Source organism: Lynx rufus, unplaced genomic scaffold (assembly GCF_022079265.1).
Source record: "Lynx rufus isolate CCGP_SWC_20201006 ecotype Redwood Valley unplaced genomic scaffold, mLynRuf1.p SCAF_4, whole genome shotgun sequence".
Classification (NCBI taxonomy): Eukaryota; Metazoa; Chordata; class Mammalia; order Carnivora; family Felidae; genus Lynx; species Lynx rufus.
In genome coordinates, this window is record NW_025814856.1 from 2,022,826 (window position 1) to 2,290,870 (window position 268,045).

The following is a 268,045-nucleotide window of genomic DNA, read 5'->3' on the forward strand; positions in this document are numbered from 1 at the left end:
TTTTGGGACGATGACACTGTTTTGAAACTGGACGGAGCTGATGGCCGCAAGACATTGTGAATGCGTTGAGTGCAACTGAAGTGTTCACTTTGAAACGGTTCATTGTATGTTATGTGGACCTCATCCCTTCCAACGACACTACATTTTGCCATTGGGTCGGCCTTTTATTTTGTTGTCCTCCATTTCCGTTAATACATCTCTTTGGTGGAAATACTGTGTGATGGTGAGCTATGTACTGTGTCTCTCTTTTCTTTTCTTTTTTTTTTAGTTAAAATTTTTTATTTTTTATTTATTTTTTAATTTTTTTTTTCAACGTTTATTTATTTTTGGGACAGAGAGAGACAGAGCATGAACGGGGGAGGGGCAGAGAGAGAGGGAGACACAGAATCGGAAACAGGCTCCAGGCTCCGAGCCATCAGCCCAGAGCCTGACGCGGGGCTCGAACTCACAGACTGCGAGATCGTGACCTGGCTGAAGTCGGACGCTTAACCGACTGCGCCACCCAGGCGCCCCTAGTTAAAATTTTTTAAACATGTATTCAATTTGGAGAGATAGCGTGAGCGGGGGAGGGGCAGAGAGAGAGGGAGACACAGAATCCGAAGCAGGTTCCAGGCTCTGAGCTGTCAGCACAGAGCCCGACGCGGGGCTCGAACTCACAGACTACGAGATCGTGACCTGAGCTAAAGTCTGACTTTAAATTAGGACAGCATGTATGCAGTGTAAAATCAACCACTTCCAAGTGCACAGTTCGATGGTTTTTAGTATAAAATTCACTGTGCTGTGCAGGCATCACCACGATCTAATTCTGGAACATTCCCACCATTCCAAAAAGAAACCCCATCCCCAGCAGCAATCAGTCCCCGTTCCTCACCGCAGCCCCCAGCCCCCACACATCTGCTTTCTGTCTTTTGCCACCAACTTGTGACTGTATTAATAATAAAATACGTCCTGAGGGATGAATTCAAAATGGGGTTTTGATATGCTATCCTAATCACTCTGATCAAAGTCCTAAATTCAAGGTTTCTGGAAAGAGCAATGACTTTTTTTTTTTTTTTTTTTTACAGGGGCAATTAAAAAAAAATCTCAGGGCTTGGCAAGATCAGATGGGTGTGTGCAGATTTTCCCCTCAAGGTTGCCATCCTAGACGACCTTCGATTTGTGGAGGCACTTACTGGTCAATCTGATTTCTGTGTTTCTTATAAAGCATTTGAAGTACTGTTGGGATCATCTCGCAAACGAGGAATCCCTTCAAGGCTCGAGGTCTTGAAAAACTCCTTTCAACCCTCTGGGCCTCAGTTTCCCCCTTCCTCCCTTGGCACTAAAGCAGGGCTGTGCAAACTTTTTCTGTAAAGGACCCGATAATAAATATTTTCAGCTACTCAACACTGGCTCGTAGCCAGAAAGCAGCCACAGCCCGTATTCAGACAAGTGAGCGTGGCCGCGTGCCAATAAATTGTATTTATGGACACTGAAATTTGAATTTCGTATCATTTCTGACGTCAGAAAGTATTATTTTCTTTCTTTTGTGATTCCTTCCTCCCTGTCTCTCTCTCTTCTCCTTCCTTCCTTCCTTCCTTCCTTCCTTCCTTCCTTCCTTCCTTCCTTCCTAAGTAAGCTTTATACAACACAGAGCCCAACACGGGGCTTGAACTCACAACCCTGAGATCAAGACCCAAGCTGAGATCGAGAGTCAGACGCTTCACTGACTGAGCCACCCAGGTGCCCCGTCACAAAATAGTCTTAAATTTTCTTCGGGCATTAACAAAACGTGAAAACCACTCTTAACTTGCAGGCCGTGCAAACACTGGTGACAAGCTGGGTTTGGCCCGTGGGAAGCCTACAAGGAGGGAAGAGGGCAAGGTGGCAGTGTAATTATTTTATTTTATTTTTTTAAGGTTGAGGTTTGAAATAGGATGCCAGAGACAGTGGCATTGGGTCAAAGGCATAAAAGGTGGGAGGATGTCCCACGGGGATGTGGGGGAAGGGTTTTGCGGCAGAGGAAACAGTCCGCGCAAAGCCGGTTGGATCCACGAGCCATTTTCCAACCACGGGCAGAAAACGAGGTCAGCCTTCCAGGACGGCCACCCATCCCCGCCTCGTGCGCACCACACGGGGAATATTGTTTCTAATTTGTTTTTGTTTATTATTATATTTTTTAGAGAGAGAGAGCGCGTGAGCGAGCAGGGGAGGGGCAGAGGGAGAGAGAGAGAGAATATTAAACAGGCTCCAAGGTCAATGCGGAATCGGAGCGGACCCCGGAGGCTTGGGTCCGGCGGGCAGGCTGGTTAATGTGCAGCGAGGGGTTCTGGGAGGAGGGAAACCCCCAGTGGGCGGCAGGTGTCAGTTCCTGTGGGGCAAACCCCCCCACGGTGGCCGAGCTCCGGCCACCCAGGTGACGTCGTTGAGCGCGGAGTTAGACCGAGGTGCCACCGCGCCCGAGCCTTCCCTGCCTGGGACCCCAAGCTTCCCGGGGAGCCCGAGCCCGCATAGCATCATCCGTCCTAGTCCGTTACTGGGACGCAGAAGCCGGCCCTTGCAGATGTCAGATGACATGACGCGGGCCGAAATACTCTGGGGGCACAAAGCACGGCGTGCGCGCGTGTCCGGATACAAAGTGTCTGCAGGTGCACGTCGGAAGGGCCTCTGGAAAAAAAGTAACAAGGCCGTTCACGTGTGTTCGCATCCGTAACCCTAGCTGAGGGCGATGTCGTGCACGGTGGCAGAGGAGGGACACGGACCCCGGGAGGGGAAAGCGCTGGAGACCTCGTCCCGGGGCAGGGGGCAGAATCAGGGCGAGGAAGGGGCCAAAGAACGGGGACCTCGCACTCCCCCGCGGAGATGCTGGGGAGGAGGCGGGGAAGCACTTGCTTCTAGAATCCACTAGAGGGCGCCCGGGACTGGGAAGCCGACCTCCGTGTCCCCAGCCTCAGGCCTGGCCCGGTGGGAAGAGAGAGAGGGGGTCCACCGAGGATGCTGGGTGGCCAGAACAGGAGGGGGGGGTGTCTGTGTCTTTGAACCTGGAGAGCCTTTCCTATGCTTCCAGAGTTGGGGGGTTGGAGGACAGGGGCTGACCAATTAGGGCCAGAGTCTGCAAACTTGTTTTTCTTCCTTCCTTCCTTTTTCTTTCTTTCAAGTTTGTTTATTTTGAGAGAGAGAGAGAGAGAGAGAGAGAGAGAGAGAGAGAACGAGTGCGGGAGAGGCAGAGAGAGAGAATCCCAAGCAGGTTCCATGCTGTCAGCACAGAGCCCGACGTGGGGCTCGAACTCACGAACCCCCGGAGATCATGACCTGAGCCCAACACCAAGAGTCAGACGCGTAAAGGACTGAGCCAGCCAGGCGCCCCGGCAAGTTTTTTCTTCAAGGGCCACATAGCTGAAAGTTTACCCGCACTTGTCTGTCTGCCAGGGGCTCCGCTGTACCCTTCCAGCTCCCACACTAGGCACACAGCACCTCCCCAGAGGCACGGGGCCCTGTGCCAGTGACGTTGTGGGTTTGGGAGGCTGAAATTTGAATTTCATATCGTTTTCCTGTGACACGAAATAACTTTCTCTGCCATATTTTTCTCAAAAGCATTTAAAAATGCGAAAACCGGGGGCGCCTGGCTGGCTCAGCCCGGAGAACACGTGACTGCTGGGCTCGCCGCCGTGGGTTCGAGCCTCACGTCGAAAAGCAACGGATGATAGTAATGAATGGCCGGGAAAGAAATACAGAGTGAAAATGTTTCTTTTTTATTGGACATCCCATGTATAGCCATTCCAACACCACAGTCCAACAAAGTACAGAGAGTAATGGACGAGTATCTTTCCCTTCCGGTAACGAGTTTCTTTTAAAGTGAAACATACCTCGGGGCGCCTGGGTGGCTGAGCGTCCGACTTCGGCTCAGGTCACGACCTCGCGGTTCGTGGGTTCGAGCCCCGCGTCGGGCTCTGTGCCGACAGCTCGGAGCCTGGAATCTGCTTCCGATTCTGTGTCTCTCTCTCTCTCTCTCTCTCTCTGCCTTTCCCCTGCTCACGCTCTGTCTCTCCCTGTCTCTCAAAAATGAGTAAATGTGAAAAAAAAAATTTTTTTTTTTTTAATGAACATGGGTAGCTGAATCTCTGTGTGTGTTCTAGCCAAATGCATGGCACAGAGTTCTCCAAATTCTCTTCCAAGTAGGATGCGATGTTTACCAAAGGATAAACAATGAAAATGCGCTAATCCAAAGTGTCCCACTATCGAATATCACTACGACTGGCAGCAGTTAGACGAAGAGTTGATAAACCACAGCTTGCTGGCCAACTCCAGCCCAATGTCTATTTTTGTAGGAGCTAAGGATAGTTTTTTTAACCGGTTGGAGGGGGGAATCAAAAAAAAAAGAAAAGAAAATAATATTTCATGACATGTGCAAAGTATCTAGGATTCAAATTTCGGCGTTACGAATAAAGTTTTATTGGCACACAGCCCTGCTCATTGCTTCACACGCTGACGATGACGCTTTCCGCATCGCAGCCGCAGGCTGAGTGGTCACCATCTGGGGCACTGGGGTGACAACATTTGCTGTTGGGTGTGAAGAAATGCCCCACTCACTGAGATTTCTGAAGGATGGAGTTTGCTTGTGTAAAACTTTTTTTTTTTTTTTTAATTTTTAAGTCATCTCCACACCCAACGCGGGGCTCGAACTCACGAACTCATGAACCTCGAGATCGTGCCGACTGAGCCGCCCAGGAGCCCCTGTCATGTTTCCTTTGAAGATAAATGTATCAGGCGCACCTGAGCGGCTCAGTCCGTTAAGTGTCCGACTGTTGGTTTTGGCTCAGGTCACGGTCTCACGCTTCGTGGGATCGCGCCTCACGCGGACGGCCCGGAGTCTGCTTGGGATTCTCGCGCGCGCTCTCTCTCTCTCGAAATAAGTGTATAAAACTTTCCAAAAAATGCATCGAAGGAAAAAGGCTTGGCACACTCTTCAACAGCGTCGCCAACTTTGTTTTTTCCTTCTTCTTCATTAAATTGATTTTAGAATGACAATCAGGGACACGATGATAAATTGAGACAGATGTCGGACGCCCCAAAGAGCAGGTGATCGCAGGAACGAATGCAACATAAAGGTAAGTGTTGTTCAATCCTGCCAAATGTGGGGGTGCGTAGGCTGGGCGACCTTTCCAGTGTTGTCCAACCTGGCGAGCGGCGGCGGGAGGTGTGGGGGACCGGCCTGCTGCTGGAAGGGAGTTCAGGGCGCAAGTTCATAGCGCGTCCCAGTGCAAGAGGCGGGACACGGGACTTTCCGACACCCTTCTCACGCGTGGGTGGGCTTGGCCTCTAATTGGTGGGCTTCTCCCTGTGCCCGAACTCCTGGGCCCGTCCCTCCAATCGAACGCCAATCCTGATCAGATTCTCCCTGGGATTAAAGATTAACCCCCATGTTTGGCCTTTGCAGGAGGCTTATATAACCTTCTAGGTCAATCGTCACACTTTTCCGGACGGGGTCTCAGAGGGGAGACGCGATGTGGTGTCCCGGCTAAGCATGCTGTGCCGAGCTGGGGGGGGGGGGGCGCTGAGGTCCCGGGGCACGCAGGCCAGAACGCCGCCACCGGGCACGAAAGGGGAGAGTAAGTTAAGGACTGATGAGACCCGAGGCTGGTGTCCCAAGCTGGCCAAGAGCGGCCACACTTACCTTGGGATCCGCGGCACGTGCTGGATTGCGGGGCTCATTCCGCAGATGCGATGCGTCTGGGGCCCCCTTGATGGTGGGGGGCCATCGGTGGCCGACGCAGACAGGGGCCCGTTCCCCGGTATGAACAGAGGGAATGGACAGGTGATCAGAGCCCCCCCCACCCCCGCCCCCCACCAGGTGCTCTGCTAGAGTGGCTGGGATGCTCAGTGTGGTCCCTGAGGGAGGTGACCCTTGGACAGAGGCCACCAGGCATGGGTTTGGGAACAGCTTTGAGAAGGCCTTGCGGGTTGAAGGACGTGCCCTCCCCAACCCCCCCCCCCTCAAAAGTTGGAACTGTAGGGGCGCCTGGGTGGCGCAGTCGGTTAAGCGTCCGACTTCAGCTCAGGTCACGATCTCGCGGTCCGGGAGTTCGAGCCCCGCGTCGGGCTCTGGGCTGATGGCTCGGAGCCTGGAGCCTGTTTCCGATTCTGTGTCTCCCTCTCTCTCTGCCCCTCCCCCGTTCATGCTCTGTCTCTCTCTGTCCCAAAAATAAATAAAAAACGTTGAAAAAAAATTAAAAAAAAAAAAAGTTGGAACTGTAACCTCCAGGACCTCAGAATGTAACTCTATTTGGAGAGGGGGTCTTTTAGCGAGGTGATCAAATTCAGGTCATGAGGGCGGGGCCCTGAGCCATACGACAGGGTGTCTTTTACACAGAGACACAGGGAGAAGGCGGGGTCTACACCGCAAGGGGAGGCCTCGGAAGGAGCCAGCCCCGCCCACACCTTGATCTGGGATTTGCAGCCTCCAGGGCGGGGAGACACTAAATTCTGCCCTTAGGCGCCCTGTCTACGGGACCTCCTTCGGCGGGCTGGTGAAGGTGAAGGGTCAGGACAAATTCAGGGTCTGGAGACGTAGAAATGCCTCTGCACCCCCGCACCGTGGGCTCCTTTCCAGAACGCCCTGGGGTGGACCCAGAGGAGACACGCCCAGCCCCCCCCCCCCCCACCCCGAGGCGACGGGAAGGAAGCTGGGATGACTGCATCCACAGCCAATGGAGGCCTCCTTTCCTGTGAGAGCGTCGCTGTGACCCTTGGAACCGCCAGCCATAAAGCAATCACCTAGACTTGATGGGGGCTAGACACGGAGGAGGGGTGGGGACGGACAGAGGGCTCCCCCCCCCCCCCGTTGCTCCTCTACCCTCAAGGCCCTCACGGGGCACCGCCCCAGGGGCCGCCCATCCTCCTGGAGCTGGGGGACCACCTGCCTGCGCCCCAGTTAGGAGCGAGCCCCAGACGCCAGGCTTGGACAGCAGGGCCCCTGACACACCGGGCCTCCCAGCCCTGTCCATGCACACGTCCCACCCAGACCCCCACAGAACCTTCCAGAGCCTGGCCATCGCACCTGACCATGAGCCATCTCACCCTGGAACAGGCCCCCAGCACCCCTGCCCTCGCCTCCCCCCTGCGCGCAACGCATTTCGGCCCCACGGCCCCCTCCCTCCCGTCCCTCCTATCTCCACACCTGTCCTGCTCTAGTTTTCTTTCCATGGTGTCTTTATCTGACTTATTCACTTGCTTATGTGCAAGTGGTTTTATTTAGCCTCTGTCTGCCCCCGCGGGAACATCAGCGTGTGGACAGGGGGGAGGGTTTGTCTGGTCTGCAGCCTGCGGCGTCCCTGACGCCCCGCGCGTAGCAGGTGCTCAATAAACAGTGACCACAAGAATAGACGAGTTCTCGGGCACGGCGCCCTTCATCCTTTAGGGAAGCCGGAGGGCGCCCACCCCGGGCCAAGCTCTCCTCCCTTGTGGCGCTCAGAGACCACATCACCTGTGGTCACCCACCGCAAGGGCCTGGAACTTCCTGGACACGCTGTGGCACGTGATGTAGGAGGCACCCTGAGGATTAGGTGGTAATAATCAGTGGGCATTGCCCAAGAGGTGGGTCAGAGTCCCCCTGCCCCCCAGCCCCTGGCCTGCCCCTGCCACACCCGTATCACAAGGGTTTTACTCACTGCCCAGCCTGGCGGCACACCAAGGGAGGGTCCTGGAGGAGGAGGAGGAGGAAAGGGAGGAGGAGGGAGAGGAGGAGGCAGCAGAGAGTTAGTCAAGGGCTTGCTGCTCCCAGAACCCCCCTGCCTCTTCCTCCCAAACTGACCTTAAAGGCCAGTGTAGAGAGAACCCCCCCCCCCCAGGGAGAAGTCAAAGGAACGGGGAGGTGACATGGTGGCCGGGGACAAGCCTCCGCCTGGAGCAGGGAGCCCGGGCGTTGTCCCCGCTGTGGCTGACTCATGGAGTGGCACAGTGAGTCACGACCCCTGATTAGCCCTTCGGTCCTCGTGTGCAGAACGGGACCCGCTGTCCTGAGCAGATCTGTGTTGAGGCCAAAGGGCCAAGGCGGCCGGAAAGTGCCAGGCAGGCTTCTGCCCGCGTGTCCCGGGTTTGGACCACGACGGGTTCCTTACGGGTGCACGTACTACTCGTGATGGAAATTGACACACAGAGCACAGGTTTGGGGACCTGGGTCCGTGGAGGTTCCTTCTTAGCCCCTCACATGCTTTAATTTATGGGCTCCTGCCAACACCTCGGTGTGAGGAGGGCCTTTACCGCCTTTCACAGACAAGGAAACTGAGGCAGGGAGAGGCAGAGTCATTGGCCCGCAGTCACACAGCTGCACGGCAAGGATGTGAAGCCGAGCTCTGCCCTGGCCCAGCACCGCCTCGCGGAACAGTCACGTACATGTGTCAGGGGCGCCCGGGGGGGCTCAGTTGGTCAAGCCTCCGGCTCTTGGTTTCAGCTCAGGTCGTGATCTCACGGTTTGTGAGGTTGATCCCTGCATCAGGCTCTGCACTGACAGCACAGAGCCTGCTTGGGATTCTCTGTGTCTTCCTCTCTCTCTGCCCCTCCCTCGGCCCCTCTCTCTCTCTCTCAAAATAAACAAACCTAAAAAAATGTTCACGAGTCCTGTGAAAATTTCTAGCAGCTACGTATAAACAGCACAAAGTAAAACTAAGTTTTGATTTAATAATATAGCCTGCTGGGGCGCCTGGGGGGCTCAGGCGGTTAAGCCTCCGACTTCAGCTCAGGTCACGATCTCACAGCTCACGACTTCGAGCCCCGCATCGGGCTCTGTGCTGATGGCTCAGAGCCCGGAGCCCGCTTGGGATTCTGTGTCTCCCTCTCTCTCTGCCCCTCCCCTGCTCATGCTCTGTCTCTCTCTCTCTCTTTCTGTCAAAAATAAATAAACATTAAAAAAAATTTTTTTAAATAAAAAAATAAAAATGAAAAAAAAATGTCGGTTCGTGCACCGAAGCCGTTCCATAGGTACTAACAGCGGGCCGCGAACGGAACTGAGTATAGGTTTTCACATGTAAATTAATCACGGTGGAATAAAATTTCAACGTCACTTTGTCAGTCACACTGTATACTTCGGGTGCTCCGATGACCGTGTGACGTGATCCCCGCGTGTGGGGCCACGCCGGTCTCGTTCACGAAACCTGTGAATTACAGGGCCACATAGCAAATATTTTCTGCTGCAATGACTCAACTCTGACATTGTAGCATGAAAGCCGCCATAAACAACAAGCAAACCAAAGGGCATGGCTGTGTGCCAATAAAGCTTTATTTACAAAAAAACACACGAGGGCCGGAACGGGCCCACGGGCTCTAGTCTGTCAACCGGGCACTAAGCTCTGTGATTCTGTTTATACATCTTTGGTTGTTTCTTCTACGAGCACCGATCAGGTGGCTCCTGTGTGCCAGGCGCTGGGGACACTGAATGCGGACACAGGTCTCGTCACAGTTTAGCAGACAGTCCTAGCTGGAGACTTTCTAGCTCTCCACTCCTCTTTCTTTAGGACCCGGACCGATGTTGATGCAGAAGAGGATCCAAAGGCATTTTTGTTGGGACACCTGGGGGGAAGGGGGCTCGGTCGGTTCAGCGTCTGACTCTTGATTTCGGCTCAGGTCATGATCTCACGGTTGTGAGATCGAGCCCCACATCGGGCCCTGCATCGGGGTCCACAGTAATAGCACAGAGCCTGTTTGGGATACTCTGTCGGCCCCTCCCCTGCTCCGACTCTCTCTCTCTCTCTCTCTCAAAAATAAATAAACTAAAAAAAAAAAAGGTGTTTTTTAAATGACATTCTTTGTTACTAAAACAATGAATATATATATTTTAATGTTTTAATGTTTATTTTTGAGAGAGAGATTGAGAGAGCACAAGCAGGGGAGGGGCAGAGAGACAAGGAGACACAGAATCCGAAGCAGGCTCCAGGGTCCCAGCTGTCAGCACAGAGCCCAACACGGGGATCGAACCCACAGACTGTGAGATCACGACCTGAGCCGAAGTTGGATGCCTAACCGACAGATCCACCCAAGCGCCCCAAACAATGAATATTTGTGTCCCCCGGGATGTGTCTCTGTGCCTGGCACAGATACTCAATAAACGGTTGTTGAATGAATGCGTGCCCTGATAAATAAATAAAATCTGTGGTGTGTCGGATGATCGTAAGTTGCTGCGAAGAAACATAAAGCAGGGTGGGGGATGGAGACTGAGGGGGAGGGGAATTGCAATTTTAAAGAAGGTGGTCAAGGGGGCTTCACGGAGGAGGTGAATTGGAGCGGAAATCCGAAGGTGAAAGGAGCCAGCCACAGGGAGATCTGGGAAAAGGAATTCCAGGAAGCGAGGACAGCAAGTGCAAAGGCCCTGAGGCAGGACGAGGCCGCGTCAGTGTAAGGACTGTCGCGTCATAGGACGAGGACCCAGGAACGTGGCAGGCAAGGAATGAATGTGTTTTGAAGGCAAAGCTGCCAAGGCTCATGGGTGGATTTTAATGAACATGAGCAAAGCCCACAGAGATAAAAATAAGTACGAGCGAGTGGGATGTTAATGGAAGGGGGTAAGGGGCCGACATTCGGGAAATGTCTAAACTTATGTTATGTTTTGTTTTATTTTATTTTATTTTATTTTATTTTATTTTATTTTATTTTATTTTACTTTATTTTATTTTATTTTATATGATTTAAGCAATTGCACAGGCTCGGCTACAAACGAACGTTAATCTCATGCCATGAGCTTAGACCGGCAGTAATTCAGTTATGGGACCTTGACGGTCAAGAAACAGGGAGGAAAAAATAACCCAAAGGGGGTGTGAGTAGGAAAGAACCTTTTCGGCAGATTCGGAACTTGCCAGAGCTTCTTGGGTGCCCATCACGCCCTGAGTCGTGTCAGGGGAGATGAGAAGACCGCCTTCAGCGGGCTCGGTCTAGCTGTGAAAGGACGAGGCAGACGGGTGAGAGCAGGGAGCAGACACCTAAGGAGAGGGTGCTCACGCGGGTCGCCGTGATCCACACTCCAGCGTGCGGTTCGAGTCGGGGAGAGCTCTGTGGGCAGAATTAAGTAGCGAAAGCGAATAGCGTCCTGTCATACTCCCCTCCCTGCCGTGCAAGGGTCTGAAAGTCAACTCGAAACTTTAGGCCAAAAGAGAATCCACCGGCTCACATGGCTGCGCTGCGTCTGGAGCCAAGGGTGGGACTTCAGGTATGGCTGGATCCGGGACATCGGACCGTGTTGTCGGGGCTCGATTACCCTCTAGCTGCTCTGCTGTGTTCTGGGCGGGCCTCATTCTCCCAGCCTCCCAGCGTGGGGCAACGACGGCCAGCGGCCCCAAACCTACACTCCTTACAGCTTGGCATCCCCGGCGTGCCCATTCTACAGATGTGGAAAGGGGAGGTTCGGAGTGAAGTGACTTCCCCCGGGGCTCCCACAACCCTTGTGAGGAGGGAAGGTAGAGTTCACGCACTCGCTGGCCCATCGGATTCCAAACCCTGGGTTCTTCCCCGCTGAATCGTACTTCCTCCTGTGCACCTGTCCTCAGGCTGCAGACGAAATGGGTAACATTTTCTCAACTTCAAGAGTTCCCTGGGGGGGCGCCTGGGTGGCTCGGTCGGTTAAGCCTCCGACGTCGGCTCAGGTCACGATCTCGCGGTCCGTGAGTTCGAGCCCCGCGTCGGGCTCTGGGCTGACGGCTCGGAGCCTGGAGCCCGTTTCCGATTCTGTGTCTCCCTCTCTCTCTGCCCCTCCCCCGTTCATGCTCTGTCTCTCTCTGTCCCAAAAATAAATAAACGTTGAAAAAAAATTAAAAAAAAAAAAAAAAGAGTTCCCTGGGGCACCTGGGTGGCTCGGTTGGTTGGGTGTCCTGACTCTTGATTTCGGCTCAGGTCATGGTCCCAGGGTCGTGGGTTCGAGCCCCGCAGCCAGCTCTGCACCGAGCATGGAGTTGGCTTGCGATTCTCTCTCTCTCTCTCTGTCTCCCTCTGCTCCTCTCCCCCACTCACATTCTCTCTCTCTAAAAAAAAGAAAAGGAAAAGAAAAAAAACGAAAGAAACGCACAGAGGGAAGGATTTGCCTTGGACAAAACATTAAGGGCTGATATAGATCTGAGCTGCGATGGAGAATGTAAATGTTCCCAGGAGAAACAATGTACCCACCTAACATCTGTCACCATATTTGAACTGGATCTAGTTATACTTAAGTTAACACCTTAGAGGGGTGACTTTTGCCCTGGGAGGAAAGCTAAGAGCTAATCTTGGAGTTACATTGCCTCCAAGTTCCATGAGAAAACATAAATGCTCCCACGAAAAGGGAGATATGAGCTCGAGATCAGTTATTCACCTTTTACTAGAACTATTTATACCTAACAAACACGGGGGTGGGGGGGGGCGGGATGAATTCTGCCCCGGGGCGAGAACCTAAGAGCTAATCCGGACTTGAGCCACAATTCCTCCAAACCCCACTAGAAAATGTATCTGTTCCCAAGAAAAAGGAATGTGCGAACCGGGTGTCAGTCATTCACACTTTAGTTAGAATTCGCACAAAGAGCTTCGCGCGCATGTTCCCTCTGCGCCGTTGGAAACCACCCGAGGAAACCTCGGGGATGGAAAGGCAGAGGCATCCCTGAGAAAGACACGGATCTGGGGGAACTACCTCCTGGCGGGGCTCGGCGGGCAATCATTGACCCTTTAGCGTTCACACCAGGAGAAAGCAATTGTGGTGAAAGACAGGCATTTCCTTCTTTGCAGAACGTTACAGGGGCGTCTGTATTCACGTCTCCTTTTTTCACTCACGCAGGGCGTCCTATGTCCCGCACCGTCCTTTTTCACTAACCTGGTGCATTTTCGATGGGGAGGGTATTGTCTTCACTGGGGGGGGGGGGGGCTGAAAACCGGTTGTGTTATCCTGGTTCAGGGGCCATGCTAATCTTCTCTGTATCGTTCTGATTTTAGTACACGAGGCGAGCACGGATTTTTACTTTTATTAAAATAATAATAATAGTAATAATTTAAAAAATTAAAAAAAATTAAAAAATTAAAAAATATTAAAAAATAAAAAATAAATTTTTAACGTTTAACGCTGTTCAACTGCTTTCTGTTCCCGGTGATGCTTTGGCCTCCGTTCTGGGTGTCGTATGGGTACAATCGCGCAGCGTGCGTTCTTTGGTGACCGGTGTCTCTCGACTCGACGTCCCCGGGATTCACCCCTGGTGCGCCTACCCGTGCCGCGTCCCCTCCTAAGGCTGAGTAGCCCCGCGTCGCTTGGCTCGGCCGGCTTGCTTATTCCCCTACCCCCGGGCATTTGACTTGCCTCCCACCCAGGACGACTCTGCGTCAAGTTGCTACGGACATTCACACGTTCACGTTCAAGTCTTGGCGGGAACGTCCCTTTCTTGCCGCGGACACAGGTTCGCGTCGCTCTCAGACAAACCCCCAGGAGCGAAATTGCTGAGTCATCAGGGACAGGCGCGTCCAACCACCCAATTTCCCAAACCGGGTAGACATGACCCCCATCAGCCATGCGGACTCCACTGTGGGAAGGTCACGTCAGAGTCCGGCCCAGCCTTATCTTACTTGTTCAGATAGCTCTTCATTGGGGCATATAAACGCCTTCTAAAGTCCATAATTATAAAAACAAAAATTTTTTTTAATACAAATCTCCTGGGGAGGGGCCCTACAGGGTCTAAATCTACAGGGAGGGGGGAGTGAGTGCTGCCAGACCCCTCCGTCGGGCGGGTTTGGGTACGAGGAGGAGGGAGAGCTCTGTCTTCAGGGCACGGAGGTCCTGAGGGTCGCACCGGAGAGGGAGGCAGAGTCAGGAGAAGCTACAAGTCGAACCTCGCCCTCTTCATGCACCTGCTGTGTAGGGAAAGCGCCGGATACAGCAGAGGCCGAATAAATATTATGACTGGGGGTCACTAAAGCCAAGCGAAGCCAAACACGGCCCTTAAAAAAGCCAACACGGTGGTTACAGAGGCAGAGAGCAAGTGAGAAAGATTGGGAGGCTTAGGGAGATAGGGGCACCGGCGACCAGAGGGGACGGTGATTCAGAGACATCCCCCTCCCCCCCAGTGCCTGGGGCCGGGGGAGGGACGGAACAGCTTCCCCGGCTCCAGCCCCCCTCCTTGCCGGGAGCTCCCCCTGTCCTTCCAGCCACAGGCATCCCCCGACGTGGTCCCCTGTGCCCTGGGGGACCAGCTGCTGTACCACATCAGGCATGGCACGTAGTAGGCCCTCATTAAATGTTTGTTCCGTGAATAAATGACGATTGGTCCGTTCAGAGAAAAACACACTGGGAGGGGGATTTCTTGGAAGCAAGGAGGGTGTTTTAGTTACCCCGTGACCCTAGTGCCTAACGTCGCGCCTGGCATACAGAGGCTCACTTTAGTCCTCCATTCACTGAGCTCCCAACACCTTCCTGCTGTATTGAGTATAAACAAAATCCTTCACCGTAGCTACCCCCCAAGGCTCCCTGATCCCCGCATCCCCTCCCTGCCCTCCCCTCCTCCCTCTCTCCCCCTGCTCCAGTCACATGGGCTTCCTCCCTGTTCCCCCCAACAGGCCAGCCCGGGTACTACCCCAGGACCTTTGCATGTGCTGTTTCTTCAGCCGGAAACACCTTTCCCCCAGATCTTCCCATGGCTGGCTCTTTCTCGTCCTTCAGGGTTGTACTTAAATGTCACCATCTTAAGGGGTTGCCCGGCTGGCTCCGTCGGTAGAGCACGTAGCTCCTGATCTTGGGGTCCTGAGGGCAAAAGCCCCCACACTGGGTTCAGAGCTCACCTTTAAAAGTGGTGGGCACGCAGGAGGCGCTCCGTGAGCGAGAGCTGATTGAGCACCACTGTGTACCGGGCACTTTCCTAGATGCTGGGGGCCCAGCAGAGAACAAAAGAAACTCCATTCTAGCCCACAAGGCCCTGGGGGGGGGGGTGGGGAGGGAAGAAATGAGGGAAGACAAAAAGCCAGGGAAACAGACGAGAAAATTTCGAACGGTGAGGGGGGTCCGTGACAACCGTGATGTCACGAAGAGCCATGGGGCAGGGCTCCTCTGTTGGGGGCAGGGGTCACCCACCGCCTCTCAGCCATCTGGGCTGGTTCACAAAAAATCGAACATTTATGAACCTGTGAAGACAGTCCAGAGTCAGAGGGGGAGGGGAGGGGAGGGGAGGGGAGTTAGTCCTGGGCGGCGGGAACAGTCAGTGCAAAGGCCCTGGGGTGGGAACCAGTTTGGCTCAATCCACATTCGGCGAGTAAATGACCCATAGAAGATTCTAGAAGGAACGGGGGCGGGGGGGGGGGCGCTGCTCAAGTTTGTCTGTGGAGGGCTTGGAGGGTGGGTAGGAGGTTGCCAGCCCCCGAGGGAAGGCAGCTTCTGGCAAAGGCCTGGGCCGTGCCTCTTGGCTTTGTTCTGTCCGGAGGGTGGACAGGACCCAGTCAGGGGCCCTGGGCTCTCCTGGAGCCCAGCGTCCCGGGACTCAGAGGAGAAACAGTCCCTGGAAGTAGGGGAGAGGTCATGGCAAAGCTGAGGCACCCCAGACTTTGGCCTTTGCCCACTGCAGGCCAGGAAAGCACAAAACATCAAGATAACGGTCTTCCCTCCCTTCCCCCAGCCTGCCCTGGTGCCACTGGCCCTGAACCCTGTCCGTCGTGCCTGTCCCCCAATCGGCACCCGGGGACGGGCCGGGACCTCCCCACGCTATTTCAGCATCTTTTGGGGGCGGTTACGGAGCCGCAGAGAGGAGCGCGGGGAGCCTGGGAGCCCGGTTGTGGGGTGAGCTCCGGATCTGGGCAGACTCAGGAGACGGCTGGGGGCAGAGCTGGCCGGCCTCATGAATGGGGATTTAGCAGCTGGAAAGGTGAGCCGTGCCCGGGGGCCACGGGAGAGGGAGGTCTCAGCCAGGAAACCCTCCCCAGACTCCCAGAGGTGGAAGGAGCCTCACGCCCCCATTGCACGGATGGGAAGACCGGGGCTCGGAGAGAGCGTGTCACAGCGGAAGTCCTGCCTCCATCCAGGGGCTGCCCTTGTCTTTCCTCCGGGAGGGGAGGGGAGGGATGGGCAGTGGGGAGAGGGAACTAGTTTCATCGGCCCCCCAGGGGTCGACCAGGCTGCTCCCCTCCCCCCTGCCCCCGTGCCTGCACCTTCTAGAACTTTTAAAGAAATCAGCTCCCATGCCCTGAGGAAGCCCGTGTCAGCTCCTGGCCCTCCTGGAGAAGGAAACTCCAAGGGCAGCGGTGGGCTGAGCCCGGGGGCTGAGCGGGGGGTGGGGGCGGGGACTTGAGGCCCACGGACGTCGGGGTGGTGTGCAGATGGGAGGTGGGAGGAGAGGGGGCTGTGTGACCCTCACGCCTGTCCCCTCCTTGCCCCAGATGGCTTCCTCCACCGGTCCCATGGGCCCCATTGGCAGCCTGGAGCTCCTGGACCTGCTGTTTGACCATCAGGACGGCATCCTGAGACACGTAGAGCTGGGCGAGGACTGGGGCCACCTCGAGGACCAGGTGAGGGCACGCCAGGCCTCAGACCGGAGCCTCGCTCAGCTTCGTGCGGCGTTTAGGGCTCACGGCGCCCACTCTTAGCAAAGCACATCCTTGTGCTGAACCTCTCAGCCACCCTAAGGGGTGGCTGACATTAGCTTCTAGCAGGTGGAGAAGCCAAGGCCCAGAGAGGGGCAGTAACTCGTCCAGGGTCACACAGCAGTTTGGGGGTGGGTTTGAACTCCAACCCGGGGCTTGTGCCTCGGGTGGTACCCATGCTACGAGATTGTGTTGAGGCTCCAACAACCCCAGAGGAAGGAGCGTTAGCTCGTCTGTCTGGCAGAAAGGGTAAGTGCGGCCCAGAGAGGATCAGTGGCTTGCTCCGTCACACAGCGATCGGGAACAAAGCATAGAGGGCTTAAAAAAAATTTTTTTTAATGTTTATTTTTGAGAGAGAGAGAGAGAGAGAGAGAGAGAGAGAGAGAGAGAGAGAGAGAGTGCTACGAGGGGAGGAGCAGAGAGAGAGGGAGACACAGAATCCGAGCCATCAGCACAGAGCCCGACGCGGGGCTCGAACTCACAGACCGCGAGATCGTGACCTGAGCCGAAGTCGGACGCTCAACCGACTGGGCCCCCCGGGCGCCCCCAGTATAGAGGTTGTAATGCCCGCCCTTCTCTCTCTGCCCCAGCAGGTCCTGCCAGGCCCAGACTCGGATGATTTCCTCAACTCCATCCTGGCCTCTGGAGACTCGGTGCCCAGCTCCCCGATCTGGTCTCCTGCAGCCAGTGACAGTGGCATCTCTGAAGACCTGCCCTCCGACTCCCAGGACACCCCTCCACGCAGTGGGGCAGCCACCACCCCCGCGGGCTGCCCCTCCTACCACCCGGGAGCCCCCTGCCTCGCCGGGCCCCCCGGACCCGTGGCCCAAGTGCTGGACGCGTCTGTGGCCATAGACTTGGGTGGGTCCTCCTTCTCTGTTCACTGCCCTTGTCCGTGCCAGGCGCTGGGCGCCCACACTCGCCCTCCGAAATCGACGCCGTCATGGGCCCATTTCCCGGACGGTGAAATGGAGTCCCCGTGAGGTGAGGCCGTGAGTCACAGCTACTGACTCCCGCTCCAGGCGCCACGCTTCCAACCTCATCTCTGTACGTCGACGCCAGGACCGTAGTAGACGTTCAGTGACAGACAGGGCGTGAGGTCCGGGGACCCCAGGCCTCAGACGCTCCCCCCCTGGATCTGGGGAAACCTGGCCTGATGCGGAAGACACCCCTCCCCGCTGGAGGACCGTCCTCTGTCCCTTTAGCTCTTATTAGACTCGCTGGAGAGTTAACAAAACGGAAGCTCAGAGAGGTTTGGTCACTTCACCAAGGCCACACAGCTCTGCACAGTCGGGATAAGAACCGAGAGCTGAGCCCCCCCCCCCCCGAAGTCTGTGCTCTGGGGAGCACCTTGCCTCCAGCGTGCCGGGTGCCAGGGGGAGGGAGCCGCAGGTGAATCAGACCTGGGCAAGGACCAGGGGGAGATAAGGCCAAGCCGGCTGGAGACCTAGCCTGTAACCCTGGCCAGTAACAGCCGGTCCCTCCTGGCTTGGCAACGGGTCCCTCAACAACGTCCTGATGAGTCGGCTTCCCGTTTTCCATCGGCGGGAAGACCGAGGCACCGGTCGGGGATGCTCCCCTCAACCCGGGGCCTTGGGGCCCTAGCGCGCTGCGGTCAATCCTGGCGGCCTTGCTGGAGGAGGCGGGTAGAAGCGGGGAGCTCAGGGGCCCGCGCGTGACCCCTCCGCGTCTTTGTCTCCATCTGCCCTGCTCAGAAATGTGGAGCCAGGGCCTCCGTCGTGAGGAGCGGGCTGAGTTGGCCGACCTGCCTTCGAGCTGCAGCCTCACGGTGAAAGACCTCCTCCTCTCGGGCGGCGGCGGCGACCTGGTGAGCAGCCCGGACCCCACGCCCCGGAACTTGAGCCCTTGCGGGGCTGCCGGGGGTTCGTAGGGCCCCGATGCCTCCCATTTCGGAGACGGGAAGACTGAGTCACACACGGGGTGGGGCGCTTGCCGCCACGGTCGTCGTCATAACGTTTTTTGAAACAGCTGAAACTTACCACCAAGTACCTACCACGGGCCAGACACTCTTTTAAATGCCTTAAATGCGTCATCTTTTCCCGTTATTATTATTATTATCGGAGAGAGAGAGAGAGGGCAGGGGAGAGGGGCGGAGGGAGAGAGAGACTCGCAAGCGGGCTCTGGGCTGCCAGCCTGGGAACCGGACGCGGGGCTCGAACCCGCGAACCGCGAGATCGTGACGCTGTTTCGCCCACTGGGTTCCCGGATGCGGAAGTGCCGGCTCTGGGGGCTGGTGCTCGCTCTCTGCGGCCCCGGGGCCAGCGGGGGCCCCACGGCAGACGCGCCCGTAGGGTCCCAGGTCCGGTGTCTCGTTCGCTTCCGGGAGGCGGTTTCCCTGCCCCCACAGCCGTGTCCCCCTCCCCCCCTCCCCCACGGCAGCAGCATCACCCGGGGGCCCCTCACCTGCCCCGGCCTGCGACCCAGCACTGCCAGGAGCTGGTGCTGACGGAGGACGAGAAGAAGCTTCTGGCCAAAGAAGGCCTCACCCTGCCCACCCAGCTGCCCCTCACCAAGGTGAGCCCTGGCCCCGGGCCTCGCCCCCTTTCCTGCGGCCACCCGCCCTCGAGTGTTAGGACGCGTCCGTCCCTGGAGCCCGCAAGTTCGCCCTTGAGCCCAGCTCAGCGGGCAGAGCCCCACACCCGGGGGGCCAAGGGTGGCCTTTCGGGCGGCAGCGGTTGGGGCCCCGGGGGGCCTCCTTGTGCCTCTCGCGCTGCCTCGTAGCCCCTTGCAGGCCGGAGCTCCCCAAAGGGGTGACCTGTGCCCCCTCTCCCAACCCACGACCTGCACGCGGACTTCGACTGGGCCGCGCTGCATTTTTGTGAAGGCTTGAACCGGTCGCTAAAATGTCTCTGGCCAGCAGTGTTCACACACGGTTTCCATGGCCGTGCCCCCCCCCCTACGCCCACCCTTCCGCCCGCAGCCCCCGCCCAGCCCGTTTCGCTCAATGTCAAGACCTGGGTTCGCCATCGCCACCGGAACATCCGCGGGCCCCCAGAAAGGCGCAGTGCCCAGGCATGGCCAGAAGGTGGCATACTCGCACCAGCGCTCAGAGTGTGGCCGCCGGTTCCTACCTGGGACTGGGATCTGGGAAAATTCTCAGGACCCGGGACCCCCCCCCCACCCCCGCCCACCCCGGAGACTTTGCAGGAGTTCAGGGGGACGAAAGCGGTCTTCGAGTCATGGGGAGTCTGCCCCCCGCCCCCTGGGTCTGGGAGGGCTCCCCCCGGAGGAGCAGGGGTGAGGTCATGAGGGCCAGACAACAGGGTGGACCCTCCCCCCACCCCACCATGTCACTGTGCAGTATGAAGAGCGAGCGCTGAAAAAAATCCGCCGGAAAATCCGGAACAAGCAGTCGGCCCAAGAGAGCCGGAAGAAGAAGAAGGAATATATTGATGGCCTGGAAACTCGGTAAGGCTGGGGCCCCCGGGGTGCCCTTCTGGGGTGCGGGAAGGGGACAGAGACCCAGGGAGAGCCGTGCAATGGGGCTAAGGTCACAGTGTGGGGGGGGGGGGCTGACAAAATGAGAGGTTTCCTTTCTCTCTCTGGGAGAGGTCATTTGTCATGTGAATTACCAGCGTGGGAAGATGCCCGGAGATGGCAGAGGTCAGGCTCGGGGTCCCTTTATCCCCTGGAAAGTGAGGCACCAAGAAAGGAGGATGTATTACCCATCTTGCCCTGGGGCTCTGCCTGGAGCTGGGGTGCTTACCCCGCCTGCGTGAGCCCCACAGGTCCTCAGAGCTGCCGTCGTTTCCTTGATGGTGCGTGTCGTGTGTGGCAAGGACAGAGGAGAGATCGTTCTCGGCAGAACATCCGCCTCCGAAAAACCGCGCACCCCGCGTTCACCAACTGCCGCTCTCTTAACTCTTTTAAGGGGACGGGCTCCTTTGTCTTCTTTAACAGAAGCGCAACGCGCGAGCAGACCCACTCTCTAAGCCGGGAGTGGCCTGACGGAAGGTTACGGGTCTACCTGGGTCTTCTCTTTCTTCCCAAGTCAGTTTTGGGATGTCGTACTTGTCTGCCGTACTTGCAGTCGTACACACTGCAAATGTGTCGACATCCAATGGTTCCCAGTTCTCTCGTTTTAGTTTGCTAGGCTCTGTGCTGTCGGCAGGGGAGGGACAGGGGGACACAGGGAGACCCAGAATCCGAAGCAGGCTCCAGGCTCCGAGCTGTCCGCACAGAGCCCGACGCCCCGGGTCTCGAACCCACAAACCGTGAGATCTTGACCTGAGCCGAAGGGGGATGCTCAACCGACGGAGCCACCCAGGCGCCCCTGCCTTCTTGATTAATCTTGCCAGAGACTTATTTATTGAATTATTCTTTTCAAAGCGTGGCTTTCTGGCTTTTACCTCCTACCCACCTGTACTTTTGTATTCTTCCACTTCTGCTCTTAGATTTGGTATGCCCCCCCCCACCTTGATGTTTGATTTTGGAGGGGGGGTTGCTATGTTGCTCTCTTGCGAACTTTCAACACGTGCGCGTCCAGCTTGTTGAGCCGCGTAAAGGTTGGTGAAGGTCTGTCCCTCTCCGCACTGTGTTAGCCGCACCTCTCGCATCGTGATTTACACAATTGGCATTACCATCTGGCCCTTGAATCTTCTCTAATTTATGTCCTGGATTCTTATTTTTATCCCATGAGTCATCCAGAAGGAGGGCCTTTCTGTGGGGGGGGGGTGTACTCTCTTGGCTGGGACATATCGTCATATGGGGATTTGAGTACTTCAGTCCCACATCTGGGTGGTCTGGGGCCAGGCCGCGCCCACATATGGATACAGGTGGGAAACATGGGTCCCCCAGCCTGGATCCGGGAGCCCCCGGATGGACTCGTCACCATTGTCTTAGTCCTCAGATGCAATCTGCGAAGCCCCTGATCAGCTTTATGTCGTGTTGGTCTCCCAAACGCTCTGTGAACTAGGTAATCGTAGCCCCTTTTTACAGGTGAGGGGACTGAGGTCAGAGAGCAGAGCGGCTTGAGGTCACAAGGGAGGGTGAGGACTGTAACCTGGTTCCCCGTGGACTCCCCATCACCCTCCCACTCAGTCTTCTGGAAGCATCGCTGCCCGAGTTTGGCATTCCACGGCCCGTCCTCGGGGCACAGACCGGAGCGATGCCCCCACATCAGTGCAGACGTGGGGCCTGGGAGCCAGGCGGAGCTGGGTTCAGATCTGGGCCCTGTCCACAGACTTGCTGGGTGGCTTTGGATGAGTGACTTCCCCTCTCTGGCCTTGGGTCCCCTGCCTGTAAAATGGGGCCCCCCAGGGAGATGTCAGCCGAGCTAGTTGGTGACGCACGGGTTCTGGAGGTCACTGTGGCATTGTCCCTGCAGGATGTCAGCCTGCACTGCCCAGAACCAGGAGCTTCAGAGGAAGGTCTTGCATCTGGAGAAGCAGAACCTGTAAGTCTCGGTCCAGCTACGGGAGAGGACAGGGGAGCCGGCCCCCAGAGTCCCTTGCAGGAGGGGTGGACAACGTGGGGGACAGCCTCTGTGATGGCAAAGCAGAGCAGGGGGTAGGGGCCCCACCTAGCAAGGGTGCGGGCTGCATGGAGGAGGGCACTTGGAGTCGGGGAAAGGCGTTTGCGGTGGAGGAAAAACGGCAGACGACTGGCCAGAGGCCAGAAGCACGCTGTGCTGGAGAACCGAGTGCGGCTCTAAGAGGCGCGGCCGTCTATTCAATATTTGTTTAGCATCTCGTCTGTGCCAGGCGTAGTTCTGGGCCCTGGAACCACAGCACTGCACGGACAGGCTCCCTACTTAAAGAACTCATGGTCTGGTGGGAGACAGACTCAAGACAAAGGGAAATACGTAAAAGCTAATTCACATAGCGATAGCCACTGAGGAGAAGAGTGAAGCAAGGTTAAGGCCCCGGAGAGCGAGTGGGGGTGGGGGGGGGTGGCGCTACTCTGGGCAGGGAGGTCAGATGTGATGGCTTTTGAGATGAGACCTGATGGATGAGAAAGAACCAGCTACAAAAAGATCTGGGGGACTAATGTCCTTGGTGCAGAGGGAACCAGCCTGTGCAAAGGTCCTGGGGCAGAATTGGGTCTGACGTGTTGGAGGAACAGCCAGGAGGCCCGAGTGGCTGCAGCAGAGTAAGCGAGGGGGAGAGAGAAGGAGGAGGAGGAGAGGGCAGGTAGGGAGTGGGGCAGGTCATGCGGGGGGCTTTGGGGGCCACGAGGAGGACTTGGGCTTTGACCCCAGGGGCGTGGGAGCCCTGGCAGGGTCGAGAGAAGCCTGCTCACGTCTGAAAAGTGCCGTCTGGCTGCTGCTTGGAGCGTGAACCCTAGGGGAGCAAGAGAGGCCTTGGGGGTCCAGAGTAGAGGCTGGGGTTGGCATTTTGGTGAGAGATAATGGCAGCCCGGGTCACGGGGGTGGGGTGGCAGAGAAGTGGGTGGGTTCAAGTGGGTGGGATGTTCAGGGAGATTTGTTGAAGCGACGAGGGAGAGTCTGGGACTTTAAAGACCAGCGGGCCCACGAGGGATGGATGGGATTCAGACGTCAGCCGGGCTGGGGGGACCCCAGAAACGGGTGGGGACCAGATCACGGCCCCGGGGGGCTCAGCCAAGGCCTGCCCATTCCTGCCAAGGTCCCTCTTGGAGCAGCTGAAGAAGCTCCAGGCCATTGTGGTCCAGTCCACCAGCAAGTCGGCCCAGACGGGCACCTGCATAGCGGTAAGTCCTGGTCCCCAGGATGACGGGCGTCCTCGGCCTTGGCAAAGCGGTCTGGGTGGCGAGATGAGCGCAGCGTGAGCCCCAGGTGTCTTCTGGGCCTCGGCGTCTCTGCTCACGGGGTGGGGGAGGGGTGGGGTGACCTCCCCCATCTCCGCCAGGTCCTGCTGCTCTCCTTTGCCCTCATCGTCCTGCCCTCCATTAGCCCTTTCGTCGCCAACAAAGCCGAGAGCGCCGGAGACTACGCGCCCGTTCGAGGTAGGTGGGCTGGGGATGCTGTGCCCTCAGAACCCCTCTGGGCTGCACCATGGACACAGTCCCCTTGGTTCCCTAAGCCCCTGTACTGGGCCTCTGGGGCTTGGCAGGGGGAGGGGGGCTCCTTGCTGCTACTCCCTGAGACTGGGGTCAGAGAGCGGAGGGACTCCAGTCCCCAAGCCCGTCCCTCGTGACCCTCCCCACCCTTGCTCAGTTTTCTCCAGAACTTTGCACAACGACGCTGCGTCCCGTGTGGCCCCCGACGCCACACCAGGCTCCGAGGTCCCAGGACCACGGCCCAAAGCAGGCGCGTCCCAGGAAGGGTCTCCAGGCAGCCCCAGGGCAGACTGGGAATCTCAGGGCAAGTCGGCTCTGGACAACTTGACGGAGGAGTTGGACAACTCGACCCTGATCGCAGACAACTCGACGGAGAAGCTGAACCGGGCCACCCTGCTGGACTGGACTGCCCCTGAGCCAGCGCTCAGCCCTGGGCGCGGGGGATTGGAGGCAGCAGGGGAGGAGCTGTGAGCACCCTCCGGACGTGCCCCCGGGCCTCTCTGCTTAGGGGCCCTTCTGTGGACAGCAACGGGCATGGGGGTGAGAGGTGAGACCCTGGCGGAAGTGCCAGGATGGAGATGTCACAAAGTCACAGCCACACACCCGCGGACCCAGGCACACACAGGACACGCTCAGACACAGGACAAGCGCAGGGCCACGGAGCTCGAGAAATACACATCCAGGCAAAGAAAGGAACGGGCACATACAGAGTGATCCACAGACTCAGACAGACACACGCACACACCACGCCTCGACAGTTCCCCTGCCCCGGGACTCCTTCCTGTCCCCTGCACACTTGGCTGAGTCTGCGGGGACCCTGGCCCCAGAACCGCAGCCCACAAGCCGCGCCTCTTTTCTAAGATTGCAGTGATCCTTAATAAAGTATTTTGACAGAACACGTTGGCACAAAGCGTTGTCTAGGGCTCCTCGGCTCTTGGAAGGAGCGTCTGGGCCAGCCTCGGAAGGGGGAGTGGGGTGCGGCCCCCCACCCCCACGCCCCCCCCCACCCCCGCGACCCCCAGGGTGGAAAGGCTGCCGGCCAGGCGCCGGGAGTGTCTTCAGCACCTTGGAGAGCGGCCTCGAGCGGTGAGCGCGGCGCGCCTGGAACCCGAGGTCTCTGGGGGCCTCAGGAGGCCCTTCATCGCGTCCTCGGACGATCTAGGTCAGCTGCCTTCCTGGGAGGGGGGCCGCGCTGCCCACCTCGCTCGATCTACGGATGAGGAGACCGAGGCATCGGAAGTGAAGGGATCTCACCGGAACCCGGCTGTGCCCGCGCTCTCCTAATGCGCCCCGCCCCACCCGCTTTGCGCAGGTGCGGGGAGGTGGGGGGCGGGCTGCGAACGAGGCCCAAGGCCACTGGCAGCTCTCATCAAGGGGCTCACAGCCTAGCAGTGGGGGGAAAATATCTAGAAACCACGCACAGGAGTATATAATCACAGAGGGCGCCAGGAGCTCCCGCTGCGGTATTGCCCTCCTCCTCCACGGCCCCCCCAGGCCTGGATTGCAGGGAGGCCCAGGCAGACTCCACAGGGGGCAAGGGGACCGTGCATTCTGCACCCCCTGCCCCGCTCTCCCCGGGGCTAGGACCCGGCACAAAGCCGTGGATGTTAAACACAGACTCAGATGCAAGAATTTCTGCTTTTATTGCATTGAAGACTTTTCTGGAAGTCTGGAGGAACCAGGTGGACACGCCTCTTTCTCCCTCTAGCCCCAAAGGCAGTGCAAGCCTCTATTGTCTGTGCCCCCAAGAAGTCTGGCTCCGAAAAGGTGGCTCTGCCCCCCCTTACCTCCCGGAGGGACCATGAAGGCGATCTGGGGGAGGCAGGGGATGGGGAGTGTGAGGGCCCCAGGGCAGAGGGAGTTAACTCTTGCTTAGGCTGGGAACTAGGGAGGGCCTGGCCACACCTCCCCAGAGCGTCCTGAGTCAGGGGCTGGGGCACAGGGAGGAGCAGGTGCCCTGGGGGTCAGCTCCAAGGTCAGCGTCCAGGGTGAAAATGCTCCTCCCCAGGCCCACACCACAGGCCCCTCAAGATAAAGAGACAGGCAGTGGGGGGTGGGCCTGCCCTGGGGCCTGGAGCCCAGCTCTCAGCACCCTGAGGTTGCCCCCCACCCGCAAGGGCAGGTGAAAGTAACAAAGTGAGAACAGTAAGAAAAGATGACTCCGTGGTCTCTACAAAAAGCCCCACCCTCCCCGGGCCCCCTGGTCAGCTGGGAACCGCTTCGGCCTTCACCCTCTTGGGGGGCCTGTGGGGTGCAGGACTGTCCAGCGGCTCCCTCTTGGGGCTGGTAGGCCCAGAGCCGTTGTGCTGGGTACAGGGCTCGGCGGAGGGGTCCGGCTTGGGGCTGGCGGGTGCTGGGCCATTGAGCTGGGTGGGGGCCTCCTCCTTGGGCTCCAGCTTGGGGGCAGGCGGGCGAGGCAGGGGGGGCAGCGCCCTCTCCAGCACTCGAGGGCCGTCCCAGGTGGGGATCTCCAGGCCCAGGTGCTCCATGAGCCTGGTCATGACCTCATCCACGTAGCCATGGATACGCAGGTCGGCATGGCGGTCCTGTGGGGGGCGGGGAGCAGGGTGCAAAGACAGGCCGGGCTTAGGCAGGGGTCTGGAGGGGAGGAGGCTGGAGCAGGGGGTACATCAGGGTGGGCTCAGCACGTACGTGCTTGGTGGGCTGAAGGTTGACAATGACCAGTCGACCTCCTCGGCGCTTGGTGGCGAGTGGGAGGTTCCCGCTGGGCCGGATTTGCAGGGAGGTGCCCAGAGTGATGGACAGGTCTGCGTTCCTGGGACAAGAAGGGTGAGGCTGAGCCCCTCCACCCCCCCCCCCAAAGGTCTCGGCAGCCCTACTCCTGCCCCACAAGGCGTGAGAGGCCGCCAGCCCCTCCTGGCTCGAGCCCCAGTGCTCCACCAGCCGCCTGGCGCTCCGGAACACGCCCAGACCAGCCTGGGCAGCTCGCTCCACACCCTTCTCTGCTCTCAAGGGCGCCCACAACCTGTGCCAACTTCCCGTCCGCCCGGAGCAGCCTCCCCACCCGGCCAGAAGCAGGGCTGCTGATGCGGACGTGACCTCCGATGCTTGGGACTCAGGGCCAGAGGCGTCCACTTGCTGAAGCCTGTTTCCCTGCCCGTCGCATGAGACTGGCGTACAGGGTGTGAGAAGGCTCTGTCACCAATGGGGCCAGCGAGGCCCAGCGAGGGTGCGGCCACCCCTTTCGGGGAAGCCTTTCCTGATGGCTCCCTCCCGTGCGGGAACCTCGTGGTCTGGGTTCATGTGGGGTCAGACCTGCTGGCCTCATCGGCGAGGGTGAGGTCTCGGTCAGGCAGGGCGTCTTCCCAGTCCAGGACGGTGTCCTTCAGCTCGCCCCTGCGGGGGGGGGGGGGATGGGGGTCAGACGGGGACGCGCACCCTCCCCTGGAGCCCGGGCGCAGCAAAGGGTCACTCACCTGCAAGCACGCAGCCCCCTGGCCTTGGCCACGGTGCAGAGCCGGCCCGTGGCCTTGAGGCCCATACTGCCCACGACGGTGTCCCGGACATACTGCCTGTGTCGGGGGAGGAAGGGGGACCCGCAGGGGTCGGGTCAGCCCACCACCTGCTCCCGGGGCACCCGCTCAGGGGTCCCACTGGCGCGTCTCTTGTTCCTTTGGGGGGAGCTGTTGTCCCAGGGGAGTAGGGGGGCCGCACGGCCGACTCTAAGCGCGAGAAGACATCCCGCAAACCCAGAGCAGGGGACGGGGGCCTTCCACAAAACAGCTGGCCGGGCCGCTGAAGAGACGCGATGACGACATGCAAAGCGTGACCCTGGGCGGGATCCCGGACGAGGAAACAAAAAAACCAGAAGCCACTGGGAACCCGGGCCAGGCCCTGAGTGATCGCACTACCCTGACTTCCTTTACAGCTCGCTGCGGCCGCGCCAACGGGAGAGCGCAGCTCCTGGGAGGGAGGTAGAGTCTCGGGGGTCTGGGGTCGTGGGCGAGGCGGTCTGCCACTTACCCCTCAACAGCACAGCAAGTAACCAACAGAGTGTGGCAAAACGTTAACGGTTGTCGGATCTAGTCGGGATCGGCCAACTATGGCCCTGTGGGTGGAATCTGGCCCTCAGCCTCCTGCCTCCACGAATAAAGCTTTATCGGCACACGGCCACGCCCATTCCTTCGTGTGTGGTCCGTGGCGGCTCTCGTGCCCCATCAGCAGAGCCCACAGTCGTGAGAGACACTGTCTGGGCCACGAAGCTGAACACATTTTACCATCTGGCCCTTTACGGGAAAAGCTCGCTGAGCCCTGGTCTAGGCGAGGTAGGGGTTCGTCGTACTATTCTTGTGAGTCTCCTATGGATTTGAAAGTTTTCAAAATAAAGTGGGGAACGAGGGTTTTCTTTGCAGTGGGGGGACCCCCACCTGTGCGGCCGCTCGGCCAGCGGGAGGAGACGCGCCCAGATGGCCCTGGCTCCAGGAAGGGCTCTGGCTCAGCCTTCCCAGAGCGGGTGGTCCTACCTCTGTCACACTCTGGTATGGGTTGAATTGTGTCCCCGCAAAAAGATATGTTGGGAGTCCTGACCCCCCAACACTTTAGAGTGTAGCCTTATTTGGAAACAGGATCATTGCAGATGTAGAGTCAGGATGAGGCCACACTGGGGTCGAGTGGTCTCAATCTGATAGGACTGATGCCCCTGTGAGAGACCCAGACACACAGCGAGGAGGCCACGTGACAACGGAGGGAGGCGGGTGGTGAGCCAAGGACTGTGAGAAACATCCAGAAAACGCGAGGAGGCAGGAAGGAGCCTCCCCCACAGCCTCTCTTCTGGACTTCTAGCTTCCAGGCTGGGAGCTGTGGGGCGCCTGGGGGGCTCAGTCGGTTGAGCACCAGAGATCGGCTCAGGTCACGATCTCGCGGTTCGTGGGTTCGAGCTCCGTGTCGGGCTCTGGGCTGACGGCTCGGAGCCTGGACGGAGCCTGCTTGGGATTCTGTGTCTCCCTCTCTCTCTGCCCCTCCCCGCTCGCGCTCTCTCTCTCTCAAAAACAAAACATTAAAAAAAAAATTATCAGGCTGGGAACCGACAAATTTCTGTTTTACGCCTTTCAGCCTCTGGCTGTCTGTTACGGGTGCAGGGGACGAACGTCCCTCTCCAGGAGGAACTCGTGCCCCCAGCCTCACAGGCTTGAGGCTCAGGCCCCAGCCCTGCCCCTCCCTGGGTCCCTGGCAACGTCAGAAGCGACTCACAAGGCCCTTCCTTGTGATGGGAAGCGAAGCAGTAAGTGGCCTGGGCTGTCCACGCCTCGCCCCCCCACCCCGCCCCCGCCCTCCGGTGGCACTCACGTCTTACACTTGGCGCATTCCTCCACGAACATGTTTCCGTGAAGCTCCGCCAGCTTGTCCCTACGGAAGGAGAGAGACACTTGGCCATGGCATGGGATTCTGGTTCCTGAGGCTTCGGGCAGAGCACCGAGCCCTCCTCCTCCAGGAAGCCTTCCCTAAGCTTCAACCTTAGGATCAGCAGATTCCCTCCTTCCAGTGCCTCTGGACTGCTGCTGACCCCACCATCCACAGCCTTACAGATGGCCCAACCTCTCTGAGCCGGAGGGACTGTTGGCCCTCATGGCTGACCCTACCTCTGCACATGGGCAGACCATTCCCTTCACAAAAGCCATCCACAATTGTGTTGGAACCACCAAGTGTCACCGGGGCTGCAGGACAGGAATTTTAATCCCCAGTTTGCAAATCAAAAGCCTGAGGCAATGGGTGGCCCAGGGGCCTGGACTTCAGAGGCAGAGGAATGTGGAGGGCAACTCCTGGTTCCCTTGGCTTCCCAGCTGTGTGACCTTGGGCAGGTCGCTTAGCCTCTCTGGGCCTCAGTCCCCATCTGTGAAATGGGACCACAGTGGCCAGCTTCTGGGTTATTTGGAAGAACAATGATCAGACCTGGAAGGCTCTTCCCCTGGCTCCCTCTGTCACCTCTCAAATGTCACAGCCTCCCTGACCTACCTGGTCGAGGCTTCAACTCCCGCCCAACTTTCCCCTTTGGTTCCATGGCAAGGATCACCGCCTGACACAGAATTTACTTGGCTGATTTGTCTCGTCTTCTGCCTGTTTCCTCCCTCCTAGATGATTCCCGGGAGGGTAGAGCTTCTGTCTGTCCTGTGTACTCTGTGTCCTATGTCTGGAATAGCATGTGGCACACGGTCGGCGCTGGGCAAAATAGTTGTTGGCTGTGACCCATTTTGCTCCTGTCTGCACACAGTGGGTGCTGGGGGATTAGTGCTTCCTCCTCCTCCAACACACACACACACACAGACCGGTGACGCAGTGAAGGCGTGGGCGGTGGGTGCCAGGGATGGCCGGGCACACGTGGGTGTGCAATCCACGGTGCAGGAGGTCGGAGACACCGCGGTCCCCAAGTGGACTCCTGCCGGCCCACCCCAAGGCGCTGCCCTCCACCTCTGGGAAGGAGCGTGCCAGCGGGTGGCCGTGCCCCACTCCCGATCTGCCGACGCGCCCCCACCCTACCGTGTTGTCCGGCTGTTTGGGGACACAGATGTCGCCGGCTTTCCCCACGTGCCCGTAAAAGCCCTATCCTCCCGTGCCGCTGAACGTACTCACTACACAGTGAAAAAAACGTTTGTTTCTGTTTCTAGAAATGTCTACACAGGTCCCGAGGGGCAGGCCTGTAGCCACGTGCCTAGTAAATCGGTCTGACCCGAAGGATAAGACGCCAGTGGTTCCGGCCCAGACCGGAGCCCGACGGTAACCCTGAGCCAGAGGGGGCTGGAGGCTTAGTTAGTTACATGTCGAAAGGGTGAAGTCCCCAAACGTGGCAACATCTCTAGGTTGTGAGAACTGCCAGACTTCTAGAGAAATTTTATCTTTGGGGGCGGGGGGGGGGGGGCGCCTGGGTGGCTCAGTCAATTAAGCGTCTGACTTGATTTCAGCTCAGGTCGTGATCTCACGGTTTGTGAGTTCGAGCCCCTCGCCGGGCTCTGCACTGAGTGTGAAGCCTGCTTGGGATTCTCTCTCTCCTCCTCGCTCTCTTCCCCTCCCCCACTCACTCTCTCTCAACATAAATGAATACACTTAAAAAAAAAAAAAAACACCTAAAAAACAGTCAGTCCTTTGCCCTACTAGGGTTCACGTTCACTATGGAGGCAGTAACGAGGGATATGAAAACCCAACTACGAACATTCTAAATTCTCAGCACCCTCCTCCCCACGCCCAATTTCCCCCGGCCTCGCCCCGAGGGGGATGTCATAGCGGCCCGTGGCCAGGCTGTGGGGCTGGCAGCTGAGGACCCGAGGGCAGTCTGGGCCATAGTCCGGGCCGCCGGAGGCCCCGAGTGGTCAGGGCTGGAATCACCCCCCGGGACCGGGAAAGGGCACCCCAATTCTCGATCTGTGCCCGGGCAGCTCTGATGACACAGGACAGCTCTGGTTTCTGGGCTCCCACCCAGTGCCCAGCGCTGCTCCCGGCTGCCCCCCTGCATCGGCCCATCAAAACCCCCCCTTTTACAGACGGGGAAACCGAGGCCCGGAGAGCGCGGGGCCGGACCCAGGCGTCACCTGGGGAAGCCGGAGCGCACGTGCAGCCCGTCCACGTTCTGGCTGACCAGGAAGCACAGGAGGCCCACGCGCTCCAGCTGCACCAGTGCCATGTGGGTCTTCGTGGGCCGTGCGCTCTCGAAGGTGGTGTCGAATTTGGGGGCCAGGCCCCGCTCCTCCATCGTCCAGACGCCGTGGGGGCCCCTGAAGGTGGCAGGCGGGGAGAGACATGGAGAGTTCAGGGATCAGGGAGACAGAATAAAAGAGAAAAATATTTGCATTAGGAGCTGATTACCCCTAATACCAATTCTCCCATCTTCTAAGGTAAGAGGATCCCAATAGGCAGGCAGGTCCAGCGAGCCCAGGCAAAAGACTACATTCCCCAGGATCCCTTGCAGCTAGGTGGGGTCAGGTGACCACATTCTGGCCAATGGGGTGTGAGTGGAATATGGCGCCGCTTAAAGGGACACATCTGTAAGGGCAGGGTCTTTCCCGCGGCCTGACATCCCCCAGCCGGGATGGCAGCAGGTGTTGCCTCAACCTCCCCTCTGTGCCCACAGACCTGAAGTCGGGGATGCCCGAGGCGGTGCTGATGCCGGCCCCCGTGTGGAACACCACATTGGAGGACTGCCAGACCAGCTGGGCCAGCTCCCGCACCTTCCGCTCCAACTCCTCCGGGGGGTCGAAGATCTGTCCGGGGACAGAGCAGAAGGGAGGGGTCAAAACATGTCCCACTGTGGCAAGGTGGCTAGCCACAGATGGGGATGCCCCTGCCTTGCCCAGGGCGGAGAAGTGATTGGAAAAGGTGGCTTGTTCTCATGTCCCTCCTCTGCCCACAGGCCTCCAGGGCTCCTGCATCCCTCAGGGTAGAAACCTAAGTCCTCCCAGTGGCCTGAGGCCTTACACGACCTGCCCAGCTCCTCCCCCTCTCTGCTGCAGCCACTCGGGGCCTCCTCACTTTTCCTCCCAACACACCGGGCCTGGTGCTGCCTCAGGACCTTTGCACAGGCTGTGCCCTCTGCCTGGAATTCTCCCACATGGCTCTTCCCTCATCCCCTTTAGGTCTTGGCTGAGAAGTCCTCTCACTTGCACACCCACGTTCATGGCAGCATCATTTACAACCGCGACAACATGGAATCAACCCCAGTGTCCACCGACGGATGAAGGATAAACACAGTGCGGTCCATCCACACACTGAAATATGATCCAGCCTCCAAAAGGAAGGACCTCCTGACACCTGTCACCTCGTGCATGCATCTGGAGGACACCGTGCACAGTGACAGAAGCCAGACACGGAAGGACGCTGCGCGACCCCACTCACAGGGGGTCCCTAGAGGAGTCCCGTCCACAGAGACAGAGAGCAGATGGTGGGAGCCAGGGGTGGGGCAGGGGGCGGGGAGTCAGTGCTTCATGGGGACAGAGTCTCAGTTTTGGGCGATGGAAAGTTCTGGAGATGGATGGTGGGGGTGGTTGCACAACAGCGTGAACGTATCCAGTACCACTGAGCTGTGTACTTAAAAAATGGCTAAGACGGTACCTCTCACGTTGTGTGTTTCGACACAATAATAAAAAAAAAAAAAAAATGGAGAAAACAGAAGTCATCTGAGTGGTGCCTCCTGGGCCCTGGTTTCAACGGAGCCCCGGCTCTCCTCGCGACTCCCAGCCTTACTGGTCTCCCTGAAGCTTCCTATCATCTGACTTCTTGCATTGACTTGCCCTTTGTCTGTCTCCCCTCTAGAATGAGGAGTTTTTGTCTGTCTCGGTCCCTACTGGGGCCCCAGGGCCTAGGAAGTGCCTGGTGCACAGTAGGCGCCCCATAAATGTTTGTGGAATCCAGCTAATGGACTGGCAGGACGAGGAGAGGGACTTCCGGAGGGATTCTGAGGGCTATTAAATACCTCACAGACCAGCCTTTGGGGGATGGGGGCAATCTTCCCCCCACCAGCTTCCAGAAGGGGAGAGGGGACCCAGAGGGAAGGACTCGCCCCAAGTCCTGCAGTGGGCGAAGGGGTCTTTTCTGACACGTACCTACGATCATCCCGCCTAGAACCCTTGTCCACCACCCCCAGGATAAAGTGTCAGCTCCCCAGCCCGGCACGTGAGGCCCCTCCGGCCCTGGCTCTGGAAACCTCTGTGGCCTAGTTTGGTCCCCAAGCGTGTTTATTTCCATCTCCTCGCCTTCGCCCCTGCGGTGCCTTCCGCCAGCAACTCCGTCCCTGGCTTCCCCCATCAGAGAACTTGAGGACTTTCCACCGACGCGGGTCCCTCCCTCTATCCCGCCGGGCCGACCCGGGGCTGGGGGTGGAGGGGTGTTCCAGTCCCCGGGAGAGCAGGGGGCGTCACTTCCCGCCCCCTCCCCACTGGGAAGTCCCTCCCATTGTCTAGCCTCAGTGCCTCCCGATATTCCCACAATGCCCCGCTGCTGCCCGGCCCCGCCCAGCCCGTGGCGCTGGGGGCGGCCTTCGGGACGCCGGGCCGCGCTCACCTCGGGGAGGCCACACTTGCCCTTGTCCGCGTACGGCGACAGTCCCGCCGCGTAATTCACCGACATCCTCGCCGCCCCAACGGGAACAATAAAGTTTCTCTTGTTGAGGCCGCTTCCGCCGGAAACGGGGCAGGGCGGGGAGGAAGGAGGAGCCGCGTTCCGCCCTGCGCGGCCAGCCGCTCCCTCCAAGGCGCATGCGCCTCGCGTTGACGCCGCAGGCGCCATCTCAACTGCTGGCAAAGAGGAGCCCGCTTCCTTAGGTAGCGGGGAAACGGGGCCAGCCGTCCACGTGAGAGTTCTGCAGTCACCTCTAAAGTGAGGGGCACAAGCGGCGGGTGCTGCCCTTTCTTCTTTTTGCAAATGCGTAAATTGAGGTCCCCACGCCTCTCGGGACGACAGGGAGCTCGTGCTTCTAGTCAAGGCTCTGTCTGCTGCACATTTCAGAAGTTTACAAAGTCACGAATACCCTGCGTTTGTGTGCGGGGGGGGGGGCATGTGGGAGGGTCTTGGACACCGCCCTGAATTACCCGAACGTTATCCAGGTGGGTGACAGTCTCCACCCAGCCGGACTGGTGCACCGCTAGAGAAACTGCTCAAGGCCACTGGGGCTGGTGGTGGCCTTGAGGATGCATTTAAGAAACACGTGTTGAGCACCTACTGAGTGCCCGGGAAACACCGGGGAGCAAAGGCGGCACCTTGTGGCGAAGATGGACACAAATGACCGGGCAGTGGTGACTTAGTCCGATTAAGGTGCCATGAGGGCCCCGAGCCATAAGGGAGCTCAGCCTGGGTGCCTCCGGGAAGGCTTCCTGGAGGAGGCGGTGTTGCAGCAAAGATCCAGAGAGTGAGTAGGAGCGAGCAGAAATGAGATGGGGCGAGTGAGCCGGTTGGGAGTGACATGGGGCGCAGAAAGGGCGCTGCTGGCGAAGACACAACGAGGACAAAGGCTAGGAGGAGAGGTGGAGGGTGGTGAGAGAACAGTAGGTGTCTTCCCGCCTGAGCTCGTTGGCCAGCAGGCAGCCCCGCAGCCGGCTTGTCTCCTCCCTCTGTTCACCCCCGGCCCCCTGGGGCGGCTGCCCTCAGAGCCGATCGGGTGTCAGAGCTGAGCGCTTGGAGCTGCCGGTGTGACTGGTGGCCCGGCTGGGAGCAGGTAACTGGAGCCCGCCGTGGGCGCGGAGGCCGAGTGCTGGAGTCACTGGCTTTGCTGGAGGTAAGAGAGGAGGAAGTGAGGGAAGCTTGGGATGGAGACCCCCCCCCCTTAGGGTCTCAGCCTCTTGCCTTGGAGCCCTGGTGTGTGGGAGAAAGGAGAGGTGTGTGTGTATGTCCTAGCTGTGCTGCTGAGCTACCCAGACACCCTGACACACACACACACACACACACACACACACACACACACACACACACTTCCCACTTCCCAGCCTTTGCACTCTCTAGGGCACTTACCTTCTTTTAACGGCTGCCGCCCTGCTCAGCCTCCTGCCTGGCCACTAGGTCCTGCTTTATATATCATCCCCTCTTCCAGAAAGCCACTCTCGTCCCCCAAGCCCATGGCTTCCCTCCTGCCCTGGCAACCTGTGGACTCCCCTTGGCTATCTTATTACCTCCTGCTCTAGGTTTGATTGAGACAGAGGCAGAAGAGAAAGGGTGGGGTGAGTACAGTGTGGGTAGGGTGATGGGTGGAGGGGTGGGGGAATAAACGGGTGGGTAGGTGGAAAAGTGGATGGATGAATGCACGGGGGGGGGTGGGGGACATGCCTTCAAAAAATCCCACTCGGGGCGGCTGGGTGGTTCGGTTGGTTAAGCCTCCGACGCGTGACTTTGGCTCAGGTCACGACCCCGCAGTACACGGGATCAAGCCCCGCGTCGGGCTGCACGCTGGCCGTGCGGCGCCTGCCTGGGGTTCTCTCTCTCCCTCCCTCTCTCTCTCGAAATAAATAAACTTAAAAAAAGGAATCCCACTCAAAAGAGGAAGGAATCCCAAACAAGCCTTTGTGGTAAGAGGCCTCAGCTCTGGGCCTGGCCCCCAGGGGCCCCTCATTGTTCAGGAAGGCGGTACCAGCCCAGACCACTTCCAGCCTACGAAGCCAGGGCTGGGGCAGAGGAAGGGACCCAACTAGGGGTAGGGAAAGCCAGTTGGGGGAGTTAGAGTTCAGCCTGTGGACGACAGGCAAAGCTCATCAGAACACGGGATTTTGGAAATGGGCTGTGAAGGGTGAATAGGAGCTTACCAGAGAGAATGGAGAAAAACGGGCACCCCGTGCAGGAATAACCACACAGATGAGAGCTTGGAGACCGGAAAAGGCTTGAGCTGCTTCAGCAGGTGCGTTTTCCTGCACACCTACTATATGCTAAGGACGCCACTGAAAACTGACCACGAGTTGGTCAAGAGGGGATTGTGTCCATCTTTTTAAGGGTGAGGAAAGTGAAACTCAGAGAGGGCCAGAGACCTGCCAAAGGGCACACAGCAGTCAGGGGATGGGGCATCCTGTGTCCCTGTCCTGCTCTAGGGTCTGAGATGGCCCAGGGAAGAGGAAGCTGTCCTTCTGAGAAGGGGGAGGCAGGTGGCCCTCCTGCTCACGGGGTCCCTCATTCCCACCCCACTCTGGTGCTTTCCCAGGTGGCCTGGGCTGAGGAGAAACGCCAGACGCTGGCCATGAAGACCCTGCGGGCACGATTTAAGAAGACAGAGGTGAGTCTGAGGCCGCTGAGATGCTCGGTGCCCCCCATCTTCAGGCCCCTGTGCCCCGGGGCCTGGCCGAGGAGCCCCTGGGCCTTTGGAGCATTGTCCTCTGCCCCTCATCCCATCCTTTTGGCGGCTTCAGTAGGGACCAGGCCACCCCCCTCCCTGCTCGGACCCTCCTCACCACCCACAGGTTCAAATCCCCCCCTTTGGCTTCTGTCCCCTCTCCTCCCTTTCCTGTCTACTCCTCCACGGCCCCCACCCTGTTTGGCTTCAGTAACACTCTTCTTTGTCCCGAAGAATCTCCATTCTCCCAAGCTCCAGTGACCGCTTGCTTTTCTGAGGACTCACTTTCCTGGGGGACCCCCATCTCTTGCTTTTGAGGGGTTCGTTCAGCAAATGCTTGCAGGAGGCACTGTGGCGGGCGTTGAGGAAATCCCTGCCCCCAGTGGAGCGGACAGCTGAGTGGGGGGTGATGGGTACTAAACAGGATAAACAACTGAAAAGGCATGTTTGGGGCCACAGAGACCAAGAAAAGGAAAGGGGACTGGAGCATCTAGGGCAGGGGAGACGGCTGCAGTTTTAAAGCAAGTTGTCAAGAAAGGCCTCAGCAAGGAGCTGATACTTGAGCAAAGGTTAGAAGGGAAAGAGGGAGGGAACTGCGTGCGCGTATTCCAAGAATTGCATCCCGGGCAGAGGAAGCAGGCAGTGCAAAGGCCCTGAGGTGGGCCGGAGCTGGCTCCCCATGCAGCCATTCCTCGGACTGTGAACTCCCCAGGAGAGATGCTTTGTCTTCAGTCGTACTCACTCCTCCTTGACTCCCTCCCCCCCACGTCCAGGGCACAGACTGAGAGAATCTAGGGTTAGAACACCCTTTCGTGCCTGGCCTTGGTCACGCTTGGCTTCACACTCGCCACAGGAAGAAACCAAAGTCTGGAGAGGTTAACTGGCCTCTCCCAGTCACAGGACAGAGGCCCCGGGTCAGCTGGCTCTGCTTGACTAGCTGGGTGACTGCGGGCCTGTCACCAGTCCCCCCGTGGCCCCCTCAGTTTTCCCAACTGACCTTATTTATTTGTTAGTTATTAAGCTTAACGTCCCTTTTCCTTTCATTTATTTGCATTTAATTTTTAAAAGTTCAAATGTAACGTCAGTGAATTTGTTTTTATTTATTTCACCTAGCTTGGATTTTATTCATCTCTCTCTTTTTTTTTTTTAACGTTTATTTATCTTTGAGAGAGAGAGAAGGACAGAGCGCGAGCAGGGGAGAGGGCAGAGAGAGAGGGAGACCCAGAGACAGAGACACAGAGACAGGAATAAATGGCTCATTAGCCCCTATCAACTGTGGCCCGGAGTCAGCCTGATTCATTGTGGAAGGATCCTAGAATTCTTCATCCTGTTTGGAGTCAGTTCCTAAGTTGGACTGTTCACGCTTACCCCCCAAGAACTCCTGAGATGTTGTAGCCGGTGGTAAACCAAAGCGTATAATCGTTTAATTTCGAAAGGCAAATTCTATCAAAATCAAATCCTTCAAAAACTTTGTGCAGTTTAAAAAAAAAAGACAAAAAGCAAACCCAGACTCCTAATTTGGGAAGTGGGTGTGTTAGGGGTCTCACACAGGTATGGGGGTGAGTGGTGGAGGGCAGACAGGTGTTAGAAACCTCAGACCGGGTGGGGGGGGTGGGGTGGGGTCTGGGAGGCAGGGAGGAGCCTGGGAGAGAGGCAGGAGGCCGGTGGCCAGAGGGCAGCAGGGGGGCCGAAGGGGGAGAAGCTTGTGCTCCATCCCCCCCACCGGGCATCTCGCTGTCCCTCCCTCCACCGGAGGCTCCAGTTTCTGGGCAGACAGCTGGAGTCAAGTTCAGCTTTTGTTCTGCCCGCTCCCCTGAGGGAAGAAAGCAAACACCCGTGACTTCGTGACTGCAGACGCACAGACAACCCCCCCCCCCCCGTTGTCTCTGGGGGCTTTTCATTCCCAATTCTCAGGACACGGTCCAGCCACCACCCTCTTGCTCAGTCCTTCCCCACTCCTTTCTGCTGCTGCTGCTGCTTTTTTTTTTAATGCCTATTTTTGAGAGAGAGCGTGAGCGGAGGAGGGGCAGGGAGAGAGGGGGGACCTGTGTGAGATCCTGACCTGAGCTGAAGTGGGACGCCCAATCCACTGAGCCACCCAGGCGCCCCCCACCCCTTCCGCTTCTTTAATAGCAGCCTTTTCTCCCAGACCCCAACACATCCTGATACCCGCTCTGAGCCTTCTTGGAACCCTTCCGGGCCTCAGTTTTTCTATCTGTAAGATGGGATTTAACTGGGAGCCGTGAGCCTAGTCCTGGCCTTCCCCCCCTGCCTCTCCCTTATTTCAAGTTTTAGAAAAATCCCACAAGCAAGAAGATTGGAGTTTTTAGAAACCCATAGATCCCCAGTTCCTCAAGGCTTCCTGGAAAGTCTGTCTCGCATGTTCATTCCCCAGAGTCACTATTTCTTTAATTCCTTCAACAGACATTGATGGGGCACCTACTATGCGCCAGGCCCTGTTGTAGACACTGGAGATGAGGGCCAGCTTCGCAGACCCTCACTCAGAAGGGCCCCGGTTTGGTTTACTGCTCTCTTCTCGCCATCTTGAAACTCTTAATAATTTTTGAACAGGAGGCCCCCGCATTTTCATCTTGCACCAGGCCTTGCAAAATCCGTACCTGGTATCAGCTGCGGATACAGTAGTGACTGAGGTGGACAAAGATCCCTGCCGGTGCCGAACTGACATCCTAGGGGGCGGGGTTTGACCAAAGGGAAACAATGTATTCGGAAGGTTCGCAGTGTGGCATCAGCTAGTAAGAACAGGGAGGAAAAAAAAAAACAAAAAAAAACTGCTAATAAACCCTCTTCGGGTGCTGCCCAGTGCGGACGGTAGGAGAGGAACAGGCCTTGTAGACCGTGGGGGAGGGAAGGTGCTCCAGGCAGAGGGCACTGCGAGCGCTGAGGCCAGAACCAGAAAGGAGGCCACTGTGATGGGTCTGACCAGAGGAAATGGAGGGGAGATGGGCCCAGGAAGTTGCCAGGGGGTACTGTGTAGAGCAGGGGTGGGCAGACTCTCCCTGTGAAGGGCCAGGCCGTGATATTTTTGTCTTCAAGGGCCCTCAGACCTCAATTCTGCCAAGGCTGCTCTGAATGGATGGGCCTGGCTCCGCCCCAAGAAAACTTTTATTTATGGACGCGCAATGTGAATTTCATGTCATTGTCAAGCATCACGTCACAAGATATGACTCTCCTTTTGATCTTTTTTTTCCCCCCAGCCACTTAGAAGTGTAAAAACTATTCTTAGCTCTTGGGCCACAGGAAACTGGGGGAGGGGGGCTGGGATTTGGTCCCGGGGAGCAGTTTCTGTAGAACCTCTTGGGCCCTGAGAGCAGTCTGGATTTTACGCCGAGTGAGGTTGTGCAGGCTTTTGAGCAGGAGGAAGATGGGAGCTGACTGGGGCTTTAGGAAGCTGGGAGACAAGGGCAGGGGCTAGGAGACCAGGGAGGAGGTATCCCCAGATGGAGCCTCCAGCGACAGGGCTGGCCCACAGGCAAGATTGGGTACGTTGATCGAGTTTGCAGGGTTGGCTGGTGGGTTGGGTGCGAGAGACAGGAGCCCTCCACACCCACCCCTCCCCAACTGCTTATTACCCAACCCTCCATCTTCCTGCCCCACCTCTCCTCCCTCCTGCGCAAAGGTGTCTAAGAAGAATGCCAGACAGATCTTGCCTCCCGAGCCATGTCTGGGGACATCTGTGGTGGTCGCATTGGGGGGTGCCCCTGGCTTCGAGTGCGCGGCACCCGTGCGAGCCCCCCGGCAGAGAACGATCTGGCCCTGAGATGTCCGCAGTGCCTGAGTGGAGGAACCCGGCTTTATGCCGTCTGTTGTCCCATCTGGCGGTTGGGGAATTGAGACCCAGAGAAGGAGCGTGCCTAGGCCAAAGTCACACAGTGTGCAGAACATGACCAAGCTGGACTCAAGCCCCCTCCTCCTGTCTGCAGTCACTGCTGCTAAACTCAGGTCCCAGAAGGCCATCGCTATACTCACCCCTACTCTCCCCTCTCATCCCTGTGTCCTCCCCCCCTCCCCACCTCTGCTGGCCCCTTTGTGAATTTGCAGCCACATCAACATGGTGGGCCATTTTGGAACCTTTAGTGGCTCCCCTGATGTCCCACATTCCTGGTTTCCCCCTCCTCCCAGGGACACCCCTCTTCCTCTGCCCTACCCTTCAGTTATGACCCTCATCCATCTGGTCCTGGATCAGGGCACAGGTAGCTGGGCTGGTTGAGGCGAGCGATAACTTCACGATTCCTCCTGAATGTGATCTTGTCCTTGCCACCCCCTAACTCAGGGGGATCCTGGCCATCCTCTAAGTTTCAGCTCAGATGCCCTCTCTTCTAGGAAGCCCTCCCGGACTCCCCAGGGTCAGGAGTCCTCTCTGAGCTCCCAGCTGGCCTGGACTGCCCCCATCGCAGCCCCAATCACCCTGGTTCATCAATGCATGGGTGTACCTGTCTCCCCAGGGACCCCAGTGATAACAGCGGCATCTGTCTTGTCACCACTGGGCGCCAGGCCCAGTGCAGCACCAGGCATCCCGGTAGGACAAGCAGAGTCAGTAAATGAAATTCACATGGCCCAGACGGCCTTGTGAGTCATTCATTCACTCAGCAAACGTTTATCAACTGTCCCACCCCACCCCGGGGTGCCAGGTCTGTGCCAGGAAGGCCTCAGCCTGGCCCTGCGGTCAGGGGGCTCCCAGTCTGAGAAAACAACCAGCGAACACAGACCCTACCAGCCCCTTGGGAGGAGCTGTGTCCACTCTGCTTTCCAGTGATTTAACTGACCACCTACTATGGCCTGTGTCCCAGGAGTCAGCATTAGACATGCACATGGGCGCAAGCACACCTTTGACGAACGAATCCGTGTTTATCGCGCGTACCGGGCACCAGTGAGGGCTTTGCACAGAGTACCTCATTAGTCCTCTCGCTAACACCGCGTGTAGTAGCTACTGTTTGTTTTGAACCCCATTTTCCAGATGAGGAAGGCGATGTCCAAAGCAGGTAAGTACCTTGACTGGGTCGCACAGGCGTTAAATGTGAGGGGCCGGGGTGCAGGGCCCTGGATGCAAATTCAAGTTCGTCAGACTGCTGGGTCCCACGGGTGCAAGAGTGAATGAATGATGGCCAGGCAGCAGTGGGAAGCTGCGTCCGCCGAGAGGGCTCAGGCCGGAGTCACCCGCGACCCGCAGCCAGCTCAGACGAGGCGGAGACGACGCAGGCGGATCCCTGGAGATCCAGTGGGAGCCCGCGGGGGCGAGGGAGGCGGGCCTCGTTCGCCGCATCCCCCTCGCGGCAGGAAAGTCAGGTAGTGCCCGGGCGGCACTGCGCCCCCAGAGCCTAGCGCCCCCCCCCCCCCGCCCCCGGCACGACCCCTACCGTGGGGGCGGGGCCTCCGGGAGGGGGCGGGGCGCGCGGGCACTCCGGACCCCGACTCCTCCAGCCCCTCCCTCCGGGTCCTTCCAGCCCCGCCCCCGGCCTCCTCCAGCCCCTCCCTCCCGGTTCCTCCAGCCCCGCCCCGGCACGACCCCTACCGTTGGGGGCAGGGGTCTCCGGGAGGGGGCGCGGCGCGCGGGCACTCCGGACCCTCACCCCCTCCAGCCCCGCCCTCCGTGCCCTTCCAGCCCCACCCCCGGGCCCCTCCAGCCCCTCCCTCCGTGTCCTTCCAGCCCCGCCCCCGGCCTCCTCCAGCCCCTCCCTCCCGGTTCCTCCAGCCCCGCCCCGGCACGACCCCTACCGTGGAGGCGGGGTCTCCGGGAGGGGGCGGGGCGCACGGGCAGGGCAGTGGAGCTCGGGCACTCCGGACCCTCACCCCCTCCAGCCCCGCCCCCAGGCCCCCTCCAGCCCCGCCCTCCGTGCCCTTCCAGCCCCACCCCCCGGGCCCCTTCAGCCCCTCCCTCCGGAGGCCTCTACCCCTCCCTCCGGGTCCTTCCAGCCCTTCCCTCCCGGTTCCTCCAGCCTCTCCCCAGCACGACCCCTACCGTTGGGGGCGGGGGTCTCCGGGAGGGGGCGCGGCGCGCGGGCACTCCGGACCCTCACCCCCCCAAGCCCCGCCCAGACCCCCTCCATCCCTTCCCTCCGGCCCCTCCCCTCCGACCCCCCTCCAGCCCCTCCCCCAGTCACCTCTGGCCCCTCCCTCCGCCCGACCCCCACGACGCCCCCTACCCCGCCCCGGCCCCCTCCAGCCCTTCCCTCCGACCTCCTGTCCCTCTCTCCGGCCCCCTCCAGCCCCTCCCGCGGGCGTTCCTGCCCCTCCCTCCGGGCCCCCCTCCCAACCCCCCGCTCCGGCCCGGTGGCCTCCCGGAGCACCGAGCCGGGCACCTGGCGCCCTGGCCGCCATGAAGCAGCTGTGCGTGTGCGCCACCGCCTCCTGCGCGGTAGGGCCAGGGGAGGGGGCGCGGGAGCGGGCGGGGCTCGGGCCCTAACTCTCCCCTCCCTGCCCGCCCCTGCCCGCCCCTCCCCACCCCTGGCTGGGCCAGCACCGGACCCCCGCCCCCAGACCCGGGAAGGACCGGCAGTGAGGGGGGTGCGGGAGGAGGGGGGCAGAGGTCGAGGGATGGATATTTGGGGAGACATGGGGATGTTTGGGGAGGCAGCTTTGAGAACAGAAGGGGACACGGGAAAATGGAGAGGGCATTTGGAGGGACGGTTTCGGGGACCCGTTTTGGGTGAGTTCATTTGAGGGGATAATTTGGACTATGTTTTAAGGAACCATTTTCGGGAAAATATAGTGACATTTGGAATATAATTTCAGAGAACATTCAAGGGATATTTTTGGAAGGACATTTTTAGGCCAGATGTTGGGGTCATTTGGGGGGATGATTTTGGAGACACTTCGGAAATTTGGGGAAGACGTTTTGGAATGTATTTCACGCTACGGTTGTTTAGAGCACGGATCTTGGGACATTTAGGGGACGATTGTGGCATTTCAGGGACAGTTTAAGAAGGATAGATGACAGATGGTTCTGGAAGACATTTAAAGGGACCCTTTTAGGGGTTCCCATGGGAAGATTTTGGAGGTGGGGGTGATGTTTGGAAAGGTGGCTTTCACTAAAGGGCTGGCTGGGGACAATTTCTGGAAAGATGCGGGGGGGGGAATTTAATGGGACAATGATGGTAATGGCTGTCGTATGGACCTGGGAGCCGCCGCTGGGGGATGTAGGCTTGGGGGACGCTGTCTCAGACCCCCGCCCAGGACTACCTCCCCCTGCAGCTGCGGCTCAGCCCCGCTGACCTTGGCTCCTGCCCGCCCTGTGGCCCCTGCCCCATCCCGAAGCCGGCCGCCAGAGGCAGGCGCCAGGCAAGTGCCCGAGGGCAGGCAGTGAAGCCTGGAGCCCCGGCCAGGGGGGAGCAGGGAGGCGGCCGCGATCGCCTGGCCCCACTCTCCTCTGGGTGTGCCCTGTAGAGCCAGGAGTGGGGCAAAAGTGACGAGCGGCTGCTACAGGCGGTGGAGAACGACGACGCTGCTCGGGTGGCCGCTCTCATCACCCGCAAGGGGCTGGTGCCCACGAAGCTGGACCCCGAGGGCAAGTCCGCGTGAGTGCCCACACCCCGGGGGTGGAGGGGTGGGGGGCGGCCACCCTGCAGCTGATCCCTGGCCCCCCACCTCCAGATTCCACCTGGCTGCCATGCGGGGAGCAGCCGGCTGCCTAGAGGTGATGCTGGCGCAGGGCTCCAACGTCATGAGCACCGATGGGGCAGGTACTGCCTGCTGGGCCCCGGGGGAGGGATGCGGCGCTCAGACCGGGGGCTCAGCCCGCAGGTCCACTCAGGCCCCGCTCCCTGGCTTCAGCGGCCTGCTGAAAAAGCGGGGGTTCCGTTCAGCGCCCCCCACCCCGGGAGGCACAGGGACTTGTCAGGCTGCAGAGTGAACAAGAAAAAAGACTATGTAGCTGGCACCAGTCAAGGTGAGTCGACAGCTCGTGGGCGGGAAGTGGCCAGGACTCAGATGGTGGTTAAGGCAGAGGAATTAGCCGGAACAGAGGATTCCCTGAGCTTGACAAGTACCTGGGCACGGGAGAATAACAAGTAGAATTTGGGGGGAAGGGGGAGGTAGTATCTGACGTACGGGGGAGTAGCTGGGGTTTAGGGGTAGCTGGGAGGAGCTAGAGCCAAAGGAGAGTCTGGGTGTATGACTTAACGAGGGCTCTGAGGGAATGTCTGATACAGAAGGCGTGGCCAAAGGGAGTGGCTGCGGCTCTGGAAGTAACTAGGGGGGGGAGCATAGCCCTGGCTGAAACTTCGGGACATCGTAGGAGGCACAGGCCGCCCGTGGGATAGCAAGGGTTTGTGGATTAGCGGGAGCATACGCAACAGCGGGGATTCCGAGGGACAGGGCTGGAGCTGCATGTTGTCGAGCACGGAGGGTGGCTGGGGACATGGGGAGGAGTGGCTGGGGACATGGACCGTGGCTGGGGCCATAGGGCCTGAGAAGTGGGAGGGTGTGGAGTATAGTCGAGATGAGAATGTCTGGGACGCAGACTGGCTGGCCCCTGGAGAGTCTCCAGCTACGGGGAGTAGCACGGTTTGGAGAAGTACCTGGGGTTTGGGGCGTTCACGGGACACAGAAACTCCTCGCAGATAGTTGACACAGATTTGGGGAGCATTCAGAAGCTCCTTGAGTATGTGGAACCCTAGCGAACCCTCCCTGCCTTTCAGGTTACAATGCCCTCCACCTGGCGGCCAAGTATGGGCACCCACAGTGCTTGGAGCAGCTGCTACAGGTCATTTACCCCCTCGTGTCAGATACTCCCCTAACGGAGATACTCCCTTCCCCTGGCTACCCCTGACTTCTAGCAATTCCCTGAACCGCGCCCCCCCCCCACCAGCTACTCCCTGAATCCTGGGTGTGTCTTAGCCTCCTTTGCTCCTGAGCCCCAGCTACTCCCTGGACAACCAGATACTCCCTGAGTGTCCAGATACTTCACACACCCGAGATATGCTCCCAACACCAGGTATCTCCTGAGCCCCAGCTTCTCCTCAAACCCTAGGTGGTGGCTACAGCCACTCTCAGAGCTCTCATCAAGCCCCCAGCTGCTCCTGAACTCCCAATGAGTCCCTCTGTCACCAAATTTCATGAAAAAGCAAAGAGAGTCACTTGGGAGTCCATAAGGAGGTGGGGTCCGCGGAGCGGGCACGGGGGAGGGAAGAGATAGGTAGGGAGCCTGAAATACAGCAGAGCCCAAGAAGGGGCAGGTCCCAGTTCCTGGAGAGCCTCCAACGACCCACACCCCTCCCTCCCCAGGCGTCCTGCGTGGTGGATATCGTGGACAGCAGTGGATGGACAGCCCTGCATCATGCAGGTGGGTGCAGCCCAGCTTTGCCCTGCCCACCATGACCCAGAGGGTGCTGGGCTTGGGATTATTCTACTCCGGGTCCTGGGAGACTGGCCGTGAGCGTTCTGCCTCCTTCCTCCTTTTTCCTCACCGAGTCCCTGCTGTGCGCGAGTCCCCGGGCTCAGCATTAATCCTCAGGAACACTTTGAGCCCCAGTCACCCCATCGGACAGGCAAGGTGGTCGAGGCTCAGCCACGAGAAAGCGGGGAAGACTCGGGCTGTCTGACCCCCAAGCTCCAGGCCTGGGCGAGAACGATGGTGGTGGTAAGGACAGTGACCAGAATGTACTTTCCTAGGGAGTCTCAGGAAGGGCAAAGATCCAAGCATCCTTCATAATCATTGAATCCAAACTCCTTCCTGAAGGGAGGCCAAGGGACCCGCCCGCTTGAACCAGAACCCAACCCGGCATCTGTCCACCATGCCCATGAGATCAGGGAATGACTTCCGCTCATGACTCAAGAAATGCCTGACCTTTTGGAGACACAGAATAAACTGGGATTTGCTTTGGGGGTTTTGATCGTGGGTTGAAACTTACCGGCAGTTGGCGTGTGCTGCCACCTAGTGGTCACACTGTGGAAGCTCAGCCGGTTATTTCATTCAATAAATATTTAAGTTCCTGCGATGTGTCAGGCTCTGTTCTAAGCACTGGGATTGCAGCAGAAAACCAAATGCCGTACCCCCTCGAGCACACAGCAGATAATCAGATAGGTCTTCTTGACATTTCTTTCTTTCTTTCTTTCTTTTTTGAGAGAGAGAAGGTGGGGGAAGGACAGAGAGAGAGAGAGGGAGAGAGAGAATCCCAAGCAGGCTCTCAGCTGTCAGCACAGAGCCCCACGCGGGGCTCGAACTCATGAACTGTGAGATCATGACCCGAGCCTTGACCGACTGAGCCCCCCAGGCGCCCCTCTTGTTGACATTTCTAGTGATGGCATGAAACCCTTCCTCCTTTGCGGCTCTGGACGCACAGTCTCCCCCTTCCTTGACCTTACAAGGCTGTTTCTCGCTTCACGGCCCCTAAGAAACCTCTACCCTCTTCCTTTTCACCTTCGAGACTCAGAACTCAGGTCAAACCCCATGAAGCCTGCCCAGGCCCAGCTGACGTCTGATCCCTCCAGTGAACATTACCAGTCTCTGTATGAGGCTTGGCCCATGGTAGGCACATACTGCTGGCTAAAGCGAAGAGAGGAAATGCGTAAAAATTAGCCCCAACTTCCACCTTGAAAGAGAGCCATGGTGGGATGTGGCAGGAACTTGGGACAGGGAATTAGCAGACCTGATCCTAGCTCTGTCTCTTACCCTACTGGCTGACCGTGCACCTGGGTGGGCCTCAGTTTCCTCATCTGTAAAATAGGGAGGCGTACCTTTGCTATTGCCCTCCCAGGGAAGGTAGGAACTTCTGTCACAAAATAAGGGATAAGAATCACACCAGGCAGAAGGCCCGCCCACCCCCCCCAAAAAATGTCTAAACCTTGCCCTACCTACCCTCCCTCTTTTCCCAGCGGCTGGCGGTTGCATTTCCTGCTCAGAAATCCTTTGCTCTTTCAACGCACATCTGAGTCCCCGAGATCGGGTGAGCCTCCGGGAACTTTTTGGGAACTGTACTTGAGGTACGCTGTCACCAAGTGGCAGCATCCCAGGCGCCCGTTACAAAGCGTCAAAGGGTCTGGAGTGAAGTTCAGGGGCAGTCGTATGGGCTTCCCTACCTCCCAAGGTCGGCCTCTCACATTTTGTCTCGTCCTTCCCCTGATTCCCACCAGTCAGGTACGACGCCCCTTATCATAGCCGCTCAGATGTGTCACGCAGATCTGTGCCGCCTCCTCCTGCAGCAGGGGGCTGCCGCAAATGACCAGGATCTGCAGGGCAGGTGAGTATCTCCCATCCCGGTTGGTCCCTTGTGTATGCCGTGTGACCTTGGGCAAGTCTCTTAGCCTCTGTGGGTGGGGGATCTGGGTGCCTCTTCCCCTCCCCCACGCAGCCTGGGTATGGAGGAGGGCCTGGGGGTTTGAGAATGCCCTCGCTTCCTCAGCAGCCCCCTCTCCTGGTAGGACAGCCCTGATGCTGGCCTGTGAGGGGGCCAGCCCCGAAACAGTGGAGGTGCTGCTTCAGGGCGGGGCCCAGCCGGGCATCACCGACGCCCTGGGCCAGGACGCTGCCCACTACGGCGCCCTGGCGGGAGACAAACTCATCCTGCACCTCCTGCAGGAGACAGCTCAGCGCCCCCCACCACCCAGTGGTATGCACCCCCGCCCGCCCCCCCCCCCAGGCCCCGGCCAAAGCGAATCTCCTTCCCCTTGCCCGCTGGAGACAGTTTCAAGGTATCCCTCTTTACTGCATCATAGAAGCGTGCCTCCGCCGATGCTGCTCAGAACAGTTTCGAGGGTCCCCGGAGCTTTTAGAATAATCTGGGGGGTCCACTCTGCTTTCCTGGGTCATCCTCATGCTCGGATATTTGCCTTTCCTAAGAATTGGCACCCCGTACCTGCCCCATCCTGGAGGTGCCCCTGTCCTCCCCTTTTGAGAGCTTCAAGGTCCCTCCTATCAGCAGCTGCAGACGTAGTCGAGTCCTACCTGAAAAGTCCTGACCCTTGGGGAATTGGGAGCCCACCCCTGCCGTAAGTCCCTTGGGCTCACTAGTGCCCTTCCTAGGGCTGGGAATAGAGTCCCTAAAACAGAGTGCCTGACCCTGCTTCCCTCTCTTCCCTGCCCTCCTAGAGGACGACTCGGGCGAGGCATCGTCTCAGGTACGGATCCCTGAGCAGTGAATGAGTCGTCCCCCTGCCCACGCTACCTTCCCCCTTGTTGTCCCAAGCTTTCTGGGGAGAGAAGAGGTGGACTTCTGTCCCAGGGTTGTGACCTAGGAAGACCTGTTTGGGATGAATGCTTCCTTCAGGGTATGCTGTTACCAAGTGATAGCAGCATCTACAGCATAACTCTCAGAAGTGGGTGAGAACACTGGGGGGGGGGGACGGGGCCAAATCATGGGGCTGGGGCGGCGTGGTAGAGGGAACCGAGTTTGGTGAAGTCGGGGAAGGAGGCAAGTCCGGCCTCTTTCTCTCTCCCAGCCGTATATCATCTCAGCTCCGCGGGGAAAGGGAACTTGCAGACAATGTGGTCTGGTACCAAGTACCGAGGCACAAAGAGACGCTGAGAGTAAAGCATAAGATCTGGAACTCTCTGGAGATGTGGCCCCTTGTATGCTGGGATAAGTGAGGACCGGGGAGAGGCAGGGTCTAGCTCCGGCTCACACGGGAAGCGAGGGCAAGGGCTGAGGTCGATGGCGGATAGCGGGGCCCTGCTGGCCTGGTGTCTTCGGGTCAGAGGCTGGCAGGTTCCCCACGGGCTTCCTCCACCCCTCCCCCCAGAACTCTGTGTGCAGCCACGAAAAGCGAGGGGCCCCCAAGAAGCGGAAAGCGCCTCAGCCCCCTGCCAGCATCCCCATGCCGGTGAGAGATGCCCTGGCTATGGGGGCGGAACAGGGGCGGGGGGGACAAGGTCTGGCTCAGATATGGGAGGGGACAGCCCTTGGGCCTCATGTGAAGGTGGCGGGTCCCCGGGTTGGGGGGAACAGGATGATCGCGATGCCTACGAGGAGATCGTGCGGCTGCGCCAGGAGAGGGGCCGCCTGCTGCAGAAGATCCGGGGCCTGGAACAGCACCAGGAACGGAGGAAACAGGAGGTGAGGGGCCCCAGAGACACAGGCCTGGGGCTCAGCCTGGGGTGGAGTGCAGTTTTGTGGGGAAGACTCCCCCTCTCTCTCCTAGCTCCCTCCCCCCTCACTCACTCTGCTCCAGCCACACGGGCCTCCTTGTGGCTCCTCCAACACGCCAGGCCTGCTCTTGCCCCAGGACCTTTGCACGTGCTGAGCCCTCTGCTTGGAACACGCTTCCTCCAGATGTTCCTGTGGCTTCCTTCCTCTTTTCCTTTGGGTCTTTGCTCAGAAACCCCTTGCCAAAGACGCCTTCCCTGTCCACCTCATATAAAATTGTGACGCCCCGGACTCACTTCCCAGTTCCCTTCGTTTTTTCTTTCTTTCTTTTTTAATGTTTATTTATTTATTTTGAAAAAGAGAGTGAGAGCGGGCGTGTGTGAGTGAGGGAGGAGGGGAGAGAGAGAGAGAGGGAGAGAGAATCCCAAGCAGGCTCCTCACTGTCAGTACAGAGCCCGATGTGGGGCTCGATCCCACAAACCACGAGATCATGACCTGAGCCGAAACCAAGAGTTGGACGCTCAAATGACTGAGCCCCCCCAGGCGCCCTGAGTTTCCTTTATTTCTATTCAAAGTGCTTACTGCTATTGGACATGACGTACATTTTATTCATGGTCACCCATTTGACTATAAGCCTGTGAGCAGAGCCATGGTTGACCGGGATGGGCTCACAGAAGATGTTTGATGAATATTTATTGGATGAGCGAATATTTGAGTGAGGCAGTGAATGAGTGAGCGGCCCCAAACGGGGTCTGACACTGAATAAATACTTCGTGATGAGTCAGGGGGCAGAGCGGTGCCGGGTGCGCAGGAGGTGACCCAACGGACGTCCGCGGTCGGGATGGAGGGCTACTAAGCAGAGGCGGGGAGGGGAGGTCCTTCTACCCGGATTCGAGCCCCGTCCCCTCTTCTTCCCGTCAGCTGCCGGAGACAGAGGCCAGCTCCCTACACAGCCTGGAGAGACAGGTAGGTGGGAGCCGTGGGGAGAGCCAGCCCCGCCAGCCGCCCCCCGGCGTCTCCTCCTGGAGGCTGGCCGAGCCCCCCACTGCCCTCCTTCCAGGTACAAGAGCTGCAGCAGCTGCTGGCGGAGAAGCAGGAAGAGAAGGAGAGCCTGGGACGCGAGGTGGAGAGTTTGCAGAGCAGGCTGTCCCTGCTGGAGGTGGGCGGGGCCTCGCCCCTGCCGGAGGTGGGCGGGGCCTCTCCAGCTGCGGCTACAGGACAACCACACCAATACATATACACGCGCACAGCCACACTCCCAACAATCAAACGCGGCGCAAACGTGCCATCACAGGCAACACGCCCACAGACACACGTCCGGACACAAAACGGACACGTCCCAAAACGCGTAGCCTGTAGGCACAGAGGTGAACGACCACGGTCATCCGCACGTGGCCCTGCCCGTAAAGCTGGCCACCACAGCAAAACGTCTGTGAATGCATAATCACACACGCACCCTGTATACCCTCAACGTGTGCCCAACAGGCGCTTCTCATCCAATGACACGCGGACGACAGGGCCACAGATCCGTGTACACACACGTGTATTCTCCAAAATACGTCCATTCGCAAACATAGGTACGTACACAAGCATGCCCGCGCACACGGACACGCACACGTTGAAACATTCACGGACACACCAGACTAAAACACAAGCACAAAATCACACGTATCCCAGGAGCTCACACGGGAGAAGCGGGGGGGGGGGGGGGCACGCCACTCGCACGTGCTCACCACAGACCCACAAACCCTGAGCCACCTGATCCGGGACTCGCGCGCAGACACGTGACCCCAGCGTGGACTCGCAGACCCTGTGAGGACACAGCCCACACACCCAGGCCGCACATACGACTCCAGTCAGTGGGCTGTGGTCGCGTGTTTGGGCAGCGGCGGGGCTGATTGCCGCTCCTCCCCGGGGGCCCAGCGTAGCCCCACGACACACAGTAGGCACTGAGTAAACTCCGTGGGCCAAACAGATCCCGTCTGATGCCCCAGGGGAGTGTGGGAGATGTGGACACCCCTGTCCGCTCTGAATTTGGGGAGGGGAGGGGGACAGGACCCGAGCTGGACCCCGTCCCTCCCCCCAGAATGAGCGGGAGAACACGAGCTATGACGTGGCCACCCTGCAGGATGAGGAAGGTGAACTGTCTGACTTTCCAGGTGAGCCCCACCCCGTCCTCCCTCCCTGCCCACCTTGTCCCTGGGGTCCCCGGGAAACGGGGCCTTGACCCACAGGCATGGAGAGAGTTTGAAGCTGGGAGGGAGGTCGGCCCTCCTCCACCGCTCCAGACCCCCAGCTCCCGTCCCTGTGGCCCAGGACCCTTGGGGCTGACTCTGTGCGCCCACCAGGGGCCGAGGCTCTGCTCTCCAAACGGCTAAGCCCCTCGGCCCAGGAGCTCTTGGCCTCACTGCGGGAGCAAGTGGCTGCACTCACCAGACAAAACCAGGAGCTGATGGAGAAGGTCCAGGTGGGGAAACTGCGGCACCGGAGGGTGGGGTGGGGACAGATCTGAGGACCCCAGGGATTGTCCCCAGGGGGAGGCGGGGGTCAGCGTGGGCATGTGGCTGAGTCTGTGGGCAGGGAAGGTGGCGGCAAGGCCACTTGTGCCCCCGTGGCCCCAGGCTCCCACCGGCCCCCTGCTACCACCTCCCAGATCCTGGAGAGCTTTGAGAAGGATGAGATGGAGGTAAACGGGTCAGCCGAGGTCATCCCCCTGGCCCTCTATGACTCTCTCCGGGCTGAGTTTGACCAGCTCCGCAGGCGGCACGCCGACGCCCTGCGGGCACTGGAGCGACAGGAAGCACAGCGCGGCCCTGGAGAAGAGGAGGCGGCCCCTGGGGAGGGCAAGGGCACGGGAGTCAAGACCACCAGGGACGGGCCGATGGAAATGGAGCTTAATGGCACCACGGCTCCGGGAACCAAAGTTGACGGAGCCGAGGCCACAGACGACGGGGCCGCAGGAGATGAAACCGTGGAAGCGGCATCCATGGGGGCCGAGGCCACGGAAACAAAACCCACAGGCGCCGAGGCCACGGAACCAAAACCCACAGACGCCGAGGCCACGGAAACGAAACCCACAGGCGCCGAGGCCACGGAAACAAGATCCACGGGGGGCGAGGCCACGGAAACAAGATCCACGGGGGGCGAGGCTGCAGAAACAGAGGCTCCAGAAGAGGGAGGAAACCCCGAAGCCGAGGCCACAAAGCCAAAAGCCGAGGAAGCAGAGATGAAGGCCAACGGAGTGGGTGAGGTGGCGGCGGAGCTTCCGGGCACAGAGACCACCCACGTGGAGGCCACAGCCCCAAGGGGCCCCCTGGGCGCCGTCCTGCACCCTGGTGCTGCCGAGGCCTCAGAACAGCTGCAAGCGGAGCTGGAGACCAGGATCCGTGGCTTGGAGGAGGCACTCCGGCAACGGGAGCGGGAGGCGGCCGCCGAGCTGGAGGCGGCCCACGGCAAGCGCCAGGCGGCCGAGGCCGAGGCTGGCCGGCTCCGGGAGCGGATGCGCGAGGCTGAGGGTGGCGGAGCCTCGGGGGGCGGCGGCGGCGGCGGGGACGCGGTGCAGCTGCGAGCCGCCCTGGAGCAGGCCCGCGAGGACCTCCGAGTCCGGGACTCCCGGCTCCGGGAGCTGGAGGCGACCTCGGCCCGGCTGGACGAGGCCCGCGCTGGCCGCCTGCTGGCCGAGGAGGAGGCCCGGGGCCTGCGGGCAGAGCTGGCCCGGCGGGAGGAGGCGCGGCTGGAGCAGAGCCGGGAGCTGCAGGTGCTCCGCGAGCAGCTGGCCACCGCCACGGCCGCCGGGGAACAGCAGCGGGCGGTGGCTGCCGAGCTGGGCCGCGCGCGGGATGCGGCCGAGGCCCGGGCGGCCGAGCTGGCGGCGGCCTGCGAGGAGGCCCGGCGGGGCCTGGCGGAGCTGCGGGAGGCCTCCGAGGCCCTGCGTCAGTCGGCCGTGCCGGCCTCCGAGCACCACCGGCTGCAGGAGGAGGCCCTGGAGCTGCGGGGCCGGGCGGCCGGCCTGGAGCAGGAGGTGGTGGCCACCGGCAAGGAGGCCGCCCGGCTGCGCGCCGAGCTGGAGCGGGAGCGCGCGGGGAGCGTGGCCCGCCTGGAGCACGAGCGCGTGGTGGGCGCCTTGCAGGCCGACGTGGCCCGGCTGGAGGGGCAGCTGGAGGAGCTGGCACGACGGCACGAGAAAACCAGCGCTGAGGTGTTCCAGGTGAGCGCGGCCGCCGCACCCCCACCCCCCTGGCCTTGGCAGTCTGACCTGCAGCCGCGGGGCGTGGCCACCCCATTGGTTTCAATCCTATAGACCCTTGACCCCCTCGGCGGCGTTTCCAGGTGGACGGCCGGCCCTGCAGCCGTTCAGATCTCTTGGGTGGTTCCGTTTGTGTGTCTTTTTAAAAACCTTTGGGCCATTTTGACCCCATCATTTTTCTTTTCTTTTTTTTTGATTTCCTTTTCTTTTTAAAATTAAAAAAAAAATGTTTACTTACGTTTGAGAGAGAGACAGAGTGCAAGCAGGGGAGGGGCAGAGAGAGAGGGGGACAGAGGATCTGAAGCAGGCTCTGTGCCGACAGCAAACAGCTCAATGCAGGACTCGATCCCACAAACTAAGAGATCATGACCTGAGCCAAAGTCGGGAGCTTCACCGGCTGAGCCGCCAGCCCCATCATTTTTCGAAAGGTTAGGGCTCGCTGTGGTTTGTGTATGAAACCTCCGTGCACCCAAAGTCACAGTGTCTCTCAGAAACGTTATTGCTTTAATTCCAGTCACATTTACCCTTCATCTTTGAATGGTGTGTATGGTGTGAGGCAGGGATTGGGGCCCACTCGTTGTTTTGTAACCACTGACGGTTTTACCTGACATCCATCTTTCCCGCTGGTTCAGAACATCCTGTGGTTCCCGGCGGGCTGTTTAGAGCTTGTCGTTTTATGATCGTTCTCAATGCTTAAGCCCGAAAGTAGGAGGATGTTACACCCAGAGGCTTTTTTTCCACTTCATTTATTTATTTTGCGAGAGGCAAAGAGAGAGTGACTGGGAGAGGGGCAGAGAGAGGGAAAGCAGGAATCCCAAGCTGTCAGCACAAAGCCCAAGGTGGGGTTCAAACTCACAAACCACGAGATCATGACGAGCCAAGATCAAGAATCAGAAGCTTAACTGATTGAGCCACCCAGGCGCCCCTGCCCAGAGATCTTTTTCATCTAATATTTTGAGCCCAGTAGATTTTGGTGCTGAGTTATTGTTGCTTTTCTTAAGGCCAGGGAATATTTTTTGTCCCTGGTGGTGGACATTTGATTCCATCTCTTCTTTTAAAAAAGCAAAAACAGGGGTGCCTGGGTGGCGCAGTCGGTTAAGCGTCCCGCTTCAGCCAGGTCACGATCTCGCGGTCCGGGAGTTCGAGCCCCGCGTCAGGCTCTGGGCTGATGGCTCGGAGCCTGGAGCCTGTTTCCGATTCTGTGTCTCCCTCTCTCTCTGCCCCTCCCCCGTTCATGCTCTGTCTCTCTCTGTCCCAAAAATAAATAAATGTTGAAAAAAAATTTAAAAAAAAAAAGCAAAAACAAAAAAACTGGTAGGTGTTATAACAAAACATGTGAATAAGCCCACATTCGCTGGTTGTTGTCAGGAGAGCATTTTCCTCTCCATGCCCCTGCTCACTTATCCCTACAACAGAGATCATAATACTTTTGAGTCCTCACGTGAAAACGAAATAGTTTAATCTATATATGATGGTATAAGAGATCCATAGTGGCAGCCATAAGTATTATTTTTCCAAGAAAAAGATTTAAAAAATGTTTTAATGTTTATTTTTGAGAGAGAGAGAGAGAGAATGTGAGGAGGGGAGAGGCAGAGAGAGAGGGAGACACAGAATCTGAAGCAGGTCCCAGGCCCTGAGCTGTCAGCACAGAGCCCGACGCGGGGCTCGAACTCACGAACCGTGGGATCATGACCTGAACCGAAGTCGGTCACTTAACCGACTGAGCCACCCAGACACCTCTGATTTTTCTTTTTTAATTGTTAAAGTGTAGCCAGTCTGTACTGAGTAGAACCTCTACCTATTATCCTTGTCCCCCTGGAGCCAATATTTCTATAAAGGCCAAAGTTCTCCCAGCCTCCAGCCCACGACCAGTTTTTGTGAAGCTGACATTGCTCCGATCTTGGTATTTTTGCGAAAATGCAGTCATCGTTTGGATGTTGGTTTGCTTTTCGTCCAAAGTCTTCTGGTTTTCTTTCCTGTTGTAAGAAATCTATAAACCTTCACGACACGGAACAAGAAAGGAGCATCAGTAATGACGACAGCACAACAACTCAAATATAGCACTTCCTGTGTGCCAGGTGCTATTCCAAGCAGATCTGTATTTGTTCATTTTATCCCCATTATCACTCTGTGAAGTGGGGGCTGTTATTACCCGTATTTTACATATGAGGAAACTGAGACACAAAGAAGTTAAGTCAGTTGTCTAAGGCCACACAGCTAGCAGGTCAGAAGTCTCTGGCAGAGCCAGAAAGTTCACGGTGCCCAGGAAGAACCCCAAACTCCCCTGAGTCAAAGTCCTCAAGGTCAAAACGGGCTTGACTGTCCTCAGGCCAGAATAGAAGCATCAGAAGACTCTGGGTTCCAGGCGTCTGGGATCCACATGTCCTTGTGGTCACACATGGGCTTGGGCTGCAGGTCCAGAGGGAGGCGTTATTCATGAAGAGTGAACGTCACGCGGCCGAGGCCCAGCTGGCCACGGCAGAGCAGCAGCTGCGGGGGCTTCGCACCGAGGCCGAGCGGGCACGCCAGGCCCAGAGCCGTGCCCAGGAGGCCCTGGATATGGCCAAGGAAAAGGACAAGAAGGTGTGTCCCCTTCTCCTGTGCTCACTTGAGGGGTTCCCACTCAACAGAGGTTGGGGGAAATCCAAGAATGTCCCAGATGAAAGAGTCTTGGGAGATCATCCCATCTTCCAGATGGGAGACTGAGGCACAGAGAAGGGAGGGCACAACTCCAAGACACACGGGCTACTGTTGTAACTATGAATTATAACTACAGTAACATTTATTGAGCACTTACTGCATGCTGGGCCCCCTGCCATGCCTTTGACATGGACTACGCATTTAATCCTCATATCAACTTCCCATAAGATTGGTGCTTTTATTGTCCCCATTTGCGGAAACGAGGCACAGAGAGGTGAGGCCACTTGCCCGAGGCCACACAGCCATGCAGTGGTTCGGGCAGCGTTTGAACCCAGGTTCCCAAGTTCTGGTCTTGGGACCAGATGTTCTGGTCCCGGGACCAGAACAATGATGGCTAACAGCAGCCTATGGCTATTGGGTGGAGCGGTTTTCACACACTATCACTCTTCCTTCCCTTCTAATCCCAAAAGCCAGAAGGCATCCTTATTCCTGTTTTCTAGATGAGCAAGCCGAAGCTCTGAGAGGCAAAGTGAGCGGCTCAAAGTCTCACATCGTGTCACTGGACAGCGGATGTGACTCCCAGAGCCCCAGGTGCATTGGCACCGGGTCACCCAGCCCTAGCTCGCTGTGTGACCTTGAACAAGTCAGTCGACCTCTCTGAGCCCAATGCCGCCTCTTGCAAAATGAAAATAAAATTGTGGTAGAGATTATGGTGGATTTGTTGCAGGGTCTGTCCCTCTCCGCACTGGTGACACTCAGGACGGGTCACCGGGGAGCCGTCCTGGGTGCCGTGGGGGCTAAGCAGCGTCCCTGGCTTCCACCCCCTCCATGCCGGAAGCACCCCTGGTGTGACAACCACAGATGTCCCCAGACATCTCCTGGAGTCCCCTGGGGGCAGAATGGCCCCCTGGTTGAGAACCTCTGATCCATAGTAGAACAGTACAGCCCTGCATTTATTGAGCACCTGTTGTTTGCCAGGCAGAGTTTAGACTTAACCTCTGTTCAGAATCACAGTGACCCTCCAAGGTGAGAATTGTGACTCCCCTTACTTTACAGAGCAGGAAACTGAGGCTCGGAGGGGTTGAGTCATCTTCCCGAGATCTCCTGCAAGAAGGGAATAGGGAGGGGACCCAAACCCGGGGCTGCCTGGCCCAGCGCCCCCCCCCCCCCCCCCCCCCCGCCGCCCAGGCCAGGCTGCTTTTGGCCGCCCTGGAGAGGTCCAAAGCCCCCACCCCCCAAGCCCGCCCAGGCTCAGGGTGCCTTGATGCTCCCCCATGCCCCCCCCCCCAGATTACAGAGCTGTCCAAGGAAGTCTTCAATCTCAAGGAGGCCCTGAAGGACCAGCCGGCCGCCCCAGGCCTCTCGGAGGTGGAGGCCCTCCGTGGCCAGGTTAAGACTCTACAGGAGCAGCTGGAGGTGAGGGCACAGGGCATGGGAGGAACATTATTCAGCATTTTAGCAGCTGTCACCCTGGTGCGGGGGCTCTGGGTCTCCAGGGCGCGGTGGGGCACGTTCTTGGGGAGGGTGGGTCCCGCTTTCTGAGCCCCCCTCCCCCATACCCACAGCAGGCTGCCAGGGACCACAGCGCAGTGGTGGCCTTGTACAGGAGCCACCTCCTGTATGCCATTCAGGTGAGTCCCGCCTCCAGGGGGAGGCTGGTGGGGGGAGAGCTTCCGGGCCTCCGGGGGTGGGGAGGGAGGGAATGGGAAGACGGGGAGTGCCCAGGCTCTCTCTCCGCCCCCTCCCACCCCGCCCCCCACCCCCAGGGTCAGATGGACGAAGATGTGCAACAGATTCTGAGCCAGATCGTACAGATGCAGAGGCTTCAGGCTCAGGGCCACTGAGCATCAGAACGCTGGCCTTCCGCCCGCCAGGCCCCGCGCAGGGGTGTCCGGGCTCCCACACTGGCCCCCCTAACTCGCAGACCAGCCTGGGCCCTCCCGACCGCCCCTGGCTGTGTCCACTGCCCCACTGGCCCCCCTGCACACGCTGGCCAGTGTCAAGGCCAGCCCTGACCGTCCCCCGCCCCCACTGGAGAATCTGTGGTCCCCTCTCCTGCGTCCTATCTGTCCTGTCCCGTAGCCAGGCAGCACCCCGGACCCCAGAAATAAAAGCTCTTGGAGCCAAGGATGAAAGCGTGTGGCCTGATCGCTGCCCCCCTCAGGGAGGGGAGGGTGGCCACGAGCAGGGATGAGGAGGTGAGGTGCTCAATCCCCCGCGCCAACCACATGGTCCCCGGAAGGAATGCTGTGTTCGTGGTGTCGAAGCTCACGGTGAACAAACCACCCAGATGTCAAGTGAAGACAGGATCCGCGTCTGCCCGTCCTGTGTCACTTTCCTCACCCTGAATCTGGCCTTGCTGGGGGCATCCCACCCCCAGCCTCCCTGCCCCTGGCAAGTCCCCAGAAATCCCCTGGGGTTTCTTGGATCTTTCTAGCTAAGGCAGGGGAGGCAGGAGTGTGGCTTGTCCCGGGGGTTTCCTTGGGTGTCCACAGGGAAGGCACCATGTCTGTAGGGGCTCAGCCTGTCCCTTGGGGTCCCTGTGGCTCTGATAAGGTCCGCAGGTGGGGCTGCCTCCCCGGGGCCTGCGTTTCTGTCTCTCTGTGGCCTGGCGTGTGGATCCCTGGTCAGGGTGGGTCCCCACCACTGCGCTCGGGCCTCTCTTCACCCTGTCTCCTTCCCTAGGTCTCTGTCTGTCTCTGTCTCTGTGTCTCTCCTCTGTTTCCGCCCCTGTCTCACGGTCTCCCATCTCTGTGTCTTGCTCTCTCCTCTCTGTGTGTGTCCCCGTGTCCCTCCCCACAGTGTTCCTTTCTCATCCTTCTCCATGACATTGTCCCCCTCCGGGGGTTTCCCCGTCCCCGTCCTCGCTGTAGGCGGAAGGAAGGACTGGCAGCCGGGCTGTTGTGGGAAAGGCCACGGGGTCTCCACTTCTCTCTTTCGTGGCCTCCTCTCCTGCCTGCACCCTCAGGGCCTCCAGAGCCCCGCTGGTGGCCGCGATAGTGAAGGGACCTCCTCCGCCACCACCGCCGCCCCAGCCCCTGCTCAGCTCTCCACTGGCCCCGCCAACTGGGTGGGGGAGTCATACCTGGGGAAGGAGAAGCTCGGGCTTTGACCGGGGGCTGTGCTTCCCCCCTCGGGTGGGACTCCAGTCCCCTGCCTCCCCAAGGTGCTCCTGCCCCAGCTCACGACAGCAGAGCCCGCGGAGTCATGGCCTCAAGACTCCTTCTGGTGCTCGCCCTCTGTGTGGGCTGCTCACCCTGCATCGGGAGAGAAGGTATGTGGGACCCCCGGGGGCCTGAGAGGCCAGGGCAGAGGGACGTTCCCTGGGGCCTGGAGGTTGCCTGCCATGGAACATTCTGAGCTGGGGTGGGAGCTCACACACCTACTGGATACCCAGTGCAGGGGGAAGGGCATTATCATCCCATTGCATGGATGGGGAAACTGAGACACAGGATGAGTCCCACCGCAAAGTGGCACCAGGAAGCAGCAGCCACAGCTTGGATGGAGGGAGAGAGACGCAGGGAGGGAGGGAACAAGAGACGTTTTAATTATAGCATCCGTTTCACTTGCTTCGAAACAAAGTTGTTACGAGAGGGGCCACCCAGGCCCCCTTTGAGGCTCCCTGAACCTCAGTCTGGGGCGCCTGGGCGGCTCAGTCGGTTGAGCGTCCGACTTCGGCTCAGGGCATGATCTCACAGTTCGTGGGTTCGAGCCCCGCGTCAGGCTCTGTGCTGACAGGTCGGAGCCTGGAGCCTGCTTGGGATTCTGTGTCTCCCTCCTTCTCTCTGCCCCTCCCCCACTTGCGCCCTGTCTCTCAAAAATAAATAAAACATTAAAAAATTAAAAAAAAAATAAACCTCAGTCTCCCCATCTGGAAAATGGGCTAATACTTCCTTCCCAGGTGCTAGAGAAGGTGGGAGATGAGGCAGGTGCCTTTCACTCACGCACTCATTCATTCATTTCACAAACCTTTATTAGGCACCTACTGCGTGCCTGGCGGGGAGGCTGGCGCCAGGCACACAGTAGGGCTCGGACCATCCCCAGGGTGACTTTGAAAGCTCACCCTGCTCCCTCTCCCTCCGGGGCCCCAGCAGCCCCCACCCAGCCCAGGGTGCGGTGCTGGGCCTCTAGGTACCCAATCGCCGTGGATTGCATCTGGACCCTGCCGGCCTCTCCGCTCCCCACCAGGCCCATTTCCTTCATTGCCACGTACAGGTCAGAGTGCTAGGGGGGCCTCCAGGGGGTGGTTTCCTGCTGGCCCTGAGACCAGGACAGCTGGAGGCTTCGGGAGACCTGAAACCCTCGGGACTCTGGAGCAGCACCAGCTAGGGGAAATACACTTCCTAAAATACAGATTGTGAGTCATGTGCCTTGTTTAAAATCTTCGAGAAGCCACGTTTAAAAAGGAAAGGGAAATTGTGAAGTTGACTTTGGTATTTTACTTCGGTAACATCTAAATATCCCGAGGACTTCTCATTTAATACGATGGAATGTAATTTAACATGCTTATGTACGATCCATGTATTTACATTTATGATAGAAGTTAATATTACTTAAGAGGATTCAAGAATAATTATTTGAACGTGTAGTCAATATTTTAAAAATTAATGAGATATTTCACATCCTTTTTATGCTTAGTCTTTGAAATTCCACATGCATTTTACACTTACAGCACTTTTCAACTCACGTGCTAAACATTCACTGGAAATTCTCGGTCTCTGGTTATGTTTTATAAAATTTGTGGCTGGGAAAATCGATTCACCCAACTGGGAACTTGACGTTGAGGGTAGATGAAATAAATTAGAAAGACACCCTCAGCTGCACCAGCCATATTTCAGATGGTGGAGAGCCACTCATGGCCGGTGACCGCTGCGTCCAACAGCGTGGTCGGAGCCCGTGGAATATTCTGGAAGGCTCTGGAATGTTCTGGAATGTCTCTAGAGTCTGAAGTCTCAGGGCCTCAGAACTCAACAGAATCAGAATCTTCTTATTTCCAAACCTGTGATTCCATAGACCTTGGGATATTGGAATTCTAAGGCTGGAACTTTGACATTCCAGAAGCCTGTAGCATCTGTACCCTAGCATCTCCCTGTGGGGCGTGACCCCTGGCCCTGGGTCACAGGCTCTGAGATGTTGGGGCAAACGGCTCCCTCAGGGTCACCCAGCCAACAGCAGGATCCCAGCCCGTGGTCCTCAGGTGCTGTCCACACGGGGTCCAGGGCACAGGCGGGCCGGCAGGAAGGGCCGAGGCCCTCATACTGTCCCTGCGTGTCCAGGCTGGGCGTGGCTGCCCACGGGGAGAGCCGGCCCTGCCTCCAGCCGACACCAGAGGCCACCAGCTGCACCATCCCAGACGTCCAGATGTTTTCCATGGTGCCATACATACTCAACGTCACGGCTGTGCAGCCCCGGGGCACCAGCAGCAGCTTCGTGCCCTTTGTTCCGGAACACATCAGTGAGTGTGGGCAGCGAGGGGGGGCGTGGAGGCCATCAGCTCGCTCCTGCCCCTCCCCCCTCTCACCACCCACCTCCTGTCACCCACCCTGGGTCCCGTCAGCCCCACCTTGGTAATTCTTCCAGAAGAGACCCACTTTTCCCCATCCTGAGCCCCTGTCTGGCCCTGCACCCGGGTCCCAGACTCCAGCCCTCACCCCCACAGTCCGTCCTCCCCACAGTGGCCACCAGAGGGTGCACACGAGCCTCCGAGTCGGGTCCAGCCCTCCTCTGCCCACAGCCCTCCAGGACTCCCAAGCCCTCCTCCCCTGGATCCCCAGGGCCCTGTGCACCTGCCCCATCCCCTCCCTGCCCTCCTCCCTCTCTCCTCCTCACTCCTTCTACTGCAGCCACACACACCTCCTCTGTCCCTCCAACACACCAGGCAGGTCCTGCCCCAGGACCTTTGCACTGTCTGTGCCCTCTGCCCGGAATCCTCTTCCCCCAGATCTCTCTGGGGGAGTTCACTCCCTCACCTCCTTCAGGCCTCTACTCATCTCCTCAGTGAGCTCCTCCCACCCCCGCCAACTGTCCGAGCACATTGTTGGATTGCAAACCCTCATATGTTGCTGGTGGTTACAAAAAAAAAAAAAAAAAAAAAAAGACACGAGAGGCCACATGGGGTGGGATTCCCTTTATGGGAAATGTCCAGAACAGGCTCACCGTCGATGAGTATCTGATTGCGGGAAGGAGGGAGTCGGCCATCCCTTCCTGACCCCGCATCCTGCTCGCCCATCAGTCAAACCGGACCCTCCAGAAGGCGTCCGCCTGAGCCCCATCCCTGGGCAGCGGCTGTGGGTGCAGTGGGAACCCCCCCGGTCCTGGCCCTTCCCGGAGACCTTCTCACTCAAGTACTGGATCCGATACAAGCATCACAGATCTGCCCGCTTCCGCCAGGTGAGGAGGACGAGGGGAGGAGGGGAGGGTGGTTCCCGGGTAGAGGGCACCGCGGGAGCAGGCGTGCGCTGGGGCCTCAAACGCAGCCAGGGCGCCACTTGGGGGCAGCCCCGGGATTGGACTCCTGGCTGTCTACCCAAAGGGACGGCCGATGGGAACTCGAACAAATCTTCGCACGTACACGTTCACGGCAGCGCCGTTCACAACAGCCGAAGCGTGCAAACTGCCCGAATGTCGACGGATGAATTAGAGAAACACAGGCGTCCACCGCGCACGCGCACGCCCACAGAGGCACGTGTCCACCGTGCACGCGCACCTCCCTGGGTCGCGAGCGGGAGCGAGGCGCCCGCACCCGCCGCGCAGGGAGGGAACCGGACACGAGAGGCCACGTGGTGCGGGCCCACGTGTGTGAAACGTCCAGAACAGGCTCATCCACGGACGGGAAGGGGGCTCGTGCCTGCCCGGGGCTGGGGGGCGGGGTGGGGGAGGTTGCTGATGAGCACATGGCTTCCTTTTGGGGTGATGGGATGTTCTGGAGCGAGAGTTGACGGTTGCACAACAGTGGTAAGGGACTCAGTGCCACTGGATGGTATCTTTGGATGGGTGAATTTCATGTCATGTGACTCTCACCTTGCTTGAAAACAAATCGGTTGTTTTGCATGTTTACAAAGTGAACAAACAAGGGCAGGGTACTGAGAAGGTCAGCTGTGTAGCAGACAGCCCGGGAAGCCGGGACCAGGAGCTCAGGGCTTCTTCAGTCCAGTCCCATAGGCCTTTCTGGGAAGATGGAAATGTTCTCCGTCTGCACCCACAATTGTACCACGAACCACACGTGTCTGCAAGGGGGGGGGGTAGCCAAGGATCTGGCCTTTTTTTTTTTTTTTTAAGTTTATTTATTTATTTTGAGAGGGAGAGGAAGGCTATGCACGCGCGAGTTGGGAAGGGGCAGAGAGAGCGAGGAGAGAGAATCCCAAGCAGGCTCCGCACGGTCAGTCAGGAGCCCGACGGGGGACGGGGCTCGAGCTCCCAAACCGGTGAGATCGTGACCTGAGCTGACATCAGAGTCAGATGCTTAACCGACTGAGCCACCCAGGCTTCCCGCTAAGGAACTGGCTTTTAAGTTTTATTTAGTGTTCATTAATTTTATCTTAAATATTTTCGCAATCCTTAAAACTGAGACAGAATTTGCATGCCGTAAAACTCGCCGTTTTAAAGCGCACAACGCTATACGCAGCCAGTGGCTTTGAGTGTCTTCGCAAAGTTGCGCAACCTTTAATGAATCTAAATGCAAGATGTCAGTCACCACATCCGGCGACCATCAGGACAGGTCAGGGCAGAGCCCAGAGGGAGCCAGTCAGGTCTGGGGCTAGGAGGTTGCCTCTGGGGGCTGGGATGGGTCGTCCTTGAGGATGAGGGGGACCCGGCAGGAGGAAAGGGCCAGGAGGAAAGGGCCGGCTCTGGGAGGGAGGGTGGGAATATCAGGCCAGAGAATTGCTGAGTGCGTGCCTCCCTCGTGCCCACGGGTTGTCGTCTACGGAGGTGGCCGAGTGAGGATGTGGAGAGGTCAGTGCCTCGGCAAGAAAATTTAGTAGATTTCCCGACAGAGGGGGGCCCTGGGGCAACATCAGGACCGTCAGGAGGCAGAAACAGGAGCCCGGCTGTGCCTCTGTTGGGATTTCCACGGAAAGGCAAGGCAGGACGAGGCAGACAGCTCGGGGTTGGCGAGTCTGAACGGCTCCGGGCTGCACCCGCCCCAGAGGCTTTGAGGCAGGGGGAGTGTCGGCTTGAAAGAGAGAGGAAGAGGGGTGTGAGTCCAATCGGCGGCTTTATACGTGAGAGGCAGGCTCCTGGCCTGCTTGCGATCTCTGAGACTCGGCTGACCCTGGTCAGCAAGACGTTGAAGATCTCGAATCGGAAGATACCGAAAACTTACAAACAAGGTTAACCCAGTGGGCCAGGAGGGAGCCCGGAGGAGGAGTGGGGTGCTGGGGTCTGTCTGCTGAGACAGCCTGGGGGCCCGTGCAGGCCCCCAAGGAATCCTGAACCGGGCGGCTCTGGGGCCAGGGATGGGGAAGGCCCAACGCGGTGGAGGGGGCTGCAGAGGACGTGTTTTTTGGATTGGGTGAGGGTCTGGGTCTTGCAGTTCTGTGCACAGCGGCCCCTCCCAGCCTTGTCCTTCCCACTGACCTGGCCCTCTTTTCTGCTCTCAGGTGGGGCCCATTGAAGCCACATCCTTCACCCTCAGGGCTTTGAGGCCCCAGGCCAAGTACTGCATCCAGGTGGCCGCTCAGGACCTCACCGACTATGGGGAAGTGAGTGATTGGAGTCTCCCTGCCACTGCCTCCATGATCTGGGGCAAGTAGCGGGGCTTTCTAGAACCCCCAGAGGAGGGGCTGGGTCCTTGACGTCCAACCCTCCCCCTCCCCCACTGCCGTGGATGGGACCCAACTGGCCTGGATTCGCTGCTGCTGAGTGGCTGGGCCACTGTGGACAAATCACTTTGCCCCCCCCCTCTGAGCCTCAGTTTGTCAATCTGTGAAATGGGGATGTACTTCTTTCTTAGACCCCAGTACAGGGCTTTATGAACTGTGAACGTGTGATGTTTTTTATTGTTTAACTAGAAAAAGCCTGTTGTTGCTGGAATGAGGATTCCTCCTCCCTTCCTTCAGTAGACCCAGATGAGACCCAGAGAGGAGAGAATGGAGTGGGACACACACACAGCGACTCCCAGCTCCTATGAATGGGGTCAGGGCTGGAACGGAGGCAGAGCCTGGGGATGGCGGAGCCCCGGGGCTGGGGGCAGGGGTTCTGCCTGGGATAGAGGGTGGAATCCGTTCAGTTCAGGCGTTCAGACCACCTACCTCCTGAAAAGCTGCCTGGAGGTGAGCCTCATTGTGGATGGACACAAAAATGACATGAATCTGGGACACAAAAATGACATACCTCTAGGAGGGGGCAAAGCCTTGCCGACCGAAGACCAGAGAAAATCCACGGACTTGTTTGTGAATTTCACTCAGAGGTCACCTTCTCCAAGAAGTCTTTCCTGACCACATCGTCTATGGCCAGTAAAGTCATGGCCCCCCAAAGATACCCAACCCCTAATGCCCAGAATCTGTGAATACAGTACCTACCATGGCAAAAGGGATTTTGCAGGTGTGATTAAGAATCATGAGAATCCTTAATTTGATGATTAAGGATCTTTTATTAAGTTAATGAACATCAAGGCGGGTTATCCTGGATGATCCAGGGGGCCCCAGGATAATGACAAGGGCCAGAGGGAGAGAGAAAAGGTGATGTGACAACAGAAGCAGAGGCCAGAGTGATGCCAGGCCATGAGCTGGGGAATGTGGGTGGCCCCTGGAAACTGGAAAAGTCAACACATTCTGCCCTGGAGCCCTCCTCCCATCCACTTTAGACTTCTGACCTCCAAACTGCAGGCTAGTAAACGTGTGTGGTTTTAGGACAGGGAGCTTGTGATAATAACCTCGCAGCAGCGACAGGAAGCTCATACACCATCTCAGGGAGCCCTTCTTTCCACTGTCCCAACACTGCCCTGTTGCACTATCCCCAGATCCCTTACCAGGTGTTTGGGTGTGGGAGCTGGTGTATGGGTGTGCAGGGGATGTGTGTACGGGAGCTGGTGTGCGTGCATGTGTGTCTGTGTCTCTGGTGTGTGCAGGGCAGGTGGCTTTGGAGCTGCTGTGCGTGCATGTGCAGGGGAGATGGGTGTGGGAGCTGGTGTGTGTGTGTGTGTGTGTGTGTGTGTGCGCGCGCGCGCGCGCGCAGGGGAGGAGGGTGTGGAGCCTGGTCTCTGAGTGTCTGCCGGGGACTCCAGGTAAACTTGGGCGGGGTGGCATCCAGGGTGCTCCTCTGTGGACACGTGCAGCCTGGGGGCGCTGACCCCAGTCCCCAGGTGAGCGGCACGGGAACACGTGTGGGTCCCCGCAGCCCAACACACAGCCTAAGCGCTCAACGCCGACCTCGGTACTCGCTCCAAGAAAGAGCAAACAGTAGGGAATGTCTCGAGCAGCGGCCACGGCGCGTCACGACCGAATATTTAGGAGCTCCTGGTCACCTCTAGGGGGCGGAGCGTCTGCCTTGAACTTCCAATCAGCCGGCTCCCGGAGCTTTTGTTGCCAACTACCGAGGTTGCAACTCGGAAGAAGAGATAGCCGGAGTCGGGTCTTGACAGGCGGGGATCTGAGCCAATGAATAGGGAACCTGCGTATGCTCCAACCAATAATAGAATGAAGGAAGTGACGTCAGCGGAAATACGAGGGACGGTTAAGGAAGTTCGGCGAACACCGAGCCTAAGCGGTCCTCTGGCCCTTGTGGGAGGAGTAGGAGGCAAAGATGTCGGAGCGAAAAGTTTTAAACGTAAGTATTTGGTGACTGGGACTTTCTACCCGAGAGGGGACATCTCGGAGCTCCGGCCTAGGTGGGCTTCCTGTACTTTCCTATTGGAACCTTTTTCTTTTCTCCAACGATCTTCCGCAGGGCGTGGCTTTCAGACACCTCCCAATCACCTTTCGTGAGGGGTGGGCCTTCGCGGTGTTTGGGGGCGGAGCTTAGGCTATTTACCAGGTCACGTCCTCTGATTGGATGTTCCGAAGGGAATTAGCCAATCATTTCCCCTGGGAGGGGGGGTTCGCCTTGAAGAGTATCGGTGTTTTCCCCACGCCGCGCCCCAGGGCCGTGGCTCCCGGAAGCCCCGCCCACATACGGGTCTGGCTTTGCTCAGCCCTCCCGTTCTGCTGGCGGGGGAGCCTCCTAACTGTATTGCGAAACGGGGACTTTTGTGAGGTGGAGGGGGGCTCAGAAGTCAGGATGCGGCTTCTGGAAAAGAGAGCTCTTGAATTCCGAGTTCTTGTCCCCACCCCCCACCCCTCAGGAATGTCAGGGGGTGAGCTCCGCAGCCTGGGGGTGGGGGGGTAAGTCCAGGATGTCAGGCCAAGAGCCCAGATCTGCAGGGTCGGTTTGATGCTTCTTCCTGCGGCTCAGCGTTCTAATCTTTTAAACATTCATGTTAGGAATGCACCCCCAGCCCCGTCGCAGTCCAGTTCAGGTGCTGGACTTCGTGTCCCTGAAAGTCCTTCCATCCTGAGGATGCAACTGGGAACCGTTTCTCTAATTTACTGGTGGATAGTTCTGTGCGCCGGCCGTTGCGCTAGTGGCACGCACATCGCATCAAGGAGGTGGCGGGTTATGTCCATTCAGATGAGAATGAGGCCCAGAGAGAGGGGTGATAGCCACGGGGTGGAGGAGTCCAACCCAGGTCCCTGGATCCGTAACCTATGCACCACTGTACCACTGTTTCCCCCAGAGTCCTGTCCCCGCAGGGACTCAGTTTCCTCCTCTGTGAAATGGGTACGTCCCACCCCGTCTCCTAGAGTCTTTGCAAGGATTCTGTGGGACATGGCAGGTAAAGTGCTCCACGTGGCATCTGGCGCCTAGTAGGTGCCCAAAACACAAGCTGCTGTGTTTTCTGATTGTCCGTTGAAGTTGTTTTTATAACCCCAAACTGCCTTCCCCGTATGCCCCACCTCAGCCTCCCGTGCCGGAGTTAAGACAGCAGAACTGAGGCTGCTATCCTCAAAAAGTCTGGCTGGCGAGGGTGGACCTTGGCTGGCATCCGGGAACTTGAATCTCAGGCGGGTTCCCACCGTTCCCTGATGAGAATGGTTCCCTGGGCTCACACTCTGTACGAACAACGTGGTTTACGCTGCGCGTGGGCCCTCCTCCTGGAGTCTAGAACGTCAGAACCTGCGAGGCCGTGGGGCCTGCATGACCTTCCCTCCGCGAAAACCCTGGGCACTGGGTCCCCGTGAGCTTCCGTGGGAGACACCGTCTCACGTGTGTTGTCATATTTCATTACTGGGGTAATCAAGCACGTCCTGTGTGAGCCCGTTGGGAGAAGACCCTGGAACAGTGTGTCTAGTCTCCCCGGACCCCCCCCCCAACACACACACACCCTGTTTCCCTTGCTGATTTCTCTCTGTGTCCTTTTGCCGTAACGAGTGATTGCCGTAAGTACGAGCGTACGCGGAGTCCTAGGAGCCGTCACTCGAAGTCATCAAACCCCAGGGCGGTCCTGGGGACCTGGGTCTGGCGGTGCCCAGAGCCCTTCCCTGTGGCTCAAACAGCTCCCTGGTGCTTTCACTTCCCACAGAAATACTACCCGCCTGACTTTGACCCGTCAAAGATCCCCAAGCTCAAGCTCCCCAAAGATCGGCAGTACGTGGTGAGGTTGATGGCTCCCTTCAACATGAGGTGAGTGCCCCACCCCCCGTGCGCCTCTTCATGTGCCCCCCCCCACGTGACATCCCAGTGAGCACGTGACTCGACCAGCCGTCACCTTCCTCACAGTTCAGGATTAACCCCCCTGGATCTTGGTCATTGGTAGTTAAGTGTGTTAAGCGGAGATGGGGCCCTGGGTACTAATTCACCTCCTCACAACAGCCACGCTCCTTCATACCCCAGGACCTTTGCACGGCGGTTCCTTCTGCCTGGAACCCTCTTCCTTCTTCTCTCACGTGGCTGGTGCTTCTTCACTCTTCAGGTCTTGGCTTATCTTACCCCCTCAGGGACGCGTGGCTGGCTCAGTCTGTAGAGCATGCGACTGTTGATCTCAGGGTTGTGAGTTTGAGCCCCACATTGGGTGTAGAGAATAACAAAAAAATAATAAGTAGCTTAAAAATATGAATATTAAAAAAACAAGAAATCTTTGGGGCACACGGGTGGCTCAGTCGGTTAAGCATCTGACTTCGGCTCAGGGTATGATTTCAGGGTTCGTGACTTCACGCCCTGTGTCGGGTGAGCTCGAACCCCACTTGGGGTGAGCCCTGCTTCTCTCTCTCTTTCTCTCGCTGTCTCTCTCTTTCTGTCTCTGCTCCTCGTGGGATTCTCTCTCTCTTTCTCTCTCTCTGCTCCTAGCTCACTTATGCCCTCCCTCTCTCAAAAAGTTAATTATTTACTTATTTTAATTAAATCTTAAAAAAAAAACTCACCTCCTCAGAGAGGCCCTCCTGTCCCCCATCTGACCCCTTCCGTGATCCCCTCTCCCTCACGGTCCCCAGATCTTGTCCTCTGCCCTGCTTCCCAGCGACCGCCTCCCCAATGCTGAGTCCTACAGATTTTCACGTTTCCGCAGGTAGAAGTTAGGTATACCGACCATCACAGACCCCTGGTTGAGTGAAATTCAGCGTTTATGTATTGTCAGTCTGTTTCTCGCCCTCCTTCGTTCATTCGTTTTGTTTTTAATTCAACAGTCACTCTGGGTGCCTGCTGTGTGCCAGGGCCCAGGCTGGGCCCCAGGGTTGCTGCGGGGAAGGAGACCGGCAGAGCCCCTGGCCCGCGGAGCCCACAGTCAGAAGGGGTGGAGATAATAACCCAGTGTTCGGGCACATTCACGCCCGGTGTACATGGGACGACGTGTGAATCAGGCATGAGGGAGGGTGACTGAGTAGGTGGCAGGAAGGGAGGCTGCTTAGCTGATGTGGTCAGGGACACGTCAGAAGACACGCCAGCAGGGCTGGGGTCTGAAAGGTGAAGGGCGTCCTGGGCTCTGAAGTGCAGGGCAGAGGCCCGGAGGCGGCCCGAGCTGGGGGTATTTGTAGGAACCGTCAGGAGGCCGGGGTGCTGCGCCTGGGGAGCACGGGGCCTGAGTGAGGGCAGGCTTCCGGGAGCGGGTGACCGGCGAGTCTCAGAGGGTCTGGATCGCCCGGGTGCTTCCCCAGAAGGGGACCCTGGGACCAAGACCCAGGCAGGTAGGAGGAAGAACGGGCAAGATGGGGGGAATCTGAGGCAGGCTGCAGTGGGAGGGAGGGAGCTCCCCGTCCCTGGAGGTATGCAAGCAGCCATCCGCCAGAATGCCCGAGCATCCGACCGCAGGAACCTGGGTACCGAGATGGCACAAGGCCCTCTGTCCCGCCCCACAGGTGTAAGACGTGCGGAGAATACATCTACAAGGGCAAGAAATTCAATGCGCGCAAGGAGACGGTGCAGAACGAGGCCTACCTGGGCCTGCCCATCTTCCGCTTCTACATCAAGTGCACGCGGTGCCTGGCAGAGATCACCTTCAAGGTAGACGCCAGCCGGGCTGGCCCTGCCCCCTCGGGGGCTCCCGGCCGTCCTCTCCCCGCAGGGAGTCCCCCTTTCACTTTATCCCCAGGAAACAGAGGCATTCTGGGGAGTTGTTCACAGCAGCATCGTTCGTAGGGGTAGAAACGCAGAAGCAACCCACATGTACAGTAACGAGGGACTCGGGGAGCTAGTGTAACCATCAGACTGTGCGAGGATTTGGGGAGAGGACGAGGAGAGCCTCCCGCTCTCTCTTCACGTCCTTACGTGCTATCTCCTCCCCATACGTTCTTCCCTTTGGGTTAATGAACAAGATTTGGGTAAAATGAAGAGAAAGGACATTGAAAGAATTACATATTTTGATGACTTTGTATTAAAAAATATTTTTTTAACCTTTATTTTTGAGAGAGGGAGAAAGAGAGAGACAGAATATGAGCAGGGGAGGGGCAGACAGGGAGGGAGACACAGAATCCAAAGCAGGCTCCAGGCTCTGAGCTGTCAGCACAGAGCCCGACGCAGGGCTCGAACCCACGAACGGTGAGATCACGACCTGAGCCGAAGTCGGACATCCAGCCGCCCCTAAATTTTTAAAAAAATTTTTTAAAGTGTATTTTATTTACCTTTGAGAGAGACAGCGCTAGTGGGGGAGGGGCAGAGAAAGGGAATCCCAAGCAGGGCCCCCCGCCCCTGCGCTGACATCGCGGAGCCGGATGCGGGGCTCCCACCCACGCACGCGCTGTGAGATCACGACCCTCACCGACATCAAGAGTCGGACGCTCGACTGGCCGAGCCACCCAGGCGCCCCAGTATGAGTTTGTTTCAAGACCAGAGGCACTGTGGCAAAATGTTAGAAACCGGGCTTCCTGGTGGAGAATTTCAGGCGATTACGTAGTGAGGGGGACATGGAGGGCGGGGCGCGTCCCCGTGTGAGGTAGACACAGCTCAGACGGGAGTACAGGCCCCGCACCCGCAGATCTGGCCCGCTCCTCTGCCCGGCCGGGCCCCGTGCGTGGAAACGGTCGCTCGGAGGTTTCTTGTACGGCGTCCAGGAGAAGTGCTGCCCGCGCACGCGCGGAGCGATCACCCTCTACCCGGCCCTTTTTGGTTTAGCGCTGTGGCGCTTATTTGGGATACTGGGAGACACACAGGGGCGGCCTGGCCAGCCCAGCGCGTCCCGTCTGCCCGCACCAGCTTCCCCGTCAGCGCCCCCCCCCCGCTTCCCCAGGCCTCTGTCGCAGTCGGAAGCCAACAGATTCGGGACGCCATGTAGATTTCCGCGTTTTGCCCAATGCCACCTTTCCAGCGCGGGGGTCTCGTCCAGGAGCCCAGCTTACATCTCCTCCCTCTCTCCGTTTTATAAATGCGGACAGGGGCACGCTGTGCACGGACGCGATATGTGATTTAGAATTGTGAAAGGCGCGCGCACACACAGCAGATACATACGTGTGCGCGCACGTGCACACAGCAGACAGGAAGACAGGATGCGCGCAAAGACCCAGAGACTCGTATTTGCAATCGTGTGCAGGGCGGCAGGGGGACAGAGGGCGGGTAGAGAGAGGTGTGAAAGTCCAGGCTACAGAATTTGGCACTTTTGGCAAAGGGGACAGGAACTCTAGAAAGCACCAAACGAGCCGAGTGTTAAGAAAAGGAGGGGCGCCCGAGTGGCTCAGCCGGTTAAGCGTCCGACGTCGGCTCAGGTCATGATCTCAGAGTTCGTGAGTTCAAACCCCGCGTCGGTCTCTGTGTTGACAGCTCGGAGCCTGGAGCCTGCTTGGGATTCTCTCTCTCTCCCTCTTTCTCCTCCTCTAGTTTTCTCTCTCTCTCCCAAAATAAACTAACTAGCTCAATAAGTAAATAAACTTTAAAAAAAAAAAAAGGAAAGAAAAGAAAAGAACAGGCTCGAGAAGGAGTGAAGCATGAGAGAAGGTGTCCCGGGCTGTGGGCTGGCAGGATCTCTTGACGCCCAAGGACACAGGACTGACGTCTGTCCTCCCCCCCCCCCCCCACACTCCCCCCGCCTTACAGACAGACCCAGAGAACACGGACTACAGCATGGAGCACGGGGCCACCCGGAACTTCCAGGCGGAGAAGCTCCTGGAGGAGGAGGAGAAGCGGGTGCAGAAGGAGCGGGAAGACGAGGAGCTGAACAACCCCATGAAGGTAGAGCCCCCGGGCCGCGGCCCTCCAGGTCGCCCCCGCCACCCCCTCCCTGCCGCTCACGCACCCTGCGCGGTCCCGGGGCTGCGTGTACGGGACCCGACTCCTGGGATCCGGTTGTGAGATTGGCTCCCAGTCACCCTCAGGGAAGAGAGCTCATCCAGGGCCTGCCCTGCCGCCCGAGCCCCCTGATCTGGGTCCGGAGCACTTGGGCCACGTGTGGGAGCAAGCCCGGGGCGGGGGCCACCTGGCAGGCAGCAGTGGGCGGCCCCCAGGAGCTGGGAGCAGTCCCCCGTCCAACAGCCAGCAAGACAGCGGGGCCCTCAGTCCCTCGGCCGCAAGGAACCGATTCCGCCAGCGGCCTGAGCGAGCTCAGAAGAGCAGCCTGGGCCCCCGAAGAGACCACTGGGCCTTGCCGTCAGCCTGGTGAAACCCCGCCGGAGAGCCCAGCCGTGCCGCGCCGGGCCCGCCTCCTGGCCCACGCTAGCGGGCAGACGGGGAGATTCGTGCTGTTTTAAGCCACTGAGCTGGTGGCAGATGGTCATGCAGCTAGAAGAAGGTGATACAGGGAGGCAGGAGGTCGGACTGGAGAACGCAAGGCGCCGTGTTCGCGCAGGAGGCTCCTATGACCGCGGGCCGTGGAGCCCAGAAGCGTGGGAGGCACCGTTCTCTTGAATGTTCGCTGGCTGTGTGGCCTTGGGCGAGGCACTTGGCCTCCCTGTGCCTTGTGTTGTGTTTCTCAGAAAAAAGAGAGCATCTGTGCCCCTTGCGATCTCCCCGACCCGCATGATGCCGGGTATTCCTGCGCCCCTCTGCCAGGTTTCTGAGCTGCCGCGGGGGACCTGAGGCGACGGGTTCAGCAGGGTGGCGGGGGCGGGGAGGCGGGCTCTGCAGGGGCTGCCGTGTGCCCGGAGCTGCCTGCGTGGTCGCGTCCATCCTTGTCCGCCCACACTGGCCCCGGGGGTCACAGCCTAGCGAGTCGCCCCAAAACTGCAACTTTACCTAAGAAACATCTCTGATCCTACAGTTTCTGAGGGTCAGGAGCCCCAGGGAGCTGAGCCGGGGTGGGGGGCTCTGGCCCGGGGTCTCTCACGAAGTCCCGGTCAAGCCACATCTTCTGAAGGCTCGACCGAGAACAGAGGGGCTGTTTCCATGCTGGTCCCCTCAGGGAGCTGGCAGGGGCCTCTGTCTCTGCCACGTGGGCCCCTCCACTGCACTGCCCGAGCCCCTCCCCACCCCGACACTGAGCACCCGCACAACGCAGCACCACCCTCCCCAAAGCGAGGGATCCAGAAAAGTGGGAAAGGAGCCGCCCTCAGAGCGACAGGCCATCATTCCGTCATGCTCTGCTCCGTAGGAGCGGGTCACGGAGTCTGGCCCACACTCGTGGGAAGGGAATTCAGGCTAGGAGCGGGTCACGGAGTCCGGCCCACACTCGCGGGAAGGGAATTCAGGCTCTGCTCTTTCAAGGGAGGAACCTCGAAGAATCGGGGGATATACTTTGAAACCCCCAGGACCGCCACTTCCCAAAGGCTCAGCACAGGGTCACGCGGCCAGGAAGCGGCCAAGGGCAGGCCCCACACCCGCTGTGCCTGGCTCCAAACGCCCCTGTCTCGGAGACGTGGGCTGGCCTTGCCCCTCCGAGCCTCGACATAAACGAAGCTATCGCAAGGATTAAGTGACCTTCCGTTTGGAAACATCTCAGCCTGGCACACAACAGTGGCTCAGGGTGTCTGTTTTTAACCTTTTTTGTAACTATTTTTTTTTTTCCAACATTTATTTATTTTGGGACAGAGAGAGACAGAGCATGAATGTGGGAGGGGCAGAGAGAGAGGGAGACACAGAATCGGAAACAGGCTCCAGGCTCCGAGCCATCAGCCCAGAGCCCGACGCGGGGCTCGAACTCATGGACCGCGAGATCGTGACCTGGCTGAAGTTGGACGCTCAACCGACTGTGCCACCCAGGCGCCCCTGTAACTATTTTTTTTAAGTGGGCTCCATGCCCAGCACAGGAGTTCGGGTCCCGACCCTGACATCCAACCGCCCGCCCCACTGACTGGGCCGGCCGGGCGCCCCTCCTCTTTGCTATATGTCATTTCATGCTGGAGCCAGGCTGGCAGCCGAGGCCGACTGGCCTGACCGCTGACCAGCCACGCGGCCTCAGATGACCACTCCCCATGCCCGGCCTCAGTGTTCGGAGCTGTGAAATGGGTGCAGCTCGGGCAGGAGGCCCCCGAGCGGCGCTGTGGGTGGAGGCGGGGTGGGGATCCCTCCCTGGCGGGTGCCGAGCCCCAGGGCCCCAGCAGGTGCACACAGTCCGTGTCCTGCCCGCCAGGTGCTGGAGAACCGAACCAAGGACTCCAAGCTGGAAATGGAGGTGCTGGAGAACCTGCAGGAGCTCAAGGACCTGAACCAGCGGCAGGCGCACGTGGACTTTGAGGCCATGCTGCGGCAGCACCGCCTGTCCGAGGAGGAGACGCAGAAGCGGGAGCAGGAGGAGGACGAAAGGGAGACCGCGTGAGTCGGCCGGGCGGGGCCGGGCGGGGGCCAGGGTGCTCTGACCCACCTCCGGCTCTCCCTCTGCCTGGAACACCCCCCTTCCAGGTCTTCCCGGGCTCCCTCAAGGGCCGCCTTCTCCGGGAGGCCTCCCCCGTCCCCCCCGCGTCTCACTTTCTCAGGGCGTCTGTGTCGGGGTCCCCAGGGCCCCGCCCAGGTTTGGTGATCTGCCAGGAGGAGCCTCAGGCCCGGCCTGCTGTGTTCACACTTTGTGCACGGCACCTACCAGCGTGGAACCTTCTCGCTGACTCACCGTCTCCCGGTTTATGGCCTCCCTCCCTCCCGCCTCCAGCATCTGAGGTGGCTGGGTGTCTGCATTCGCAGGGCCTGGGACAGGGGCACGGAGTAGGTCCCCGTGGCGTGGGCAGGTCGGCGATACGGTGATCCGCAGTGAGAAGGGTGTACGTTTATCCGACACTTGCTGAGTGCCGGGCACCGGTTTGAGGTCGTCCTGATCGTTCTGGCAGTCGAAGGACTGCGGCGTGGGGCGCTCCAGGCGCGGTCCCGACCGAGTCACCCGGCCAGGGTTCGGGTTCAGGTGGCTGGTGCCGTCGGCCAAGCACTTAACCACTCGCTGCCCTCAGTGGACAGAGATTTTTTTTTTTTTTAACGTGTATTTATTTTGAGAGAAAGAGGGAGCACAAGCAGGGGAGGGGCAGAGAGAGGGAGAGAGCGAATCCCACGCAGGCTCCATACTCCGTGCGGAGCCCGACGCGGGGCTCGATCTCACCGAGGTCACGACCCGAGCCGAGAACAAGAGCCGGATGCTCAACACACTGAGCCGTGCGGCACCCCCAGAGAAGGTTGTTTTTAAGGCATTTGCGTGCCCCCACCCCGCCTCCGGCACTCACCGATGTCAGGAGGGGCAGCGCGCCCCGGCGGGACATCCCAGGCACACGTGCCGTCCCACAGGGCCCTGGTGGAGGAAGCCCGGAAACGAAGGCTGTTGGAGGACTCGGATTCAGAAGAGGACGCTCCTGCTCCTGCCCCGCCGCGCCTGGCCCCGCGGCCCAACCCCACCGCCATCCTGGAGGAGGTGAGTGCACGCCCGGACCTCCGCGTGTTCTCGGGTTAGTCTGAGAGGGTGAGCCAGGGGTCGGCCTAACCTGGTCTCCAAAGGCCAGACCGCGTGGGTCGTAAGGGCTCAAGTCCGCCGTCGCGGCCCCAAACAGCCCTGGATCTTGCGGGAATGAGTGGCCGTGGTCACGTGCCGGTAAAACTTCACGGTCAAGACGGGCTCTGCTTTACCGGCCGCTGCTTCAGCCGCTGAAACCAGCGAGACCCTCAAAGGTGGAGACCTAAGAACACGGATGTTTGCCTGTCAGCCCCTCGAAGTTCATTGGCTGGACCAATCTCCTGGCCTCATGGAACTGCGGCCTGTAGGCGGCCCGTGCTGGCGGAAAGGAGGGGAGACAAGGATGTGGCAGGTGGACTTTGCACCACAGCTGTCTTATCCGCCAAGGTCAAGGCCACTCTTTTTTTTTTTTTTTTTTTAACGTGTATTCATTTTTGAGAGATAAGAGACAGCCACGAGCAGGGGAGGGGCAGAGAGAGAGGGAGACACAGAATCCCAAGCAGGCTCCGGGCTCCAAGCTGTCAGCACAGAGCCCGACGCAGGGCTCGAACTCACGAACCCGTGAGATCGTGACCTGAGCCAAAGTCGGACGTTTAACCGACTGAGCCGCCCAGGCGCCCCTAGGCCACTCTGGTTTGTTAACTGAAGAAGGGGGTTAATGAGGGAAATCGTTTGTTTTCTTTTTTTTTTTAATTTTTTTTTTTTTCAACGTTTATTTATTTTGGGGACAGAGAGAGACAGAGCATGAACGGGGGAGGGGCAGAGAGAGAGGGAGACACAGAACCGGAAACAGGCTCCAGGCTCTGAGCCATCAGCCCAGAGCCCGACGCGGGGCTCGAACTCACGGACCGTGAGATCGTGACCTGGCTGAAGTCAGACGCTTAACCGACTGCGCCACCCAGGCGCCCCTCGTTTGTTTTCATTTAAACGTATCCATGGTCCGGGTTACTAGATTGCAAGCCCCGCCAGTGGATAGGACCCCAGGTAACAAGGGTTTCAACTGCCCAGGGGTTACTTTTCTCTCCAGTGACAGTTGTGCACAGCCATCCGGACAGGGAAGGTGGCCCCACAGCACGGGGCCCAGGCACCTGCCTTCTTCCTGGTTGTGCTGTCGGCGGGGGTGGGGGGGAGGGGGAGGGGGTGCCCTCATTGCATGGTGTCTCAGTGCCACCTTCACATCCTGGCTGGAGAGGAGAGGGGCGGGCAGGGGAGGGGGACGTTCAGGGCCGCTGCACCCTGGGTTCTGCACATCCTGCTGCTCACATCCCATTGGTCAGAGCCGGGCCACCTGACCACATCCTGCTGCAAAGGAGGATGGGAAAGGTAGTCTTTCCGTGGGGTAGCCATGCTCCCGCTGAGTTGCCCCTGACTGTCAGCAGAGAGAATGGCTCTGGAGGTCGTGCCCTGTCATCCGTTAATCTTTGAAGGCTTCATTGATGTCCCGTCCCCCCCAGCCCCGTCACACGTGTCTCGTTCACGCCTAGTGTGACAACCGACTTTCCTTTTGCACAATATGCCTCCGTCAAGACTTCCCAAACCTTCACCGAGACCCTTACGGAAGCTCATCTGTCCGTCCCTGTGTTCTTGGTTCAGTTTAGGGGCAGTGAGCGCAGCTGGCAGGGACGGGTTTCGAACGAGTGCTCACAAGCGCCGGCCTGCTGTGGGGGCCGCGTGAGACCGTTCAGTGATGCCGGGTCAGAAAGCTGCTCTGTCCCCCGCTGGGCCGCGTCTGTCCTGGTCGCCGCTCTCGGGGCCCCGGCCAGCACGCAGACAGGGCTGCCCGAAGCCCCCTTCGCATCTCTGCCCGTAGCTCCTCGTCCTCGCTCTGTCGTCAGCCCGGGTCCCCTCTCTGAGGAGACCTGTCCCCACCGCCCTGTCAACAGTGGCTGCCGTTCCCTCCACTGTCGCACCACGCTGCTGTCCTTCTGTCAAGACGGGTGTTGTCCTGGCGACCTACTCTTGTCCCTCCTCCGTCCTCCCTCAGATGGTGGGCCCCGCGAGGGCAGCTCCAGCGCCAGGCTCAGACAGGACCTCCTGATCCAGGGGATTCGTTTCTCTGTTTCAACATAACTGACAAAAGGGGTCCCTCCCGGTACGATTGAAGAGCTGGATGTGAGGCTGAGCCCCTTTCTGCCTTCCCCTAACTAGTCCCGAAAGTGGGTGCCTCCGTTTCCCCTCTTTCCGTCAAACACATTGATAGAGCATCTTCCTGCCAAGAATTACGTGTGGCACTGTGGACCCAGTTGTGAACAGGACAGGAACCCACAGCATGGACGGATGGGGGGGATACGTAATGAGGCAGTAAAGGGTGAAAGGGTGCTGGGGGCGTGGAAATACAGCACTCACTTGAGCTTGAACTGTGGAGAAAGGTTTCCCAGAGGAGCCAGTACTTGGGTGGGTATTGAAGGGTGAGTAGGAGTTCGCCAAATGCATTAGAGGAAAAGGGGCATGGCAGGTGGAGGGAACGGAGTGAGTAAAGGCATGGAGGTGAGAAGGTGTGTGACTTAGGATGTGCCGGAGAAGGGGGGATCTGGGACAGCTCACCCACTCGTGTCCCCTCCGCTTACCCCCAGGCTCCAAAAGCCAAGAGGAAGGCGGAGAGCTGGGAACGGAGCGTCGGCACCCTTGGCAACAGGCCCCCGCTGTCAGGCCTAGTCGTGGTGAAGAAAACAGACCCGGGTCGCAGCACCAGGCAGGGCCAGGCGTCACCCACCCCCGGTAGGTGCTCCGGGGTCCCGGGATGGGAGCGCGGCGCCTCAGAGGGCCGCCAGGTGGCAGCAGCGCCCCCAGTGCTGCTGCCGCGCGCTGGGAACCCGCGGAGGGGGGCGAGGGAGGGGCGCCCCCTACCAGGCGCTCTCGCCTCTCTCACAGGCCCCAGGAAGAGCGGGAAGGCGGCTGACCCTGCACCCTGGACGCCCGGCACCTCCTCCCTGAGCCAGCTGGGGGCATATTCGGACAGCGAGGACAGCAGCGGCAGCAGCTGAGACCCCTGCCCAGGCCCTTCTCCGGGTCAAGGTCACGTGTCCATAGTCAGCTGCTGGTCGGCAGGAGGCCTTGGCACCAACCAGGGCCAGGAGCAGACAAACACAAATGTCCTCAGAGGCTGGTCGGGCCAGCGAGGGCTTCCACCCCCGGACTCGGTTTCTCCCCTGTCCCCCCACCTACCAGCCTTCGGGGACCTTGGGGTCCCTGGCTCACGCCGCCACCCTCCTGGCCCTCCTCCCGGGGCTGTGGCATCCCTGGAACAGCCCTCGCTTCCAGCAGACTTTTGCGGTACTCCCCGGCCTCCCTTGGATGGCAGGGAGGGGTGGGCGGTGTTTGGGCCCCGCCCCGTTGGCCCCGCCCACGCGCTAGGTCCGCCCCCTCCTGCCACGAAACCTGCAAACCAGTGAAAGGAAGCTGCCGCCTGGCCTGGGCACTTCCGCCGGCTTCTGAGGCGGGGCCGCGGGAGCACACGTGGCCAGCGTGGGCGCCTGGCTCTCAGAAGCTATGAGTCGATCGGGGTTTGTTGATCGGCCTGAGTTTGGGGATGATTTGTTATGTAGCACTAGATAGCTGACATGGTCACGTGACTAGTAAACTTGGTTCCAAAGCTCACGTTCTTTCAAGGCTGCCGACTGTCAACTCTGGTGTAATTCTCTTCCGCTTCAGCCTCGTACAGTCGAAGGTCCTGTGTTCCCACCAGGTTCCTTCACAACCTGACACCCCCCCCCCCCCCATCTCTCCTGCCGCTCCTCCCGGGGTCGCTGACGTCAGCCCTCCTCTCACTCATTCACTCGGCATCTGATAATGAGGCTTTGTGCTTCTCGCTGTTTGCGAGATGAAAAGCCCCCACTTTTTCTTTTAATTAAAAAAATTCTTCTAATGTTTATTTTTGAGAGAGAGCGAGAGAACACGAGCGGTGGAGGGGCAGAGAGAGAGACACACACACAGAACCCCAAGCAGGCTCTGAGCTGTCCGCCCAGAGCCAGACACGGGGCTCGAACCCACGAACCGTGAGATCGCCACCGCGGGAGCCACCCAGGTGCCCGGAAAAGCCCCCGCTTTGGGGGTCTGCTTTCTGCTTTCCTACAATGGTTTCTGTGCTTTAGTGTGACTTGAGGTGAACTGGGATCCAGCCAGGGCCTCCGATCAGGACCCGGGGGGCCTCCGCTGTGAAGACAGGGCCGGTGGTGGGCGGGAGCCTGCTCAGCCACGCCTGGCGAGAAGGCGCGCCGCTCCCAGTTCCACCCGCCGCCGCCACATCGCGTCTGTGGCTTGAACTCGGCCGTGGTCGGAGCATTTACACCCCGGAAGTCCACGCGTGCTGGGAAGCTGCACACCCCCGCCAGAGGCCGGCTGCGAGGCGCTTACTAGCACACCACTGCCTGCTTTTCCCACACTCCACGACGCCCCTGACGCCCGCGACGTGCCTGTTCAGACCAGCGGTGAGAGTAAAGCGTCCAGCCGGAAGAGGGCAGGAGGCTGGGCCTCTCTGGTTCGCTCCGATTCCTCCTTGCAGACGTCCCCGTTCTGGGGCCACCCTACTTGTAGCCACGTACACGTGCCATCGGCTACCAGGGTTAAGAGTATCGACTCTATCCTACCGCCTACGTTAGCGAGCTACGGTCGGTGGGCCAAACGTGGCCCACAGCCTAGTTTTGTAAATATAGTGTTATTGACACGTAACATGGCTGCTTCGCTCTGCAGTGGCCGAGTTGCGTAGGGAGGACAGGGACTCTGACCCGCAAAGCCACCAGGTCAGCCCACCCCTGCCTGGGTCACCCAGCTCTGCACTTCCTGCTCTGCTCCCCCAGCCTCCACGGGAGGGTGGCCGGGACCCCTCCACACCCCGATCTCCAGGCTCACGCTGTGCCCGTGGCCCTGCTGCCCGAAGTCCCCCTGAGGACGGCCGCCAGCCTCCCTCTTCTCCGTGGTGCACCGGACAGAGTACACGAGATCCAGTTGGGTGAGTAATGGTAGCGAACGTTTGTGAAGGACTCACCGTTTGCTAAACCCGTGCTAAGCTGTTGGGCAGATTTACTCGTTTAAGTTTCTGAGCTCATGTAGCTTTTTTTATTTTATTTTATTTATTTTTTTTTGAGCACCTACTTTGTGCCCAGATCTGTTTCAGGCACTGGGACAATGGCAGTGAAGAAAAAACAGTCCCCACTCATAATGGTGACATTATTTTTGGAAGATGGGGGATAAGATAGTAAACCCACCTAAATATAACAATAAGATATGAAGGAAATACGTGTGTGCCGGAGGCAGTGATAAGTCTGGGCGAACACACAGCAGGGCGAGATGGTGGCCTGAGGGGTTGCCGGCCCGAGATGTGTTTATTACCCACCACCCCCCGTATATGCTAATGCCGCCTAACAAGATCTCTCAAAAGGTAGCAGCTGAAAACAACAGAAATGTGGGTGTGGTTCTGCCGGGTTCTCTGCTTCAGGGTCTCGTGGCCGCAACTGAGATGTTGGTCGGGGCTGCGGTCTCATCTGAAGGCCCGTCTGGGGCAGGATCCCCTTCCAAGCCCGCTCACGTGGCTGTTGGCAGGATCTGGCTCCTCACGGGCTCTTGGGCGGAGGCCACCCTCAGGGTGCTTGCCTACAGGGACCTCCGACAGCTGACTTCAGAAAGCCACCACAACAGGAATCTTTGAGAAGTGGTATCCCATCACCTTTGCCCTGTCACGCTGGCCTCAAGCAAGCCGCAGGTTCCGGCCACGTTCACGGGGAGGGGATTACACACGGCTGTGACCACCAGCAGCTTGGGGTCACTGGAGGTCCCCCGAGGGTCTACCTGCCAGGCGCCCTGTCAACAATGAGCTTTGCAAGGGTAGCTGTGTGGACGGGCGTATCCCCAGCACCTAAGACCATCCAGGCACTAAGTAGGTGCTCAATAGATGTTTGTGGCCTAAGTGAGTGTCTCCCCATTCACAGAGGAGGGAGCAGAGGCCCGCAGTTCTGCCCGCTCTGTAACCCCTCCCCACCCCCCACTTCGCTGGAACTTTCTTCTATTTCCCTGCAGGCCTTCACGCCTCGTTCTCCCACCCTTTGGCCTGGGAGCAGGTCTGCTTTTGGCCCCGGTTCCCGTGGGGGTGCCCAGGGTCCAGCGGCAGAAGGATAGCATGCATCTGTGTCTGGTGTATGTGTGTGCTCGGATCCTGCAGAGCCTCGACCCGCCCCCTCTCCCCCACACCCCCTGCACCCCCCCTCCTGCTCTCCAGAGCCTGCCCTTCCCCCTTTCCCCACGCGCTCGCTTGCTCGCTCACTAGCTCCGTGTCTGTCATCCTGGGGAGCTGTCAGGCCTCATCCGGAATCTCCTCCATCAATCCCCTGGGGGCTGCGGTACATCAGAGGACTTGGTGGGGGTGCCCCCCCCCCAAACAGCCTGCTCTGCCTGAGCCTGGACTGCACAAAGGGCCCATTTCCCAAGCTCTAACTGGCTCATTCCCGTGATGGGAGGCTCCTTGGCCAAGGGCTCAGAATGAGCGAGGGACAGGGCCTGGGTTTGCAGCTGCAAGGCTCCAAGGCTACACCTTTAATGACCACGCTCCGTGGCGACTCCTGCAGACAGAGCCTCCAGGGGCTGGGCCGTGCCCCTCCCATCAGATTGGCCACTCGTGATGACACAGCTGTGTCTCTTCCATCAGACTAGGGGCCTTTGAAGTTGGGACCATGCCTCCCCCATCAGATTGGGACTCCGAAAGACAGGCTCCCGTCTCCTCCATTAGACTACGGGCACCTAAAAGCAGGGCCACGTCTCTCACATCAGAGTAGAAGCCCCTGAGGTCGGAGCCATACCTCCTCCATCAGATTGAATGTTTCAGAGCGTCAGATCATGCCTCCCCTATCAGACTGGGAGCCTATTAGGCAGGCACCTATCCTCCATCAGACTGAGTCTTCTGAGGTAGGAGTGTTTAGGCCTCCCCATGAGCCATCCCCAAGGGTCCTTTCTTATCCTGGTGCCTTGGCTCCCTTCCCGCCTCCAGGCTGACTGCTCCGGGAGACAAGAGTGACGGGACAGCTCCCAGCCAGGGCCCCCATCTGGCTGCTTCTTAAGATCCCATCCACCTAAAGCATATACTGAGCACCTACTGTGTGCCATGCAATAGAGTATTATTTGGCCATAAGACGAGCGAGGCGCTCACACCTGCTACAACGTGGATGGGCCTTGAAAACGTGACGCAGTGGGAGAACCAGACACAAAAAGCCACATAGTGTGTGATTCCTTGTGCGTGAAATGTCCAGGGCAGTTCACCCCCAGGAACAGAAAGTGCATTAGAGGTGCCGGGGCCGGAGGAGTGGTGAGAATAGTCAGAGGCTGCTGATGGGGATGGGGTTCCTTTTGGGGGTGATGGGAATGTTCTGGAATTCGTGCTGGCGGTTGCACGATCTTGAGAACATGCCCAAACTGAAACGCACACGCCAAGTGGGTAAACCGTAGGTATGCGAACTGTATCTCAAAAGGAAAAAAAAAAAAAAAAAAGAACAAAAACAAAAAAACAAGGTGCCACCAACGGCGTCCCGAAAGCGCTCAACAGAGGTAGGCGGTCATTGTCCCATCTCAGAGATGGGAAAACAGTTGAGGTCACCACCCAAGGTCAGGAGGGCTGGGATTCCAGACACTGAGCCACGCCCAGGAGACGCCCCTGATACACGGCCTCGGGGGCCACGGGTGCTGGGGGAAGGGAGGCACCCCCAGACCACCCCACCTGCTCCCCACTGTCCACACAGCGGGCCCCCTCCTCTCCCAGTCAAAAAGCGGAAACCCGAGAGTTTATGTGGCTCTTCAAGGGCACGCCGCAAGGTCGCCAGACCCCCAGCCTGCCTGTCGGCAACCACCGTCTCCCGCTCCTCCCTCCTCCCGGAACCCCTTCCCCGCTCCTCTCCTTAGGACGAGGCGGGGCCGGCCCCAGGAGCAGCCAACTCAGAAGCGCTGGAAAGTCAAACGCCGTTTGATTCTGCCTCCGGGGCCTCTAATTGCTATTTCTGACACACGCTGTAATTAGAAGGCCCCTTTCAAATATTTATACCTCAGACGGCTCGTATTTATCCGACCGGGAGAGGGCTCGGATTTGATGAGATCTGTCAACGGCTCGTCCCCGAGCTGGGAATTGCCTCGCGGCTGACAGAAAACAGGACAATTACCCGCCGTGCTCCCCGGCGGTCCCTGGGGGGGGGGGACGCTGCCTTGTCGCTGATCGGAGAGGGCGGGGCGGGGTGGGGTGGGGGCATCCGGATGGGCTGCAGGAGGAGGACCGAGTTCAACAGGTTCATGTGGGCGACACGGCCAAAGCAGAAAAGAGGAAGGCCCATGCATGGGGGCCTCTGCTGCGCTGAGAGGCTTTGCCTCGTCAGCTCTGGACCTCAGTGTCTCGGCCTGCAGAATGGGGCTAACAGTGTGCGTGGGGGTGGGAGATGGGGAACCACTAATTTCACAAAGACACTCTGCTGGGTCTCGAGTGCCACCCCGGCCAAACCAAATCAGGCAATGGGCTTGCGGGCTGGCTCTGAGCAAGTCCTCCCCCTCTCTGTGCCTCGGTTTCCCCATGGGGGAAAAAATAACTCCTTTCCCCGCAAGCCTTCCTTGAGCTCCCTGGGGGGTTTCCTGTTAGAAGCCCCACTTTTCAAACCAGGAAAGCAAGTCGCAGACAGCATTAGACCTTGCCCGACCCACTGTCGTTCCCCAGGGGCATTTTCACTGTCAGCTCCGGACCTCTCTCTGATCCTCCCCACCCCCCTCCCAGCCACAGGCACCTGCCCGCCCTGGGGGAGGGGGGCACTGGGAGAAGGGAACCCGGAGTCCCGTTCTTCCCGATCACCCCTCCCTTCAGCATGAGCGGGAGCTGAGCAAGCCCCCTTGTGAGGAAAGAAAAGGCCTGTTTGCTCTGGAATTGGCCAGCACACCTCTCCGCTCCCCTTGCCCCAGACCTCTTAGCGTCCTCACCAACCCCCCCCCCGCCCCGCACCCCCCTCCCGGCCCCCGACAGCCGCAGCTGCCAACAGGCGGCCAGCCCAGGCGAGACCCCTCTCGTCTGCGTCCCCCTCCCTGCCTCCACCCCCAGAAGCCACAAAGGGACAGATGCTGAGGACACGCGCCAGGCACAGATAGCATCTCCCTTCCCACGGCCAGCTGCCCCAGCCCCCTTCCCCCGTGCTGCAATTGGTCCCCTGGGGTGGGGGGTGCAGAGAAGCGTCCTCTTGGGAAGGGGACGCCAGGCCCCCGTCCCTTCCCGTCGCCCCTCGCCTGCTTCCGCAGCATCAATATCAATTTTAGCCAGTGACCTCTGGAACAGTCTGCTGGTCAGTTGCGCCGCCAGAGGCTGGCTCAATTTCAACCCTCAACAGTGGTGGCTCTCACCCCCTCTGCCGGTCAGTTTCACCCCTTCTCGCGGCCAAATCCAGACCCCCATCTCCCGGCCAATTTCCACCTCGCCTCCTCTCCGCGCCCCCCCCCTCCCCGCCCCGTCCCCCGCCTCTGCACCTCTCGCTCTCGTGAGCAAGGTCAGTCCCGTCTGTTCCCACCTCCCGCGCTCCACGCTCGCTCCTGCCAGCCGCGGTCCTCCGGGTCAGTGTCCAGCTGCCGCGGCCTCGGCCCCGCGACTCCCGCCCCGCACCCCCCCTCCCAGCGCGGGCAGCGGCTCCCCTCCCCTCCCAGAACAGCTGAAGGTCTCAGTCACCTCCGAGGGGGGCGCAGGGGGAGCGGAGGGGGCGGGGGAAGCCGCGGAGGGGGAGGCGGGGAAGCCTTGACGTCGCTGCCCGGGACGCGGCTGGGGGCCGGCAGGGGCTGGGGCGTCCGCCCGCGCGCCCCCTCCCCAAAGTCCCACCTCCCGGCCGCGGCGGGTAAAGTCTCTCCGAAAGCGTGAAGGGGGATTGGAGGAGGTTTTATTTCCCTTTGTGCCGGCGGCTGGGGTGGGATCGAGGCGGCCGGGCCGGGGGCCGCGGGACCCGGGCTCCCCCCGGAGCGGAGACGAGCGCAACAAAGGATGCGCCGCGCGGAGGTCACCGTCCCCGTGGCCCAACTTTGCGCGCGGCGCCCGCGCCCCGGGGGAGCCCGCCCGCTGCGCTGAGCACCCAGGCGTCCGGGCTGAGCCGGGGCTGGGGGCGCCCGCGGGCGGCGCTTGCCCCGACCCCAGACCCCAGAAGGGAATCCCGGAGCTTCCCGGAGGCGGCGGGCGGCCGAGCGGCGCACGGGAACCCCGCTTCCCGCGGAAACTCCGCGCGCTTCCGCGGATGCCCCTCGCCCTGGCCCGGCCACCCGGCGCTCGGCGTTCAGGGCCCTGCGGGGCGCCCCCTTTCCGCGCCGTCCTTGCGGAGCCGGGCTAAGGCGGACTTTTGCTCTCCTTCCTCCTCTTCCTCCTCCTCCCCCCCCCCGTCTCCTCCCCCATCTTCCCCGGGAACTCTTCGGAGAAAGGGGGCATGTGGGTCCCCCTCTGACGGCGGCCAGGTTTGGCGTGACACACGCACAAATGGCCAAGTGGCTACGCGACTACCTGAGCTTTGGCGGTCGGAGGCCCCCTCCGCAGCCGCCCACCCCCGACTACACGGAGAGCGACATCCTGAGGGCCTACCGGGAACAGAAGAATCTGGACTTCGAGGACCCCTATGAGGACTCGGAGAGCCGCCTGGAGTCCGACCCCGCCGGCGCCGGGGACTCGAAGGGCCTCGGAGACGCCAAGTACGACTCTCCCAAGCACCGGCTCATCAAGGTAGAAGCTGCAGACATGGCCAGAGCCAAGGTCTTGCTGGGCAGCCCTGGGGAAGAGGTGAGTGGCTGGGTCCCAGAGGTGGGGTGGCCCCAGGAGACCCGGCGGCCGGGAGGGCCAGGCTGGGCTGCCTGGATTTGGGGAGGCCAGGGCCCCCGCCAGGCCCTCCTCAGTCCTCCACCTGCTGAGTGGAGTTTGATATCTGTCCCTTTCCGGTGCACGGCGCTGGTGGTCCCACTGCCTCTCTGGCCCCGCTTTGTCCCCCTGTCCTCCCGTCCCCTGCTCACGCCTCTCGTCCTCTCCCCCCCCAGCTCCCCAAACAGATCCGAGGGGATCACCGCCGTACCGCCCTGCCGAGCCCTGGGACATCCTCACCACTATAAGTGCCCCTCCTCCGCTATTATTCCCATTTCACAGAAGTGGACACTGAGGCTCACAGAAGCATCTGGCCCAAGGTTGCAGGGCCCTAGCTCAGTAGAACTTGACCCAGACCTGCCTCCAATGCCCATGCTTTTTTCAGTGTTTTCCCTAGAGGAGGAGGGAGCCGGCCCAAACCCTCCGTGGAGACAGAGGATTTGAGGAGGGTTGCCAGAGACTGTGTGCAGAGCCCAGTGGTTTAAGAGCACAGAGAGAGGAAGGAGGAGGCGGGGATTCCGGGAAGCAGACAGCCTGGGCTGCGACCCTGCTTCCTACTCGCCTGCTGTGTGACCCTTAGCAAGTCACTTACCCTCTCTGTGCCTTGCTTTCCTCATCTGACAAGCATTAACAATTATTGAAGGAGGGAGGCAGGGCTGTGTGTCAGAGTCAGAACTGCACGGAGGCAGAGAGGGGGAGAGGCTGGCGTCTGTGCACAAATCCTGGTGGATGGAGAGGACTCCCAACCCCGGCAAAAATGAGCCGCGTGGAGCGGAAGGGTTAGGTGATTCAGAGAGGGGCGCCATCCCTCCAGAGGGGGTGTCCGCCGCTGGGCTCAGTCTCCCCACTCCCCTCGGGCCACTTCCTTACTTCTCTCTCCAGTCGGAACTCGACACCGAGTACTCAGACCCCTTCGATGCCCAGCCTCATCCGCCACCTTCAGAGGACGGCTACATGGAGCCCTACGATGCCCAGAGGGCCGTGAGCGGTGAGTGGGGGGGGGGTGAGAGTTTGGGGGCAGGTGGCAGGGTCCCTGGTGGGTGTGGACACTGACCGGTGTTCTCGGCCTCCCAGAACTGCCGTGCAAGGGGGTGCAGCTGTATGACACCCCCTATGAGGAGCAGGACCGAGAGCCAGGAGATGGGCCCCCTTCTGGAAGGAGACCTCGCCAGAGCCGGCTGCCTCAGGAGGATGAGCGGCCAGCAGATGAGTATGACCAGCCCTGGGAGTGGAAGAAAGACCACATCTCCAAGGCGTTTGCAGGTGCCCCTCCGACCCCGGCCTTGACCTTCCACGGGCCCTGAATGTCCTCACCCTTCCATTTCTTGATCTGGTCTTTCCCCCCTGTTTCAACGTACAAAATAGACCCCAGTCGCCTGCCACTGTGATAGTTTACTCATTCTCACTGAAGTGTGAAGGACTGATAACCATACATTTCTCTTCCTAGGAGAACTTGTATCTTCCTTGGGAGCAGAAACACCGTTAGAGGGCGATGGAACCGACTCTTTGTCCTCAGTGTTGTGCAGGGATAGGCTAGGCCTGGGTTTATGTCACTCACTTGAGACTTTATCTTTCAGTCTCAGTTGCCTTACCCCTCAAACGGGGGTCATTCTAGCACCTACAGAACAGGGTGCGTGCGAAGCGAGTGGTAGAAAGTGCTGTTGGGGGAGAGGGTAGCATTTCTTAGTCGCTGTCATTAGGTGGGCTTGGGGTCAGATCCTGAGTGGGGGAAGCATGGCCAAGTCTCTGACCTCAGTTTCCTCTTCTGTAAAGAGGGTAACCGTACGGTCAGCTTTAAGAAATAAAATAACGTGGGCCACAGAGAGTTGTGCAAACCCAGCTTGGCCCCAGAAGTTGTGTGACCTGGAGGGACGCTGGGGCTCAGTGCCTCACTCTACCTGTCCATGTCTGGGTGGGGGCGGGGCTCTAGGCTCCAGGACTTGGCCAGAATCTACAGAATGACCACCCCTCCCCTCTAGCCCCGCCCCTTGCTCTCGGATTGGTCCCTCGTGGAGCTGCCCCGCCCCTGCAAGCCAGCACACCTGAGCGACCACACCCCTTTCCTCTGAAGGCCGATTGGTTGCTCCTGTGCCAATCCTGCCCCAGCCCTTAAGCCCGGCCCCACCCACTGGGGACTCTGATAGGTTGCCCAAGCTGGCACCGCCTCCCTACTGAGAGTGCATTGGCTTGCCCCGGTCCCGCCCCTCCCGGGTGGGGTTGGACTTAACCGTTTCCTCTCTAACCCTCCCCCTCCCCCCCTCCAGTGCAGTTTGACGGCCCGGAGTGGGAAAGGACCCCAGGCTCAGCCAAAGAGCTCCGGAAACCCGCATCCAGAAGCCCCCAGCCCGCAGAGCGCGTGGACCCGGCCCTGCCCCTGGAGAAACAGCCGTGAGTGGGAAAGCTCCAGCTGGAGGACCCTCCCCATCTCGTACCAGCTGCAGATTCCTAGGACTCATTCGTTCACTTCAGTCCTTTCCTCTGCCCATCTTCGCTGGGGACCGGAGCCTGCCCTTGTGACAGACACCTAGCTAGGTCATTCCCCCTGGCATCAGATTCTGGGTTCACATCTCTGCCCTGCGTCTCTTGGCTGTGCAGCTTTGGGCAAGTCGCTTAACCTCTAGGCGCGCAAGCTGGGGGAGTCCGGGTCCTTTCTGTGCCTCTCCAGCCTAGCGGTTCCTCCGGGAAGTCCCTAACAGCCCGCCGAGTCCAGCCCTGAGGGCACCACCAGCCTGTGTGTTTATCACGGTTGTTCCCAAACCGTGACACAGAACTGACTGGTGAAGAAGGGGGCACCGGGGGAGGAGGGTCTTTCCATGCAAACAACCGCCGAGTCTGTTGGGCGCTCGTCTGCCTTTGAGCCCCCCCGCTCGCAACCGCTAACCTCTCCCTGAGCCCATTACAGGGAAATATTCGGGAAAGGATGCTACAGGTGGGTGGGGATACGGGATGTGGCAAGTCTCGTGAAAGCCCCACGCAAGTGGTTCAGTTTGAGGGATGAGGGACGGGGACACAGGACACCGGGGACCTCGCCTGGGGAGGCTGTAGGGATCAAGGTCAGGTGTATCTGTTGAACTGGGGGGAGCGGCTCCACGTGGACCTGGGCTCAGCTGCCTGGAAACCAGGCTCCCCCTGAGAAACCCCGGGGGGGATTTTTGTCACTTGTTTGCCTGGAGGTCACAAGTCCCTGAATCGGCTGTGCCTGCACCAGGCCCCAGGGTGCGTTCGAAGGGGGATGACCCTTGAGGAGACATCTGTCCCCACCCCCTAGGTGGTTCCACGGCCCACTGAGCCGGGCCGATGCTGAGAGCCTCCTGTCGCTCTGCAAGGAAGGCAGCTACCTCGTGCGGCTCAGCGAGACCAGTCCCCAAGACTGCTCCCTGTCCCTCAGGTGAGACCCCAGCCCCCCTGGAGGGACCGAGCGTCGCAGAACTGCCCGCCTCTGGCTTTCGGGTTAATTCGGTGGCAGCCAAGCCTGGCGCCAGCAGCCAGTGGGCGGGGCTTTCGGGGCTGTGGAGGGTGGGGGAGGGCGGGATTCAGGAAAGTGGAGGGGATGTATAGGACCAGTGGGGCGGGCCTTGTAGGGCCAGAGGGCGTGGTCTCCAGTAGATCTAGGGTGTGGGTGAGATGTTTCCTTTATTTTTTTTAAGTTTATTTATTTTGAGAGAGAGAAAGAGAGAGAGAGAGAGAGCAAGCGGGGGAGGGGCGGAGAGAGAAAAATGAGAGAATCCCAAGCAGGCTCCAACGAGGGGCTCGAGCTCCCGAGCTGTGAGATCACGACCTGAGCCGAAATCGACTTGCAGCTCAACCGCCTGGGCCCCCCGGGCGCCCCCAGACCTTTCCTTCCAACTCCTCCAGTCCAAAAGTTGAATTGTATCCGTTTGTGTCCGTCGGGGCCAGACTCTCCCAGTGGCCCTTATGGGCATTTCAGTTGGAGATCCCGACTCTACGCGCGTCTCTAAGATTCTCAGTGTGTCGGCTCATAACAAGCCCCCAAACTCTGCTGGGCATCCGAGCGTGAGATCCCTAAAAGAACAAGGTTGAAGAGAGCTTGGAGAATAGGTTTCAGTCCTGCCCCTGCCACGAGCGCCCCCTTCATGCTAAGGATACAATGGTTCTGAGGTTCAAGGTCATTCCATTGGGCAGACAGTTTAGAAAGGAGAGGGACCCCGGACTGAAGGTTAACCGGTGGGGAGCCCCGGAAGGGTAGGGCACGGGCTCAGAAGGTTTGGAGAAAAAACGCAGCCTGTGTTCCAGCCTGCCTTTAGGCTCGCAGAGCCTGAGCAGGTCTGGGGTGATCAAGGCGCTCTGCGATGCCTGTCCCCCAGGGGCAGCCAGGGCTTCCTGCACCTGAAGTTCGCACGGACCCGAGAGAACCAGTTCGTGCTGGGTCAGCACAGCGGCCCCTTCGCCAGCGTCCCGGAGCTGGTCCTGCATTACAGCTCCCGGCCGCTGCCCGTGCAGGGCGCTGAGCACCTGGCCCTGCTGTACCCGGTGGTCGTGCAGACGCCCTGAGCCCGGGAGCTTCAGCCCCTGCCCTGCACCGCGAGGGCCCAGAGTCGCTGCTGGAGGGAAGCCGGAGGGAGACGCTCGCTGCCCCTCCAAGCCCTGGGCCTTCGTCGGGGCTGCTTCTTGGCCCTCTCCCGGGTTCTAGGGTACAGAACTGCGTCTCCCAGCCCTCCTCTGGCCTGGAAAATAAATAAGTTATTGTGCGTTTCAAGTGTCCTTTCTGGGAGGCGGGGATCCCGGCCCCAGGGAAAGAAGGGGGACGGGTGTCCCCCACCCCGGCTGGGGGTGAAGCCTGCATTGCTCACAAGGATGGCCCACAACTAAGAGGGCTTGAGGGAAACAGGGAGAGTGAGTATGAAGTCAGATGAAAACCCGGAGAGAGCCGATGCCGCGCAGATACAAAGATGGAGAAACCGAGGGAGGGGGGGAGGCGCTCAGGCCAGCCCTGCCCCCACCCGGCCCCTCCTTTCCGCCGGGGCGGGCAGCCGTGGCCCGGATGCTGCTGCCAATGGACATCTGTCCCCATGGAAACAGCAGAAATGGGGGAGGGGAGCCGGTCCCAGCCGGTGTCACTTCAAGGTGACGGTGGAGCCAGAGCCCCCGGGGGCTGATAAATTCCAGGGACCCCCATGTCCCGCCTCGCCATCCATCTCCAGGCCTACCCAGGGAGGGCGGTGCCTCCAGCTCAAGGCGCCCGGTAGAGGTTGGGGGCATCACTTCTCTGCTAATTGGACGTGACCCTCCAAGGATAAGAGGAGGGAGCTGGCCTGTCATCACAGAGCCCCCTCACCACAGCGGACCCCTCCAGGCGTCCTGGGGCTCAGGGGCCCCCAGACGACCCCTCCGATATCTTTAACGCTCCCCAAGTCACCACAAAATCTGCCTTTCCTTTCTTTATGAGCCTTTGAGTGCCCAGAGGGCGAGGGAGGAATCCAGCCTCATGGTGAGGACACGGGTCTTGGGCTGTGCGGCTGGGCTCCCTGACCCCTTCTGGAAATCAGTCACATTTTCACGTGGCCACTGGCGGGGGGGGGGGCGTCTTTTCTGGGTTCCGATCCCTCTTCCCGCTTCAAGGAGCCCTCTTGGCTTCTGCTGCCCAGAGGGGCGTGGGTCAGGGGAGACACCGACTGTAGAGATGGGGGGACCTGGGCTGGGGCTGGGGCTGGGGCAAGGCTTCTGGGCCAAACGTGGCTGGGGGTCTGGGGGTCTGCGGGAAAGAGATAGAATTGACCCGTCTGGACCTCCGTGGGGACGTCCAGCACCTTCCCCTCCACTGGCCACGCCTCAGTCTTCTCTGGGCGTCCCCGGGGCTGGTAGAGGACGTTACCCTAGAGAGGATCCCCTGCACGGGTGTGGGGGGCGGGGGAGGGATGCCACAGACTAAGAGGGGAAAATCACAGGACACCGCCTGGCTTTCTCCAGCCTTCCTCCGCTTCCGCAGAACACGAGTGTTGGGGCCAGACTTCTCCCTTTATTCTCCTTCTCTCCCCCCAACCCCGCAGCCCCAGCCGCGCTCCTTCCAGAAGGGGCAGGTGGGGCGCCCGCCGCGGCCTCGCCAAGTAGCTGCAGTTCCCGCCTCCGCCACGCGGGGGCAGGGTCGCCGGCGGAAACCGCCCGCCGTCCTCCCGGCTACCTGCGCGGTTACCTGAGTCCCCGCGCCCGCGGCCACGGCCGCTCCAGACACGGGCCCTCGGCGCGACGGCGGCCACGGCCACGGCCCCTGCCACCGGCGGCGCGACCAGGAGTCCTGAAGAGGGGGAGGGCGGGGCGGGGCGCAGGGGGCGGGGCTGGAGGCGGGACTCGCGGCGGGGGCTCACCTGGGTGGCTGGAGGTGTGGTTCGCGTTGGGCAGCAGACGGTCTGCAGAGGGTGTCGCGGGGGTGTGGGGTGGGGGTGGGGGTGCTCACCTTCGGGTCCAGCCTCCACCCTTCAGGGTCACAGCCTCCCTACCCCACGTGGGACCTCACGATTCCTCCCCTGCCGCGCTGCGGGAGTCGGGGCAGGTGCTCGCTCAGAACCGGTTTCCTCTTCTGAAAAACGGGGCTACCCACCTCCGTCTTGCTCGGTTATTGCAAAACAGTCGCCAAATGGATTTTTTTTTTCTCGCCATGAGCCCCATCCCCCTGGTCGTGAGCTCCACCGTCCCCACCGTGAGTTCCACAATGCCGGCGATGGGATCCGACACCCTCACGACTCCTGGGTCTTGAGCTCAATCCTGGTGTCTACCCCATTTTACATACAAGGGAACTGGGTCTCAGCCCCGCTTTGAGCAAAAGTGTTGCTCACCTCAGCTCCCCTTTCTCTCTCTGTTTCGGGGGGGGCGGGGAGAAAAAGAAAGGAAAGAAACGAAAGAAAAAGCTTACACTGGCCTGAACTTGTGAGTCTGGCCGAATATAATCAACATAACAGATCGAAATAATCGCTGACGTTTCCTGAGGACTTCTCATGTTCCAGACCCGGTAATAAACTCTGTAGATACGATTACTTCAAACTCACCTAACCCATCGCTGAGGACTCAGGCACAGAGGGGTCAAGTTCCCTGCCCAAGGTCACACAGCAAGTGACCGGCCCAGTGGGGCCATGTTTCCAGGGCTGTGTAATTGATATGAACTCCAGCCAAAGTTGCTGCGACGAACGTGAGGCCCGGTGCCCCTGACCTCTTCATCTTGCGTGTTCTCACACTGGAGTTGGTCCCTCCGGGCGGCTGAGAAGCTGTTCCGGGGTGGGGAAGCCGGCTGTAGGGAGCTGGACGCAGGCGTCACGTTACTAGAAGGTGGGGACAGGCAGGACAGCCTTAACGTACCGCCCTCCTGCCAACGGGAGCGGAATGGGCATTGGGCCAGGAACTGAGCAGGCCGGGACAGCAGGAGCCCTGGGTCAGCTTGAGTGTCCCGGCCCCGTGCAGGGCTTGGCCCAGAGCGAGGAGACCTGCAGAGTGGGGAGAGGCTATGCGCTGGGCTTTCCAGAAAGCTGCTGCACGTGCCTGGACACGTGTCAGCCTTCTCTGGGCCTCAGTTTTCTCATCTGTGACCGGAGGCAGCTGGCTTGACTGATCTGCGAGGTCCCTTCCAGCCTTGAGAGCCCATGGTTTTCCACCTGGATTCTAGAATTCCCTGCTCTTACACAGTCTGAGACTGGAAAATCCTAAAAGCCTATGCAAAGTATCTAAGCTACTGCCGTGCTAAGATTCCAGAATCGTCTATTCCTTTATGTCAGTGTTTCGCAACCCGTTTTCATTATCAGCTTCCTGAAGAGCTTTTATTTTTGATTTTTAAGGTTTATTTATCTTGATAAATTTTTTTAACATTTATTTATTTTTGAGAGACAGAGCATGAGTGGGGGAGGGGCAGAGAGCGAGAAGGAGACACAGAATCCGAAGCAGGCTCCAGGCTCTGGACTGTCAGCACAGAGCCCCATGTGGGGCTCGAACCCACGAACTGTGAGACCATGACCTGAGCCGAAGTCGGATGCTCAACCGACTGAGCCACCCAGGCGCCCCTCTTGTATTTTTATTCATTTTTTTTATTAAGTAATCTCTATGCCCAATGTGGGGCTTGAACTCACAACTCCAGGAACAAGAGTTGCATGCTCCGTGGGGCGCTCGTGCTGTCTCTCTCTCTCTCAAAAATAAATAAATACACTTTAAAAATTAAAAAAAAAAAAAGTCGCATGCACCACAGACTGAGCCAGCCAGGCGCCCCATCTGTATGTTGGATATACTTTAATAACACATTTGTAGAAAGATTCTGGGATTGTTTTTAATCTGAATTCCAGAACTATAAATATTCAAGAGTCTTTATGATTGTGATATTCTGGAAGAGGGCTCAGCAAACTGCAGACTGTGGACCAAATTAGGCCCCCTGCCTGTTTTTGTTTTTGTTTTTAAATAAAGTTTTATTGGAACCTAGGCCCGCACATTCACGCATGTCCAGTCTAGGGCTGCTTTCCGGCTACCACAGCAGCCGGGAGTGGTGGCAACGGAGAACTCCACAAGGCAGAAAATAATTACTCTGTGGCCCTTGACAGAAAGTGTTCTGAGTCCTGGTCTAGAATGATCTATTCCGGCATATCTTTGGTTCTGTGATTCTAGAATTTGATGTTCTTGAGTTTGCAAGATCTCTGTAAGAATCCGATCTGAAGGATTTCGAATTTAGATTTCTAGGAGTTTGAGATTCTAGGGTCTTAAGATTCTGTAAGTCCCAAGGGCCCACATCTTCCCTCCACTTGCTCTCCTACCTTTGTCGGCCACACGCTTCGTGCCATTGCCCTGAGCCATCTCCAACTCAGGAATCTCCACGGTCACCCAGCCCATGTGGTCCCTGCTGTCGTTGAGGGTCCCGAGGTCCCCGCAGGTTGAGGTTGCCACGCGACTCCCAGGAAAGCTGCCACCGGGGCCCGCAGACCCCCCGGCTGAACCTGCCTTTGGTGACATGTGAGTCACACAAGAAGACACCGTCCTTCTTCCACCCGACACGGAGCTGCTGCCCCCAGGCTTGGGCCTGCACCAGCTGGCGGGCCAAGGTCACCTGGCTGTCCTCCCTCACCTGCAGCAGTTTGGGCCCCTGCTGCACACTGAGGCCTGCAGTTCCTTGCAGGACTAGGGGACACAAGACGTGAGTAAGGCCTTTCTCTGTGTGTGTGTGTGTGTGTGTGTGTGTTTATGGGACTTACTCTCTCAGCCCACACAGGTGACGCTAAGTGATCTTTGCGAGGTCACTTCTCACTGAGGCACACCAATCCTGCCCCATGTGTGCCGGGTCCTGTTCTGGAGACCACAGACACAGGCACAGAGGTGACAGAGACAGACAACCATTCCTGCCATGGTGGAGCTGACAGTCTCGGGGGTGCAGAGAGAGAGAGACCCAGGAAGTCGTGCAGTGAGAATCACGGCGGAGGATAAGGATGAGGTGAGGGAGAATCTGGTTGTGGAGGGTGGTCTCGGAAGAGGTGATGTTTGGAATGGTAAGAAGTAGCCAGTCGTGTGGGAAGAAAGGAAAATAGGGAGGAAGAGCGCTCCAGGCAGAGGGCGCAGTCCATGCAAAGGTTCTGGGGCACGATCACTCCTGGGAGGTTAAAGGAAGAGCGAAGAGGCCCTTGTGGCCGGAACAGAGTGAGCGCAGGGGAGACAGGGCAGAAGTGGAATCAGAGAGGGGATGGCCTATACAAGGCTTTGGAGGCCGCAAGGTGGGGTTTGGCTGAGGTGGGCAGGTGGGCATGCGGAAATCAGAGAAATTTGCTTTTTAATCTTTTTTTTTTTTTTACAGTTTATTTTGAGAGAGAGAGAGAGAGCACAAGTAGGGGAGGAGCAGAGAGAAGGAGAGACAGAATCCCCAGCAGATCTGCGCCATCAGGACGGAGCCCAATGCGGGACTCGAACCCACATGAGACCATGACCTGAGCCAAGATCAAAGGTCGGACACTTAACAGACTGTGCCACCCGGGCACCCCAGTTTGCTTTTTAATCTGAGTGTGATGGGAAAGCAGGGGAGCGGGGAGGAAACGGGGTTCAATTTAAGTGTTAAAAAGGTGGTCCTGACTGCCCTGGTTAAGGACAGAGTGTGGGCTGGGAGGACCAGGGCTGGCTGTGGACGAGGGCCCAGGAGAGTGGCATCAGGATCTGGACCCTGGGGAAAAGCAGACAGAATCTGAATAGATTTTGAAGGTTGCCCCCGGAAGGGTCGAAGAAGGACTGAATCAAGAGAGGGCGAGGTGACCGATGGCCAAGGCTTTAACCTCAGGGACCGTGTGAATCAGGTGGCTTTTGGCCAATATGGAGGACACTGGCGGAGAAGCAGGGCTGGAGGAGAAGAGAAGAGTTTGCTTGGGGCCAGGATAAGTCTGAGGTGCCCGTCAGACCCCCCCCGGAATGTGTGTGTTTGCACCAAGTGCCTGGCCTTTGAGATGCCATGACAGCCGACGCTGGAGAGATGAAATCCGGGGAAAGGTGTTTCAGGTCGAAGGAATAGAAGGTGCAAAGGCCCAGAGGTGGGATCAACCTGGGCATGTTGGGAAGGGAAAGAAAGGAAGAAAGGAAAAAAGGAAGAAAGAAGGAAAGGAAGGAGAAGGAAGGAAGGAAAGAAGAAAGAAAGAAAGAAAGAAAGAGAAAGAAGAGAAGGAAGAAAAGAAAGAAAGAAAAAAGAAAAGGAAGGAAGAAAGAAGGAAGGAAGGAAGAAAGAAAGAAAGAAAAGGAGGGAAGTGAGGAAGGAAGGAACAAAGAAAGAAAGGAAGAGAAAGAAAGAAAAGAAGAAAAGAAAGAAAAAAGAAAAGGAAGGAAGAAAGGAAGGAAACAAGGAAGGAAGAAGGAAGGAAAGAACAAAGAAAGAAAGAAAAGAAGAAGAGAAAGAAAGAAAGAAAGAAAGAGAAAGAAAGAAAGAAAGAGAAGGAAGGAAGGAAGAAAGAAAGGAAGAGGAAGAAAGAAGGAGAAGGAAGGAAGGAAGGAAGGAAGGAAGGAAGAAAAGAAAGAGAAGGGAGGAAGGAAGAAAAGAAAGAAAGAAAAAGAAAGGGAAAGAAAAAGAAAGAAGGAAGGAAGAAAGAAAGAAAAAAGAGAAAGAAAGAGAAAAGAAGAAAGAAAAGAAAGAGAAGGGAGGAAAGAAGGGAGGAAGGAAGAAAAGAAAGAGAAAGAAAGAAAAAAAGAAAGAAAGAGAAGGAAGGACAGAAGGAAGAAAGAAAAAGAAAGAAAGAAAAAGAGAAGGAAGGAGGGAGGGAAGGAAGGAAAGAAGGAAGGGAGGAACAAAGGAACAAAGAAAGAGAAAGAAAGAAAAAAGAAAGAAAGAGAAGGAAGGAAGGGAGGAAGGAAATAAAGAAAGAGAAGGAAGAAAGAAAGAAAGGGAAGGAAGGAAAGAAGGGGGAAGGAAAGAAGGAAGAAAAGAATGAAAAAGAAAGAAGGAAAGAAAGAAAGAAAGAAAGAGAAAGAAGAAAGAAAGAGAAAGGAAGGAGGGGAGGAAGAAAGCAAAAAGAAAAAGAAAGAAAGAGAAAAGGAAGGAAGGGGGGAAGGAAGGAAAGAAGGAAGGGAGAAACAAAGGAACAAAGAAAGAAAGAAAGAGAAAAAAAGAAAGAAAGAGAACGAAGGGAGGAAGGAAGGAAGAAAAGAAGAAAGAAAAAGAAAGAAGGAAAGAGAAAGGAAAGAAAGAGGAAGGGAGGGAGGAAGAAAGAAAAAAAGAAAGAAAGAGAAAAGGAAGGAAGGAGGGAAGGAAGAAAGAAGGAAGGGAGAAACAAAGGAACAAAGAAAGAAAGAGAAAAAAAGAAAGAAAAGAAAGAGAACGAAGGAAGGGGGGAAGGAAGAAGAGAAAGAAAGAAAGAAAGAAAGAAAGAAAGAAAGAAAGAAAGAAAGAAAGAAAAGCCAGTAGGCCAGCCAAGGGCAAGAAAGAGAACGCGCAGGAGCGTGTTGCTGAGAGACTGGTGTGCAGGGCGTGGTGTGAATGTTCTCCTAGGGCCCCACTCTGAGGATCCCTGCTGGAACCTTCAACCCTTGTTTTGTGATGTTTTTTTGTTCGTTTTTTTTGTTAAAATTTATACATGTATTTTGAGAGGGGGAGAAGGGGCAGAGAGAGACAATCCCAGGCAGGCTCCGCATTGTCAGCGCATGAGTGGGGCTCGATCCCACGAACAGTGAGATCATGACCTGAGCCTAAATCGAGAGCCGGGTGCTTAATCAACAGCCCCCAGTCGCCCCGAACCTGCAACCCTTGGAAGGTTCTGCGTATCAGAGAGAAACAGGCCGTGTCTAGCAGAGCAGAGGGAGAGGTTTCCAGGGGTTCTGGGCTAGAGGGCAGGCCGCGGGGGTGATGGACAACAGGAAGGAGGGAGGGGGGAGGGAGACCCCCGTCCCCACCCCAGAAATGCACCAGGAAGACCAGCGCTGTGCCCAGGGGCTCCATTCCTGGCCCATCAGGCACCCCCCCTTCTCCTCGCTGGTGCGCACCCCCCATTCAATTCGACAGACCTCTGGCCACGATCTCCGCCCCTGCCACAGGGGCGGATGTGACGCCCAGGCCAGACCAGACGGTAGATGTCAGTCAGGTGACCAGTGCTTCTTAGGGCTAGGGCTCCACTTCCTCCCGTCTATTGCCTCAGTTTCCCCAAAGATTCGTTTGGTTATTTATTTATTTATAATCTGAAAGGCAGCACGTGTACGTGAATGGGGTAATGCGTCCCAGTGAATGGAAATCTTTCTGGGAGATTCTATATAAGCACACCTGAGCCGGGGCAGGGGACACGTTGGAAGGTTAGGTGAGGCAGGTGGGGGGGGGGGGGCGGGGAGCAGGCAGGAGAGGCCTGAGCCTGGATTGAAGATCAGAATCCCAGCTTCAATTATTTTTCCCCCAAAATGTCGTCCTTTGAGGTTCAGAGGAATGGATTTGTGCTGAGGGTACCAGGTCCCCCAACAGGTACAGGGCGGGGGTGGGGGGGGTTCCCCTGTCCCCATAGCTTGCGGAGAAGTTTGGGGGCCCAATTGAGGGGGTTCATAAGCCCTGAAATTTCTCCCAGCCCTACATCTGTCACTCGCCAGGGTGGGAGGAGGGGACAGGCCCTAGGCCTCAGTGTCTGGCTCCCGACCACAGTGTGACCTCTTTTTTAAACCCGGAAAGAAGAGGGCCTGCGTGCGCCCCAGAATCGTTCCTGTCAACCACAGGATGGCCCCCGGCGGCGGCCGCACTCTGACCACACTGTCGTAGCAGATACACACAGTGTCCCAGCCTCCCTGGGACTTTCTCAAACTCTACCCTTCCCCCCACCCTCTGCTGAGAGGCAATGCTGGAGATCCTGGGGAGATCTGGCCCCGGGCTGGCCGGGAAGACCAAGGTGGACACAGACATTCTTGGCCCTGTGGATTCCGGTCAGGCAGAGGGGCTGCTGGAGGCGGAGATGTGCGATGCCGGGGCTTTGCGGGATGTATAGGAGTTCGGCTATTTTTCTCGGAGAGAGAAAGAAGGCATTGGAAGGAGACCATCCTCTTGGACCTTGGCTTTCCAGAGGACGCAAGGAGCGTGAGCAGCGAGGGGCCAGATCTCGCGGGAGGGGTGGGTGTGGCCTTCCTGTTTGAGGAGCAGCCACGAAATCGCGTGGGGGCCCGAGTGCGGAGACCGAGGCACCACAGGGACGAAGGATGGGCTCGAGGTCACCACCCGGGTGGTCGAGCCCAGGCAGCCTCCTTCCCAGTCCCGGGCTCTCGCCAGCTCCGTCATCGCGACCGGCGTCGGCCCCAGGCTCTGGGGGGGTCCCGGCTCTCAGCGACCCCAGCGCAGGACTACGTTTCCCAGGCTGCCGCGGGGGGCGCGCCTGCGCGCTGCGGCCAGTGATGGAGCGCTGACGGGGGGCGCGGCGGCGGCGGCGGCGGCGGCGGGGAGGGCTCGGCGGGCCATTGGCTCGTGGTCGCGGCAAAGGCGGCTTGAGGACCAGAAGAGCGAGCGGGGCCCGCGGGCCGGGCCGGGGACGACCTGGGCCGCGGCCATGGAGGACCAGAGGGTAGGAGCGGGGCGGGGCGGGGCGGGGCGGGGCGGGGGTGGACCAGGGGAGGGGACCAGGTGCTGCCGCAGCGCCCCCCACCCCCACCCCCGCAGCTGCTCTGCGGCCGAGGCCCCACCCCCGCCGCCACCCCGCCGGGATCCAGCCCCCCAATGCGGGACCCAGCACCCCCCCCCCCCGCCGTCGCCCCGACCTCTCATCATCTTGGCCCGGGTCCAGGCGCATCCCCTCCAAGCCCCCCACCGGCGCCCAGCATCCCAGCCCCAGCCTGACCCATCCCCCACGCCTTCCATGCGGACTGCGGACCAGGTGTCCGGTCTCTGCCCCGCCCCGCCCCTGAGGACGCTGCTCGGGCTCCGCACAGGTGATCCCACCGATCCCGCACCCCCAGAAGGGGGACCAGGAGGGGGTCCCTCCCGTGGGAGGCCTGGGTCAGGGCTCCAGGCCCCAGCGGGATCCTCCCACGCGGCTTCTCTTCTCTCCGTCCCCTCCCCCAGACCTCCCTGCCCCGCTCCCCAGTTGCCTGGGCCCTCTGGCCCCGCGTTCCCAGGTTCCTCCTTTCTTCTTCCCGATCCCTGTTCCCAAGGTGGCCCCTCACCCCAGATCACGCCCCGCCGCCCTCAGGTTGAAGGCTTTGTGCTGAGGCCGACCTGGCTCGGCCCAGGGTCGGCGCCTTCCCCAGAGGCTCTTTTTGAGCCTCAGTTTCCTCCCCTGTCAAATGGGCACGTGCCAGGCGAGGGGAGGTGGGGCCAGAGCTTCGCCCAGGGCCTGCCTCACGGCGGTGCCCAAGCTCACTGGCCCGGTGGCTCCCACATCTCCTGGATCCCAGGAAGGCGGAGCGGGGAGCCCCAAGTTTGCCGGGGGGGGGGTGCCGGGCCTGGCCGAGGGGCTTACCGGCTTTGGCGTGTGCCTGCTTCGGGTGGGGGCAGGAGGCTCTGCGGAAGATCATCACCACGCTGGCTGTGAAGAATGAAGAGATTCAGAGCTTCATCTACTCCCTCAAGCAAATGCTGCTGAACGTGGAGGTGAGGAGGTCCCCTCTGCAGGAGGGACGGAAGGAGGCGGGGAGTTCGTGGGCCAGAAGGGCTGGGGGTAGCCAGCCTGTTGCTGCCGATGCCCGTCGGACTGTGCCCGGCTGCCGCGTCCAGGCCTCCGTGTCCCCGTCTGAGCCTGGGCTTTGGCCGATCCTGGCCGTCCTGACCCCACCACCTCTCCCCAAGGCCAACTCCACCAAGGTACAGGAAGACCTGGAGGCGGAGTTCCAGTCCCTCTTCTCCCTCCTGGAGGAGCTGAAGGAGGGCATGTTGATGAAGATCAAGCAGGACCGTGCCAGCCGCACCTACGAGCTGCAGGTGGGGTGGGCTGGGGGGCGCTGCGGACCGTCACCCAGACCCTACCCCCCCCCCCCCCACTGCACCCCTCAGACTCAGCAGAGCCCGGCTGGCCTCAGGGTCTCCCTCCACACCTGCTCCTCCTCCCACACCGCCTCTTGGAGGTGCCCCCGAGTGTCTCCCGGATCCAGAACAGACACCCAGTGGCCTTGGCCTCACCTCCTCTGTTTCCTGGCCTCTTCTCTGCCCCTTCCCTGGCCGTGATCCGTGTACCCACCTGCTGTCCCTCTCGGTCCCTGCTCCCACCCCCGCCCCCTTCTCCTTCACCACATCCACGTCTGGCTGTTCCTCCCCTCCTGTCCTCCCCCAACGCCTCCGATTTCTCAGCCCTTCCCACCGGTCCCCAGATCCGACAGCGTCGCCTCTTGCCAGCCCCCCCACCCCTGCCCCATACAGCCCCTAGGGGGTCTAGGACTCTAACTGAGGCACCGGGGCTGCATCAGAACCTCCCGGACAACTTCCTAACATCCCAGATTTCCCAGCGTGGAAGAAGTTGGGGCCCCAAGGCTCAGGTGGGGTCTGGGCGTGTGAGTTTTCAAGAAAGGGATTCCCCAGGGGATTCTGCTGTGCTGCGGGAGTGAGCCCCGATTTCCCTGCAGCCTCCCCACCCCCGCAGCCTGGAGTTGGAGAAAGGTGTGGTGTCCCCAATCCCACAAAGTGGGGGAGACCGCGAGGGTTTGACGCAGTGGGGTGAGGTGTCTCTTCCCTCGATGCCATGCCACTCGTAGAACCAGCTGGCTGCCTGCACGCGGGCCCTGGAGAGCTCAGAGGAGCTTCTGGAGACGGCCAACCAGACCCTGCAGGCCACGGACAGCGAGGACTTCCCTCAGGTGGGCGCCTCAGAAGCCATACTGGTAGGACTACAAGCTAAAATATAGGACACGCGGTTAAATTTGCATTTCAGATCAACCATGAGTGACTTTTTAGTATAAGTGTGGCCCGGGCAGCATTCAGAAGTATGTCCCAAAGAGCACATGGGACATACTTATACTAAAAAATTCTTCGTGGTTGAAGGCGCCTGGGGGGCTCAGTGGGTTGAGCATCCAACTCTTAATTTCGGCTCAGGTCATGATCTCGCGGTTTGTGGGTTCAAGCCCCACATCGGGCTCTGTGCTGAGAGGGCAGAGCCTACTTTGGATTCTCTCTCTCCCTTTCTCTCTGCCCCTCCCCTGCTTGTGCTCTGTCTCTCCCTCCTCCCTCAAAATAAATAAACTGGAAAAAAAAATTTTTTTAACTTATTTGTGGTTTATCTGAAATTTAAATTTAATAATGAATAATTTTGGAATATAATATATCCCATGAAGTATTTAGTATATGTCCCAAATATTGAATGGGGCCCATTTATACTAAAAAATCATTTTGTTTATCTGAAACGCAGAGGTAACCGGGCACCCTGCATTTTTATCTGCCAAATTGGCCAGCTGTATATACTGGGCACTGGGGGTGGGGGTAGGAGCCTGTCTTTGCCCCCTATCCCTTTGGGGCACAGCCAAGTGTTTCTGCCCCAGTGGTGGGGACTTTGCCAAGTGGCCCACTCTGGGCCTCAGTCTTCCTGTCTGTGTAGTGACTTTCTGATTCAATGAAGACAACACTTTGAATTTTATTCCGTCCCTTTTTCCAGGCTGCCAAGCAAATCAAAGATGGGTAAGATGCCGGGATCTGGTTCCCACCCCAGTGCCCTGTCCCTGGTGTGAAGGTGGGGTCCCTTGGCCCAGCGCACTGAACCAGAACAAAGGGGACTGGGTCTCCCGCGCACGCTTCAGAGGCCTGGGCCCTTTTGAGATGCCTGCCGGCAGGCTGCCTCTATCTTCCTCCCTGCAGTGTGACGATGGCGCCTGCCTTCCGGCTGTCATTGAAAGCCAAGGTCAGCGACAACATGAGTCACCTCATGGTGGACTTTGCACAGGAGCGCAGGATGCTACAGGCACTCAAGTTCCTACCTGGTGAGAGGGGAACTTTCTCCCGACCTGGATTTCAGGGAAATGGCCCAGGAGTCTAGGGTAGCCTGAGAAAGGCTGGGGTAAACCTGGCGTTGAAATCCCGAAGGCACCGCTCCTGGAGGTAGAGCCCTGAGGATACCCTGCCTGTGTGGGTGGGGCCACGAGGAGGCCTGCCCCTGGGGGTGGGGCCTTGAGGATACTCTGCCTCTGTGGGTAGGGCCACGAGGAGGCCTGCCCCTGGGGGTGGGGCCTTGAGGATACCCTGCCTGTGTGGGTGGAGCCACGAGGAGGCCCGCCCCTGGGGGTGGGGCCTTGAGGATACCCTGCCTGTGTGGGTGGGGCCACGAGGAGGCCCGCCCCTGGGGGTGGGGCCTTGAGGATACCCTGCCTGTGTAGGTGGAGCCACGAGGAGGCCCGCCCCTGGGGGTGGGGCCTTGAGGATACCCTGCCTGTGTGGGTGGGGCCACGAGGAGGCCCGCCCCTGGGGGTGGGGCCTTGAGGATACCCTGCCTGTGTGGGTGGGGCCACAAGGAGGCCCGCCCCTGGGGGTGGGGCCTTGGCCCGCCCCTGGGGGTGGGGCCTTGAGGATACCCTGCCTGTGTGGGTGGGGCCACGAGGAGGCCCGCCCCTGGGGGTGGGGCCTTGAGGATACCCTGCCTGTGTGGGTGGAGCCACGAGGAGGCCCGCCCCTGGGGGTGGGGCCTTGAGGATATCCTGCCTGTGTGGGTGGGGCCACGAGGAGGCCCACCCCAGGAGGTGGGGCCATGAGGATATCCGGCCTGTGTGGGTGGGGCCACGAGGAGGCCTGCCCCTGGGAGTGGGGCCACGAGGATACCCTGCCTGTGTGGGTGGGGCCACGAGGAGGCCCGCCCCTGTGGATGGGTCTTTGAGGATATCCTGCCTGCGTGGGTGGGGCCACGAGGAAGCCCGCTCCTGGTGGCCCAGTCCTGGAAAGCCCTACCCACCTCCCATGAAGGCCATGCCCCTATGAGAGAATTCTAGAAATTATCCTGAAATGGTGGTATTCTGAGAAGGCCCAGGCCTTTGTTGGTTGAACCCTGAGGAAGCTCTTCCCCACCACCCCACTCTGGTGAAACCCTGTGGAAGCTCCACCCCCAGGCCCCAGTGCCCGGAGGGGCCCCGCTCCCAAGGTTGGGCTCCAGAGGAGGCCCCCAAGAAGGCCTCAATTGCGGGTGAGGTTTCTGTAAGATCGCCCTTGCAGGCAAAGGACCTGACCCCCCCCCCCCCCCCCGTCCTGGACAGTGCCCAGCGCCCCTGTGATTGACCTGGCCGAGTCCCTGGTGGCAGACAACTGCGTGACCTTGGTGTGGCGCATGCCGGACGAGGACAGCAAGATCGACCACTACGTGCTGGAGTACAGGCGGACCAACTTCGAGGGCCCGCCCCGCCTCAAGGAGGAGCAGCCGTGGATGGTCATCGAGGGCATCCGGCAGACGGAGTACACCCTGACCGGTAAGCAGCTCAGCCCTGCTGCTGACACCCACCCCGCCCCCTACCCCCAGCCCCGTTGGGCTCAGCCCCCTCCGGGCTCCTTTTCCCCATCAACTGGGGGCCCCGCTGGGCTGATCAGGAGTAACGAAGTGATAATAATAAAAGCGATATTGATGACAGGCACCGCGCCGTTTCTGGAGGGCTTACTACGTGCTAAATGTTTGCCCCACACGTAACGAACAACGGACACGCGTCTCACCGCCAGTTTACAGAGGAGAGGACTGAGGCCCGGGGAGGCAAGGCGTTCCCCATCGGCGTCTCACGTCTCCTATGCAGCGTTCATTCATTCATTTCCGGGTATTGAGCGCCTGCCGGTGCTGCCCTTGCCCTAGTGAGCAAGACTGGCGACAGTCCCGCCCTGGAGCTGGCATCCCCCCAGTGTTGGGGGATCTCCTTGGCAGTCGTCAGAAAGCAGAAAGCGTGGGGATTCCCCCCAGCCGGAAGGGGAGTGTCTCCAGAAGGGTAAAATCGGGGGTCCCTGATGAGTTTCAGCAGCCGTCTGCGCCGGCGGAAATCCTCAGTGGCGGGGAGAGCCGTGCCCACAAGATAACTGTCGCTACAGCTCTGGGGCTGTAATCAGCCTGTTCTGTATCTGTAATTAGCATGCATGGTTACTAATGAGCATGCTAATTGCAGGAAAGAAAAGCCAGCAGCCAGAAAAGGGCCTGAGAAGCTACTGGTTTATTATCCTTTGCATGGGAATCAAAACAAACATATCCCACTCCACCCCCCCCCCCCCCAGGCTTTGTTTTTATTTTATTTATTTTATTTTTTTAAACACTTACTCATTCTGGAGAGACACAGAGAGGCAGCGCGTAAGTGGGGGAGGGGCAGGAGACGCAGAACCCGAAGCAGGATCCGTCAGTAGCCGCTTCCGTAACTGTAGTTCCATATCTAAACCCAGGAACGGACAGGAGCCTCGTGGGTCCGCGTTTCGCTGGCGTTACGTGCCTTCGTCCGTGTGCGCGCGCGCGTGTGTACGCCCGTATGCGGTTTCGTCCCGTGTGCAAGTTCAGGGACCGGCCACCACGGTCAGCGTGGAGGTCTGTCGCATCCCAGGCTTCCTGATGCGTCACCCCCCTCGCCACCCCCCCTCTTGTTGCCTTTTGCAACATTCCTAGTGAGTGCGTTCCGCAGGGCAGGACGTTGAATCCACTGAAAGGCGTGTGATGTCGATAGGGACGGATGCTCTCGTCTAGGCGACGAACCCGTGTCGTCATTGGTCGTCTCCGTTGCTTGGGCAAGTCGGGAGGGGTTTGGTTTAGCGTTTGGTACGTACATGCCTCGACTCATCGCGTCCTCATGTGAACCCTGCTTGGGGATTTGGCATTGCGATTGCCAGTTTGCAGAATAGGAAACTGAGGCACACAGTGAGTCCAGACCGCCCATAGGCACATGGGTTCCAGGTTTCAGAAGCTGAGCCTTCTGGTTGGTAATTAATCTCTGCTCTGGGGCGGTAGGTGGTGTTGCTGAGTAATGTACTGGGCTCTCAGGGAACGGGATTCGGACAAGGGGGAGACAGTCTGGGTGGGCATCTGGAAGAGGTGGCAGCCAGGCTGAGGCCCGACAGAGGAGGGGAGGGTGGAGAAGAGTCTTCTAGGCAGAACAGCCTGGTCTAGGGCTCAGAGGCCAGAGCGCTGAGCCTTTTATGTCCGAATTTGCATGCCACCCTTCTTCAGGGGCCATGCTAGCGTTCTCTATATCGTTCCAATTTTATTTTATTTTTCTAAAGCTTATTTATTTTGAGACAGAGAGCTCAAGCAAGTGGGGGAGGGGCAGAGAGAGAGAGAGAGAGAGGGAGACACAGAACCCCAAGCAGGCTCCACGCTGCCGGTGCAGAGCCCGACGCGGGGCTCGATCTCATGCACGGTGAGATCATGACCTGAGCCGAGGTCAGGAGTCAGCTGTTGCACCAACTGAGCCACCCAGGCGCCCCTGGGTGATTCCAATTTTAGTCTACATGCTGCTGAAGCGAGCACTGCGAACCTTTGTGTCCGAAACTAAGTTAGGTTTGTGGACAGAACAACATCTGTGGGGAGAAGTGAGATGAAGAATGGGCCAAAGGGGAGCTATGGGAGGTTTTAGAGCAGGGGGCTCTGAGTACTGTTTTGGATGATCAGAGGACGGGCATCCCAGGGGGAACACTCAGGAGGCAACTGGGCATGCGGTCTGAGCCAGGGGTTGGGCAGTGGGTGCTCTGGTGGACGGATGGTGTCTGAAGTGCAAGAAGGGGACAGGGGCACGGTGACACGAATAAGAGCCCCAGACAGAGTCACCCTGACATGTAAGGGTGTTGAGGATGGAAGTGCCTGCAAAGAAGACCTAGGGAGAACAAACAGAGTGGGGGAGCCAAGAGGCGACAGTGCCGTGGCTGCCAAGGAGAGAATGTTCCAGGAGGGAAGGAGTGGTCAGCCAGGAGGTCCTGAGAGGTGGGGGACCGACAAAGGCCAGAGGAGGGAGAGTGAGCGAGGCAGCAGAGAAGGGGTGAGGGTGTAGACAGCTCTCCAAAGAGGTTTAGCTTGAGGGGAAGGACAACTGGGTAGCTGCTTTTTATTTTTGAAGACTGGAAGAAACGAACCCAAAAAGAAAGAAAGAAAGCAGGGGACATATCCTAGAAGTAGGGAATATCTTTAAGTAACCAGGCATGGGGAGATCGAGGGGTTCCAGCAAATCAAATGGCTCGTTCGCCTTTGTTCCCTGCCTTTGTTGCGTGTGGATGCGACATTCTGAAGGAGGCTTGCCAAATGCACTGACAGATTTTCCTAGAGGAGTTTCCTCCCCGCTGGCCAGCCTCAGACAGTAACTCTCTTCCCTATAATACCAGCCCAAAGTCCCAGGGAAGTTTCTCATTGGCCAGTTTGGGTCATGTGCCCATTCCTGAACCAATCGCTGTTACTGTGTCCCTAAGCATCCTGATTGGCCAGTCTGGATTGGAGGCGGAGCCAAGTACCCATAGTACCACAGGTAAATGAGGGCAAGGATGGTGTCTCAGGGATAAGATGTCGTTTGCGAGGTGCTTCTTAGAATGAGTACTGGGACTACCGTGGGACACAGGGACCTGTAGCCTTTTGCTCAAAGTGCACGCCACGTTGAGATCCCTCTGTTGCTCCTAGGTCTCAAGTTTGACATGAAATACATGAATTTCCGTGTGAAGGCCTGTAATAAGGCAGTTGCAGGCGAGTTCTCCGAGTCGGTGACCCTGGAGACACCAGGTGACTGGTTCCCACCCCTACCCTGGCTGTGACTCCACAACCCCTCGCCCTGGGGCCCCAGGTACTGATGTGTAATGAGCATCTTCTAATCAGGGCTCCGTGACTCTTTTTGCTCTGGTTGCCAGGAAGCTCGGAGCTTAGTCCCCAGTAGCTTCCTTAACCTGAGTGTCTAATACACACCTGCCATGGTTTTTTGCTTTTGCACTTGAGCCCATTATACTGGATGGGTTTTATACTCTCTCTCTCTTTCACACACACACACACACACACACACACACACACACACACCCTCCCTCTCTCTTTCTCTCTCCTAAAAACTAGATAAGCGCTCTTAGAATTGGGGATGGGATATCAGTAGTGAAGCCCGCACTTACTCTCCTGCAGCCACACCTTTGTGTGCTCTGCGAGGAGGACTTTCTAGAGTCTAGCCTAACTGTCGTGCTATAGCCCGGGCCCCTTCCTGTGCCTACCCTCCAGCAGAAGTACCACCAGTGCTTTGAAAATGGCTCCAGACCTAGGGGACCCTCAGGCAACAAGCCCTCAGCCTTCACTCCCTTGGCCCTCGGCTCTGCCCCGGCTGTCTTTCTTGGCGTCCTGCTGCCTGTCGCTCTGTATCCGTCTGTCTCTGAGCCCGGCAACCTCTCTCGTTTTCTCTGTCTTAGTCCCTGCTGTCGCTCTCTGTTCTCCGTCCCTGTCACATGGTTTGTCTTGGTCACTGTCTGTCTCTCTGTCTCTCTCTCTGTGTCTCTCCGGGTTTCCCCATCTCTGTGACTCCCACGTCTGCCCGGCCCCAGCGTTCATGTTCCGCCTGGACGCGTCCACATCTCACCAGAACCTGCGGGTGGATGATCTCTCCGTGGAGTGGGACGCCATGGGCGGGAAGGTGCAGGACATCAAGGCCCGCGAGAAGGACGGCAAGGGGCGCACGGCGTCTCCCGTCAACTCCCCCGCCAGGTAGCCTGCCCCCTGGCCTCCCTGAGTTTCTGGTGGAGGAGATCACACGGGGCAGGGACACCCAGAGCCCAGCGTGGTCAAGGCTGGGGTGGAAGGAGGGAGCCCGAGAAGGGAGAGGAGATTTGTTTTTATAATGCGTATTTATTTTCGGGGCAGGGGGGGGAGGGGAGTGCGTGCAAGTAGGGGAGGGGCAGAGAGAGAGGGAGACAAAGGGTCTGAAGCCGGCTCTGCGCGGACAGCAGACGCGGGGCTGGATCTCATGAACCGTGAGATCACGACCTGAACCGAAGTCAGATGCGTAACCGACTAGCCCAGGCGCCCCAAGAAGAGAGTTTTAACTGGGTTTTGACAGTTGAATAGTTTTCTAGCCGAGGAAGGGCTATCTGGGCGTGTTCTGGAAGGAGGGGCCCAGTGCGTGAAAAGAACCAAGTCCTAGGAAGGACTGACAGGAAGACCGACCGAGGCGGCCGGGGTGGGGGTGGGGGGCCCAGGGAAACCCTCCTGTGGGGACAGTAAGGGCTGCGCTGAGCCTTCTCCCTGTCACTCACAGAGGCGTGCCGTCTCCCAAGAGGATGCCCTCCGGTCGTGGGGGCCGGGATCGCTTCACGGCCGAGTCCTACACGGTGCTGGGTAAGGAGGGGCAAAGACAGGAGGGCAGAGGGGACACTCTGGGCAGGGCCCTGATGGTGGGGGGTGTGGGGTGGAGAGAACTCCTTTGGTTGGGGAAACTGAGGCAGCCACCAACAAAGCTTTCTGGGAATGGTTCCAATAATGTGGTGCTGGAGGAATTGAGGACTGGCGGGGGGGAGGGGGGAGGGGGTGGGCTTACTGGGGGTGGGGGGCAGAACTTGTGGAGGTTGTGGTCTGGAGGTCGGCCAGGGGGCGTCCTGGGGTCTGTGGAGTAGCTGGAAAGAATGGTCACCTAGCGGGCAGCCGGGTTTGTGGGGGAGCCAGAGACAGTCGCTGGTGTGGGAGACAGCTAGCGATGGAGTGAATGGGGCCCACGGAGGAACCAGGGTTCAGGGGGATCGTCGCTGTCCAGAAGGGGGCTCCCAGAAGAGGCTGGGGGGTGCAGGAGTCAGTGCGGTCGGTAGTACCTGGGCAGGGGCGGGGTTAGAGAGTAGCCGCATCCTGGGGATAAGCTAAGACCTGAGGAGAAGCTGGGGTTCTGTGGAGGAGCTGGGTTTTCCCCGAAAGCATCTGAGATTGGCGAGAGGTGGGGTCCGGGGAGGAAGCAGGGGAAGGGGTGGGGGTTCTGCAGAGTGGCTGACACCTGAGAGGGGGCTACGGGGCCTCTGGGAAGAACGAGCCTGGTTGTGGTTGGGAAAGTAGCTGAGGTCGGGGAGGAGCTGAGACGGGAGAGGGCCGTGGGCCGTGAGGGAGGCGGGGGCAGGAGAGGATGTGCAGTCGGGCCTGGAAGAAGTTGGCCTCCACCAGGGGCTGGGGGTCCGGGGAGACCCTAGATTCACAGAGCAGTAGGAGAGGGGCCCGGCACGCTGGCGAGACTCTGCGCTCCGGTGGGATTCGAGGCCCGTGGGAACACTTGGGAGTCCGCCAGGCGCAGGGGTTTGGGGGTGATCTAGTGTCGGAGAGAACTGAGGACCGAGGGGTGTCTGAACACGGGGAGGAATTGTTTGCTTTGGAGGAAGCTTCTAAGGCCTGGAAGTATCTGGAACGAGTAGCCTGGACCGGCAGAGAACCCGAAAGGATTAGCTGAGGCTTGGCGAGTATCCGGGCTCTCGGAGCATCTAGAGGAGGCGGATGAGGCCCGGGGACGGCCCGGAAGCCGTAGCCGAGGACTGAGGAGTACCCAGGTGGCCGCCCCCTGGCGCAAGGCCACCCGGGACCCGACTCCACCCCGCCCCACAGGGGACACGCTGATCGACGGCGGGGAGCATTACTGGGAGGTGCGCTTCGAGCCGGACAGCAAGGCGTTCGGCGTGGGGGTGGCGTACCGCAGCCTGGGCCGCTTCGAGCAGCTGGGCAAGACGGCCGCGTCCTGGTGCCTGCACGTCAACAACTGGTTACAGGCCAGCTTCACCGCCAAGCACGCCAACAAGGCCAAGGTGCTGGACGCCCCCGTGCCCGACTGCCTGGGCGTGCACTGTGACTTCCACCAAGGTGACCCCCGCGCCCCGGGCCGCGTCTCTAGCCGCCTCTCCCCCTCCCGCCTCTGCCACGATCCCCTTATCGGTCCCCCTGTCGCTCTGCCTCCGTCCCAGGCCTCCTGTCCTTCTACAACGCCCGGACCAAACAGCTGCTGCACACTTTCAAGGCCAAGTTCACACAGCCACTGCTGCCCGCTTTCACGGTGAGGACCCTTCCGTGGCGGGGATCGGCGGGGGGGGGGGGGGGGGGGGGGCGCCGGGTGCCGGCTTTGCTCCTGAGCCCGCCTGCCCCCCTCCCCCTGTGCCCCAGGTGTGGTGCGGTAGTTTCCAGGTGACGACGGGCCTGCAGGTCCCCAGCTCCGTGCGCTGCCTGCAGAAGCGGGGCAGTGCCACCAGCAGCTCTAACACCAGCCTCACCTAGGCCCCTGGACCGCCCACCCCGCCCGGCTGATCCAGAGGGGGGCCCTCCCAGGCCTCGGTTGTTTCAGCCAGCACCCTCTCCTCTCTTGCTGCTTGGAGCCTTAACTCCTGCGGGGGTCACCACTGGGGAGCGGCGGGCCCCGGGGCGGGCCCTCCTCCCCACCTCGCGTCCTAATAAAGGTCAATCACTGGCCAGGCCGTGCTGATGGTTCTTTGGGGCTGGGTGGCACTGAGTGTGCCCCAAACCTTTCCGGACCTCGGCTCTCCTGGCTGTAAAGTGGGCTTCTCTTGTAGGGCCGGGTGGCAGGTTTTGCTAAGAGGGGCCAGCTGTGGGCAGACGTCTACCAGACCCCCACTGCCTCCCGCCCCCCCTCCTCCGCCAGGCCAGACGCAGAGGCCCTGGGGTCACTTGAGCTTTTATTCTGGGAGGAGGGGTCCGCCTCTCTGGCTCACAGGTCCCCAGCGTGTCCGGCCGAGTGCTCCAGCGCCCGTCTCCTCCGCAGTTTCTCTTCCAGCTCGGCGGTCAAATCCGCCAGGCCTGGTGGGGGGGGGGGGCGGGGGACTTCAGCCGCATCGGGGGTCCCCAGCCCACGCTGTCCCCCCCACCCCACCCGCAGAATCTGCGGGGCCCCGTGAAAAATGAAAATCTATTCAAAAGCCTTGAGGGGTGTCAAGACCGCACAGCGTTAAGCCAAGCGTGGGGCCCTTCGGAGTGTGGGTCCCGCGTGACAGCACAGGTCACCGGCCGCACGGACCCCCAGACGCCTCACCTGTCGTGGGGAAGAAAGCCTGCGCTGAGTTGCCCGCCAGTTTCTTGGCCAGGCCGCCGTTGAGGCCTTGGGGCTCTGGAGGAGGGGGCAGAGGAGGGACTGAGGCCGGCTCTCCACCGGACAAGGGAAGGGCTTGGGGGCGGGACCCCTACCTGGCTTGGGCGCAACGGGTGGCTTTGGCAGCTTTGGAGGCTTTGCCGGAACCTTTGCCACCTTCTTGGGCTTCCGGGTGACCGGCCGACTAGGGGAAGGCACTGTGTGGACAAAGGTGTGGCACGTCACGTCACGTCTACCTTTCAGCCTCCTCCCCTGTCCCCGTCTCCCCCCCGCCCCCACCTACCGTCCCCGTTCACGTAGGTGGCGGCTGGGGCGTGCGCGATGGGGATCACGTAGTTCTCATCCTCGTTCCGGAGTGGGGTGAGCTTGTTCGGGCCCGACACGGGTGTGACGGGCACGGGAGGCAGCTGCCTGGGGTCACCCGAGGGGGGTGCGGGACCTGGTGAGAAACGCAGTTGCCGGATTCACGCGTGTGACCCTGTGCGTGCGTGGTTCTTACACACGCTCACCCAGGAGTCGGTGTCTGTGTCCCTGAGTCGCATAATCTGGCACACGGAGTGAATTTGCATAGTTGAATACAGGCAGAGGGTTTGTACGCGCACCTGAATGCGTGGATACGTGCCTGACACCGCGAGGGTGCTAGTATTTGTCTACGTTAGCGTGTGCACCCACGTGCCTATACGTGTCCAAATTTGTGCTCGCCAGTGAGCATTCGTGTCCACACACGTGATTGTGGCTTAAGGTATGAGTATGTGTGCCACACGGGACGGGAATCGTGTGACACGAGTATTCGTGCATGTGCGGAGCCCTTGTCCGTGCACGTGTCTGCACGTGAGCTGCTTGTGCAGGTGGACGCAATTCGTGTTTGTGAGTGTTCACGTGTGTATGTGTGCACATTCGTGCCCACTGTGCACAAGGGGCCCCCCAGCGTCTGCTCAGCCCAGAGGCCTTCCTAGCATCTGTTTCCCGCCTTGTAAACGGGATCCCCCCCCACCCCTTTCTCAGTAGCCACCCCGGTTCCCATCTCTGGGTAGATGTCGCTCCAGGTGAGCCCTCCGTCCCCTCCATTGCCCATCTCAACCTACTGAAATCCTTTGAGGCCTTAAGCAAACAGCGCCTCCTCCAGGAAGCCTCCCCCCTTTCTCTCCCCAACTCTAGGCACCGCTGTCTTCAGCCCCAGGTTCAACCCCACAGGGCTGGAAGCGTGTCCAGCTCTGTCCCCCGCTCCACAACCCGGAGGGCAGGGTCTGGGTAACTTCTGGGTCCTTGTAACTCTGGGTCCAAGACTGGACACGGGCGGCGCCACGTGGGTCCCAGGTCTCTCTGCACTGTGGCCCAGCGGTGGCTGCAGGGCGGGGGCATCACCTGGGCCTCGGGGCGCGGGGGCCTCGCGTGCCACCCACACACTCTCGCCGTTCTCGTTATCCGCCTCCACGTAGCCTGGAACAGAGAGTGGTCCTAGAGGAGGCGCGGCGGCTGGGGGTTGATCCAGGGGTGCCCCGTGGGGGCAGGGGAGGGAGAGGCACGTACTGGGTTCCCGGAGTTCCCTGAGGCCGCACTCACCTAGCACCTTCTCATAGTCCTCGTCTGGCAGGAAGGGCACCAGCGATTTCTTGGTGCGTGTCACGAAATAGTTGACCACTGCGTCGAGTGAGTCGCAGGAGAACTGGAGGCGGGTAGAGGTCGCAGTCGGGGCTGCTGGGGAAGGGGCGCAGACCCCCCCCCCCTGCGTTTTCCAGTACCCCAGCCCAACGCTCACCGGCTCCTCCACGTCGATCACATACTTGGGGCCCTCGTGCTTCACCTTGTAGTGCCGGACCACCGACGACCTGCCCAGGAAGTGGTGAGTGAGGGGGCTGGCGCAGGCCCAGGAGGAACCCGCCCCTCGTCCTGGCTCCGCCCCCACGGAGGGGCTAACCTGGTCCTCCGCACAGTGACCGTGCCCCGACCTGGCGTGACTCTCCCGGGAGAATCAGGCCCTCTACTGACTGCACACCCCCGCCCCCCAGGAAGACCCCGCCGCTGTCTCGGCACTGCACCTAAGGAGGGCCACGCCCTGATGGCTCCACCCCTCTGGCCCCGCCCCTCTGGCCCCGCCCCGTGGGTTCTAACTCCGCCTTCGATGTGGCCCTACCCTTCACCTGGCTATCCCAAAGAAGGATTTAGGGCCAGGCTCTGATCCGTCCCCAAAGTGGACCTCCAAAGCCTGATTCAACCACCCTGGTTCCAGGGGAAGACCGGCCTATGACTCCACCCACAAGTCCTGATTCCGCCCAAAGGGCTGGTTACCACCCCTGGATTTGATTTCTTCCTTGCTCCGGAGGTCCAGACCCGGCCCCGATTCCGCCCCGAAGAGCCCATCCTCACCCAAGGGTCTGACCTCACCTAGAGAGTCCCGCCCCCGCCTCAGGATCTAACCACTCCCCCCAAGGGGTCCTCCGTCCGGCCCTTGGCTCCGCGCCCAGGCGTGGACCCCACCCCCACCCCCCACTCCGGGGAGGGGCCGGCCTCGGGATCCCACGCCCCCCCGAACTCTGGCTCCGGCCCCCGGAGACCGCGTCCCTCCGCCCATCCCGGCGCCGCGCATGCGCACCCATTGAGCGTCTGGCGGGTGGTGACCGACACGCCGCCCGTTCCGTCCCCGCTGGGCCGCAGCAGCAGGTTTCCGCACTCGGGGTAGCGCTCCAGGAGCAGCTGCGCCTCCAGCCGGCTCACCTTCAGGAAGCAGCTGGGGCGGACGCGTCCCTCACTCCGCGCAGGCCCCGCCCCTGGGGCGCGGCCACACCCTCCCGCGGAGCCCCGCCCCCGGCACGTGGACCTCGTCCCGGAAGACGGGATTCCCCGCAGACCCCGCCGGCCGCCCCTTGGGCCCCGCGCCTCCGCCCGCCGCCGTCCCGGGGCTGCGCGCGGCCCGGCGGGGCACTCACGAGGGCACCTCGAGCGCGCGGCGCGCCTCCTCTTTGGCCAGGGCCTCGGCCATCATGTACAGGTGTCCGGGCAGCAGGGTCAGGTTGGACGGGATGCGGAGCTGAGGGGCGATGAGGCACCCGCGGGCGCCTGGACGTCAGGGCACGGGCGGCTGGTGCCCGCGTCACGGAGGGGACACCCTGAGGTCGGGGTGCGGGCCCAGGCAGCCAGGATGGGAACCCGGGCCTGGGGGCTCCAGAGCGACCCTGCGCCTCCTCAGGGCAGGGGTGAAGAGACTTCAGGGAGGGGAAGGACAGATCAGATGCTCGAATGTAGGCTCTCAAAACTCTACAGGCCGCGGGGCCAGACAGGGGACAAAGGACTAAAGCAGAGATCAGGAATGTTGACAAAAACTCCTGGCTCTTAAATAATGGCAGATCACTTTCACAGTTTCAACACTGTTGGCAAAAACAGAAGCCGTTGGCGGGCTGGGTTGGGCTCAGAGGCCGCCAGCGTGAGACCCGTGTAGGAGACTCTGGGGGCCTGGTTGAGGACTGTGGCGTCGAAGGAGAAAAGAGGGTCCCCGAGGAGGCACCCAGTCTTACCTCTACCACCGTCAGGATGAAGCCTTTCCACATCTCCCGAGACTCCAGGCTCTCTACCTGCGGAGGGACAGAAAAAGAGCCCATGGCGACGAGCCTCGGTCAATTCATCTGTGAAATGGGAACGAGGAATAATAGCCACTGTTTCCCAAGGGTTCTTTTGAAGATTAAACGAGTTGGGACCCGGGTTACTTTAGGATGTCTGGACATCATAAGTCCTCAGGAAAGTGGGATAGAATTCTTTCATGTTACTGCGTCAAGTTTGAAAACAATACAAATCAGATCCTGTATCTCCAATGCTCTAAACCCTCCCCGGGCTCCCGTCTGCTTTGGGGTAAAAGCCCAAGTCCTCCCTAGGGCCCACAAAGCCCTGCACCCCACGCCCTGTCCCCTCCCTGCCCTCCTCCCTCCGTCTCTCCCCGTCCCTCCCTCTGCCCAGCAGCCTCCTGGGCAGAGGCTCCCCCCTCCTCTTCTTCCTCTTCTTCCTCCCAGCTCTTCAGAGCCTTTGCACAGGTATCTACGTGCCGGTTCCCTCACCTGCGGGTCTCGGCGAGGCTTTCCCCGGTCGCCCTGTTTCACACGGTAACCCTGAGCGCGCTGCGTCCTTTCCCTAGCACTTTTTCCAAGCGTCTCCTGCCGTCTGCCCCTCCAGATATGTTTTACGCACTTGTGTTGTGTACTGTGTGCCTCCCCCGCTCGACTGCAAACTCCACAACGGTGAGGAGTTTTAAGTGTCCTGTTCACTGCAACCAGGAGAATGTCTGGCACACGGGAGGCGCTCGATAACCTTAGCTGCAAGGTTGAACGGTGGCGGGGGGGGGGGGGGTCCATCCTTGCGGCTCACGCGCTGTTCTGTCTCCTAGGTACTGTCCCGTTTTGCAGGCGAAGAACCCAAGGCCTAGAGAAGTCAAGTGACTCGGCCAGTGTCACCAACCCCGCGGTAGCCTCCGTGCGACTCCATGCTAGTGTGTGTTAGTGGTAAGTGTGACAAGGAGGGAGGGGCCTACCTTGAACTTGATCTCCTGGTTCCGGAGGACCAGGCTGAAATGGATGCCTGGGTCTCGGGAGCTTCCCCAGGGTGGGTCATCTGTGAGCTTCACGAGTGCCGTTAGGTCTAACTTCTCCACGTGCTGGGGATCCGGAAGCAGGGGTCTGAGCGCCAGGCTGTGGCTCCCCAGGCCCTCTGGCTTGGCCGAAACACCCGCCCTCTATGCTTGGTCCCTGAGGTCAAAGGAGGGGGGCGGGGAGGGGGCGGCGACCAGCTCATTCCCCTCCTTACCTGGGAGTCCCGATTGCTATTATAGAAATAGAGAGTGCAACCCTTGAGGCCTGCCCAGAATTTCTTGTAATCCTGGGGACCAAAGGTAGAGAAAGAGAAGGAGGTGAGAAGGGAAATCCGGGTACCTCCATGGCACCCACTCCTGCCTCAGGACCTTTGCACTGGCCGTTTCCTCTGCCTGGAGACTCTTTCCCCAGATCATCACAGCTTCCTTCATCACCTGCTTTGGGTCTTTGAATGAACGTCGCCTTCTCTGGGAGGCCCTCTCCATCCATGGCCCAACTTATGGGGATCTGTTGTTCTTTGAGAAAGGACCAAAGAATCTTCCTTGATGGAATGGGGAATGCAGAGCAGCGCCCCGCCCCCGCCCCACCCCTGGCCAGTGTACAGAGGTAGGAGATCCAGGAGTAAGTTGAACTAACCATCCACCCACCCACCCATCTATGTACCCATTTTCGCACACATACACCCCCTTCTCCTTGTCCACCCCATAAGTATTTATTGGGATCTCCTGTGGGCCTGAGTCTGCAGTCTCAGAATTTCACAAGGTTCTGGACTCTAGAAGTTATTGCCGATTCAGGATTTGCCCCCAGGATTCTGAATTATAAATGTCCTAACTCTCTGGTGGTCCAAGGGGGCTGATACAGCTCAGATGGTAAGAGAATGGGTTTGTTTGTTTTTTTTTCCAGCAGATATTCCCTGAACATCTACTCTGCACCCAGTTCTGTTGCAGAGGCAAAATACTACCTGGAACATGGCTTCTGTTTCTAAATAGGTTGTCTTCCAGAAGAATATAGAAAGCATAGATACTCGGGCGCCTGGGGGGGCTCAGTCGGTTGAGCGTCCAACCTCAGCTCAGGTCACGATCTCACAGTTCGTGGGTTCGAGCCCCGCGTCGGGCTCTGCGCTGACAGCTCCCCGGAGCCTGGAGCCTGCTTCCGATTCTGTGCCTCCCTCCTCTCTCTCTCTGCCCCTCCCCCACTCACACACTGTCTCTCAAAAATATATAAACGTTTAAAAACTAAAAAGAAAGCATAGATACTAAATCTTCCAGGGAAGAGTAATCAGTACCCCGAGAGGGACAAACCCTAGGCCTTGAGATCTGGAGAAAGGCCCTCCAACTGGGAAATCCGGGAAGACTTCCGGGAGGAGGAGGTACTTTCATTAGTCCGTAATGATAATGAGGATAGTTTTCATATTGATGCCCAGTAGCCATCATCAGTCCACCTGTCCATCTGTCCATCTGCCTGCCCATCCATCTGTTTATCCACTTATCTACCCACCCACCCATCCGTCTCTATGTCTGTCCAACCATCGACATACCCATCCATCCACTTACCCATCTGTCCGTAGATACATTTAAGTGACATTTACTGAGGACTTACCATGTGCTCGGCCCTGGGAGCAGAGCAGTAAGTGATTAAACTCAGCAGGTCAGACCTGCTTTGTCGTGTACCCACTATACGCCATTGCACAAGGTATTTAAGCTCTCCGTGCCTCAGTTTCCCCACCCATGAAATGGCGATAAAGAGGAACCTACCGCAGAGGCCGCTGAAAGAATTGGGTGCGTTAATACCAGTGAACAGTGTTTGCGGAGTCAGGACCCCAGACCCCTTCTCCAGTAACCATGGTTACGGCCCTACTATACCCATTGTGTAATAGAGAAAACCGAGGCACAACGATGGAGAGTCCCTTGCGCAAGGCCTGGGAGTCAGGAAGACGTGGGGACCCCTGTGGCCTAGATGGTGTGTAGGCCTGAGGGGGGCGGTGGGGGGTGGGCACTTGGAGGCACAAGGAAAGGAGGAGGGGACCGCAATCCGCAGTGGCAGTGGGGTGGCCAGGGAACGCAGTGGGTGGGTGTTTGGGGTTGTAGCAGAAGATGAGACAAGTGTGGGGGGTGGGGCGCCTCAGGGAAGGAGGGACTGGGCTTGCATCCGTCTCTGGTCCTGCCAGATGCGGCCCCCTCAGCTACCTCTCCTGGCCTTGACCCCCCCCCCCCCCCCGCAGCTGAGGCTCGGCTCAAGGTTAGTGTGGGGCTGGGACCTGGGAGCCAGAAGGTTTTCCACTTCCTGGGGGAAGTCCCTGATCTGTTTGTATCCAAGAGAAAGAGAAGAGAGACCAAGAGGGAGACCGAGGGAGGCAGACAGGCAGGGAGAGACACAGAGAAAGAGATAAACCAGAGTCAGAGACAGCCAGAGGGTGGGCAGAACCTTCTCCAGCACCCCCAGCAGGCACCCGGCCCCAGCCACTACCCACCCCGTCCCCTCGTCCCCTCGTCCCCTCGGCCAGGTGAAGATCCAGGCTCAGAGAGGTGAGTGCAGCCACCTAGGAGCCCAGCAGTGCCTTACCCCGTCACAGGGTCCCTTCTTCTCCAGAAAGTTCTCGTAGTAGTGTGAAGGTAGAGCGCCTTTGGGTTTGGGGATCCGGGGTGGTCTTAGGGCTGAGGCCATGGTGGCCCGGGTCTTTGGCCTTGGCCTCTCCCCGGGGTGGGTGCCCCAGCTGGGCCAGGAAGCAGAGAAACCGGTTCCAGGGGAATTTTCTCTGCTGTCAGCTCCCCAGCTCCCTCCCCTGCCAGGTGCTGGGCGGGTGCTGGGCCAGGCAGGTCCTAGGGAAATCCCAGCCTCTCTGGTCTCCCCAAGAAGTCTGGGAGGCCCGCTGGAGTTGGGGAGGAGGGAGCCACTGGGAGGCTCCCAGTGCTGAGCAGGGACTGGGCAGAGGGCGCACCGGGAGGAGGGACCTGCCTAAGCAAAGGTCTGGATGTGAGAAAGGGAGGAGCCTGGTGCCCCAGTGGCAGTGCGTGTGTCCAGAGAGGACACAACAGGGACATCGCATGAAGGTCTGCGTGCCCCTTAAGCTGCCTGCCTGCTATACCAATCTTCCCTAAATCTACAAAAAAAAAAAAAAAAAAAAAAAATCTTGCTGGGATTTTGATAGGAATCGCACCTGTGTGTCACTGGGAGCAGACAGGAGATGTCAACTCTTTGACAAGAGTCAACTGAGCCACCCAGGCGTCTCCATTTTTTAAAAAAATGTATCTAAGGGGCGCCTTAATATCTATTAAGGGGCGCCTGGGTGGCGCAGTCGGTTAAGCGTCCGACTTCAGCTCAGGCATTGATCTCGCGGTCCGTGAGTTCGAGCCCCGCGTCGGGCCTGGAACCTGCTTCCGATTCTGTGTCTCCCTCTCTCCTGCCCCTCCCCCCACATGCTCTGCCTCTGAAAAACGAATAAACCTTTAAAAATTTTTAAAAGGTTTTATTTAAGGGGCTCTTGGCTGGTTCAGTGGGACGTGTACGAGGAGACTCTTGATCTTGGGGTCATGCGATTGAGCCCCACGTTGGGAGGTAGACTGTACTTAAAAAAATGTATTTATGGGCGCCTGGGTGGCTCAGTCGGTTACCCTTTGGACTTAGGCTCAGGTCAGGATCTCACAGCTCCTGCGTCTGGCTCTCTGCTCTCAGCACAGGGCCCGCTTAGGATCGCTTAGGATCCTCTGCCTCTCCTCCCTCTTTGCCCCTGCCCCCCTCCCCCAAATAAACATTTTAAAAAATCTTTGAAGCTTTTATTTAAATTTCAGTAATATTAGTTTCAGGTGTACAGTATAGTTATTCAACACTGCCTTCCACACAACACCCAGTGCTCATCAGGACAAGTGCACTCCTTCGTCCCCATCACCTATCTCACCCATCCCCCACCCCCCCCACCTCTCCTCTGGTAACCAGCTGTTTGTTCTCTGTAGTTAAGAGTCCCTTCCCTCCCCTCCCCTCCCCTCCTCTCCTTTCCCCTTCATTCTTTTCTTCCTCTGTCCCTCTTTTTTCCTTTCTTTTTTCTTTTGAGAGACAGCATGTGTGAGCAGGGGAGGGGCAGAGAGGGGGAGAGAGAGAGAGAGAGAGAGACTATCCCATTGTCACCCTGGAGCCTGACTCCACTCGGGGCTCGAAGTCACACATCTCGAAATCATGAACTGAGCCAAAAATAGGACTCAGATGCTTAACCAACTGAACCACCCAGGCGCACCGAAGAGTCTGTTTCTTAAGGGGCGCCGGGGTGACTCTGTTGGTTGAAGTGTCCAACCTCGGCTCAGGTCATGATCTCAAGGTTCGTGAGTCTGAGCCCCACATCGGGCTCTCTGCGGTCAGTGCCGAGTCCGCCTCAGATCATCTGTGCCCCTCTCCGCCTCTCCCCCGCTCGCTCACTCTCTCAAAAATAAATAACATTAAAAAACATTTTTTTTTTTTTAAGGCGTCCGTTTCTTGGTTTGCCTCTCTCTCTCTCAGCGTCATCCATGAGGGTTGGAAACAACTTCCAAATTCCTGGTACTGTTAATAGTTTGCCTTCTTCCCATGAGCCACCAGAAGTATACAATGATAATGGAAATGTTTGGAATAGTACGAGAATCACCAAAACGAGACACAAAGTCAGGAAATGCTGTTGGAAAAGCGGTGCCGTTTGATGTGGGGTTTTCGCAAACCTTCAATTTGTTAAAAAAAAAAAAAAGGCACTATTTGTGAAGCAGAATAAAGTGAAGCTCCTTAGAACGAGGTATTCCTGTTCGCCTCTTGGCATTTTCTAGGAAGGCCATCCTATCATCTGCAAACAGGGCGAGTTTTATTTCTTCCTTTCCAATCGGTATGCCCCTCATTTCCTTTTCTTGCCTTATTGCACTGGCTGGAATTTCCAGGACTGCGTTGGATACGGGTGGCGAGCGTGAACATCCTTGCCCTGTTGGCTCTGTTACGGGGAAAGCATCTAGTCTTTCGCATCGAGTACAATGTTAACTGCAGGTGAGTTGCTTTCCACCTGTTTCTAGTTTGCTGAGAGTTTTTACCATGCATGGGTGTTGAGTTTTGTCCAATGCCTTTTCTGTATCAGTTGAAATGATCTTGACGGAGACCTTTCTTCCTTAGTTTGCGCGTTAGTTTCCTGTGGCTGCTCTGACAAATTACCTCAAGCGTGGAGGCTTAAAACGACACAAATGTATTTCGTGGATCTCACAGAACCGAAATCAAGGGGTTGCCAGTGATGCATTCTTTTCTGGAGGCTCAGAAGATGACTCGATTTCCCTGCCTTTTCCAGTTTCTAGAAGCTTCTTGGGTTCCTTGACTCATGGTCCCCTTTCTCCATCTCCAAAACCAGCAAATACAGGCAGAATCCTTACATCACATCACTCCGAATTTCTTCTGTTGTGACTACTGTCGTCTGCTTTTAAGGACCCCTGTGATGGCATCGCCCCCACCCAGCTAATCCAGGCTAATTTCTTTATTTTCAAGGCAGTTGATTAGAAATTTAAGTTCCATCTGCACCTTAAATCCCCTTTGCCATGTAATCTAACATATTTACAGGTCCTGAGGATTAGAATGTGAACATCTTTAGGGAACCGTTATTCCACGACCACAGCCTGTTAAATATGATGGCTAACATTGATTGATTCTTGAATACTGAACCCGCTATGCATCCCTGGAGTAAACCCCACTCAGTCATGGTGTGTAATTCTTTTTATATATGGCCAAATTCTACTTCCTAATATTTTGTTAGCGATTTTTTGTGTGTGTGCATGCCTGTAATCATGAGGAATACGGTCTGTCGTTTTCTTTCTTTTTAAAATGTTTTTGTATCGTCCTTATCTGGTGTTGGTTTCAGGGTAATGCTAGCTTCATAAAGTGAATTGGGGGGTGGGGGGCGCGTGCCTGGGTGGCTCAGTCGCCTAAGTGTCTGACTCTTAATTTCAGCTCGCCCTGAGAAGGGATCTGCGCTGACAGCGTGGAGCCTGCTTGGGATTCTCTTTTCTCTCTCTCACTCTCTTCTCCTCCCCCGTTTACGCACGCACTCTCTCTCTCTCAAAAAAAAAATTAAATGAATTGGAAAATGTTCCCTCCTCTTCAAGTTTCTGGAAGACATTTTTTTTTTATTTTTTTTTTCAACGTTTTTTATTTATTTTTGGGACAGAGAGAGACAGAGCATGAACGGGGGAGGGGCAGAGAGAGAGGGAGACACAGAATCGGAAACAGGCTCCAGGCTCCGAGCCATCAGCCCAGAGCCTGACGCGGGGCTCGAACTCACGGAGCGCGAGATCGTGACCTGGCTGAAGTCGGACGCTTAACCGACTGCGCCACCCAGGCGCCCCTGGAAGACATTTTTTTAAAAAGTGGTGTTAATTCTTTGAATCTTTGGTACAATTCTCCATGTGGGCACGGAGATTTATTTTTGAGGAGTCTTAAAATTACAAATTCAATTTCCTTAATCATTATAGGGCTGCCTGGACTTTATACACATAGCAAAAAATAGCCTTTGCAATCCACTCAAGAGCCGTGTGACTTGGCAATCTTTTCATCTGATGAACTAATAAAGTTAATAACAATGTCTGCCATAAAGGGATGCCATAGGGGCACCTGGGTGGCTCAGTTAGTTGAGTGTCTGATTCCTGCTGGGGTCATGCTTCCAGGGTCCTGGGATAGAGCCCTGCATCAGGCTCCACACTGGGCGTGGAACCTGCTTGGGATTCTGTCTCTCTCTGCCTCTCCTCGACTAGTGCTCACACTTGCTCTCTCCCTCAAAAATGAATATTTTTAAAAAATTAAATTTAGTTAAAAAAATTTTTCAAAAGGGGGTGCCATAAATGGTTAATAAGGTCACAGCAGTTTGTTTTAATTGTATTTATCAAAGGCAATGGGAGCCATAGAAGGATTTAGAGTAGGGGAGGGAGGTGGTCACAGTTGCATTTTGGTAAGATCCCTCTGGGGCCAGTGTGGAAGGTGGATGAGGTGGAGGCTGTGTATAGAGGTCTGAGGCTCAAGGTGATGACCAGGGCCCAGCTGGGAGGAGGAGGTCCGGTCCAGGATTTGGGGAACAGAGTCAAAGGAACGTGGGCAAGGACATGGGGGACTAAACTGAGGTCAAGAGTCCAGGGCTGCTGGGGAATGCCCAGTTGGTGGCTGGACCTGCGGTGGGGGGTGTCTGTGTGGGGAAACTGCAGCAGGAGGCGTGGGCTTGACAAAAAAAGAGTATTAATTCCCATTTGTCCAGCTCTTAATTCTTGTGATGCCCCATTGGTTAACAACCTTGAGGGAGTCATTATGATCGTCCCCATGGTGAAACAGAGACGCGGAGCCACTTGGCCAAAGTCACGGGGCTGGGATGTGGTGGACCAGGGTCTGGAGCCAGGTGCGTTGAGTGCAGACCACCGTCCCATAACATCCCCCCCCCCCCCCAACGTCCCGTCCCCGCTTCCAAACTGGGCGGAGTACACCGGTCCGGGGTTGAGCCGAGCCCGTAACTCCCAGCAGTTTCGGAAAGGCCCCACCCCCGGCTTGCAGCCCTGCCGGGGCCTGGGGACTCCTAGTCCTGGGAGGTGCCGCTGCGCCTCAGAGCAAAGGTCTTGGGCCAGGGGCCAGGGACAAAGGACGGCACTGAAACCGACCCGCGAACACCCAACTCGGCTCCGCCTCCGAGAGCCCGGCGCGAGGAGGCGTGGGAAGTCGGGGGGCGCGCCAGCCTGAGGGCACGTTCTGACCCGGGATCTGATTGGCTGGCACAGGACCAAACTCTACAACTGAATGGATACGTGAGGCCCGCGGGCTCCTGTGATTGGCCGAGGGCTACGCGTTTGGCGGAAGCAGCAGTTTAACACTGATTGGCTGGAGGGAATCCCACGACTGCTACCTATTGGTTGAAGTTTAAATGACCCTCCTATAATTGGTTGTTGGGCTCCGCTTGGGCCCAACCGTGGAATCGGCCCAGGGGAATGGGAGTTAACCCTTTAGAGACTGACGTCCGGCTCAGGCGCTTTATTTATTTTTATTATTACTTAAAATTTTTTATTTTTAAAGTAGTCTCTACACCCAACATGGAACTCGAACTTACTTACAGCCCCGAGATCAACAGGCGCCTGCTTTACGGACTGAGCCAGCCGGGCGCTCCGCCTTGGGCGCTTTAGACCTTCCCCATTCGGCCTGCAGCCCCAGGGCGCTGTGGCTCGTTCTCCGGGGGTTTCTCCCCTGGTCTCCACAGCTGAGACTTCTGGTCCCTCAAGTGTCCCACCCCGCCCGGTCCTAGTGAACTGAGTCCCCCGCGCCCCCCAGCTCCGGGTCTAAATCCAATAACAGGCCGCCCCAGTGGAGCCACTGGTTCCCCGAAAGCGAAAGGCCCGGGGCCTCAGTTTCCCCGCTTGGTAGGTTGCCACGCGCCTCCCACGGAAGGTGGCCTCGAGCCTCCGTTTTCCCGATGGTCCCGGAGGGATGAGTCCCCGGCTCTGCCCGTGGACAGGCGCGAGGCCTCGGGGTCCCTCCCGGCTCGCGCGGGCAGGCCGAGCCCCCCTCCCGCCCCCAGGCTGGGGCCCCTCCCCCTCGGGGCGGAGCCGTGTCACGTGCCGGGAAGAAAGAGCCAGCGGCGCGCAAGTCGCACGGGGCGCAGGGCGCGGGGCGCTTGGGGCGGAGCGGCCATGGCAGGTACGGCGGGCCCGGCTGGGCGTCCGGGGGGGCCGGGGTGGGGTCGAGAGGCCCCTTGCAGCTTGTCGCTGCCCGCAGCTCCGGAGCCGCTGTCCCCGGCGGGTGGCGCGGGCGAGGAGGCACCGGATGAGGACGAGGACGAGGCAGAGGCCGAGGACCCCGAGAGGCCGGCTGGAGCTGGCGGCGCGCGCAGCGGAGGCGGCGGGGGCGGGGGCGGCGGCGGCGGCGGCGGCGCCGGAGCCGGAGCCGGGGCGGGCCCGGGGGGCTGCGGCGGGCCCGGGGGCGCGCTCACCCGGCGCGCGGTCACGCTGCGGGTGCTCCTCAAAGATGCGCTACTGGAGCCCGGCGCCGGGGTGCTGTCCATCTACTACTTGGTGAGCGTCCCCTACGCCCCATCCCGTCCCGGCTGGGGCAGGAAGGGGAAACTGAGGCCCAGAGCTCTCCTCCCACCGGCCAAGCCCAGGTGTGGGGAGGGGAAATTGAAACAAGCATCCAGGCCCAGCACGAACCCTTCTGGGCTGCAGGGCATCGTTTACCAAACAGCCCATTCCACAGAGGAGAAACTGAGGCTCGGAGAGGACACGCCCGCTGTCCTGGCTGTGTGACCTTACTCAACCTCTCCATATCCTGGTTTCCTCATCTATAAAATGGGTTTTTATTTTTCCTGTCGCGGGGCTGTAGGAGGGTCAAAGGAATACAGCGCCCAGCGGGCAGCCTGCTACACTATGCTTTACACGTTTGCTGCTGTTTCCTTGGGCCTTGTGAGTGGGGGCAGTTCATGAATGGAGCATTTGCTGTGTGCCAGGCTGTGTGCTGTGTGTTAGGGACCAAGCAGGCCCTGTCCCTGCCCTTTGGGGGCTCACGGTCCAGTGAGCGGGTGGGCAGACACAGAGCTGGGCAGTTTTAGTCCAGGCCGATGAGGACTGACTGTGGACCTACGGGGACCGGGAGACATGTAAGCTGGTCAGCTTCCTGGGAGGGATGCTGTTGGCAGAGGTGGGTGCCAAGCTCCGGGGAGCAGGGCGGGGGGAGTCAGGGAGGGCTTCCTGGAGGTGGCTTGGTGGGTACCAGGGCCTGGGTGCAGCCGGGCTGCTGTTACTGCAGGGGAAGAAGTTCATGGGAGACCTACAGCCCGACGGGAGGATCGTGTGGCAGGAAACGGGACAGGTGTTCAACTCACCCAGCGCCTGGGCCACCCACTGCAAGAAGCTGGTGAACCCGGCCAAGAAGTCCGGCTGTGGCTGGGCCTCTGTCAAGTACAAGGGCCAGAAACTGGACAAGTACAAGGCGGCCTGGCTCCGGCGACACCAGCTGCACATTCCCACGGCTGCTGCCGACGAGGTGCGTCCCTCAGCCTCCTGAAGCGCTGTTGGATAAGGAGTTCCCAGAGTGAGCACGTTGGAGCTGGGGCCCTGTGGGATGACCAGGAGTTTGTCAGAGCGAGGCGAAGGGAGGAGTTTTCAGAGGGAGCCAAAGACCGCAGAGCCGCGGAGGTAGGAAGCCACACAGCGCTTGGGGAACCATGATCGGTGGATGCAGCCTGAGGCTTACGTGTCTTAAGCAGCTGAGGGGACTGGAGACAGTGGCAGGGACCAGATCGGGGAGAGTTTCTAATGCTATGATAGTAACGACATCTTTGAATATTCACCAGCTGGTGAGCTTGGCCTAGGGTCGTCTCTGGGTGCTAATTCTCCTTCGTGTGTAAACGAAGATGCTAACAGTATCCGTATGTATCGTATATGTATATCTTGCTGGCAGATCGGAAATCTGCAGGGCCGATGGCAGGCTGGAAGCAGGCGGGGAGGACTTGGGCTTTTTCCCTGAGGTGGGTGGGAGCCCAGGAAGGCGGAGAGGATGGGCAGACCTGACTCAGGTGCCCACACGCGCCCCCTGGTGGCCGCCGTCCGGCACAAAGACTGGGGGGTGGCCCGGGTGAAAGTTGGGGACCAGGATGCAGGTGACAGAACCTGGTTCCGGGCAGGAGATGATGGGGTGGACCGGGCGGACAATTGATGGATCAAGAAGCGGGCAAGTTTTGGCTGATTTTGAAAGTGGATCTCACCGGATTTGCGGTTGCATCAGATAGGTGTTGGTGTTAAGAGATGTTTTGTTCCGAGCAAGCGGATGGATGAGGCTGCCATGGGGATTGGGGAGGATTGGGGGACAGTCAGGTGCAGGGTGGTTATAGAGCTGAGTGGAGGTGCCTGGGAGCACCCCCCCCCCCCCCCCCCCCCCCGCTGAGACTTCCAGGCCAGCCGGATTGCTGAGTCTGGAGCTCAGAGGAGGCTTGGGCTGGAGATAGGACTGTGGGGGTGGTCAGGCCAGAGACAGGGTTCCAGTGCCAAGAGTGGAGGAGACTGCCCCGGAGGGGAGCAGGTAGGGAGAGAAGAAACCTGAGGACCCAGCCTGCACACCGGGGAGGGGTGGGAGACGGAGGGGACTGGAGAGATGGGAGGGAAGCTGGGTCCCTGGGGCGCTCCCAGAAGAAGGAGCCAGGGCCAGCCAGACCCTGCGGCGAGGAGGAAGAGTACAGAGACCATGTGCCTGTTGGGTTTTGGACACTGAGAGGTCACCCCAGCAGGGGCAGGTGAGGGCAGATCAGGAGAGATTATTGAGAGAATCTGGTAAAATAATCCCTATAAGCACTTGCTTGCTCAGTGAATGGATCGACAGGAGGTGTGCTAATTGCCTTGCAGGCATTATTTAATTTCACCCTGATGCTGTCCCTATGCGCTGGAGGTCATTAGCCCCTTTTTACAGATGAGGAGAACAGAGCTCAGAGAGGTTAGGGCGCTTGCTAGAAGCTGCACGGCTTGTAAAAGCGGAGGAGAGGTTTGAGACTCCGCCCGGCAGCTGCCGGAAGGTGCTCAGATCTGAGCGGCACCGGGACCTCAGGCCGCCTGTGCTCACGCGCTCCCTCTAGTGGGCCCCTGGGGCAATGGCAGGACCCTAAGGCCAGCTGAAGGTGTGAGTGGAACTTGGTGAGGAGGGTGGGTGGCACCCAGCTGAGGGTCCTGCCGCCCACCCCGCCCCTCCCCCACCAGAGCCCGGCCAGTGAAGGGGAGGAGGAGGAGCTGTTGATGGAGGAAGAAGAGGAGGAGGTTCTGGCAGGGGTCTCCACTGAGGACAAGAGTCGGAGACTACCTGCCAAGGGACCCTTGGAGCCTGCGCACCCAGGTGAGAGGCTTAGAGGAGGGCAGGAGGCGGGCAGAACTCGGGTGAGGAGGTGGCTGGGGGGGGGGGGGCAGATCTTGCGTTTTTCTCAGCACTCCCAACTTGCCTGGCGGACTTCTTAGTTCTACTGCCTAATTTCTTTCTCGCGGCCTGACTTCTTTTTTTTTTTTAATGTTTATTTATTTTAAGAGAGAGAGAGAGAGATCGTGAGCAGGGGAGGGGTAGGGGTGGGGGGAACAATCCCAAGCAGGCTCTGTGCAGTCAGTGCAGAGCCTGAGTCAGGGCTCAACCCACAAACACTGAGATCATGACCTGAGCCGCAATCAAGAGTCTGGTGCTCAACGGTCTGAGCCCCCCAGCGCCCCCCACCCCCCTGCCTGGCTTCTTAAGCTCTAATGCTGGATTCCTTGGTCCCGTGGCCCGATTTCTTCACTATGCTGCCTGATTTCCACGCTCCCCTATAGGATTTCGCTGCCTCAGTGCCTGGTTCCTTTGGCCCCCTGCCTGGTTTCCTGGGGTCCTTCCCTGATTTCCTAAGCCCTTCCTCTGGTATTTTAATCTCCTTTTTTCCAGTTTGTTAACCTGCCACCTGATCTCTCCGCGCTGGGGCCTGATTTTTAAAGCTGCCTCTGGAGGTTTTTTCTTGGGCCGCCTTGTCCTTGTTTTCCACTTCTGGGCTGGGAGGGATTGAGGCTGCCTTTTCCCCCCTCGCCCGCCCCACAGAGACCGTGCCCCCCGGGAAGCGGGTGGAAAACAAGATCCGGGTGCCTGTGCGGTATTGCATGCTGGGCAGTCGAGACTCTGCCAGGTCAGACACACCCTGTGCCCGCCACACCCCCGCCCCCAGGTTTCACTAGCTCTTGCGGGTGTGGGGGGGGGGGGGACACAAGGCCTCACACCCTCAGCGCTGGCTCTGGGGGCCGGGGGAGCTAGCTCGGGGCTGAGTTCCTGAAGCTGCGGGACCCTCTCGCTCCTACAGGAACCCCCACACCCTGGTGGAAGTAACATCCTTCGCTGCCATCAACAAGTTCCAGCCGTTCAACGTGGCCATCTCCAGCAACGTGCTGTTCCTGCTGGTGTGTGCCCAGCCGTCACCTTGTCCCTTGAGGGCCAAGGGCCAGACCTGGGCAGGTGGCTGGGGCACCTGGAAGGGGTCCCTGGGAGGTTGGCCCTTATGAGGGCAGGGACCTTTTCTGTTTTGTTCACTGCTGCTAAACAGTAGGCACTCAATCAGTGAACGAAGGAGGAGGCCGATGGGGTGGTCCCGGCACATTGCAAGGGCTCTGGCCCCGAGGAGAGGCGCTTGGGGCTGGGCTGCCGCCTGAGCCGCTCTTCTGGTGTCCGTCCCCTCCCCAGGACTTCCACAGCCACCTGACTCGAAGCGAGGTCGTGGGGTACCTGGGGGGCCGCTGGGACATCAACAGCCAGAGTGGGTATTTGGGGCCAGGTGGGCAGGGGGGTGTCTGGGGCTGGGGTTGATGTCTACACCTTCTCTTCGCCTCTGCACAGTGCTCACGGTGCTGAGAGCCTTCCCCTGTCGGAGCCGGCTGGGGGACGCGGATATGGCGGCCACCATGGAAGAGGAGGTGAGGGGGTGCGGGGGGTCAGGGCGTTGTAGGGAGGGCTCGTGTGGACACAGCTGTCCTGGCTACCCTGTCCCGGCGGCTAGTAGTGCACAAACGAGCGTGCGGAAGAGGATGTGTGAGCGCCCGCCCCGCGGCTGTGACCCTGTCCGTGGTCCTGCTTCCTCTGCGCAGGTGGCCCCGCCCTCTTTACCCCGAGCCTCGGTTTCCAGGCCGTGCCTGGCACGTAGTGAGAGCCCAGTGAATATCAGCTGCCATTCTCAATAGCGGTGTCATAGTGGTGCTTTGTATGTGCCTGGCGCTGTGCAACGTGCACCACACCCACCTTCTGGCACCTCAGTGACCCATGGGGACAGGCGAATAGGTGCGGATCCTGCACGCACGTCTCTCGGCCCACCTCTTTCTTGCTCCTTACGCCAGCACTTGCCTCTGCTTGCTGAAGGCATCCAGAAATGCCTGCTCCTGCCCAAGTGCACACACACATCCTCCTATCTGTTTAACTGTTTGAGTGCCCGCTGCGAGCCAGGAATTGGCGATGCAGCCTGCCTAAAATAAACGTTTGCCTTTGCTTTGTGACAGGTGCATCTTTTTATGTATTTGTTGACTGTTCCCCCTCCCCTGGCCTCCTGGAGGGTGGGGGCGGGCTCTGTCTTGGTGCCGCTGTGTCCCCAGGCCAGGCACACGGCAGGCACATATTAAGTGCTGGCCTCGAATGGGGATGGGATGCGGCAGGTGCGCTGGCGGCTGGGAGGGGTGAGCGCGCACGAGGGCTGGGGGAGCCCCCGGCTCTACCGCAGCCTCGCCTGTGCCCCCAGATCTACCAGAGCCTGCTCCTGCGGGGCCTGTCCCTGGTGGGCTGGTACCACAGCCACCCGCACAGCCCCGCGCTCCCGTCGCTGCAGGACATCGACTCGCAGATGGACTACCAGCTGCGGCTGCAGGGCTCCAGCAACGGCTTCCAGCCCTGCCTCGCGCTGCTCTGCGGTAAGGCCTGGGGCGCGCGGGTGCGCATGCGTGCGTCCTGCGCGTGCGTCGGCGCGCGCGCGCGCGCGCGTGGCGCTTCGGGGCCGCCGACCCCTCCAGGCCGTCGCCACTCTCGCTGTCCTCCCGCAGCCCCTTACTACTCTGGCAACCCGGGCCCCGAGTCTAAGATCTCCCCCTTCTGGGTGATGCCGCCCCCCGAGGTAGGCGGGGCTGTGGGGGGAGGGCAGGGTCGCGGCGCTGCGGGCCAGGAGGGGCCTGTCGATGGTCCGTGGCCAGGACTCTGGTTCTGGGCTCATTTAGGGGATCGGGGACCCCCGTTTCCCCCCGTGAAGTGGGACCATAACCGTCGCGCTGTCCCGGGCTCCCGAGAGGGCCTGGATGTTGAAAAGGCGCGGGCATCACGTGGAGCCCTTGATACTAACACGGCCTCCCTCCCCAACTCTGCCGCGTGCCATTCCCCACATCTGTCCCGGGGTCAGAAATCGGGCTTGGGAAGCCATTCCCGGGTGCGTGGCTCGCTTGGCGGCCTCTCTTGCTGGCGGCAGGGCCACGCCGCCTCCGGAGTCGCACCGCAGCCTTCCGCGGAGGACCCACGTGGCTCTGAACCTGGTCGCAGTGTGATTCTCTGACTGCTGGCCCAGGACGCATCCCCTCGTGGGATCGGAGGCTGGGCTTGACTGGCTCGTGTCCCTGCCAGCAAAGGCCCAGTGACTACGGCATCCCCATGGACGTGGAGATGGCCTACGTCCAGGACAACTTCCTGACTAATGACATCCTTCATGAGATGGTGAGCTCACTCCCGGGTGGGGCGCACAGGGCCCCTGAGAGGGGCGGGTGGGGCTGAAGGACCCCGCTGGACGGTGGCGAGACTGCAGGACTCAGGGTGGCTGAATGCGCCACGTCGGGGCGTAGGCCAGACTCCTCGTCCGGGGCTGAAAATCACCTGTGGCTTTAGGCTCAAGTCCCTGATCCTTGCCCACCTGCTCCCCCCACCTGGCCTTGCTGTTCTGGAAGTTACTGGAGGTGCCCCTGCCTCGGGCCTCTGCACCTGCACTGATTCTCCAAATGGAGGCACGTGAGGGGACTTGAGGTGGTCCCCCAGCTGTTTTTTAGTGTCGATGTTCCAAGTGGCGTTTGAAAAAAGCTAGTTGGTCACACCTGTGGGACCCCGGATACTGTTGTTTGGATGAGGCTGCGCAAGGGGTCCGTGTCAGGCTTGTGCGACACTCAGTGTGCCTCCCTCTGCCTGGGGCTACTTCGGTGCCCCTCCAGGGGCCTCCTGCTGAGCTCCCTGGTGGCACTCCTCAGTGGGTGGTCTCCCTTGGGGTCCTGGGCGCCTACGTGCCACATGGGACTGAAGCCCCACAGGCTGCCCACCGCTGTATCCCCGGCACCTGGCACGGGTGGGAGGGCAGGAGCGAGGAGTCCCATCGGCCCCCTGTCCCCCAGATGCTGCTGGTGGAATTCTACAAGGGCGCCCCTGACCTCGTGAGGTTCCAGGAGCCCTGGAGCCAGGAGCACACGTACCTCGACAAGCTGAAGGTAAGACTCGTGTCCCCTGTCTCGTGCAGACTCCGTAGGAAGACAGTGTGGGGGGAGCCCGCGAGAATCCATCCGCGGGCAGCCTGAGAAACCGTGTCCTAAGTTCCGTGTTATTTCAGCTGGGTGTCAACGCTGCCAACAGCCTTGTTGGGTCACAGCTGGGGGGTGACGGTGACGGGGAGAGCTATTCAAGAGCAGCTAGAAAGGGGAGAACCCGCAGACCCTGGGCCGTGGGGATGGAGAAGCCACTCTGGGCCCTATGTCACGGCGTGGGCGCCCACCCGAGCGCACAAGGGGCCGGGGTCCGATTCAGAGCCTCAAGCGCCGGCAGAGCTGAGGCGAGCAGAGGTCTCTCCAGCTCGCCGGCCCCGCAGCCAGTTCGGCGGCCTCGGGGGTGTCTGACTGGCTTCCTGCCTTGTAGAGAAATGCAGTTTTGCACGTTTGCTTGTTTTGCTCAAACTTCAAGAGTGACCAGAGCTTCCGGCTGCCACGGGTCACTTCCACCCCGTTGCTGGGCTGGTGGGGCGGGGGGCAGCCCCCGGCGCAGAGGGTGTGAGAGCCTAGGCAGGAGGCAGCCAGGAAGAGTGTAGGATTTGGAGTGTACAGATAGTCCTCCTCTCCCCAAACCCAGAACATTCCGCGTGAGCAGGCCTCCTCATTTAAACATAAAACTTTGTCTTGGGGACGCTACCGTGTGAGTCGGTTAGGAGAGCCTCTGCCCGGATGGAGGGGAGCCGGTGAGGCCAGGACCACCGGGCACAGCCCTGAGGCACCAGCCCTGCTCCTTTCAGATCTCCCTGGCCAGCAGGACACCCAAGGACCAGGGCCTGTGCCACGTGCTGGAGCAGGTTTACAGCCTTCTTAAACAAGGGAGCTGAGGCCCCGCCTGCCAGGGTCTGGGGGGGGGGGGGGGGCTCTTGGTCAGACTCTGATCCCCCCCCCCCCCGTGGTTTGGGCTGAGGGGGACTGGGACCAGGGGGGTTCTCTTGGGGGCTGTGCCGCTCTGTTTCTGTGCAACTTAGCTGTGCGGTGGTTGGGGCACGGATAATAAAAGACAGAAGCAAATAGCCTGGGTGTGTGTCTCACCCTGGGGGGAGGGGGAGCCCCCTGCACTCGTCCCTGGGCACATAGGCTGCTGTCTGGGCAGCGCCCATGTTGCGGGCTTCCTGGGGCTGCAGGGACATCTGGAGGACGTGATGCCTGTGCTGGTGGCTGGGCAAATGACTTTTCCCCCGGCTCCCCTGGACACTCACAGAGAGCCAGGGAGGAAGACCCACCCTGCACCACACCAAGCAAGAGGCTGTAGAAAGAGACATTTAATACTTAAAAAAAAAAAAAAATCAGGATTACATTTCGATCTGCCGATTGTGGCCCAGGTTCCACCGCTCATGTCTGCTGGGAGGTCTGTGCTTCCCCCATGTAATGGCAACGAGGGGGCCTCAGAGCCAGGTGTCCCCGGGGCCTTTGCAAGGTCATCAGAGGAGGGGAATGTGATCCAGTCCCGAGGTCCCCTAGTTGCGCCGATTTTTGGGTTAGGCAAGAGAGGAAGTAGCTGCGGGGCTCGGCTCTGTTGGTCAGGGCGGCTGCCTGCCTTGGTCTGTCTGTAGGAAGATGGCTGGGGCCGCTGTCAGCGGTGGGGACAGTGGCTGGCTTGGGATTGGGGAGGCGCCTGTGACCCTCCTCAGGGTGGTCCCAGGGGTCTGGGACCACCTGCAGGACAGAGGCCACAAGACTCCTGTGGTCCCGTCTGTGGTGCACACGTGTGCCGTGGGCACGGCTGGTGGTGGCGGTTTGTGCCAGAGGTGTGCTTATCTGGGGCGGGGCACCCTAGACTTGGGAGGCGAGGAGGGGGTGCGGGGCAGGGTGGAGGGCACTGGAGGAGGGAGACGACGGCACCTCAGAGGCTGCTCAGAGAGGGCCGGCCTTAGGGGAACCCTGAGGACCCCAGGCTCATCTCTCCCCAGGGAGGTGGCATCCACGGGTGTGCCAGGGCCTGGGGAGCCCTGGAGTTGGGGCTGGGAAGGAGTGTTGTGGGTGAATTGAAAAGCAGGGTGGTGAGTGTCGGCCAGGGGTCCTGCTCAGAACCCCCATCTCCTCCTGTTCAGGGCAGGTCTCCTGGGGGGGGGGGGGGAGAGGGGTGTGTGTGTGTGTGTGTGCACGCGCGTGTGAGAGTGAGGGGGCCCACCTGGAGTTACCCGCTCCTGGAGGCGTGGGAGGAAGTTAGTGTTTCTAAGAGCACCTTAGTGTTCGCCCCCTCGGGGCACGGGGTCGGGGAGCGAAAATACTGCCCGGCCCCCAGACTGCCGCCTGGAGCGGGGACCGCGGGGTGGGGGGGTGGGGGGGCCCTCGTGGAAGCGGGCCCCTCCCCGACATCCAGCCCTGCTGCCCCAGCGAGGCCCGCCTTCCCCCACGGGGAGCGCCTGCGGGCGCCGCCCCGGCTGCAGAAGGCCGACGTGGACGGGGCCGACGCGGTCACTGAGGCAGGGGCACCAGCACCTCCACGTAGCTGAGGGGGAAGAAGCCCGACTGGCCGTGGAGCATGCCCTCGTACCAGTTCTCGTCGATCTGGTTGGTCAGCGTGATGACGTCACCCTCGTGGAAGCCCAGCTCCCCGGCGTTCTCGGGCTCGAAGTCGTACAGAGCCTTGCAGCTCGGCTGGTCCAGCGGGGCTGGGGGTGGGGGCTTGGCTCAGACCGCTGGCTCCTCCCCCCCCCCCGCCCCCCCGGGCTCCTGTCCCCCGAAGGGCAGCTGCTCCTTCCTCCCGCCCGGCCAGCTTTGTCGGGAAGAACCAGGGGCGAAGGATGGGAATGGGCTCCACGAGTGGTCACCAAAACGCTCCTGGGAAGAGCTAGGGCTGCCCGGGGGCATCGGGGTGACAGAATGACCGTGCCACTCAGAGGCCCCGAGCCTGCTGGACACTCACGCCGATGGGGGGGCGTGCCGCCTGGCCCCGGCGCCGAGCTCCCCCCCTGCCCGAGACGGGCCGAGAGGACTGGCAGCAGGGGTGTCCACTCCTACCGGAGGAGGGGAGGAGGGGAGGAGGGAGGCCCTCCTGAAACGGACTAGCAGGCGGGGAGCATGTAAGGGCGGGGCCGCGCCTGCGGGACACTCACGCATGCTCCTGCTGGGGGTCCGGATGGGCTTCTCAGAAGATCGGAAGGAAGACGAAGCTGCTCACACACAAAGCACAGAGGGGGCTGAAGACCCTGGGCGGGGCCTGGCTCTGCGGTTTCGGGGGGGCAGACGGCTGGGGGGCGGCCCCCTCCCCGCTCCTTACCTGTGATCTTGGGGGCCGTGGCACAGGGGAAGCCCCCGTTGGACTGCTCGGGCTCCCCAAGGTCGAAGGGCTCCCGGGGCTTGGGCTTGTACTCCCGCTTGGGGCGAGAGGAGGCTTCCCGCATCCTGCGTGCAGGGAGGAGAGCGGGAGTGGCCGGCGGCCGAATCCCGTGTACGCCACGATGAAGGGACGCCTCCGCCTCCCGCCTTTTGTACTGCTGCCCCCCGGGGCCAGGCCTGGGCGCAGAGGCCCGATGGGTCTAACCACAAGGCCCACCCGTCCGTCAGCTCCCTCCCCGCCCCGGCTCGGGCCCTTCTCAGAGGCTGTCGGCTGGCCAGGTCCTGCCACACCTGAAGTCCCTTAGCATGCCCACCCTGCCTGGGGACGTGGCTGCACGAGGCTCCCCTTCTCAGGCACTGGACTACGGACCCTCGGGAGACAGGAGCCCTGCCCTGCCCCCCGCCCCCCGTCTGAGGGCACGCCAGCCCTCCCCTCTGACAAGCGGGACAAGCCCATCAGGTCTTTCTCCTGGAACCTCCACCCTGAGTGCAGCCTCCTAGAAGCTGGTGGCGGTGTCCCGGGTGCCCTGAAAGACCGGCCCAAAGCAGGACGGGGCTCACCTTCGCTTGAGCTTGTCGGCCAGCTCGTCCAGGATCTGCACGGCCTGCCGGTGGTAGTCCAGCTGGGCATCCACCAGCGCAGAGAGCTGGCTCACCTGCTCGATCTGCAAGCGACCGACCGGCTGCTGAAGGGGAGGCTCTCCCTGTGACCCCTCCCCCCAAGGCCGCCTCTAGAGGGAGCCTCTCCAGGACGCTCCTGGCACAGGGGCCCGGCCCTCTCCCCATCTGCCTGACCCTACTGCTGCCCGTGGAGGTGCCCAGAAAGCTTTAGGGGGCTTGAAGGGGAGGGTGGCTGCCCCCTTAGGTCCCGGAGGCTCCACCTGGGCGCTGAACCCGCTGCGGGCGGGGCACGCGTGACTCCGCCCACCGGCCCCGCCTTCCGGGCTCCCCCGCAGTGGGGCCCAGACGTACATCCGTCTCCAGGAGGTTGTGCATGCTGGTCTCCGCCACCTCCTTGGACTCTTCGAACTTCTCCAGGGCCTGGCGCAGCTCCTCATCGGGGATCCTGCCCTGCCGCTTCTTCTTGTAGTCGAAGTCCAGGCGGCGGCCCTCCAGCTTCTTCAGGTGGTGCTGGGGTGGGGGGTTGTGTGTGTGAACCGGGGAGCCACACTGGGCAGGGCAGGGCGCGGCGGGTGGGGGGGGGGGGGGAGGGACGCGGGCAGCACCTGGATCTCCTTCAGGTCTTTGTCGCACAGATTCTGCAAGGGGTCGATGAAATTCTGCTTGACCTCTATGTCCAGGGAATCTTTCACCTCCGCCAGGCGCTTCATGGACTCCCCTGCATCCAGCAGGGCGTCGCCTGCGGCAGAACCCGGAATGGGGAAGAAACTGTCACAGGAGGCCGCGGCCTAGGGGCCCAAGACACCCCAACTTCTAAACTGTCCTCCCGCCCCGGGGCCCAGATGCCAGAATTCAGGAGCCAACAAGGGACCCTGGGGTCTGATCCTGAGCCCCAGCAGCCGGGAGCTGGCGAGGACCGGTGTCAAACAAGCCCCCGCTGCAAGGACCGGCTTCCCCAGAATCAGCTGCGGCTGGAGGGCAGGCCTGCCAGTGGCTGTGGCCCTACAGCCAACACCCCGATCCTCGCTCGTCCCCACGGAAAACCCTGCAGCGGCAGGCAAGTGGCCTCCCGCAGCCCTCACCGAAGTTGGACTCGCCGCCCAGCTCCTTGCCGTGGCGGATCATGCACTCGCCCAGCAGGCCCTCTGACTGCGGGTAGCCAGGGTTCTTCACCTGCCCGCGGATCTTGGACACCGTGTTGAGCATCGTCAGCTTGGCCCGTGAGGCTGGAACAGAACAGGCTGGGTAGGCACGCGGCCAGTCTCGCTCACGAAGCCTGGAGGCCCGCACTTGACCGGCCACCGGCTCCTCCTCTCTGGGTTCCTCCTCTCCCCAGCACCCTTCTTTCTAAAGCACTGCCCTGGCCCAAGGGACCTCGGTTCCTATGCCTGCTGACAGCCAGGCTCTGCGAAGAAGCTCCTGCACAGACCTCCCCTTCTCTGCTCACCTCAGCCACAAAGGAGCCCTGGCGGGAGGCAGGAGGTGACCAGCTCCTCTGGGCCCCCCCGGCCTCCTCGTCCTGCGGCCCAGCTGTCATCGAGAAGCTGCCTTCCCTGGCCCGGGAGTAGCACCTCAGAGAAGGCGTGGGGGGCAGGCGCAGGTGCGCACAGGTGCCCCAGACACAGCCCTCCGCTGGGGTGGGGGGAGGGGAGCCACGCACTTCCCTCCGCCTGCTCCAGGCTGTCCGTGGCACAGGCCTTGAACGGACGTGCCTGGTGTCGCTGCGCGCGTCCCACACCCATCACCTCCTGCTATGGGAACCGGCACTTGGATTGCCCTCAGGGAAAGGCCCCTGTCTCCCTCTCGGACTAGGGGACCCCACCTCATGCTCCAAGGGTGGGCAGGTGGCTGGGGCCTGGCGAACGGGTGGGCAACCGATTCCAACTGGTCTAGTGAGTTGGTTATGTGGAAAAGACGCTCTTTTCTGCTGGGACCGTCAGCCGTAAGGGTGATTTAAGGCTAGGACCGCCACGCAGAATGAGAGCCGCCGGATGAAGTGGACAGAAGTGCAGGACTGAGGACATCCCTTGGACCCTTGGGATCCAGCCACACACACAACCTGCCCACCCTGGGCATTTCAGTTCTCTGAGCTCGTACATTCCTCCTTCGTGCTCCAGTAATGGGAAAATTCCAGACTGGCTGGCTGGTACCCCTACCTGGGTTGGGCTGCAGGTACTCAATGGTTCTGGCCAGCACTTCTGTCACGGCCTTGCTGGTAACGTCCACCTTCTGTGAAGAGAGGCAGCGTGTGGGGGTTTTATAACCATCATGCACCGGAGGCCAAACCCGGAGCCCCTGGACAGCCCTCGCCCCGCTCCCTAGCCCCACCTGCCTCAGAGCCCACACAAGGGCCGCCCGCCGCTCGGAGGGCTGCTGGCCTCCCGGCCTACTTGTGGTTCGCTACGCGGGTCCCCCGTGGCCGGGGGGGGGGGGGGGTCTGTCCATCCAGGAGCCCCACCCGCAGCCCAGATGTGGCACTGTGGCCACGGGCACTTGGCAAACAGTGCTGAGCACCAGGCAGGGCGCACCACCTCCCCTGGTACCTTCTCCATCTCCTTGAAGTCCTCATCGAGCTTGGTCCCTTCGGCGCCTCCGACCTTCTCACTGACCAGCTGGGGGACAGAAAGAGGGAAAACAGTGTGAGCCCCAGAGGAGGGAGAGGCCCAAGGATGCTTTCCAGCCACGTCCACCACCAGTGGGAGCGGATTGAGGGGTCAGCACATCCACGATGGCTCCCCAGGATGCCGAACATGGCAGCTGATGGGAAGACGGGTGGCCGAGCAAGGCCCCGACTCCAAACCCACACCTTCAAACCCAGGGCTTTGTGGGGTCGGGGGGGGCACCTTCTGCTAGAAGGCAGAAGCCTTCCCTGGCCATGCCTACTCGAGTGCCCCCCACCCCCAGAGACCTGCCTGGGGCCAACCAACAGCTGAGTGACGTCCCCTCATGGGGCTGAAGTGCTCACACGCAGCCAGTGATGCCATGGTTCAGCTCTAGGCGTGGGGAAGAGGTTCACCAAAGCCTCTTTGCTCAGGGAATCACACACCTCCCTCTTCCCACTTTCCCTGCATTTCTGGGAAGGAATCTCGGGAACCCTGGGCCTGACACTTCCCCGATGTGGATTCTCCCTGGGCGCCTCTGGGAAACCAACAGGTCTGCAGTGAGGAGGAGGTCCTGTGGTTGAACGGATGTGGGAACCGCCTCATCTCTTTGTGGCCTCTGCCCCCCAAGCAGCGTCAAGAGGAGACAGGGCTGAGTGCCCCAGTGGGTCAGGGGCTTTCTACTAGGCTGAGCCTGGGAGTCCAGGAAGGGCCTGGGGTGCAGGTGAGGCCACTGCGGGGGGCAGGGGGGGGGGCAGGAAGGAAGCGGGCTGGTGCAGGGCCTGCCCCATGACTGCTGCCACCTGGAGCGGCTTGGGCCTTACGCCATCCTCCCAGGGACCTCGTAGGAGGGGCAGGGGCCACCCTCCTGCTTCTGCTAGCCACTCGGTAAGGAAAGACCCTGGTGTCTCCCTGGGCGTTGATGGGGCGTTCCATTTTATTTCATGGGACGGTTTCAGTTCTTTTGATGATGATAAAACAGGACATTCTCAAATTCAGTGGTTGCCAGAGAGGGAAATGAGTTCACTGCCTGACGTGAGACCAGACTCTTCTGGTGAACTGGGAGGGAGCTGGAGCAACAGTGCTCAAAACCACACCTTCCGGGCCCCGGGTGCAGGAGGACAGGGACACGGGCACGGGGCCAACAGGGACAGGTCTCCGGGGCAGGAGCCACATCCTTCCCCCCCAGGGGAGGGGCGCGGGACGACCCTGCAGTCTTCCAGGGGCGGGGGGTGGGGGTGCCTCCCTTGGGAGCCCCCAGCTCCTCAGCACCATGTGTAGGGATGGGTTTTCCAGGCCATCCTTGCACCTGGGCACACAGAAGGCCATGCTGGAGGCACCCGGGCCCCTCCTAGCCTCCCTTCACCCTGCCCGGGAGCTCGGGGCTCAAGTCCCTCAGGTAGCAGGTGACTGTCCCCTACATCCTTTCCCTCCAGGGCTCGTGGTCTTGGAACCAGCTCAAACGGATGAAAGCATGACAAGAGGCCCAAAGGCAAAAGGGGAAACCAAAGGAGCCACACGGCAACGCAGCATCAGAATCCGCACCCCTGCGTGTGGGCTCGCTGGGCCGCAGGCCGCGTCCAGTGGACAGGCCCCGAGGGCTCCACAGGGAAAGCCGGAAGCCATGTCGGTAACGAGGAGGCACCCTTGGGTGTGAGGAACGGGGTTTTCTAGGAACCACAGGCCTCCTGTCACTGAGCAGCCAGCCCCGGAAGCTCAGGGGCTGGGACGCTGTCTGGGTGGAGGGGGCTGGAGGGCCCCAAAGGGCCCGTCTGTGGGGAAGGCTGCAACCCCGACATTTCAGTGCTGCTCAGGAAAAGCGGAGCCGACGAGAGCAGCAGACGCCATCACAGACAACACCTCCGCCTGTAAAGTCTGCGCCCCAGACGAAGAGGAGCTCACCTTCCGTGCTCCCTCGCTCGGTGCTCACTACAGCCTGTCCTCCTCCCACGCCTGGTGGGTCCGCTCTTCCCCTCCACGTCTGAGACACAGCCGGGGACTCCCAGGGCTCACGGCGTGGAGGGGCCGTCCCCCCACTGGCTGAGCCCCGCCTGGCTGCGGACCCGCTCCTGCAGCGCGATGGCCGCGGTGGTGCGTGGAAACCACAGCCTCCTGGGCCCCACCGATCACCAGCAGTGCTTCCGTGACGGCTGCCGCCGTGAAACCCGTGCTGGCACCTCCCGGGGGCCAATACGAAGCCCAGCCCGGGCCAGAGCATCTCCAGAGCTCTGCCTCAGTTCAGACACAAGCCTGTGCCCCACGTGGCCCCCACGAGCCGAGACTCGGTGGGACCTGGCAGCGGCCTCCGGAGGCGAATCTCCGTGTCCACCTGCGCTCCTCGCCCACCTGGCCTGGCTCTGCCCGCACGGTGGGCCTCAGGCTAGCACTCGGGGACCGTGTCCACGGAGGGCCTAGGGTGGGGTGGGGTCTCTCCCGGGGAGGCTGGGCGGCTGTGTTAACAAAGACCACGGCTGGGCCACCAGGCACCCGCTGTGTGAGTACCGTGCTCTGGGGCACCTCTGAGCGGTGAGGTTCCGGTGTCCGTCTGCTTTAATGGTTTTACCAAGATTCCGTGGGCCTATCCCACGAGCCGCCGGCCGTGAGTTACCCTTAGAGGAGTTTTAGTGCCAGCACCTTGCCAGGCTTCTGAACACCTCCAGCAGGAAGGAAGTTCCCTCTCTTCTAGTGGTACCTGTTCTGGAAATTGCACGAATGGACGCTCACCACGTGTCTGGCCGATACTACTCCCATACTGCTTCTGACCTTCGGGAAGAGCATGCTCTGCCCCCAGCCCAGGCGGCAGGCACTCCAGGATGGGACAGGGATCTGTGGCTCCATGCCCCTAAGTTCACACTGCAGAGGTGCTTGCTGCTGGTGATGGAGCAAGAGACCCCGCTCCCTGTACGCCTCCCTGCTCGCCCGACCCCCTCGTGCTGCTCTCCGGGCACTCCCGGGGCCCAGATCCCACCTGGCCTTTCAATGATCGCATTTGCAAGGCTGTGTCCACAAGCGGCTGCATCAGGCAGACGGCGGCCTGTCGCAGGATCTTGTGTTTATCAGCAGTGGACCTCACGGCACCACCTGTGAACCGGGCACCTGGGAGGGGAGCGAGCTGGGAACGGAGCCGAATCCTCAGCCCAGAGCACCCACGTGACTTCCGTGGGTGGGCGTTGGCCTGTGGGCTTCAATACCAAAGACCAGTTGGGAAAGGGGCTGTACTTTCAAAGACTGGCGTTATTGTTCCAGAGTCTTGGCCATCTTTGGGGAGTGAGGGATCGGGACACTCGGGAGAGAAAGCGCGCGTATGCAGAATGATCCCCAGAGGGAACAGAGATGCCGTGTGCCACGAGCAGTGGTCAAGCGGAACACAGAAAGGCCAGGGCAGGGTCTTTCATGGGGGGTGGGGGGGAAGCACGGGGACAACTGTCCACACCGGCAGGCACATCTGTGTGAGGCCACTTGGTGGCAGCTGGGGAAGTGGCACGAATCCTGCTGAGTGGGAGGAAGCCAACGGCAGCCTCGTAACCGAATCATCTCTGCAAGGAAACCTGATCGATACACGTGACACGGAAAATGAAGGGGCCGATCTGCAGGCTCAGTGACCTGGGCAGATGATCTGCTTTGGGGATCTAAGGGTTTAAGGGGGAAAAAAGGAAGAGGAGGCTGGCACAGAGGAGCGGGAAGAAGGGGGGACAAGCGGGGCTGCTCGGGGCCACACGGTCTCAGATGGGGGCTAACGTTTTCCTACTCGTGTCCTACACTGTGTCCAGCCACCTTGTGCTGTGGTGACCTACTTGTGACGCTCAAGGACCACCTCCCAGGCTAACACTGGAAGTCACCTGACCTCTCCTGGCGCATGCTTCCCCTCCTGCCTCTGCCTAGCTGACTTGGTCCTGCCCATCTGTGGGCGTTAGGGTGACATTCCCCACACCATCCTCAGAGGTGAGGGCGAGCCCAGGGCCAGGCGTGGAGGGGAGAAGCTGCCGGTAGGCACTGCTGGAGAGCCCGAGCGACTGGCCTGGAATAGGTGATGGAAACAAGGGGCCGAGGGGAGCCCAGAGGGCCCAGGCCCAGCCACTCTAGCCCAGCCACTAGGGCTGTGGCCCTAGACTTGCCATCCTGAGGATCCGGGCCAGGGACCAGGCCTCCTGGCTCTCAGGTGTGAGCACCTGCTGCCCCAGTCAGCGACGGCTGTCAGGAGGGGGTGGACAGGCCAGCACTAGCTGACCGCCGTGGTGTGATGAACTGTGTCTGCAGCAGGAAGAGGTATGGACCGGGCACGGGAGTCTGTCCTGGCCTTGAGGAGCGCCCCTCTGGCATGGGAGAGGAGACCGTCAGACATAAGAGCAACGGAGAGAAGAACGTGGTAAGAGTCACAGAGGGGGTATAAGTACGCCCAAAGGGCAGCAGGACGTGGCTGCAAAGCCAGTGTGCTGTCTGAGCCGGACCTGAAAGGCCGGGTCCCAAATGGCAGGGCCAGGCCGGGTGGGCAGAGAGAGACATGGGTGAGAGGCAGGTTCGGGCCACGAGGGCTGCCGTTCCTGTATCTACTCAATGAGGACGCAGGGACCAGAGGGCCCATTTAACAGATGAGGAAACAAGGGTGACAGGCCGTGGAGCTGTATGTGGAGACGGGAGCTGTGCTCAGACCCATGGGACCTGCCAGTCCGCCTACGCGGTGCCCTGTACTGGATGACTGGTGAGCGACGGAAGGGGGGTGAGGCCCGGGGCCTACACGGGGCCTCCCAGGGCTATGAGGAGGGGTCAGAATGCGGTGTGCACCAGGCCTGGACGTGGGAGGCCCCAAGAGGCCACAGGCAGAGCTGAGAAATTCCTGAGCCAGGGTGACTTCATGGGGAGGGGCCCGAGGACAGACACACTCTCTCCAAACCCCTTCCCACTTGGGCCGCCCTCCCTGCCGCCTCCTGACATCTGGAACGCTCTGAGCAAACGCGGCAGAGCGGCCCCTCTCGGGTCTTCTGTCTCATGACTCAGAACCACGGCACGCGCAGGGCGCGGGGCTGAGCTTGTCTGCTGCCCTGCCCAACAAGAAACTGCGGCGCTCCTCCAAGCTCTCCTTCCTCTTCCCACCCCCCTGCGCCCCCACCTAGGGGCGCCGGCAGAGACACAGCTGGTGTCCTCTCTGCCTAACGGGACTCTTTCTGAAAAGGCGAGGTGAGCCGAGTGTGCTTCTGCGGAGGCGACGTGTGTGGTGCCCCGGCTGCCCCAGAGCCGCCTTCTCTCGATGTGTCCGTTCCCACCCGGAAACCTTCCGTGGCCCCCAGCGTGCCCAGGATACTCGGGACAGTTTCCAGAGGCCGGGCCCTCGGGGCCTTGTGAGTTCTCCGGAAGAACTGAAGAACCGCTCGCTGACTGGGGCGGAGCTCCCACTGGCTCTGAGAGCAAAGGTCACAAGACGCAGGGCTGGGCCACCGCCCCGGGGATGAGGGAGAGGTGCCACTGAAGTAGGGGCCACAGAAACATCATCTGTGCCCAAATGAACCTTCCCACCCCTCGTGGGTGGAGCAGGAGGATGTGAAGACGTGTCAGCGACAGACTGAAGGTCTTGGCACCGAGCGACACTTTATCCGTCACAGGCGCTTCGTAAATATTTGTGCGCTAAGTCGCCACCCCCTTTGGTAAACCCCACGGAGGGAAGGGCTCCGACAAGTCAGAACTTCCTTAGGCGTACCGGGAATTCTGCAATTTCCCCGTACCCTTCGGGCTCAGGGTGCACACTTCCTCTCCTCCTAGAGATCGAAACTCAGTGTTTTCTCAACTGCAGCTTTTGGTGAAACGGAGCAGTGGAAGCGATCAACCAGGAAAAGTCTCCCGACGTTACGTTCCACACAGAGGCTCCAAACTGGGCATGGTGGCCACCAGATCAGGCCCCGGCGGGCAGACACGCTTCCGCACGCAGTATGGCAGGGCCTCGCTGGGAGCCTAGTATTGGTGCCAGAAGACGGTGGCCTTGGAAAGCCGGGGCGTTCCCCCAGCAGAAGGGGCAGCAGCGGCTGAGAGGCTGGCTCAGAAGCAGAAGCCGGAGGCCCCCCAGACTGCAGGGACATGCCAGCTGCCGGTCTCCCAGCCAGACGGGACTGGCTGTCGTCTGGGGAGAGAGCCAGGAAGGCTGTGCAGAGGAGCCTGGCATGGGGGCCCCGGTCAGACCTGGCCTTTTGCCATCCGGACCCCCGTGGTTTTCTGCCACCTGCAGGACCGGCCGTTTAGGTCACGTCTCAGGCGGGCTCAAGCCTCCCGCCTCCCTGAACCGCTTGGCTCCTCGAGATGAAGAGCAGGGCCCCCGGGCTGGCCCGGGAAGATCAACACTTTGCTGTCTGGAAGGCGGTGAGCCGAATGCCGCGTGAAGTCCCAGCTGCCACTTCCCTGCCTGGCACACGCTGTTCAAATGACGGGGGAAGGCCCTGGAGTCACCTGTCTGGCTTAACCCAGAAGTCTGAGCTGGCCATGGCCACTGCACTGGGAGCAAAGCAGGAAGCGAGCATCGGGAAGAACTGACTGGAGAAGGAAGTGGCGAGGCAGACGGGGAGAATCACTCAGGGACTGTCAAGGCGGAGGGAGTGATGAGTCAGGTGACGAAGCTCTGGGTGTCGCTGTCCCCGAGACACAAGAGGGATGTCGCTGAGGCCTGGTCTTCAAGCCCTGACCTCTGCAGGCAACACAGTCCGAGTACCAGCCGGGAGAGGCTCCCACACGGCAGATGCCCAGGAAGCTGCCCCTTCGGCTCCGGCTAAAAGGATTTTTGTTCACTGACAGTGAAGTCACCGCCCACCCTTCCCCACATGGTCACACGGCTTTCCTAATGAGGTTCACAACACCTAGGAGTCTGTCACGAGGTCCCTTCGTGCCCCCTCCACCCCTCAGGTGCCTGAACCAGGCCTGCCCCCTCCCTGGTTCGGACTCTCCTCACCCCTCCCTGGGACCCCGGGGAGCCTCCACACTGGCCTCCCTCCCCGGGCCTTGCTCCTGCCTCCTGTCCAGGACTCTCCATGAGCCAAGTCAGGGCCTGCCACCCTCTCCAGGCACCTGCCCGGGCTTTGCCTGCACCCCCAGGGCTGCTTCCGTGCCCCCAGTCCATCACTCCAGCCTAACTGCTGGGGGGAGTCAGAGGCCCCAGCTTCAGTGTGATGTCCCGTTAGAGGCCCCCAGGCCCCCCCCTCAGAGCACTCTCCCTAACTCTGGATACCACGTTGGTCCCTAGCTGACAGCACACTCCCAGGGTGCAGGGACCGTGCGTCTTGCTTTCTGCCCCAAGCCAGCACATTGCATGGGCTTGATGGATACCATCGGACTGGCTGGCCCCTCTTCCCACCTACAAAGGGTCGCTCTTGGACGGGACAGGGTCAGCGTGGCGTGTCGGCCGCGCCCCGGCTGCTTCCCTTCAGGGCCGACCCCCCCCCCCCCCCCCCCCCCGTCCCCTGCCGCCTCCCGAGGAGGGGCTAACGAAACACAGGCGCAGTGGCACGGGAGGACCCGGAGGCCAAGCGAGGGGCCGAGCAGAGGCAGAATGGGCGCAGGCAGCTGCGAGTGCCGTCTCCTGTTGCTTCAGGGTCCCAGCCACCAAACGTACAGAGCTGGCCTCAGCCCTGCTTCAAGGAAGTGCCTGTCCCTCCCCCAAGGTGACTCAGCAGTCCTAGGAGAAGGAGTAACCAGAAACTCGCCCTGCCTGGCCTGGGCTCCACGTGCACGGTGTGGGGACAGGGCAGGCTGAGTGTCGGCCTGCGGAGGGCCCAGGCTGGCCAACACTGGCCACAGACAGGGATTTCCCCTCCCAGTCCGTCTGGCCAGGAGCCACAGGACTGAGCACCCTCCCCACGCACCGTGGTGGAGCAGTGACTTCTAGTCCTAGTCTTGGCTCCTCTGGGGACCCTCCCGGTTTCCTTGTCAATGAAATGGAGTGTTGGCCCAGGTTCAACTGTAAAGATCGACAATCCTCGGATTTCCATTAAGATGCCAGAGCTTCCCCACAAGGAAGCAGAGGCCACTTAACAAAACTGGCCCTCCTTTTCATCCACAGTTAACCAGGTCCCTGATCGATTACACAGAATCTGGGGGAGGAAGTGGCCCTGCTGGGTGCTGGGGAAAGCTGGCTTCCAGCTGAAACACTCATGGCTTGCAGAGGAAGGCAGGACAGCGGGAGCTGAGAAAGAGTCACACAGCACAGATGATGATGTTCCGTGGTCCTTCTGACCCCAAAAGGAACGGAAAGAGCCACCTGAGACCTCCAGCAACCACCCGGCCCAGCTGCAGCCTCTGAGCAACTACCTTCACCTCATAAACAGGACAACTAAGGCCCAGGAGGCGAGGTGCCTTGCTCAGGGCCAGGCAGTGTGGTGCACACTGTGAGACCAAGCCGGGCGGAAGGGGTAACTGAGCCCCAAAAGTGTTAAAATCACCCGTCTCCGGAGGCTGCCCCTGCACTTCTCTGGCTTGTTTCCTCATTTTCTTTTCCCTCCCTCCCTCCCTCCCTCCCTTTCTTTTTAAGTTTATTTATTTATTTTAAGAGAGAGAACACAAGTCGGGGAGGGGCAGAGCAAGTGGGAGAGAATCCCAAGCAGGCTCCATACCACCAGGGCAGAGCTCCACGCGGGGTTCGAGCCCACAAACAGTGAGATCATGACCTGAGCCAAAGTTGGATCCTTAACCACCTGAGCAACCCAGGCGCCCATTTCCTTATTTTCAGAGGCTGGGTGTCAGGGCTCTGGGTGCAAGGGAGCTGATTAATAATGAGCACTGGTCTGCTGGGGACTGAGGTCGGCACTTGGGGTGGGCTGCAAACCCCAGCCCTCCCACCAGCAAGTGTGGGGCCGATCTTAGGCCCCTGCAAGCGGGTGGTCGGGAGGACCTTACCTGCTCCTGGATGTCAGGCCAAGGACCCAAGTTACCTATGCTGGCCCAGAGGCAGGAGACCTGAATTCAAGGGCCGGCTCTGTCCTGAGCCTTCTGGAACTTGACACAACCCATGGCTCAGGGCTGACACGAGGCCAAAGCTCCCAAAACATTAAAGAGCCCTGTACAAATACCAGGGGTGCACCAGACTGGAGCTCTTCGGGGGGGTCCACCAGTCTCCCTCATGCAGAACCCTTCCCGTGGCACGGTGTTGCTAACCTGGGAAGAGCTGGATAGGACTCCCTTGCCCCCACCTGCTGACTGTGGCTCTGCCCAGAACACACCCTGGGCAAGGGAGAAGCAAAGCCACAGGCCCGGCAGAGGGACCAGCAGACTGGGGTGGGGGCTCAGGCTGTGAGCTCCCTCTGCCTCCTCCCAGGACAGGTGGAAGGAACTAGGCCCGCCGATGGGGGGACTCTGAGCTGGGCCTGATCCCAGCCGGCACCCCTGACCGTACAGACAGTTTTTACCAACTACCAAGATGCCAGCAATTGTCTGACGCTCGTCTCCTTGGAAAAGGCCACACATGGGATTCATGACAGGGCTAAAATGCCTGGATATGTATCAGCCTTGTGCGTTTTATCGTCTCATCTTGGGGATGAGGCAGGAGGGCTGTGGGTCACACAACTGGGAAAGTCAGTTTCAGACGAAAACTTATAAAAAAGAAACACCCAGCCCACAAACAAATGTAATAAGTCCCCCGAGTCCTGCCTGGCCGGGGGGCGCCAGCCTCGCGTCGCTCAGCGGGTGCTGTGCGGTGGCCGCCAGCTGCCGGTCCACAGTCAGGGTGGCGAAGCAGGACTCTGCTCTGCGTGTGCAGAGACAACAAGGGTGTTCCACGAACTCCTCTTTTATCGACGGCAGAGCTGACGTAAGACTAACTCTTCAGGAAGAGACAGGAGACGAAGTTTGGAAATCCTGCTTGGAAGGCACAGACACAAGGTCGGTATCAAACACCGGGAGCACAGCTTACCACACAAGGGGCTAGGCACCCGGGCACAAGTCTCAATGAGGGGCCGTGAGTACCCCAACCATGATAAGCTAAGGTGACCGATGAATCGATCTAAAGCCCAGAGCCCCTGCCTCCTGGAACACAGAGGCCATCGCTCCTGTCTCTAAGACCCCTTCCATTTTTAAAAGCCTAACTAGTGAGAAGCCACCTTTTCCAGGAAGCCCTCCTGGTTCTCCATCACCTGCCTCCTTATCTAGGCAGGAGCGATGTGGCCCCTGGCCACCTGTCCCATCACACTACTGGCACTTCTTTTCTCAAGCCCCGCCCCCTTCAGACATCACCTTGGACCAGGTTCACTCGAGCTGCGTCTTCTGTTCGGTGACGGCACCGCCTCATTCCCATCTCTTTATGGCCCTCCGCCCGCCGGACTGTGAACTTGAAGTGAGCAACCCCATCACTGCTGCGCCCACGCTTGAACCAGGAAGCACCTAACTGACACGACCTCACACACCGCTCCGCGGTGGCAGCGGACTCAGGAGCGAGCAGACGGCAGCACCTGTCCGTATCCCCAACTCCCCCTTGGTGTCTGCTTGTGGGCAATTCAGGCCAGGCTGGCACTCTGGCTGGAGGCTGCCAGCCCAGCTCCCCGCTCTCCACCCCAGGTCTGCCCACAGCCGGCTCCCTCACCAGAGAGCAAAGGTTCGGGAAAATTTGCAAAGAAAGAAATCTGAGCAAGCCAGGCCCGGGCTGGTTCGCATCCAGAGGACCCCACTCCCGGAATGGCAATGGTTTCTTATCGACAGGGAACCCGCGTGAGAGCCACAAGTCTGTGGTTTGGGACCACAGGACACAGGAAAGGAAGGCTGGCAGGCAAACAGCCTCTAAAGACCAAACAGAAACACGCCAGGCTGGAGCTGTGTGGGACCGGGCCCACACACGCTCGGGGCGCCGAGGGCCGCTGTGAGGGCAGAGCTCCTTGACACAGCTCCAGGCGGAGGCCCTGAGTGCGTGCTGAGGAATGTACCCTCACCTGGCTCTACTGCTCGCCTGTCATATCAGGGCGGTGACAACAGGCTTGGCTAACAGGTGACTCACGGCCACGGTGGCCCACGGTCCCCAAGACCGGTTTCTTCCAGCGTGGCTACAAAAGCACCTGGGCAGGTGCTGATCCCAGGACAGCACGTGGCAAGCAGGGAGAGGTGAAGCCATCAGCAGCTCTCAGCCCGGGAGACCAACCCCTGCTGCGTGTTTGTGGCCGTGACCCTGCCCGACCACTCCTCTCCCTACACACCCCCCATTTGTCCAGGGGCACTCGCCCTTCTCAACTGCAAAGTCAGTCTCGAGAACTCAGAGCTGGGAGGAGTCTCGGAATCACGGTGCAGTCACTGCAGCACAGACCAGCAGGGCCGAGGAGAAGGGAGCGGCCGCAGTTCTGGTGGTCACCGGGGCAAACTGCTCCTGGGCCCCCAGCTGCCACCCACCCTTCTAGTGAACGGGGCAGACAGACCTGTCCTTTCTCAGGATGCGCGGTCAGGCCTCGCACATGCACACGTGCGCACGCGCACACTCGCTGTCACCGTTCGTGCCCCGGCAGTGGGCGAGCACCCGGGGACCGTGCTGCAGGCCACAGACGGAGACGAGCCGTTCTCAGAGGCCCCTTCTCCTCCCTCAGGGCTCATCTTCACTCCAGCAATGCCACTTGGGACAGCCTCGCCCCCCTCCCCACCCCCAAACACCAACTTCCAGTGGGCAGTGTGCCTCCCGTGAGGAGCTGGGAGGGTGGCAGGGGCCTGGCTCCCATTAGGTACTGGGACAACCAATATCCATTGAGATAACAGGTACCGTTAGCACGCACAGCCCGCCCTCCGGGAGCTCCTGGGAGGGCACTCTAGGCCCCATGACTCTATGCAAGAGGCAGCCCCTTCTGAGCCTCAGTTTCCTCACCTGTACCACGGGAGGTGGGGGCGACGTGCTGTGGGACTCAGGTGTGAACGTGCTTTAAAAACCACAGACCACCCGACACACGCACGCCTGCTGCTCGCTGCGGGGCACAAGACCCAAGGAAGGGCGGCCAGGAAGGCTGTGTGCAGGCAGCAGCCGTGTGCAGGGCTCCACGACTCCGACAAGGCCCAGAAACAGGATCTGCCGAGGGGCCCACATGACAGGGGCAGCAACGAGTCCGCATTCCTGGGGTGAAAGGCCTTCTGGGGAGCCCTCCTAGGAGGGACCCATGGCTTCCCACACACCCAGGCAGGGATAAAAACCACGTCCACAGCAGGCCGACCTGCCAGCTCTTCCTCTGCCACAGAAGCCCCACCCGAGGGGACAGTGACGGAACCTCGACTCCAAGAAATCTCACAGCACCAACCACACAGCTGATGGGCTGTACCCGATCCCGAAGCTCCACCTGTGGGGCAGGGTGGGCGGGGCACCGAGCTGGAAGGAACGGGTGGGAAACCCCTGGTGGAGAGGAGCCCCTGGCACACAACTGCTGCACCAGTCTCCAGTCCGCCCTCTTCCTCCCGCTCTCACCCAGCCAACCAAGCCCGCCTGCCGGCCGGCCCTCATCACCCCCAAGTGGATTTCTACCCTCCATCCGGGCTAATGGGATTCCTGCCCCCAGCGCCCCCACCCGAGATCCCCGTCCTCCCCGTTCTCCCGGACGGCGCTGCTGTGCGCATCCAGGCCGCACTTCCACTCAGGGAACGGGGTTTCACCCCCACGACGTGGGGTCAGGGGTCGTGCTGCATTGGCCAAGACGGCAGTGCAATTCTGACTCAAGGTACTCTTCAAGGAGGCTGTTTTTATTTTTTGCAGGAGAAAAGCAAGCCTGCCCTCCCAGTCTGGTGGTCTTTTCCCCCGGCCTTCCTTCTCTGTTGTCACCCATGTGATACACGTCTGGCGTTGCCGCTTCTTAAGCTCGGAGCCGAAAGAGTGCTCAAATCCCTCTCCGCCTCGTGACGCGGGTCTAGCAGCCAGGGCCATCTCCCAGCACCCGGGGCTGCCTCCGCTTCCCCGCAAGGACCGACTCCACAGACTGTGTCTGGGCTCCCGGATGAGGGGTAAGAACCCAACAGGGCAGGCCAGTGGCCCTGAGGCTCCAACGCTGGGGCCTCACTCTAGCTGCGTGTGTCCTCTTTTCCTTTCTCCTTCCCACGTCCAGACGCAAAGCCAGCGCCCAGGGTCATCACCTTGGGAATCGTCCCTGGTCCCTCCCTTCAGTCTCCTGTCATAGGACCCTGGGTTACTGTATCAGCTCTATTTCAATCACTCAGTCACCCTGCAGACTCCTACCCTGAGCTGATCTGCTCTGTCGGGATGGGGATGGACAACCGGGGTCAAAGTCAGAAACCCGGATTCCTCCTTTTGAGAAAGTTGCCCAATTCATTCAACACATAATCATTAGATGTGCCAGATGTAGTAGAGGGGGAAAATGAATAATATAACGACACCAAAAAAATGATGATAGAAGGGATCTATGCCAAGGGATAGGGAGAGGCCACTTCCTCCTTGTGGGGAGAGAACCAGGCAGGGTTCACGAAGGAGATGGCCCTGAACTGGACTTTGAAGGAGGGGTTGGGTGCAGAAAGGAGAAAGGGACATGGAGTGAGTAAAGGCAGAGACAAGGGACACGGGGACCTGAACAAGTGCCGAGGGCAGAGGAGCTGAGGGCTGGCACGGAAACAGATGCCCAGGACGGGGTTCTGAAGGGCCCCTTCTCAAGATGTGAGGGGTCGTTAAGCAAAGGGTGTCTGGTGTGAGCTTCCAGGCTTCACAATGGGAAGAAAGGTGCCACTGGACTCGAGAGCTGCCAGCCTCCTTCTACACACCTGGCAGGAGCCCCGGGAGATGGAGACCCTACTGAGATGCTTCCTGTGCCGCGGCACCCTGAGGCTGGCACGGTGGTTTTTGCATAAAGCCTGAGCACCGAGCCAGTTTTCAAATGCACATTAAACAATGGTGACGGTGACGGGGGATGGTCTACGAATTCACCAGCTCTTAAGTCGCCAAGGTGGGGGATCCAGGAACCAGGGAGTGACCATTGCAGAGCTTCCGATTTGCTCCAAAGAGCACTTCAGTGGAAGCGGCTCTTGGAGGAACTGTTCTTAGCACAGTGACCCCCTAAGTGGACTTGGCCAAGTGCACCAGTCCTATTTTCTGGTGGAGTCTGGCCATCAGGTTGGAGGCGAGAGCTAACGGAGGAGAAAACACACACGTGCATGTGTGCACACACCCACCCCTTAAAGACTGAGCCGAAAACCTGTCTCTGGACAAGGCTTTAAGACGGGGGGGGGGGGGGGGGGGGGACCTGTCTGCATTCCCTCTGGCTGCCACAACAAATTACTGTAACCTCAGTGACAAAACAACACGAGTTTCCTAAACAATACAACACGTTAAACGACCGGACGCTGAAACAACACAAAAATCTTAAAGAGGTCAGAAATCCGACGTGGACCTCACCAGGCTCGAGACCAAGGTGCCGGCAGCTCTGGGGGTTTCCACGCCTCTCCTGGCTTCTAGAGGCAGCTTGCGTTCCCTGGCTGTGGCCTGTCCTGTCCCCAAAGGCTGTGGAGCCGACGTGCCATGCTCCATTCTCCCTGGTCCTCTGTTCTGCAGTCACATTTCCCTCTCACCCCAGAGGGGACAGGAGCCTGCGTTTAAGGAGCCCTGATCAGCAGACGGGGCCCACCCGGTTCACTCCGAGTGGTCTCTGCATCTCCAGCTCCATGCTGTGGATCCCACCAGCAAGGGCTCTTGGCTAAGGCAGCACGCACGCAGGCTCTGTGGGGTGGGCACACCCTTGGGTTCACCCTGAGTCACCCTGCCTGCCACGGGAACTGCAGGCGGTTCTCGCCACTCATTCATAGCAGTTCTGTTCTAGAAAGTCCCTGCAAACACTGAACTGCTGAACGTGGAGCCACAGCTCCTGGGAGAGATATTGGGGTTAGGTTTCTGTGAGCCTCTAGTCACGGCCGATCAATACATCACCTCGCATCACGTGCGTTTCTGTTTAAAGACACCATAGTTCATACACGCTATTGACTCGTCAACGGTGAACTCAGCCAACAGCGCGGTAACCCCGTCCCGAAGGAAGCTCATGGCGCACACAGGTTTCCTCCGTAAGGCACAGCGCAGCCTTCCTGCACTTAGCACCACCAGCCAGCACCATAGTTCTGCGCATGGGGCCATTTCAAACAGTGAAATCATGCACAAAAAGCACAACGATGCAAAAAGAAAAAAAAAAAGGGGGGGGGCGCTAAACATACTGCCACAGGACTAACAGCCGGAGCCGAAACCAGAAGGCACAGCTGGGAATCGAAGGACTGCAAAGCGCCCACGTACAGACACATGCTAGCGGGCAGGTGAGCTCTGACCGGATGCACCAGCCCAAGTGGCCCTGTGTGGCAAGACCGGATGCCAGGCGCTTTCTGCGAACTCAGCCTCGCTGTGGAGAACAGGACTGAGGGCACGGCTACTGAGGAGGTGACAGGCCGAGGACCAGATTAATTCTGTGAGGAGGACACAGGGCAGATGCAGGGCTCTGGGTGCGGGCTGCCTCCCTGGGTTTACCCTAGGTTTACCCACGGTTCGCCCTCCCCCTGGACGACCCCCAGCTTAGCCTGTGCCTCGGAGCCTCCGTGCCCCCCCGCTGAGCTCCCTGGGCAGCACACTTGAAACATCACCCTTGTGAGTGTTCAGACACGTGACTCCTGCCAGCTTTGGGCTCAGGACTTCGGGTCATGCAAACTGAGTACGGGTTTTGTTTTGTTTCGTTTTCCAGGCTGGTACCGCTGAAAACCTATATGGCTTCATTAAATGAGGTATAAGTCCGGAAAAACTGACGCACGTGCCGGAGGGGACACCTGCAAGAGAGCTCACCGCCACACGGTCCGGAAGAACAAAAGCGCGCAAAGCCCTAAATGCCCACTGGCAGGCAGGGGCTGGATAAGTGCACTGTGGCACCGTCATGCCGGGGAAAGCCAGCCGGCCGAGCAGTGAACCTAGAGTTACATGTGTCTGGGGACACACGTGAAGGGGACACGCCCACAGTGCTGAGCGACACGAGCACCTCACGCCACTTGGAGGAGGGGTGAACTCACAAAAACAATCCTGGGCACTCTTGGCGTTACTTCTGTGCAATAAAGGTGCAAACGAGGGAGGGGGCTTTGACTGTGACTGTATTCGTGTTGCAGGAAGCTCTTGTGGGCACTTGGCTCTTGCGGTCCTTCCTCATCTCTATTTCTATGCTTGGAACACTTCACGGTCCGGCAGCGATAGCAGGGACACAACGTAAGACACGCGTTGCGCATAACTTCACGCGTAAGCATATAACTTAACGTTAGCTAGATAACGGCTACTGACGGAACACGACGTGACGTGACGTATCGTGACGCAGAGCACGTTCACGTGACCACGTCAATAGAACACAACGATGCGATCAGCGAAAAGTCATAAATACTGATCACAACAGCAACAACTCAGCGGGGCGCCAGAGAAGGGGCGTCCCTCCGCAACACCCCTGGCTGGCTCCGGGCCCGGTCAGCGTGAGCCGTGAGCCACCGAGGGGAAACTCCCAGAGGTCAACCCCACGGGCTCTGCTGGAAAGCCGAGCCGACTCATGGACTCCAGGGGCACGGCGGAGGCAACTGGGCAAAAGGACCGTCTCCGCGCCCTCCCGAGTCCCAGACACCCCTCCGGCCCGCAGCTTCCACTTAAGACTCCCACGCCTGCTCATCCCCAGGTGGTGGAGAGGTCCCACCGAGCAGCAGGGGCTGCCAGTGCCTCCCGGCCGCCCTGAGCTGAAGCCGTGCTCTGGGACAAAGCCGGGGCCTGCTGTGGGAGGCAGGGAGAGAACACCCGGGTGCCCTTGAGGCGCTGGAGCCGGAGACGCCCGGCCGGGAGCCCGGGACGACCGCCTCACACTTCTCCGCTGCGACGATGCTCCATGCCACAGCTGGAGGAGATACACCTGGATCTTCACGTCCAGGACCTCGCGGCCCGCCTCTGTGGGGGGCCTCACTTGCATGCGTTTGGGGGCCCTGACCCAGAGGCCAGCTTGGCAGTCAGTGGGGAGCCACAGCAAGTCCTAAACCCCTCGAAGATGGGCAAAAGGCCGCCCTGCGCAGGGCAGCAAGAAGCAAGAGACTAACCACAGCAAGGGCTCCTGGGCTCCCAGGAGGGAAAGGTGAACCCTAGGCCGGGCAGGTGAGGTTAAGCGATGGAGAAATCCACCCCCAGCCCCTCAGCGGCCCTCTTCTGAACCACAAAGACTGGCCTTGAAGGGCCAGCGCTGCGCGGCTGCCTCCACAAAGCCCGGGCTCTGATGGGGTGAGGCCTTCGGGCTGACGGATGTCTGCCCGTTTGCCTTCAGGCAGCCATGGGGCCTCAAGCGGGGGAGGCGAGCCGGCGGAGGGGACCAGGAGGAGCTTTGGGTCCTTGGGGGTAAAAAGGAGCAGGAAGTTACCAGTTTCCTTCCCAAGGGGCTTCCTAAGAATGTGGTCGTTGCTCAATCCTGGGGCTAAGGCCCAAAATGACAGAAAGTTCATCATTTGTTGCACTTTCGAAAAAGTAGGGCTGGGTGGAGGGCACTGGCAAAGATGTGAATTATGGGCCAAGGTGATGCTTGGGAACTCCTGGGGAGTAGCGACTGAATCGTGCACATTCTGTCGTGCCAATCTAAAGCCAAGGGGACAGTCTCTGAGCTTTGAATTATTTTTAAACCAGCTGGACCTGTTCCTGATGGAGGCTTGTCAGCCACTCTGCTCGCCTGGAGGTCTGCCTGGGCCTGAGCAGGAGCCGCCCCCAGGGACACAGCAGCAGCCACGTCCCTGTCACTGTCCTGCCCCACTCCCGCTCTCAGAAGCCCACCATTTCCGACAACTTGGCCAGCAGGCCATGGCCCAGGCAAGCCCTGCTCCCTCAGGAGCTCCGGTCTGACAAGAAGAAAAGCACACTCTGGTGTGAGGATGTGTTTGGCGTGTGGCACGTGGGTGGAGACCAGCGGGCCAGATGCTCAGAGCACGGACAAGTCTTTCCAGCGGGTGGCCAAAGGAGATGGCAAGCATAAAGACACAAACAGGAAGTGGACAGGGAGGCCGGGCTGGGGTGGGGAAGGTAAGGCACAAGGCAGTACAAGGTAGCCGGCTGGGCGGACACACCGGTCGGACTGGAGTATGCCACCCACAAAGGGAAGGGGTGGGACTTAAAACCGGGACCAGGCAGGGCTCCAGGAGGCCCTGAATGCCAGGCCAGCTGGGGATGTTCATACTTCCCGCCTGTCCCAGGCTCTGCTTCCTCTAGGCGTGCTGACACCAAAGCTCCGGCATCTGCACCCACAACCCATGACGCAACCATTTGCTCACTAGTGTGCGCAAACATCCGTCTGTCCGTCCATCCGATACAACACTGAGTGTCCGGAACAGGCCAGGGGCTGGGCTCAACTGGGCACACGGCAACGGCAGAACTACACGGGGCGCTACCCGCAGAGACTTAGGATCCAGTGATAAAGACATCAATCCCAGCCCTTGACTGGGAAGGCAACTACGCAGGAGTCTGAGAAACAGGAACAGGGGCTCTGACTGCCGGGGGGCTGGGGAGATGCTGTGGGAAGGTTGAAGGGACACATGGGAGGGGAACTAAGGTTCACCAGGCCAAGGGCAGGGAGGGCTGCCGGGTGTGGGAGAACGACCCACAGCCTCTGTGACCCTCGGTGGACACGTCACATCGTCTGGACAGCACTCCCTACGACTGTGAGCCCTGTGGGGACAGTGGCCACGGGGCTGGAGGTCTCAGACACGGGGTGTGTGAGGCCACTGGAGGTGCTCGATCCCCAGGTGTGGAACTCTGAGCAGCTGGGCAGCGACCCGATGCTGAGTCAGGTCCTTCGGAGGAAATCACACATCTATTTTCCTGCTGTGGTTGGGAGTCTCCGCGTGACCCCACTCTCAGGGCCCAGTCAGCAGGTTTTTTCTAGGAGCTGAGCGGAAAAGGAAGGTGGAGCTGTCCTCTGGGATCCTGCGTTCTGGAACCCTGGTTACTGCCTAACAGGAAATGAGCGGAAATGTACCCAAACTGCAGTGCTCCTGAGAAGTGAGAAGTGGCCACCCAATCCAGCCTGCGAAAGCTTGGGGCGGGGGGGGGGGGAAGGGGGGGGCCAGGACAGGGGTAGGGCAGGGACCAGGCGAGGGAGGGAGGAAGGGGGGAGGGGGGAGGGAGAGGAGAGAGCAAGGAGAGAAGACAGAAACCAGCTGCTGCCAGTCTGACCCACTTCTCCACCCAGCTTGCCAGGGGCAGCCTTGAAAGAGCACCGGAAGAAGCTGCCCCTCACACTTCGCCAGCCAGGAAACGCCATCAGGGTTGGAGTTCGAGGGTAAAGACGCCTCAGCCGGCCTGCACAGCTCCCAACCCCCGGGGCAGAGAAGGTCTGTGGCTCGAAACCTTCAGCATCACACTTTCCCTCCAGCTTACAAATTTTACAAATTTCACCTTCGAAATAAGAAACAGAAGACTACTTTCCTCCCGCCAACCCCCTGGCTCCCACTTGCCAGAGCCAGAATGTGCAACACACTTGCTTCCGAAATCCCATGAAAGAAGTGGGCCACGGGGCCAAACTAAAAACTAAGTTTTGGGGTGCCTGGTGGGGGGCTCAGGGGGTTAAGCGTCTGACTCTTGATTTCGGCTCAGGTCGTGATCTCACGGTTCACGGGATCGAGCCCAGCGCCAGGCTCTGGGCGGACAGCTCAGAGCCTGCTTGGGATTCTCTTGCTCTCTGCCCCTCCCCCGCTTGTTCTCTCTCTAATAAATAAATAAAAGCCGAGTTTCCCCAGATTGGATCAGTTTCAAAATATTGGCAACAACAGAAGAGGGGAAGGGCTGAGACAGGCCAGAGCACAGCTAACCGGCCCGTGTCCTTGGGTCAAAGGCCATGGGACGCATGCCAGAGGCAAAGGGCAGGCCTGAGTAGGCCTGGTCACAACCGGTGTTTCCTCGGAGGAAAAACTCGAGCAGATGTGCATACGGGCACCTGAGGGGTGAACCGCCGAACTCAGAACCATCCGTACGAACTAGTGCTCAGATGGGGGCTCCACAAAGGGAAAGCTGGGGGGGAAGGGTTGAGGGGTAAACAGCACTGGCTCCTCGGTTCACTCGTTAAGTTCTGGGGTCTCAGAAATGTGACAGCCCCCAGTTTCTGAAACTGAGCAGGGAGCTTGCTACGGAACTCCTCACCTCACATGCTATTATTCAGAGGCACGTGGACTATAATTAAGTGTCCCATGGCTCTGCCTTCGCACAGAGCCAGCTAAGTAGGGAGAAGAGCGCCCAGGCACGCTGACTGGTCTTTAATCAACACAGGGTTCTGAGTCAGAGGTGAACTTGCCACCTCACGCTCGGCGGGCACGGGGAGCAGAAGCAGAACACGATGCCGGCTTGAGAGGTCCTGGTTTGTTAACGAGAATACGCAGGATGCTGCCTGGTTACAGAGAGCCTCCGTGACGGGGAACAGGGTCCTGTGAAGGCGGTCAGGTTCCCCCAGCTTCACGGACAGGCCTGGGAAGCGGTGGGGTTTAAGGAGGCCCCAGGTTCCTTCGGGGGAGGGCAGTCTCACCCCTGTTCTGTAGCTCCCCAGTCCAGGCCTAAAACACCAGGCTGGTGACTCTACCCATCCAGCAAGCTGGCGGCCCAAAGCCGAGTGGGAAGAGCAGGCTGGTCTGTCCACCAAGCGAGCGGGACGGGGACATCTCGGTCCAGGGTCCCACAGGGATGCCGCTGGTTCAAAGGTCTTCTTACAAGGGGAGTCAGCAGAGTTGCTTCCGGCAAAGTTGGACCGAATCCAGATCCCATCTCACGTGGACACAGTAACAACCAAAGCCATCCATCCCCGCGTGTGCCGCCCCAAGGCAGAGGGTCTTCCGGCAGGTAGCCTGCAGCTGCTGAGCTCAAGGGCCTGGGGCAGGGACCCCACTTTGCCTGTTGTGCTCAGCACGCAGGTTCCGTGCTTTAATTCCCGCTGATGAGGGAGCTACACGGTTCAGATTTTTTGCATCTAAGATCACTCCATATTTATTACTTAACAGGCTAAACCCTTTGCTAGGAAATCAAGTGGGATTCCACACAATAAGGTTTAAAAAATAGGTCAGAGCAGGCAGGATCTGGGGACGTTCCAAACACCAGCCACATCTCCCTGATACTAATTACTCTAAAGGTTGGGGTCCTGGGTGCCCCGGCCCTTTCCCCACCTCATGCCTCTCAAAGGAAGTCTGACCTTTCCTCCTGGGCACAAACCCAGGGCCTAGCAAGCATCCAACGAACTTCAAAGCTCTGGGATATGGCAGTCATGAATTTTCCTCCTAGCTCTCACAGAACCAATCTTTCAGTTCAAACTCTCTCCCTCCTTTCAGGCCAAAAAAAAAAAAAAAAAAAAAAGGAGAGAGAAAGAGAGAAAAGAAAAAAAAAAAGTCAAGCCAGCATTCCAGGCGGCTGCCAACTCTATCCCTAGTTACACTCTCAAATCTGGCCCAGCCACAAGAAATATCAGAAAGCAGTTAGCAGTTTAGGTCTGGAAATTAATGTCATTTACAATGAGAAATGAACTTCCAAGTCTGGATCTTGTTAGTGGGGTCTCCTTACCCTCCTTAGGTCCCCAGAAATATTCAGACTGAAGCATCGCTCCCAGTCCTATATGTACATAAGTACCAGATGGGTGGTAGGACTGAGGCCTCAGACAGATGCCTGTTCCTTCCAGCATTTTCCTCTACAGATCCTTCACCGTGCCTCAGCCCAGCAGTGGCCAGTTTGCAACAAGAAGTAAAAGCTCACGAACTTCCCATTCAAGTCCAAACCAACCCTATGCGAGACTTGAACGTTGTCACCAGAGGTGAACTGGCACGGACTTTGCCGGGATATTGCCAGATACTAACAACTGGTTTGTTATCAGTATCGGCAGTGAGATCAGAAACTTTTAATCAATGTCACAGCGTCAACTAGGAACCAAGCCTCTCCATTGCCCCTGGCTCTCCCACATCCACCTGGCTTCTAGTTCTCAATTTAGAAACAACACTGTTACAAGCCTCTGCCACGAAGAGCCTGTTTCAAAGCACTGTTTCTCAACCTCAGCGCTCCTCACATTTGGGGCGGGATAATTCTTTGTTGTGGGGAAGGCTGGCTGTGTACTGCGAGGTGTTTAGCAACCGTCCCCGGCCCCTACCCACTCGATGCCAGCAGCACCCTCTCCCCAAGCAGTGACGACCAAAAACCGTCTCTGACATTGCCAAATGTCCCTAAGCGGGTGCATGGGGGTGGGGGGGCAGAGGGAAGGGGGGCAGGGTCAGTCACCCCAGCTGAGAAGCAACGGTGCAAGCTTCTACCTTCTTAAAAATACCAGGTGCCAACAGACACTCCGGGGTTCTGACAACGTGGGATCTGGATGCTGAGTTTTACGTGCCTGTCCCTCTGGGTGTATGCGGTCATCTGTGTTTTGAAAACTAAGAAAAGCAGGTAGCTATCGCAACAATGGCCCAGGAGAGATTTTGTTGTTGTTGTTGTATCGTTTTTGTTTGTTTGTTTTGGTATAATTATTGTCACTCTTCTCAAATCTTAAAGCAGAGTTTCTCAATCTCAGCACCAATGACGTCTGGGCCCAGATAATTCTTGGGGGTGGAGGCTGCCCAGTGCGTTACGGGGTGCTGAGCGAGCGGCATCCCGAGCCTCCGCCCGACTAGATACTAACAGGAACCCAAGTTGTGACAACCCAAAATGTCTCCAGATATTGCCAATGTCTCCTGGAGAGTAGAGAGAGACGTCGCCGAGTCTTCTTGTGTAAAAGGGGAGTGCATTTACGCTTAGGCCAGATGGAGACTGGCCGGCTGAGAGCATTATCGCCTGCTCACGCCGTGAGAGCTCAAGAGGCATCAGCTGCCTCCTCATACCATTCTCCAGAACACCCTCTTCAACAGCTGACCCTCTTCTGAGGACAAGGGGATGAGAGGGGGGTCACTGAGCGCAGACAAGAAACCCACAGGGAGACGCTGGACTTGCCCTGATAAACAAGAGATGCTGGGGGACTGTGGAAACTATTGCAGAAGGGAATGGAGTGCAGCCAGCATGATTCTTGAGAGCACGACTCAGCAGAGTTGGATCAGGAGGCCAAGACAACCGCTCCCAGAGTAGGACGTGGCCATCGCAATTCTTTGGGGACGGGCCTCGCGGAAGGGTGAGATCACAAGTTGACCCACGCCGCGCTTTCCAGGTTTCGACACGCTTCTCACAGATCCGAACGCGGGCCACCTGCTTCCCGCTGAGAGAAGGAGCCCTGGTGGCCGGTCTGAGCGGCCTAGCTAGCTCCTCTGGCACAGCGTGTCTGCTTGGGACCGTCCAGGCCACCAGCACGGGCCCTGACAGCTGGGGGTTGGGAGGAGAGGGCTTCTCCTGCAGGAGGGACTACATCAAGGTCCAGACAGCAGGCAGCCATTCCCAGGTGCTCCGGTCAAGCGCTGGGGGTCTGGCGCCTGTTGGGCAGGGTCTAACCCAGGGCCGGGTCACTTAATTCCATCCTGCTGGGGCAAAGGGCTGTACCCTCGGCAGTAATCCTAGAACCCCTCTGGATTCAGTCTCTGTTCCTCCAGGGGTCAGCCATCATCTGGGGTCTGCCCCGAACACCAGGGTCATGACTTTGTGCATCAAGGGACAAAAGGTACCAGCTGTGTGACTGTGGACTCGTTTCTCTTCCCTCCCACTGGACTTCTCCAAATTGTGGGAAAAGCCTGGTTGGCCAGCGGGGCCCACACGATCCCTAAGATGGTCGCTCGTTCTGTGGATTCTACCCACACAAAGTCCACACCTACGGTTCTGAACCTGGGATGGAGGAACCAGTGGGATTCAAGGAATCTGGGGCTTCCTGGATCTGGATTAATAAACTGAATTTCCCATGTGCCCAGCTTTCCGGAGAGTGGCTCTGCAGCGTTCACCAGATTAATGAGCAGTGGGGCCTGGCCCTTCCAAAAAACCTATCCTTATCGGTCACAGGTAACACACATAAACGACTGGGTTCAGCACTCCACCTCCGGGAATTTATCCTACAAATCCAATCCCACCTGTGACCAGAGACAGTCACTGGCTAGGGGCACCTGGGTGGCTCCGTCAGTTGGGCGGCCGACTTCGGCTCAGGTCATGACCTCACGGTTCGAGGGTTCAAGCCCCCACATCAGGCTCTGTGCTGACATCTCGGAGCCTGGAGCCTGCTTCGGATTCTGTGTCTCCCTCTCTCTGCCCCTCCCCTAGCTCACACACACTCTCTCTCTCTCCCTCCTTCAAAAATAAATAAAAACAGGGGCGCCTGGGTGGCTCCGTCGGTTAAGCGTCCGACTTTGGCTCAGGTCACGATCTCACGGTCCGTGGGTTCGAGCCCCGCGTCAGGCTCTGTGCTGACAGCTCGGAGCCTGGAGCCTGTTTCGGATTCTGTGTCTCCCTCTCTCTCTGCCCCTCCCCCGTTCATGCTCTGTCTCTCTCTGTCTCAAAAATAAATAAACGTTAAAAAAAAAATAAAAACATTAAAAAAAATGTTTTTAATAAAAAAAAAGATAGTCACTGGCTATTCAGATCAGTATTGTTTGTAGAAAACGAATGGAAACAATCTACACGTCCGTCAATAGACGCCTGTATACCATGAGTCCATTAAGAGACCAAAGAAATTCTAGGGCCGTAGTCCTGGGGTAGGGGTAAGGGGGGAGTTCTCCGGGGGCATCTGGTAGCCCAGGGAGATATCTGTGCTGTCAGTATGGGGGGAGGGGGTTCTTCTGGTAGCAAGTGGGTGAGGGCCAGGCTGCCCCCAGGGCAGGGAACCATTTGAGATGGAGAATTCCAGCTCTAATGTCATCTCCAAGACCCTGAAGGAAAAGCACACAGGACTCTGTAGACTATGTTACCACCACGCGTGTGTGTTTTTAAAGGAAAGGCATAAGCGTGTCTTCGGAGGGAGGCATGAATCGTCCGTGACCGTCTTTGCCACTGGGGAAAGGGACTGGACGCCTGAAGGACCAGAGGGGGAAACTGACCTTCCATTCCACCCTCTGGCACAACCGGGCCCATCAAAGGGGGGGTTTGTTTGTTTGTTTTTAAGTACCACTCCAGACGCGAAGTTTCCCTGCCCCTGGGCTCTCTGGCAAGAGTCCCGTGTCGACAGCCTCAGGAGGGTTTCTTCCCCTTCCTTCTTTCCTCCCTCCTTGACCTTTCAGAGGAGAGGAGGGGAGGCGAAGAGGGGTCCAAGTCCCGGGTCAACCTCTGGGTGCGTTTCTGCCCCTCCTGGGGGTCTGCCCACCCTCCTCGAGGAGACTGGAGCCCACATGGCGGGCTGGGCCTGGGTCACCTCGCTCGCAGCCCCTGTCCCTCCTGGGCTCTGCTCACCGAGCGGGGGACGCGTGCCAACGTCGCCCCCTCGGTGCCCGCGGCCCCCTCCCGAGTCGGGGTCGGGCCTGGTCTGACCCCCGACTCCGGGCAGCCCGGGGCCCGAGGCTCACTCCCCGCCTCGGCCTCCGCTCACCTGGCTCGCCTTGTAGAACTGCTTCTTCAGCCCCGCCACCGACATGCTGCCTTCCGTCGTGGGGGCTCCCGCCCGAACCGGAGGGACCGCGCAAGCGACAAGCTCCCGGGCGCCGCCGACACCCCGCGCGCCTCAGCGGGCCCCCTCGGCGCCGCCTCCACCGCCCTCTCGCCAGCTCCGCGCCCGCCCCAGCGCCGCCTCAGCCCCTCGCGCGCCCGCGCGGCCAGGATATTACATGGCAACCGCACACTTCCGGTGCCGGCTTGCGCGCGCCCCGGGCCCCGACTGCGCACGCGCGCCCCCTGCCGGCCAGAGAACGCACGCGCACTTCGCCAGCGAGGAGACCGGAGCGAGCCTAGAGAGTCCGCGGAGGCTGCAGCGACCCCTGGGGTCGCGGAGGTAGTCTTAACGTTTAAAGGAAAGGCGCTTAAATCCTTCCGGGGAGGTTGGGAGGCTGAAGGTTTACAAATCTCCAGATACCTGTTTGCTAATCTCGGCTAACCCAGTTCTCCGCGGGGTTAGTCCCTCCCCCACACACCGCCTTCCACCCGGCAACGTGCTCATCCATTCAGTGGCCCAAGTCAGACATCAGCGTGTCACTTCTCCTTTCTATACCCACTGTCCTCCCTGCCCTGACCAGACCATCCCACCAGCCTCCTCTTGGTATGCCCACCTGCAGGTTCCCCTCTAATTTTCCCCCTAAAACACAGACAGAAAGATGCTCTATAACACAATTTCTATCATATCAGTCTACTGACCTCAGAATACCCTCAACTTCCTAGCATGGCCTACAAAGCTTGCAAATTTTGGCTCTATCAACCCTTCCGACTTCAGCTCTCTTCCTTTTCTATAACCCATGATCCCTGTTTCCTGTTGACCTTTGCTAATGTTGTTCCTTTCTTGCGTATTCTCCCCCAACCTTTCCCCCTGATCCTATGTGTAAAAGAGAAATCTGTTTGCAATGTCACCGTCTTCAGGAAGGAAGTCTTCCCAGATTGATACATGTTACTTGATAGTTTTTACATCAGTTTTTATTGAATTCAATTAATTGGAAGTTACTAATGAATTGGAATGAACAAGTTAATCCAAAAAGAGGAACAAGAAAGTGCTAGAGCTGAAGTGTTTGCGACTTCAGTACCGAAATCTCCGACAGATTTGGGTGCTTTTTCTCGAGCAAAGATTGCTGGAAGCTTCCAATGGCCTCAACAGAGGATACTGCACTAAGAGGATTGTTTCAGAATACATATGCCGCAACCTCCCTCCCAAAGGTCCTGATGAGACTGTTGTGAATAGTTTTTAAAAATTTCCCACGTGATTCTGAGAGGCACTCTCAATCGTGATCCACTGGCTTCAATCATTGCCTAACGCAGAATGTCACGATTCATATGGGGAAACTCAGGCCTTGAGTAAGACATGACTTGCCCAAAGTGATATTCCTAAGTTCCCTCTTTCTCCACATTACTTCCAAACAATTCGGCTTTAATTATCCAATCTACAGAATGGATAGAATCCCAAAGTTGGACTAAATTTCAGTGTTCTTTCATCACTTCTCAGATTGGAGCTAAAGAAAACCTACTCTAAGGCTCACAGGTTGATAGAAGACCTCTGCTCTGTGGGAGGCTTTTAACCTACACGATCACACAGTCCAATCAAATGAAGTTTATGCATTTGCTCAGTGACTTTTTATTGAGGGCTTGCTAGTGTGTCAGTCACTGAGAGGTCGTGGGGATACAGTGATAAGTTATTCCTGCTCTCGTGGAGCTAGTGACAAAGATAATAAATCAAATAATGCGCTAATCAAACATAAGCTGTAATTGCTTCAAGGAAAAAAACTGCTTGTAAGGAACTTCCATCCGCCTTGTAGGGGAAGAAAGGCTGTCCTGAGGTGCCTATCCAAGATCCAAAAGTTAGGAAGAAAACCAGGCAGGAAAAGAGCTGCGGAGTTTTCTAGGCGAGGAAACCGTGTTTGCAAAAATCCCGAGGATTAAGTCAGTAAGATCCATTTCATTCATTCCCTCTGAACACATTTAGTGCATATTAAATGCTTCTGAAGGGCTGCACACAATTTACTTGTTTCTTTTTGCTGTATAGCCTTTTTATTTTTAACTTTTTTTCTGCATGTAACATTTTCTTTCTGTTGTTCCTATAAAAAGAAACTTATCATTCTAATTTCTGCTGCTATATTCAGTCGATGTCCAATTAGAAAAAAACAAAAACTTCGTTCTCGCTAAACCGCAGTTTCAGGTTGTCACCCGTCACCCTACGTAAAACGTTTCGTCATGACGTAGGAGCCTGGCCCTCCTCCTCCCGCAGACCTCGCCCACACGCTCAGCCAATCACGGTGTCGAACTCTCGGCTTGACATCTTCCGCCTCCAATCGCAGGGCACCTCCTCCCCGCCAATGACAGGCGGCCGAGAGGAAACCCCGGTCGTCCGCGGGAATATCAATAAGGGAGCCATGGGGAGGAATAGAAGCCTCGACTCTCGCGAGGATGCTCCCGGCGCTCCCTTCTTCCCGAGGCGGGCTGTCACGTGACGCGGCCTCGCCCAATCGCCGCGCGGGCTGCGGGGGTCGCCGCGGTTCCCGCCAAATACGAGCTCGGCGGCCGCGGCAGCAGCGGCGCGGGCGGGAGGGCGAGCGGCAGTGGCCGCCTGAACGGAGCCCGCGCCACCGCCGCCTGAGGGGAGCTCGAGCCGCCGCCGGGGCGATGCTGGAGGAGCTGGAGTGCGGGGCGCCGGGCGCCAGGGGAGCGGCCGCAGGTCGGTTCGGGCCCGCGCCGAGGGGAAGGGGGGGCGCGGCGCGCGGCCTGCGCAGGCCGAGGTGGCGGTTGGGGGCGGACGGGCCTCCCGGCCCCGGGCCCGCTCCTCTTCGGCGGGCGTTTGGTCGGTGCGGCCGTCACAAGCTGAGCGAGGGCCTTCGCGACCCGCAGGGCGCCCTCCTTGACGTTATTGTTGCGCCGCGACCATTTTTTTCCCGGCGCTTTTGCGTCAGTTCGTCCTTCCAGGGCTCTCTGCGGTGACGGGTCGGTGTGGCCAGGAGGGGAGACTGAGGCCCAGGGAGGCGAAAGGGCTGGCTTTGCAGGTTGCCGAGTGCGTTTGTGCCCCCTGAGCAAGTCGGACCGTGCAGCGGCCCTCTGGCCGGGTGGGGAAACTGAGGCCCGGGGTCACACGGGTTCGGGGACCAGAACGCTGCGTCTGCGGCTCAGGGCAAGCCCAGGTAAGAGCCCTGGCTGGTGGGATCGCCAGGGAGCTGGGACTCGGGGGTTCTTGATCCTGCCCGCCGTGCGAGGTGAAGACCTGTCTTCCCCTCCCCCACCCCATCTTGGAAGGGGGCTTTCTGGCACCTGGCAGAGCCTCCGAAACGTGGGATGGCGAACCAAGGAAGACCAGACTTGCCTGTCTACCTTGCTTGACTCCCATTGTATCCCTAGCCCTTGACGCAATGCTTGGCACATAGGAAGTGCCCGACAGATAAGGGTTGACAAGGAAATCAACTAGTCTGACCCAACACCTGGGCAGCGTTGACGTTGGGGGCTATCCTGTGCACTCCTGGGGTGTTGAGTAACATCCATGGCCTCCGCCCATTAGATCCCTGTGCCAACCCCTTTTCCCTATTTGTGACACCAAATACGTATCCAGGTACTGCCAAGGGGCCTCTGGTAGGGGGCGCAGAATCGCCCCCTAGTTGAGAACCATTCCTTCAATTGTTTCCCGACTTTGAAATTTCAGAGACCTAAAATCCCTATAAATAAAGTTGGGGCTGATTGTCATCGACAGTCACTTGGTCCCGTAAGAATGTTTAATTAAGAAAAAAAAAAAATTAGGGGCGCCTGGGTGGCTCGGTCGGTTAAAGCATCCGACTTCGGCTCAGGTCATGATTTCCCGGTCTGTGAGTTCGAGCCCCGCGTCAGGCTCTGTGCTGACAGCTCAGAGCCTGGAGCCTGTTTCCGATTCTGTGTCTCCCTCTCTCTCTGCCCCTCCCCTGTTCACGCTCTGTCTCTCTCTGTCTCAAAAATAAATAAACGTTAAAAAAAAAAATTAAAAAGCACTCCCTACTGTGACCCTCCTCTCATAAAAGGAAGGGATGTTTAAAGGCTAGATAAAATTAGGAGGGGTGTAATCTTAGAATGAAGAGCATTGGTGACTACACACGAGTGTGTGTGAATTGTACGTGCACCGCTGAACGATCTGGATCCCTGGGTGGGCTACTGTTTTGTGTCAGCTTGTAGCTTTGGGGCCCAGGTCACTTGCCTTCCACTCGCATCAGAGCTGGTGACTCGGAGCCACACCAGTAATACTTGGGGTTGTCCTAGAAGTAAATGTAAGTAGCTAGAAATATGTATCTTCAGTTAAGAGGGGAAGAACATGACTTGGGTAACAGAACTTGAGGATGATGTTGTCTTGAATTGGGTAGAAAGGAAATGTGCATCCTTGGGGTACTTTTCTTATCTTCTCAGCTTGGGGGACAGCCAAGGTTTTTAGCTTTTTACAAATGCTCCCTTGTATATATCTTTTACAAAACTTAGGTAGCATGCCCCAGGTAAGTTTTTTCAAGCCAGATATCCTAGCAGGTGTCAGCTTTCAAACTTACTCTAACCGATTTAAGGATATTTTTTCCAAAGACTTAGCTCTGTTTGCCGTCATTTCTGTATCAGCTCTGATATTATTAGATGCCTTTCCTGAGATTTTTTTTTTTTTTCATGCAGGAAAACATTCTCCTTTATTTCCTGACAGCACTTTAGCTCCAGCCCGGCAAGATTTATAGATTCTTATTTTAAAACAATAAGCCCTAGGGGCACCTGGGTGGCTCAGTTGGTTAAGTGTCCGACTTCGGCTCAGGTCATGATCTTGTGGTCCGTGAGTTCGAGCCCCGCGTCGGGCTCTGTGCAGACAGCTCAGAGCCTGGAGCCTGTTTCCGATTCTGTGTCTCCCTCTCTCTCTGCCTCTCCCCTGCTCATGCTCTGTCTCTCTCTGTATCAGAAATAAATAAACATTAGAAAAAAAATTAAAAAAAAAACAACAATAAGCCCTATTCTGATTTTATAGATTTGCTAGTGAGGAGGGGTTGGATTGGAGGAGAACATTTTGGGGTCGTTAATGGTGAAATTGCTAACACATTATTTTCTCTCATCTTTGCTTGCACTCATTCCTTTTTTCTTTTTTTAAAGATTTTTTTTTCAATTTTATTTATTCTGAGACAGGGAGAGAGAGAGAGAAAGACAAAAGTGAAAGGGGTGGGGGCAGAAAGAGAGAGAGAATCCCAAGCAGCTTCTACGCTGTCGGCGCAGAGCCCGACGTGGGGCTTGATCTCACGAACCAAGAGATCATGACCTGATTGAAATCAAGATTTGGATGCTTAACCGACTGAGCCACCCAGGCGCCCCATTGAAGATTTTATTCTTAAGTAATGCCCCACAGCTGAGCCAGCGGGTGCCCCGTCATTCCCCTTTCCACTGTCCCTATTACCGTACTCGTTGGTTTCCCACCGAGTGCCAGTTCTGAGCTAGGTGCCAAGGGTGTGGTATGGAACTCGTCTCCCTGTTGTTACAGGCTTCCTGTTGGGAGGGAGACATAATAAACAATGTAACTTTCAGAGCGATGAGTGCCACAAGGAGATGAGAAGATGTGACAGTGTTGAGAGCAGAATTTCTCGACCTATTAAGATTTGGGGCAGAAAATTCTGTCGTGGGTACCGTCCTGTGTATTTTAGGATATTTAGCAGTATCTGTGTCCTCTAACCCCTAGATGCCCCCCTCCCCGCGCCCGCCACAAGACAACCAAAAATTTCCCTAAACGTTGCCAAAGGCCCTGGGGGTAGGGGTGGCAAACAAAAATTGCCCCCACGGGACAGCCACTTTGGACATATTAGGTGCTGCATATGCATTTACTACTTCAGGATTTCCACCTTTTAGTAACTTGTCCTTTGGTACTTCTATTCGCAGCCATGGATTGCAAAGACAGACCAGCTTTTCCAGTCAAGAAGTTAATACAAGGTAGCTTTCTGGGAAGGGGTTATATACTGTTCACAATTTGTATCCTTCATGGTCTCCTCAGTTGTGTTTCTACTTTCCTTCGAGCAGAGGCCTTCTGTTGGGGTCGTCGGCAGGAGCATCACGGGGCCCGTGGGGGGCGTGGGAGATAAACACTCGCACCTCCAACCGGAAGGAAACCCATTTGGTTGCATTACTGATTTCTTAGATTTCCAGGAGCAAATCCAGCGGTCACTGCCTTTTGTAGGGTTTCTCTACTTCGGCTCTGTTGACATTCTGTCCTGTATATCGTAGAGTTTAGCGGTGTCCCTGGTCACTTTGCCCATGTCATGACAACCAGTGACGTCTCCAGACTTCCCCAGACATTCCCGACAGGCACACCTTCCCCTGGTTGAACCACTGTACAGGAAGATAAATGCGTCCAAATCCTTCTGTGTGAGAAGGGTAGTATATCTGCCCTCAGGGCAGACCGGACCGTATACAAGTCCGTGGTTTCTGGTTTTTAAAACTCGGTATCTGGTTCCCTGTAGCAGCTTCCCTCCTCCTGTGGGGACAGATAGCAAGTTTGGTGTTGAGGGGAGTCACGTTAAGGGCAGCAGTGTCGGAGGTGAAAGGATTAGGGGCAGGGGCCAACTGGGGCACCCGAGGACAGAAGTGTTTTCTAGAGAAATCCCCCCCAGCCCCGCCTCGAGCCCAGCAAGGCTGATACTTGCTGAGCACGTGGAATATTAGAGTACTGATGAGCTGTTGCTCTCCTCACTTCCCCTGTAAAGACGGCCCCCCCCCCTCTCTGTTTCAGCTCGCCTGCCCTTCAAGCGCCTGAACCTTGTCCCAAAGGAGAAAAGTGAGGACGCGTCGGATGACACGAGGAGCCCTGAGGGTGCCCCTGCACAAGGCCGAGTCCCTCATCTAGAGACCTCTTTGGACAACTTGGAGAACAGCTGTCATATGGGTTCTGACATAGATTTTAATCCAAAACTTGTCAATGGGAAGGGTCCCTTAGATAACTTTTTAAGAAGTACAGTCAAAACCAGTATTGACCAGACCACGGTCATCACCGATTTGACGGAGGACTCGAGTGACCAGCTAGATGGCGTCGCGGCCCTTAGTAAACTAAAGTCTGCTGCCTCTCCCTCCGAGGAGGCCGTGAGTGGGGCCGGAGAAGAAGCTGGAGGTGAGAGGGGGCTGCCGGAGGCCAGTCTGAAGGACGAGCCGACGTGTCCCGAAGAGACCCTTTCAGACATTCCATGCAAAGCAGAGGAGGAGGGTGCTGGCTCCAGAGGTGCAGAGAGGAGTGGAGAGGGGCAGGAAGGCTCGCTCCAGAGCTGCCCTGAGCTGACAGGTGGTCTGAGAACATGCTCCGAGAAGGACCAGGACGGTTGGAGTGAAGCCAGGGGCATCCTGTTCAAAGGGAAGGTGCCCGTGGTGGTCTTGGAGGACATACTGGCTGCAAAACCTCCCCGAACCAAGTCTCCTCCCATGCCACCTGCAGACCAGGGCTTGCCCTCTGACAGCGAGATGCTGGAGTCCGGCCCCGAGGAAGACTCTGTTCTTAGCCACTCGTCCAGGGGTTCTTCCTCTCCTACCAGCTCACCCGAGGGGCAGTCTGCTCCCAAAAGGCATCCCAGCAGTCCCGGACCCTTCCCCACCTCCACACCCATCCGCAGAGTAAGTATCTCTGCTCAGTGCCAGTGTGGCAGTGCTGACAGGAGTCACCTGGGACCGCCGTGTCATCCAGGTGCTTGGTGGCCAAGCAGGTGGGGCCGCAAACAGATGCGGAATTCTTTCGATATCCAGAACCGTTAGGGGTGTTCGGGGGTGGCTCTGTTAGCCCCCAGTGTGTCAAGTGCCATCTTGGTAGCCGTGGTTGTTCACGCCTAACGAATGCTGCTGGTAACTCAGCAGTTTTAGTGACGGAACGGTTGTCAGCAGGCAACCATGAGCCCTCATGGCAAATGTGAGTTCCCTCCATTTCTTCTTCCTGTTCCGAGAGCCCCGTAAGGGTCTTGATGGTAAAAAGTCAGTCAGCGTTGGTGGAAAGGCCCCAAGGCCACAGGAAGGATAAACTGGGGATTCTGTAGGGTCAGCCCTCGTCCGCCTAGCCAGCCATCTGAAAACCTCCCCCAGAGCAGCAAGAACAAAAGAAAAACCTGGCACCGTTTTTCAGGCCCACAGAAGGATGGCCTCTGAAATGCTTGTTGGTGTCACCGCTTTGCGATGAGCATGATGACGGCTGTCTCTGTTCTCATCTGCCCATAGGGTCTTGGGGTTGAAACTGGTAATATCAGTCAAGAATCCAGAGGTGTGTTTAACGGTGTTTTGTTTTGGGTTTTTGGGGTTTTTTTGTTGTTTTTTTTTTTTGGTTTGTTTTTGTATTGGTAGAATTTTTGTTTACTTTAGGTTTTTGTTTTTGTTTTTGTTTGTTTTAAGTAAGCTCTACGTCCAGCGCCCGGAGTCACCCATCCCAAGGAGGCTCTGTGCTGTGAGCACTATCAGTGCAGAGCCTGACGCGGCGCTTGGGGCTCGATCCCACGAACCGCGAGATCGTGACCTGAGTTAAAATTAACCAACTGAGCCACCCAGGCGCTCCCCCCCGGCCCCCCCACCGCTGTTTGTTTGTTTGTTTGTTTAATGTAAATTAGATCCTGGTTGGATCATTCAATAGCTACCTGCTTGATTTGACCTTGCTCACTTTCTGAAATTTGATCTCTGGAGGAAAAATTATTTTTCTAGACGATTTCATGTCATTTGTATCCTGAGAGGTGCAAGAGAGAAGAAGAAAATCGCTTTCACTTCAGGCTTTCAAAATGTCAAAAGTGGAAGTCTTTTTTTTCTTCTAAGTTTCTGAATGTTGCAGATGGATGTACATTTTCAAACTTCCGCCTGAGCCATTAATCAGACTCTCAGAATCAGGGCTGAAGTCCCTTTTTGTTGTCAGCCATCTTGTTTGGGTCAGCCAATCGCTTGAAACCCTTCCATTCTGCCGCTGCTGCTTTGCAGAAACACTGTCACGTGACATGGTGCAGCCAGTTAGCCTCGAGAACAGGACGTGTACACGTGTTTCCATTCTTCTTAATCACTTCATTTTTTAAGTTTGTTTTTGTTCCCACAGCAAGGCCCGAGAATCGGGAAGTGACATAGTTGGGCCTTGTCATGAAACAATTCGGTGTCTGTCTGCTGGCCCACACAGCACTCCAGACAGCTGAGGGTGCTCAGCTGGGAAGGCCTGCACCTAAGATGCTCGGTCTGACTCTGAACACAGGCTTGCACTTTTGAAATGCTCTAGAAGGCGGTGTTCTCACACAGCTTTGCAAATAATCGTACGCTGTGAGTGGCCAAGGTTCAGATGACCCCAGAGCCTGTGGCAGAAAATTGCCCCTGCCGCCCACAGGTGGGCTGGTCCATCACAAGGGTAGAGGTAGCACCCCCTGATGGCGGTCGACACCAAAAGGATGAGCAAAATGAGGTGATCATGGGGAGCCTCTGGGCGCCCAGAGGGCCACACAGCCTGAGGAAGTGGCTGGAGACAGACCATTTGCAACGACACCCGCAGCCTTGTACTTTATTGCCTTCCCCTTCTGCAGCAGGAGTTTTCATACCACTGTAACATGTTCGGTTTTATTTGGCTCTATCATTCCTGGAGTTGGTACTGTAAGATTTTTGCACTGGAATCGCTAGGCATTCGCTGGCCCTGTATTGTGTGTGTGTGTGTGTGTGTGTGTGTGTGTGTGTGTGTGTGTGTGTGTTTGTGTTTCCCTTTCAGGGCACTTGTTAAAATGCAGATCCTGTTGTCTCTTCCCAAGGGAGTCTGATGTAGTCTACCCAGAGAGCTTCATTCTGTTGGGGTTTTTGTGTTGTTGTTTTAAGTACTCTCAGGGTTCTAGAGAATCTCACTTTGAAAAAACAGTCATTTATGAACACCTATTTTAAGTAATCCAGGGTCAGATTACAAGTCAGAAACTAGCCAAAAGGTTGCTATTTAGCAAGAGTGTTTTACCATTTGGGATAGAACCATTTCTCAAGTTTGTTTGCATTTTAACTGTCATTGGTCCTCCTTTACTGGAGATTCAAGATTATCTTTCCATAAATGATGATGTTGATACAGCTGTGTTCCTGGAATCTTTGCATCTATACAAATGAACCCAGATCGCTGGAACTTTTCCCTGTAGAACTTAAATGACACAAGTATTAAGTTCGTCGTGTTTAAAGAACATAAAGGAAGCATGCCAGTCCTCTCTGGCCCCCCTGTCTCTCCTGGGAGGCTGTCATTTTATGTTTCTCTGTGTGGTGTATGTGAGGCCTCCCTTGGGAATATACAGTGTCATTTTGTTTCCTCACCTGAGCCATGTGCTGTAAATATGTTTCTTTTTCATTCTGGGGTGTGAAATCATTGGGCTGGGATGATGTATCTCTTGTTAGCTGCCATATCTTATACCTCTCGTGTGGACAAACTTTAGCTCACAGACTCACTCATTCTGGTTGGTGGATGGTTCCATTTCTCATTCTCAGCCAAGACAGAACAATGTGCTTCCTTCTACCTGTTTCCTTGGGCTGCTGTGGAGTAGAATTTCGAGGTCCCAGGAATGCACACACTAATTTTTGCCTGCTTGCCCTCAACAATGGCCAGACCAATTTGGGTTGTATCTCTTCCCTGTGATTGGGTTTTTAGCTACTCCTGCATGCCCACTACTCTGCACCTCGTTCGCTGCTGCTTATGAGCTAAGAGATGAGGTCTCCTTATGTATAAAATCAGAACAAGCAGCTCTGAGAGGATCCTGCCAAATAAAGTACAAGAATGTTCATGCATCTAGTTAAATCAGTATTGACGACATGGGATAGTTGATGTGTGTATTTCAGCTTCCTTCTGGGATCGTGGATCTTGTTTTTGGCAGCTGAATTCCAAATAGGTAACACATTCGGCCTAGACTTGGAGAGAGCTCCATGAGCACTTGGGCCGAATATCAAGGAGATAACGTTATATCAGACCAGGAAGGTCCACCTGAGAGCCCAGGGAAGCAATCGTAATTGCTCTGATTGCTGGACGTCCTTAGTCAGCTCCTGGGCATCCTGTCAACTCTGCTGTGCCTGGACTCAGCACGCCGGGAGGGGACGTTGAATTTGCAACTGAAACTCACCACATGCGGGCAAGACTGACCCAATGTGCTTTCCCCAGGTGCTCTCGCACAGCAGTCTGGATCGCATTCAATACTGTAAATTTGAACGCACAGGACAACGACAGATACAGCAACGTGCAGATTCTGCTGTTCAGTCCTTTATGGTGGGGGTGAGGACCACAGACATGGCAGGCAAAGTGACTCTGGAGAAGGCAGGTGCTTTCTCTTAAGCCCTTGGTAAAACCGCTTTGGTAACTGGGCGTTTGCGCTGCTACGTGCTTAGTGCAGACAGGCTCGAGCACAGTGTGCGTGGCTTTCATATGCCTCTGCTCAGCCATTTCCTAAGGGAAGATGTAATTCACAGTGGGAAGGATGTCTTGTTGAATGTATTGGTCTGTAAGTTTTATCCTGGAAGAGGTTTTGGACTTTCCCAAATAGATCATCGCCATGCAATTTTTGTCAGTGTGTCAGAGCGTTTCAAGAGAAACAGGCCTTTGGTTTTTCAGTTCCACGTCAGTCCCATTATTTTGGCTGCCCCTCCAAGGCTCAAAGGAGCCTGGGCAGTTACTGCTTTTCTGGCCTGAGCTCTCTCTCCTCCTGTTCGGCCAGCTGATGGTTTGGGTTTCAGGATTCCCCGCTCTGGAGATAGCTTAGGCCAGTGGTCTGAACTTGCTCATACTCCTGCCTGAGGCCACGCCGCCAGCCTGGTGAGTGAACCCAGCGGTGCGTCTTGGTGAGTCCTCCCAGCCCAGGCTCGCTTTGCAGCAGGATGGTAGGGAATGTCATACTCTAGGATGTAGGGGGCTAGACCAGATCACCACCTCTGGCAAGCTGAGCTTTTCTCCTGAACATTCACTCCACTTTCTCGAAGCCGCGCTAGGCAGAGAGTACAGATTGGTCGCTCATGGGAATCCAGCCCATAGGTGTGTTTGATTTAATTCATGTAGTGTTAATTTTTACACATTACCTACAAAATTTAAATACAGTTCCCAACATCAGCCACTCTTGGAAAAATCTGAAGGGGCAGGACTGCTGGGCTGCAGGCCAGTAAGAGCTCTGTCCCTTTTGGGCGAGGTGCATCCTCTGTCCTCTGTCGCAAACCCTTCTACTCCGTGTCACCTGCCTGACACCGAGGCTGGCTGTCCACTGCATTTATTTTTGAGCCTGCCCTGTTTTTCCTCTGGTTGGCCCCCTTCATTTTTGTCATCTGTCTCCTCATTCTTGTCCCCAGAGGCATGCATGTATGTGTTCATTGCAGGTCACGACCTCACTAGGACATTTTAGTGTTTTGGTTCTAATTGGTGGAAACTGGTCACTTGGAACATTGTAGCCTTTTCGTAAAGAAGTTCTTAATCGTGTGAATCCCTTATCCCCGCCCCCCTTTCTTGCCCAAAGAAGTGTGTGATTTGTTCTATGTGATGTAGTGACTGAAACAACCCGTGTTGAAAGAGAAACGTCTCTCATTTCAGATAACTAAGAAACTGGTCAAAGCTTCTGCAGAGAAGGAGAAGCTCAGACTGCAAAGAGTAAGACATTCCCCTTGAAGTAGAACGTTAACCTATGCTTTTTGCATTAAACAGTAAGCAAGCGGGGCGCCTGGGTGGCGCAGTCGGTTAAGCGTCCGACTTCAGCCAGGTCATGATCTCGCGGTCCGTGAGTTCGAGCCCCGCGTCGGGCTCTGTGCCGACCGCTCAGAGCCTGGAGCCTGCTTCCGATTCTGTGTCTCCCTCTCTCTCTGCCCCTCCCCCATTCATGCTCTGTCTCTCTCTGTCTCAAAAATAAATAAACTTAAACAAATAAAAGAAACAGTAAACAAGGTCCTGTTGTCCCCTTTCCCCGCTTGTCCTGACCGTCACTGATAGTTGCTTCATTTCACACAACTGTGCCCTGGGACTCGTGGGTCGCATCATTTTTAGCTTTGCTAAATCGTCCGAAGATTTTGCTCATAGACTTTTCTCTTATTATTATTGTTGTTACTACTGGCTGGATAGTTGCGCATCCCATTGTGGTTGAGCCTTGCCTTCCAAAGGATCCAGCCCCTCTCCCTGCGTCCCAGGCCCCTTCCCACCTGCTGTGCTGTTTGGGTGGCCCCGACACCAGACGGGTGATTCGTGTGCGGCGATCCCTTCTGAGGCTTCACTTGTGTTTTCTGGGGTCACCTCGTGTCACACACTGCAAAGCAGAGCACTTTTTTCTCATTGCCGTGGAGGAGAGGGCCAGCGGGCGTCTCCCCCACGCCAGCTGGTGGAAGGGGCGGGCCGTGTGCTCACCGGCCGCTCCCTGTGCCGTGCACCTCACGGTGGCATTCGGCCTTTGTGGGTCAGATCTTGATGGCGTTTTTAGGGTTTATCTCATTCTTTGTCGTAATCTCCGAGGTGGGGTGGGGATGGAGACGGGGCTCCAGTGTGGCTGATTTCCAGAAGCCTTGTCTTATTTAGCAATGAGAAGCAGGGCATCCCCTTGCACAGACACTGTTGGTGTCATTACCATCCCCAGACCAGACACCTTCTTCAAGTGTCCTGTGCGTCACAGGAAGATGCAGAGGAAACGGTGTGAGAACTGGAACAGTCCAGACGTCTCTCATGGCATGCCGCCATGGCTTTTGTTAAAGCAACCAGGGGTTTCTCAGGGCAGAGGGTATAGACAAGGGCATAGTCATACGGCTAGACGAAAACTGAGTTGCTAGGGTCCTGATGTTGGGAAACCCATTTCTGATGGAAATGGGCCTTGAAAGTGACCCGTTGCTGTGGCAAAAGGAAGCACCTCTCTGCCTGGCAGGCCAGCTTGTTCAGGAGGAGTTCAAGGTTACAGAATAGCGCAGTGCCTCAGGCCATGTACCAGCTGTTTGGAATGAGGAGCCGATGTAAAGATAAAGTCATTTCTTGCTTTTACTGTTTATTCTCATTTATTTCCCCCTTATTTAGCACATTCCTGCTCCTCATCTCATCCCGTTCTTCCATTTCAGAGGAAATAAAACCCTATAATCTTACATGGTTTGGGGAGGAACGAAGGAAAAATGCTTTTGTTTTAAAGATAGAGAAGTAGAACCTATAGGCATTTCTGTCTGTATTTTATCACGGCTTTCTGGTTAAATAAATGTGGTTCAAGCCTAACAGCGGGTAGCCTGGAGGTGGTTCTTTTTTTTTTTTTTTTTTTTTTTTTTTTTTTTTTTTTTTTTAATTTTTTAATGTTATTTTTGATGACAGAGACAGAGCATGAGTGGGGGAGGGGCAGAGAGAGAGAGAGAGGGAGACACAGAATCCGAAGCAGGCTCCAGGCTCCGAGCTGTCAGCACAGAGCCCGACGCGGGGCTCGAACCCACAAACCTGTGAGATCACGACCTGACCTGAAGCTTAACTGACTGAACCACCCGGGCGTCCCTGGAGGTTCTTCTTTAATTTTTTTTAATTTAGTGAAAAAGAGAGTAACTGTGGCCCACGTTTATACATGGTATTTTGAATGAATCTTAAACTTTCTTTAAGGTTTATTTATTTTTGAGAGAGAGAGAGAGAGCGTGAGCGGGGAAGGGACAGTGAGGGAGGGAGTCACGGAATCGGAAGCAGGCTCCAGGCTCTGAGCCATCAGCCCAGACAGAGCCCGACGCGGGGCTCGAACTCACGGACCGCGAGAAGCCAGATGCCCAGCCCGCAGCCACCCAGGCACACCAAGATTCTTACTTCGAATTGCCAGCAAGGTCCCTGACAAGAGGCTGGTGGCCCTCATCTTTCTCCCAGCCCGGGGAGTGGGGGGAGGCGGCTTGGGCGGGCGGCTGGCCCTCTGGGAGACGCGCAGGGGCCCAGCCGCGCCTTGTCTCTCGGCCGCAGGACAGGGAGCGTCTGGGCAAGCAGCTCAAGCTACGGGCAGAGAAAGAAGAAAAGGAGAAGCTGAAGGAGGAGGCCAAGCGGGCCAAGGAAGAAGCCAAGAAGAAGAAGGAGGAAGAGAAGGAGCTGAAGGAGAAGGAGAGGCGTGAGAAACGGGAGAAGGATGAGAAGGAGAAGGCGGAGAAGCAGAGGCTCAAGGAGGAGCGGCGCAAGGAGCGACAGGAGGCGCTGGAGTGCGTGTGCCCTGGGGGGGGGGGTGCTGGGGGCGGGAGCGTGCACCCCCAGGCCGCCTGGGACCCTGGAGCGGCCTCTGGCGAGCTCAGGCTGGCTTGGTGTGCAACCGTGCCTCTGGGCTGAAGCTGTGTCTCACGTCTCCCAGGGCGAAGCTGGAGGAGAAGAGGAAAAAGGAAGAGGAGAAACGGTTGCGGGAAGAGGAGAAGGTAGGCTGTTCTCCCAGGACTGCTGAGTTCAGTCCGCTCGACTGCTGCCCGGTGTTCCTTCGTCTTGGGAAGCCAGGTGGCCCTCGCGGGGACTGCCACGTGTGCACATACCCTCCGGTGGCCGGCAGGCTCCCCGTACTCCGCGCCTGGCATGGAGATAGGCTGGTGCCCGGCTGGGGCTGGGGTTGGTGGGTTTCGAGAGCAGACCTCAAAGTGATGCTTTCCGCTTAAAAATGCCGGGGCTCCCCGTCCGGGGGCCTTCGGCGTGTTTGCAGACCCACATCGCTTCTCTCCATTTCTTTGTGCTTCTCTTTTCTTCCGTTGCAGCGCATTAAAGCAGAGAAGGCTGAAATCACGAGGTTCTTCCAGAAACCAAAGACCCCACAGGCCCCCAAGGTGAGCAGCTGGCCTCCTCTGGCTTGGCTTTTTTGTCTTTGGCCTGCTCCTCCTTTTGAAAATATCAGGGTATCTTCTGGCCAGCTAGCTTCCCTTTCAGCAAGAGGAGGTCCCCGCTTGCCTCCTGGAGGGAGCTCTTATTTCTGGTAGAATCCGGAGGCTCAGTATTTTGTCGTCTCACCAGGCGAAAAGTGTCAGGTTTGCTCAAACTACTGCCAGGTGTTTGGAGGTTGCTTCCTAAACAGTTTTGCCTTAGCAGCTGTCGGGGAGGATGTCCGGGAAGAGCCAGTCCCCACCCTCAGGGAGCTGACGCTCCAGATGGGAGGCAAGACTAGGCATAAAAGGACAGTTCGGAATTCAGCACAGAATTCGGCTTCCTCAGCCTGGCATCTGTCCCCTTCTACCAGCGTCTGCCTCCAGAGACGCCAGGCTCCCTTCCCCCTCCCTCCATGCTCCGGTCGGGACCCATCTCCCCCAGTGCAAGGGTGTCCGTCTAACGCTTTCTCTGCATTCACATCCCTTCATATGTTTGTGTGTTTATACACGTAATAAATCACGAACTGTCATGTCCCTGCTTTGTTTTCGTAGCCGTATCTTGGATTCTCTCTGTGCTGGTACGCTTGGGTCTGCTTGTTCTTTCTATCGCTGCTTGCGCTTTCATAGTGTGGATGGCGTCCCAGTTTATATGTCCATTGCCCTGTTGATGCCCCATCAGGGGCACACGGAGTGTCACTAACACTCCTCTCTGTACCTGTGCCTTCCTTTAGGACAACCACCTAGAAGCGGGCCAGACGCTCGGTTTTTTTTTAACTTCACTAACCCAGTGGGTCAAAAGAAACTGATATCCTTTTTCACTTTACATTTTTCCTTGGTTCCAGGTAGACATCGTTTTGTATTTGTTTACCATTTTCTTTCTTCTGTGATTTGCCAGTTCCTATTTTTTACCCATTTTTCCTCAAGGTTGGCTTGTCCTCTGACCTCTGGGAGCTGTTTTTGCAGCCAGGATTTTCATTCTTGGTGATACACACAGCAGATACTCCCTCTCAGTCTGTTACCCGCCGTCTAACCTGCTCGTGGCATCTTCTGTTGTACAGAGGTTTTTGTTTTAATGGCAACATTGAAGATTTTTCATTTGCACGTGGTTGCAGAGCCTTGTGTACCCTGTGGCCATAGACGGATACGTGCTCTTTCCCGGTGTGTGTTGTTTTTTGCTTGTTTGTGGTTCTTTTGTTTTAGTTTTTGCTCGTTGTGCTTTTATGTGGAGTCCCTTAGCTTGGCTGATCTCTGTAGTTGTCGTGTGGGGCACGGCCCTAACTCTGTCCCGTGTGGCACCCGGTGTCCCAGCACGTGTTCGTCGGGGAGGCGGGCAGTGTGCTGCTTCTCACCTCGGGCTGTGAGTTGGAATCACGAGGGATTACAAAGTCATGGGGCCTGGATCCCGTCCCAGAGCATCCCACGAGCCTGGCGTGGGCAGCGGGGATTTCGGCAGCCCCTGGACGGCCTGTTACGTGGCCGTGATGCAGGCTGTCCGCCGCAGCACTCTTTCCTCCGTGAGGTTGAAGCCTGGCTTTCTGATACGAACGTCACGGCCGTGGTCTGTCCTCCCCACTGCCCGTGTCCTCGTGCCCTGCCAGCTTTGGGATCCACTGACAAACACATTGCTGGTGCCGAAGGAGCTCTGGGAGGGGACACTAAGCCCACCGGAATCTGCGGTGGATGTGACTCTTCGGACACAGATGCTGATGTGTCAGGTCCACGGCAGCCTCTGGCGGGGTCGGTGGGGGGATGGGCTCCAGGCCGTAAGCCAGGCTGTGGTGTGGCTCTGGGTAAAGTCACTCTCCCAGGTCTCGGTTTCCTCACCTGGGAGCTGCTTTTATCACTCACCTCCCCCCTTCTTACTTTTCATTATTTAAGAAACCTTTTTTAATGTATTATTTTCATTTGTTTTTTATTTTGAGAGAGAGGGGGTGTGCATGCACAAGTAGGGGAGGTGCAGAGAGAAGGAGAGAGAGAATCCCAAGCAGGCTCTGTAGCTGTGTAGAACCTGACATGGGGCTTGAACTCTGGAATCGTGAGATGACCTGAGCCAAAGTAAGATGCTTAACCAACTGAGCCACCCAGGCATCCCTCACTGCTACTTTTTAAAGAGCCGTGTTTATTGAGGTGTTGATAGGAAAATTTGCCCGTTCAGTGAGGCTGACAACGTGTGGGACTCCACGGCACCCGCATAGTCCAGATCTAGAGTATTTCTGTCACCTCATAGGGTTCCCTGACAGTCCACAGCCTCCTCCCCCCATCCCCAGCCCCTGGCACCTGCTGAAGTGACCTCCAACCCCATAGGTTTGCCTTTTCCAGAAACCCGTGTAGGTGATGTCACATGGCATGTGGCCTCTTGTGTGTCTCCCGGGACTTCCCAACCCGGATGAATCTGAAGAGCAGTGCGCTGTGTGTCGAGCGGCTCGTCCTCGCGGCTGCCGAGAGGCGGCCGTCCCAGCACGCGGGGGGGGCCGTCACACCCTCTTCTCCATTTCAGACCCTGGCCGGCTCTTGCGGGAAGTTTGCCCCCTTTGAAATTAAAGAGCACATGGTCCTTGCCCCTCGGTTTCGGACCGCCTTCGACCAGGACCTCTGTGATCAGTTGGACCAGCTCCTCCGGCAGCAGAACGGCGAGTTCTCCTTCCTGAAGGATCTGAAAGGCCGGCAGCCCCTCAGGTCCGGACCCACCGTGGTTTCCAACCGAAACACAGACACCTGTAACAGGTTAGTGGCCGGGGGGCCGGTCGTCTACCTGTTGGTGAAGTCAGAGCACAGTCGGAGTGGCCGGGAAGGGAGGGGCCCGGACAGAGCCCTGGGTCCTGGTCTGCTGCTGGCTTGGCTTTGGGCCACTTGTCTCTCTTCGGGCGTCCCATGAGCTCTTGCAGCCCCGCGTGCAGTGGCTTTGCAGGAAGCTGCTGCTGTGGATGGAGTGCGGATTCCTGTCCTGGCTTCCCGGACTCTCGGGGCAGGGATCTTGGTTCCTTCCGTGCCAGCCTCCCTGGGGGGCGTTTCCCCGTTCTTGTTGGTCTGCTCATTCTGCACCACCCTACTTGTATCGATGCTGTGGGCCAGCAACTTAGCAGTCTTGTTTCTCCCTCCTCGTCGGCTTTGTGTCCCTGGAGTAAATGCTCCTCAGCTTCGTTGGGACCAGGCGGTCACCCGTCTTCGTAAGATGCTTACAGCCTGCTTCCTCGGGAAGCCTGGGTGGCAAGCGGGCGCGTTGCGGGGGAGGCGCGTTCCTGAGTTTGCTGGCTCCCCCTCAGCGATGTGGTGATCGTGGAGAGCGGCAAGGTCGACGGCGTTCCCGAAAGGAAGAAGTTTGGCAGGATGAAGCTCCTGCAGTTTTCCGAGAATCACCGACCGGCGTACTGGGGCACGTGGAATAAGAAGACGACCGTCATCCACCCGCGGGACCCCTGGGCGCAAGACAGGGTGAGCGCGTGGCAGACCTCCGACGGTCCAGGCACGCCGTCCGCATTTCCTTCTCGTCTTGCCTTTTGGACGCGGGTCTCCTGGATTCCACGAGTATTGTCGCTTTTCTGCTCCGACTGACGCACGGTGCCTTTGTTTTCCCAGAAGCTCCTGGACTACGAGGTGGACAGCGACGAGGAGTGGGAGGAGGAAGAGCCGGGAGAGTCCCTGTCCCACAGTGAGGGGGTGAGCACCTGCCCGCGCTGGCTTCAGGCTTCGCCCGGAAGGCAGGCCCCGGGCTGAGTCCACTCGCACACGGCCCCCGCTTGGCCCACGGGGTTGCCTGAACGTTTCGGGCAGCCTCGAACGTCCCCATTTCCAGCTTGTCTTAGGAAACCTTACCTGGTGACACCAGCCCGCTTGGCAGTGGAGGCAAGAAGCGTCCCCCACTGTTACCTGGGGCCCACTTGCCCCCTGGTCCACTGTGGTCTCCGCGCCCCCCGTCCCCGTCTCGCATCTGGGTGGCTTCGCGCGCCGTGTGGTACCTGACGCCGGCCCGCTGTCAGCCACTGGGATCGGTCCCCAAGTTTCTCCCGGTGCTTGTGGCGTCCAGAAAAACGTCTGCCAGGTGTTCGCAGATTCACGTTCCAAGCGAAATCGACACTCTGGGGCTGCGTGTCGTGAACGTCCTTTGTTTTCCTTTTGAGGATGATGACGACGAAGTGGGAGACGATGAAGATGAGGACGATGGCTTCTTCGTGCCCCACGGGTACCTGTCTGAGGACGAGGGGGTCACCGAGGTGAGGGGGCGAGCGGGGAGGTGACGGTCCCCGAGAGAGCTCGGCCGGGCCCCAGCCTGGGGCTGTGACAGTGATGCCATGAGGTTTGCGGGTCAGGGCACTAAACCGCGTCGGGTCTGTTTACGTTTCCTTAGCTAAGGTTGGAACTTACGAGAAGACGTGCAGTGAGCTTTAACAATTGGCATTTGTAAATCCATCACCCCAAATGAAATCTCGGACTTTTCCATCTCTCCAGGAGGTGCCCCCGTGCCCCTTGGTTAACCCCCAACCCCCACCACTGACTTTCTGGGCCCTGCCAGACAGTGGAACTTTCGATGGCCTGTCGGGATGCAGTGTTTGGGCAGTGGAGAAACAGCCCCGGGGCGGGGCGGAGGGGGGTAGGTTTTGTGTCTCCAAGTCAGACTGGAGGGGTCGATGCGTTTTACACGCAAGGTAGGCACGTCTGAGGTGCCCGCGAGCTCACCGGTGTTTGAGAATGGAGCCGGGCCTGGTGTGGAAGGTGCCGGGCCTGGCGGTTGAACTGGGCATGAGATTTGGGGTTGGTGATTTGAGAGCCTTGGCATGACATACTCACCAGGAAGTCCCGAGCGGCCTTGAGAGGCTTACTGGTGACATTAGGAAAATACCTGAGACTTTTGCCGGTCGTGGCCAGAGGGAATGCTTCCAGACAGCAAGGGGCACACGTGCCAGTCACGGTTGAGTCTAGGGAAACACTCTGCCGTTTCCCGGCTGGTAGCGTTAGAAGAGGGGTGCAGGACGCAGTGGGGCCTGGGGGTGCGGCGGCCCTGACTGCGGGCGGCCCTGCGCTGCCCCAGCACTCTCTTCTTCCTTCTCACCGGTCCGGAGGCGGGATGAGAGGGCACAGGGCCCCCGGGGACCCCAAAGTAAGCATTGTTCTCCCACCTGCAAGGAGTGTGCCGACCCAGAGAACCACAAGGTTCGCCAGAAACTGAAGGCCAAAGAGTGGGACGAGTTTCTGGCCAAGGGGAAGAGGTTCCGCGTGCTCCAGCCTGTGAAGATCGGCTGCGTCTGGGCGGCCGACAAGGGCGGAGGCGCCGACCTGAAGGTGCTCCAGCAGTTCACGGCGTGCCTCCTGGAGACGGTCCCCTCGGAGGAGGAGCAGACGCCCAAGGCCTCCAAACGAGAGAAGAGGGACCAGCAGAGTGAGTGCCGGTGCCCGGCGGGAGCGGGAGCGGGAGTGGGAGCGGGAGCGGGAGCGGGAGGGGGTCGGGCCCCCGGCTGTCCTGGGCCCAGGAAGACTTTGTTAGGTGTCTGGGTTAAAACGTGCAAGGTCTTTCAACATACAACGAAAGCCAGTGCTTGCTGAGCGCATCTGTTCACCCTTTAATACACCAGCCACACAGGGCAGCTACTTTAATTAGCACGCTTCCCCGGAGAGTGTGGCGGCCATAACTAAGGAGAAATAGGCTCGTGGTGTCAGGCGTGGTGGTTCAGCCAGAGACACCCCCCCCCCCTCCCCGCCCGGGAAGCTTGGCCTTCACAGACTTTCTGCAGCTACTTCCTGTGTCTTAAACCTGCCCTCAGAAGGCCACCTGAGGACACCTGGGGCTCAGTCAGTTAAGCATCGGACTCTTGGTCTCCGCTTAGGTCTTGATCTCAGGGTCGTGAGTTCAAGCTCTGCCTCGGGGTCCACACTGGGTGTGGAGCCTGCTTTAGAAATAAAGTTGTGGTTTTTTGTTTTGTTTTTTTTTTTTTGTTTTTTTTTTTTTTTTAATTTTTTTTTTTTTTCAACGTTTATTTATTTTTGGGACAGAGAGAGACAGAGCATGAACGGGGGAGGGGCAGAGAGAGAGGGAGACACAGAATCGGAAACAGGCTCCAGGCTCTGAGCCATCAGCCCAGAGCCTGACGCGGGGCTCGAACTCACGGACCGTGAGATCGTGACCTGGCTGAAGTCGGACGCTTAACCGACTGCGCCACCCAGGCGCCCCTTGTTTTTTATTAAAAAAAAAAAAAAAAAAAAAAAAAAAGGCCCTCTCGAAGCTGACCGTGTGTCTTAACCTTGGTGACCGACCAGGGAGCAGCGTGCGATGTTTGTTCTCTTTCTCCTCATGTCTCCCGCCCCCCTGTGTCCCCTTCCCCTGCCAGTCTTGGCCCAGCTGCTCCCGCTGCTGCACGGGAACGTGAACGGAAGCAAGGTGATCATCCGCGAGTTCCAGGAGTGCTGCCGCCGAGGGCTGCTCGGCAAGGACACGGGCAGTCCCGACAGCAGCTCCGCCAGCCCGCCGAGCCCCGGCTCTTCCCGCCCACAGACCCCCACCAGCAGCGAGGACGCCGCCGTCCCCTCCAAGGCCAGGCTCAAGCGGATCATTTCTGAGAACTCGGTGTACGAGAAGAGGCCTGACTTCAGGATGTGCTGGTACGTCCACCCGCAGGTGCTGAAGAGCTTTGACCAGGAGCACCTGCCCGTGCCGTGCCAGTGGAGTTACGTCACCGTGGTGCCCTCGGCCACCAGGGAGGACAGTGGCAGCATCCCGGCCGTGGGGCCCGGCCAGGGGACGCCCATGTCGCTGAAGAGGAAGTCCGCGGGCAGCATGTGCATCACCCAGTTCATGAAGAAGCGCAGGCACGATGGGCAGGTGAGGGGCGGGGCGGGGCGATCCCCCCCCAAGGGCTTTCTTGTTTGCAATAAAGTGCATTTTTTAGAGCCGTTGTAGATCGGCGGCAAGAGTGATCAGAAAGCATAGCGGTTTCCCATACGCCCCCCTGTCCCCAGCTGCAGTTTCCCCACTGTTGACCCGGCGCCAGAGCCGTGCGTCTGTCGTCACGGACAGCCTACGTCCACGTGTCCTCCTCACCCAGAGTCCCGGTTGACGTTAGGGGTCCTGCCTGGTGCTGCGTGTTCTGCGGGTTTGGGCAGGCGTACGATGGCGTGTGTCCACCACAGAGCACCTCCACGGACCTGAACGTGCCCTGGGTTCCGTCTGCTCATCCGTCCTTCCCTCCACACTCCGGGGGACCACGCATCTGCTGTCCCCGTCGTTTTGTCTTTTCCAGAATCACAGGCTTGGGTGCACACAGCGTGTAGCCTTTTCGGATTGGCTTCTCGCGTCGCTCTGTGTGTGTCCGATCCTTCCGTGTTTCTTCGTGGCTGGATAGCTCGTTTCCTTTTAGCACCCGACAGGTCCCGCGCAATGACTTTTTAGTTTAGTTTTTTGTTTTGTTTTGTTTTTAACTTTCTAAAAATAATTTTGAGAAAGAGCGAGCATGAGTGGGGAAGGGGCACTGGGAGAGGGAGAGAGAGACAATCGCAAGCAGGCTCCCCCCCCACTGTCATTGTGCGCGTTGGGCTCGATCCCACCCACGAACCGTGGCTGTGATCTGAGAAGAAATCAAGAGTTGGATGCTCAACCAACTGAGCCACCCAGCCACCTCCAGTTTTTAGTTTTTTAAATCTCTTTTTGCTTTTACATTCACTTAACGTGACTATTAAGCATTTATTCTGCATCAGGGACCCTGCTAGAGTTTGTAGGCAGCGATGAGCAGAACCCATCGGATGGGAGGCACAGATAGGAATTTGTCACAGGAATAGTGGCCTAATCACAAACAGGCAGCTCGGGAGCAAGTACCCAGAGCAGAGTGTGGGGACCTGGGGGGTGGGCGGCCTCCTGGGGACACCCGTGTGGAGTGGCCTCCGGGGCCCTCTGCGTGCCCCGAGGGGCAGGTGCCCCAGCGGCAGCCTTCGCTGATGTTGGGTGTGTCTGTTTTTTTCCTTCCTGGACCGTGAGTGTAACGAGTTTCTTTTCTATCCCGCCTCTGAGTCTCACTGGAAACCTATTTTCAGGATGAGCACTGGGTCCTCGTTTTAGGCAGGCAACTCAGAGTTAGAGGTTTTATGGGGATGAGACGGGGGGGGGGAGGGTCTTAAAAGTCAGGTCTCCTGCTCACGTCCAGTGTCCTCTGCAGGGGAGGTGTGGCTTGGGGAGCTGTGTGCCAAAGGCCGGATGGTGATGCCCCCTCACGCCCCGCTCCTGCCCACTGCTTCTCTGACATTAGTCACCATCTGGCTTAGGAAATAAAGTGGCCATTAGAACAGGGAAGCAGGAGAGGTTACTCCCGGGGGGGTGTCAGCCCACCTCCCTGCTGGCAGCAGACAGATGAGGCCTTTGGTATGTTGGTTATTGTCTGTTCTTAAGTCTATTTATTTATTTTGAGAGCGAGAGAGAGCGCACAAGTGGGGGAAGCGCAGAGAGAGAGAGAATCCCGAGTAGGCTCCACACGGTCCACACGGAGCCCCATGCAGGGCTCGATCTCGTGAACTGTGCGATCATGACCTGAGCTGAAGTCGGACGCTTAACCGACTGAGCCACCCAGGCGCCCCAGGCCTTTGATACGTCGTAAACCTTCCTTTTAAACTGTCCGTGTTACCTGTCCTCAGTGCAAGGCTGTGTGCAGGGCTCCGCCTGGCCTGTGGACACGGCTTATACCATGGGGAGCCCGCTGGGTTAGGGTCGGGGCCTCAGACCCACAAACAACTTCCTTCCCTGGACCTCAGCCGAAATGAGCCAAAACGAGAGAAGAGGGACAGCAGAGTGCGTGCCGGTGCCTGGCGGGAGCGGGAGCCGGAGGGGGTCGGGCTCCTGGCTGTCCTGTTGGATCTGTTTTGTGTTCAAGCTGTGCTTGAGCAGTAGGACCTTTTCGTGGTCCGTGCTGGTGTCACCCAAACAGTCTAAGGAGGAACCTGAGTGTGACTGGCTCTGGTTGAAAGCAGCAGTGGGAACCTGGCTTGGAAATGGCTGGGCTGGAAAACAGCCTAGTTTGTCCCCCTATCTGAGCAGCATCTGCAGGCCTCTGCCCTTCTGTCGTCCCTCAGGGCCCTGCTGTGTCCCTGTCTGTTTCACTGGGGTGGGTGAGAGTCACACGTCCTCGCGTGACGGTCACGGCTGCATCCTGAGCCCCACTGTGCTCTTTCACCCGTGGTCGTCCTCATTTGTGTTCACGACCCACGTCTGCACGGAAAACCTTGATTTTAGCCCCTGTTACGTGTTTCCTTACATGCCAGGTACTATAGTAGGCACTTCATATGAATCCCCGTGTTTCATTGGCGAGATGCTTCATCATCTTACTGAGACACCAGGAAAGAAAAAATGCTCCCAGTTAACCTAGGGTGACCCCCCAGGGGACTTGTGGATGCATGAGAAAGTGTGTGTCTGGGAATCCATGAAATGGGGAGTCTCAGCTGATGATACATGTGAACAGCAGCCCCGTGCTTTCGTTCCCCGTTCACGGGGGAGGCCTTGCAGAGGCTCAGCGGCGTGGGGAACTCAGCCGAAGGCCACACGGCATGTGAACCACGCTCCGGGCCCTGCGTGCGGCTCACCTGCTGTCCCTGGGGGTCTAAAACTGTTCTGGACAGAAGCACCACTCAGAGCAGACCAAATCTTTGGAGTCCTGGGCTTGCTGGACCCAGTGGTTCTGACTCAGTAGGTCTGAGGGAGGAATCTAAAGCCTGCATTTTAAAAACCCCTCAGGAAATGGCACGTGACGGGCCCAGGACCACAGTGTGGGCCTGCACGGTGTGTGCGTCATGGGCTGAGAAGCCCGGAACACCCGGCTCTGGGGATGCTCTGGGAGTGGTTCCGTGGGCAGCTAGCCTCGCCCCTGCTCTGCAGAGTGGGACACCCTCCTCCACGGTCCCCTCGTGTCGGGCCACCGGTAACGGGGCCCCAAAGCCACGGCATCAATACAGGAGGGTTTGTCTCAGCAACGAGAGGTCCTCAGCTCCTGTGCCGACCGGCTCTGCGTGTCCCGCTCCCTCCTTCCTTAGTATGTGGCCTTGGTCCTCATGGTCACAGGATGGCTGTCGCCCCTCCTGCCCCCAAGACCGAGGTGGCAGAGGCTCCGTTCAGCTGGAAAGGGACACCGTCCCCGACAGACTTCCTCCTGAGTCTCTCTGGCCAGAATCGTTGGCACAGCCCATCAGCTGCGGGAGAGGCTGGGAAAGGGACTGCCCAGCAGCCCCCAACAAAACTCCGGCTCTGTTTTAGAAGCCGGGGAGGGGGGAATGGCTTTGGGGCACGCGCTGAGCAGGCCCCCCACTGCACGGCACCCACATAAAGCGGGAGACCCGGGTAGACTTCTAGAAGGGAGGTTGGAAGGCGCAGGAGCACGTAGAGTGCTTCCGCTTGCGTTTCGGTGAAGCCGCCGGTGCTTCTGTACCCTTGGGGGTAGTTGTCGCAAACCCTAGGGGTGTGCAGATAGAGCTTTTAGACTGGGTTGGGCTGTTTTCATTTGCGGGACTTTAAAAGTCTGTGTGAGTTCAAAGTAGCCCCGATACGCGTGGGTTCACCAGGTGCCCTGGTCAGTGAGCTGAGCAGAGGAGGGGCACCAGTCCTGCCGCCGGACGTCTCATGCGGCCCTAGGGTGACGCGAGCTCTGCGCCTCGGTTTTAGTTTAAAGCGGGGGGAGGTTCTGTGTTCCCTCTCCGGTCAGAAGTCTGTGCTCAAGATGACCCGGAACAGGGTTCTTCCCAGCTGCCGAGCTTTGCCGTGGCCACACAGTGGGACTCGGGGTGTCCTCCCGGAGTCTCCCCGGTGGAAGCCTGGCCCGTCCTGGAGGGCTGCGCTTGGTGGCTCATCTGAAAACCGGCGGAGCCATGGGAAGCCTTGTTCACCTGCACTCGCGTGTCCCGTCTGCGGGGCCCGTGAGCGGGGACGATGGGCGGGTCCCTTTTGCCTGGCAGACCCAGCCGAGCGCCTCCTGAGTGGCGTAGTTGAGGGCCGGGCCGTCTGTCCTCAGCCCGGGGATTCTTTTGACACAGGTGGTTGGGAGTCCCCCTTGGCGTCCGGCCGTTGGCAGCACGGCTCGCTCTGGGGGCCCTTGTCGTGTCCGTGGGGCTGCCCGGCTGGGCCCGGCGGCAGTCTGCACACCCCCAGTGGCCTTGTGCTGTCTGTCACCCCTTCTCCGGCAAAGGCAGATTTCTGTAGCGGAGAAGTTCCAAGAGTGTTGTGAGAAATAGGCCTTCTGTTGAAATAGGCCCACCTCTGCCTCGGCTGGTTCTTTGTCGTTCACAAAGGTGCCCGTGTGGATGGCTGGTGTTTAAAATCAGTCCTCCCTTTCACGCTTTCTGTCCTCTCTGGTGAAAGCCGATGGAAACGGCTCCAGGATGTCGGTGGAAATTCTGCTGTCAGTGGAGGCCCTGCCTGGCCCCCGCCCGCAGTTGCTTGGATGGTGTTGTCCCTGGCAGAAGTGATCTAAGCATGAGTGAACCAGAAATCCAGGTCTCTAAGTCAGAGACAGTTCGCAGATAATGCTCGTGGTAGTTTTCGGAGATCTGAGTGAGGTCTTTTGACAGAAACTCCCCGTCCCCCAGGGTTCCTTTGCTGATAGGCTCTCAAGCAGACTCCTCAAATTTGTTGCCAGAACAGGTGGGGGGGGGGGCACAGCAGTCCCCCTTCCCCACCCGTGGCCCGTCTGCTTCTGCTGCTGCTGTTGATGGCCTGTGCGCCCTTGTCTGTCCAGGTTGGAGCTGGGGACCTGGATGGGTTCCAGGCAGACACGGAGGAGGAGGAAGAGGAGGACGGCGACTGTGTGATCCTGGACATCTCGGATGTTGGGGGTGAGAAAGGCCCAAGCCCTCCTCTTTCATCAGCCTGGCCGGAAGGGAAGAACGTGCCCTTTTGCTCCCACGCGCCTCTTGTCTGTAAACAGCGAGGCTGCATGATGGGACCCCAAAAGGCACTGGGTGGGCCGGGGTGGGTGTGGGCAGTGGGTTCCAGTGCGGGCCCTGGAGGGTCTGACTGGTCTGAAAGCTGCCGTGGGCACATCAGGACTGGACTACAGTAGCCGTAGCAGAAACAGGTGCAGTAATGGTCTGGCATTTGGGCGCTGACCACGTCGTGGCACTTCCAGAAGCTTCTGAGAGAATCTACAGTGCTGCCCCTGTGGCGTTGACCTGTGGGCTGAGTGCCATGAGGCAGAGTGGTGGAGTCCCGGGGTGGTCTCGGCCGTAGACAGGGCTCAGGGAGACCCGGGGGAGAGGTGGGAGCCCGGTGGATTTCTGGGGCGGGGGAGGGGGGCAGGGGGGATCGGAAGTACAAGGGTCAGTTGTGAGGACAGGACGCACAGCAGGGCTGGTATGGGTGGTGAGGGAGGCTGAACTGAACTTGCTGAGTGAACTAAGGAGGGGACGGGGTCTGAGGGCAGTGAGTACAGCTGTCTCGAGGGGGTATGTGGGGGACAGCAGCTTGAGCCCCTACCCGGTGTTGGGGTGCGGTCGGCTAAAGCCCCCTCCCTCTCTTGCCTTGCAGAGGCCCAGGCCCCGTGTGGAACCGCTTCCGGAGCTGGGGGGTCCGTGGGGATGGACAGCAGCGAGAGTCCCCCGCCCGCCAGCTCGCTCGGCCCCTGCTGAGCGCCCCCCCGGCCCGGTGTGTGCGTGTAGGATGGTTTAGGGATTCACAAACGCCTCTCGGATACTTGAAAGTCCTGCGAGTCTGTGTGAAGAGCACTTTGTCCTGCTTCGCAGACCTCCCCTGAGGTCTGGAAAGTTTTATATAGGATGCTTGATTGGTTCCTTTTGATACTTGTAAAAATGTTCCCCCCAAAAGCTGCATATTAATCTGCCCTTTAATAAAGCATTATCGCGATGTGAGGACCTGTACAGGGAAAGCCTGGTCGCGCCCTGCGGGCCCCGGAGCAGGCACTGTGATGAAATGCTTGTAAATGAGTTGGAGCCCGCTGCGGCTCCCAGACCCCATGTGGGTGTGTATAAACTTATTGTCCAGCCCTGACCCGGCGCGTCTGTCATCTTTTCGGACACATCGTTTCTTGTGAGTGGGTGTGTGCTGTTACCTGGGGCCTGGGCCGCCCCGCTGCCCGTGCCCAGCTGGCACGCCCCTACCCCACGCGTGCCTCTGTCCTCTGTGTAGAGGCCTGCACCTTGCGAAAGCACCATCCCAGCTTTGTTGTGCAATCCTCACCCCTGTGCTGACCTAGTTCAAGGTGAAGGCTTCTCAGAAGGTACGCACGCCAGCCAGTCCCCCCTGCCCGTCCCTGAGGGGAGCAGTCCAGTCCAGTCCAGCCGCCGGGACCCGAACTGTGCTTCCAGATCAGCATCGGGGTCGGGCCACAGCTTGGGAAGAGCGTGCAGGTGGCTGTGGGCTCCTGGGCCCTGGTCACCGAGGCCCTGAAGCGGCTCTGTGTTGGGGCTGTGGCAGGCCCCCCAGAGGCATCTGAGCGCGTCGGAGACCCGGGGGAGCTGAGATTCTGGCAGAGCTCGTGGACTCCGTTCAGCCTGGGCTCCCCGTTTCTGTTCCTGCCGCCCCCACGGGAGACGAGGGAGGCAGCTGCCGAGTCCGTGTTCTGCACGGACTGGATGCGGCCAACACAGGGTGACCCCACCCCACCCCACCCTCGGGGCACTCAAAGGCAAGGGCCCCATTTCTCCCACCCGTTTGGGCGGGACCGACGAACACCCCAGTTGCAGGGTGAGGGCCCGGGCCCTGACCGGGGCTCCCTGGGAGAGGTGGGTACAGCCGTAGTACATCTGTGAATGGGACCACCTCAAACCCCTCAGGTCCCCTGAAACCCGTTCTAATTGGCCACCCAACTACTTGCAATCAGCTCCACGTAGCAGTGGGGCAGGGAGGGGACGTGGGGCCAGGGGGACAGGTTGTGTTGGGTTTCCAAGATGGGAGAGCAAAGGAGGACAGTCCCAGGTCTTGCCCTGTGTGAGAACAGAGTCGCTGGTGGCCCAGGTGGGAAGCAAAGTCACACGCGGGGGCTGTCCGCTGGCGGGGGGGGGGGGTGTCTATGGGCGACGCTTGGTTTTGGAATTACATTCGGGGCCTCCGAGCTTCAAGTCTGTCCATCACCCAGCTGGCCGTGGCCGGAGAACCGGCTGCCACAGGCCTCTGTGCGGGGGCGGGGAGGGTCTTGGAAGGGCTGGAGCTGGGCGGGTCTGGGGGAGAGGAGGGGACAGTGCAGGTGAGTGGTTACGGGCATCTCACCTTGGGGTGTGACCCGGGACAGCGCCTCCCCGTTTATTCATTTCCTGTGGCTGCTGTAACAAATCACTGCCAATTTGGCTTAAAACCAAACGTGCTTTTACAGTTCGGGGAAGTCAAAAGTCTCAACGTGGGCCTCGGGTTAAAAATCCGTGCCTCCTGGACATCCCAGAGGGGGAACGTTTCCCTACCTTCCAGCTCCCAGAGGTGCCGGTGTTGACTCGGGCCCCTCTTCCCTCCTCCCTCTTTGACACCTGCAGCCTGGCGTGTCTCACCTCCTCCCACGTGAGGACCCCTGTGGTGATGCTGGGCCCACCAGGATAGCCAGGACGCTCCCCATCTGGGGACCATCAATCACACCCGCGGCCCCTCTTCTCTATAAAGTGACAACAATTACAGGGACTGGGACTGAGAACGGGCCATCTGCAGGGACCTTGTCCTGCCCAGCACAGGACCACAGTAAAACAGAGCCTTCGAGGGATCCTGGCCCCCTCGTGCCGGGTCCCTGGGAGGCCTGCCATCAGCAGGTATCCATCTACCTGGTCCCATCCCACTGGGAGCCACGCCCGGGCCTCCTCTGTGGGCAGCTCCGCGGCCACTGCCCCTACCCTGTGTGGCACCAGCTCCGATTCACCACCAGGAGACTAGACACACGTCCCGTTTATTTGGGTTCGTAATTCAGTAATCACAGGACCGAGTCCTGACAGACTCCGCGTCTCCCTCTTCCGTCGCCCTCCCCAGCCACCCGGCGGCTCGACGTCAGGGCCAGCGGCAGCCACCTGGACCACAGCACGTGGGGACAGGGCACGTGCCACAGGCCTACTCTCCTGCCGGGAGTTCTGCGATCAGGTGACAGTGGCCTTAGCCGGCTGACACCCAGTGCGGAAGGAAGGAGGACAGCCTGGCAGCTGCCTCCTGAGAGCCCTCTCCAGTGGCGGTCCCAGGCCCCCGTCGCAGCCGACCAGCACTGCACCCCGTGCCTGCAGGGCTCTGTGGACCAGGGCGAGCAGTTTCGGAGAAGCGGGGTACCCTGGGTGGTGGGAGAAAGGGTGGGGGGGGGAGCGGAGCGGTGGAGGCCGCAGGAGAGCATGAGACAGACCCACGCGGGGTAAAGCCAACCCTGCTTTTATTTCACGAGAGCTTCTCGATGGTCGACAGGAGCTCAGGTTTCAGGATAGAAGAGTCCGGTTCCGCCCCTGCGGCCCTGAGGTCCTCCAGCAGGGCTGCGTCCCACGAGAAGGTCAGGAGGGCGGAGGGCACCTGCGGTGGGCCAGAAGCCTCAGCCTCGCTCAGGCCTTGACGTGACTCTCCCGTCTTCCCGCTCGACCTCCCCCGTCAGAGCCGGGACCCCGCTCCCTCCGGCTCGCTCCGGCTGCTATCCGTAGGGGACCACGGTCCCCGCCATCAGCCCAGTCCCGCAGCAGGGACCCGGCGAGAGCCCGGGACACGTAGGCGGGAAGGTGGGACTTGAACTCGAGAGCCCGGACCCCTGGGCCGCCCGCCGCCCAGCGCTGGAGTTTGTGCCTCCAGGACATCCGGAGACTCGCCCGCGGGCAGCCCCCTCACTCACCAGCCCGCACTCGTCGAAGGCCGGGCTCTCCTCCTCCGACAACCTCTGCCCGCCCGAGGCCAGCAGCTCGAAAGGCAGCCAGTCGCTCTGCAAGGCCTCCCGGACGAAGGCATACAGCGCGGCCACCCGCTCCCGGGCGTAGAAGGTGCCTGGGTGGGCGGGACAGTCGGTGGGGCCGGAGTTCAGGGGAGCACCCCGCCCCCCACCCCAGCCCACGCCCATCCGGCTCCCGAGGGAGGGAGGGAGGGAGGACGGACTGTGATGCCTCCTCCCAGGATGAGCACAGACCGGGGAGGCCTTGGGCTCCCGTCCCGCGGCACCCAGCCGGGCCCCGTCGCCCGCAGCCCCGGCCCCCCGGGCGCACCCACCCTGGAGCAGGCAGCCGTCGGGGAAGCGGACGCGCAGCAGCGTGTACGTGTATCTGCGCCGCTCTCTCTGCTCCTCCCTCTCCCGCATGGCCTTGGTCCGCAGCACACTCAGCCGCTCCACGGCCTCGGACCTGAGCCTCTGTTCCCGCTTGACCTCCTCCGCCGTGAGGTTGAAGAAGTCCCCGGGCAGGTCAAACTGGGAGGCCAGGGGCGAGGGCCGGAAGACGCGGCGCTGGCGGGCCAGCGTGGCCCGCACGGGCTCGGCGACCAGCAGCTGCTCCTTGTGCTTCCGCAGGCTCTGGGGCTGGGCCAGGGCGGCCTCGCTCAGCACGTAGAACTCCTCGGGGCCCTCTGGGGCAGGCGCGGGTCACTGCTGCGGCAGGGAGAGCCCCCCACCCCACCCCTGCCGCCCGGAGGGGCCCTCCCGCCCCTCCTCCCAGCACAGCTGGCGCCCTGCTCCACCTGCCTTACCCTGATCGGGCACCGGAAGCAGGGCCTTCTGGAAGCCGACGGCCTCAAAAAACTCGTGGGTCCCTTCCAGGCAGTTAATTCGCTCCTGGGAGTGGAGCCGGTGGTCACCAGGGCCCTGCTGGCCACCCCGCCCGGCCTCGCAGCGGCCGCTAGGCCCTGACGGGGCGAAGCCGCGGAAGCCGCCCGCAGGGCTGAGCACGAACGCGCTCGCCTCAACACGGGCTGCAGGGCGCCCCCCAGCTGCTCGCAGAGGGCACGGGACCCCAGGAGGTCACGACCAGGTGAGGAAGGAGGCCGAGAAGCCACAGGACAACAGGACGGGCCCAGGGGTGGGGGCGGTGGCTGCGTGGGAAGCCGGGGGCGGGAAGGGGCCGCCGGGAGACAGACAGCAGGTGCCGTGCCAGTGGCGCAGGTAACACGGGCCAGGGTGGCGGGACCCCGAGATTTCTCCATAGAAACCAGAAGTCTGTGTTCGCGGGAGAAATCTCGCCAGCGCCGACCTCCTCCAAGTCAGAACAGCCGGGGGCGAGGGGGAGAGCGGCCAAACACCACGACGCGACGCTCGCCCCGTGTGCCCCGCGTGCCCGGGGCCCTCGCTCCCCTGCGGCTGCCTGGTCTGGCCGCCGCCCCCACGCCGGGGCCGCGTGTGCACCTGAAACACGCGGTTCTGCAGCTTGATCTTCCTGTACTTCTCTTCCTCGGGGTGCAGGCAGATGTTGTCCAGGTACCTGGGGGGGCCCGCGGCCGTGTGGGAACAGTGAGCCCAGAGGGGGCCGTCGCCGGCCCCCCCCCCCCCGCCTCCCCTCGAGGGCACCCGCGAACGCACAGGGGGCTGTGGCAGGGCCAGGCTAACGGACCACTAAAGCCCGTGGGTGCCCCGTGGCGGGGGGCCGGGGCTCACGAGCGACATGGACTTCCTGGCGCTCCCTGCCCCCCCCAGACCTGCTGGAGCAGACGAGGGGAGGGGGTGGGACCCTGCCCCCCTGCCCCCTTCCCACCTTCCTACAACGATCCCGGAGGAAAGCAGCGGGTCGGGACCTCCTGATTTGGTAAGCCCCTTCGTTTTACAGGCAGGTCAACTGAGGCCCAGAGGGCCTGGGGGCGGGGGGGAGTGCAGGGTGGGGACTGGCTGCAGCCCCAGGGCCCAGCTCCTTCCGGCACCCCCGGCAGGCTGTGGCCGAGGCCCGGGTGTCAGGGGCGGGGGACACTCAGCTGGGAGGGCTGCGGCTGCTCACTTGGCGATGGTGTCCACGCCCAGCTTCACCCTGTCCCGGTCTCTGTTGAACGTGTGGATCTTCATGATGGAGGCAGCCACGGGGTCGGTGGAGAAGTGCTGGGGGAGGGAGGGGACGCACCAGAAGCGCTCGCCTGGGGGTTGGAGGCCCGCAGGCACCTCTCCCTCCCCCAGCAGCTGGCCTCTCTACTCAGGTGACAACAGGCGACAGCAGGCCAGGAACATTCCACTGAAGCAAACTCAACTGGACGCTCCCAGCCAAGAAAGGAGGAGAAAGCCCTTCGGTGGCCCCATCCCGAGCCTCAGCCCTGCCCTCGCCTCGAGGGAAGAGGGGCGTCACAGCCCAGCTTATGCCTCCGGGGGTCCACCCATCTGACAACTCTGCCCGTGGGAGGGAAGAGGGCAGGGACACAGAAAGACGGAGAAAGCAGGAGGGGAAGTTCCCAGGCTTGTGTGACCGGCCCAGCCTCCTCGGGACCATCACAAACCCCCAGGGAAACCCATACGGGAATTTGCTTTGTGACAGAGACATATGCCACAACCATGACCAAGAAGGCGTTTTCAGTAAAAAAGGGGGCGTGCGTGCGGGGGGCAACCCTGGGTAGCTGTCAGGGAACAAAGAGTGGTCCGTATGCCTCATACTCCGCAGGGCAATAGCTTCTAGTCAGATCAGAGTCTTTGGCGGGGGGGGGGGGGGGGGGGGGTCAAATTTTTATTTTGAGAGAGAGCCCGTGTGAGTGGGGCTGGGGCAGAGAGAGGGAGGGAGACAGAGAGACAGAATCCCAAGCAGGCTCCACACTGTTAGTGCAGAGCTCAGTGCAGGTCTCGAACCCACAAACCACGAGATCCTGACCTGAACTGATACCAGAAGTCAGGCCCTCGACCAACTGAGCCACCCAAGGCGCCTCTAGTCAGATCAAAGTTTCAAACGTTAAAACAAACAACAGAAAGCAGGGCGCCCGGGGGGCTCAGTCGGTTGAGCCTCCGACTTCGGTTCAGGTCATGATCCCACGGTTCGTGGGTTCGAGCCCCGCGTCGGGCTCTGTGCTGACCGCTCGGAGCCCGGATGGAGCCTGCTTCGGATTCTGTCTCCGTCTCTCTCTGCCCCTTTCCCCGCTCGTGCTCTGTCTCTATCAAAAATAAATAAACATTTAAAAAATTAAAAAAACAACAACAAAAAGCAAAACAGAAAAGCACTAGCAAAGTGGGGAAGGCCTTTCCAAGCCGAGAAGTCACAGGACCGACACATTTAACCAGAGATCAAAAATTTCTACACAGCAAGGTGGCCACGAGCACAAGCGGAAAGTGAAAACCGAGGGGAAATATTCACGCTGCGTATTATAGGCAAAAGACCAACTTCCCTAAAAGGCGAAGGGTGCCCGTGAACCGGGGTGCCTGGGGGGCTCAGTCGGTCGAGCGTCCAACTCGATGTCGGCTCAGGTCGTGATCTCACGGTTGGCGAGATCGAGCCCCCGAGTCGGACTCTGCGCGGACAGTGTGGAGCCTGCTTGGGATTCTCTCCCTCCCTCTCTTTCTGCTGCTCCCCTGCTCGCACATGCACGCTCGTGCTCGTTCTCTCTCAAGTAAATAAACACTAAAAAAAACAAAAAAAAAAGCCTAGAAATCAAGAAAAAGTCCAACTACACGACACAAAACCGGGCCAAGGGGGGGCGCCTGGGTGGCTCAGTCGGTTAAGCGGCCGACTTCGGCTCAGGTCATGATCTCGCGGTCCGTGAGTTCGAGCCCCGCGTCGGGCTCTGTGCTGACAGCTCGGAGCCCGGAGCCTGTTTCAGATTCTGTGTCTCCCTCTCTGTGACCCTCCCCCGTTCATGCTCTGTCTCTCTCTGTCTCAAAAATAAATAAACGTTAAAAAAAATTTAAAAAAAAAAAAAAAAAAAAAAAAAAAAACCGGGCCAAGGGCGCATTCTCACAGGAAAATACGGCCAGTCCGGGCCACACTGAGGGAAACGCGCACGGAAACCATCCCGAGATATTCTCCACTATCGCTTCCGCTAAAAGACGAAAGGTCTGTGCGCCCACAGTGACGGTGTGGGGCCGGTGACGTGGGCGCTTTCCCCGACGCTGCCGGTGCAGTGTGAGTCGGGCCGGCGCCTACGCGGGTTCCTCGGCCACCGCCGTCCACACCCCGCACGCACGTCCCGCTTCCGCGCCCGCACCGAGCCCACAGCTCGGAGCAGCCACAGCCAAGGCTTTCCACCACGGGACTGCTGTCACTAGGGAAAGACGGGGAGCTTCTGACACGCTCATCGGCAAGGAGCCGGTCGGACAGTTACGGAGCAGGGCATACGGTGAAGCTGGCTAACAAGAACGCACAACTTTCTCCCAAATGGTTCAGAACAAGCCAGAAAGGGACGACAGCGCGAACGGGGCGAAACTGTTAACGGCCGGCTGCACGGGGCGAAGGCGTTAGGGAGGCTCACGGAATTAAGGCTGCTGATCGGTGGGCCTTAAAATAGCGACAGGAGCCTGGATGATCCCCGAGGGCCAAATGCAACCTCAAGTTCCCTATACAGGGAAGAGACAAGAGAGGGGACAGCCTGAGCAAGGCGCCACGGCCACGGAACACAGACAAGCCTGGAAGCAGGAAAAGGCCCGGACGCGCGCGCCCCCCCTAGAGCGCCCAGAAGGAAGTCGGCCCGGCCGCCGCCTTGAGTTGGGGCAGCCAGACCCACGTCACCCTTCTGACTTCCAGGGACTGTGAGACAATAAACGAGGCCGCCCGCTTTGCGACGATCTGTTCTAACGGGATCGGGAAACCCGAGCCCCGGGTGCGGGGGATGCGGGCGTTCGGCAGTTTGCGTGTATCTGCGATCGATCTCTCCCTGGAAGGGGGCCTGCACGCCTTACAGGGGCCGCCTCCGGGAAGGGTGGGCGAGCGGGGGCTTTTCTCTACCCACCCGTCTGTATCCTGAGCTTCGGACCCCACGGAAATCCTGCCTTTGAAGAGAGACGGAAACAAACCCGATACAGGCAGGTGCAGACGATACCGAGGGTCCGTGCCACCCAGCTCTCCCGGCTCTGGCGCCAGGACCTCTAGGTGGGAGGGCGGTGGAGGGGGGACGCGGGGCTGCCACTCACCGAGAGAATGGCCTCTTTGATGTGCGCATCCCGCTGGTCCTTCCTGAGCGTGGCCCCCGTGAGCGGGCAGGTGAAGCACACGGCGGGCACTGCCAGGTGGGTCGAGCCCTCCTCTCTGGGCTCAGGCACCTGGGGGGACGGGGCGAAGGCGGCTGACCCCGGACTGCGGACAGAGGCCAGCCCGAGCCGCTGACAGCATGGCCCCGGCAGCCGCACGGCCCCGGTCCCGACGCTTCCCCCCTTTGCGTCTTTAGCCGTGGGACACCTTGGCCCAGTGACTGGGCCCCTTCTGCCCCGTAAGTGGCTCTGCAGGGCCGCCGCACCCCAACGAGAAAGGGACAGAAAGCGTGAAGCCGCTCCGGACACGGAGCAAGCGCTCCATCAACGGCTCTGGCTGTTCCCGTTTCCCTCGTGAGGAAGGGGCTTTGGTGGAGGGCTCGGGAGTCACGGCGGCCCAGATGAGTCCAGACCTCCCTCTGGACCTCAATTCCTAGGCGTCGTCTGGGGCCGCTTCGGTCCTTAAAACTCAGTGAGACCTTGGGGCGGCTCCGTCTGTTAAGCGTCCGACCTCGGCTCAGGTCACGATCTTACCCTTGTGGGTTCGAGCCCCGCGTCAGGCTCTGTGCTGACGGCTGGGAGCCTGGAGCCTGCTTCCGATTCTCCGTCTCCCTTGCTCTCTGCCCCTCCCCTGCGCGCTCTCTGTCTCCCTCTCAAAAATAAATAAACGTTAAAAAAACTGTCTTTAATTAAACATTAAAAAAAATACTTAAAAGTATCACTCAACAGGGGCGACTGGGGGGCTCAGTCGGTTAAGCGTCTGGCTCCAGCTCAGGTCACGATTTCACAATTTGTGAGTTCGAGCCCCACATCGGGCCCTGTGCTGCCAGCTCAAAGCCTGAAACCTGCTTCTGATTCTATGTCTCTGCTTCTCTCTGCTCCTCCCCTGCTCAAGCTCTCTCTCTCTCTCTCTCTCAAAAATAAACAAACGTTAAAACCAAAAAACCCTCAGTGTGACCTCAAAGGTCAAGCTGCTCAGAACACCCTTTCTGCCAGGTTCTCCTTCAAAGCCCACCTCCCCCAGCAAGGCCTCCCTGATGACACCAGTCTCTGAAGGGCCCTCCCACCTCCTGGGCAAGCAGCAGAGGGCAGGAGCTGAGTGTGAAGGTCCCAGTCAACCCCACCTTCAACCACAACCTGGCTCCACTGTTCTGGCGCGCCCCACAAGCTTCCTTTGGCCCAAGGCCAGACGTGACCTCTATCTGCCCCGGCACCCACGTGCTTACTGCCCGAGGCTCACCGATTTCTGCCGAGGCTCACCGATTTGACCAATGAGGGAGAGAACCCGCTCCCTGCCCCAGGACGGCCCTCAGGTGTCCTGCTGCCCCGTGGATGTGCTTACCTTGTTGGTCCCTGGGGCCTCTGGGCTCCCGCTGACAGTGGCTTCGGCCTGAAGTTCCTTTCTCACTGGAGAGAGGGCAGAGACGGGTCAGTTGGGGGCCCTGCCCTGGCCCCAGGCACACTCCACCCCTGCCCCCGCAGACCCCAAGGGGGTCAAGTTCTAGTCCTTTCCCCGGTCAGGCCCCCCTGCCTGAGCCACCTCTCCGCGCCCCTAGGTTTCACCTGATGGCCCGACGACGGCTCCGTCTCCGCTCCCGTCTCCCCTCCCGTCTCCCCTCCTCGGCCTCTCAGACCCCAGCGCCCCGGTGCCTTCCACCCTGCACCCCCCACTCTCCCAAGTGAGATTCTGCGTGAGACCTTGCTTCACGTCCCCACGCCGCACCGGAAGACGGCCACAGCTCACCCTGGTTCCGGATGGACTCCTGCGACGTGGGGCCCCGGGCCCTGGGCTGCTTCTGTTCGAGCCGGGCCAGGGCTGCCGCGGCTGCCATCTGGGCCTCGTTGGTGGGTCCCTGGCGGGGCTGCTGGAGCGCGGGCTGGTTGGGTTTCCCTCTGGGGGCCCTCTCCCTGGGAAGTGACAGAGGGAAGGCGGGGAGACACGGGGTCAGGCGCAAGAGCCTCTGTCCCTCTCCCACTTCTGCCCCATCGGACAGAAACGTCCCTCTCTCCCAGGGACCACCCGCAGCCACGAGATGGTTCTAACACAGAAAGGCCGGCCCCTGGAGACAGATAGCAGTTCCGTCTCCAGTTCCAGCCCTTGGGGCGAGTCCCGCAGCGGCCTGGGCCTTGGGGTCATGGCAGCTAATGGGGGAGGAAGGGGGGGTGACAGAGGCCCGCCCCCACCGGCGCCACGGATGCACATGAGAAGGCACCTTTCGCCTTCAGGAACCGGTGAGACTCAAAGGTGTCCCTCCCCTCCTCGATCCCTTTCCTTCCAGCCTACGACAGCCAGGTGGCACGGCTTCACTTAGGGAGCACCGACCGTGTGCCCGGCCACGTGCCAGGCCACGTGGCGGGGGCTGGGTTTCCTCTCCCGCCACGTGGCCACACCCCAGCCCCCTGTGATTACTTAGTTCTACAAAAACACGGTTTTCAAGACGCCTCGCCCACCCTCTTCGAGGCCCCGCTGGGCAGCCACCGGGACCGTTCTAAAACCTAAGCCGGAGCTCGTCACTCCTCTGCACCAAGCCCTTCCGCCCCACGCACAACACAATCCTGAAGCCCCCTTGGGCCTGCAGGCCCTTCACAACCCGCCCGCTCCCCTCCTTCACGCCTCCCGATCTACACTGGTTTCCTACTGCTGCTCCCGCAGGCCCAAGTGGCTCCCACCACAGGGCCTTTGCACTTTCTGGCCGAACTGTTCAGTCTGCAGATGGGGGGGGGGGGTGGGGGTGAGGAAAGAAGTCTGGGGGCAGCTGGGGCGGCTTCAGGGTCTGTGTGTGTGTGGCGGGGGGGGGGGGGGAGGCAATTTCCACTTGGCTGCACCTCACCTCATCCAGCGCTCAGCTCGAATGTCTCCTTCTGGGAGAGGTGTTCCCAGACCACCTAAGGGCCCCCGGCTGTTGCTATCTCCTGCCCCTGCTTATTTTTCTTCGTGGCCCTGAGTACGGACTGCTCTGTCACCACCCGTGTCCTGGTTGAGCTGTCCATCTCTCCCCACTAGAAGATGAGCCCTGAGACAGCAGGAACCTTCTCTGAGCCACACGGTGACAGCGCTTGTCACACACCCCGAGCCTCGTCTTGTCCCACGCGCGTCACAGAAGTCTGGATCTCCGCACTGCTCCCCTCTTCTCTCCTCCCGGGTTCTCATCTCCCGCAGCCATCCCCCACACGGCCCCCGCGTCTTTCCCGTCACGCTCAGTCCCCGCTGCTGCGCCAACCCCCACTACTTGTTCAACAAATGAATGGACCCCCTTGTCTGGCCCTCTCCCAGGCTGCCCTCCTCTCCCGGCTCAGGCTCCCAGGACCTGATCTTGTCCACCGGGCTTCCCTCCTTGACTCATGAACCAGGCCCTCGTGGGCCTCCTTCGGCCAGTCCCGGGAGCCCCCATCCCCGCGACAGATGCACTGATGTCATGCACCCACTCTCCCTCACCCGCCCCTGCTACCCTGTCCTCCCTGGCGCCTCCCTGCCTCTCCCCCCTACCACTCCGGGCCCCACCTCTTCACAATCCCTTCCATTATTCCTCAGGGGCCCCACCCCCTCTGCACTTCCTTTGCTCAATCCACCGGGGGCCCACCAGAGCCCTCACTGTCACACACCTCCCCCACTGGGTCTCCAGTCTTGCCCCCGCGTCCTTCTCTTCCCCAGGCCCTCCCCGGACAAGCCACAGAGGCCTGGATGTGCGCCCTGTCGGACCTCCCTCTTCTCCCCTCTCCTCCCACGTCTCTCTCAGGACCTGCCTTCGGCTTCAACCGTCACCCACAAGGCCCCATCTCCTCCCTGTCACAGATGGCCTCCAGCTCACCTCCACCCACTCCCCTCCTCTTCCCTCCCAGACCTTCCTCAGCCAATTCAACCCCCGCTCCCCCGATCCTCTGAGACCTCTTCCAACCCCGCCTCAGGCTCCCTGGCCTTAAACTCTCTGACCCATTCCTCTCTCGCGCTCCAGAGCTAGGGCCCACACCCCTACGGCCATGGACGCGAAGCCTCTCCCCTCTCCCCGGCCCCAGCTGTACTTGATTCTCCAGGCTCTGTGTCCAATCTCTGTACACAGAGACCCCCCCCCAAAACTGGATGACGCCTCTTGGGGGCCCCTTCTCCGCTCGCCTACTCTCCTACGGTTTCTCCGCTGACCCCCATCTACTTGCAACCCCGCCCCCCTAGCCCCCGCCTCCAGCCCCTCCCCCTCGGGCCTCTCTCCCCCGTGCCCCGCCCCCGGAGGCCACCCCTCCCCCTTACTCCCACCCTCGCCCCCCGTGCCCCGCCCCCGGAGGCCACCCCTCCCCCTTACTCCCACCCTCGCCCCCCGTGCCCCGCCCCCAGAGGTCTCTCCCCACCCTCGGACGCCCCTCCCCGCCCCTGCCCCCCGGATCTCAAGCCCCAGCGCCGGTCACGCACCCCACGGACTCCGTGAGCTTCTGACCAGGCCCCGCACTCTTGAACTTGATGTCAGCCTTGATCTCCTGGAAGAATTTCTTCATGGTGGCGGCGGGCCCGGCGGCAGGGGGCCGCGGGGGGCGGGGGGGGCGCAGGGCCCAGTCGGGGTGGGGCCGGCAGGAGCCAACAACCGGAAAGAAAATACCTCGCTGCCGGAAGTCCCACCTTCGCGCGGGCGCCCACGTGACAATCGGCCCGGTGCGCCTCTCTAGCTCTCCGCGCCTCGCTGGCCCACGGCGGCCGCTCTGCACCGTCGGCCGCGTCTCGGTGGTTAGTCGGGCCTCAGTTGCCAGGGGCGACGAGCTCGCTTCCAGCGGGTGGCTGTGCCCGCGCGCCCTGCACCTCGTTCCCCAGAGGGGTGACCGGGGAGGGCGGGAGAAGCCCGCAGAGCCCACGGAGACAGCGCTGGCCCTGACCTTTCCCCTGACCGAAAACCTTCCCTGGCTCCCGCATGCAGTGCAGGGTGGGGGCCGCGCAGGACCGTAACGAGCCAGCCCCGCGTCCGGCACCGGTGGTCAGGCGCACGTGGTGGGGGACGTGGGAAGGGGCGCCTGAGCCGGGGCCTGGGGACCCACGGTGGCGCATCCCCTAGGGGCCTGGGTTACGGAGCTCTGACGTCATCCTGAGGGCCTGCACAGTGTTCAGGGGGAGAATCCGGTGCAGCCCAAACCAACCTTCCTTAACTTCGGTTTCCTACGCGCTGGGGATAAGAACAGCACCCACGTCCACGTCGGAGGAGGATTATAAGGGTAACGATGCAGTTAGAAATCATTCAATAAATGGAGCGCTTTACGATGATCTACTCCGTTTTGTTGGTTTTTTGGGAGTCGGCTCTGTACCAGCAAGGAAGAAAACAAGGAAATCCTTGACCTCGCAGACCTCGTGATGTTTTCCATGGGGTTGGGGAGGGAAGACAGACAACATGATAAATACAGTTTATGGCCGAGGGGACGATGTTACGTGCTGGAGAGAAAAAGTGGACAGTTTGCAACATCAACTAAGGGGGTCGGGTGCAAGAAAGGGACATTTTTCGGACCACCAGGGAAATGTGAATGTGTCTGGGCAGTAGATGATAGAAAGGGGCTGTTGTTGACTTTTTTTCGTTTATTTGATTTTTGAGAGGGAGAGCCCAGTGGGGGAGAGGCAAAGAGAGAAAGGGAGATACCGAATCCCAAGCAGGCTCCAGGCTCTGAGCTGTCAGCACTGAGCCCAACGCGGGGCTCGAACTCAAGAACCACGAGATCATGACCTGAGCCGAAGTTGGACACTTAACCGACTGAGCCACCCAGGCGCCCCACTTCTGGACTTTTCATAGGAGTGATAGTGGCATGGTAGTTGTGGTCCATTTGTGCTTTGTTGTATCTTTGGACCCTTTTCATCCATTTCTCCCAACCCCCTGCCTTTGGCAAGCACCAGCCAGTTCTCCTTGTCTATGACTTTGGTGGGGCTCTTTTCGCTTGTACTTTTGTTTGTGTAGATCCCACATACGAGAGAGATCATACTGTATTTGCTTTTCTCTGACTTATTTCACTTGATGCCCTTGCTGTCCATCTATGTTGTCCCAAATGGCAAGATTTCGTTCTTTTTTTGGGGGGGGGGGCTAATATTCCATTGTATATCCATACCACGTTTTCTTTATCCGTTCATCCATTGTGGCCACTTGGGTCGTTTTCCATATCTTGGCTATTGTAAATCGTGCTGCGACAGGATTGTAGGACTGAGCCCCATGTGGGACTCTGTGCATGCTGGGCATGGAGCCCTCTTAAGATTATCTCATTCCCTCTGCCCCTCTTTCCCGGCTTGAGCTCTCTCTCTCTCTCTCTCTCTCAAAAGATAAAAATAAAAAATCGTAGCCATTTTAACAGGTGTCAGGTGACAGTTATTGGTTTTATTTGCATTTTCCTAACGATGAGTTGATCACCTTTTCACGTACCTGTTGGCCGTCTGTATGTTTTCTTTGGAGAAACGTCTTCAGATGGAGGAAGGAGGCCTGACCCAAGGAACGCAGGAAGCTTCGAGAAGCTGGGAAAGGCAAGGAGATGGATTCTCCCCCAGAACCTCCAAAAGTAGTACAATTCAGCCAACAGAAGGATTGTATCTCGGTGGGACTCATCTTGGACTTTTCCCTCCAAAATAGTAACAATAAATTTGCGTTGTTTTAAGTCACTAAGTTTGCGGTAATTTGTTACGTAAATAGGTAGCAAAAGCAACCCCGAGGCCATATAACCCAAAGAAATAAGTCCTGCTATTTCTCCCCAATTTATAGAGGAGTTTACAAAGTTCCAAACACACTTGTCCATAGCAGCACAGCTTTCAGAGGGAGCATTCGAACCCAGGACCAGCAGATCTAATGACACTTCACTGAGGTGCTTCTCAAATTGTAATGCACACTCCAGGTCCATGGAGAGCTTCTCTAGATGCACATTCTGATGCATAGATCTTGAGGGGGCTATGATTCTGCACCCCCATACCCCCACCTCCCACCCCCACGTGAGAGTGCAGGAGGCCAGTCTAGGAGGACTGAAACTTGCCCGGCACTGAGCAAGCCTATAATAGATGAATAAGTTATGAGGTGCCTGGGTGGTTCAGTTGGTTGAACGTCCAATTTGATTTCAGCTCAGGGCATGATCTCACGGTCTGTGAGTTCGAGGCCCGCGTGGGGCTCTGTGCTGACAGCTCGGAGCCCGCTGGGGATTCTCTCTTCCTGTCTCTCTGCCCCTCTGCCTCCTCTCAAAATATTTTTTTTTTTTTTATAATACATCCTTTTTTTTTTTTTTTTTTCAACGTTTATTTATTTTTGGGACAGAGAGAGACAGAGCATGAACGGGGGAGGGGCAGAGAGAGAGGGAGACACAGAATCGGAAACAGACTCCAGGCTCTGAGCCATCAGCCCAGAGCCCGACGCGGGGCTCGAACTCACGGACCGCGAGATCGTGACCTGGCTGAAGTTGGACGCTTAACCGACTGCGCCACCCAGGCGCCCCTCAAAATAAATAAGTAAACATTTAGGGTGCCTGCGTGGCTCAGTCAGTTAAGCGGCTGACTGGCTTCGGTCATGATCTCACGGTTCGTGAGTTCAAGCCCCGCATCCGGCTCTGTGCTGACAGCCCGGAGCCTGGAGCCTGCTTCTGATTCTGTGTCTCCCTCTCTCTGCACCTCCCCTGCTCATGCTCTGTCTCTCAAAAGATAAATAAATGTTTAAAAAAAATTTTTAATTAAATAAATAAACTTAAAAATAAATAAATAAGTAAACATTTAAAAAAAAACAAAAACCCTGTAAGAGATGAATATGTTACTATTACAGCTCAGGCAGCGAAATGTTCTAAATGTTCCACTTAGGTAAGTGGAATCCAACACTCTGTGGCGGGGGTGGGGGGCGTCCAAACCCCAGTGTTACCCTTCTGCCTCAGTTTCCCCATCTGGAAAGCAGGGATGACAAATAACTGATCTAGAAATGAAATGTTAATAACATCCTACATAAGGTGACCTGGGGGCACCTGGCTGGCTCAGTTGGTGGATCATGTGACTCTCTAACGTAAGGTCATGAGTTTGAGCCCCACATTGGGGGTAGAGGTTACTTGAAAAAAAAATAATAATAGTAATGTGGCCTGGAACATATTGGCTGCTCTATAAACGTTACCGATTTTTTAAAAACAGATTTTATTATTTTTTAAATATTTATTTATTTTTGAGAGAAAGTGCACGAGCAGGGGAGGGGCAGAGAGAGAGAGAGAGGGGGGACAGAGGATCTGAAGCAGGCTCTGGGCTGACAGCAGAGAGCCCAACGCGGGGCTCGAACTCACAAACCGTGAGATCATGACCTGAGTCGAAGTCGGATGCTCAACCGACTGAGCCACCCAGGCGCCCCAAGATTTTATTGTTAAGTAATCTCTACACCCAACGTGGAGCTTGAATCCGTGAACCCGAGATCAAGCATCCCACGCTCCACCGACTGAGCCAGCCCGGTGCCCCTAAATGTGACTTATTATTGTACTTGGCTAAGTGTGCGGTAAATATTTCCTAATGACAGTCCCCTGGTAAACTGGAGGCCAAGTGTGTAGCACACAGTAGGTGCTCAGGCCACCTGCTGATTAGAGGGGCCGTTTTCCTCTCCTGCCTCTGCCCGCCACTTTGGGGGGCCCTCCCCCACCTTCTGGGAGAACCCCGGCCCCAGCTCTCATCAGAGCCTGATCGTTTCCCAGCCGCTCAGTGTAGCTCAATGAATTCTGGGCAGGAAGTCTGGTTTTCTGCGCTGGTTCAAGGTCTGGGGGAAAAGCAGGCACCGAATCAGGAGGGCTTTGGAGGCAGGGCCCCACAGAAGTGGCATCTGAGTCCTTGGACTTGAGGTATGACGTCAGGCAAATCATACCCCTCTCTGGGCTTCAGTCTCTCCAGTGGTACCTAATTCAGGCCCCTCTGCACCGTCTTCCTCATTCCTTGTTTGACTTCCACATTTGTCCCTTTTGTGACTTAGCAGTTACAAAACACAGGACACCCCATCGTATCTGAATTTCTGATAAAAACACGTTAACGTTATCTATGTAACGTTAAACGACAAGTTTAACCATTTAAAAATTTTTTTTCAACGTTTATTTATTTTTTTGGGGACAGAGAGAGACAGAGCATGAACGGGGGAGGGGCAGAGAGAGAGGGAGACACAGAATCGGAAACAGGCTCCAGGCTCTGAGCCATCAGCCCAGAGCCCGACGCGGGGCTCGAACTCACGGACCGCGAGATCGTGACCTGGCTGAAGTCGGACGCTTAACCGACTGCGCCACCCAGGCGCCCCTTTTTTTTTTAATTTTTTTTTTTTAAGTTTAACCATTTTAAAGAACTAGGAGTCAGATACTTTTATTTGATAATATTTACCATTATTTTTCTTACTGTGGTAAAAAAATATATATATAACATAAAATTTATAATTTTCACCATTTTAAGTGCACAGCTCAGTGAGATCAAGCACATTCACACTGTTGTGCAACCACCCTCACCATCCGTCTTCCAGACTTTCTCGTGTCCCCAAACTGAGACTCTGTCCCCGTGAAACAGTGACTGCTCCAGCCCCTGCCCCAGCCCTGGCTCCCACCATCTACTCTGTAGTAGAATGGGACTCCTCTGGGGACCTCCTATGAGTGGGATCCTACAGAATTTGTCATTTGTGTCTGGCTTGTTTCATTGAGCATGATGTGTTCAAGGTTCATCCACATTGTAGGATGCGTAACAAATCATTTTCTAGTTTAGAGATATCACAAATATTGCACGAGACAAAGAGAACATACTTATGGTGAAAAAGCATTTGCCGTGTATCGACGATTGAGATTTAACTGGGCATTCTGAATTTTATCTTTAAGGATACAATTCAACGAATTTCACTGTATATTTGCAAAGTAGTAAGACCCATCACCACAATCTAAGTTTAGAACCTATCCACCACCCCAAAAAGAAACCTCATGGCCCTTTTTGTGGAATTATAACTTTCACTCTGGATTTCTACCACTTGCTCAAGGCAACTGCTTTGTGTCTTGAAAGAATTGCCTCCCCCCCCCCCTTTTGGACATTCCATCAAATGGCATATGACGTTGGAATCAGAGAATATGTGACTTTTTGTCTGGCTCATTTCACTGAGTATAGTGTTTTTGAGGCTCATTCAGGTTGTAGTGGGTCAATGCTTCTTCCATTACTGAATAGTGTTTTGTTGTAAGGATAGAGCACGTCTGGTTTATCCATTCACCTGTTGATGGAGACTTGGGTGTTTGCGCTTTTTGGCCGTCGAGAATCATGTTGTGGCGTCTACTGGCGTGCAAGTTTTTATGTGGAGTGTATCTTCATTTCTCTTGGGTAGACACTTAGAGATGGAACTGGCAGGTCATGTGGTTAAGTCTGTTTAACTCTAAAAGAAAAGTATTTTTGAGATCTATTTCACACGTATAAGGAAGTATCTTGAGACTAAAGAATGTGTGTACCCTGCGATCAAATCTGTCCAATGTTTTCCCAAGAAGCTAACGTAGGGGTGCCTGGGTGTCTCAGTCGGTTGGGAGTCTGGCTCTTGGTTGCTGCTCAGGTCATGATTAGCTGGGAGTCGGCATCCAGCTCTGTGCTGACAGTGTGGAGCCTGCGTGGGATTCTCTCTCCTTCTCTCTCTCTCTGCCCCTTCCCTGCTCACACTGTCTCTCTCAAAATAAATAAATAAAAACTTGGGGTGCCTGGGTGGCTCAGCTGGTTAAGCGTCCGACTTCAGCTCAGGTCATGATCTCACGGCTCGTGAGTTCAAGCCCCGCGTCCGGCTCTGTGCTGACAGCTCGGAGCCTGGATGGAGCCTGCTTCTGATTATGTCTCCATCTCTCTCTGCCCCTTTCCCCACTCGTGCTCTCTCTCAAATATAAATAAAACGTTAAAAAAAATAAAAACTTAAGAACCCGAAGCTAAAGTAAAAGCTAAACTTCTCACAAATGTCCACAAGGCACTACGATAGGTCCTCAGTAGACCCCTAGAGCCTTACCTGCCTGTCCCATTCATTCACTCCATCATCTTTGGCTTAGGCGTTTGCACTTGCTATCAGCTCTGCCTTAAGCTCCCTCTCAGTATCCACTTCGCCGTATTGACCAATTTCTATTCATCCTGCCAGTCTCCAGTTAGACCACATCCTGCAAAAAACCCTCCCTGTTCCCTCCCCCACTACTCAGCATTTTCTTAAGCTCTCTGGCTCTTTTGAGTTCCTACAAAGGGTCCTAATTACAAAGAAATTAAGTGGCTAGCAACTTCTAGTACTCCCAGTATTTCTGATTGCCAGGCACACTTCACAGCGCTTTAGGGGTGATGAAATCACCCTAATTTTCACTTTTACGCCCCTCTAAGATAGGCACCCTTATGAGTCCCATTTTATAGGTCGGTAGGCTAAGGCACAGAGTTTAAGGAATTGGGCCACGCAGTGCGCAACAGCTTTCTAAAATGAATATGCATAACGGGTATCTTGTGGCTCGGCTCAAGACATTCCCGGGAGGGAAGAAGTTCCTGCTCAGTGCGCTCTGTGGCTGTTACTCCAAAGAACACCTCAAGTCCCGCCCCTCCCAAGCCCCGCCCCTCGGGCGGGCAACGGCGCGTCCCTATTTTGAGTTGAACCTCTCGTATCACCATATCCAATGGCGAACAGCTGCTTTAGCCCCGCCCCCTGTGGTAGCCAATGACTGCTCCTTACCTTGAGGCCCTTTCGAGTGATAGCCAATGGCCTGAGGCCTTCCGTTCAGCCCCGGCTCATGGAGCGGGCGGCTTTCAGGGCCCCGCCCCCTGCATTGATTAGGCCTCCTTTCGGTGGTAGCCAATGGCCTGCCTCCTACTTTTAAAGCCCTCCTTCCGTGGCGGCCTATGGCCCGCCCCTCTGCCCTAAGCCCCGCCCTGAAGAAGCTTGGCTGGCCGCCTCACCACTCCCTGAAAGCCCCCGTTTCCCTCCTCCCACCTTTCCCCTTTCACCTCCCATAACCTCCGCCCCGCTCCCATTAGGCCTCTGGGTCACGCCTCTTGGCTCTGCCCGTTACCCAATCCCGTTAACTTGCTCTGCTCCAACCCCTCTTCTCATTGGTCCTCATGCTCCTCTATCCCCGCACGTGGTTCTGAGCGACGGCGTCTCCCGCCCGTGACGACCGGAGGGCGGGACTTCCGGAAGCCCGCAGTCCAATAAGCAGGCGCCGGCTCTCTGCCCAGGCGCCCGCCCCCGCCCCCTAGGCGCCCCGCTCCCGCCCCCGGCTTCGCCTCCCGCTGCCGCTGCCGCCGCCGCCGCCGCCGCCGCCGTAGTCGCTGCCGCCGCCCGCGCCGCCGCCGCTTCCTGCGGCCTGGGCCTCCCGCCGCCAGCATGCCGCATGCCTTCAAGCCCGGGGACTTGGTGTTCGCCAAGATGAAGGGCTACCCGCACTGGCCGGCCCGGGTGAGGCCGCGCGGGAGATGGGCCAGGCGGGGGGGTGGGGCAGGAGGGGCCCCGAGCCTGAGGGGCTGTGCACCGGGGGCCTGGAGGTCCCCGAGCTTCAGGGACCCGTGCATCGGGGGTCTGCGGCCCCGGGCCTGAGGGACCCGCGTAACGGGGCTCCGGGGGCCCCGGGCCTGAGGGACCCGCGTAGCGGGGGTCTGCGGGCCCCGGGCCTCGGGGACCCGAGGAACGAGGGTCTGGGGGATGCCCTCGGGCCTGAAGGACCCGAGCAACAGGGTTCTCGGGCCCCCGGTCCTGAGGGACTCGCATAACGGGGGTCTGGGGGCCCCGGTCCTGAGGGACCCGCGTAACGGGGTCCTGGGGGCCCTCGGGCCTCAGGGACCCGCGTAACGGAGGGTTTGTGGCGGGGGGGGGGGCCAGTCTTGAGCAAATCGCTCCAAGGGTCGTGGGGTTTGAGGGACCTGGGGCCTGAGGGGGCAGGGTTCAAGTTCAAGTTCAAGTATTTGAGCGAGTAGGTGGTGTGAGGGGAGCGGAGGAAAATGGGGTTTAAAGAGCGGAATCAGACTGATGGGAAGGGGGCGCCTCAGACTGAAGGGTCTCATTGTGGGGCCGCAGGCCGTTTGTGCGGGTGGGTTAGGGTTGTGGGGTACCTGAGGGAGAAGGGTTGAGGGTCAAGGCTGAGGGGGGCTGAGGGAGGTCAAGGCTGGAAAGGGGGCTGGGAGCTGTGTTCACAAGGTCACTGAAGCCGAGAGGACTCTTCTGAGAATGCGGGGTATCGCGGCCCAGAGGTTGGAATGGGACTTACTTGAACCCTGGGGACCGGTGCTCTGTACAGATCCCTTCGCCATCCTCTGGTTGGGGTGTGGGGTGGAGGGAGATCTGGGGGTGGTCCCCCCCTGATGCGCGAATCAGACTCCTTTTCAGCTTCAAGCCCGAGAGAGAGCATCTGAGGGAAGGGGTTGAGCCAAGGGGACTTTGGGGATCCCCTTTAGGAAAGCTTGAGATCCGGGGGACGCGGATGGTCCGCCGGGTGCAGGTCTGAAGGGCATCCTGAGTCTGGGAGTCCCAGAGAGTGGAGTCCCAGGCACTGTGTAGGGCAGGCCAGTGTGGACGAGGACCTGGGGGTTGTCCTCCCCGGGACCTAGGGGTAAAGTCGCCCCCGAACCTAGGTTGGTGGGGAACGTGTGACCGGACTGGCGGAGTTTGGGGGATGGGAGCAGCGGCGGCAGCGGGGGGCTGGAACGGGAGGAGCCCAGGAGCTGCCCGGTGGCTGGAGATCTCAGCCGCGCTCCCTCTGGGTAGAAGTGAGGCGCAGCGGGCGTCTCGCGGCGCTGGGGGTCTGGGTGGGGAGAGGCTGCCACAGGAGGTCGGGCAGGGGCCAGGGGCTGGTGCTGCTGCTGGCACGTCTGAGCCTCAGGCTCAGAGGCGGGTCCTGGGTGACCTGGAAGCCGGGCCTGGAAGGCGTGGCAGGCTGGTCCTCGGGGTGATGAAGTTTGAGGAAGCGCCTGTGCCGGGGATGCTGGCCATGGGGGCCTGAGGCCCAGCCACCAAGGACTTTGAAAAGTAGCCCAGAGAACCGGGCAAGGAACCTGGGGTGTGTGTGTGGGGGGGGGGGGCAGGGAAGGTTCCAGCAGCCCCCAGACGTAGAAGAGGATGGGAAGGAATTGACGGGGACCAGAAAACTCACTTTAACCTGATTTGCTTGGGCTTGTTTTCCTGGGGGACACGGGAGCCTTGAAACTTTACGGGCACTTCCCTTCTTTCCAGAGTACCAGCTTCTCCCTCTCCTCCACCTCCCCCCGCCAACCCCCCCCCCCCCCCCCACTCCTGCCGGCTCTCCAAGCCCGGAACATTTCCAAGCACCTGATTGGAAGTGAAGGGGCTGCTAGCCTCCTGTGGGGAGGTGACTGACAGCTGCCGGGGCCCATGGGCCTGTAGGGAGAGGGTGGGACTTCCTGGATGCTCAGGGCCTGTCTCCTGCAGCCCACCCCCCACCCTCTGCATCCTGGGAGCTGCCAGCTGCAGCCTCTGGGAGAGAGACCCCCGATCGCCTCTGTGCGGGAGGGGGGTCCCGAGGGAGGGTCCTGGGAGTTCGCAGAAGCTGAGCTTGGCCCCACCTCCTGGCTACTCAGGGCCCCGTATTTGGCTCTGCTCAGGTGAAGCACCTGCCTTGGAGGCAGAACACTCTGGGGGGAGGGGACAGGTGTGTATGGAGGAGGGGGGGTCACGCAGAGGAACGCAGATGCCTAACCGGAACGAGCCCTGTCTCCCTCAGCTGAAGGCTCCCTTTCTCCCAGCATATGCTTTCCCCAAGTAACTTGGCTGATGTCTTGGCCGTTTCCTGGCTCAGGGGGTGACACTGCCCCCCACAGCCACCCCCTGACCAGCGTCTCCCTGCAGATCGATGACATCGCCGACGGTGCCGTGAAGCCCCCACCCAACAAGTACCCCATCTTCTTCTTTGGTACACACGAAACGTAAGTGTCCCCAGGTGGGGCTTGACCGTCCCCCCTGGTGCCTCCCGGGTGGCCTGACTCACCCGGGACTGGCCCCGTGCCTCCCTTCTCCAGAGCCTTCCTGGGCCCCAAGGACCTGTTCCCTTACGACAAATGTAAAGATAAGTACGGGAAACCCAACAAGAGGAAAGGCTTCAATGAAGGACTGTGGGAGATCCAGAACAATCCCCACGCCAGCTACAGCGCCCCTCTGGTGAGTACCTGGGGGTGGAGAGTGGCTGGCGTGGTGACTGCCGAGCCCACGTCATGCGGGGCTCTTACACACGCCGGGCACCGGAGGTGGTCTGAGCTTGCTCCGTAGGCGAGGAGGAAGGGCTCATTCCCCCTTGACACTGTTCACCTCCGGCCGATCATTCTCTGTCTCCGTCGGGGCCTTCCTGGGCCTCGTGGGAGTTGCGTCGCGTCCCCGGCCCCACCCACTCCGTACTAGCATCACCTCCCCTCCCCAGTCGCGACCACCGAACGCCTCTCCAGACATTGGCGGGTGCCCCCCGGGTGGGGTGGAGGGGTGCGGGATCACCCCAGGTGAAACCCACTGCTCTGGAATTAGCTTGGGTTTATAATAGTGTTATTACAGCTCTGAAAAAGCCTTTTGTTCGGAGGGGGGGGGGGACGTTGAAGTGAAATTCATGGAAAGCCTTGGAAGGCTGCAGAAGGACGCAGAGAGCTACCTCGCTCTGGGCGTTTGGGGGTGAGGTGCAGATGAGGGGAGGCTGGGCTGCGGTTCTCTGCTCTGCTTTTAGCCACCGAGGTGGGCTTGAGGTTGGCCGGAGGCGGAGCTAACTGCCTGCCGGGGCCGGGGACAGAGCGGCCAGCTCGGGAAGGAAAGGCCCTGCGGCCTGGTCCGTGGGGAGGGACGCAGGAGTCACAGAGGGTCTGGTTCGAGTGAGCGACGGACCCAGGATGTCTGCAGCGTCTAGTCCTGCGTGAGAACTTGGGGTCTCCAGCCTGTGCTGTCCTGCGGCTCGGGCTCCCCCTGAGCCGGGAGCTCACGGTCCAGAATTTAGTAGACGCTGGTGGTGGTTTCCTTTTGCCTCCTGGGATGGGTCTAGGAGAAGGAGGTCCCCCGCTTTGCTGCCCGTTGTCTCTCCCGGTTTCCCGCGGCCCCCACTCCCCGCTCCCCATCATGGGGCAGTGGGTCAGAAGGTCTTGAAGGCATTTGGGTTCTGCGCGATCCTTTTCTGGCCCCGGCTCGAGTTCTGTTTGGTTACGCGGTAAGCTTCTCGCCTGCTGGTGAATCATCGCACCGTTTAATATTTATTGCACACCAGCAGCTTGGTAAGTGCTGTGTGGATGCCTGCCCTCGAGGAAAGAAACTCAACCGTGGTGCAACCTTGACGTTGAACTGGCCCCACACAGACTCCCCAGGGTAGAAGTGGCTGTGAGAGCGAGAGCTCGTCTTGCTGTTTGGTTTCCCACCGAGCCCGTGGCTCCAAACTGAACGTCTGTTTACGATGCGGATTCCTGGGGCCCGCCTGCGGAGGTTTTGGGGTCGGCGTGAAGGGCTCAGGCCCGGGACCCCTGAGGTGTTTCTTCCCAAGCACCAGCCTGGATGTCTCCGGCAGAGCCAGGCCATAGGCGGGCTTTCGGAAGCAGCGTTGTGCGGGTACCTGAGCGTTCTCTCTGTTCGCTGTTGACGTTTCTCGTGTATGTCTACATCTTGAGTGGAGAGGCAGGCTCGGGGTACCAAATGGAAAAGGGGGTGTACGAGAGAGCGTGTCTATGGAGAGTGGGAAGTCAGCCCTCCCTCCCGGTCACGGTGCCACGACGTCCGGTCAAGACAGCCACAGCTCCTCATTCCTGATACATTCTCCCAAGTTCCGTGTTCACGTCAAGCCGTGAACACAGCTTTTCCGTTCTAAAGTCTAGAATTCTTTTTTTTTTTTTTTTTAATGTTTATTTTAGAGGGAGAGAGTGCTAGTGTGCACATGTGGGGAGGGAGGGGCAGAGAGAGAGGGAGACAGAGGATCCAAAGCGGGCCCTGCACTAACAGCACAGAGCCCGATGTGGGACTCGAACTCCCAAACCGTGAGATCGTGACCTGGGCCCAAGTCGCACGCTTAACTGATTGAGGCACCCACGCACGTGCCCCTAAAGCCTGGAATTCTTAACTTTGCTTCTTGTTCTCCAAAATACATCCTTTTTTAATGTTCGTTTATTTATCTTTAATAATCACTGCACCTGTCGTGGGGCTCAAACTCACAACCCCAAGGTCAAGAGTTACATGTTCTTCTGAGCCAACCAGGCTTCCCCCAAAATTTATCTTGACTGTTGGTCTCTGTGCAGAGAACAGCCTCGTTCTTTTCGACAGCCTTAACTCAGCTGGCTGTCTCACTAAGAGGTGACCACTAGCCCTGTTCCCTCACCCCCTTGCCAAGCCGGGAGGTGGAAATGGCATCTGAGCGTGGTTCCAACTTCATGGTCTTAATCCAGTGCTGAGGATGGCCTGGGCAGGTGGCATCTTTTCCGTTTTATTGATGAGCAAACTGAGGCCCAGAGCGACCCAGCTAGAATCTGAGACATCTCAGACCTGAACCAGGGTTTTTCAACATTCGTGCCTGGATCATTCTCATGGCGGGGGGGGGGGGAGGGGGGGGGGGCTGGGCACTGTGGGGTTTTGAGCAGCGTCCCTGAGCACCACCCCCCACTCGATGCCAGGAGCACCCCCAGTCTCGGCAGCCCTAGATGTCCCCAGACATTGCCAAATGTCTTCCAGGAGACAGACGTCGTTCCTGGTTGAGAACCATTGACGGAGCATTTTCTAGAAATGCATCCTCGTCCCTCGATAGGGGAAGAGGGAAAGAGACCTGTCTAGGGTTCTCAGCCTAGTTAGAGTGAGCTGGGGCCAAAGCCCGGGCCTCCTGTGTCTCGGGCTGAGTTTCATCGGGCACGGGGGGGCGAGGGGGCCCTGGAGGAGGGCCCAGAGAATCACCTCTCCGCAGCGGGTCTGAGGCGAAGCGTCCTGCTGCGGGAGCACAAGGACCTGGGCTCAAGTTCTGGGTCTACCACCAGTTTACCGTGTGCCTTGGGAATCCACATCACCTCCCTGAACCTCTGTGTCCTCATCTAAGGCAGAGGGTCATGGTAGTGTCACAGTGTCACAGGGCTGTGGGGGGAACCCCGTGAGCAGACGCACATCAGGCACCTAGCGCAGTGACGCGGTGCTGAGCAGGTGATGGCGGGGTCGGGAGCGAGGCCGGGCCGGATATGACCTTCCCTTTCCATCCCCCCCATCGCCCTCCTGACGCGTGAAGGCCGTGAGAGAAACTGAGGTTCGCCTCGCTCACCAGACCTTTGGGCTCGCGATGGCTGCAGGTTGGCTGGCTCTTGGCCGTGTTTCCTGGCTCCTCCCTGTGCCTCGTGCTTCTCCGTGGGGGTCACGTTTCCCCCAAGGCTTTGCTGGCAGGCAGTGAGACCCCATGGGCTGACCCCCGCCCCGAGATCCAGCGTTCCCGGCCTTCTCTACAGGCACAGCGTAGGGCCGGCCACTTACCTTCTGGAGCGTCCACTTGCCCAGTTGTGGGACAGGCCCACCCAGCCCGGCCACCTGGCTGGACGTGAGAGGCACAGGTCGGACCCCGGCTGGTCAGGAGCAAGGAGGGGTTTCCGTGAGCAGTCGCTGCGTCCGGTGGCCCCGGCTTAGAGGCCAAGCCAGGCCCGGCCGGCATCTCGCCTCTGTCACACACTCGCCGTGGTCTTGAGCTGTCGTGTCACCCTTTGCTCGTCTGCAAAATGAGGGTGACGGCTCACACCCAGGACGCGCGCACACGCGCACACACACACACACACACACACACACACACACCCAGAGCAAGCACGGGTAACGTCTGCCCCCTCGTTTTAGGTTTGGGGCCTGCCCTACCTAGCGTCACGTCTTTTACTCTCGTCAAGCATATCCAGAGTGGGCCCTGTTACGGTGCCTCAGGGGAGACAGAAGGAGCTGCGTGCTGAGCACGAGGTCCTGTCAACACCTGGCCCTTACTCTCCTCGCCTGTTAACCCGGCTGTGTGAAGGCCAGGGTGGGCTCAGGACCCCCCAGTCAGGGAAGGCCTGGGGGGCTTCCTGCAAGAGATCAGGGAACGGGGGATCGGTTGGGCCGGGGGTCCTCCTGTCTCCTCTCCGGCAGCCACGTTTCCCCTCTTCTGAGCCCTTCTGTGCTGATGTCCTACCAAGCGCTTGTCTGGTCCTGTGTCCAGCGCTGACCCCGGTTCCCTTCCCTCCCGGCCCCCCGGCCGCCCGTGCTCCTGCCTCCTTGCTCCCTGGTCCTGGTCTGGCCTCCTGTGTCCAGTCGGCGCGGCTCCCGAGGCTCCTCGCTCGGACTCGGACCCCTTTCCGTCCTCCCTGCTTGTATCTCGGCCGGCGGGCGGCCCCGGCCCGATCCATCGATCCCCGGCTGTGGTTCCACCGAGGGAGTGTGCCTTTCTCTTGTTGTAAGTTTTTTTTAATGAATTTGGGAAATCCGCTGTTTTAACTATTTTCAACGTGTCCTACAGTGGGTTTTATACATTTGTAGTGTCGTGCAATCGCCACTGCTCTCTAATCGAGAACACTCCATCACCCCACAAGGAAACCCCCCCTTCCTGTTCGCTGTCACCCCCAATTCTCCCCTTCCTGTAGCCCCCGAGAACTCCTTTTTTTTTTTTAAAGAAAGAGAGAGAGCTCGATTAGGGGAGGAGGGGAGAGAACCCCAAGCAGGCTCCATGCCTCGTGTGCAGAGTCCAAAGTGGGACTCGATCCCACAAACCTGGGATCGCGACATGAGCTGGAGTCAAGAGTCGGATGCTCAACTAACTGAGCATCTCCTGAGAACATCATCCCGCCCCTGAGAACTCCTAATCAACTTTCTGTTCCTATGAATTTGCATACTCCAGATTTCATAGAAATGGAATGCTTCTGGCGTCTTTCACTGCGCGTGTTTCGGGGGTTCATCCACCCTGTAGCGCATATCAGTTTCAGTCCTTTTCGTGGCTGAATAGTATTCTGTCCTATAGCTGCTCTGCACTTTGTCTATTTATTAGTAGGTGGAAATTTGGTTTTTTTGCAGACCGTAGCTCTAAAAAGTCACAGTCTCGGTCTTAAAAGAAATTAATTACTCGGTAAAGAAGTACCGTGAAATAACGTGGTCAGATATTACCCTCGGACTCTGCTGGGTGCTCCAGGAACGGAGCGGCACCCCCTCTCAGGCCGTGTTGTCTCTCTGTGTTTCCTTGTCTTTCTCCGCATTAGTCCCCATCGGGGACTGTGAGCTCCCCGAGGGCAGGGACCCTGTCTCACACCGTCTCGCCCCCGCCCCAGCACGAGGCCTCAGGCAGTGGATGTTCTGTGGCACTCAGTGGATGAGTTTGACCAGGACTCATCTGTGTTCCTCCTACAAACGAGATATCCAGAACGGGGTCAGAAACAGGCCCGAGAGAGCCCTGTGGCCTGACCGTCCTTGTGCGACTGCTGGGTCCCCTACATCCCCCATAACCCTGCATCAGCCCTGGCCCAGCCCTCCAGCCTTTCTTCCGCCACATTCTTCGCTCACCGTTGCCCCGGCCACACCGACCTCGCCCGCCCGGTTCTCAGGGGCACCGTCCCGTCCCTCCCCTCGTGCTGTTCCTGTCCCTTTGCATGCTTGAGATGACTCATCAGCTGAAACGTCCCGCCCTCCGAGGATTCCTCCCCAAAACGCACTTCAGAACATTCCTGCCACCTTACACCCACCTCTCCCTGATTCCTCGGCACCCACGTACCAGTATTTTCCCCTCTCCCCGTCCCCGCAGCGAGACGTTGTTCTGCCGAGATGGCTGCTCTCGGCCTCTCCCGCTAGATGGTAAGCTCCCCGGGGGCAGGGGCCGCGCTGCCTTCACATCTGCGTGTGCTCGCTGCCTGCCCGCCCAGCCCCGTGCCTGGCACCCGCCGCTGCGCGAACGCCCCCCGAGCGTGTAAAGGAGCCCGGCACGTGCCGAGCGCGGCGGAAGTGTTTCTGTGGCCGTTCTTGACCGAGCGGGCACTTTGGGTGAAGCAGAAATAGCAGAGCCTGGAAGTTTCGGCCTGGAGGTCCTGTCTTCGTCGCGACGGGCGTACCGACAGTGAACTGGCGAACTTTGGGGGACCGCTTGCCAGCCTGGGCACTGCCCTAAGAATGCCGTGTGCCACTCCGGCCTCATCCTTGCCACAGCCCCGAGAGGCCAAAGTCGTGCCACCCGTCTCCCTCAGATGTGGAAACTGAGGTCCCGAGAGGCTAAGTCACAGACCGGCCTGAGGTTTGACCTTGGACCCTGGCACACACCGCATGTGCCCATCTTGCCTTTGGGCCTCGATTCTTTAGTCTTTCCGGGCCGCCCCGTTTGGAAAGCCAGGGGGCCAGACCCTGACATTTGCGACCCCGCCGTGGGATCTGTCCTCGGGGTCACCGTCCCGGCTGGGGAATCCGCCCAAGCCCGCTGGTGACTGGTCTGTGCCCCCCCCCCCGTCTCGCCCCCCCAGCCGGTGAGTTCCTCTGACAGCGAGGCCCCCGAAGCCGACCCGGCGGGCGGGAGCGAGGACGACGAGGTCCGGGGGGTCATGGCCGTCACAGCCGTGACCGCCACAGCGGCCAGCGACAGGATGGAGAGCGACTCCGACTCGGACAAAAGCAGCGACAACAGTGGCCTGAAACGGAAGGCCGCAGCCCTGAAGGTAGGGGTGGGGCGGGAGCCCTTGGCCTGGTGGGGGGGGCGGGGGGGAGGTGGCAGCCCAGCCTCTCTCTGCCCCCCGCCCCCAGCAGCCTGGGCTCCCCCCGCTGCCTTTCTTGTTTTCAACGCACGGTTCCATCATGATTTGTTTCATTTATTTTTGTTTGTTATCATTTTTTTACGTATGTCATTTCATTACTCTTTATAACGTTCCTCGGTAGATATTACCGTTTCCGCTTCATAGATTGTCATCTCGAGGAGGGGGTGTGCTCAGCCCGGGTCTGTAGTGTGAGCTGAAATGCCTTCCTGTATTATTAACCCGACCTTTTACTCAACACCAGCCAGACTGAACAGACCCCAGCAGAAGTAGAATGCACGTGCTCGCTCTTGGCTTTTCCCTCCCAGGAGCCTCCTAGCTGAAATTATGCCCGTAACCTGAATATGCAGATAATTTTTCTGGGTGTTTAACATGCTTTTTGAAAATTGAGATACCACTCACATAGCGCGAAATTCACCCTTTCAAAATACACAGTTCACTGGTTCTTAGTACATTCACAGAACTGTACAGCCGCCACCACCGGCGAGTTCCAGAACATTCTGTCACTCCGAAAGAAACCCTGTCCACCTTAGCAGTCATCCGCCAGCCCCCACGAGCCCTCTTCCTGTCCGTGGATGAGCCCGTTCTGGACGTTTCACACACGCAGACCCACACCCCACGTGGCCTCTCGTGTCCGGTTCCCTCCCTGAGCGTCGTGTGTTCGGGGTCGGTCCGCGGGGCGGCGGGGGGTGGGCGCCTCGCTCCTGCTCGCGGCCGAGGGACGTGCGCGTGTGCGGTGGACACGTATTTACCAGTTGATAGACATCTGGGTTGTGTCCACCGTGGTCCGCTGTGAACACACTGCTGTGCACGTGCGTGTGCAGGTTTCCGTGAGGACGTGAGTTGTCGGTTCCAGAGACAGTCTCTTGCCCTTTCTCTTCTCTGCCTTTTGACTGCCTCTGAGCATCTGGGTGCGGGATGAAAAGGCCGGGACCTAGCGCCACTGTCTTGCACAGGCTTTCCTACCGTTACTGATAAAAATAACGTTTCTTTTGGCTCCAATCCTCACGATAAGCCGTGCTTGTCGTCAGGTATGAGACGCGAAAGGTGCGGAGAAGCCGGTAGAAAATACCCGTGTTAGGTGCGCGGGCTGCTGTGCCGGGGACTGGAAACGCCCTGGCGGGTTTGTCTGCGATCCCGAGTGTGCCTCACACGGGGTGCAGGTGTGAGCGCGGGTGGGGGTGTGGATGCGGGCGGGGGGCGCGGGGGTGCGGGTGGGGGTGCGAAGCACAGAATCGGCAGCCGTCCACACGGTGTCTGTTTGCTGAGCATTTCTTGGTCGTTAAGTACTGTTTTACGACGAGGTCCTCAGTGGTCGAGAAGCAGTCTGTGATTTCTCACCGGTACGTTAGTAAGAGCGTCGGGCGTTCAGGGGGGCACCTGGGTGGCTCGGTCGGTTAAGTGTCTGGCTCTTGATTTTGGCTCAGGCCACGATTTCTCTGCGCTCATAGCGTGGAGGATGCTGAGGGTTCTCTCGTCTCCCTCTCTGTCTGTTGCTCCCCTGCTCGCTTGCCCTCTCTCGCTGTTTCAAAAGCGAATGCGTAAAAGAAAAAGGAAAAAAAAAATTTGTTGGGCATTCAGCTCCAAGTTTTTATGGTGCGCTTGGCATTGTTTTGTCAAATTCCCCATTATTTCTGTTTACGGCTGTTGGAGACATTAAATAGAAATGCGTAGAAAACAACCCTGCCCCGTGCCACCCCTGAGAGATAAACCCCTATTTGTTTTTTTGTGTTTTTTTTATTAAGAATTTTTTAAAGTTTATTTTGAGAGAGAGAGAGAGAGAGAGAGAGGGAGTGTGTGTGTGAGTGCGTGGGAGGGAGCAGAGAGAAAGGAGGACAGAGGGTCGGAAGCAGGCTCTGTGCTGACAACACAGAGCCCGACGTGGGGCTCGAACTCATGAACCTTGAGACCATGACCTGAGCCAAGTCAGATGCTCAACTGATTGAGCCGCCCAGGCGCCCCTAAACCCCTGTTTGTAAGTCACTACTTAGATTTTTTGGGTCACTTTTGCATTAAACAGATACAAGTTTTTATTACAACCCCGTTTAACCGCACCGGGGAACATTTAAAAGCGCTTTTCCCCGGGAGCCCCATCCCCTAGCCCACCCGCAGCTGCCCTTTCTCTGATCTGTGAGGGGCTGTGGTTTTCCCGCGGGGCCGGCTTTATACATTCTCTCTTCAGCCAACAACTTGTTGGCTGGTCTTCTCATCTGTCCTCTGAGTGGTTCCACGGACGGCCTCCTTCGTGAGGCAGATCCCGACGCCAGCTCTTGGGGACGGGGTCCCGGCCCTGCCCGCCCAGCCGGGGTCTCTGTGCTCTCGGGGGCTCCAGGATCTCGCAGCTCGGGGCCCCTCGCCATTGCTTCCCCTCGCACCCTGGCGTCAGGGGGGAGGGTCCTGGGTCACCCTAGTCTTTGTGATGCCCTTTGGTCTGGGGAAGGAGGCCACGGCCGGCTTGAAACGCTTCCCCTAGAACTGCCTGGCGACTGGATCCCCTGAGCGCCTGTGTTGAGAAGGGAGAGCATACAGCGCCCCCAGGCTGCAGGCCGTCTGTGTCCCGAGAGGGAGTACCAAGTGCCCCGGGCTTCAGCTCGGCCGCCCACGAAGGGGGGCCAGACTCCACACCCGACCACACAGCCCTGCAGGTCCGGCCCCGACAGTCCCCGTCCCTCCCCTGACCACTCACTAGCCACGCTGCCTTCCCCTGTGGGGCTTTGTGCTTGCCGTCTCTCCCGCCCCTCTGTCCCCCCCCCGTCCTTCCTCCATCCCTCTGTCCTCCCCTGTCCCTCTGTCCCTCCATCCTCCCTCCGTCCCTCTGTCCTTCCTCTGTCCTCCCTCCATCCCTCCGTCCTCCCTCCGTTTCTCTGTCCTCCCTCTGTCCCGTCCTGGTCCCCCATACGCGAGTAACCCTTCTCTCAGATTTGCACAGAATGTTTCCGTTTGCCTCTCCTGGCTGGAACATGTTGTGCGACAGTAGGGGGCCTTCTCTCTCCCCAGGGGGTCACTGAGTGTACATGTGTGCCGGCTGGCCTCACAGAGTCCCGTGCACTAGACGGCTTGCACACCAGTCAGTATTCCTGGAGGCAGCAAGTCTGAGATCAAGGTGTTGGCAGGCCTGGTTCCTTCTGAGGCCTCTCCCTGGCGTGCACATGCCGTGCCCCCATCCCGTGTCCTCACGTGGTCGTCCCTCTGTGGCCATGTCCTGATCTCTTCTTATAACGACACAGGTCCCACTGGATTAGGGCCACTCCAGTGACATCATTTTAACTTAATTATATCCTTAAAGACCCGGTCTCCGAACACAGTCCCGTTCTAAGGTCCTGAGGGTCAGGGCTTCAACAGGTGAATTTTAGGGGGACACAGTCCAGCCCACCGTGCCCTGGACAGGGCACGGAGCGGGGGAGATGCTCCGGTGACAGTGGTTAGGAGAACCACCGCATCTCCGATGTGACAAAACAGAGGCAAAGCGCCGTTGAACTCAGCACTGGCTGGCTGGGGAGGCCTGGGTTTTCCCTGGCTGAGATCTACTTCTAAAGCTTAAAGAATCTTAAAGATTCTTACGTTGGCTTCTTTGGGTGGATGTCAGAGAATGCGTGGACCCCTGAAACTGAATTCAGGTTGTTTGTGTGTATGTGTGTGTGTGTACATGTGTTTATTTATCTTTAATTTGTTTTTTTCTTTTAAATGTTTATTTATTTTTGAGAGAGAGGGAGAGCACAAGCAGAGGAGGGACAGAGAGAGAGAAAGAGAGAGAGAGACACAGAATCTGAAGCAGCTCCAGGCTCTGAGCTGTTAGCATAGAGCCCAGTGTGGGGCTCGAACTCGTGAACTGTGAGATCATGACAGCCGAAATCAGACACTTAACTGATGGAGCCACCCAGGCGCCCCGATTTTTTTAATCTTTTTATTGAGGTAAGGTTCACATTAAAAAATCAGCCATTCTAAAATGCACAGCTCTGGGGCGCCCGGGTGGCTCAGTCGGTTAAGCGTCCGACTCTTGGTTTTGGCTTAGGTCATGATCTCGCAGTTTTGTGGGTTTGAGGCCCATGTCGGGCTCTGCACTGGTGGCACGGAGCCTGCTTGGGATTCTCTCTCCCACTCTCTCTGCCCCTCCCCTACTCGTGCTGTTTCTGTCTCTCAAAATAAATAAGTAAACTTAAAAAAAAATAAAATGTACAGCTCAGGGACATTAAGCACACTCACACTGTTTTGCAAATCCCCCCACGTTTTCCAGAACTTTCCATCTCCCCAAACTGAGACTCTATCCCCGTGAAGCACTGACTCCCCACCCCCGGCTCCCACCATCCACTCTCTGACTCTATGGACAGGACTCCTCTAGGGACCCCCTGTGAGTGGGGTCACGCAGGACGTGTCCTTCTGTGTCTGGCCTCTGTCACTGTGCACAGTGTACTTAAGGTTCAAGATCCCTGTTTTGTTTTGTTTTATTTTTTTTTGAGAGAGAGAGTGAGCAAGCGTGCGCATGTGAGTGGGGGAGGGGCAGAGAGGGAGAGAAAATCTCCAGCGGGCTCCGCGCTGTCAGCACAAAGCCCGATGTGAGGCTCAGACCCATGAACCATGAGATCGTGACCTGTGCCGAATTCAAGAGTCTCATGCTAGGGGCGCCTGGGCGGCACAGTCGGTTAAGCGTCCGACTTCGGCTCAGGTCATGATCTCGCGGTTGGTGGGTCCGAGCCCTGCATCGGGCTCTGTGCTGACAGCTCAGAGCCTGGAGCCTGCTTCATATTCTGGGTCTCCCTCTCTCTCTCTCTCTTTCTCTCTGCCCCTCTCCCGCTCATGCTGTCTCTCTTTGTCTCTCAAAAATAAATAACCATTAAAAAAAAAAAAGAGTCTCATGCTTGACTGAGCCCCCCAGGCACCCCAGGAACCCTGGTTTTTAGTCAGATCCTGCAAGGGGTCCCTGCCACCTCCCAAGGATTCCAGAACCTCAGCTCTTCTCCGGGGTGTGAGCGGCCAGGCGGGAGACGGCTGTGCCGAGCACACAGGCGAAATTTCTGATCGCTCCTGTGCTCGGGCTGCGCTCTTTCTAGATGTCGGTCTCAAAACGAGCTCGAAAGGCCTCCAGCGACCTGGATCAAGCCAGCGTGTCCCCATCCGAGGAAGAGAACTCAGAAAGCTCTTCTGAGTCAGAGAAGACCAGTGACCAGGTGAGCAGGTGGCTGCCTCCGGGGGCGGGCAGGCGGGCGCACGCACGCACGGGGGCCGAGCCGGGGCCAGTCCGTGGGGCCCACACTCAGCGCCTTCTCTCTCTCCGCCCAGGACTTCACCCCCGAGAAGAAAGCTGTGGTGCGGGCGCCTCGGCGGGGCCCCCCTGCGGGACGGAAGAAAAAGGTAGAGGGGTTTTCTCGTGTCTTGTTCCCACCTGCCTGCCTGCGGGAACCCCCGAGAGGCTCTGTGTGGTCACCAGCCACTGCCCGTGGGTAGAGTCTGTCATTTCTGGAGGAGGGTAGGGCCCAGGCCACCAGGGATCACCACCGTCCACCTCTGCCTCCACCGACGGCTTCGGTGTGTGGTTTCCGAGGGTGGAGTGTGCAGGGCCCGTCTGTGGGCCGGAGGCCGCCCGGCTGCCACCACTCCTGAGAGGAACACAGAGGCCGGTGCAGAAACTGGGGTGCTGGAACGCTGGCCTCAGAAGGGAGAGGGGTGTCCTTAGGGGCCCCGTGTGAGGCAGGGAGAGTGGGTGTGTGTGGAGGGGAATGCACGCGTGTTGTGTGTCCGCATCCCGCGGACGGTGTGCGTGTGTTCGAGTGTGCGCGTTAGGTGCTTGGGTGTGTATGAGCGTGCCACCTGTGTGCATGGGAGTGGGGAGCAGGATGGGGGCGGAGACAGGAGGAGGGCCCTCCTCTCACTGGGCCTCCCGCCCCTATTCTGCACTGGGAAGGGCTGTAGGGGCGCGTGGGGGGGTGGGTCTCAGTCGGTCCGACGTCCAACTCTTGGTTTCGGCTCAGGTCGTGATCCAGGGTCGAGGGATCGAGCCCCGCATCAGGCTCTGCACTGTGTGGGGAGCCTGCCCGAGATGCTCTGCCTTCCCCTGCCCCTCTCCCCTGCTCACGCGCCTGCTCTATCTGAAATAAAATTAAAAAACCAACCAAGAGCTCTAGCCCCGGAAAGCGCGGCGGCTCTCCTCTGCCTCCCCCCGCTTCCCCGAGGGGATGAGGCCCGGGACGCCCCCCCCACGCCGAGCCCAAGGAAGAGGCGGTTGTTTGCGGGGAGGGGGCTGCCCGTGGCCTGTGTCCTCACCTCTGCACCCCCCGCCTCTCTCAGAAGGCGCCCTCGGCCTCCGACTCCGACTCCAAAGCGGAATCCGACGGGGCCAAGGGCGAGCCTGTGGCCGTGGCCAGGTCCGCGCCGTCCTCTGCCTCCTCCTCTTCCTCCTCCTCCTCCGACTCGGACGTGTCCGTAAAGAAGCCTCCTCGGGGCCGGAAGCCAGGTAGGGCGCGGGCCGGGGCGCCCCCTCCCCCACCCCCCACCCCCCGCGCCGTCCTGGGGGAGAGATCCCTCGCCGACCGCCCCCCCCCCTTCCCTGCAGCTGAGAAGCCGCCCCCGAAGCCCCGCGGCCGGAAGCCGAAGCCAGAGCGGCCCCCGAGCAGCTCGAGCAGCGACAGGTGGGCGGCAGGCCAGGGCGGCGGGCGGGCGGGCTGGCGGGCGGGCGGCGCGCCCCCGGCCCTCTAACGGGCGCGCCTCCGCAGCGACAGCGACGAGGTGGACCGCATCAGCGAGTGGAAGCGCCGGGACGAGGAGCGAAGGCGGGAGCTGGAGGCCAGGCGGCGCCGGGAGCAGGAGGAGGAGCTGCGGCGGCTCCGCGAGCAGGAGAAGGAGGAGAAGGAGCGGCGGCGGGAGCGCGAGCGCGGGGAGGCCCCCGCCGGGGGCAGCGGGGGCAGCAGCGGGGACGAGCCGGGCGACGAGGACGAGCCCGTGAGGAAGCGCGGCCGCAAGGGCCGGGGGCGGGGGCCGCAGTCCTCGTCCGACTCGGGGCCCGAGGCCGAGCCGCAGCGAGAGGTGCGTCCTGCTGGCGCGGATGCGGCGCTACCGGGTAACCGGGAGCGCGGGCCCGGCGGGTCCCTTCCCGCCGCCCGCCGGGTCGGCGCCGGTGGGGGTGGGGGTGGGGGTGAAGCGGTGAACGGGACACGGAGACCTGCGCCGTGGAGGAGCCGGGGTTCGCGTGAGGGGGCCAGACAGGGGACGACGTGAGGTGCGTTCCAGCACGTTGGGTGCGAAAGACAAGAAGGCAGGTCAAGGGGCATGAGCTGTCGGGTGGGCTTTTCGGTTTTAGGTGGGGTAAACCCTAAAGGCTTTAGCTGAGAAGATGCCGTGTGCCGTGAAGTAAGGATCTGAATGGAGTGAGAGGTGGTCTGGGAAGGTATCTGGGGAAACAGCACGCTGGGCTGAGAGCACAGTCTGTGCAAAGGCCCTGGGGCAGGACCAGGCCTGGTGTGTTGGAGCAACAACCAGGGGGCCCATGTGGGTAGAACGGAGAGGTGGAGGGGGGAGAAAGAGGAGAGGGGATGGGGCAGGTCGTCTCGGGCCTTGGGGTCTCAGGGAGGACTTGGGCTTTTCCCCCAGGGAGGTGGGAGCCCTGAAGGGCTGTGGGCCGAGGAGGGCAGACTTGACTCCTGTGTTCACAGGTGCCCTCTGGGTGCTGCGGGGGGCAGGACTCTGGGACGAGTGGGGAGCAGATAGGCCTCTGTGAGCATGAGGGGTGACCCGCAGGCCCAGGGCAGTCCTGCAGGCTCGTCAACACCCCGCTTTCCTGGCACTCGCAATCTGCCTGGATCTGAGCCTCACTTCCAGGCCTGTCACCTTCTAGACCGAGCCCCACGGGACAGAGGACGACCTTACTCTCTCCCTGTTTTCCCTCGGTCACAAAAAGGGCCCAAGATCCCTGCCGCGGGAAGTGCAGATTGTGGGGCCGCTCCTCCCGTTGAGTGAGTGCTCCTTGTAGGGCCTGAGACGCTGTCACCTGGGGCACGTGCTGGACCCAGGGGTCGTTCTTCCCGTCCTGCCCCGTCCGCCAGTTCCTAACAGCGCAGTGGTGGCAGGCGGTGGCAGGCTGAACCTCTAAAGGGAGCGCCCGCTGCCCGCCACAGCCCTGACCCTCTCTGGACGCTGCAGGCAAAGAAGGCGGCCAGACAGTCACAAAGCACAGAGCCCTCGAGGAGACCCAGCCAGAAGGAGAAGAGAGGGCGCCCCGAGGAGAGGCCCCGAGCCAGGTCGGACCCGCTTTGCCTCTCCTCCCGCGGCTACCTGGGGGCCCACCTGCCCCGTTCTGGTCCCTGCGGCTCCCGGCCTCCTGGGGATCCGTCCCCCCTCACCCCGTACGGGAGGGACCCGACTTCCGAAATCAGTCTTGGAGATAGATCCAAACCAAGTGGGGCCCCGTCAGTAGGAACCACTGCTCCAGACTGAGGTTCTGCCCCCAGTGGACACCACCCCACCTATCTGGTTGTCACGCTGGGGGTGTTCCTGGCATTGAGGGGGTGGGGCCAGCTTGTTGCCCAGCCCCCCACAGGGCCCGGATGTTCCTCAGAGAGCGACCCGCCCCTTGTCAGCAGTGCTGAGGGGGGGACCCTGTCCCCCAGACCAGTGGTCCTCAGACTGGAAATCCAAGCCTGGGGGATACAGCCCATCCCCCTGCCCGCTTGCTAACCGGGAATCCAGCATCAGGGAATGAACCTTCCCGATGGGAGTTTGGCGGCTGCCTAGACCAGGTCCCAATGGGCCCTGATCCCTCCTCCTCCCCGACCACGCACGCAGAGGCCCCCGGGGGCAGGAAGGCCATGGCAGGGCAGGGGGGGGCTACGCGGCAGGCGAGGGTAGGGCTAAGGGGTGTGACTCCACAGGCCCCCCAAGGTGGAGCGGACCCGGAAGCGGTCAGAAGGGTTCCCGCCCGACCGGAAGGTGGAGAAGAAGAAAGGTGAGGAGGGCGGGCCACCAGGGCAGGTCCTCTGCTCCCATGCACGTGCACGGGTCGAGGAAGCTGGTCGGGTGGCGGGACCGGGCCAGGGTGGTTTCTGCGGCTGCAGTCACGTGCAGGCGCTGCGTTCTCTCCTGGCCGCAGAACCTTCCGTGGAGGAAAAGTTGCAGAAGCTGCACAGCGAGATCAAGTTCGCCCTGAAAGTCGACAATCCGGTGAGACCCTCCTCGGGGTGCGGAGGTTCCTCCAGGCCAGGCAGTCCCCCAGCCCCTCGTGTGTGGAGCCCCTGAGAAGTTCTGGGAAACTGAGGCAGACCCTGGGTCGCGCCACCCGGGGTGTGCTGCTTGGTGTCCCCACAGGTGGCACCGAGCGGTCCTCCAGGTTCTGGTTCTCAACCACCACCCCTGGGGGTCCCTGTCACTCCGCCTGCCCCCCAGGGCACTCCCTAGGGTCCCCTCAGCAAGGTGCCGCCCCTCCTCCTCTCCCCACCCTGCAGGATGTGAAGAGGTGTCTGAATGCGCTGGAGGAGCTGGGGACCCTGCAGGTGACCTCACAGATCCTCCAGAAGAACACAGATGTGGTGGCCACACTGAAGAAGGTGCGGTGGGATCCTAGCAGCGGAAGGGCCTGGTGGCCGGCGGGGGTAGGGGTCCTGAGGGGCACGGCCTGGGAGGTGGCGGCCTTGGAGGCGGGGCTCTGGCGGGGGGCGAGACCCGCTGCGTCTCCTGAGCGGGCCTCTTGTGGGTCAGATCCGCCGTTATAAGGCCAACAAGGAGGTGATGGAGAAGGCCGCAGAGGTCTACACCCGGCTCAAGTCTCGGGTCCTGGGACCAAAGATCGAGGCCATCCAGAAGGCAACCAGAACTGGGACGGAGAAGGAGAGGGCCGAGGTGGAGAAGGCAGAGGAGGCGCTGGCTGGAGAGGAGGCCCCCACGGGGAGGGCGGAGGACGAGCTGAGCTGCGCGGGTGAGGAGACCCTCAGAGCCAGACAGCACGGGAAGCCGTGCGTGCGTGGGGGCCGCGTGTGGGAGCCGCGTGTGGGAGCGTCGCGGGACAGGCTGGCTGGACCTGGGAGGGCCAGGGGTGGGCTGAGAGGAGAAAGAAGGTGTTTCCCGAAGGGACAGTGGTGCTGGGTCCCTCAGCGACAAAGGGGCTGTCGCGCTGTCCTTCCCGCCAGGGTTACGTGGTGCTGATGGGGGCTGCGGAGAGGTGCTCCTTCTTCAGACCTGAAGCCTCCGCAGCCCCAGGGCCGGCCTGCAGGGGGCGTCTCCTTATTTCTGTCCCCAGACTCTGCACACGTGTTTCCCCGCTCACTTACCAGTCGCTCCCTGTCTCAGGCTTGTATGTGCGGGGGCCCAGAGCCGGCTGCAGAACCCGGCACATGCCCCAGCCTGACGGACGAGCAGTCCCGATGGGTCTGGGAGGTGTGGGCCGGGGGCATGTGGTGGGTGCCCTGCGCCAGGGCCCTCGAGGTGGGTGGAGGCTCCTTTAGGGCTCCTGTCCCCAAACCAGCTCTCTCGCTTGCTCCCGGCGGGCAGGGCCACGGGGTCACGAGCCCTTCTCCCACCCAGATCTCTCAGCCCCGGTGAATGGCGAGGCCACGTCCCAGAAAGGGGAGAGCGCAGGGGACAAGGAGCAGGAGGAAGGACAGAATTCCGAGGAGGGGCTGGGGTGCGGCTCCTCTGAAGAGCCCTTACACAACGAGTAAGTATCGCCGGGGGCCGCGGCCACGGGGGCAGCTTCCTGAGAAGGCGCCCACCGCGCGGGCTGCTCGCACCCGCCACCCCTGCCGCTGACCCGTGGGTCCCCCATCCAGGGAGCTGCTCTGGGCCCGGCCCCCCGGGAGGGTGGCTTCCTCCCGTCGCTCCGGGAACGGGTGCGTGGGCTCCTGGGTGCGGACGCCGCCGTGGTGAGGACCCTGGGTCCGCCCTGCGGCCCGGCTGGGGCGGCGGAGGGCGCTCCGGACACGGCCGCGCTCCCCGGGCGCTGGGTCTCTGCTGGCGGTGGAGGGCCACGTGCTCACCCGCACCCGTGCTGTGTCCCCACCAGCAGTGCGCAGGAGGCCCCCGAGCTGGACGTGCCCGGAAAGGAGCGGCAGGAGCGCTCGAGGGTGCGGATAGCCTCAGAGTCCCTGGACGAGGAGGACAGCTGAGCCCCGGCGGCCAGGCCCACCCGTCGCACGTAGATGCCCCAGGCCTGCCCCGGCCCCCGCCCACCACCCAAGGAGCAGAGACCTGTCGGGGAAGCGCTGTGCTGTCCCTTTGTATCTGTCCCCTGGGTTGTTTTTCTGCCTAACTTCTGTGATTTCCAACCAACATGAAATGACTATAAAGGGTTTTTTTAATGAAAGTCACTTTTATTGACTTGGTTGTCTAGTGTTGCTGGGGCAGTTGTCCAGGACCCGTCCAGGGACGAAGGATTTAAGCCGTAGCATTCACAGCGAACGTGAACTTGGTTGCGAAGGTGCCCCTGCCTGGCCTGGCCTGGCCCTGCAGGGCTGACGGTGAGGGAGAGTGGGGGTGACCCTCCTGCGTGCGGCCGCCCAGCACCCAGGCGGGAGCAGGGACCCAGTGGGCGGGCCTGGGCCCGGGGGGTGGAGACCGTGCTTCTCCGTTCCCAGCCAGGCTGCAGGTGGCTCTGGGACCCCCGAGGCAAGATTCAGGGTCCCCAGGAGCAGTAGCTCGGGGCATTCGAGCCATTCAGGCTTGGGGGCCGCTGTGGGCTGGCCAGTGTCCTTGATGTTGCAAGGGTGTGAGCACTGGGGGCAGGACTTGCTCTGTGACCTTGGATGAGTGGCACTCCCACCCCGGGCTTCTCATTCCTCACCGGTGTAAGGATCCCAGGCTCACGGGGCCATCACGCGGATTCAGACAGACACCCGCACTGGGCAGTTGCTGGCTAAACAGTGGCGTCCACTGTATGTGACTTACCCTGCCCTGGCCAGGAGCCTCCGTTCCCACCGAGGCCGTGGTCAGGCTGGGACTTCCTGAGCCTGGCGCCCCTCATTTGGTTTGGCTGGACTGGAGCTCCAGCTACTGTGCTCAGCTTGTGTGAATGACTGTGTCCAGCATCTCTTCCTGCGATGACAGTGCGTGAGGGACACCAAGGAAGGACGGGCCCGAGGGGCTTCCTGACCCGTTCCCCGTGTCCCACGTGGCCAGCGCCCAGGAGCCTGGCGACCCTTTGGGGGAAGGCTGGTGTCGCGTCCTGGGCTCAGAGCACCGCATCGTGTGTGAGAAGGGGCTATGGTCCTGGGGCCTGACCGGGGGGTCGAGGGTGGGATGCGTGTTCTGGGAAGCGGGGTCTTCCTTGGCAAGGGTCCCCCCAGCCGGAGGACAGGTGAGGCCCAGGGAGAGCGCGCCTGGCGTCCTGTAGCCCCACGTGCCACCCTGGCGTGGCTGCCCTGGGCATTTGGGGAAGTGTGGCCCAGAAGGACGGGGTGCTGCGTCACAGCTGTTCTCCAGCCTCGACCAAGCGTGGGGCCTACCTGAACGTGCTGAGCACCTGCGGTCACATACCCGCCCCCACCGTCCCAGGGCCCCGTCCCCTGCGGGGAAGCTCTGCTGGTCCTTCCTCAGAGGCCTCAGCCCAGGTGCTTGGAGGGCCACAGAGCATCAGCTCCGGGTAGGCCCAGGTGGGAAGCGGCTGGTTTTATATCTGCCCCCGTCCAGTCCTCCAGCCAGCCCGGGGCATAGCCATGTCTGCTGGCTGCCGCAGCTTGACCCTCACAAAGCCCCCTGGCCACACCGAGCGTTGGCAGAGGTGGTAGGAGCCTGCCTCGGGGTGACAGTGGCCTTCTGGTACGTTCGGCTGCCACGGAACATGGTTTGCTGAGGGCGTATGCTTCTAGAGCGAGGATAGAGCCGGGAGCCCGGGAGGAAGGAGCAAGAGAACTGGACGGAACCTTCTAGACTTAGGCACGTGTCCGTTTCTCTTTCTTAATGGGAGTGCTTGCTTGAGATCCTCAGGCAAACAGCCTCCGTCAGCGGTCTTAGCAACCCTGGGCCCCCAGACCCGGAGGAGAAGGGGTGGACGGTGCGGGCGGGCCTGGAGCCGGGTGCGTGGTGCTGCTGATCTCACGGTCCTCGGGGCCCCCGCTGGGGCGAGGCAGCGCAGGGTCCAGACCTTCGGGGAGGGGGAGCCGGTTTGGGGCCGGGGAGGAGGCCCCGCAGAGGGCCCCCGTGGGCCGGGAGCGGCCTACACCTGCTGCCCGCCGGGCGGCAGGGCGAAGGGCCCCACCAGCCAGCAGAGCGGCGGGCCGTGCTGCACGCCGTCCAGCACCTGCTCCAGCTCTTGCCAGGCCCGGCCCACGCCCTCGTGGCTCCGGGCCAGGCGCTCTGCCGGCAGCCGCCGGACCGAGCTGGCCGAGGAGACCAGGCCGTAGAGCTCACACAGGCTGTGCCGCGCCCGCCCGACACGCTGCTGCAGCTCCTCGGGGAGGCCCTGGAGGCCGGAGGCCAGGGAGCTGTAGGCCACGTGGAGCTGCTGGATGAGGCTGCAGGCCCTGGACAGGGCCCCGGAGTCCGGCACCTGCGGGAGCGGGGAGCGAGGTAAGCAGGGGCGGAGGGAGAAGAGCGGGAGCCTCAGCGTTTGCTTACGCACCTCTTGGGTAGCGCCTTCCTCCGCTCTGCTGCTCGGACCCTGGTCTGGAGGTGACTGGCCCTCTGGAGCCCGCTCGGCCTTCTGAATCTAGAAAGAAAGAAAGACGCCAGCGGAGAAATTACAGCTGGTCCCCTGGGGACGTTTGGGTCTGGCCCTGGAGCCTCACGTCTAGACCTTTCCCGGGCATGGTGGAAAAGCCACAAAAAAATAAAATCCTTTAATGAGAAACGAATTAAAAGGTCTCTGAGGTGCCTTACAGAGTCCCCCTCTCTCGTGTCCCACACCCCTGCTTCGGAGGCGCATTCTGAACCGGGTGCCTCTTGCTACCGTGGAAGCCACCCCAGAGGCCCCACCGTCCATCACGTGCCGGGAGTTTTGCAGGAATCTCCCGGGTCCAGCCCGTTCTCCCATCAGCAGCTAGGGACCCCCCAGAAAAACCTAGGTGGTGTCAGGCCACTCCTCAGTCCTGGGTGCTGGGGGGGTTGCCGGGGGGCATCCCTGGTCCCCACCTCCTCCATGCCAGGAGTCCCCCCTCCCCCGGTTGTGACAACCACAGACATCCCCACAGATTGCCAAGTGTCCCTGGGAACAGAATCATCCCCCCAGGGGACACTTCCTAGGTTAAGGGGTTCCACTGGCCCCCAGGAGCCTTTACATTATGTTGACCACCTCTCACCTGCTGAGGTCATGGGAGGCTGCACACACAGGGCAGTGACTTACAGACCTTGAGGTCACCCTGGGTGGTGCCGTCTAACCGCTTGGAGATGCATTCTGGTGTCTGGGGTGAGCACGGCTTTACTCGTTATTTTTCCCCCATAATTAACCCTGGCTTTCCCCTCCGCGGCACTGCTAACGCTGGCACTGGTTCTGGATCATTCTGTGTGCTGTACTATTGGTGTCCTGGGCACTGGGGGTGGGGGTGGGGGGCTGAGCAGCGTCCCTGACCCCACCCACTCAAGGCCAGGAGCACCATTTCCTGCAGTTGTGACAGCCACAGATGTCCCCAGACATGGCCCAGTGTCCCAGGGGCCTGTTCACTCCCGTGGAGATCCCGCTAGATCGGACCCGCGGTCTTCGCGCTGTGGCCCACCAGAGACCGTGGGGCGCCGACTGAAATCACCGTTGCGTGGGTGTAGCCTGGAGATCTGGATTCAGGCAGCATTGCTGAGTTCTTCACTGCATGTGTATCTAAACATCTAAGAGCCGTGAGCTTGGAGACCGGGAGGTCCTCAGAGCTGGGGGACCCTCGCCGTCTGCACTGGCCACAGGGGGCTGCCGCTGGACTGGGCTCAGCTCCGCCTCTGGCGCAGAGCAGGAGCCGACACGTTAGCTGTCCGCCGTGGAGAAGCCTCCGTGGGGCTCAGTAGATGCCCGTCGGGTCACCACACGTGGATGGGGGAGCGTGGGGAGGGGAAGGCTCTTACCAGCTTGAAGGCGTCCTCCAGCTGGGCCAGCGCGGCCCTGGCCTGGAACTGGCCGTGTTGCAGGTGGCTCAGGGCGTGCTCAAACGCCCGCTGGCGGAAGCCGGGGGCCAGGTCGCCCAGACGCACAAAGTAGCTGCGCTGGTCGGCCGTGAGCACCCTTGGCTCAGGCTCGGAGGCGGCAAGCTGGGCTGCAGGGAAGAGGGGATCACTGGATCCGAGAGGCCCCGGGCTTGGGTTTTACAGAAGTCCAGCCCCGTGGGAGGTGGGCCGGCCATGCCGTTCTTACCTTGCTCCTCGGCATCCAGGGGCTGGAAGACATCCCCCAGCTCCTTCAGCTCGTCCCGGAGTGTCGCGAAGCTTGTGGGTCCTTCATGGCCGCGCGCGGTGGCCACGTGCCCCGCATCCTCCCTGCCCAGGGTGGCCCCCTGGGGACGTGTTGCTTCAGCGGTGGCTTCCCGGACAAGGTCCAGGCCTGCACCAAGTGTGTCCGGGGCGCTGGATACTCCGGGGGACAGAGCTTCCCCTCCTTTGCGGGGGGCACTGGAACTGGTGAGTCCGCCCCACACAGGGTCCCGGGTGCCAGGTAACCAGTTCTGGATGGTGCCGAGACCAGTCTGCACTGCCCCCTTGGCCACGTTCCCTGCCCCTGCCACCCCAGCGGACACGGTGTCTTTGGTGCCTGTGACAATATTCTTGGTGGTGTCCAGGCCGGTCTGGACCGTGCCCTTGGCCATGCCCAGTGCGCCTGTGAGCCCAGTAGATAGGGTGTCCTTGGTGCCCGTGAGGACGGTCTTTGAAGTGTCCAGGCCAGTCTGGACAGTGCCCTTGGCCATGCCCAGTGCACCTGTGAGCCCAGTAGATAGGGTGTCCTTGGTGCCCGTCAGGACGGTCTTTGAAGTGTCCAGGCCAGTCTGGACGGTGCCCTTGGCCATGTTCACTGCCCCTGTCACCCCAGCAGACACGGTGTCTTTGGTGCCTGTGACAATATTCTTGGTGGTGTCCAGGCCGGTCTGGACCGTGCCCTTGGCCATGCCCAGTGCACCTGTGAGCCCAGTAGATAGGGTGTCCTTGGTGCCCGTGAGGACGGTCTTTGAAGTGTCCAGGCCGGTCTGGACGGCCCCTTTGGCCACATTCATGGCTCCAGTCACCCCACTGCACACGGTGTCCTTGGTGCCCGTGAGGACGGTCTTTGAAGTGTCCAGGCCGGTCTGGACAGCCCCTTTGGCCACATTCATGGCTCCAGTCACCCCACTGCACACGGTGTCCTTGGTGCCCATCAGGACGGTCTTTGAAGTGTCCAGGCCGGTCTGGACGGCCCCTTTGGCCACATTCATGGCTCCAGTCACCCCACTGCACACGGTGTCCTTGGTGCCCGTGAGGACGGTCTTTGAAGTGTCCAGGCCGGTCTGGACGGCCCCTTTGGCCACATTCATGGCTCCAGTCACCCCACTGCACACGGTGTCCTTGGTGCCCGTGAGGACGGTCTTTGAAGTGTCCAGGCCGGTCTGGACAGCCCCTTTGGCCACATTCATGGCTCCAGTCACCCCACTGCACACGGTGTCCTTGGTGCCCATCAGGACGGTCTTTGAAGTGTCCAGGCCAGTCTGGACGGTGCCCTTGGCCATGCCCAGTGCGCCTGTGAGCCCAGCAGACACGGTGTCTTTGGTGCCTGTGACAATATTCTTGGTGGTGTCCAGGCCGGTCTGGACGGTGCCCTTGGCCATGCCCAGTGCGCCTGTGAGCCCAGTAGATAGGGTGTCCTTGGTGCCCGTCAGGACGGTCTTTGAAGTGTCCAGGCCGGTCTGGACGGTGCCCTTGGCCATGTTCACTGCCCCTGTCACCCCAGCAGACACGGTGTCTTTGGTGCCTGTGACAATATTCTTGGTGGTGTCCAGGCCGGTCTGGACCGTGCCCTTGGCCATGCCCAGTGCGCCTGTGAGCCCAGTAGATAGGGTGTCCTTGGTGCCCATCAGGACGGTCTTTGAAGTGTCCAGGCCAGTCTGGACGGTGCCCTTGGCCATGCCCAGTGCGCCTGTGAGCCCAGCAGACACGGTGTCTTTGGTGCCTGTGACAATATTCTTGGTGGTGTCCAGGCCAGTCTGGACGGTGCCCTTGGCCATGCCCAGTGCGCCTGTGAGCCCAGTAGATAGGGTGTCCTTGGTGCCCGTCAGGACGGTCTTTGAAGTGTCCAGGCCGGTCTGGACGGTGCCCTTGGCCATGTTCACTGCCCCTGTCACCCCAGCAGACACGGTGTCTTTGGTGCCTGTGACAATATTCTTGGTGGTGTCCAGGCCGGTCTGGACCGTGCCCTTGGCCATGCCCAGTGCACCTGTGAGCCCAGTAGATAGGGTGTCCTTGGTGCCCGTGAGGACAGTCTTTGAAGTGTCCAGGCCGGTCTGGACGGCCCCTTTGGCCACATTCATGGCTCCAGTCACCCCACTGCACACAGTGTCCTTGGTGCCTGTCAGGACAGCCTTGGTGGTGTCCAGGCCAGTCTGGACGGTGCCCTTGGCCATGTTCACTGCCCCTGAGAGCCCCGTGGACACAGTGTCCTTGGTACCCGTCAGGATGGTCTTTGAAGTGTCCAGGCCGGTCTGGACGGTGCCCTTGGCCATGTTCACTGCCCCTGTCACCCCAGCAGACACGGTGTCTTTGGTGCCTGTGACAATATTCTTGGTGGTGTCCAGGCCGGTCTGGACCGTGCCCTTGGCCATGCCCAGTGCACCTGTGAGCCCAGTAGATAGGGTGTCCTTGGTGCCCGTCAGGACGGTCTTTGAAGTGTCCAGGCCGGTCTGGACGGTGCCCTTGGCCATGTTCACTGCCCCTGTCACCCCAGCGGACACGGTGTCTTTGGTGCCTGTGACAATATTCTTGGTGGTGTCCAGGCCGGTCTGGACCGTGCCCTTGGCCATGCCCAGTGCACCTGTGAGCCCAGTAGATAGGGTGTCCTTGGTGCCCGTCAGGACGGTCTTTGAAGTGTCCAGGCCGGTCTGGACAGTGCCCTTGGCCATGCCCAGTGCACCTGTGAGCCCAGTAGATAGGGTGTCCTTGGTGCCCGTCAGGACGGTCTTTGAAGTGTCCAGGCCAGTCTGGACAGCCCCTTTGGCCACATTCATGGCTCCAGTCACCCCACTGCACACGGTGTCCTTGGTGCCCGTCAGGACGGTCTTTGAAGTGTCCAGGCCGGTCTGGACGGTGCCCTTGGCCATGTTCACTGCCCCTGTCACCCCAGCGGACACGGTGTCTTTGGTGCCTGTGACAATATTCTTGGTGGTGTCCAGGCCGGTCTGGACCGTGCCCTTGGCCATGCCCAGTGCACCTGTGAGCCCAGTAGATAGGGTGTCCTTGGTGCCCATCAGGACGGTCTTTGAAGTGTCCAGGCCAGTCTGGACAGTGCCCTTGGCCATGCCCAGTGCACCTGTGAGCCCAGTAGATAGGGTGTCCTTGGTGCCCATCAGGACGGTCTTTGAAGTGTCCAGGCCAGTCTGGACAGTGCCCTTGGCCATGCCCAGTGCACCTGTGAGCCCAGTGGATAGGGTGTCCTTGGTGCCCGTCAGGACGGTCTTTGAAGTGTCCAGGCCGGTCTGGACGGTGCCCTTGGCCATGTTCACTGCCCCTGTCACCCCAGCAGACACGGTGTCTTTGGTGCCTGTGACAATATTCTTGGTGGTGTCCAGGCCGGTCTGGACCGTGCCCTTGGCCATGCCCAGTGCACCTGTGAGCCCAGTGGATAGGGTGTCCTTGGTGCCCGTCAGGACGGTCTTTGAAGTGTCCAGGCCGGTCTGGACAGCCCCTTTGGCCACATTCATGGCTCCAGTCACCCCACTGCACACGGTGTCCTTGGTGCCCGTCAGGACGGTCTTCGAAGTGTCCAGGCCGGTCTGGACCGTGCCCTTAGCCACACCCACTGCCCCTGTGATGCCACTGGCCACAGTCTCCTTGGCACCTGAGAGGGCAGACCGGGTCATGCCCAGGCCTCCGTGCATCACACCTTTAGCTGTGTCCACCACGCTGGCCATCCCGGAGGAGATGGTGTCCTTGGTCTTACTCATCTTGGAGCTCACCAGGTCCTTTGCCCCAGAGGTCATCTGGTAAGAAAGGACACGCGTGGTCAAGAGGAGAGCCCGAGGCGCTCCGCACCCCAGACTTCAGCCAGCCTGATCCCTCGCGTGCATTAGGGCGAAGGACTGTCACCCAGAGAGTCTGCCCGTCACCTCCCACCTGTACCTACTCTGCTCTCACACCGTCATCCAGCCATGGCCTTCCAGGGCCCGGCCTTCGCGAGCTCTGTCACAGCGCTGAGCGGCGCCCCTGATTGAATAGATCCCCACTGCCAGCGGCAGGTCCCCACACCTCCAGAACCTTTGCCAAAGTCCCCTGGCCTTGGGCTCAGTGCCGGGTGCTGGGTGACATAGTTGGTTCGTCTTGCCTACTCTCCAAAGGGCAGTTTCTCTCATCTGGTCAAACTAACAAAGGGTTGTGGTGGCCTGAGTCGCCACCACTCGCTTTCAACCACAAGCGTGCTGTTTTTAATCCAGAGCTTCTTAACCGGGGTGATTCTACCCTCCGGGGGACCCTGGGTGGCATCTGCGGACATCTGTGGTTGCCACGACTCGGGGACAGGGTGCCCCAGGCGTCGAGCGAGCAGGGCACAGGGATGCCGTGCAATCCCCGCCCCCCCCCCCCGCGGTGCCCAGGACGCACCACAACCAGGAGGGATCTGGCCGCAAACGGCCACCATGCTGAGATGGAGGGAGCCCCGAAATTTTGTTCTTACCTCTGCCCACCTGCTACCCTGCCTCATTTCAAGTGGGCACTTGGGCTGTGTGCCTGCAGAGACCTGAGTTCGAATCTCAGCCCTCCGCCCCTCCCTAGCCCCCCCCCCCCCCCCCCCCCCCGCTGTGTGACCTCAGGCAAGACACATCCCCTCTGAGCTTTTTGGCTGAAGCCTGGTGACTAACACAAAGCCTCCTTCAAGGATTGTGGAGGAAGGGAGTCAAGGTGCCTGAAGCACCTTGCAGGAGACTGAGACTAAGACGGGGAGGGAACAGGGTGTGGCCTTGGCTGTCCGGGTCTGTTGTAATCTGGGCCAGAAGGGCCACTGGCGTTCCTCGTTCCTTGAGCTGAGGGCAGAGGGGAGTACAGTTAGACTGCAGGGGGGCGCGGGGTGGGGTGGGGGGGTGGCGCCTGGGTGGCTCAGTCCGTGAAGGGTCCGACTTCGGCTCAGGTCACGATTTCGCAGTTCCTGATTTCGAGCCCCGAATCGGGATCGGCACTGACGGTGCGGAGCCTGCTTGGGATTCTCTCTCTCTCCCTCTCTCTCTGCCCTTCCCCCACTCTCACTCGCGCTCTCTCTCAACATAAATAAATAAACTTTAAAGAAAAATAAAAAAGACTCCAGGATGGGCGCTTAAGCGTGCCCAGTGAAGCAGTCCTAACAGGGTTGTGGCGCCCTGCTGTGGCCCTTAGCGGTGGCGCATCAGTCACTCCGTCCGGCCCAGCCTTGGGGACGTGATAGCGAGGGGAGAGCCCCGTTGATCTGAGATGGATGGAAGGTGCAGGAAGGTTCCCTAGCCACGCCTGGCTGTGTGACCTTCAGCAAGCGGCTTGGCTTCTCTGTGCTTTTTGGCTGTCGTGTGGGGTACTCTCGCTCCCTTCCTCGCGGGGCAGGTTCACCAGTAAGCGGCACACACAAAGCACGCAGCCCCAAGCCTGGCGTGCGCCGCGGTGCCAGTGTTTCCGGCCCCTTATTGCTAGACAAAGCGGGAGACCGTGCGCAGCCTTGCCACGCCGGGCAGGTGGGCGGTGGGCGGCGTTGCACCCATTTCGCAGATGTGGAAACGGAAGCTCAGAGGGGAGACCACGCCTGGAATCCCACAGCAGGACGCACTGGGGTGTCTGCCCTCCCCTTGGCCTACGACAACCCCCTCAGAAGGCAGGAACCGAAACCTCCCCCGAGAAGCGCCAGAAGGAGGCGGAGGCCATCAGGCCTCAGGTCCGCCAGCCCCTCTCACCTTATCTGAAGGCGGCGGCTGCTTCTCCCCGCCGGCCGTCTGCTCCAGGTTGGCGGCTGCAGTGGGCACAGGAGCTGGTCAGGCAACCAGGAAGGGCGAGGGACGTGGGCTGGCATCAGCCCACGGGCCTGGGGCCCGTTGCGTAATTGGTGGGCACAGCCTGAAAGGTCAGGAATGTCCCAGCCGCCCTGCCAGGGACAGCAGGAGGTGACATCGACAACCAGTGACCGAGCCCTGCCGGAGGCTCCCCTGGAGCCCTGGGGCTTTGGGCTGCTGGTACGGGAGTCCTCTGGAGTTTTCTATGCCCGGGTCCCGGGCGCTGGACACTCACCCCGGAGGGGACCCGAGGAAGGGTATTAAGGGCCCCGCCCCAGCCGCAGCTGCCTGTCTGGCCTGGGTATGTGGGGCAGGAGTCACTGCCCTGGGGCGCTGGGCCCAGAGTGAGCGAGCGTCCAGGCCCACGCTCCCCTGCATCAGCCCCGCTGAGCAAATGGAGGATAGGGAGTCCCCTGCTCCCTCCCCCCCAGCCCCTGCCGCCAAGCCAAGGCTATGTGACCCCAGGGCAGCCAGCCCCCTTTGCTGGGAACCAGGATGGAAACCTTCAGTGAGCTCAGACACGGGGAGCACCCAGTCCCTGGCGCATCAGAAATGGGGTGGGATGCAGGGGAGGGGTTGAGAAAGCGGAGAGACAGGCTGTGTCCACACCCTCGCTGTTGCTGGTTATGCTACTTTGGGCCCCTCTCCTGCCCTATTTAGGCCTCAGTTTCCCCCATCTGGTGCCACCTGAGCACGCCAGCCTGGAGTGTCTGTTGAGGTGATGCCGGCACGTGTGAACCCCCACTCCCCCCACAAATGATCAAAAGTCCCTGCTCTCGGGGATGTTTATTCCCGGGACCCGCCTCTAGAGCCACTGCCCCCACGGAGATGTCCACTCACCCTGAGCCTGGGGCTGCGGGGACGCACCCGCAGGGTCGGCGACCGGCCGGACCTCTCTCGCAGAACTGTGGGCGCTGGCCACGAGGTTCCGGGCAGAACTGAAGCCAGGCAGGGACCCCAAGAAACTTCCCAGGGTCTACACGGGGCAGGGGGGAAGCATTAGCAGGGCCAGGGTGCTGGGTGGGGGGAATGCCTTGGACAGCACTGGGTTCCTGCATCCCCTCGGGCCCTTCATCCTGGGTAGACCCCAGGAGGGTGTCTTAGCCTCTCTGAGTCTCAGTTTCTTTGCCTGGGCCACGGGCAGAGTCAGCCCGCCTCCCGTAGACAGAGGAAAAGTTCATCCTCCGGGTCTCCAGAGGCCTTTTCCCTCCACGGCCCCCCCATTTCACAGGTGGGGAAACTGAGGCCCAGAGAGGGGCCATGGCTGTTTCCAGGTCACATGGTAGAGAAGGAGCTGAGGGTTGCTTGTGTCCCCCCGCTCCCCCCACCCTTCAGCTTGGGACCGGAGGGGACAGTTGGTACCGTGGCTCGCGGAGCCTTCCCACCCCACCCTTCCCAGGCCCTCCGGACCCCGGTACCGTGAAGGTCACCTTCCCAAGGTTCCGGGGGGTCCCCAGGTCCTGGCAGGGATCTCCCCCACCGCACCTCCCCTCACCTTGCCCTTGGGTTTGGGAGGATCCCGGCCTCCTTCATCTTGGGCAGACATGGTAATATTTTGAGCAGCTGGAAAGGGGCGGAGAGGGTGTGTGAATCGGGGGGCTCCCGGGCCTCCTGCCGCACCCCTCCCGCGCCGGCCACACCCCTCCGGCCCAGCCTCACCCTGGCGTTGCTCACCTGGGGTGCGTGAGGGTCCCTCAGAGCCACAGGCGGTGCAGCTGGGGGCTGGCTCTGCTCTCGGCTACCAGGCCTTATAGGGTCTGGGGCAGGCCCGGGCCCGGCCGGCAGAGGCAGGCGGCCAGCGGGCCGGGGGAGGGCCCTGGGCGGTCACGTGCAGCCTGCCCAGCCCAGCGTGGGCCCCGGGCCCAGGACCTTTCCCCTGCTATCCGCGCCGGGCGGCCTCTGCCCACGGCACGCCCCCCCACCCCCAGCAAGGCCGAGGGATTTGCGGACCGTCCCCTGCCCCCAAGGCACTGCCCACAGGCTGTCTCGGCCTCCGGTTTCCACCCACGAGGTACAGTTCAGAGCTCTGCTTTGCCGCGACCCCTTGGCCAGTTACCATCCACCGGCCTCAGGTTCCTCTTCCAGACGCCCTCCCCGTGGCCCGCGGGGTCCCGCTTTCTGCCTGCCCTCCCCTCCTCCAGCTCTCTCCCCCTCGCCCGCTCTCCTCCAGCCACGCGGGACTCCTCACGGTGCCTCCAGCACGCCAGGCGTGGTGCTGCCCCGGGACCTTTGCACATGCTGTTCTCGCTACCCCCTTCCCCACAACGCACAGCTCCCCTCCCTCGGGCCTGTTTCACTCCGAGCTACGTCTCCTGCGGCAGGAACGTACCCGGCACACGGTCAGCCTGTAAGGGATGTTTGGCCTGGATGGGCCAGCTCGTAGGATAGTTCCGAGTGTGAAATGTGGTCAAGCATGGCACCTGTTTACCCCAGTGCCGGGTACCGAGCAGGGACTCAACAAACGTGAGCTTCGCATCGTCCGGGCGGGGAGAGAGGAGCCCGGTCTCGCCTGAGCAGGGAGCGGATGCGTCGCTCTCCGGGAGGGACTTCCCTTGATAAATTAGGGCCAAAATGCGGATGGATACAGGGCGCCAAAAGAGCAGGGGGATCCTGGCAGTGAGATGCCGGCCTGGTGGGCTTGGGACAACCCAGGGTGGCTTCCTGGAGGAGGCATCCCGGGCCGGAGACCACAGAGCCGGGAAGTGGCAGGGACGGGATTCAAACCCAGACCCAGAGCCTGTGTACAGGGTGGGCTGACGGTGGGTAGGGGGCACAGGCCAGCAGAGAAGTGACCTCTGTCCCCGAGCTAAGTCTCCCCCCTGCCCGCTCCTGGGACAGGGGCCCCAGCTGCACGCTGGTGGAGACCCAGTTGGCCGTTCTGGGCGCTGAGCTGGGAGGAGGGAGGGTTCAGACACAGCCCGATGACCCCCAGGTCATCTCCTTGGCGCAATCGCATGTTTACCAAACAGTTGGGGAACAAAATGCGGATGTCCCCCAAACTCTGTCCTCCCAGCCAACGCTTCCCAAAGGTGGCAGGGGAGGCGGGAACCCCTGGGTGGGCCCCTCCCCTTCCCCCAGGGCCGCCGCGGCACAATGACGGCGGAGAAACCCAGCAAAGACCATCAAAGTGCCCGTAAACACCGGAGTCGGGTCCCGCCCTCTGCCCACAGCCCCCCAAGCCTCTGCCCTCCCTGGGGGAGAACCTGAGTCCTCCTCCCGCCCCTGGCCCCCATCACCTCCCTGTCCTCCCCTCTTCCCTTTCTCCCCTTGACTCACTCTGCTGCAAACACACGGGCCTCCTCACTGTTCCTCCGACACACTCGGCCCGCTGCTGCCCCAGGACCTTTGCACCGGTGGTGCCCCCTGCCTGGAACGCTCCCTGGTCTTTGCTTCTATCTCACCTCCTCAGACAAGTCTCCTTGGCCCCTTCGTCCCCTGTTAAAAATATACACCCCTCCTCCTGCCCTCACACGCTCCCCATCCCTCAGCCCTGTTGTGTTTTTCATCACCTACTAACACCAAGACGATTTCCGTCCGTTTCTTGTTTATCGTCTGTCTCTCCCACTGTATTGTGGGGTCCCCGAGGGCAGGATTCGTATCTGGTTTGCTCCCTGCCGGGCACAGCTCAGCAAGGGAAGGAGCTTGCCCACCCAGGCGTAGGCAAGGCTGACACTCAACCCCAGGACCTTATCTACTGCTCCACCCACTCCCAGACTCACCTCGACCCATTATCTTTCTCTCCCCACTCTGTTCCTGTCAGACCGATTCCCCCACTGCCGTGCCTCTGCCTGAGCCCTTCCCTCTGCCAAAATGCCCTTCCTGGGTGCCACTCTGCCCATCCTCACCTGGCCTGGCCCTCCGGGAGCCCCCAGCCTCACCAGGGGAAGAGAAGGCAAGGTTGCCTGTGGCTCCAAGCGCAGGTGGAGGGGGCTTGGAGTCCCAAGAAGGGGAACTGTCAGAGCTAGGCCCCTGGGGTGGAGTGAGGGAGAGCTTCCTGGAGGCGGCGGCATTGGAGCTGGGGCTACAACATGGACGAGTCCGAGAGACGGGTGGGAGGGTGGGAGGGCACGGCCTCAGCAAAGGAGTTTGGATATTTGGTCTGAGGGTGACTGGGAGCCATGGAGGTTTCTACGCAGGGGCAGGGAAGCGAATCCGGCCGGTGGGAAGTGGTCCAACCTCCCAGAACCGCCCCTGGGCCGGGTCCTAGGGAAGCCAGGGGCCACCCTGACCTCACCACATCAGACTGCGGTTTCCTAACACCCCACCCGGCCGCAGGGGAGTCTCGGGGGCGGCTGAGAATTCGGTGAAAGGATGGGAGGGCCCCCAGGAGACTGGCCTGTGGCCCTTCCCCTACCTCGGTCTGCCCCATCCGGACCAGTGCGGCTGGAGGAGTCGCAGCATGACGAGTCCCCGCAGGCCCGGGGAGGAGTATCACTCCTTTCAAACCTTGAACCCTGGCTTGGGCCTTGCGGCCCCGCACGCCTGAGGCCCCCCGCACCCTGGAACCAACACCCACCCCGACCTGAACGGAGGCCATAGGCCTTTGGACAACACAAAGCACCTTTATTCTGGAGCGTGGACCCCAAAGGGCAAACCAGTGGATGCAGCAGGCCCAGCGGACGAAGCTGGATATTCTCAGGGACTCCCCCCTCCCCCCACCCCGCCCCGTCCAGGATGTACAAGCTGGGGGGGTGGAGGGAGGGTGCCTCCTTTTCCAAACCCCCAGACAGCCGCTGGGCAAACTGTGTTTCTTTGGGGAGTTTTGATCCGCTTTTTGCGGGGGTGCAGGGACGGGGACCACAGACAGAGGCACCCAGCTTGGGGCAAATGAGACCTGAATTGGGCTCCAGTCCCCCTGTGTCCAAGGGAAAGACTGGGGAGCGTCTGAGATCAGTGAAGCCGGTCTAGGCGTCTGAATTTAGCCCCCACCCCCACCGCGCACCTGGGCCAAGGCCACCGCGCAGTCCGTTAGTGCATGTTCATGGCCACTAGGGGGCAGCGGGGACGGGGGGGGGGGGGCAGGGCGACCTCCCCCTTGCGGCCTGTTAGTGCACGGGCGTGGCCACTAGGGGGCAGCAGGGACCTCGGGGTGGTGGGAGGGGGGGTGCAGGGCGACCTCCCGAGGGCCGCGTCTGCTGCCCCGTGGCCCCATCTGGTCAGAAGTCCAGCTCTGGCATCAGGGTGTGCTTGGCGCGGCTGGGGGGCGTGGGTTCCTCCTTGGAAGTGTCGCCCGGGAGGGCTGGCCCGTCCCCGTGCTCGGCTTCCCAGGCTCTCTGCTGGGCCGGCCAGTCCAGGTGAGCCCAGCGGGGGTCAGGGCCCCCCACGACCTCGTCCACCAGAGCCTCCAGGTCAGGCGGGGGCGCGGGCCGCTCCACGAGGATGGGCGCGAAGGGCCCCACCAGCCAGGGCAGCGGCACGGCCTGCACCACCAGCTCCAGGAGCTCGTCCACGCAGGCGTGGGCCCGGGCCACGCTGCCCCGGCCCTCGGCCAGGGCGGCCGCCGGCACATCGCCGAAGCAGCGGGCGTCGGCGAACGCGGACTGCAGGGCGTCCACGCTGCGCCGCACCTCGGCCACCTTCTCCTGGGCGCTGGGGGGCAGGCCCCGCACGCTGGTCTCCAGCGCGTCCAATGTGCCCTGCAGCTCCCCCATCAGACTCCGGGACAGGACCAGCGTCTCCAGCTCTGCCTGCGGGGGAGGGGAGGGGCCTCAGCGTCCCCGACGGGCGCGCCCCCCCCCCGCCCCCCAGGACCAGCGCCCTGCCTCAGTTTCCCCACAGGGCACCCCGTAGGACCATCCGGCCAGCTTCCCCGTGGACACTCCAAACCGCTGACCTCAGCCCTTGGTTTGGGACGGCTGGAGCCCGGCCCCCCCCTCCCCGCCACCCTGGATAGATCCAGAACGCCCCCTCGCACCCCCGCCCACCCCCCTCGCCGCCACCCTACCTGGCTGCGGCGACGGCCGTTTTCTGGGGAGCGCTGGCTCCAGTCCTCCCAGAGCTCGTGCACCTTCCCAGGGCGGGCGGGGGCAGTGGGTGTGGCCCCACACTGCATGAGGTTGATCTGAGGGGACAGGGGCGGGGGTGGAGCTGAGGATCCGGGGGCTCGGGGGAGCCAGGACCCTAGCGTGGATCTGGTCTCGATAACCACGGAGAGAACATTCTTCCCTGCAACCTTCCCCTGCTAATCCAGCCTGGCCAACCGGCCCGTTCTCTCCTCTGCTCTTGGCCAGACGCCGCCACTCGCGGTTCCCCCGTCGCTCAGACTCGCTTCGGCCACGCTGGCCGGTGGGCTGGGTGCACTCCTCCCTCCGCCCCACACCCCCGCCTGGCTCATTCCAGTGTTTCCGAGCGGACGGAAGTCTTCCCTCCCTGCCTCCTGGCTGGGCCGATGCCCCAGCGCCTGGTATGTTTTTTCATCATGACCTTCATTCCCCTACTGCGCTTCGAGCGTCCTGACGGGGCCACTGTGCCTTCGGTGCCCAGGACGGGGCAGGTATTAGAAGACAAACAGGAATTGTGGTCCATCTGTACACGAGTATTATTCAGCCTTAAAAAGGAAGCCCGTTCTGACACCTGACCTTGAGGACATGGTGTTCAGGGATAGAAACCCACTCGGGCGCTCATCGGCGCCCTCTGGTGGCCGCTGCGGGGACGACAGCCTGGGACCCGGACGGAGCTGGGGGACCAGGTGGCGCTTGGGGGGCTGGGCCTGGGGATGAGGAAGGGGAAGGGGACCTGTGGGCGGAGCCAGCATCCCGGCTGAGGTGCCTGATGTGGGTGCGAGAAGCGGGAAGTCGAGACCTGACCCCCCCCAGGTGACTGGAGGTTCAGATGAGGGAGCAGGTTGGGGGTGTCTGACGTCATCAAGCTGAGCCAAGCGGGAGCTCCCGCGGGCCCCTGGGTGGCTCGGTGGGTTCAGCTCTGACTTCCGCTCAGGTCACGATCTCCCGGTTTGTGAGTTCGAGCCCCGCCTGGGGCTCTGCGCTGAGCGTGCAGAGCTTGCTTGGGATTCTCTCTCTCCCTCCTCCCCTCCCCTGCTCATGTTTTCTCTCTCTCAAAATAAATACAGTTAAAAAAAAAAAAAGTGGGGGCTCCGTGGTCCTTTGGAGCAGGGAGGGACACACAGTGAGGGCAGAGACTTGAACCTAAAGCTGGGGTGCATCGGGATTGGTGGCAGGAAAGCAAGGGGAGGGGTGTTTTCTTTCTCTCCTGAACTACTTTACCTATAAATTCCAGCTCCTACTGGCTCTCCCCCCACTGAAGCCCCTTCCTGTCTCCCCAGGCTGAACCTCGACCCCCCTGAGCCTCCCCAGACCCATGTGCCCTCTCCGCCCCAGCCTTGAACACACCGGGCTGGAGGCAGCTGAGCCCGGCTTTGCCTCCCCCGTCAGACCAGCTCAGGACCAGGCCCCCAGCTGGCACTCGATCCACGCTCCCCGGCCCGCATCAGGGGGAGGGAGTGAACAGAAGGATCTCACCAACTCCAGTGTCTCCTGCAGCTGGGCCAGCGTGTCCTGGGCGTGGTGTTTCTTCTGCCTCAGTTTCCCCAGAGAGTGTTCATACGCCAGGTGGCGGAGCCGCGCCGACAGGGAGCCCAGGCGCACAAAATAGCCCTGTCGTCTCCTCTGCTCCTCCACGGACCCCACTTCCGGGCCCTCGGCCTCCGCTGCCAGGGCCGCTGGAGGACGGGACGGGGGGATGGGGGTCCGCATGGCCGCCCCCTCCACGTCTGCTCACCCTCCTTGTGCGTTGACGAGCCCGCGGGCTCCCAAATTTATAGTTTTCCTTTAGGGACATCAACTCATTTCCCCAAACCCTATGACGTAGGCACTGCTATTAGCCCCATTTACAGATGAGGAACACTGAGGCAAGGGGCGATGAAGCCCCCCAGTGTGCAAGAGGCCGACCTGGGATTCCAACCCAGACACTCTTAGCCCCTCTATGAAACGGTCTGTTAAGAATATACTATGGGGAGCTGGGTGGCTCACCTGCGTAAGCGTCCGACTCTCGACTTTGGCTCAGGTCATGATCTCATGGTTTGTGAGTTCGAGCCCCGCGTCGGGCTCTGCGCTGATGGTGAGGCGCCTGCTTGGGATTCTCTCTCTCCCTCTCTCTGCCCCTCCCCCATTCTCTCTCTCCCTCTCAAAATAAACTTTACTACACTTGATCTTAGCCAAGAGGCCAAGAAGCGATCTCTCAAAATAAACTTAAAAAAAAATCCTAAAAAAAAAAAACAAGGGTATACTAGAAACGCTTGGCACACAGTAGGTGCCTCATAAATGCCTCAAAGCCTTTCTGCCGAGGAGGGAGTGCATCGACATGTTCTTCTCGCCCCCCTAAAGCAGGGGTTGAGAGAAGTCAGATCGTCTCTGGGGTCAGGAACAAGATGTAGAAAGCTGGAGAATGCTGTTTTTTTGTTTTGCTTTTTTAAGATTTTTTCTTTTTTTTTAAGTAATCTCTACCCCCGACGTGTGGCTCGAACTTACAAACCCAAGATCAAGAGTCACATGCTCCACTGACTGAGCCAGCCTGGAGCCCTGTGACGATGGCGGGGCTACGGGAACCGTATAAAGGGGCAGATGCCGTTCAGCCCAAGTGTTTAGTTTTTGAGGACCAGCCACAAATCAGGATTTGTAGGGCAAAATCCGATTGTTAAAGGCACACGATGCACTAAAGCATTTTAAAGGCACTGCTTAGGCCAGTGTGACCATCGGAAGGGACACCAGTTTGGGACCGGGGCCCTCAAGTCTGTAAGCCCCGTACAGCCCTAGGGTCTGCGTGGTCTGGTTTCTCGTAGGGGGTGGGGCGGGGGGCCGTGCGAATGCCCGGGGGGCTCAGGCCTGGGCTCCAGGCCCGTGTGGTTCCTCCTGAACTGCTGTGTGGCCCTGGGCAAGTCCCGGGCTTCTCTGATCCGTAACCTCTGGGGATGGGGAGTGGGCAGAAGGATTCGGGGCAGGGTGGGCGCGAGCCGGGCTCACCGAGCTCGTCCTCGGTCACGGGCAGGAAGTGGTCCACCAGCTCCTCCGACTTGCCCAGCACGACATCCACGGCGTGGCTCACGGAGCGCTTCAGGTCCACACTCCAGCGGCGGCTCTGCCGGGCCAGGCCCACCACGCCCGTCACACTGCTGGCCACCGTGTCCTTGGCCGAGGTCACCACCTGCTGAGAGGGGTCCCCTTCCAGGTTTGGGCTCCCTTCCCTTCCCTTCCCCCAGCTCCTTGGGGCTGGGTGCCCAGGGTCCCTGGCCCTTCCTGGCTCTGGGACTCAGTTTCCCCTCTAAAACATGGAGGAGAGTAAAAGTTCTCCCTTACAGGGTCGTTGAAGGCGTTACCAGCACCACCTGGCACATGTTAAGTGCTCAGTAAACTCGGGTGCTGTTTATTATTATTACTTTTTTTTCAATTTCATTATTCTATTCTATTCTATTCTAGTCTAGTCTATTTTTAAATGTCATTTATTGTCAAATTGGCTTCCATACAACACCCAGTGCTCATCCCAACAGGTGCCCTCAATGCCTGTCACCCCTTCCCCTCTCCCCCGCCCCGGGTACTAATTATTTTAATCTGGCTGGTGCAGTCCCGACCCGTCCGGTCCCGGAGGAGGTTACCCTGCTCCTTCCCACCCCCAGCCCCCTCTGGGTCCCCACGGCACCGTCTCCGAAGGTTGCTGGAGAAAGGGCAACTTCTCTTCCAGCTTGTCCAGACCCCTGCAGGCGAGATTGTTCACGGAGGCCACTGGAGGGGGGAGAGTCAGGGAGTGAGGGAGGGACACGTAGGGAGAGGCAGAGGGAGGCCCGGGCCACCCTGGGAGGGGCTGGGGACCCTTAGGGTGTGGGTGGGTCACCAGGCCGGGCCCCACCTGCACTTCCCTCCCCGCCTCAGCCCTGCCACCCGGCTGCTGCCAGCACCAAGGTGACTCCTCGCCCAGGGCCGGCTCAGATGCCCCAGAGAGCAGGCTCAAGGTCACGCACACTGGCTGAGAGGGAGGCGGGGGAGGTGACCCCCCTTCCTGGGTCAGATGTGAGGCCAAGGGTCTTGTGCCCCCCGCCCCTCTGTCAGGTTGGACCCCTCAGCTGATCACAGGGGTCCGGGGGGGACGTGGGGCTCAGGACACGCAGAGGCAAGGACAGAGAGGCAGATGGGGAGGGAGATACCTGAGGAACGTCAGGCCACGAGGGAGGGCGTCAGGACACAGAATGAGGGGGCCACAAGCAGACAGCTAAGGGTGGAGGTCCAGGAGATCAAAGGCAGGACCCGGGGACGCGGTGGCGGGGAGGGGGGGTGCTCACGCTGGGGCTGCAGGTGACTCAGGAGCGGCTGGGCGTGGTCCAGGGCACGGGCGGTCAGGTCACACACGCAGTGCTCGGCCAGGCGGCAGGCGGAGCCCAGCAGCGGGTGCCTGTCCTTAGCGGCACTGTAAGCCTCCAAGACGGCGGTGCACGTGGTCCTGACCAGGGGCAGGGCCACCACGCGCTGCACCACGTTCTGCGGGGACGGGTGGCATCAGAGGGGCCCGAGGGGGTGCGGGGAGCTCCGCCGCCCCCTCGGTCCGCTGCCCTTCTCTGGGCCGGGTTGAGGGGCGAGCGAGCGGGTGGGGGGGGGCTGCACGCTTAGCTTGGGGCTCCGGCCTCCCCATCTGTCAAATGGGTTTCTAGAGCCGGGAGATTCAAGGAGCCGACGTGCGCGAAGCGCTTGGAACGGGGACCGGTGCAGAGCGTGTGCTGTGATCGCTGTCACTCGTGCTGCTGCCCTTGAGAGTGCGGAGACGGTGGGTAGCGTGTGCCAGCAGCCCTCCCCCGCAAGGTCCAGCAAGGATGGGCACGGGAGGGGGCCCCTGGCCCGAAACTGTCCCGGGAGGGACGGTGCCCCCACCCCTCCCTGTGCCCCTGTCCTCGGGAGGGGCGGCCCCTCACCTGCCTGTCCTGCTCCCACAGGCTGTCTCTGGGGGCCCGCACAGGCTCATCTTCTGACATGTCGGCTGCAGACATCCTGAGGGGCAGGGCCGAGTGAGAGGGCCTTCCAGGCCTTGGGCTCTGTCCCGCTGGGCTTTGCGACCTGGGCAAAGTATTGTTCCCTCCTGGAACCTCCGTTTCCTCAAAACAGAGTTATGACAGTACCCTTCCTCGCAGCGTCGTGAGGGACACGGTCACTGGATGCACAGGGCTCTGCACACACTGGGTGCACACGGAGAGCCTCTGGCAAGGTGGGGTTCAAAGCATGGGCTCTGGAGAGAGAAAGACTGGGGTTCACATCCTGCCGTTACCTGCTGTGTGACTTTGGGCAAGTGCCTTCCCCTCTCTGAGCTCTTTCCTCTTCCGCAAAGGAGAAGAGGCCCCTCTTACCCCTGCGCACCCCCCAGCTCCCCCTCCCCGGACAGAACTGCACAAGCAGCCCCCCGCAGGGGCGGAGGTGGTAGCTGCGGGATCCCAATAAACCTAAAGATTGACAGGGAAACTGAGGCACCCAGAGGTGAGGTCCACGCTGCTTCCAGGACCACACATCTGAGCAGGCTCAGAGTGGGGAGTTCGACCCGAGACTCCCCGCTCGCTCGAAGTTCTTCCCCTCTCCCCACCCTGTGCCCTCAGGGCCCTGGTCGCCGCTCAACTGGGTCCTGAGCTCTAGCCAACTGGGCCAAGGGTCTCGGCCACCTGCTCCGGCCCTTCACCCCCCGCCCCTGTCACGCCGCTGGATCCTCTCCCGCCCACCCGATCAGGAGCCCCCAACCTGCGGGGTCCTCCCGGACGCCCCCACGTGGCACTCACCCGGGCGCGCGCAGCCCCAGCCCCCGGACGCCGCCGCCGACCCCCGACTAGGGCTCCAGGCTCCGCCCACCGCCGGCCCCGCCCGCCTTATAGCCTCTTGGAGGGGGGGGGTGGGGCCTTCCCTACTGCCCAATGGGGAGAGGCCGTGTGGAGGCGTGGCCCGGGGGCGGGGCTCCAGCCCACCCGCCCACCTCCCGGCTCTTCCCTGGGGTTCTCGCCGGCGCTCCGCGGTTGTCATGGTAACTTGGGGGACGCTGGATGCCCCAGGATCGGACTACTTCCGTTGGCCAGGTTTGGCCACCCGTCACCCTGCCGTTGCCACGCGGACGGTGGAGGGCGATCACAGCCCCCACCCCCTCGCTGAGGAGTGACTTTGGGCAAGTCTTCAAGGCGTTTTTATCTAGAAAAATCTGCCGTGGAACTCAGCCAGGATTCAGGCCGGCCCGTTCCCTTGGATCCCCATTTTACAGATGAGCCAATTGAGGGATCCGATTCAAACCCCTCTCTGCCAGACTCCGGGCCCCTCCCTGGCCTTCGTCATCATACCTGGAATGACCACCAACGACCCTCCTTCCAGGGAGCTGAAGACACTGGGCATGTCCCCCCCGAACACCCAGGGGTCCCCCAAGTCTGACTCGGGCTCCAGCATGCCCAGCACTGTGTCAGCAGGTGGCTCAAGGTTGCGAGTTGGGAGGACACAGCCTTCAGCTTTGCCCAGCCTGCTCAGGCCTGCCCTGGGTGGCTATCCCCCTAGGTTGTCACCGGCCAGCATGATGAATTGTTTGGAGACCTGAAGCATCCAGTTTAATTTAAACCTTCCCCGGGACACAGATGTGGCAGGAATCCACCGGTCAAATGACACTCTGGGCAACGGTCAGGGTTTTATTTGGAGTTAAGTCCTGGATGGGGGAGGGAGAGGGGAAGCCACAGGCCATCATATCCCAACTGCAATCCCTTTAGAAGCTCTAGAAGCTTGTGTCCTGCGCCCCCAGGCCCTGGGTCTCTCCTCTTTCTTCTTTCCTTCTCCTTCCTCCTGGAGACCTAGGAAGTCAACTTGGGAGATGCTTGTGACACTGAATTCCAGTACGCCCAGTCCCTTTCCACAGTTATTTATTAACCCCTCCGTTCTGACCCCAAACTGAGTGATGCTGGCTAGAAGGCACCCCAGCCCCAGGCCCTGCATTCGGAGAACCCCTCAAAGTGGGGGAGACAGAGCCAGACAGAGACAACCCCAGTGTGGCCAGGGCTGGGCCAGAGGGAGGCCGTGCAGGCTGGGCGCGCCTGGAGGCCCAGAGATCCGGAAAACAGGGAAAGGCTTTCTTGGGAGAGGGTACCGGGAGGCCAGAGAGCCCAAGATGTGTTTGGGGAAGCACGGGCCAGGCGGGTCCAGCCAGCAGCTCTGGAAAGCCGGGGGTGAGTTCTTTGCCAAGTAGCAGGCAGCGCGCTCCCAGGCCCGCCTCCCCAGCCCAGCCCCAGGCCTCAGTGGGACTCAGCTGCAACCAGGAGCACCCGGCCCTTCCAGGCTTCAGGCCCAGCGCAGCGCGTCGCGTTCCGAGAGAACATCTTGTCTTTATTGGCCACAAGCCACCCGTAGAGGTCTTCCAGGTTCCCATCACAGATCCAGGGGTTACCAGAGATGTCAAAGCCATCCTTCATGTCCCGGGTGGGCTGCCCCAGGGATGTCCAGAGCCCCTTAGGCGCGCCGGTAAGCAAGTTGTTGGACAGATCCAGGAAGTCCAGCTGCCGCAGACCCTGCAGGGCGCCCGCTGCCACGGTGGCCAGCTTGTTGTCATTCAGGAAAAGGTAGCGGAGGTCTGGCTGGGGTGCCAGGAGCCCCTCGTCAAGCACCTGCAGTCCGTTGCCTTCCAGATGCAGCCTTTCCAACCGCAGGGGGCCTTTCAGAAGGTCTGGGGGCAAAGCCTTCAACTGGTTATTGCTGAGGTCGAGGATGCGCAGGGAGGTGACGTTGGCCAACAGCCCCGGGGGCAGGGTCTGGAGGCGGTTTTCGGAAAGGTCCAGATGCCGCAGGGCTTTCAGGCCGAGCAGCCACGAGGACTCCAGGGCCTCCAGCGGGTTTTCCTTCAGCACCAGGGTGTGGAGAGCAGCCAAGGGCTGGAAGAGGCCGGGGGGCAGGCGGGCCAGGCGGTTGCGGGTTAGATCCAGCACCTGAAGCAGCGGTGTGGGCAGCAGGAACTTGGGCGAGAGGCTCTCCAGCTGGTTGCTGGACAGGTGCAGTTCCTGGAGGCGAGCGAGGCCCCGGAGCGTGTCGTCTGGCAGCCGCGTGAGGTTGAAGAACTCCACCACCAGGTAGACGGTGTCGGCTGGGAAGCGGCGGGGGATTTGGGCAGGGGGGTGGCAGGAGACGGAGCTGCCGTTGACCGCATGGGACACCACGCAGGCGGCACGGCTGGGGGTGACCTCCTGGGCGGAGGCCGTAGACAGCAGCAGCAGGAGCAGCGTTCTAGAAAGCCGGGAGTCCAGGCCTCCGGGGCTGCGGGCAACGACAGAAGAGACACCCGGCTGGGTGAAAACGTCCCCAGAATCAGCCAGCCCGTTCCTGTCTGCCACCGGGGACCATGCCACCGCATTGGTCCCCGGGACGAGTGCAGTCACCTCCTGTTCCTCTCCTCGCTTCCACCCTCACCCCTCACAGCTGCCAGAGGTAGCTGCTGTTCCAGAGAGAATTCGAACTCTCTGAAGACTGCGTTTCTCTGACCCATAAGTGTTACCCCTCCCCATTGCCAGCCTTGCCCCAACGGGTTGTTCATTATTTACAGTCACATGTGCTAATTCCTTCTGCTCTAGCTTGCTTTCTGGGTCATTTCTTACCTCCCCGGCTCCATATGTTGAAGGCCGGGGCAGCGAACTCCTACTTGTCCTGCAAAGCCCCGGCTCCGATGCTCCCTTGCCCGTGAAACTTTCTCCGACTTTCCCAAGTTGTCCCCTCTGGGAAACTTTCTGCCCTTTCTGCCCAGCGCCGGCCAAACAAGGTTACTTGCTGTGTCCAGCTCTACCTTGCTCCAAAGTGCTCGAGGGCAACCCAGGGCTCCCAAGGGAACCCTGAACACGGAAAGCGCATCCAGCTTTGTGCAGATCGGAGCAGGCATTTGGCCCTGGGGTGGGGTGGTTTACAGGCGGCACCATAATCCTCCCAGGGCTGGGCTTCTGCCCCTCGCGGTCCCTCCAGCAGGCCTCTGGTGGGGTGTTGGTCGGGAGGCGTTGGTGGGCCTCCCGCTCTCTGTGCGGCCCGTGGAGCACTGCTGTAGCAAGTGTGAGTGACAGCGAGTCTGACCACAGTTAGAGCCTGTCGCTCTGTTCCAGCCCGTGGGTCTACATCTCGCCCCGTGACCTCCGTGCATCAGATGGAACTGCCTGGAATCCAGCTCTGCCCACCATGGGCCGGGTGGGGGGACTCACCTGTGCTTTCGCTGTGGCCTCCGAGAAGACATGATGGCCTCCCCCTTTTCCATCTGGGCTCGCTCAGCCCGGTGAGGTAGCCTTATACCTGCCTGGACTGGGGGCAGGGCCGCCCGCCCCAGGGAAGTCCTCACCCACGTCCCGTTCCCGTTAGTGGCTGGACCTGAGCCAGGCAAGGGAAGGGGGGTGGTCAGAATTGCAAAATTGCTTCCTGGCAGGGGAGGGCCGTGCTCCCTTCTCCGCCTGCTTTTACCTGGTGTTTCATCCCCCTGACTCCTGCTTTTGGGGGGTGGGTACCCCCAGAGTCTCTGGGGCTGAATCCTCACTTCCCCCCACTCCAGGAATCCAGGGTCACGTTTGCAAGGCTCCGTTCCCGGGCAGGGGAGGGACAGCTCTCTAAGCAAGAGTTAGTCTTTGCAATAAATCTAAGCAACCAGGAAGTTCAATGGAAGGAACAAAGAGGACTTGTCTTGAATTCATGACATATTGTTGTTGACCTTTTTTCTAAATGAAATAATTTCTGGGTGTTTTGTTTTGTTAATAGTAAGAGAGAGCGTGCAAGCAGGAGTGAGGGGCAGAGGGAGGAAGGGAGAGAGAGAGAGAGAGAGAGAGAGAACCCCAAGCAGGCTCCACACTCATCACAGAGCCTGACGGGGGGCTCAATCCCACAACCGTGAGAGCATGACCTGAGTCGAAGTCAAGAGTTGGACATTCAACTGACTGAGCCACCCAGGCGCCCCCAAGTGAAATAATTTCTAAAAAATAGAATTCAAAAGGGAGTGATGCCTAAAGTCTCCACAGTCTTCAAACAATGGCCTGGGAGGGACTAAATCATGCTCCGGCTCCCAGCTCTATAGAAACTTCTCTGTTTTGTGATCTTACGCGAGCGGCTTAACTTTTCTTGGCCTCGGCTTCCACATCCGTGAAGTGGAACTCAAGTCTCCAAGGGCCCCTTCTGCTCTTTCTTTCTTCATCTGAAGGCTAATGAGCTATTTGTTTGGAGTCTCCCTCATTCCCTAATAAATGCATCCGGAAGCTACAAATGTGCCTTTGAGAACTGCTTTGGCTGCATCTCATGGGTTTGGTTACTCAGCGCTTTCATTCTTGTTGGGTTCTAAACATTCAGCGGTGATGTGTTAACTTTACATGCACCTGGACTTTGGTCACGCCTGGCCATGGCCCAGTCTCTCCACAGCCCAATCTCTGAAGAGTTTTGTCTCGAGCCGTGAGAATGAATGTGAGTTCTGTCTTGTGGGCACACAGATTCAGAGACATACGTGCAAGCTGACCGTGGCAGGCGTAAAGAAAGACGGGTGAACACCCTCATGAATACACAGATACAGATACAACACAGAGACACAGACAAAGCAGGACAGAATAACAGACCCGTTGAGATGGACACACAAAAACAGATATGCACAAAATAGACAAAGGACCCGAATAATAGTTTCCCGAGGGGGACGCGCAGATGGTCAACAGGTACATGAAAGGTTCTCAGCCTCACTCATCCGCAGGGAAATGTAAATCAAAACCACAATGAGATACCGCCTCACACCTGTCAGAATGGCTATTATCAAAAAGACAGAAGGGGCGCCTGGGTGGCTTATTCGATTAAGCATCCGATTTTGGCTCAGGTCATGATCTGTGGGTTGGAGCCCCGCATTGGGCTCTGTGCTCACTGCTCGGAGCCTGGAGCCTGCCTCGGATTCCGTGTCTCCCTCTCTCTCTCTGTTCCTCCCCTGCTTGCACTCTGTCTCTCTCTCTCTCTCAAAAATAAAAAAAAAAAAACATTAAAAAACTTCTTTAAAATAAAAAAAACTAGAAACAGAGTAGAATGGCGGCTGCCTGGAGCTGGGGGTGCAGGAAATGGGGAGATGTGAGTCTAAGGGTACAAATGCATGGTTACAAGATGAATACATCCAGGAGTTGTAACGTACAGCCCGGTGACTATCATTAACGTTACTGTATTACATACTTGAAAATTGCTAAGAGAGTAGATCTTTTGTTTTTTTAATTTTATTTATTTTGAGAGAGTGGGGGAGGGGCAGAGAGAGGGAGAGAGAGAATCCCAAGCAGGCTCTGCGCTGGTAGCGAAGAGCCCAACTCAGGGCTGGATTCCACGGACCTTGAGATCGTGACCTGAGCTGAAGTCAAGAGTTGGACGCTTAACAGACTGAGCCACCCAGGCGCCCGGTGGGTGAGTAGATCTTAAAATTTTTTTTTTTCAACGTTTTTTATTTTTGGGACAGAGAGAGACAGAGCATGAACGGGGGAGGGGCAGAGAGAGAGGGAGACACAGAATCGGAAACAGGCTCCAGGCTCCGAGCCATCAGCCCAGAGCCCGACGCGGGGCTCGAACTCACGGATCGCGAGATCGTGACCTGGCTGAAGTCGGACGCTTAACCGACTGCGCCACCCAGGCGCCCCGGGTGAGTAGATCTTAAATGGTCCCATCACACACACACACACACACACACACACACACACACACAGAAGTACCTGAAGTAATGGCTGTGTTAACCTTTCATGGTGCGATATTGGCATGTATCGAACATCTGAAACTTACACAATGTTGTAGGTCAAACCTCTCAGGCGTTCAGGAGAAGCATGTCCTCCCGGTGTTTTGCATTTGTTTACTAGGCTAACAGTCTCCCCTGGGACAAGGGGGAGCCAGATCTGTCTCGACCACTGCTCCACCCCCAGAGCCCAGCACACAGTAGGTGCTTCATCGGAAGCGGGCGGGAAGGAAGGGGTGTGAACCCTAAAGGCAAAATGCTACAGAGATCTCTCAACGTGCAATCAGAGCCCGCCCCTGCTTCAAAGCCTCGGGTGGTTCCCTGTCCCACTTAAACTCCATCAGGCTGGGGGGAGGAGGATGGGGAGTTAATGTGTAATGGAGGCAGGGTTTTAGTTTGGAAAAGATGAGAAAGTTCTGGAGATGGATGGTGGGGATGGGTGCCCAACAGTGTGAACGGACCTCATGCCACTGACCTGTGCACTTAAAAAAAATCCTTTTTTAATGTTTACTTTTGAGAGAGAGAGAGAGACAGAGCATAAGCAGGGGAGGGGCGGAGAGAGAGGGAGACACAGAATCCCAAGCAGGCTCCAGGCTCTGAGCTGCCAACATAGAGCTTGACACGGGGCTTGAACCCACAGACCACGAGATCATGACCGGAGGCCAAGTCAGATGCTTAACCAACTGAGCCACCTGGTCGCCCCCGAACTGTGCACTTTAAAACACTTCCCATGGTGCATTTGAACTCATGTGGATTTATGTGGATTTTGCCACAATAAAAACATTTTTTTACGCTCCTGATCTGTGGGGCCCTGCCTGCCCCGAGCCCTGGCCCTCCTCTCCCTCCTGATCTGCACCTGCTCCTGCCGCCTCCCCTCCCCGGGGCCGCTGTGGCCACCTTGCCCCCTCCTCCAAGCGTGTTCCCACGTCCCCCACACTGTTCCCTCTGCCCGCACGCCTCCCCATAGCTGCTTTCTCACTCAGCACATCTCAGCTCAAGGGTCACCTCGACAGGCCCTCCTTGGCCACCCCCACACCCTCACCCTCTACCTAGCACATTACCTGGCCTTTTCCCCACTGCACACATCACTCCTTCAAATCCAGTCCTAATTTGCAAGTACAGGACCGGTCTCCCCAACTAGGCTACGAACTCCATGAGGACAGGGATCTTTGTCCCCGACGGTGCCTGGCATATAGCAGGTGCACAGTAAATATCTGCTCAAGAACCAATCGGGAACCGGCCCCATCCGGAGGAAGATGCCCCCCCATTTCCACACCCAGCTCCCCAGAATTCTGCTTGCCACCACGAGTGACACAGGGGCTCCCAGCTGGCCCCCGGGGGCAACACCGTGGTCCAGGTCCCGCCCCCAGGAGACAGAGCAGAGCCAGAGCCTTGGGGGGCCGGTGGTTGTAAACAGTTTTATTGATGGGGAGGGGGTTGGGGGAGGCAAAGTCCAGAGAGGGTCCAGGACTCAGCTGGCCACTCAGCTGGCATGCATGGTCAGCTGGAGGTCGAGGGGGAGGTCACGAGGGGACGGGTGGCATGGGACCCTCTGACCACCCTGGGGCCGTATTTACAGTGGGGCCCGCCCGCCTTCCCCGCCCCCGGACCACCAAGCCCTTTGGACAGCTGCTGCCAATGTGACTTCCGGGCAGGCCCTCCCGGCCCCCCTGCCCGAAACCCCTGCTTGTCTCCCCTCAAAGTCCTAACCGGCACCTTGGAGGCCCCCCGGCCTTCTGGAAGCCCCGGCGCCGGCTCAGCCAACGCCCAGGCCGCTGGGGCCACCGCCTCGCACACGGACACGTACACGGCACGCGCGGCCCGCCCCGACACACACACACACACACACACACACACACACACACACACACACACGCCGGCAGCAGCCCTCGTGGGCGCACGCACGCGCACACACACACGTCCCTCCCCTTCCTGGCCCCTTGCACACGAACACGGCATGCACACGCGCACGCACACCCACACACGCCAGGAACCTGGGTTGAGGAGGGGCGTGGGGGGTGGGGCTGGGGGTGGGGAGCTCGGGTCGCAGACGCGGCCCCTCCCCATCCCACCGCCTCCGAGCGTTCCCGCCCCGCGTCCCCCTCCCCCCCTCCCCCGGCTGACACCCCAAGAACGGAGTTGTGCAATTGGATAGAAATCTGCAAAAGAAACGCCAACTGGAAAACAAACCCAAATCCACGCGCAGAAGGTCAACCTCAAATCCATAGCACATTCCTCCCGCCCCCACCCCCGCCCCCGCCCCCGCCTCAGTGTCCCGCGGCCCCGGGCGGGGCGGGGCGGGGGCGCCGAGCTCGTTGTGCTTCCGTGCGGCCGAGGGGGCCCCCCACGCGGGGCGGGGCGGGGCGGGGGTCGTGAGCACCCACTGGAGAGCTTGGGCCGGCCCTCTCGCTCCTGGTTCCCGTGGCTGGCACCGCCGAGGCGTCGGGGCCCCGGCCTAGGGCACGGGGGGCGCAGTCCTGTCCGTGCCCCCGTAGGAGAGGAGGTGGGCCAAGTCCGTGCCGGGCCGCGCGTGGCGGCCGCGGTGGCGGTCGCCCGGCCGGCCCTCGCCGCTGTTGAACGTGTGCGTGCGGCGCAGGGCGGCGGCCGGCGGGCCGTGGGGGCCGGGCCTCCGCAGGCTGCCCGTGGGCGGCGGGCTCCAGGGCCGCGGGAGGCCGTCGGCGGCGGCGGCGGCGGCGGCGGCGGCGGAGGGGGCCGGGTCCGAGGGCCCGGTGGGCGCCGACACGACGCGCCGGCGGTCCGGGCTGGCGTGCGGGGTCAGCGGGAAGTCGCCGTGCGCCGCGCGGCCGGGCCGGGCGTAGAGGCGCGCGTCGGGGCCCGGCTCTCCGGGCGCGGGGGGCGCGGGGGGCGCGGGCGGCGGCTCGGGGGCGCGGGCCGGCGCCAGCAGCAGCAGGGAGGAGGACGCGGACGCCGAGAGCAGCGGGTGGCCGTGCTCCCAGGCGCGCGCGCCCAGGGCGTGGGGGTGCGGGGCGGGCAGGCGCTTCTGCGGCAGCGGCGTCTGCTCGGGCGTGGGGAGCAGCCCCGAGTCCAGGTCGTGGGGGCCGCCCTGCAGCAGCGTGGCCTTGGCCCAGCCGTTCTGCATCAGGGGCGCCAGCAGGGCCTCGGGGGGCCCCCCGGCGCCGCCGCCCCCGCCGCCCCCGCCGCCGCCGCCCCGGCCCCCGGCCGCCCTGCGCTCGCCCAGCCGGCTCACGCTCAGCACGGCCTCGCCGCCGCCGTGCGCCAGGATGGCCTCCTTGTCCTTGCGGCGCGCCAGCTCGCGCCGCTCGCGGAGGCCCACGTACCAGCCCACGCTGAAGCCGGACACGACGGCGCCCACCACGAAGGCTGCCACGGACGACGTCACCAGCAGGTTCACCGACACCAGCCCGGCGCGCTCCTCCGCCAGGCTGGCCCGCAGGAGTCCTGGCCGGGGAGGGCGGGCGGGGCCGCGTGAGCCGGGGCGGCGGGGACGCTGGGGTCCCCCGCACCGCCCGCCCCGCCCGCCCCGCCGGCCCCGCTGGCCCCCGCCGGCCGTCCGCCCTCCGCCAGTGAGTCCGGCCGGCCGCTCGGTGGCACCTCTGTGGCCCTCTGTCCGCTGGGGTCCGTGTGTCCTCTCCGAGTCTGTGTGTCTGTCTCTTGGCCTCTCTCTCTCTCTCTGTGTCCCTCCCCCGCCACCCCTGCTGGAAGTGAGGCCCCCCGCCCCTCCCATGCCCTGACGGAGGCCAGCACCCGCCCCCAACACACACGCACGCGCGCACACACACCCCCACGCGCACCCGCGCGGGCGCGCACTCCACTTACCTGTACAGTCCCCTAAGCCTGAGGTGCTGGCCCCAGACACGTCCTGCTCAAAGGTGCCTCTGACGGGGAGGTGGGGGGCGAGAGGGGCAGTCAGCAGAAACCTCTCTCAGAGCCTGATGGTCAGAGGGGGGGGGGCAGACCCCCTCCCCCACCCCCTGCCCCCCAGTACCTGGTGCCGGGGCTGAGGAAGACACAGGAACCATCAGGGGCCCACCCACAGTAGGGGTCCTGACTGCCAATACAGTTCCTAGAGCAGACGGTGACCCATCAACCACAGTCCCTTACGAGGCACCTTTCAGTGTCAATTCCAGGGGTGCTTGTGACGAATCGGCGGCTACTATCCCCCTCACCCCCCCTTAGAGATGAGGCTCGGGACAGCGGGCTCAGGAAAGGGTTTCGCCGCATTGAGGGGCTCACACTGAGACTAGGGGGGGTCTCAGCCTGCACACCTGCTCCTGCCACCCACTTTAAAGGCGGGGAGACAGCTGCCTCCCCGGGCCCCAGCTTCTTCCGCACCTGCTGCTCTTAAAGATGTCAGCCAGGTCTCACGCCTTCCTCTGCCCGCAACCCTCCGGGGCTCCCCCCTCGGTAAAGCCCAGGTCTTCCCTGCCCTCCCTGCTTCCCTCTCTTCCCCTCGCTCACTCTTGCTCCAGTCAATCTGGCCTCCTTGCTGTTCTTCCAACATACCAGGCCCGATCCTGCCCCGGGGCCTTTGCACGGGCGGTGACCCCTGCCTGGCTCATTCTTCAATAAGCCAGGAGGCTGCCGGGCCCCGGACTTGCATTGGACTTCCCCCACTTCCCGTGCTCATTGCCCCTTGCTTCCCCCCCACCCCGGGTCCCCTCCGCAGCCCGCCCCAGGGGGCACTCACTTCATGCACCCTGAGTACTGCTGGCAGCGGGCCACGGGCACGCGGACCACGCAGCGGGGGAAGGCTGCCAGCAGGCCACCCGAGGCCGGGTCCAGCTCCAGACTCAACAGCCGCCGCCCCGCC

At 59.4% G+C, this 268,045-nt stretch overlaps 17 protein-coding genes, 1 long non-coding RNA gene and 1 pseudogene across 29 annotated transcripts in view; 10 read left to right on the forward strand and 9 right to left on the reverse strand.

Moving 5' to 3' along the window:
- Window positions 1-12,859: 12,859 nt before the first annotated feature.
- Window positions 12,860-12,931, reverse strand: LOC124525232 (uncharacterized; annotated as a pseudogene).
- Window positions 12,932-15,791: 2,860 nt separating this feature from the next.
- Window positions 15,792-24,397, forward strand: CREB3L3 (cAMP responsive element binding protein 3 like 3). Of its 3 annotated transcripts, none has more exons than XM_047096677.1 (10): window positions 15,792-15,818; window positions 16,330-16,458; window positions 17,124-17,394; window positions 18,249-18,361; window positions 18,934-19,068; window positions 19,856-19,962; window positions 21,881-21,949; window positions 23,139-23,223; window positions 23,382-23,478; window positions 23,690-24,397. In XM_047096677.1, the coding sequence occupies exons 1-10, from the start codon at window positions 15,792-15,794 to the stop codon at window positions 24,001-24,003; spliced, it is 1,347 nt and encodes a 448-aa protein (XP_046952633.1). In that variant the 3' UTR covers window positions 24,004-24,397. The 3 variants fall into 3 exon arrangements, with proteins under 3 accessions (XP_046952633.1, XP_046952635.1, XP_046952634.1); XM_047096679.1 differs by having other exon boundaries at window positions 18,937-19,068; XM_047096678.1 differs by having other exon boundaries at window positions 17,127-17,394.
- A 759-nt stretch (window positions 24,398-25,156) lies between these two features.
- On the reverse strand, window positions 25,157-33,655 carry SIRT6 (sirtuin 6). Its single transcript, XM_047096295.1, has 8 exons — window positions 33,538-33,655; window positions 31,615-31,742; window positions 31,074-31,256; window positions 28,840-28,899; window positions 26,970-27,065; window positions 26,809-26,889; window positions 26,185-26,308; window positions 25,157-26,078 (listed from the first exon to the last, which is right to left on the reverse strand). The coding sequence occupies exons 1-8, from the start codon at window positions 33,601-33,603 to the stop codon at window positions 25,737-25,739; spliced, it is 1,080 nt and encodes a 359-aa protein (XP_046952251.1). The 5' UTR covers window positions 33,604-33,655; the 3' UTR covers window positions 25,157-25,736.
- An 8,962-nt stretch (window positions 33,656-42,617) lies between these two features.
- On the forward strand, window positions 42,618-58,300 carry ANKRD24 (ankyrin repeat domain 24). The gene is made up of 21 exons (XM_047097672.1): window positions 42,618-42,656; window positions 43,442-43,579; window positions 43,685-43,815; window positions 43,892-43,980; window positions 44,938-45,002; window positions 45,524-45,581; window positions 47,048-47,184; window positions 47,372-47,478; window positions 47,660-47,847; window positions 48,327-48,355; window positions 48,977-49,057; window positions 49,183-49,290; window positions 50,242-50,286; window positions 50,381-50,479; window positions 51,407-51,479; window positions 51,669-51,787; window positions 51,974-53,527; window positions 55,982-56,149; window positions 57,497-57,622; window positions 57,772-57,837; window positions 57,973-58,300. The coding sequence occupies exons 1-21, from the start codon at window positions 42,618-42,620 to the stop codon at window positions 58,048-58,050; spliced, it is 3,498 nt and encodes a 1,165-aa protein (XP_046953628.1). The 3' UTR covers window positions 58,051-58,300.
- An 870-nt stretch (window positions 58,301-59,170) lies between these two features.
- Window positions 59,171-65,152, forward strand: EBI3 (Epstein-Barr virus induced 3). 2 transcript variants are annotated; one of them, XM_047096881.1, is made up of 5 exons: window positions 59,171-59,480; window positions 60,298-60,421; window positions 61,483-61,661; window positions 62,439-62,596; window positions 64,807-65,152. In XM_047096881.1, the coding sequence occupies exons 1-5, from the start codon at window positions 59,414-59,416 to the stop codon at window positions 64,957-64,959; spliced, it is 681 nt and encodes a 226-aa protein (XP_046952837.1). In that variant the 5' UTR covers window positions 59,171-59,413; the 3' UTR covers window positions 64,960-65,152. The 2 variants fall into 2 exon arrangements, with proteins under 2 accessions (XP_046952837.1, XP_046952838.1); XM_047096882.1 differs by having other exon boundaries at window positions 60,301-60,421.
- A 1,733-nt stretch (window positions 65,153-66,885) lies between these two features.
- YJU2 (YJU2 splicing factor homolog) lies at window positions 66,886-80,060 on the forward strand. 2 transcript variants are annotated; one of them, XR_006965219.1, is made up of 9 exons: window positions 66,886-66,973; window positions 68,766-68,866; window positions 70,534-70,678; window positions 72,701-72,835; window positions 75,168-75,349; window positions 76,301-76,424; window positions 76,714-76,850; window positions 79,037-79,181; window positions 79,335-79,422. XR_006965219.1 is itself a non-coding variant. In XM_047096564.1 (8 exons), the coding sequence occupies exons 1-8, from the start codon at window positions 66,950-66,952 to the stop codon at window positions 79,445-79,447; spliced, it is 969 nt and encodes a 322-aa protein (XP_046952520.1). In that variant the 5' UTR covers window positions 66,886-66,949; the 3' UTR covers window positions 79,448-80,060. The 2 variants fall into 2 exon arrangements, 1 of the variants encoding a protein (XP_046952520.1); XM_047096564.1 differs by lacking the exon at window positions 76,714-76,850 and having other exon boundaries at window positions 79,335-80,060.
- A 6,845-nt stretch (window positions 80,061-86,905) lies between these two features.
- Window positions 86,906-91,964, forward strand: SHD (Src homology 2 domain containing transforming protein D). Its single transcript, XM_047097408.1, has 6 exons — window positions 86,906-87,216; window positions 88,174-88,279; window positions 88,366-88,554; window positions 89,556-89,679; window positions 90,560-90,679; window positions 91,617-91,964. Exons 1-6 carry the CDS (start codon window positions 86,920-86,922, stop codon window positions 91,801-91,803), a joined length of 1,023 nt encoding a protein of 340 aa, XP_046953364.1. The 5' UTR covers window positions 86,906-86,919; the 3' UTR covers window positions 91,804-91,964.
- Window positions 91,965-101,246: 9,282 nt separating this feature from the next.
- On the forward strand, window positions 101,247-112,886 carry FSD1 (fibronectin type III and SPRY domain containing 1). 3 transcript variants are annotated; one of them, XM_047097152.1, is made up of 13 exons: window positions 101,247-101,261; window positions 102,191-102,286; window positions 102,482-102,613; window positions 103,381-103,482; window positions 104,274-104,296; window positions 104,474-104,595; window positions 105,856-106,065; window positions 109,218-109,316; window positions 110,111-110,270; window positions 110,821-110,900; window positions 112,140-112,391; window positions 112,493-112,581; window positions 112,689-112,886. In XM_047097152.1, the coding sequence occupies exons 1-13, from the start codon at window positions 101,247-101,249 to the stop codon at window positions 112,797-112,799; spliced, it is 1,491 nt and encodes a 496-aa protein (XP_046953108.1). In that variant the 3' UTR covers window positions 112,800-112,886. The 3 variants fall into 3 exon arrangements, with proteins under 3 accessions (XP_046953108.1, XP_046953109.1, XP_046953110.1); XM_047097153.1 differs by having other exon boundaries at window positions 110,111-110,246; window positions 110,800-110,900; XM_047097154.1 differs by having other exon boundaries at window positions 110,111-110,246.
- Window positions 112,887-113,202: 316 nt separating this feature from the next.
- Window positions 113,203-120,863, reverse strand: STAP2 (signal transducing adaptor family member 2). The gene is given in 13 exon segments (XM_047097306.1): window positions 113,203-113,336; window positions 113,569-113,715; window positions 113,718-113,822; window positions 113,909-114,064; window positions 114,991-115,065; window positions 115,189-115,291; window positions 115,385-115,454; window positions 116,219-116,353; window positions 116,553-116,653; window positions 117,138-117,194; window positions 118,142-118,264; window positions 118,414-118,485; window positions 120,762-120,863. Coding segments are annotated over 13 exon segments (1,335 nt in total). The 3' UTR covers window positions 113,203-113,247.
- Window positions 116,631-124,075, forward strand: LOC124524884 (uncharacterized). The gene is made up of 3 exons (XR_006965332.1): window positions 116,631-118,112; window positions 123,092-123,194; window positions 123,318-124,075. It is a non-coding gene; the product is annotated as an uncharacterized LOC124524884 (long non-coding RNA).
- A 2,715-nt stretch (window positions 124,076-126,790) lies between these two features.
- On the forward strand, window positions 126,791-135,202 carry MPND (MPN domain containing). 4 transcript variants are annotated; one of them, XM_047095117.1, is made up of 13 exons: window positions 126,791-126,854; window positions 126,933-127,228; window positions 127,959-128,195; window positions 129,899-130,031; window positions 130,752-130,836; window positions 131,008-131,104; window positions 131,385-131,457; window positions 131,538-131,614; window positions 132,409-132,595; window positions 132,725-132,795; window positions 133,293-133,382; window positions 134,045-134,137; window positions 134,929-135,202. In XM_047095117.1, exons 1-13 carry the CDS (start codon window positions 126,848-126,850, stop codon window positions 135,013-135,015), a joined length of 1,533 nt encoding a protein of 510 aa, XP_046951073.1. In that variant the 5' UTR covers window positions 126,791-126,847; the 3' UTR covers window positions 135,016-135,202. The 4 variants fall into 4 exon arrangements, with proteins under 4 accessions (XP_046951073.1, XP_046951074.1, XP_046951075.1 ...); XM_047095118.1 differs by having other exon boundaries at window positions 132,427-132,595; XM_047095119.1 differs by having other exon boundaries at window positions 132,514-132,595.
- A 236-nt stretch (window positions 135,203-135,438) lies between these two features.
- SH3GL1 (SH3 domain containing GRB2 like 1, endophilin A2) lies at window positions 135,439-166,263 on the reverse strand. Its single transcript, XM_047095121.1, has 10 exons — window positions 166,089-166,263; window positions 140,638-140,706; window positions 140,251-140,323; window positions 139,177-139,320; window positions 138,700-138,833; window positions 138,446-138,604; window positions 138,035-138,138; window positions 137,415-137,539; window positions 137,251-137,307; window positions 135,439-136,806 (listed from the first exon to the last, which is right to left on the reverse strand). Exons 1-10 carry the CDS (start codon window positions 166,131-166,133, stop codon window positions 136,610-136,612), a joined length of 1,107 nt encoding a protein of 368 aa, XP_046951077.1. The 5' UTR covers window positions 166,134-166,263; the 3' UTR covers window positions 135,439-136,609.
- A 2,288-nt stretch (window positions 166,264-168,551) lies between these two features.
- Window positions 168,552-194,846, forward strand: CHAF1A (chromatin assembly factor 1 subunit A). The gene is made up of 15 exons (XM_047096904.1): window positions 168,552-168,848; window positions 172,031-172,081; window positions 172,878-173,746; window positions 178,662-178,718; window positions 181,017-181,246; window positions 181,393-181,453; window positions 181,781-181,849; window positions 184,383-184,609; window positions 185,149-185,317; window positions 185,462-185,542; window positions 186,004-186,096; window positions 187,007-187,259; window positions 188,206-188,696; window positions 193,579-193,675; window positions 194,367-194,846. Exons 1-15 carry the CDS (start codon window positions 168,581-168,583, stop codon window positions 194,465-194,467), a joined length of 3,117 nt encoding a protein of 1,038 aa, XP_046952860.1. The 5' UTR covers window positions 168,552-168,580; the 3' UTR covers window positions 194,468-194,846.
- Window positions 194,847-196,703: 1,857 nt separating this feature from the next.
- Window positions 196,704-207,442, reverse strand: UBXN6 (UBX domain protein 6). Of its 2 annotated transcripts, none has more exons than XM_047095608.1 (10): window positions 207,263-207,442; window positions 204,605-204,768; window positions 204,203-204,267; window positions 202,804-202,932; window positions 199,706-199,803; window positions 199,123-199,198; window positions 198,471-198,555; window positions 198,000-198,350; window positions 197,632-197,780; window positions 196,704-197,321 (listed from the first exon to the last, which is right to left on the reverse strand). In XM_047095608.1, exons 1-10 carry the CDS (start codon window positions 207,343-207,345, stop codon window positions 197,193-197,195), a joined length of 1,329 nt encoding a protein of 442 aa, XP_046951564.1. In that variant the 5' UTR covers window positions 207,346-207,442; the 3' UTR covers window positions 196,704-197,192. The 2 variants fall into 2 exon arrangements, with proteins under 2 accessions (XP_046951564.1, XP_046951565.1); XM_047095609.1 differs by lacking the exon at window positions 207,263-207,442 and adding an exon at window positions 205,692-205,979.
- Window positions 207,443-215,120: 7,678 nt separating this feature from the next.
- Window positions 215,121-235,776, forward strand: HDGFL2 (HDGF like 2). 2 transcript variants are annotated; one of them, XM_047096596.1, is made up of 16 exons: window positions 215,121-215,219; window positions 217,620-217,696; window positions 217,790-217,928; window positions 224,207-224,398; window positions 229,540-229,656; window positions 229,769-229,840; window positions 230,774-230,939; window positions 231,039-231,114; window positions 231,199-231,508; window positions 232,622-232,719; window positions 233,350-233,423; window positions 233,568-233,638; window positions 233,920-234,021; window positions 234,173-234,389; window positions 234,995-235,127; window positions 235,473-235,776. In XM_047096596.1, the coding sequence occupies exons 1-16, from the start codon at window positions 215,148-215,150 to the stop codon at window positions 235,573-235,575; spliced, it is 2,019 nt and encodes a 672-aa protein (XP_046952552.1). In that variant the 5' UTR covers window positions 215,121-215,147; the 3' UTR covers window positions 235,576-235,776. The 2 variants fall into 2 exon arrangements, with proteins under 2 accessions (XP_046952552.1, XP_046952553.1); XM_047096597.1 differs by having other exon boundaries at window positions 235,476-235,776.
- Window positions 235,777-237,620: 1,844 nt separating this feature from the next.
- Window positions 237,621-247,105, reverse strand: PLIN4 (perilipin 4). Its single transcript, XM_047094873.1, has 8 exons — window positions 247,055-247,105; window positions 246,400-246,535; window positions 245,464-245,519; window positions 243,165-243,537; window positions 239,736-243,065; window positions 239,450-239,637; window positions 238,026-238,112; window positions 237,621-237,953 (listed from the first exon to the last, which is right to left on the reverse strand). The coding sequence occupies exons 1-8, from the start codon at window positions 247,103-247,105 to the stop codon at window positions 237,621-237,623; spliced, it is 4,554 nt and encodes a 1,517-aa protein (XP_046950829.1).
- Window positions 247,106-250,157: 3,052 nt separating this feature from the next.
- On the reverse strand, window positions 250,158-256,687 carry PLIN5 (perilipin 5). The gene is made up of 7 exons (XM_047096691.1): window positions 256,472-256,687; window positions 255,848-256,043; window positions 255,211-255,293; window positions 254,538-254,718; window positions 253,038-253,237; window positions 251,504-251,620; window positions 250,158-251,246 (listed from the first exon to the last, which is right to left on the reverse strand). The coding sequence occupies exons 1-7, from the start codon at window positions 256,544-256,546 to the stop codon at window positions 250,716-250,718; spliced, it is 1,383 nt and encodes a 460-aa protein (XP_046952647.1). The 5' UTR covers window positions 256,547-256,687; the 3' UTR covers window positions 250,158-250,715.
- Window positions 256,688-258,799: 2,112 nt separating this feature from the next.
- On the reverse strand, window positions 258,800-260,769 carry LRG1 (leucine rich alpha-2-glycoprotein 1). Its single transcript, XM_047097685.1, has 2 exons — window positions 260,738-260,769; window positions 258,800-259,811 (listed from the first exon to the last, which is right to left on the reverse strand). The coding sequence occupies exons 1-2, from the start codon at window positions 260,767-260,769 to the stop codon at window positions 258,800-258,802; spliced, it is 1,044 nt and encodes a 347-aa protein (XP_046953641.1).
- A 4,603-nt stretch (window positions 260,770-265,372) lies between these two features.
- The window catches only part of SEMA6B (semaphorin 6B), a 10,514-nt gene continuing 7,841 nt past the window's right edge, over window positions 265,373-268,045 (reverse strand). Inside the window, exons 14-17 of the mRNA XM_047097364.1 lie at window positions 267,923-268,045; window positions 267,221-267,298; window positions 267,052-267,110; window positions 265,373-266,673 (exon numbers count right to left, since the gene is read on the reverse strand). The exon at window positions 267,923-268,045 is cut by the window's right edge and continues 24 nt beyond it. Of these exons, the coding sequence (XP_046953320.1) occupies window positions 265,709-266,673; window positions 267,052-267,110; window positions 267,221-267,298; window positions 267,923-268,045 (1,225 nt within the window). The 3' untranslated portion in view covers window positions 265,373-265,708. The remainder of the gene's footprint in view (window positions 266,674-267,051; window positions 267,111-267,220; window positions 267,299-267,922) is intronic.

What these genes read in the sequence shown, in the direction of transcription:
- HDGFL2 (XM_047096596.1), top strand. Translation starts at nt 215,148, where the DNA reads ATGCCGCATGCCTTCAAGCCCGGGGACTTGGTGTTCGCCAAGATGAAG. An exon ending in AGGCCGAGCCGCAGCGAGAG is followed by an intron (nt 231,509 to 232,621) that starts GTGCGTCCTGCT and finishes TGGACGCTGCAG; the next exon opens with GCAAAGAAGGCGGCCAGACA. An exon ending in TGGTGGCCACACTGAAGAAG is followed by an intron (nt 234,022 to 234,172) that starts GTGCGGTGGGAT and finishes CTTGTGGGTCAG; the next exon opens with ATCCGCCGTTATAAGGCCAA.
- FSD1 (XM_047097152.1), top strand. An exon ending in GCCAAGCAAATCAAAGATGG is followed by an intron (nt 104,297 to 104,473) that starts GTAAGATGCCGG and finishes TCCTCCCTGCAG; the next exon opens with TGTGACGATGGCGCCTGCCT. An exon ending in GGTGACCCTGGAGACACCAG is followed by an intron (nt 109,317 to 110,110) that starts GTGACTGGTTCC and finishes GCCCGGCCCCAG; the next exon opens with CGTTCATGTTCCGCCTGGAC.
- ANKRD24 (XM_047097672.1), top strand. Translation starts at nt 42,618, where the DNA reads ATGAAGCAGCTGTGCGTGTGCGCCACCGCCTCCTGCGCG. An exon ending in GACCAGGATCTGCAGGGCAG is followed by an intron (nt 47,479 to 47,659) that starts GTGAGTATCTCC and finishes CTCTCCTGGTAG; the next exon opens with GACAGCCCTGATGCTGGCCT. An exon ending in CTGCCAGCATCCCCATGCCG is followed by an intron (nt 49,058 to 49,182) that starts GTGAGAGATGCC and finishes TGGGGGGAACAG; the next exon opens with GATGATCGCGATGCCTACGA.
- UBXN6 (XM_047095608.1), bottom strand. Translation starts at nt 207,345, where the DNA reads ATGAAGAAATTCTTCCAGGAGATCAAGGCTGACATCAAGTTCAAGAGT. An exon ending in AGGCCCCAGGGACCAACAAG is followed by an intron (nt 202,933 to 204,202) that starts GTAAGCACATCC and finishes CCGTCCCCCCAG; the next exon opens with GTGCCTGAGCCCAGAGAGGA. An exon ending in CGACGGCTGCCTGCTCCAGG is followed by an intron (nt 197,781 to 197,999) that starts GTGGGTGCGCCC and finishes CCGCCCACCCAG; the next exon opens with GCACCTTCTACGCCCGGGAG.
- EBI3 (XM_047096881.1), top strand. Translation starts at nt 59,414, where the DNA reads ATGGCCTCAAGACTCCTTCTGGTGCTCGCCCTCTGTGTGGGCTGCTCA. An exon ending in TCCTTCATTGCCACGTACAG is followed by an intron (nt 60,422 to 61,482) that starts GTCAGAGTGCTA and finishes CTGCGTGTCCAG; the next exon opens with GCTGGGCGTGGCTGCCCACG. An exon ending in CTTTGTTCCGGAACACATCA is followed by an intron (nt 61,662 to 62,438) that starts GTGAGTGTGGGC and finishes CTCGCCCATCAG; the next exon opens with TCAAACCGGACCCTCCAGAA.
- SH3GL1 (XM_047095121.1), bottom strand. Translation starts at nt 166,133, where the DNA reads ATGTCGGTGGCGGGGCTGAAGAAGCAGTTCTACAAGGCGAGCCAG. An exon ending in AAGACCTGAAGGAGATCCAG is followed by an intron (nt 138,605 to 138,699) that starts GTGCTGCCCGCG and finishes CCCCCACCCCAG; the next exon opens with CACCACCTGAAGAAGCTGGA. An exon ending in GCCGACAAGCTCAAGCGAAG is followed by an intron (nt 137,540 to 138,034) that starts GTGAGCCCCGTC and finishes CCCTGCACGCAG; the next exon opens with GATGCGGGAAGCCTCCTCTC.
- SHD (XM_047097408.1), top strand. Translation starts at nt 86,920, where the DNA reads ATGGCCAAGTGGCTACGCGACTACCTGAGCTTTGGCGGTCGGAGGCCC. An exon ending in TGCCCAGAGGGCCGTGAGCG is followed by an intron (nt 88,280 to 88,365) that starts GTGAGTGGGGGG and finishes TCGGCCTCCCAG; the next exon opens with AACTGCCGTGCAAGGGGGTG. An exon ending in GACTGCTCCCTGTCCCTCAG is followed by an intron (nt 90,680 to 91,616) that starts GTGAGACCCCAG and finishes CCTGTCCCCCAG; the next exon opens with GGGCAGCCAGGGCTTCCTGC.
- LRG1 (XM_047097685.1), bottom strand. Translation starts at nt 260,769, where the DNA reads ATGTCTTCTCGGAGGCCACAGCGAAAGCACAG. An exon ending in AGGCCACAGCGAAAGCACAG is followed by an intron (nt 259,812 to 260,737) that starts GTGAGTCCCCCC and finishes CGTTGCCCGCAG; the next exon opens with CCCCGGAGGCCTGGACTCCC.
- MPND (XM_047095117.1), top strand. An exon ending in GGCAGTCGAGACTCTGCCAG is followed by an intron (nt 130,837 to 131,007) that starts GTCAGACACACC and finishes TCGCTCCTACAG; the next exon opens with GAACCCCCACACCCTGGTGG. An exon ending in GCAACGTGCTGTTCCTGCTG is followed by an intron (nt 131,105 to 131,384) that starts GTGTGTGCCCAG and finishes TCCCCTCCCCAG; the next exon opens with GACTTCCACAGCCACCTGAC.
- SIRT6 (XM_047096295.1), bottom strand. Translation starts at nt 33,603, where the DNA reads ATGTCGGTGAATTACGCGGCGGGACTGTCGCCGTACGCGGACAAGGGC. An exon ending in CTCGCCGATGAGGCCAGCAG is followed by an intron (nt 26,309 to 26,808) that starts GTCTGACCCCAC and finishes TTCTTGTCCCAG; the next exon opens with GAACGCAGACCTGTCCATCA. An exon ending in ACCTTCAGCCCACCAAGCAC is followed by an intron (nt 26,079 to 26,184) that starts GTACGTGCTGAG and finishes CGCCCCCCACAG; the next exon opens with GACCGCCATGCCGACCTGCG.
- YJU2 (XM_047096564.1), top strand. Translation starts at nt 66,950, where the DNA reads ATGTCGGAGCGAAAAGTTTTAAAC. An exon ending in TGGCAGAGATCACCTTCAAG is followed by an intron (nt 70,679 to 72,700) that starts GTAGACGCCAGC and finishes CCCGCCTTACAG; the next exon opens with ACAGACCCAGAGAACACGGA. An exon ending in CCAGGCGTCACCCACCCCCG is followed by an intron (nt 79,182 to 79,334) that starts GTAGGTGCTCCG and finishes CCTCTCTCACAG; the next exon opens with GCCCCAGGAAGAGCGGGAAG.
- CREB3L3 (XM_047096677.1), top strand. Translation starts at nt 15,792, where the DNA reads ATGAATGGGGATTTAGCAGCTGGAAAG. An exon ending in ATTGATGGCCTGGAAACTCG is followed by an intron (nt 19,963 to 21,880) that starts GTAAGGCTGGGG and finishes TTGTCCCTGCAG; the next exon opens with GATGTCAGCCTGCACTGCCC. An exon ending in AGACTACGCGCCCGTTCGAG is followed by an intron (nt 23,479 to 23,689) that starts GTAGGTGGGCTG and finishes ACCCTTGCTCAG; the next exon opens with TTTTCTCCAGAACTTTGCAC.
- PLIN4 (XM_047094873.1), bottom strand. Translation starts at nt 247,105, where the DNA reads ATGTCTGCCCAAGATGAAGGAGGCCGGGATCCTCCCAAACCCAAGGGC. An exon ending in CCTGGATGCCGAGGAGCAAG is followed by an intron (nt 239,638 to 239,735) that starts GTAAGAACGGCA and finishes TCTTCCCTGCAG; the next exon opens with CCCAGCTTGCCGCCTCCGAG. An exon ending in AGGAAGGCGCTACCCAAGAG is followed by an intron (nt 237,954 to 238,025) that starts GTGCGTAAGCAA and finishes CCGCTCCCGCAG; the next exon opens with GTGCCGGACTCCGGGGCCCT.
- CHAF1A (XM_047096904.1), top strand. Translation starts at nt 168,581, where the DNA reads ATGCTCCCGGCGCTCCCTTCTTCCCGAGGCGGGCTGTCACGTGACGCG. An exon ending in GAGCGACAGGAGGCGCTGGA is followed by an intron (nt 181,247 to 181,392) that starts GTGCGTGTGCCC and finishes CACGTCTCCCAG; the next exon opens with GGCGAAGCTGGAGGAGAAGA. An exon ending in CCCTGTCCCACAGTGAGGGG is followed by an intron (nt 185,543 to 186,003) that starts GTGAGCACCTGC and finishes TTTCCTTTTGAG; the next exon opens with GATGATGACGACGAAGTGGG.
- PLIN5 (XM_047096691.1), bottom strand. Translation starts at nt 256,546, where the DNA reads ATGTCTGCAGCCGACATGTCAGAAGATGAGCCTGTGCGGGCCCCCAGA. An exon ending in TCCAGCAACCTTCGGAGACG is followed by an intron (nt 254,719 to 255,210) that starts GTGCCGTGGGGA and finishes CCCTCTCAGCAG; the next exon opens with GTGGTGACCTCGGCCAAGGA. An exon ending in TGCAGGAGACACTGGAGTTG is followed by an intron (nt 251,621 to 253,037) that starts GTGAGATCCTTC and finishes CTGTCCCCTCAG; the next exon opens with ATCAACCTCATGCAGTGTGG.